We start from the raw sequence: 288,358 nt of genomic DNA, 5'->3' as shown, positions 1-288,358 counted from the left end.
ATAACTGGCAAAAGCTATGAGAGCAGGAAAACTGCTCAAATTGGAGTCATAAAGATTTTGATTCAGCAGCAGTGTTTGGAGTGTTATCAAGTATGTACTTGTTAAACAATATATGACACAGATTTCTCCAATTATGTGCATTTGAGCATGGCATTTCATTCCTCCAATTAATTTCACAAAGTAGTTTCCCTTTCAAAGTGTTTAATAGAAGAGGTCAATCAATTGGTAAAGAGGTTGATTGGAACAATGTCCTGCAATATCTGAATAACTGGGGATCGCTGTCCCAGACTTTAAATGTATTACATAATAGCGTCTGCATGTTACTCTAAAGGCTCACCTCGCATTTTCCTCAGGTGAAGCTGATGCCTCCAGCTCCCAACGATGACCTGGCGTCCCTCAGTGAGCTGACCGACAGCAGCCTGCTCTACGAGATGCAAAAGCGCTTTGGGAATGACCAAATCTACGTAAGAACACCCTCGTGCCACTAAACAAGGAGCCCCACTCGACATTAATCATGCATTATAACCCAAAACACACACTTTCTGGGGCATAACTTGGCCACCATAGTTGTTTATTTGTAGTGGACTGTGGTGTTGTTTATTTCCAGGGAATTTCATACTGTGATGTTGGGACCACATTACAGTATGAATCTTTATACCGGCTCCAGTGTGTTTCCTTCCAGCATGTGTACATGTAGTGTTTCCAACACACAGTGCATCATGGATAATGTACCTCCTTTCCTGAAGACCACTGTGCAGATAATGTTTATCTGCACAGTGGTCTGTGACCTCTGACACCTGACTTCTTTTACACCCAGTGACTGGTGGTGAATTATTTTTCCTGCATGTAGTTAAATCTTTTATATTCTCAGTAGTCTGTACACGAGGTTGTGTTCGTGAGCTGAATCCCTTTCCCTCCTTTGACCCACTGCACTTGTGTGAGAGTGGTACCGAATTCTGATAGGCACACATACTTACATTGGGGGACAATTTCATAATCAATACAATTTATATTGATTGGAAAGATAAATCCCTGACTATATTCAGGAGTAAAATGCCTTCATCTCCAACAATTGGTCCATTTTACATTCCTGTCATTTCCTTTCAAACTGCCGTCTGGCCCGTACTTCTCCACGGGGACCGAGCTCTATAAAGACTGGAACCAGATCAATGTGGAGCTATCCGGTGCACCCTTTTCTCTGTGAAGAGGCAGTAATAGTCTGTTATTAACCCAGATGGGCGACAGACAGTAGGGTTAGCCACAGCGGGGGGACACAGATGAGGGGATAACAATAAAAGGCAGTAGATTGGTGGATGAAGAAGAAAGAATCATCAAGACAGAATAATGAGGGCTGGATTTGAGGTACGGTCCATTTGGAGGAAGAAGTGGTGAAAAGAAAGAACAGTGAGTGGACAAAGAGCAGCTATCATGTGGACTTCTGAGCACGCCTGATTTGATTGTGTATAACTCACTCATCATGGAGGTGCACACGGTATAGTCACACTCCATTCTGTCTGTAGCAAAGATTCCTAAAAGAATAAGTAATAGCTTCACATTTAAGGATGAAGTTTTTAAAATAATACCCATCTTTTTCAAAAAGACCAAAAACAGCTCACACTTTTCATGCTTCCTAAACAATTCATGTCTTTGCTCCTCGTCACCCTCTTGCTTCTATACTTAAAGTACCCGACCTTATGAACATTATAGAGGGCATTTCAAGAAAGAGGTGAACAAAGAAGAGATGTGGCAAAGGACAGAAATAGGGGGAGGACAAAGGCAGTGAAGGCTCCATATGTTCTCAGCAGGGTGGTCAGAGAGGGGGCTTTGATGAGTGGTCCTCTGCCTTCTGCCAGGATAGAAGGACCAGTGCAGCATTAAACCTCTGAGGAGAGCGGCAAGGAACTGTGAAAGGATATGTCAGAAGACACTGGTGAAGGCTGTGTTATTCACAAGCATGTCACAATATTAAACACCGGTCAGTTTGTTCTCAGACAAGTTTAAGTTACAGAGAACTTGTAGTGTTAAGCTTGCTCCCTGTACGCAAGCAGTGAGATTTGTTCATGCCATTAACCTTGAGCCGGGGCCTAAGGACAGAGCAGCCTGTTACTGAATGTTAGCAATGTCTGCACTCTCCCAGGAGAGAGGGCTTTTAAACAGCCTCTGGGACTCTTTGTGAGAAATGAAGGGTTAGCACTTGAGTGGAAAGGGTCAGAAATTGGAAGTTGCTTTATTTGTATCTAAATGGCCTCGGGGGGTTGTGTGGGCTGAGTGGGAGGGCAGATTTGTTGTTTTTATTGGAGGTCATTGCCAAGGTTATCATTCGAGGTCCCTTCCTGACCTATCTCTAGCATGAGATTACCACAATCTTATGTTAATAGCGATTGTCACAACCATGAATACTGATGTTAAGGAAAGAGAGGGACAGCACTTCTATTTTCAGATCAATTGCAGCTTGAGGCAACATGTAGGTAATCATGACAGTACTTAAGCCAATTGAAGAAGAGCAGTGCACCCTCACACACAAATGACAAATGTTTTATAAGATTGGTTTCACGTGTTGTTCTCAGCCGAGGTAAAGCAAAAAACTTGCTCAGGTTGTGTTTATTTCTTGTCTTTTTTAGACTTACATCGGACACATCCTTCTGCTGGTCAATCCAAACAAAGAGCTGCCAATCTACTCCACTCTGGTAAGCACATATTGAAATCTTGTCATGTCAGTACCTGAGACAAAGATGAGAAAGATGCGAGATGCCGCACTCCATAGATACTTCTATCATCAGCTCAAGAAATAGTCTAAACATCTATTGGATGCAGTCTGATGAAGTATATTATCTGCTGCTTTCACCTGGCAATGGGAAAGGAGTCAATCACCTATTTTTAGCAGGTTAAAATGTTTTCTAAAACTGCATATAGACGCCAATTTTAGTGTGAAAATTGTATAAATATTGACCTTGTCTGTGATCTAGTCTAAAAACACATGGCTTTAGATTTGACAGGCTGTGCATTTAACATGCAGAATCATGCTATAATGGAGGCGTGCTTGCTGCATAATAAGCAGAACATGAACAGATGAAATGGACCTTGTGGCTGATAAATAATGCAGTCTTCCTGTTAGTGATACACAGCACTGGGCTGACTCTGCATCAGTAAGGGAAGAGAGGGATCCTTTTTAGCTAGAGCACACACACACACACACACACACACACACACACACACATACCACAATCTCCAAGAATTTAAGAAAAGTTTAAGAATCCCCTGAAGAATTAATTTTAAGAACACCATCTCTATTGGTGAAAAGCAGTATATTGTCATATTCAACAGCAAGAGGAGAATGACTCAGTGAATGACTAACAGGCGTGTGTGTGTTGCCTTATTTGAAATTGTGCATAACTCATTTTGAAATAGCTGAATTACTGCCAGATTAGTGCTTGCCCATGAGGACCTAGGAGGGGTTGGATCGAGGAGGAGACATGTTCTCCTGCCATGACTGAATGAAGCCAGGCCCCCTCTGGCTCTGGCTATTCCTGCCTGTGTCTGGAATCACTCCAGGCATCCCTACCCAGCAGAGAGAGTGTGAGGAGGAGTGGGGAGGAGCCGGTGTGTGAAGGACATATGTCACAACATGTGTGATCTGCTGGCCGTCTGTCACCCCCTCTGGTCTGGCGGGCCACAGCCCATCCTCCTTCCAAAGCCACAAATACTGAACAGGCACACATCTGTTGGGCTGGTTACAAGTAGGGGTTCAGTCATGATAGATAACTGCGGGTTCACTGTATGACACACTAACAAAAGTAGAATAATGACTTTTGAGATTTCCTTATCTATTCCTCTTTTTGCATAAATTGTGCATCTAATGTGTTTTCAAAAATGTTTTTCAAGTTTCATTTTTCCAATGAAAAAGAGCTTCTTTTGTTGGGTTTGTGTTTCTTTTACAAGCAGATCTTTTTCTGAAGTAATTATAATGTCTAGATGAGGGTCTTCTAATAAAGATAAAGAATGAACATCTGAACATTTTCAAAACACAATTTACTTTCCTATTTTCTATTACTTTGACATAGCCTGAAATAAACCTGGTCTGCACTTGCCTGGTAATGGTTTCTTATTTTAAATTAACCAGCTACAATAAGTTTCTTTGTCAGTTAAAACATGTTTGGCTAAATCAATAGCCTTCTTGGCTAAACTTTTTCAGACCAAGGACTACAAATTCACGGACCACCTGAACTTCCCAACATCCCCCAAAACAAACAGCCTATCTCAACAGTATATTACAAATTACAGCCTTATTAAATGACGGTCTTACAAAATAGTATAGCCTGCTAACGCATCATTGTCATCATTGACATCTCATTGGAAAGAATTGTAATGTTTTTTTCTGAGACATCAGTTAAGCAATTCTGCCTCCACACTGGAGAAGTTTAGTCCCCTGCGCTGATCATTTTTTAAAATAAATTGGTATGTTATACTGTATGTTACGCAGGCAGTGTCGCAAAACGGTCACAAAACCGTTAGCTATATTGTTAAAGCCTGACTACAGATCAAAACAGCCAATTCAAATAATAATGTTGAGATTTATGTACAAGTTAATTTGATATTAAAAGAACATGTTTATTCACTCACTATGATACTTTGGAGTCGTTTAAAATCACAAACAGGTTGAGAAACAATTCATCTCAAATGTGACATTTTACTGAGTCTACTTGCAAACCACTACGGTGTGCTTAAGGACCACCAATGGTCCGTGGACCACTCTATGAGAAAGGTGAGTTTAAATGATGACAGTTTTCAATCAACACCTAATTGATAGCTCAGTCACTTTGGGTTGGATTACATGGTCAGATTGAGTGGTAAAGCACACCTACTTAGTGAGGTTGACACATACAAACTGACACAGGTACGGAAAGTGATAGCCAGCATGGTTTCACAGTTTTGCTGAAACTTTATCCTCTGTTGTTCTCAGCACGTGTGCGTATCGTTACATAATAATAAACATACTGCTGTAACAAAATAATTTCCCAGTCTGGGATCATTAAAGTAATTCTATTCTATAAGGCTGTGATCCAATGTCTTGATCGATTGCATGTCTCTTCCTCTCTTAGGTGAGTCAGCTATACCTGAGCTCCACAGGTCGTCTGTGCTCCTCTCTGCCACCTCACATCTTCTCCTCAGCAGAAAGAGCTTTTCACATAATGCTGCAGGAGAGACGCCCGCAGTGTTTCATCCTAAGGTACACCCTCCTCATCGAACCCACAAAAACACACACTCTCACAAACACTGAACACCTAGGAGATGAATAGCTCCCAGCCTGGCCTGAGCTGTACCTGTTCGGTGTTCACACAGAGGTGGAAGTTGCCCTTTGTCCTCGGCTGGACGGAGGCAGCTCCCCAATTGCAATTAAATCCCGTTCCGGCTCTCCAGTGACATTCCCGCTGAGTTGTAACCAATCTGGCAGAGAGTTAATGCGCCCTGGCCACAGGCTATCCATCTCACTCACCCACACCAACACACACACACATGCAAGGACATTTTACTGTGCACTCTCATGTATACTCTCTCCCTCTCTCTCTCTCTCTCTCTCTCTCTCTCTCTCTCTCTCTCTCTCTCTCTCTCTCTCTCTCTCTCTCTCTCTCTCTCTCTCTCTCTCTCACACACTTGCTTCCTTCATTTTTCTTGTTTCTCTTTCATTCAAGCTTCCCGTTTCACTCCCTGTTTCCTCACACATGCACAAAAGCACACACACATACACATTCACATACACATTCACACACTCCTTCATGTTTACAGGCAATCAGTGGCCATGATTCCCTGAGGCCAGTGGTCAGACAAAATGCCCTTGAAATTTAATAAAAACTGGTAAATGAAAAGACAGTGGAAAGGCTTTTGGACTTCACACTCAGCAGGGCCATTAGTAGGAAATATAGCAACATACAGACAAACAGCGCTGCACAGCACACTGCGGTCATTAGTAAAGGCTTCTGACCTTCTGAAGCCATCTGCTTGGTGTTACTACGCCGGTCTCAATTCTCTGCATGTCGGTGAGTGTCAGAGCATGTACTGTAGAGGTACCTTATGTCGGATTTAAAATCCACTCAACGGCAAATTAAAACAAGGCCTCCTGTGCCAAATAAGTTGTGATAGTAACGGCGTGTGGAAGGCGGTGGTCGATGGAGCAGCATTAGTTGTGTTAGACAGAGGGGGGATCGATGGAGAATTTAATGGGAGGGGTTCCCTGAAGGGGTGATGTCAGGTGGGTGGAGGCATATAACTGAGGTGACAGATGTGGGAAACACCCTGATGACAAATGCATAACACACATTCTTCTGAGAAGTCTTGCACTCACAGATGCTTGATTTTTGGACTGATAAATTTGTTTTTTTTATTAAAAGCAGCATTTTAATTCATTTATTTTTAAATGCATCTAAAAAGCAAGTTAAAAAGACGATTTGAAATACATGTGGTGATAAATGCTGAAGAAATGACAGCAACATAAACATCATAATTTAAATACATACTCTAACTTCATCTTTATTTATATAGCGAGAGGGCAGAGTAACACCGTACCTTTTATATAAAAAAATAGAATGATTGTGCTGCCCTACTCTGTTTACATATATATAATAATAATGCAGAAACTCCCTTTCGCAAAACAGTAACTACAGCACATTATTATCTTTCATCATAGTGGAAAATGTGAGACTACATCTCAACGATACAAAACATTAAAAGATTGTTCATATGGGCTGCTGTTTTAAAACAGATCAGAAAAATGTGCCAAGCTATCCTTTAAGACATGGATCATTAGAGACAACGGCAACATGTCAAGCAGTAATAACCTCAGGGTTGCCATACTCGACATGGGGTCTCAAGGCATTCTTGATTTTATGGATCTAAGAACGTTTTTTTACTTTTAAATTAAAAGCCAGTATGCTTACATCTCAGTATGTCATACATATCTGTGAGAACATTAGATTAATTTTGTTTTTAAAGTTTAGATTATGGTTGATAATATACAGGATAAGAGCATGATGAAGAACTGAACACAAGCTTTATTCACAGAGTCTTCACTCTATGCTCAACAGTCCTGCATTAGAAAAGCTCACACTTAAAATAACAAAAAGAGAGCTATGGAAAAGCACCAGGGAGAAGAAAACACCAAATTGATCAAAATTAGAAGCTTTTGAAGTGCAGTATGTATGACTGTTAAAAAATGTACAATATATTATAGAAAATTATATAAAAAGTTCCTAAAAATATCAGGAAATAATCTGCTCAAGATTCTCACTGTCATGACTTCTTAGACTTATTGTGTTCACTGTTTTGGTTAATTGTACAGTTCATCAGTTGTTCTGTACTATTATTGTTAAACGTTGAATATACTATGAAATATCCATAGAATATGTCACTTACTTAGGCATTTATAGAGAAAGGTCCCTTATGGATACTGATTGGAAAACGCTGACCTAAGGCATGAATGATATTAAATCTGTATTTTTCTGTCTTTTTAGTGGTGAAAGTGGTTCTGGGAAAACAGAGGCCTGTAAGCACATAGTGAGACACCTGACAGCTCGCTCCAGCCCCAAAGGCTTCGCACTTGAGCCCAGAATGAAACATGTAAGTCTGTTCAGTCATCAGGTGGGGGTGTCCTCAAGGTTTACATTGCCAAGAAACTTGTACAGTCTTGGACTGGCTATTTGAATCTTTTGTTGCTTTCCTTTTTTTCTTTCCCTTTTTGCAGTTTGAAAAAAAGGCAAGAGACATCTGTGCTGTTTTTCATTCATTTCAGTTTCCATTCTCTGCACAGCCAGTCGCCATAGAGATACTCATGAATATTTGTGTGTTCTTCAAAGTGAAGGACAGACTGAATCTTACATCCTTTCTCCCTGTGCTTACGTTTTACTGTGCTTATTGTTCCTTCACCTGTCATCTTTGAAATAAGAACTCAGGTAGCACACAGCGTACTGAGGAAATCTTAATGGCTGTGTAAATGTCTCATGCTGTTCTTATGTTGCTGTGCAGGAGGAGAGAATAGATGTATGGATTAGTGTAGGACCTTTTACTGGTCATCTTTGCCACTCTGTTCGATAGCCGTTCATTTGTCAAAGACGCCACTGGAGCACTCAGACATTTCCATTAAGGTGGCTCTATCTCTTCTGATGCTGTTTCTTGCAGACAGAACCATTTGCAGCAGAGAAAATTGAGGGAGTATCGAGAGTAGAGTACAAAAGAACATAAAATACTCATATCCCATCTATGCCACATTTTGCAAGAAATCAGGAGAGGCAGCAATCACTGAAGAGATAAAGGAATTTTAGATAATAGCATAAACAGACTCTCCATGCATATTGTATATTACTCTCCATAATATTGTATATAAAAAAGAGAAAGAAAGAGAAGAAAAGTCTGTAATTTAGGTCACCCCTACATGACTCCTTGTTATATTCCCAGTCGTGTAGTTGGGTTAAGATTGCGTCGTGTTCGTGGGGCTTAACAAATGATTCACTTGCTTTGCTCTCAGTCTATCAGTTTGGTAACAAAGCAGCATGTGAAGTCTGGGAGTGTGTTCTGATGAAGTCATCGTTATGTAGTCGATAAATGGGTCAGCTTGCTCTCTGATCATCCTGGGACACGGAAAATACTGAGCACCCACATAATGGATGCACAAGGACATCTAGTGGTAGAAAGCAGAATGGGAGCAGAAATTCGTTTTCGTGTTAAGTTTAGAAACCTGTGTAAGAAAGATACTATGTGTGGATTCATTTATAGTGTAAAAGAAAGGTGTGTATACTCTGCAGTTTAAATGAAAGTCATTTATATGATTGTCCAAAAATGTCCTTTTGTTTGACCAAATACACAGGTTAACTGCATTCTGGAGGCTTTCGGTCATGCAAAGACTCGGAGGAACAACAACTCAAGCCGCTTTATCAAACTGATTACTGTTCAGTACTGTGACAAGAGGAGGACTCTGCTTAGAGGTAACTAGTGTTTATGACAATGAAGCACTGAATATAAACTGATAGTATCAGTTAACTTTTTCACTTTTACTTTCGGTGTTACTATAATTATTGTTTTTTGATTAGCTTAATCTTATATAAAATATGTACATCTGTATATGTATATTGTATTCTGAAACTTCTTTAGAATTCCACACATTTGCTTTTAAGTATTTAGCTATATCGAATATTTTATTAATAGAAAATTTGGTTCATTTTTTAATTTTTTTTCACAGTCTGGATCACTCATTTTATTATAATACTATTGAGCATTTAAACCATTCAAACTTAACACCGAGATTACTTTGTGAAATCAGGCACAGCAGTAACACACCAGCAGGGGGCAGTAAAAGCCCATAAATATAGTGCTGCACTATTACATTTTTACAGCTCTGCTCACCTTATTTTACCCCAGTTAATTTGATCACAGAGCAGTGGCCATTAAACCACAGATTGAATTTTCACTTTTGTTCCACAATCATCAGCACTGTTGAAATGTAATTTACACACCTGTAATTGAAACATAAAACACATCTGATTTTAAAGCCCGCGTGTACACCTACATGCTGGAGAAGTCTCGCCTGGTCCACCTGCAACCTCACCAGCAGAGCTTCAGCATCTTCTACCTGATGGCTGAAGGCCTGTCGCCTGAGGAAAACAGCGCACTTTACCTCAACAATGTCCTGGCACATAGGTACGTGTGTCACAGCTGTCATATTTATACTGCTTAATTTATATCAATAGTTCATAAAATCACTGATGAAAATGCAATACAGTATGGGTGCAGACCAATCATAACTTCTTCACATGACCTGCACACTACTACAGAGCTACAGAGCTCACAATTTACCGTTCAATCCAACACTGATAATATAATGCATTAAGACTTGATATCAACAACAATATCCTCAACTTTCAGCAACTGAACATCTGTGCATACACACCCTTGTGTAAGTCTGTATGCGTCTACTCATGCGTGTTCTTAGTTGTAACTTACTCCTCAGCTGCCGTTATCCATTGTACGCCACCAGTGTGATAACCACTGACCTGAATTGGTCTGTTTTGGAGCTTGAGAAGCACGCTAGCCCTTCTGGCAGCACACCAGCCCATTGTGTCTCCTTGTCTGTGCAAACCAGTTCAGCAAATTTAAAACCCTGTTTGCCCGTTCCCCTCGCTCCCAAACACAGCACTCTACTTAGTGTGACAGAAACCTTGCGTAAATCAACCCAGAACTGCCTCATAAAACCTGTGGTTCTAGGTCTATCTTAAACAAAGATATGCATTTAAATTCCTGTGGGGAGCATTGGAGACATGTTGGGAGTACCTGTTGTCGTTAGGGTTGCCGCGGTTTATCGTTTTGATGGTATACTAGGGTATGAAAACTGAAAGTTACCATACAGTCTGCATTTGATTATCAGCGGTATTGAAATCTACCATAAAAAGTATATATTTTTGAAGTTAATTTAAAGTTTCAGGTCTATCAGGACATAATATATTGTGAAATTATAATAATGTGTTTGTTCAACCACAAAACCCTTCCATTTCCATTCCTTTAAGAGTAATTTTAACCAAAAATAATAACAATTGTGTTATATCATATATTTGGATACCAAACCATGACATTCTCTAAGATCGTTATTGTACCATGAAAACCTAATACCAGTGCAACCTTAATTGTCCTACACTAGTCATGAGGACTCATCTTGTCCTCTTTGTTTATTTTGTTTTCTTGGTTGTCTGAAATTTTGGTCCACTTGGCTCCATCCTTCTGTCCTTCTCCAGGTATCTTGGTGGAGGCCTTCAGGGGGAGAACCCTCGAGTCGCTATAGCCTCCACTCGGAGCAGGGAACGCCTCGCAGCAGTTAAACAGGCACTGCGAGCCCTGGGCTTCAACAAGCAGGTAATGATCTGAACTGCGTAGTTTCTGATAAGCTTGTTTATTCAAAGGCTACTGACAGCAAGGGTCATTTATAGTGATGATGTCACAGAACCTTGAATGGCCCCTTATGAAGCTGCGCGATATGAAGTATATATCATATGACAATAGAAAAAACATCTATTGTCTCATGTTATGCTCTGTGGTTTGGCAAATCACATTCTGTACACTCATGGTCTTTGTCGTTTGGATGGTGCTTTGCAATCTTCATACATGGAGGAAAGTGAAGGTTGCATATCTAACTAACAATTTGTAGAACTATCCTCAATAAAAGGAGGAAAATAAGCAAACATGGGTAAGTGTCTAACCACTTATGAGCTTATTGATGAGATTTATTTTTTGCTAGCTCTAGTCTTTAAGTGTCTCTGAGTCCAGAGCTGGGTCCTTCACAAGGTGCAACCCAAAATAATGGGTCCTTCAAAGGACTAAAGGTTCCAGACTGAGCCTTGACCTTGTCCACACTTCAACCTCGAGGCAAGCAAAACTGATGGATAATGTTTTGGGCTTTTGTTTAATTTGCAAAGTCAAATATTTCTAACTATATTGACAAGTCGTGTCCCAGTAATACCTGGTAAATAATGTCATGGTCACAAATAACTTCCCAGCTCTACAAGCTGCAGATCCTTGCTCATGCTCCATTAACCAATTGACCATTGGATAATGGATTGTAGGACACTGAGGGCTGCAAAGGACACAACAGTGTGTCTTCCCTATTCAGTCACAAGAAGCATTTGAAATGAGACAGGCGTCATCAGTCTCTTATGACATATTTGGCCTAGATGTGTGGAAATCTTAGGATACTGAAGTGGGACTCATGTCTTTCAATTATCTATCTACAGACGATAATGAAATGTGTGACCAGACGCACAAGCCAGCACTTTGATTTATGCACACTGCACGCATGTAGTGTTATTCAGTGTATGGTACAGTCCGTCCTGCGCACCACCCGCTGAGTTCCCAGCCCATTATCAGGTTCTATTCTTAGATTCCCAGTCAGCATCTGTCAGCAGTGAGTGACCACCATCTCACCTTTTAATCCAGCAGCAGTCAGTACACGCAGGCAAGGCCTTAGGGACAGCGCAATAGAGTAAAAGATAGTGGTATTATCACAGAGGACTGGTGTCCCCTGCATGAGAAGAATGAGTGGGGGAGTAGGAGTGGAAGTGATAGACCACCCATAGGTCTCTGTCTAAGTCTAATCAGGGGATGACTCCCAGCCCAGACCCAAAGGTCAATCGTCATTAACACTCCCTTGTTCCTTTTCTCTCTCTCGCTCCCTTTCTTCTCCTTCCTAAGCTGGGGGGAATCTGACTGTGTATAAAGTGTCAGACAGAGACTAATGCTTGTGTTTATCTCCAAGATATCAGCTTCAATATCCTGCCCTGGGAGAGTGCACATGCAGGCATATTCACACACACGCAAACACACATAAGCACACACCCACACACCCTCAATCTCAAACATCCCCCTCTCAGAGATTCAGAGCAGTGGGTAAGGGGGTATTCCATTAAGTGTCTTCTACTCAAGGGCAGAGAGAAGGGGAGAGAAGGACAGAGGAGGAGAAGTGTGTGAATGAGGGGAGGAGGGTTGACGTGTTGTAAAATAGTGCTGGATTTATAAAAAAAATTGAATTAATGCTATTTTTGTTTCTAAGTTATGGATACATTGAAGGATAAGGCTGGTTATTCTATATTTTTTTATTATCGACAAATTCTATGAAAATTTTAAACCAATAATCCATAAGTCAGTCTCTGTCTCTGTGTCACCCAGCCCATAGCCCATCGATAACTACAGAAGATGTCTAGCTTTAAAAAAAATGTATCATAAAAATTAAGTTTAATTTTCTATAAAAGGCTTAATGATTTCCAGCTATAAAAGCTGAGCATTTTTTGTTTTTGGTTGGCAAACGTGATTTGACCAGAGGTGTGTATTTTCTACACCAGGATCTAAAAGCAAAAAACTTGTCTGGAGCTGCAATGATTAGAAGATTACATGGAAAGTAATTACCAGTCACTTTTTTCAAGCCAAATGTCAAACATTTGCTGGGTCCAGATCCTAATATATGAGATTTGCAGCTTTTCTTTGTAATGTTTGATACTAAATGAAGAGTTTGGGGATTTGGGACTTCTGGTGAATATAATCAGCAGATTAAACACAAATGAAAATAACTGTTAGTTGCAGACCTACACTTGTCACAGTATAAAAGTCTGGCTCATAGTGTTTTGGAACAACCACCACTACTTGTACCTCCTTACTGCTAATTATCCTACCAACAAGTATTATGCCAAAGCCTGATTGATCCAATTCCTATTGGCCAATCATCAAAAGTTTGCTCAGCATTTCATGAAGTGCAAATCCTTGTTTTTGATTTTCTGTCTTTTCCACGGTCTCTTTCTTTTTTAAGGAGGTCGACTCAGTGTTTATGCTGCTATCCGCTGTGCTCCATATTGGGGATCTACGTTTTACTGCATTGACAGATGCCGATACAGCCTTTCCTTCTGACCTGCAGCTGCTGGAGAGAGGTCAGTGCCCCCGTTACATGACCTTGGTCGCGTGTGTGGGGGAGGTGAGGGGAGGAGGGGTTCATCTTGTTTACATCGTCGTCATAGCTCCTCCCATTCTCTCTCCCTTGGAGTTCTGCCTGGCAGCTTGCCAACGGGAGGTAAAGGTCAGACAGTCACCTGTTTGGTGAGCTGCATTGTCTACCAAAACTTAACCATGGTGAAGAGAGGATGCTCATAGACTCACACCTCCTGGCTATTGTGGTCTGTGTTTTCTCTCCTTCTCTGTCTGACTCCCTCATTATGCAACCGCTCCATGTGCTCCTGTGACCGCTGACCTTATAAAGATGGTGGACAAATAACATCAGCACCTGAACGAGAAAGAGCCAGACGTTGTCAGGGAGATGTGATGTCATGGCTAGCGATGTCAAAGGGATTCTGGGTCACTGTCAACTGTTTCTGCTGCTTGTTTATGAGCGCTGCTCAGAAATCCACTGATGACTAATTGCTGCCAGCTCCAGTGATCGATTATTACATGGAAATGAGCTGTAGCGGAGCTCAGCTTGTTGTGCTGGCAGAGTGATATCATCGTGACAGGAGGTTCTGGGATGTTACTCATCAGCTACTTTTTAATGCTCTTAATTTGATGTTTTATCCTGTCACCATCATTTATCTGTCTGTTTCTTTCTCTCTGTCTTCCTCTGCACAGTTTCTGGAATGTTGCAGGTGTGCTCCAATGACTTAAGCACTGCCCTCACCTCAGATGTGCAGTACTTCAAAGGTATCTACTCACTAGCCTTCACCTAGCCTAGGCCTAACTGTTCCACACACATAAGCAGATTTACTATATCACAAAGCTTGTCAACTGAATATACTGTACTTTGTAAGGTATTAGATTTTTTAGTGAAGCAACTTATACGTAAACAAGCAATTGGAGAGTAAAATCAGTCTATCTTCAGTCTATCTTGGGACTATAGTAATGTCACCTTGTAAAAAAAAAAAAAAAAACCTTGGGAAAAATTGATTTTCTGTGAGGTCAGTAAAGTTGAAATCACACAACATGAACATCTGTTTAAAGTATAGCTTATTGTGACTAAGATATCTGTAAGCCTGACAGAGTGTTACAATTAACTATAATTTTACAACCAGGTCAAACTTGCTTCTTGTATTACTAGCTGTCTATTTAGTCAGTGACTAAAATATATTGTATGAGAGCATATAACTCCAAAAATAGATTTAAATGAATACACTCAATGTATGAAGGCATGTTAATGGATTAAACCTCACAAAATATTACTCGAGGATAGCTTTTTTTTTCTATCAAAAATTAAACAAATATTGATATGTAATTAGAAATACTAAAATAAAAAGTCAGATTATAGTTACTGCACTTTGCCATTGCACAACCTTTTTATATCTTTGCAGGTAATTCACAGACAGAGTGCTTTTTTTGCATTTTTGGGGTCAGAGGTCAAATAATTGGTCATGATTTTTAAGACATGAAAATGACTTGAAGAATACATATTTAATGAGAAAATAACAGTCTTTTTACCTAAAATACATTTGGATGGATGGTCGAAAATCTTTGAGGCCAATTTTCTTAGTTTCATTATTAGCCTAGTTACTGTGGGTAGCCTTTGTAGGGCAGCATAGTTCAAAAATAAACTTGCAGGTACAGAGATATTTGTGATAAGCTAAAATAAGATGACAATATTGGTCATGCGGATGTGTCAGCCTTTTGTTATCAAGTATAAGTCGTTATTGGGAAAAACTGGCAATGCAAGATTTTGTTTTCTGCTAAATCTATTGTAAAATGAAAAAACACAAATCATCACTATCTATCTACAGTGTCTATATATTAAGTACTGCAATCTTAACGTTCAAGTTGAATTTGTTTTACTTGACATCGCTCGTCCAGTGATGTTAGTATTGCAAATGCACACATTGCAGTGTCGATGCAAAAGTGATATATTGTGCAGCCCTATATTGCCTTCACTTGGACATAGAATCCCAAGGAAAATGGTTCCTTTTAAAGAAATATGAATATTTCTCTGTCGTTACTAAAAACCTATAAAAATCAGCCAACAAGTGCTGTGCTTTCACAATGCCAGAACTTATGTTGTCATGTTTTTTTGTGTGTCAGGTGATGTGATCACTCGACGCCACACAGTGGAGATGTCAGAGCAGTACAGAGATCAGCTCGCAAAGGCCATCTACGGACGGCTCTTCAGCCATCTCGTCAACAGCAGCAACGACTACCTGCAAGGCCAGGATGACAGCATTGGGTATAACTGTGTTTCTGTGGGTGTGTCGATGTGTGTGTGTGTGTGTGCACCTCAGGGCTTTTTCATGATACAAATAAACATTTCTTTGGAAGCCTGAGCTGTTGATAACTGTTATCAAAAACACTTCTAATGTAATGTGTCTGTCATCACACAGCAGCAGTTACTCAAGGCCTCAGAGTGACAACACTGTTATTGTAATATAATTTAGAGTTGAGGTCTGTAACAGTTTACAGTGTGTGGCACACATGGGGACACACCAAAGGTTAATGTGGAGGTCTCACAACACACACACACACACACACACACACACACTCACAAACACTCTCTTAGGTGGAGGCCACTCTATCCTTGCTGTTGTTGATGTTGTAAAGTCTTATCACAGTGATAACCAGATGTTTTTGTGCTTAGCCTTGTTTACACACCAATCACAGACTCTAATAAATCTGTCAACAACACACGTCACGGCACACCCCCTTCAGGTGTACGCGTGACACACACAGACATGATAACTCTTGTCAGAGTGAAGCAATATTGATATTGGTTTAACAGTGGTGTCAAATAATGAATATGTTCTCCATCCATTTATTTGTTTCAGTGATCCTGCCCTGGAAATTGGGATCTTGGACATCTTTGGCTTTGAAGAATTTCAGAGGAATGCATATGAGCAGGTGGGACAATGCTTACTTTTATCAGACAATAAATCTCAATCAATCCACACACCCACACACACACCCGGGCAAAAAGAACCCCCAAAAACATCAATGTTGTGTTCCTTGTCCTTTCAAGCTGACAGATAATTTCCCCTAATTTGGTCAAATGCATTTATGACATTTCCTGATTTATCTGATCCTAATCAAATTGTTTAAATATTTGGGTCTGTTATCTATTTTAGCCTGCACATTTTAGTCTGTAATTGTAATGAATAAGGTGAGGTCTGTGGCTGACTGTGGCGTGATTTTCAGCTGTCCTCAGATGAACTGGCCACTGACAACAATGACTGCCTGTGTGTGAGATGTCAGAGTAATAAGCAGCTCCAAACCAGTGTGTCTGTTTGTTTGTTTGTGTGTGTGTTTTTTATTTGAAGAAATGTTAAGGTCTGTTTTAATGTTGCATTGTTCACATTGTTGAAGAAAAGGAACAGCAACAGTGACAGTTACCTAAATTATTTCAAATTAAAGAAACTCTTGGTCAGTGTATGGTCATATAGTAGCCTCAACTTCCAGTTACAGTCAGTATTCAGCAGTCTGGCTAAAACCATGAGTGAAACACTGTACCACAGTAGTGGGAGCCTGAAAATAGCACAAAAATAGCTCTGTCTTCTGAGAGAGGTGCCTTAATCCTGTATCCAACAAAGATTGCAGTGGTTGGTGTAGTTATGGGAAATGTGGGAATTTAAAGGAGCGCAATGTAGTTTTAAGGAAGAAATTTTAAGAGAAGAGGAAAACATTCACTTACTGACTCCTCACAGGTGAATAAACTGTAGAACTGTCCTTAAAGAACAAAACTGTTTATGTGACCCATCTGAATAGCCATCATTCTAGTGTCAGATAGTATTCTTGGACCCTTATTCCCCCCAAGACAGCTTGTACATAAGTATATCAAATAACTGTTTTTAAATGTTATATTATTACTTTATCAATATTTGAATAACTAGGAAGTGGAATAGGAATAGGCGTTTTTTATTTAGTAAGCAGTCCCGCCCCCCACACCCCACCCCTAAGGTTTTTATGCAACAGTTTTGTGTGCTTAACCGTGTGCACTTTTGCATGTATTATGCACACGGATGGATCAGCACGTCTGCAATGCTTGAATGTTTTGATTGTTTTCAGTATGTCAGCAGGTGTGAATACAATGCACCGTGTACAGAGTAGAACATGTGCAGCATTATACAGCTCACCTGTTACGGGCTCTAAATCTGCCATGTGCTCATCAAGCATGCACTGTTAATAGACTACCACCTAGTATGAGCAGCAGGGACTTGGCAGACAAGTCAGTATATCACAATGTGTGTGTGTGTGTGTGTGTGTGTGTGTGTGTGTGTGTGTGGTGTCTTAGGGTGTAATTCATAGTGCTCAAGAGGCTAAGTGCTTATTCGTGTTACTCAGGGCTTATGTTCCCTTCCTTTGGAGCTCCCAATCTCCTCCCAGCTTTTATTAAGTACAGTGTATTTGGATTTGCTTTTCGAGTAATGTGTGTGTGTGTGTGTGCGTGTGTGGCACTAAGATTTCAGTGGCCTTACTCTTCCTCTGCATGATCTCTAATCCAAGTGGAAGCTAGGGATTGCGTGACCTTTCCTCTTCAGGTCACGGAGAGAGCAGAGGGGCCAGAAGGGAAGAGAGGGGAGGAGGCTAACAAAGTGAAAGAAGAAAAAAAAAAACAATATCAGGTGGCAGCATTCCTTGCCTCTCTCCCTCAGACATTTTCCTTATTGTTGCCGCTGAGCTGCATATTAATTTCAGTTTTCTCAAATCGCAAACATTACCCGCCACAAGGGAGAGAAGAAGAGGAGCGAGTATAAATAAGCATGATGATCTCTTACAGTAGATGTGGCACATCAGTGACAAACAAGCCCTCACACTCTGACATGTTTGTACACACACGCACACACATGCAGACACTTACACACCAGGCTCCACACACGCAGCATGATCAGGGTCATTAGTGCTCGTTAATTAGAGCAGTGTTTGTCAGGGGTGTGTTGTACCTGCTCAGCACTTTGCTAATGAGCTAACTCAATCAACCACCTGCTGGGACTAAGCCTTTAATGTACTCGACTCGCTTGTAGACAAACAAGGATGATAGAAAAACAGGACTGCAGAACAGCACACCTCGAGATCAGCACTTCTCAATCAGCACTCGGCGAGACAGAATGTGGGTCACGGCACTGTTCTGAAGCAGTCACATGACAGCGCCCAGAGAGAAAAACTCAACCCAGTTAATTTATGATTTTCACACTTCCAGCAAATTAACACTTCACTCTTCAGTGACTGGATAAATCTCTTATTAGCCCAATGCTAAGTGCTTAAGGGCTTTAATTGAGGAGTCAAGTCTAGCTCAGTCTGCCATCAATATTCATGTTGGTGCAAAACATGAAGTGAAAGTACAACGGATAGAAACATTACATCCTAGGTTGAAAAGAAGGACATCTCACTCAAGTACAAGTGTGACAAATCTTTCCAAGACTACAACACTGTAAGACTTTTTTCGTGTCCTGCTTTGTGACACATTTGGGTTCAGGAAAAGTTTAAACAGGCCTGCTGCTCATGCTGCTGCTGCTGCAGTCTGCTCTCCTGTGTTGTTCCACTTCATACTCTACGTTCCTTCTCATTACATCAGTGTGACAAGTCACACTTGAATCTACCCTCCAGTGTTGTACACACTTACGCCAGACAATCACATTTGAGTGACTCCTCCCTGTGCTGTGAGTGGTTGATGTCTGGGTTAGGAAGAGTTCATGTGTCCCAGCAGGAACACTTTATTTATATTATAGTGGCAGAGAAAAAGGCCACACATAAGGACATCCATTTCTATTATATCATGCATGAGGTGTGCCTGTAAACAGTTCTCAGGAGTTCAGGGTCAGGTCTGTTATGTGAGTAGTCACTTCATTTATGCCCCATTGACTTCCCTGTTGGTGCCACGGCAACTTGTTTTCAGGCCATAATTGTGCATTTGTGTTTTTTTAAAACAAACATACAGCAGCAGGTCTCTTAGGAGGAACTGCATGCCGTGTGCACCCAAGTGTATGTTTACATCTCGATTTGTGTGTTGTGTGCATTCCAGCTGTGCGTGAACATGACCAATGAGCGGCTGAGGCAGTACGTCTCTGAGGTGCTTTTCCAGCAGGAGCAGGCTGAGTGTCTGCAGGAGGGCATCGCCATGGATACCCCGCGCTCCCCCACCAACCATCCAGGCGTCCTGGACTTCTTTCTTCAGGTATTGTATGCGACTGGTTTAGACCAGCACAGGCCAGTTTGGTGTCTCATGATCTAATTCAAGATTGCAGCCTCACCTAGAGACTATGACAGAAGCTTAAAAGGTGCACTGTGTAGTTTTGGGGGAAACATTTTAATCAGAAAAGAAAGATATTCTTTGACTAATTTTAAAAAATGTATGCCTAAACTAACTAGATAAACCATCTCTCTTTGTTGTTGTGACTGAATAAACTGAGGCAACAGACTGATCTTAAAAGACAACACAGTTTCATACCGTTGTACGGCTGCCACCTATCGAGTCTCAATCAGTGTTCTGGGGACCTTAGAGAGCAGCTTGTTAATTCAGTTTGTATTATAATCTCTTTAATATTGTAAATGTTCTGGATAAAACCAAATTCATCACTTTAAGAAGTTGTTTTTTTGTCCTTTTGTACTAATTCTTTCTGTAATTTTGTGTCCTTTTTTTCAATATAGAATTTTATATGAAAGTTAGACTTACAGCAAAAATGTGACATGACATTTGCTGTGCTTCAAACTGAAATATCACTGGTAGGACTGGTGGTCAACCTGTGTTTAATATGCCAAGCTGATGTCATAGCAATCCCTTCAATCCTTTGTTACATGTTACTCTATCACCCCATGTTCCCTCTCTGTCCATAGTGTCTCTATTTATAACAGCCAAAATGCCCCAAATATCTAAAAACAAATTAAAATGACTGAAGTTATTTGATATCAGAGGACAAGACCCTGGGGGATCAATAAAAGTGTCATAATGAAAGTAATGTATTGCCATTATTATGAAGGTTGCTTTGTAACCATGAGTGACATAAATAACATGTGAGCATCTGTTTGTTCCTCTTCCAGAAGCCTCAGGGCCTGCTGTGTGTGTTAGATGAAGAGAGCCAGAGCCTGCGGCCAGCAGAGCAGACCCTATACAAGAGGCTGTCAACGCAGCTGGACTCCAATCCAACTCATGGGCTCTCTCTCACAACCAAGGATGGCAACGGAAACCCCCCTCCAAAAGACCAGGGCCCAGCCTTCACTGTCTGCCACTATGCAGGACAGGTTTGTTTGTATTGCAGAAAACCACTACCAAGGCCCATCAGTCCCATTTAATTCAATCAAGCCTAATCCACTTTCAAACTCGATAGCTCTGTATCACCCAAAAGAATACCGAATCCATCCTTTCATCCGAATCAGCTCCAAATGTTAATGGGTCTATTCTGGGTCGAGTTACATCGTACATCAAACATTTCTGGAAAGTCTTTTAGTAGTTTTTAGTGTTATCCTACGTCCAAAGCAACCAGCCAACAACCAACCAACAACGTGAAAACATAAGCTCTTTGGTGGAAATAGTCATTGCCGTAAAGACATTAACTCTTCGATCTGAATGAGAAAAATCCTAAATTATGAATATGGGTAAAAGTCCCACAATGAACTTGGATGCCTTGTGTTATCTTGTTCCATCAGTAGCAAATATCAGGCTGCTACGTCTTAAGAGTGCCCTTGTCAGGACTGTGATTTTCATGAAGTGGGCAGGCTAAAGATAACAGCAAGGAGCAAATTTTCCAAACATGCCAACATGACTTAAATTATGTCCTTTTGGTAAATTTCATTTGCCCTGCCCTTATATGATCTCTTATATAACTTTAGTTTGCAGAATTCTAGGCTCACTGTCCCCCCCACCAAGTAATAACGCACATATGAAATACATAACTCATACCAAACATTAGACATAATTTGTACACATTTGAATATGGATAATAAGTCATCTAAACACAAGACAGCATTAAAAAGTCATTTTCTGCCCTTTTATTAATTCTATATATATCTACATAGTTGACCCTTTATTAGGGACTCAAAATTCCAGGAAGTGAATCATGTGAATTTATTATAAATATGAATTATTTATGTTAACAGAAGTTAACAGGAATAGTAGGAATAATTTATGGCCAGATTTACCCTTTCACAGATAGAAACAAGGCTTTTGGCATATCGTAGAGTTGAACATTTAGTAGAAAGTGTCAACTCATAGGTATTGAACTTATTGAACATTATTTGTCAAATTCATACAATGAAAAATGCTCCATATGGTTAGTTAGCTAGGAAGTTAAGTATCCAAGTAATACTTGGAAAATGTGAGGTGACAATAGGCCTATGGGCTGTGTGCAGACACGGGTTTAAAATGAACAAATAATTTATGAAAGAAATGTTTCATAATTGATAATGCATCATTAAAACTCAAACTCGATTAGTATGCCTAATTCAGCTACGTCCCAAATGGTAACAGCTAGCTAGCAGAAAGTGTTAACAACTGTGAGGTTAACAGAAATAGATTAAAGGATATATAATATTTTCACACCAGTAATGCTATCAAAACTAGTCCTTTGGCTCTGACAGTGCAGTAGTGTTGCATATTTTCAACATGCAGTAAGAAGTTTGTAATGTGTTCTTTTTGTTTTACTGATTTTTTTGTCCAATGTTGTTTATTTAACACATTAATTTCTTTACAGATAAGTCATGATACTGAAATGTCGAATTTATGATATTTGTATTGTCATATGTGATTGTAGGCTTGTATGGAAGCTGTCTTTTCTCCATACTGGAAACCTCTTGATTTCTAAAAGGCGATTTTGTTTGTTGACACAAAATGAGGTGTTTTTTGGATAAAATAAATAATTAGGCTGCTACCGATAAAAGAAAACATGACAATAGCTTAATTTATCTGTTCGTAGCAAGCATTATGCAGAGGAAAACTGCAAATAAGTACATGAATGTTGGATTAAAAAATAATATTCTCTTTAGAAGTCTGAATGGTGATTGTCAACATTAGAAATGTCAAAATCACCATGATAAAGAAATAAAGTGGTGCTTTTACAAAGATATAGGTCCATGTAAATTGATATTTACATAATGTCTTATGTTAATGTACCGTATAAGGGAATGTCCATGCATGATTTTTTTTGTCCACCAGATTTCGTACGACCTCACGGGATCGCTCACAAGAAACAAGGACTCCCTTCCTCAGAATCTCCTGTTTACAATGAAGTGTAAGTACCCAATAAATAACATGCATACGAGCACATTGTGGCGTCAGAGCACAGTTGATCACAAAGATGCACTCTTTTCTAAACCAACCACGCACAAAACCACTCTCTGTCTAAGTGTGGCTGTGTTTGTGTGTGTGTGTTTCATCACATATGCAGCAGACAGCACCGTCTGTGTGTATATTGTCTATAGAAGGTGCCAGATGTGGGGTGTTGTGGTTAGCGGCACACAGGCAGTCGTTGTGTGACTGCCAGGCTAGCCTTACGTCCAGCAGCCTAATTGCTATAATTCCCATGATGAGGCTAATCTTCTAAAGGCTAGCCCTTCACTCACACTTGGCTGTTGTCCCTCTGTCTGAACGAGTCAATGCGTCACTGCCATTCATCTGCACACACTGACATACGTACTGTGTGGTTTCTACTTACGGACGTCATCCACTCCCAACTTTAACTTTAAGCCTCAAAGCTAACAGGACAGCAGAGGGATCAAAATAAGTGAAGCTATGATTGCTTTAAATTAAATGACAATTACCCATGTCGCTGTGTGTAATTAAGCCCTTAAGTGAGTCCAGGACTCATGTTTGTTTTCTTTGCTCAGTACACCTACCTGCCATCATCCTGCCCCCTTTCTCTCTGTCTCAGGCTGTCAGATGAGAACCACATACCCACGTTCACACACATGTTGTTTGTCTTTCTGAATGAACTCATTGTTGTTGTGAACCGCTCCACGTGTTGTCGAGTGGCATGGTCCACCCCCTCTTGTTGCCCGACTGATTGTTTACACAGAGACTAACTTTATGCCTTCTCCCCACCCTCACTCCTCCTCTGATGCTTCTTTCCTTCCTTGTTGACATCCTCCTCACTGTTCCTTTGTTTCTTTGTTTCTTTCTTTTTTTCTTTGTTTGTTTCTTTCTTTCTTTCTTTCTTTCTTTCTTTCCTTCTTTCTTTCTTTCTTTCTTTCTTTCTTTCTTTCTATATCTGTTCATCCCACCTCTCCTTATTCACATCCACCCCCTTATTTCCACCAATGCTGTTGCTTCTTTTCACCGTTATTTTCCTCCCTCCCTCTCTCTGTGTATGTGCTTTGTGCCCGGCAGCCAGCGAGAGTGTGTTACTGCAGCAACTCTTCCAGTCCAAGCTGACTCAGACTGGTTCCCTGGTGCCAGCAGCCCAGGGCCGTGCCGGGCTAAGGGGGCCTAAAGCGGCCCTGTTGCTCCACAGGATGCCGTCAGCCTCCCTTGTCACTGCCAACACTGTCTCCCAACAGCCCCGGAGGTACCATGACCTTACCAAGGTACAGTACACTGGGGCAGAGTGGAGGGTGCAAGCCTTCTGTTGAATTCACTTGAGCGTTATGTTGAAGCCTGTGTTATTTTTTAATCATTTTATCAATCAACAATTAGATTTGAGGCAAACATTAAATGCATTGTTCATACTAGCTTTAGAAATTAAACTTGAGGATGAAATTTAGGAATATATGAGTTGAAGGAACACATTTAGAAAGTGACACAATAAATCTGAGGCTAGGTCAGTAAGTGACTGCTCTGCCGATCAATGGGAAAACAGGGATAGTATTTTTGGAAAAAAACAACTGTCTATTTTAAGCTCCTTCCCCCCATGGTGCTATATATACACGTCTGGGAATCAGGTTTGTTTGAAAAGCATGCAATCTAATCCACACTGTCACAAATTTTACTTTTTTCTTTACACACATTCACAAAAACCCAAATGACAAACCTGATGAATGATCTCAATATACCTATATCTCCCTCTCCATTTGATCTTCATTCAAATGTTTTGAAAAGCATTTCACACAGGGGGCACATGTGTGATTGAAAAGTATTGCTGGTTGTGTAATCTTGAAGGAAGTCCTGCCTGCTGTCTCTGTGGCTCATTAGCCATCTAGAGACACAGGCTTACATAAGACCTCTCTCACTTCCCTGATGTCCCAGCAGCCTAATACGGTAACACTAGGTAATATTGCAGTGCTGCTCTGAGTGTAAAACAACAAAACAAGACATAAATGCCATGGGCTGTAATTTAAAGTATTTGAAACAGAATGATTGGGAGTGATGGAGAAGTGTTCCAGTGGAGCAGTTTATTTTGCATTGGAAACATCCTACACAGCACCAAAGGCAGATGGATTTTTAAATGTTGTGTTCTGTTCTCTAGTTAAAGCCACACAGCCTGATGTGATGTTAATATGTGATGATTATGCTGTAATGCTTCCTTATTCCTCAGTGGCCACTTGAAACAAGATGCACAGCTATCTAATATTTTTTTCTCATTATTATCTCTTTTCATTTATCAGATCCTGAAGAAGAAAGGCTCAAGCTCCTTCCTCCAAAGGCTAGAGCGTTGTGGGCCCATCACAGTGGCTGTCCAGCTGAGGGTAAGAACCATTTCTCCTCCTCCAGCCACACAGTCAAAGTCTTTGTAAGACTAAGTCATTTCTAACTCTAAAGAAGGTGTCTGAGTCATAAACCATGTTGCTAGTGGACACATGTGCCTTACCACAAGAAGGTCAGAATCTGCTGGCCACAAGATGTTGCATGTACACTAGTTTCCTTCTAAAGTCCAAAGGCGTCTAGGTCAGATGATCCAATTCTAAATTGTCCATAGGTAGTAATGTGTTTGTTTGTAAATGTCCAGCCCACAGTGTACCCTGCTTATTGCCCACTACATGGCAGAAAAGCTACAACCTGTAGTAGTGTTTGCCACTGCTATAACAAACATCTACTGCAGCACAAGCACATATATAACAGCTGAGGACTGTTAGGGAAAAGTTACTATACATGTTTAATTTACTTTCTGATGCCAATCAGACAAAACACCCATTCCTTTGCATCTTGATCAGATCCTAAATTATTGCAGGAATTTGTCAATGAAACTCAAGTTTTTGTCTGAATTAATCCTCATCTCAGCAAACCGCTGTAGTTTATGCATCCTCGCCCTCACACACCCACTCCCTCACTCTGTTCCTCACAACACTGAACATCATTCTCACTTCACAAAACACGGCCTCTGCAAGAAAGCAGCCCTAAGACTTATTCAGAGTTGAGTACTGTGATTTCATAACTATATAAAGCAACAATAATATGCAGTTAGAGGAATGTAGTTCAGTGTATGCTGCTGACGCAAGGAGGCTGAAATGTGGCTCAGAGAAGCAGTACCTTTGGTTTGAATGAAGCCAGTGAGTTGCACAATCAGAGTTGTGGGCTTGTGGTCGGTTGGTCCCTCAGGGAATGGCAGGGAAGGAGAGAGTAGGCTGAAGAATGATGCTGTACCAAGCCAAGCGTGAATCCCTCCACATGAATGAATGAACAATGAACAACAACCACTGTGTTCCATGCGGATGCATTTGTGTGTGTTTGTGTGTGTGTGTGTGTGTGTGTGTGTGTGTTCATATGAATGCTGGTAGTGACGTTCAAAGATGAGGGGAGAGGTGCTGGTCATTGTACCTTAAGGTATGCAGAGCATAGACTGACGTCAGTTCGAGGAGTGGCAGATACACAGATGTAAGTATTTACACAAATTTGGATTTGTGGGTAAGCGTGACCTTGGTAGCAGCATCTGTAAATTCAGGACAAGAAGAAAAGCTTTCTCACACGCCCTGCGAAAGAGCAAAGAGCTCTTTGTTTTTTGCTTCCTCCAGAGGCAAAACACACCCCCAAAAAAATCAGACCACTTTGTACTAAACACAACGTGATCTCACTCTCTTCACTATGGCTCAGAAATCAAGTTACAACATCAAAAGGGAAAAGACAGAGAGCCCTTCTTCCCCTCTGTAGCACTTACTGTACAGCCCAAACACTAATAAATGTTAATCAAAGCACGACATGTAGTTCATTCTGTTATGCTGGTAAAACTACAACTAAGTGCCTTCGACTGTATCTCCTTTTCCCTCTTTCAGAACTCGCTGTCCGAGGTGATCAGTAAGCTGCAGGCCTGCAGTCCTCACTTTGTGGAGTGCGTGCGCCCCAACACGAGCGGCCAGCCAGACAGTTTTGACAGCTTCCATGTGTCTGCCCAGCTGCAGTACATTGGGGTGCTTGAGATGGTGCGCATGATCCGTTATGGATACCCCGTCCGCCTGTCCTTCCCAGGCTTCCTCAGCAGGTCAGTGCCGGAACACTTGCATAATTAAGAGTGCCGCAGCTGTAATTACTCGTAATCTGAAGTTATTGTGCTATCTGTGTGTGATGATTCATTCACTTTACAGCCTCCTCTTCACCTACAGCTTTTTCTGTCTTAAATTTGATCGATTTCCCTTTTTCATCTCTTTGTCTGTCTCAATGATCTCACTTACATTACGCTCCCAGCAGGTCACAGTGATCTCTGTTCGTTGATCAGTGACAGGGCGAGCGGGTCGAAGTAAGCTGAAAGTTTGAAAGTGTATGACTTCTCTACATCTGCTGTGCAGAATCACGTGCTCACATGCAGACCGACACATTAGCACTGACAAGTCACAGCAACCCTCACTGTTAGAGGCACAAAATGACCTTGAATGGCTTTATTGCAGCTGATAAATGCCACTAATACATTTCCCATGTCAGCCCGACACACACACATTAACCAGTCAGTTGCGTGTAAGGTCTCCATGTCCCACACTAATGTTGGTCATTATTTCTCCCCTAGCTCTTTGCTAAACTCTTTTACTATATTCCCCAGCATCCCTCCTCTCTCAGTTTGGCTGTTTGTTTCAGTCTTCCTGTTCCTGTTCCTCTGATTCCAAGAACCAGTGGAATACTGAGAGGATTTAGCTCTCAGTATGTCTTTTGCTCTCTCTCTCTCCCTCTCTCTCTCTCTCTCTCTCCTTTGCCCTCTGTCTCTCTCCCATCCTCAGTCTGTCTCCTGGCCTCTCTCTCTCTCTCTCTCTCTCTCTCTCTCTCTCTCTCTCTCTCTCTCTCTCTCTCTCTCTCTCTCTTTTTGAGGATAAAGGGATTAACATGAACATTCCTGCCAGATAATAAGAGAGGACAAAGCTGGTCACATGACACCCCCCAAAAGTTTCCACTACCCTGCAGTAAACATCATCACGTCACCGCACACACGCACACACACACACACACACACACACACACACACAAACCGTGTGTGTCTGTCCCAAACTTAAATTAAGAGAAAATACAATGAATCAAGAGCCCATTCATTATTATTCTTCCTGTTAATTATGATGTTGTCTATTGTAAGCAAGAAGACTTGCATAGAAAGCAATGGCTCACATTCTGGTCAGATTTGTCATCATTGATTAATTTTCTAGCGGACTGATAGCACCTAACCAGCATAGGTGTGCATAATAAGGGAAAAGAGAATGCATCTACCCAAGCCTTGTGCACTACCTGTGCTACATTTACGATATGTACGTACTGTCCGAGACCTCACTTATCTATTTCACTTGGTGAGTGAAATAGACAAGTGAAGTTCACATAATAGGTTTTCACCAGGGAAAACCTGAACAGAGAATTGAATCTGGCGAACTAGTCCTCTGTTAAATGATGAAGTGAATCCAATATAGATTATAGTGTTGTCTGTCCATAAGCTGCCTCCTGCTCCTTTGTGTTTTTGATGGATTTACCTTGTATAGCCCACACTGTCATTGTTCAAGCTGTAATTGAAAGATTCCTGATGAGGGTTTTGTGTGTGTGTATGTGTGTGTGTCAGAGAGAGAGAGAGAGAGTACGTGAGTGAGTGTCATATAGTGTTAGGCAGTATATGACAACATATCACGATGAGTGACATGAATGAGCATCACAAAAACTGCTCGCACAAAACAGAAATACACGTTATCGTTGGGTATGAACCGAAGTATATGAGGGCAATAGTGTGTGTATTTCCAGCAAATTGCTCTGGCATTTGTTGATGTGATTTTGATTACAGTTTTTACTGTAATTTTAACATTTAAATACATATAGTAGCGCACCATGGTCATCATTGTGAACATGACTGTTGAACAAATGATTCATTTTAAATCACATACTTGGCATAAATCAACATGTGTTGGTGAAACTGTGTCTAGCTCTTTAAGGTGTTCAGCATAAACTGAGCAATCACCTTAAGGAAAAGCAGCACTCTCTCCACTTTCTGTCCCTAATATCTGGAACTTAACGGTGTACTCAGCAACAAATACTTTTGTATCTATTGCTCTATAACAGGGTGATTGATCTACTTTAGATCTGCAGTAATATCACTGCCCCCATATTATGCTAGGCTAGGCCAGGGATGGGCTGGTGAGTAATGGGTTCATGAAAGAGATTATAATCATCTCATTGATATGTTTGGATGGCTTAACCTGCAGGGCCCTAGAAGGGTGGTAGCTGTTGTCAATCAGCCACTAACTGCTGCAGCACATAAGACAGCTTCTGTGATCTGTCAAACTGCTTTCAAATTATCCTTCAAATTGTCTAGTGTGGCTTTGAGCGCCCTGGTGGTGGGTTGGTGCGTGAATATGGTCCTTCTCTGCTAGATTTATAGTGAAGTTGTGATGCTATTTCTATATGTAAATATAGATGGTATTTATAAGTAAAAGCAAGAGGGATAACGGAGAGGAATTTAAGTGCTTGGTTGTTTCGATTTAAAAAAAACCCTAATCACTCTGTTGACTTGGAGATGCAGGATTGGTGATCTGTTGGTTGCCGGGCTGGGTAGCCACAAGATCTGGAAAATAGTGTATCCAGTGTTGTTATGTGAACAAATGATAATATCAACTTAATGATTCAAGACAAACTACTTGCCATCAGGTCCCCTCCAGCAGGAGTCTAACCCACCAGTGCAAATAACCCAGGATGAGGATCGGCACTCTGGATAGCAGTTGCGATAGAATGAGTAGGAAAAGGTCTGTTTTGTGTGATATAGGGCCACTATTATTGTTCTATTCAGGAGGAACAAACGAAAATGTGTCCCATCCTAGATTAGCAAGCAGCCTGCTGGCAATTTGGACCAACATCAAGCTCATCCCCAGTGACTGTAAAAAGAAAAACCCTATCTCTGATACGACACCTTGGTGTTTTTTGAATACAAGTTTTCAGTATGACATGACATTTAAGACTTTTTTGAGTTAATGAAAGGCGTGTTTATATGACCCACACCACTGAACACATACAGAGATGAAACTGATATCAACACTCCGATCCACCTATTGCTAAAACAGCAAACCAGCTGAATCCTTAAAATGTTGAACACAATTTCAAATTTGTAGTTGTGGTCCTACTCTTTACTCATAATGTAATTGTGCTTTACTCAGTAATGCGTCACTGCCCAGCGCTAGTTTGTGTGCATGAGTGTTTTTTGTGTTTTGTCTATATACAAATAGTTTGAATGTGCCTTTGTCTGACGTGTGTCCCTGTTCTGCTGTTTACACATTAAGGCTGTGGTTAATTTTAAGTGGCTGCCACTCACAAAGACAGCAGTCATTTCACCCCAAGTACCATTCATATCTCCCTCTCTCTCTCCTCCACTGGGCTCAGACAGAGCTGATGAATGAATACAGCCTTGGCCAAGGAGGGAGCTGCTGCAGAGTGGGGGTAGACTACACTCCCGTCTTCACAGAGAGCTTTCTCATATAAATTTCTCATTCTTTTCTCACATGGTCCTACCTCTGAACCACCATTTTCTTTTTTCTTCTTTCATTTCCCCACCTCTGCTTTTTTCATTATCCCAACATGTTTTCTTTCTTTCTTTCTTTCTTTCTTTCTTCAGTCTTAATCTCTCCACACACTGTCGCAATTTTACCTGGTTTCGTATTCCTTTTTCTCTTTACTGTTTGTCACTCTTTCAGAACAGACCCCTGCCGTTGACTTATCAAAATGACAGGCCAATGAATCACCTATTAATCTTGAGGTCACTATATTCTCATGAACACAAACACATAAGTGTATACTCACAAACACACACTGGAACCAGGCAGGCCACTTCACTAAGTCATAGTGGCCGCCTGAAGCAAATCACATCAGTGTCCTGGTAACCGGAGTGATTTATGAGGAAATCTATTTTACTGTTGCTTTTATTTGTCTTTTATGATACACTATGTGTTTTGGGGCTGGGTTTATATTCTGCCAATGTGTAAGGTCAAATGCCCTGACTTGAACCTTGTTTCCCAGCCCTCAATGTGTGTTGCTCTCCTCATTCTTCGTTGTTACAAAGTGGATGAGAAAGAAGCATCAGTATTCATAGAGGATGTCACAGATGCTGCTCAGAAAACATATGGGTCATGTTTTCTATTTGGCCAAGTCCAAGTAGGTGCTCATTATCTGCCACTGATGGATAAAGACACACATTTGTAGGTTATTAAGTTGCCTACAAAGAAGTATCCATCATTCAGACTGATGAAAATCCATGACTAAACAAAGCCAAGAGGCTTTGAGGATGTGGCAGCTGAAAGGTCTGTCTGATGGATAGCAGCTTCAGAGAGGAAGTGAGTGGTTTAAATTCCAGCTGCAGTGCCTTTACCACCTTTGTAATGCTCAGTAACAGTAGTCACTGATGGCCCGTTGGTCACAGAGAACCACATTAGCGAGCTGTAGTCCTCCATTTAAACTCTTATCAAAGGGGTTATTTCACGTCTTTGACTCCACATGAAGTCCCCTTGGGTCTTGTAAAAGCAGGGACCATCGATGGTTTTCATATCCTCATAGGGGAGGTCATGGGTTTACAGAGTTCCTTTGTGTTTTATGGGCCCAGTGGGACGGCGTGTGCTGTCTGTAGGACTGGTATTACCATACAGAGAGAGGGTTAGGGAGAGTTCAGACGGACCCCACTCCTCCAAATCAAACACATCCTTCATTCACATGCCCTCACTTACTTACTATTGACATCACAAGTGGTTTATGCTTCCAGCCATCTGCTTGTTATATTTTCCACATCAGATGTATGACATCATCAGCTGGCCTCTCATTGATAACAAAGGAGCAACTGATATGAAGTTTGGGTGCTTCTTGTATTTTCTGGGCTGATATTCCTATTTCCTTCTGAAAGGGTCATAATTTCAGAATGATCTTTGTATATACAGTAGGACTCAAGGAACATATGATATTACTATTTGGTGTACTTGATCATTAATTTTGGATTTCATCATTTGAAGTATTTTGACAGTAACTTTATATGTCTGTGTAAATAGTTTTGTATTAAGCATAAGCTTTCAGTTTTAGTGTCCTGGTATTGTTCATACTGACTTAAACATGCTTCTCTACTATGACAAGTTAAAACATCTACTGTGGTGAAATTGGACATACTAGCCTACTTCTGTTGTAGCCATTCAACGGGTATATGATATTTTCCTCACATCAGTATAATATTCGGGACATGTATATCCTCTTCTTCAGTTAAAAATGGGGGAGAGTTCTTCTGCCACAAGTGATAATGCTCTAGTCAAAGCTCAAAATTTAGATTCAATATGCATAATACATCCACTGTTGTCTAGATATATTATAGTTCAATATTTTCCATTAGCTTTTACATTTTCAAATTTTGTTTTCAATTCAGTCTGGTTTCTGGAGTGGGTTTTCTTTTGTTTGTTATTGTGTTGAAATGATTAGTTTGGTTTTTATTAGTTACAGTGTTGGTTTTGTGTTCCTATTTAGAAAATATTGTCTGGAATAGGTATCACAATACAAACACAACACTTAATGAAGGCAGCTGACTCACAGTCAATGTAGATATCATAATCTAAAAAAAGATATCAAAGTCTAAGTAGACTAAAAACATGCTCCACTGCCTCTTCATCCATGTTGTTTTGACAAATTCAACCAAAGTGACAAAGACTAAAACTAAAAACATGTCCGGTATGTTTATGTTTTAGTTTAGTTTTGTAAGAACACAATGTTGCTTCAGTTAGATGTTTTTAATGTTATATCACGTCACTGAAATGTTTGTTTACATCTAGTTTATAGTTAAGTTTATGTCCAATATAATACTTTTGACGCAGACCTGTACAAATTGAAGATTTCATCACCACCAGAAGGAGCACACACTGCTGTACCTTTGCTGGCCAGTTTGAACTTCAGTTATCACTCATTGTTCTTCAGTACAATTGTGTTTACATGTATTATGTCTGTTATGTGTCATGTTGACTCAAACTGTGCGCCTGCTGAGTCTGTCTGGAACAGGTGAAGAACGGCTCCAAAATGCTCGTAAATGGGAGTATGTTCTGTTTTTTTTTTTTTATTCCAGTCACATTCTTTATCTGGTCCAGACATTCAAATTGATGTGTTTCACTCTTTTACCCTCACATTACTCACTCATTAATGTTTGCACATTCAGAATTCACAACACATATAAAACATCTATGGTTATTTACATATAAAGAGATACATATATTTTCTGTCACTGAATTCTGTGTCAACATTTCTTTCACTCATTTTCCCTTTCACCCCCACCATCCCAGGCACAAACAAACCTCTGTCTCCATCCAGCTGACCATTCATAGCAACGGTTGCCCTTGGCAACACCAATAGGAACAGATGCTGTTTGGCTGGCCTGCTGTATGACCTTGCTGACATTTGAACCCATTGTTTCTGAGAAGAGGGGGTTTCAGTGTGTCTCTTCTAAATGTTAAAGTTAGAGTTCAACACTTTTAAGATCATTTGTGTCTGCAGCTCTGATCTTCTCTGTTTGTATTTATGTGTCTCAGATATAAAGACCTCGTCATCCCAACATTGGGAGACAAGAAGAAATTGTCAGCAGAGGAAAGATGTCGCTCAGTTCTGCAACAGTCCAAACTCCAAGGATGGCAGGTGGGTGTGTGTGTCTGTGCTTGTGTATCCTGCCTCTTTTTCTGTCCCCATCAACAACAAAAGATTTGCCAAATGACTTAATCCCTGACCCTCTATTCCAAAGATCCCATGGAATCTTTGACAACTCGTTCCAGCTGTCCCACCTCATCATCATTCTCTTCACACACACATGCACACACACCCACACACACACACACACACACACACACACACACACACACCCAGCAGCAGCAGCAGCAGCATGGACCACTCCGCCCCCTCTCTCTGTTGTCCTGTCTGCCAGACTGCTGTTGTGTCTGAGTGTGTGACCCTACAGGTCACACCAGCTCCCGCCTTGCACATGCACACACTCCTCCACAATGCCCAGCAGACACCTTTTCATACAGCCCTGCCTTAGACACACACACAAACACACACCACCCCTACAAGTAGTGTGCGTTGGAATGAATAGTGTCTATCAGTGGAAGTATGTCAGCCCGACAGTTCAGTGCACCTGGTATAGAGTGACCTCTGTCACCCCTCACAAATGCCCCCGGAGCCCAGGAAATGAATGCAGTGTCAACATACAAACCCCATTCCCTGCACACTCCACACCCACCTATTACCATACATCACTGCTAACATCAGTGCTCTCCCATCTCTCAACTAGTCATACTCTTGTGATTGTGTGTAGATGGGCAGCAGTAAAGTGTTTCTGAGGTACTGGCAGGCTGACCAGCTCAACGACCGCTGCTACCAGCTTCATAAAAAGATCATCACCTGTCAGAAAGGTAAAATTCAAAATAATAAATCAGCTGCCCTTTATGGTTTGATTATCTTATTTCACTAACACCTCTGATTTCTCTGGGGTTTTTTTGTACTTCCTCTTCCTCTCAGTGGTGCGTGGTTGGCTGGCCAGACAGCGTGTTCATCACAGGCTGTCATCGCAGCAGAAAGAGGAGTGCAGCGTCCAGCGTTTCCTGCAGGGGGCAGAAGACATGGGGCTGCGGACCTACGACCAGTTGGTCATCCAAAATGCATCTGATATCGCTCGAGAGAGCGACCGCCTGCGATGTCACAGCCTCCTCAACACCCTTGGCAACAGTCCGCCACTCGGTGAGAGGCCTGAGCCGGTGGGCAAGGAGGAGGATCAGCCTGTCAGGAGGTAAACTAGCAAACACCTTCGAACGTTTTTACATGAAGACAAACATACATAAGTACTCGATAAATACAGATATGGAGTTATTCCAGTTGTCCTCTCTCTTGCCAAAATTAATTTAATCACAAAGTTCAATTGTTGTTTGGATGATGGACTTGCACCATGCTACTGATAACTCCACGTCAATGCAACCAATCAAGACTACATCTCACCAAAGTAGTAACCCTAACCCATTACTAGTTAACTAATGATGGACTGTTCTTAAGTACAATTTTAAGGTACTTGAATATTTCCACTTTCTGTTACTTTATATCTCCACTCCACTACATTTTAGGGGCCGACCTTGTACTTTTATTTTATAGAAGAAAGTATGGTTACATACTTTATTTATGTTTTTGGTTACTTTGCAGATTACATGCTGCATTAGAGCCAAGCAGCGCATTCAGTAGAATTATTTTATCTGCAATTGGATTTTTTTTTTTAAATACACAGATTCCAAAAATCACACACATTTTGAATATCGGAACTAATTATCGTCCAGGACTATAATTAGTTGACCCACAGTATACAGTAAATACGTGTAAATAAACATTATAATATGATTTGCTTTTACTTGTATGTTTGATACTTTAACTGCACCGTATCTTTACTTTTTACAAGTATGGCTTTGGATAATTTTTACAACACAGAACACACTCAAAATACTAAATGCAAAGTCTATTAAGTATTGTTTTTCCTTGAAAATAAAATAAATAAATCTGCAGTTACTGTCATTTACAGGCTTTATGACTGTATGAAGCAATCATTTGTTCTTATAAATGTGTGTGTTTCGTTTTGTATTTATTTCCATGTATGTGTGCGTGCCCATGTCTGCGCGTCATGTGTTTTGTGATCAGTGGTGTCATGTTTCATGATGGATAGTCAGATAACAAGCTGCGTTATCAGATTTTCATTAGTGTTGAGTTGCACTTATGGAATGTTATCCTATCTATCTCCTATCTCCATCTCACCTGGTTCTAATATAATATATGTACATAAACATGTACATGTGATATATGTTTTCTCATTTGCGTTGATTGTTTAATAATACTTAATTTCGTTTGAGCTCAATAATAGTAGGCTACTAATATGCTAATGTATCTAATATATGTGTGCTTCATTACATTTTTTAAGATTTGTTGACAAACTCACAGACATGTACGGTTTTTTTTACTTTAATCATCATCTTAGTCAAACATAAAACTATAAGCTAAGTTCCTGAAAAAGGGAAATAAAAAAGTCAAAACATTGGACACGGACCTGTTATAGCATATTATTTTAATGTGCAATGGCCACAGCAGTTTAAACACAAAAATGGAAAAAGTCACTGATTAAATTGGGTGTTAATCATGAGGAAAAAAGCAATACATCCTGAAGTATAAAAAGAAACATACAATCACTGGATGTCTGTATCCTCTATGTGTCCTTGTGAATGTAACATCTTGCTGCTGGGAGGGGAGACAGGAGCGCAGGGAGGCATCGAACAGGAGGAGAGGGGGTCAGTAGGCAGACTGGGAGAGGACCGTAGAGGGGATTAATAGGCACATACACACAAACGCACACTGACACACAAATGCACTCACATTCACACATTCACCCAAACTCACCTAATTTCGCTGAGGGTTTTTAAAATGCCTTCCCCCTTCACCTACTCACATGTCTGGCCAGCCCCCCCGCCTGCAATCGTGGAACCAACAGATGGCTCACACAGATTAGTGAAGGAAATATCAAACTGGATGTTATCAAATTACTGAAAGGAGATTAGATTTAAAGCATAATCTCTTTGGTCTTTATCCTCCAATTAGCCTCCTTAGCTCATATTTGTGGCATGTCAGTCGAAGCAGGGATACATTGAGGTTTGAATTCATTGCTGATCTAAATGATATAATTACCTCAATCTGGATTAGAGAATTATTAGATGGGAAAATGTCTGCCTGCTGCTAAAGCTTCTTTTGTGAAGTGCATTAAAAAAAAAGCGCGGCATAGAGAAAATACAAATGTTTTTTCTTCTTCTTTTTAAATATGAATGATGTTAATCTTCCCATGTGTAGGGTTCTGGAGAAGAGTGGGAAAGTCTACGAGGGCTCTGTCAACGGGGGAAGTCGAGTTATTCGCCACTTTAGGTCAAGCTCGGTACCCATCCCCCTGGCAATGGAAAACATGGTCCATCCCTCCGCTAGTCCATCCATCAAACCAGCCCTACAGCAGGTAGCTTATACCAATGAGGACGCGGTAGTCGGGGGAGGTCTTTCCTCTCCCCGAAAGCAACCTCCTCCCAAACCAAAGAGGGACCCCAACACTCGTCTGAGTGCATCTTATGAAGCAGTTAGTGCGGGGTTGACAATGGCTGCCAAAGAGAGCCCCACTCCAGAGGGATATGGTTCGCCAGCTGGAAGCCCTCCTAAATCCCAACTGTCCCCCACAGACCCTGCAGGTATATCACCTCTACTGGTCCTTAATAGATAGAACAGATGGTGGCTTTTTCCTGCCTCAGTGTTTTTGCATTATACCTTGACTTTTAATTGATTCTTTTGTCATTTCCTTAGCCAAGCCCCGTCCCCACAGTGATGACTACACAACAATGAGAAAAGTGCCACCCCCAAAACCTAAGCGCAGTCCCAACACCAAGCTGACAGGCTCATATGAGGAGATCAACGCAGTAACACCCCACATCCACCAGCTGCGCCCTGCTGATGTAAAGCTTGCCTTGCTGTCCCGTGCAGGAGGGTTCGGAGGTTTCGGTGGTTTGATGCAGAAAGCGGCCTCCTTAGATGCACCACATGGGGTAGGACTGAGTCTGTTCCAAGGCCAAGGCGAGGAGGACGTGTACATAGAGATGTTGGGTTCCCAGCCACGGGCTCGGAGCCTCCAGGAGCCCCCTGACAGCCCAGACCTGGCCGATTCCGAAGCCGTCTATGAGGAAATGAAGTATTTCCCTCCAGAAGATGGTGGAAGTCTTGCAGCTGTAGTGACCAAGACAGCCAAACTGGAGGCTCTAGGCTTGGGCCTGGTGGGTTTAGGGTCATCACCTCCTCATAGCGGGGAGACCAAACGGGTGGCAGCAGGGGTGACTGCTGGCATGGACATCACTCACTCACAGACCACATTCAACAGCGGAACTGCCAGAACTCCACATGGCAAAGACGGAGGCTGTGACATCCCTGCTCCCTTTCCCAATTTGCTTCCCCACCGTCCACCTCTCCTGGTGTTCCCCCCCTCCCCCGTCACCTGCTCTCCCGCTTCAGATGAGTCACCGCTCACCCCACTAGAGGTAAAGAAGCTACCTGTGTTTGAGACAAACCTAAACTATGCTACTGGCCCAGACAGCCCCCTGTCGCCGCAGTATGCCCGTCAGAGGGCCGACTCCTCCCCTAGCCTCACTGTCCTCATGCCAGAGAAGAAGTCCACACCTCCACTCACCCCTCCACCTCCTCCTCCTCCGCCCAATGCCCCACCTCCCCCCTACAGGCCTCCTTCACACTTTCCCTTCCCACCTGAGGCCAACTTTCTGTCTCTGACGCGAGCAGCATCCGTCACAGGAGGCTCGGACTCCCCCAAAACCTCGTCCTCTCAAAGGGCGAGTGGGGAACCATTGGGGAAGCCACCTCCATACTCCCCAGTGAAAATGTCTCGCCCTGAGCCCCGGAGAGCACACTCTTGCTCCTCCTCTCCTTTGCTGTTCAACCCAGCCAATGGCAGACCACTGACCAGCCCGCTGGATGAGCTCAACACTCTGTTCAGCTCTGGACGCAGCCTGCTGAGGAAGTCCACATCTGGCCGCAAGATGAGAGATGGAGGTCTGTCAGCAATGGTCTCACACACACACACACACAATCTTGCATGTATCTAAAAATATTGAAAAATAGATTTTACATTTTTTTTATAAGGGCTTTAGGGCTTTCATCAGGCTTGTTAGGCCTAAAAGAGGAATATAATCTCCTCTGGTAGGAAACACTAAATTTAACCATATTATAATTGTTCAAGAGGTTACTTAAAATCTCTAGAATGCATATAAAAAGGTGAAAGTCAAGACATGTTTTTGGACTTTTAAAGAACGCGTAACCAACAGATCCACAGTTTTTAAATGCGTCTACATTGTACATTATCCAGAGAGTCGTCCTCTTGCTCTTGGGATGACTTGGGCCAGACGAGACCAAACCACTAATATGTGAAACTGAAATGTGGGTATATGTGTAGGGGGTGGGGAATTAACCTTTGCTTTGTTGTAATTTTTCACTCTGTGTCCATTCAACCCACCTGAACGTGGGTATTTATGTGTGTGTGTGTGTGTGTGTGTGTGTGTGTGAGCGTGCGTGCGTGTTAGTGTGAGAGAGAGTGCATTAGTGTTCTATCTACTGTGATGAGTTCATGATCAAAGTCTCAGTCTACTCAGTGCCACATGATTTATGAGGTACTAGGTGATTACCTCCTGTACAGCAGAAGTGTGGGGTAGGTAAGTAATTACCCCCTCTTCCTTTGTGTGGGTCTGTGTGAGTCTGTGATAGGTTGGCGAGATGCACCAGCACCCAACAGCCTCCTTCTCATAAATCCCCCTTCTCCACATTTAGAAACTCCTCACATTGATTCAGGTGTTGTAGCCAGCCACCCTCTTTGGCCCACTTGAGGCAGCCCATTTGTTACAGTCTCAAGCGCCATGCCCTTTGGCTGCTACAGCTGCCTTCTAACATGTTACCTAATGAGCAGCCCACTTAGCATCACACTGCACTGTAAGTATGATCTAGCTATGTTGTTGCTCAGTGCACTGCATGTAGAGCACATGCAGGCTCTGTGGCACTGATGCAAAGGTTGACCTATGCAAAAAAGAGGCCAAACGTATTAGTCACACCTAGTGAATGATAAGGGACCCTCCCTTTTCATTCCTTCCTTTTACTCAGGTCAGACGTTTGAAAACAACGAAGAGATTACGGTGTGGTGCTTTTATGAAAGTGAATTTACCGTCTGCACTACAGCTTTAGAAAACACAGAGAGAAGATGGAAGCTGCCTTTCCCCACTTTGTTTTTATCTGAGTCTCTCTTTCCACCAAGCGTATTAGTTGTGGCGGTTTAATAATACATGAGCAGTAGAATGATGAGGATGCGTATCAATTATTTAACAGCTCACTCATGTTCTACTGAAGGCAGTGTGACTGCCCCACAGCAGCAAACAGGACATCCCCAACAGAAGAATTACAATCAAGTGAAAGTATGAGCTGTTTTGCCCAGGGCTCTTATTATTGTGGAGCTGCTGGATTGTGTGAGACGCAATTGTGTCATACTTCTATAACCGTAACAAGTGCAAGGGTTAGGAAGCTGAACTCCTTATAAGAGACGGTATGAGAGCAGAGTGCAGATGCTGACGCACGAGCCTCATGTGACGTCCCGCACTCCACTCTTTGTCAGCCGTGCAGGAAAAGCGCTGGCATCATGGAAACAGCGTGTGTGTGTGACAGGGGGAACCTAGCACTGGAGTTCGCAACCTTGCTGTTATTTTGAGGGGGCAAAGCTTGGCGGTCCGCTTAGATCAGAGTGCAGAGGGGATGCCAACGGGCTTAACAGGATGGCCTACTTCCGTTCCCTCTCGGCTGTTAAATGACCGCGTGTGATACCTGACGCTGTGGGAGTGGCCAGGGGTTACAGCTGCTATCCCAGACATCTCTGTGAAGGGCAGCTGCCTCTCGATCCTCCACCTCCTCCCCTTTTTCTTCCTCAGGGAATGAGAAAGCTACAGGAATGCCAGGGGAGAGGGCAGGTGGTCTTGGCAGGCTTCAGGAAATCACTGTCATAAGACACCTCGTGCCTTCACAGCAACACACAAATATCCCTGAAATTGGATAAGTCCAATTCTCTCTCATTATAGTCTTCATTCTATAAATCCAACTATCCACAGTGACTCTTCTCTTCACAAGCATGCAGCGCTCACATAGACTTCCTGCCTCTACCTGGCTCTTCGTCCCTCTTTTCCCATAGGACCTATAGCAGAGTTTTCTAAGTTTATATTTAGGCATCATGTAACCATGTGGGGGGCAACGAGGCACGCATTCTCATAGTGGGGCGGCAGCTGACGAATTCCCATTCACATATGCAGCCACAGTCGCTTACTCATTCAGGGTGTGAGAGCATGTGAGCCCTGAGGAGCAGCAGCAAGGGTAGAGGCAGGTCATGTGGAGTCACCTTCCTAGCAGACGGAGCGGAGGAATACTTTTTGAAAAGCTAGGATAGATGTGAATGAGGGGGTGGAACAGAGTGGAGAAAATACACTAGAAATGCATCTAATGTCTACTGTATGTGACATTTACTGATGTGTAGTGTGTTTCCTATGGTTATTTTCTTCCCAGGATTCAATTCTAATATCAATCTGCCAGGGAGAGATGAATGTGGCTCTGCCCCCACCTCACCATCTGTACAGCTTCAGGACAAGAATGCCAACAACCACGCTCCTCACTGCCCGAGCCCTGCCCCCATGGAGAACGGCAACCAGATCCCCAATGGTTATTATTATTATTTTATGTGTCTCTATGCATTGTGGATAGATGTGGAACACTTATAAACATTGTACAGGCAAAGGCACACATGTACAGGAGTGAAGAGAATATAAAGTATTTAAGCCTGTACAAATGTATGCAAGTTTCATGTTGGTGTGTAGGGGCAAAACTCATGGATATCAGGCTATTGATACTTCACAGTTTGCCTGAAGCAGTTCAAAGAAGAGACCACTGCTGTCATTAATGACATTGATTATGGCTGACACCACCGGCTCAACCTGTGGAGTGAAGACAGTAATCTGGAGGCTGAACTAAGCCATCAACTCTCCTTTTACCCTTTTGCCCCATGTCACAACAAAGTCACACAATGACTTTAATTCATCTTGGAAGGAAATTACATATCATCAAAGTGAAATAAGAAAAGGAGACTGCAGATATCTCATGGAGATTGACAGCTGAAGTGTCTTTCTACACAACACAAGCTTTTTCAATTCCCCTGCCAGTTGCTTATGTTAAAAGTGTCAGGTGTCCTTCAGTCTGTGTGCGTTTGCAAACTTCCTGTCGGATGTTTCATGCTTTGTAATGTGCTTTTTGATGTTGTGCGTTCAGGGTCGTTGGAAGATGAGAGTCACAGCAAGTCAAACTCCACAAGCTCCACCTCTCTGCACAGACACATGGACAGCCATCATACTCAGGTAAACACACACAGACAGCTGCACACATCAAAATGCATTATTGTCAGATGTTTTGTAAGGATAGAAACAGGTGCCTTTTCTTTTTGTCCTTACCTCACTTGCTAACACCTTATCTTATGTAACCTCCTCTGACCGATCTGCCAGGTAGTTTAAAGCCTGTGACTGGCACTCACATGCACATGCTTACACACATACACCCACGTCAACACACGCACTACATAGCTATATTAGGCCTGTGTTTTGTTATGGGTTTGTTGACATTTTGAGTGGACAGGAAAGTGGCCTCCTTTGAACAACATGTATCACTCATGACATGTGAGCTTTCTCTTGCTCTGCAGGCAGGTGTTTGGTTACAGGATTGAATTAAATGTCCTACACGCTTGCACGCAAGCTCGCACACACGATCTCATGCAGAAACAGACACACAGTCTCAGATATAGGCAATGGATTAACCTCTGATGACAAAGTGGAAATTGGAACTCAAACACATGATAAACATATGTATTTTAAAAAGTCTTAATCATTTAAAGACACTAAAATATTGGGGTTTGAACACTGTCACATGACACCCGGTCACAACACAGTGACACAAAGCTCTCAAGATGATTATCCTGAGGATGCTTGTGTCTACATAGCATGAAATTCACTTGTGAAATTCCTTAAATGTCTGCAATTATTGGCAATTTACTTCAAATTGAATTTGAGTGATGCCTTCCATCTGTTTTTGACTTTGACCTCACACATATGGATCAAAACTAGATTTCTGTGCTAGTAAGTGACAGAGAGAACCTGTTGATTTCCACTGAGGAGTGTCAGACAACTGAACACGTATGACATTTGATGGTAGCTCATACAGCTCCAATTCCCAAAAAGCTGGGACACTGTAAAAAAAAAAAAAAGAAATCAGAATTTGCAAACAAAACAGAACTGTGGTTACTGACAAGTTTTACAAAGTGTCCCCTGAGCCCATGTAGTTATGGATGTCTGAGGCATTTCGAGGAGGCTCCTTTCATACTCATTCTTGATACAATCACCTGTTACCAATGAAACTGTTTAAATGTGGAAGGTTCTAAACAAGTGTTTTTGGAGGATTACACAACTTTCCCTCCTTGTGTTTCCCTTGTCACAACTTGTTTGAAAGGGGTTGCTGGTATTAAATTAGGTTTGGGATCAGTAAATATCCCAAACATGAATTATACATCGCTTACATTTCTTAAAAAGGTGCTTGATAACAAGTGGCTAAATGAGTCTGTTTATGGCCCACCATTAGCTTTTTACCTCTGGCAATCGCAATTCATCAGTGGTTTATCTTGCTGACCAAGATGTTTTATTATCATAAATTTGTGTTTGTGCCACAGAGTTTATTTTCTGATAGGCTTTTTGTTGAGGGAACCACAACGATGCTAACTTCCGGGTTAGCCTGCAAAAATACCTCATCCCTGCTGCTGTCAATAAGCATATATTTAGTTGATGAGGTTAATCGTTAAATATATTGTCTTTGTACTGTTTTCAGATGAATATACTACTATCTCAACTTTTTGGGAATCTTGGTTGTAAATGCTTTGTCTTTCGGCTTCTTTATCAAGCTGCTAAGCTGCTGATTAAGGCATGATTTTACGATCACGAAATCTTCAGACAAAATATACGGAGTGAAGATTCATGGCCCCAGCTTCTGTGTCACTGCATCATGTATTCCAGGATGCAGCTGTTTCATCCTGCTCCACACTCATAAGACAGTCTCACCACATTGGAAACTGATTCAGATTCACCACAGACATGCATCGGTCAGTGATGGAGTGTCACTGTCAGTGGTGCATGAAGCACAGGAATGAGTGAAGCACAGTGTGTCCCACTTTCAGAGAGGCTTGGGACATGCCATTCATAAGGCATTACAGATGTGAAGGAACGCTATGTTCCCACTTCAAAATCCTCAGGTTGACTAAATGTTGGGGCCGAACTCCCCTTATGCATCTTTTTGAAGTTTTTCTGTGTGTGAGAAGAAATACAGATGTGCCAGCACACTGTGTTTCATGCCGTCTTCTTTCAGCCTTTAAAAAAAGTCTGAAGCAAGTTATCTTGTCCCCAAATTACTCTTTTCTCTCTCTCTCTCTGTGATTCTAATGAGCTCTGCCGTTACTCTCACTTCCTCCTTTATCTTCCAGAGAGGTCATCTCAACTTTTCTCCGTTCGGCGCGGGGGCCGCCCTCTAAAACAGCGAGGGGGGGGCAGGGGGGCTCACTGGAAGCCCTGTTCACACGTAGGGATGTGGTGAGTGTATGCCATTCCTCGCTGCATCCAACCCTTAATAGCAGTGTTTTTCATAGAGCCAGTGGGACTGTGACAGTAATGATCCTCATTTTGGCACAAGTTTAGAAGTTTTGTTGAAGTTTAAATTAATACTCTACCCAAAGTCTATTTCTGGACATAAGAATGACTCTTGTAGACTTGGGAGGTGGCTTTTAAGAATCTTTATTTTTCTCCTTCAACTTTCAAGGCTGATGTTATGTGGGATTCATTGCTGTTAAAATGAATTCCATTATACACCAGTATTGTGGGCAGAAAAATATCAAGAAATGATTTAATTAATAATTCTGGTAGTTCAGAGATTCAAATGTGGAGGAAAGTTCCTGAAAACCACTGCTCATGCAGGAGATCATTTAGTTTTACCTTCTCGCATTTACTCTGCTCTTTTTCCTTTAAACACTGGTCTAGAATCAGATTAGCTATCTGCCCTGTCCCTTGTCGGGAGTGAAATGTCTGATCCTAGAATTGGTGACACTGCTGCTTCTTCCCTCTTTCCCTCTTTTCATTTATCCCTCATTGCTAAAAGCAAACTGCAGCTCTTGATTTCAGCCAGACTGCCTGCACCTGTATACCTGCACATCATCATCCTCAAAACTCAGTTATTCTAATCACGCTACAGGCTTGCTTTCTCATTTGAAGTTATTGCCATTTTTTTTGTCCAGTGAGATGATTCAACAGATGTTAAATTCAAGTGACAACTTTATAATTTGAATAAATCAGACTAATAATTTTCTGTGACTTTACATAGGAGAGCATATTTTTTTTTTATTTATTTCTTTTGTGAATAATTTTTCACTTTATGCAGTAGTGTGCCCGTCACCATTGTACAGGACCGGCTTCAAGGTTGCATGTGCTGTGGAACAAAAAAATCGAGAAATAAGAGTTTTGAAAATGCATTTCCCTCGGTCCAAATGACCACAGAAAGTACAGTATATTGGATCTGATCATTGTTGATCAGTGTAACTTAAATATATCTGATAGTGGACAGCAGGCATCCTTGTTTCCTTTGACCCCTTCTGGATTAGAAAAAGCTGATGTACATGCGAACATACCAACATTGATACACATGAATTTTACTTTGAGGAAGTCTGTTCAACAAAGGAGAGCTGCAGTTTTATTTTGTTTATTCATCTGCTCGGATTTCATGTTGAATCCACTTCCTTAAAATCTTGTTACAGACTCTTTGTTGTCACTGTTGTTACATCTTACTAAAGTAGTATAACCTTGGAGCTCACTCCAGATCTTCATCCTTGTGTCTGATGTCATGTGTTCCGTCACAACGGAAACATGGAAAAAAGAGACACTTTTATCTTGGTTCCTCACTTGACTAATCTGGTGTGTTGTCTGGAACAGGTTCATTACCATGAGTTCATTCAAGAGATGGAAACAACTCCGCGACCCAGAATGCCTTTCAATTAGCTGCATTCCAGACTGTGTTTATGTAGGATTAGCAGATCTAATAGGATAAATGAAAGGGAAAGGATGAAGGAAGAAGAGGGGGATGGATGACTCAGTCAGGAATGAATGGACTGGCTTGTTTTGGTTCCTGTAGTTGGTAGTCAACAGCAGACTCAACAGCAGACTATACTAATTACATAAAGAATAGTGGGCTTCCAACAATTGAAGCCCCTTGTGTTCTTTTAAAGCAGGGCTTTTTTAGGTTTTCTTCAAGTATTTTGTTATTTGATCGATTAATTTATTTTACTGAATATCAATGATTATAATACAAATTCATTTATAATGTATTATATAATTACAGTACAATAAAATACAACATTTTTTACCAACTGAATGATTGAATGGTACACAGAGATTAAAATCTCGGTTTTCCCCTTTGGACAAAGGGTGACTGTGCCACATGTTTACTGCTCAGATGAGAGGGACAGAAGGAGACATGGAGTCTTGGTATCTCTTCATGAATCCAGTGTGTCAGTGTTAAAGCATATCTGGGAGTAAAGGTTTCATGCTAGTTTCTCTGAAATCCCTACGTCATCTGACTTATTATGGGAAATTTCCAGGAAAAAGCTCACACCTAGGTCATCAGTGACCACTAACATCTCCTCCTCAAATCAGCCCCTATCTTGTTTGTTTTCTCTTATTTCAGAATGATGCTCTCTCCTCTCATCAGCCAGTGTTGGCAAAATGCTTCTAGAAAAAGATCCTATTTTTGACCTCTCTGTTTAGGCGTCTTCGAAAAAAAAAAGATCTACCTCGGGTATTGATTTTTTTGTGTGTTGGTGGTGTGCAAATGATGGAAGCTGTAGTACCGTGTTTATTAGAGGCACTGATATATTGTAATGTATTTAAATCCTGTCCTGTGGATGTCTATGTGATGTACACACTGCATAAAACCAGATATATAAGGTATCCCACCTGTATCAGCCTGTGTAGATGTGTGGGTGTACATACAGTAGAACAAAGTTTATTGGCAGTATAATGTGTGTTTTATGAGGAGAAGCTCAGAGGCTGTCAGCACCTCGCCTCAGGGCATCCAGTCCTATGCACTTTTGAGGGAATCTAACTGTAAGGGGAGGAAAACTATCTGTACGTCTGTCCTTCAATTTTCTCAAGAACCCTTCATCCCGTTGACTTCACATTTGGCGGGTGTGTTACCAAGGACCCGAGGAAGTGCAGCGGCGAGTATGAAGTAGTTTGGATGATAACCAGGCATGCGACTCAAGTCATTTGGTCCAAGTCTTAAGCAAATCTCAAGTCATTCTTTTTTGAGCTAGTCAAGTCAAGTCAGAGAATGTGTCAGGACAAGTCAAGTCCTTACGTGACCTTTCCATACACATGTGCTGGCTCAGCTTGACTAACTGTTACTCGGCATGTCAGCGCAGCGTGACAAGTAATTACATTTCCATATCAATAGAGCTACTGTCTTTTACAAATGACGTGCTCATCTTGTGTAGAGGTCAAAAGAGCAGCTGTAAATATGCTTTCCTGCCTGCAGTGTTATCAAAGATCAGCTGCCACCAAAGCTCTTATGATTTAGTTGTTTAAAAGCTTTTATTATAAAGCAGCAAAATCAGGAAGCTTTGCATTTTCAACGGCAGTAATTAAACATGACTGTTAAGAAGTCTCAGAACCTGTCTTATAACGATATTTTTGTCCAGTGTATCCAACTAAAAAAAGCCCTGCATTAAAAGAATACAAGGAGCTTCAATTGTTGGATGTATGTTGTTCCAGCTAGCAGTGAGTCAAATACAATCCAGGACAAGAAGTCTGAGTAACAGATTCAGGAGTTTATACTTATCAGACAACAAAACACAGCAGCTAATCTACCAGGAATGGGTCTTTGCACATATTTGATTGGCCAGCGCAGCACCTTGCATAACGACATTGCGTACCATAAAAAGCTGAGCGAGTATCAACTTTTTTGCCGGACGACCTTGAATTTTTTCTCCTGAAGCGCTCTGCATTGTGCGACTACACTGTCATCAGAGTGGTGTCTTTCAGATGAACGATTTGGCCTCTGCTTTTTGATGCATTATGCCAGCTGTGCTGATTTCTACAGTGGCTACAGAAACATTGAAACACAGAGGGCTTGTAAAATGTAAAGTAAGCTGTGTGGTTATATGTGGAAACATTGTTGTATGTTATGGTTAGGAGCTGTTTTGTCGGTTTTGGCCCATTAGCTTCAATTAATGCAACTAGATGTAACGTCTGGAAGAGAGTTTGGTTTGATTGTTGAGCCTCATTCCCTGATTGTCAAACCCTAGCACTTGGGGTTGGCAGCTTTAGCAGGACACCAACTCAAAGCTTTAGTATTTGATGAGCAGAGGAGAGAATATCTATCTCCAGGAAGTTACTTTTTTTTTTTTGCACACAATGACCACATAATAGTGTGTTCCCAGCATTAATGCAACACAATGGGCAAGCCCCTGAACAGCTTTAACATGAACTTGACTGGCCTGGTTAAAGCTCTGGTGGCTAAATGAGAATAAATCGCTGCAGCTGGGTCCAAAATCCTGCAAGAAGAGTGGACATTGTTTTAGCAGCATGTTACTGTATCAGTTTGGAATGAGATGTTCAAGAGTCACACATAAGTGAGATGTTCAAGTGCCAACATACTTGACATACACAAAAAAGAGAGTTTCAAACATGAGGTAAATGCAGCAATACCATCTAACCTTGATGTTGTGCCAACACTTTGAAGATGACTATTAAGTTATTTGTAATTTTAGGCATCAGGGCCAAAAACAATGAATCTCTCAAAAGTAAAAATTGTTGGCAGGTACATCTCATGCTCGTTGTATTAAGATCTGTGTGTGTGTGTGTGTGTGTGTGTGTGTGTCCGTCCATGTACAGTCATGCAGTGCAGGAGGACACGGTGTTCCTACTAGTCTACTGTTCCAGTAGCTGGTGTTCCTGGCTGGCGCCAGTGCAGAGAATAGCCTGGCAAGAGGGTGTAAATTATGGATTAGGTCATTGTGCTTGTGAAGGCAACCAATCTGCATGTGTGTATGTATGTATGGACACTCACAGGTGTTTGTCCAGATATGTGCACGCGATCCTGGTTACGTATGTATGCAATGTGTGAAATGAGCATTTAATGGCGTGTGTATGTACACTTGTGACTGTGTGACTGTCTTTGTGTAAGGCATCACTAACTGTGCTGTATGCTTGGCGGCTGTATGCAGAGAAAATGTTGCATTTTGGGTCCTGCCGACTTGATTTAACTCTCGGATCCAACTAAAGCACAGATCAGGATCAGAGAGGCAGAGGGAATAACTGTTGCAGAGAACTTAATTATGAATAATTATAAGTAAGTAATTATGAGCCTTAATAGGCAGACAGCTGTCCAGACGCCATCATATCTGTACCCAGACATTTAACTGTTAAATTACTGAGAATTATTAGTCTCTGGTTTAACCGGCACCGTTTTTCTGGCCTTTAATGGCACTAGAGGCTCACAGATTAATTGCTTGTGTTGTAAATCACGAGGGGCGGCTTGCAGTATATACCTAGGATTTTTTTCTTGTAATCTATTTTGCCCAATCTGTTAAATTGCATACAGGTGTGCTTGGAGGTAGGGTACCTTTCCAAATAACTAATTAAAAAACTAGAGACTTGTGTTCTTGCGTCTTACTTCTATCTTTTTAGCAGTATAGGAGGCATATCAGTATCAGTACAGTCACTGGAGCAGCAAATGTATATAGATTCAAAGGTTTTATCACTTGATTGTGATCCAAATCCACAGTTGAAACTAGTTCCCAGTAAATAGATGATTTATTCGTCTTTGTATAACATTTACCCAAAATCAAAATACCTGTGTGTGTCAAGAAAGTACTGAGTGTTTTTGAGCACGATCCAGTAAGCTCAAGGATGACTGCTGTGACCTCATAGTGTAGTCAGAAGGCACTGTGACCTTGAAAAACACATTTCTGCTTTCTGTGTGGGATATGTTGACCGTTTGAGAAATATCCAGTATATTCACAGCCTTATCCTTTAAATCTCATCTCTGAGCAAGGGGAAACACTTTTTGCCCTTAACAGACCACCAACTGGAACCATTATAACCTCCAGTTCTTAATCTGGTCCGGATCATCATGGCTCAGTCCTGCTGCTGAGGGAGATTGGAATTCCTGTCTGATTGATTTACCCGGTTATTGACTGGCAGATGACTGATGATCAGCTCCATGCAGAGCGATGTGCGCATGTGTGCACCTCTGTGTGTCTGTTCCTCACAGGATCTGCTCTGAGGTGATATATGGAGGGTCCAGAGACAGAATATGGAAATGTGTTGAGCTGCTGAAGCTGTCAATCACAGAAGGGATCCCCCACACTGCTTCTGTCTCTATCAACTGTCTCATGAGATGGCTGAGTGCCAGCCCCAGATTCATCTCTGTGTTGTTTGATAGAATGATTCATGAGAAAAGTGTCCTACTTTAAGAGAGGGAACCCAGCCCAGTGATCACTGCCTCTGTCAACATGATGGATCCGACAAAACTGTCCTATTTTTCCTGCTCTCTAACAGAGACGTTATTAGATATTTTAAATCTCTTTTGTGCCTTTTTTGGGATTCTTTTGTTATTCACTGATATCAGCTTTATTTATTTTTTGTTCTTTTCATAAAATCCCTGCTTGTCATTCACACTCGCCTCTTCCTGCCGCCTCCAATCACAGCCATCTCAGCTTCCTGTCCTCTGCGTGTCGATCCATTCAGGAGAAAGTCATTATTCAGCATGTGATTTGAATGTTAATATGCTCCATTCTCTTCTCTTCTCCTCCTCTTCCGCTGCTGCTTCAGGTGTTCCAGCGCTTACGTCTGTCCAACGCGCATGAGAGCACGGCCCTCAGGGAGCTCCTGCGATGGAGGCGAGCGCAGTGTGAGGGGCGGGGCGACTGGAAGCACCCCCAGCCTCAGTCTCCACCCCTGCCCCCCACGCTGCTCTGGACCAACAGGAAGGCCTCTCCGTGATGGAGGGTGTGTGATGCAGACACATGTATGGGATACGAAGTTCATCTTTCTCCCGCTCTACAGACAAACTGGCTCTTTTTTCTTTTTCTTATTTTTCCTTTTTTTTTTTTTTTTTATGTGGACCAAGTAACCTCAACACCCAGGGGCGAGGTTAAAGCTCCAGGCCCCAACGCGTGAGCCTCGTCCCTTGGCTGAAGGTCCTGCCTCGCATCTTTGACCGCGACTGTGGAGGATTTTTTAATTTTTTCTTTTGTGATGGAAGATTTTATTAACAGACAGAAAAAAATATTAAGATCGCTTTATATTTAGTTTTAGTTTCTCTGAGACAAAGAGCAGTAGCCCAATAATAAATGGCCCCTTTAGTCCATCTGTATCTTCACCTATCATCGTTGTTCTGCTGCACACAAAGGAGCTCCACACCAAACCATGGTGCTGATTATACTTGACTTGCTGTCCTGCGATGTTCCCATGAGTGCTTGTGCGAACCTCCCCCCACCCTTCAGCCCCAAGTCTCAGACCTCTCTGAAGTTTACAAGTTGACCGACGCCTTCGGACACCTCCAGCAGCAGTGTACTGGCTTAAGTGCTACTGCAAGCCCTGGCAACGAGCGACCAGGGGTCAGGGTAACCTCAGTGTAATATCCCAAGGTGCACTTCTCTTCCCCATTGTTACCACCAACCTTTGAGGGAATAAAAAAAACCTCTGGCCAAAATGCAAACTACTGCACAAACCTTTACGAGGAGAAGGGGGAGCCAACAAAAAAAAAACCTGCTTTGGTTTAAGGTATAAAGATAGCTGACAGGTATATAGTTCATGTTGTGAACATGAAACTCTGTGCCAAAGTGACACAACTTGTGAAAGATATGTCTCAACTATAAATATAACAAAAAATGGATGTAATCTGAAGTCCCCATATGTACAGACTGGCATAAATGACCAAATCAAAGCTGTTACTGCAGTTTAGTAGTGATTCACTTTCTAAATAGATCAAAAGAACATGTCAAAAGAGGAAAAAGAAGTCTACACTTGAAAAGTAGTGACTTATTTCCCCTTGTTCAGTGTCGTTCAGAAGACAGTGCAGAGCTCAGGAACTCGCGCACAGATGAACTCACTTCTTGTACAGATTCCTCCATTGTAGGTGTGTCTGCACACCTGACCTTCCCCGTGTCCTCCCTTCATCTCCTTTCCCCACCCAACTCCTTTCTCCTCAGTCTCTGACCCTGCCCCCACCCTCCTGATGGATCAAACCGGCTCTACGGGTGTCTCCATTTGTAACCGCTCTGTATATAGTGACCAGTGTTGTACGTTCTAGCTTTGACTCGAGCAGAGAAGCACACAGATTGAATTGAAAGACAAGGAAGAGATGAGATAATACTGTCTATGATGGTGAAACTGAGATTTAAGAATGTCTTGGGTTAGATGCAATGAGGTAAAGAGAAGAGGTTTATTTTAAAATGTGAATATGTTTTTTTCAGAATGATTGTCTATGGCTACGAAATCCTTTATACTCTATTTAATAATATTTGTTTTCCTCCCCCTCGAGCCTGTCGTTCTGTTCCTATGATGCAAGGCAGATGTTTTCATTGTATATGGATGTTTTATTGCACAAATATTTATGTGGTGTCGTGTTGACTTCTGTAATGGGCTGGGTGTGTCCCGACAAGCTGTTTGATCTTTGAAGATCGGCCTGAATTGTTAGAGCCGCAAAGTATCAATAGCTCTAATTGATTTCTCATTCCCACTGATCACCCACAATGTGTCCGATTGATTCAGCCTTACGAATTAGCAGCGCCATCACAGGATCGATCTCAGCTGCTGTCGGAGCGTGGAGGCGCACAAATATCCAGGAGGAATTAGTGGAGGCCACTGATGGCAAATCAGCTGAGCTGCATTTTTTTTTTTGACTGACTGGCTGAATGTATAAAATTTTCTTTCACTGCCTGTGCACATCAACGAAACCCTGTGTATCTTATTACTGGAACACGCGCCTGTATCTTAACAGTGTACCTGACTGCTCAATGTGATTATTGTCTTCAGAAGTTATGTATGCAGTTCATTTCTTTTTATGCGACTTAATAACAATGCAGAATGCCTGATGAGGCAATAATGTGCTCCACGATTCACATCTGCTGTGATAGAGGTTGCATGAGTAATAATGCACTGCAGAGCTGTGTCAAACATTTTCATCATGCTGTGATTCAGCTCATTCACACAAGGATTCAAACCGAGATCAAGCTAGTCAACCTCGCCAATGTCAATGAAAGAGAGTCTACAGCCTCTGTATTGGTCCTTCATTATGATCAGGGTTGTGGTTAGCCGTGTGCATTATGGTTTTCAGAGATTATTTTGGTTGTTTTATCATCTTTTCAAGCATATTAATGCTTTTTCCTTGCATGATCACATGTTGGGCCTGCCTCCTGAAAACGTGCTCATGCTGAAAAGATTAAAAAAAAATGGCTGTGTAATGTAAAGAAATGCTTCCCACTGCACTGTGAATCACTGCATTGTCCCCCGTTTGTCATTTAAGCACTGGTCATCCACCTTGAAGTGGACCGCACATATCATCTCTGATAACCTAGCTCAGTCCGTCGTAAGCATTACCAAGCTCAGATTTCTGTCAGTCATCTCTGCTCTCTGGTGCTACAGCCAGTGACGAATGACCATTTTCGTTGTCCCCAGTCCATGTATAGTTGTCCGGTGAGACACAATGTTTTAGCACCTGAACAGGTGTATTTCACTGCCTTTCATAATTTTTCTTTTTGTATTTTTTGTGGTCTTGCTTTTGTACATGACATACAGTATATTTTAACCTGCATACATATGTGTTTGTGGAAAGAAAAAAAAAAGATTGTATGTGATATTTCATAATTATTATCTTCCCAATGTTTTATAAGTACTGTACCTGTACAGCAATAAAGCACAATTGTGTCGATGCCAGTGGCTGTGTGTGAATGTTGTATCTGACTTCCGCTAATCAGATGAATAAATAAAAATATGGGTCTGTGCGCTTTGTGCGGTGGTGGATGGAGGTATATATTATACATGCTATTATCAAGGTGACATTAACGGTTAATTTAATCAATATTTATTTAATGGGGAAGTGTGTGTATGTAACACATCAACTAATGAATACGTGGAAAAGTTGTCTAAAGCATTGTGTGGTTTCAAAAGGAGCTATACAAAATCAGATAGATTGCCTCCGAAGTGAGTGTAGGTTAGCTCTGAAGACTATAAGTTTGAAAAATAAAAATAAAAACTGGAGCTGAAAGTTTGAAGTAAGAGAGGCTGGAGCTCACCAGGCATCTGTAGTCTGCCCATCACTGGTTGACATTAGCAACTCAAGGCTAAATTAGCCGCTGCTTGAATGACACACTAGAATAGGTAAAAATAGGTACTGGATCCAAAGATTGCGTCTATTCAGTCCAATGAGAATTACTTGCCTAAAATGCCTGATAAGTTTCTAGCTGCTGGGTTTATTTCCTGGTTATGTGGCCTGCTGGAGCTCTCACTCTGCCTGATGATTGTCATTGTGATGACTTTTTAAATCACTTCTCTCTGCTTGGGGAAAGTTTTACAAATTTAAAACCCCCATGGATGAAACATCCATGACAGAAACAGTCGTAATTGACCTTGTTTGCAGTTCCAGGTGTCAACAGTTTTACACATGTCTCTCTTACATAATTCAGGTTGCAGGGGTGTTTTTTGTTGCAATATCGCAAGTGACCACTGGGCTAAATTACAAGCAAGGCTGATCGGCTTCGACACATCCAGGTCTGAAGAACACAATTCGTGCTTCAGACCGAACTGTCTGCATCAGAGTTGCATTGTGGGTAATGTAGGTTATGGCTGAGTGGAATAAAACAGATAATGCTTCACAGATTCATCAGGGAAGTTCTCTATAAATGTGAAGTTTAAAGTTGCAAAAAATGTCAATAGTAAGTACAAATACCTCAAAATTATGCTTGACTACAAAACTTGCGTGAATATACTCGGTTACATACCACCGCTGGCTCAGTGTGTGTGTGTGTGTGTGTGTGTGTCTGTATTTGCATAACGCACAAAATACTGCAAATGAAGACTGACGTGCAAAATGCAAAACGAGCAGCACATAGTTATGTCATGACTGTTTCAGAGTGAGAGGGAGGTTAAACAACCCGCAGCTGCTACGTTTGAAATTCTCCCACACGTTGAGCGCTAACTAACCGGAATCGTTTTGTTCTGGTTTCATTTGTTCAGGTTTTTGGATACCCATCTTTTTAGATTTGTGCCTCCGCTGTAAAATAAAGGGAGGTAGATTCAATTTGTGGAGCTCACACTCCACTCTACCAGGGAGAAAAAATGTTTTGATGTCATTTGTTTGAACTAACCCTTTAAGAGGTTTAATTGTTTTGCAGGGCCCAATGTAATGCCAATGTGAGGTGACATTTCCCAGAAAGAGAAAAGTCCCTCGCAGGTATTTACTAACCTGAGGCGGTTTCTGTTCAGGATCAGGTCAAGACAGGCACCAGTCATCGGGAACAATTGAAACGATTCTTCCCACATTAATAATCCGCTATAGTAACTTAGAGGAATGTTTCCCTGGGGCAGTAATCACTGTAAGGCTTCACTCCAGAGTGTGGGAGCCTGCATTTGAAGTTGATGTGTCAGTGTGTCACCGTAAACTGCTTCTGCCAGAGCGTGCTGACGCATACGCTCACATGTGGGAGCTGTACTCAGAAAAACAAATTGGGGTCGTATTAACTGGAAAGATCACTTCAGTCAGTCGCAAAGCGAAGAAGATTGACAGTCGTGTTTACGGTGTAGAGAGAAGCGAAGCAGAGATGAAAGGATCGCTGACAATTTCAGTGCTTCCCTCCTGAAGCTGCCTGCTCTATAAAATCAGATGTAAAGTTGTAGCGTGGGGTTCCATAATCAACAAGCCATGCGAGCGCCAGGTTTTCTGTTTTTATTTTTCCTTTTTTAGTTACCAGTTTAACACGGTATGAAGTGAGCAACATACAGCACTGACAAATACCTGTTTTATTCATTAATATCATGCTTATCTGGTCATATTAACAAAACTGGATGGTTTAAATTAAAATTCCTGTAGCTTCTGTTTCCATATGCTGCACCTGTCACGGGTTCTTACTAACCCATCTTTTGATCATAAAAGCTTGCAGACCCTCATATTTTGATCCCTGCCTCTATATTTTTTTTACGATGTTACCAAATCTTAAAGGTGCAATATGTAAGAATGTTGGTTTAGAACACTGACCTTTATGTATTGCGTGGCAGAGATCTATTTAGGTTTGCACGCTTACCAGCTAGCTCCTAGCCGCTTTGTACCTCAAGAGGTGTCCGTGACAGAACACTTGCCGCAACGTTAACTGAGCTAACTAGCTAATGGCAGTTGCAGTTAGCAGCTACGCCAGTTCTTACATATTGCGCATTTAAGTTACAAATAACCTGTTTTTATGTCAAATAAACCTTGACAATTAAAACCTCTGGCCATTTCATTACAGATCATCACTTTGAGGGTTTATTCAAGGAGTTCTAGGTGTGGCTTTACCAGCTTCTTCATGCCAGATATAATTGCTATGACTCAACGTTCTAATCTCATATCTGCCAGTGCATCACATTTATTACATACAAGCATACAGCAGCTCCAGAGGCCGGCATGTGCAGCTCTTCAACCTAAACTAACCTCTTTAATACAATGTGATCCCCATATATTTAACAATCCGTAGCCGTTTTCCTGCAACGCGTTTAAATTTACCAACATGCTTCCTTCTCACTGATCACTCTCAGCAGCTGCTAATAAAGCTAACACACATCTCACATTCACGTCACTCCAATGGCTACTCAGGGTGTTGCTTGCAGATTGGGGAGAAAATGGCGATTTGGTGGATGAGTGGCTACGTCTGTACCATTGTTGTGAGCAAAAAAGTCATGTTTAATATTTTATGTCTATTCTTTCTCTCTTTCTCTCTCTCTCTCCCTGTGTGTGTGTGTGTGTGTGTGTGTGTGTGTGTGTAGGGATGTAGTCCGCTGGGTATAATTTGCCCTATACAAGGTCGGGAACATAAAAACAAGAGAATTAATATTTAGTGTACATTGCACACAGCAAATCCCACACGAGAAAATTGATTTAACTAGTCCGGGAGACACCTGGCATACGGATATGGATAGTTAGTGGGGAGCCTTGAAGTACTTTGGGGTAAAAAAAAAACACAACATAATGACCCCCATCAGGAAGGTTGTCTTCACTCCCTGTTATGTATAAGTCTTATTTTCCTACATTCTTTGACCCAACATGTTGTCTACCCATATGGGCTGCACCAAAATCTATTCAGGCCTACAAAAAAACTACACCTCCCAGGGGCTCATTCATTGTTGCTGGGACACCAAAACAAAAAAAAAACAGAAGATAAATGAAAGGAAAAAAAAATATCATCCCCTGTCGACCACACTGTTGACACGAGTTGCATTTCCACTCTCCATACACTGCCTGCAGTACGACTGTCTATCAGATCCTTTGCTTATTTGTCTTTAGTTCAAATAAAAATGCAATTATTGCCATTTGAATTGTATCTGTACATTGTGCAAATGCAGCAAGATGACAATGCACAAGGTTATTCAACACATATTGTATGTATTGAAAAACCAAATTCAGTAGACTGTTAAGCCTAGGTCAGGGTATTTCAGTATTTCTGTCCATTTTTTGGACAACCTTTTTGACTGCTCTGTGCTGTGGTAGCAGTGTTAATAGTGATGGTTTTCCCTTACATGTGTTGACCATCAATCTAAATCCAAACCACCACCGCATGAGGGCTGTTTCCTAATTTATCCCCACTGCCAGGAGTGGCAACGGGGCCATTCTGTCATTTATTCTGGGTCGAAAAGGTCCACCATTACACGGGGGGGGGGGGGGGGGGGGGGGGGGGGGTGGCCGAGAGGTAATTTGGACCAAGCTGCCCCCTGATGCTACGACAATAAGCCCTGAATCAAACACACAGACCTTTCCTCTCAGTCTTCCATTTAGGGCACCGGCTGTGGTCACCTTTGCCATATATCCTCAGTTCGTCCTGATTCTCTTCGGTCCCCGTCACTCCCTCAGGGATTCTTCAGGGAGCAGTTTGTACCCAGGTGTGTCTTTATAGCATTTTATGTTTTCAGCTTGGATGATCAAGAAGATGGCTATAAGAGGCTGAAGGCAGATGGTGGCCAGCTTGACGGCCTGACACTTTACAGTGCAATAGCAGGAGAGAACATAAAGCACCACTTTTTTTAAATGACCACTTACTAAACCCTTCCCCTGAAAGCAATCGTTGCTATGCCCAGCTAACAATTGAGGCCAAGTGTTAGCATAGCCATTGGGGGGGGGGGGTTCAAGTTAGGTTAGAACATGATCAGAAATGAAATCAATGATGGAAGTTATAGCTGACACAAGAACAGGATTTAGTCTGCTAGCCTCCCTCATATTGTATTAGCAAAGACAACTACAATATGCAACATGAACAAAAAGTGAAACATACTTTTTACAACACATTCAATAAAACATAAAGTTAAACTAGCTGTGCCTTTACAGTATCTTTTTATCTAGGCTAGCTTCATGTTGGGATAAAAGTCTTATCGTTGCACAATGAGCCTTTCATGAAAGACATTTTGACAGGTCACAACAGGAAAGTCACAGGTCTAAATAATAAATTAATTACGGCTGAATGAATTCCATTTAGATGTCATCATTTTCAGGTTCCTGGTGCTATCACCTTCGCCAGGGATGTTTTTGCACTGTATGTTTGTCAGCAGAATTACACAGAAACTACTAAACAGATTTCCACAACACTTGGGACGGGTCTCAGACCAGAATATGGTGTGTCATTGTGGTGTTACTGTTAACCACGCTGTTGCAAAGACATTGTTAGCAACATGGCTAATGTCCACAGCTAAAAGAAACAAACGTAAGGATCCCACTTAAACCTAGAGAAGCACTGAGTAGAAAAAATTTCGTTTTTTTGAAACGTCTCAAGGGGGTCATTTTCTTTTACACTGTTTCCCCAGTTGTTCCACTGTTACCTGGAGATAGTGACCGGGTAAAACAATGCCTCTTCCTGTTTCAGTTTCACCAAAGCAGACAAGCGTCCTTTGTGTTGTAATTCAAATGATTTTCGAGCCCTGTGGCACACAGAATATCATGGTAAAACCAAGGTTAATGGGAACCTCTATGCAGATGGTGTAATTTTTACACTATGACATCAGTATTTAATTCAAAATTATTAAAAAATAATGTCCATTTACAGTCTAACATAAGAAGCAGGGTGTTTTTTTAAGGTTCTCAGTCAAAGTATCTCGATGTCGTGCCATACTGACGAACAACAAACTGATGTATCAATCAGTATTTGCATAAAAATGTTTTCCTCATCTCGTGCCCGATCAGACCTGCTTGTTATTGTTCCTTGGAAGGACGGTTGCTCAACGTGGTGGGTGGGGGTGCCGGGAAAGCGTTGACTACTGTATGCTGCTTGCCCAATGAGAAGGAAAGAGGCGAGGTATTGATCACATGTGCTTGTTGTGGTCGACAATCCACCTTTACGAACTCACCAGAGACAGACTGACATACCGGACTGTTTGTCCTTGTGTCTATCTGCTTGTTTGCTCGACAAAGAAAGAACAGCAAGAGAGGGGAGGCAGACGAGATATTCTAAAGGCCATGAAACACAGGAGTAAACACGATTCCCACCTCTATTGATTATTTGAGCACTGGGTTGGAGGGTTTGCAGGTTTATGTTGACTTATAAACAGCCTGGGGAACTGGCTTGCTCCTCTGATCGATGCTGCGGAGACAAGGCACAGGTTGGAAGGGTCGCTCCCTCAGCTTGCGGGCCTTCAACGGGTTTATGATAGCCAAAGGTTTAGGGTGATGCTCGTAACGCACGCGAAGCTGCAAACGATGGTAGCTCCTTTTCCAAGCATTTAGAGGCCCCATAATGTCCATCTTTCGACCCCACTTTACTGCCTACCCTAACCTCATGATCCTCTCCTCTACCTCCATTTGGCCTCTCTGCTCCTCCTCCTCCTCCTCCTCCCCCATCTGGTTTTCTCTATCCTCTTCTGACCCCACTGTTATTCCCTCCTTACCTGTTTCTTGCAGTGGCACGGATTTACGCATACTGCGCGCCGTGAGTGTGAAAATCAATAACATCATCTCGACACTGTCTCAATTTTCAATTAACGACTTTGAGGTCCGCCTCTCCAGACACATCCATCACGTCAGATCAGCCCCTGAAACATCAGATTAGACACAAACTCTCACAGGGCGGACACACTATGAGCGCAATGCCACAGCGGTGGGATAAAAATACTCACATCATGTTCAGACATCCTCACCTATGAATATTTTATACAAACACTGGATCAAGACTTTGTGTTACATGAAATGGGTTGCTGGTAGGCACAGACCTGAGGAGAATGTAACTCCGCCGCTCCTTTTCGCTGTTTTGGTTTTGTTCTCATCATCAAGCCCGTTTACGGCCATAGCAGGCGGAAAAAGTTGTGATAATCGGAGGGTGCACCAAACAACAGGGGAACACATAGTTAGCATCTAACCGGTAAACATGGTGGAACAATTATGATTGTTCTACAACTTATTAGGACCTGCATTTGCCAGATGGCCTGAAATGACTCCGGATAAAAGTTGCTCCGCGTCCGCTGCACAAGTGGGCAACTGTTTCTTTTGTCATAAAAATGTTATGAGGTGATAATATGTCGCAGCTGTGTTTTTTAAGCTTGCTCCGCCACCTTCAAAAACCCAACAAACCATCAAGAACAATGAACACAACTTTCAAAAAACAGGGTATGTAATCATTTGGAATTTGGATAACGATGGAAGACGTAGCTTCAACACGTCATGAAGGAGGGACCATGGGAGTCGTTGTCTTTGTTTTTAAAGAAACACTGCTGTTGACTAAATTGTATCTGATCAGGCAGAAATAACCACAGACCAGATCATTTGTTATGTTACGTTCAGTCATGTCCGTGAACTTCCTTCCTCCTCCGGTATGTCCTGTGTTTCCCCGGGAAGCTGCAGCAACAGAATATTCTGGGTTCACTGGAAACATTTGGTACAATACCAGAAACCAATTAAACAAAATATAACACAGGTCTATCCAATTCTAAATCCAACTGAAATGGTTCATGAAAAGTGTTGCATCGAGTTGTTGTTGAAAGGGTAATTGCAGTCCTTGGGTGTGACAAAGGGTTTGTCCATAGATTGTCTGATCTGTTAAACACATCAGTTGATAACAGTTTGAGTTTTGCACTGCAGCAGATGGCAAACTTGAAGACCAACATACTACAGGTCAAAACAGCCACATCAACTACAGCAAGGAGATGAAAAAGGAATAGAAATATCCCAGACTCCCTTATAAAATCATTAAATTCTGTGAGTTGTTGAGTTAAGAGAAACGTTAACAACATTGTGAAATGCTGTCTCTGACAAATTCCTTATTATTTGGGGCTTCTGGTTAATTCGGCATATGTTATACATTTGACAGGTGTGATGGCAGGTGTGAACTGAAGCGCTGTCCCTTTGTGATCAGATCACCAAAGACAAATTGTAACGCCAGGATATAAACATCCTTGCAGTTTATACAAATGCTGCACAGTGAGGATACAGATGTTTCATTGAGGAGATGATGGCAACAATGGGCTTCATTCTCTCTCTCTCTCTCTCTCTCTGCATCACCCTTTTTTTCTCTCTTTTTTATCAATTGATGGTTTTAATAGCATCATCTTAGGGGGTGCTGCAGCCGCCTCAGCACCAGTTCCGCAGGCGTCGATGATGTCAGTGTCGTCATTCTGAAGAATGATCCCTTTAAAAAAAAATGAAGTATCGTGAATTGTGGCATGAGGAGGTTCAGTTCAGTGGTAGCTACTCTAAGCAATCTATATACTCAGCCGAAGCTTTTTAATGAAGTAAACATGTGTCATATTTCAGGGTGTTGTCTGTGTAGGCACTCTCACTGTTTTGCATGCAAAGCCTTCATCAGCAAAATGACTTGTAACCGCAGATTATTGTATGTGTAAGTGTAGTGCAGTGTAGCCGAGCACACTACAGAACACGACTTTAAAAAAATCATAAATGTTATCAGATTTTATGGTAATAACTCTTTCCTGAAGTGTGGTTTCTGAGCAAATATACTTTTTTTTACCTTCAACTCTGACCCCTGCCTGAAAACTATCGACTGTTCTCCTCAGCCCCTGTGTATTGTTGCAATATTTGCTCTCTCGACGTACCCACCATGGAAATTCTTTCCCCCATCTGAACTTGATAAACAACCAGAAGACTCTATCTGTGTCCTGATGTAGAACCACAATGATCCCATGCTCACATGCTTTTAGAAAAGGAAAACAAAGTGATAAATCATTGACGGCAGATCAGTAACAGAAGATGAATCCTGTCTGCTCCACCCTCCTCCCTCCATCCAGACGGCAGCCTCTGAAATTGCCCTCCTGCCTTTTACCCTTTTACCTAGCAGTCAGCACATCGGCAGACACGGGGTTGTCTCTGCTGATAGAGCTAATTAACATGGCAATTAACAAGCCTCCATATTGCTGACGGGGTGAGGCGGCCCGAGACGCACTTTTCGCTCGTACAGACGTATACGCATGAATGTCTCTCTGTTAAGGTACTCATAGGAGCTCATGGGGAAACGGTAATTAGGTGTAATTGTGTCTGCAATGTGGATACAGACACACAGACCTGAGTAGTGCAGATTTTATAAATGTATAAGGAGAAATTTAAAAGGGAACAAAAAAAAACAAAAACAAACCTCTACTTAAATTTCCTCTTTCATGTTACATGTTAAAAGCACATGGCGTCAGGTGCTTACCATAGAGCCATCGAGGAAATGGTCAAAATTATGCTAGTGTAGGTTTCCTGGGAATTCTGGGAAGATTCAATAACCTCTGTATCGTTTCCTTGGCAACCGGAGGCCTTGTCAGTGCAGCGTAACCATTGTGTTCCCCGGGGCCGTCTCTCCAAGGATCTCTCTTTGCTGTATGTCATGTTTACATTAACAACCGACGCTGCTCCCAAATGCACACATATGGCATATACTCACGGCACGGCGGTCTATATCTCCTTTGAAGACGGCTGCAGAAGAAAATTCCACGTGCCGTTCCAGCTCAAGCGAAAAGATTGGGGAAAATACCCAATGACTCCATGGATCTGTACATTTTCAGGTGAGCTTAATCATGCTTCTAACGTGTTCAGATGCGGCAAACAAATCTCAGGGATAGGCAAAAACGCACAGGCCGGTCAAGAGGGAACGTGTCAGATGTTTCCCCCGGCTTCCTCCCACAGGGCCTCGCCTTTGTGTGGTGGCCAAGCTTTCTTCCTTCATTAGTCTTTGCTGTCAGCAGCAAAATGAAAGATTAGAGAAAACCCCAGACAATTTATACACTTACCATCTGAGGGAGACACTGTGACAAATGCGGAGCGGAAAACGCCCAACCATTTGCTTTTGATCCTACATGTATACATAGACCTGTGTTTACTCTAAAAGGCCGGACTTCCCCCCTAATGCCTCCCCTCCCCCACGCATGAGTGACAGTCAGTACCACATAGTCCTGCAGCACTTTTTTAATCAAGCATTGGTTAACTATCTAATCAACCATTCGCCAACCAATTAAATCTCATAATTGCCCTACTTAAGAGGTATAAGTAATTTAATTAGCATGGGTGGCTCCTCTTTATGGGTGAAAGAGGAGCTGCTGAGCGGTGCTACAATGAGCTGCGTGGACCATCCTAATTTACCCATGAGTCACCGACAGGACATCCGCATTTACTGTCTGTCAAAGAAAATGAAGGGTTAAGCTCTGACAGGCGCACAAAGACACATGTGTACACGCCCACACGTGCACACAAATCAGTATTGTCGGATGTGTGTGATAGCGGGAGACACTGTGTGCGCATACATTTGTATTCTATTTGAATATGTAGATTTCAACAAGCTCCACATCCGTCCCATTAAATAATGGGTTACATTTTGTTAATAAGCACCGCTCATAGGCACTTCACAGCCTGAGAGCACTACATAGGCAATGACAAAGATTGTAATTGTGGCTCTAATTTATTGTTGCCGGATTAAGCCTTCATCAGTCAGTTTAGGTGAAGTTAGTTTGGTAAAAGTGACAGAAAACATCGGGAGAGATGTGTTGACATGCAACCATCTTATCTGACTCCCTAACACCTGCTTCTGGCTCATTATTTTAATCGGGAAAGGGTACGATTGACAGGGTCAATCGGGTCTTTCCAGGGTCAAATGACTCTGCAGTAGTCATTTGTGTTTATCGACAGCAGCTCAGATCAACTCCAGCTCCGATCAGCAGTGATGGAAACATGACACCCACGTGGACAAAGCTATGATGCGTGTTGACATCAAGGACATTGGTTTGAAGATACTTCTTGATCTTTCTTTGTTCAAGCAGCGCTCCATAATCTCTCAGTTGATGTCGAGTTTGAAAGAGAAACTGAAGTAAAGGATATGAAAAAGCAACCAACTTAACATTGTCACTGGCCTCCGTGCTGTCTTTGACACCTTGGTGATGTTGAAGGTAACACATCAGGAGAAAAAAAACAGATCGACAAACTCATCCACCGGCGGTGGGAAAGGGTACAATCGGCTTTCTTTCCCAGGACAAATGACTGCAGTAGTCATGTCGGTTTATCAGCTTCAGCTCCGAACGACTCCAGCTCCAGTCGGTAGTGATGGGAACATGACAAGACGAACAAATCCACTACCAAAGGCATACACACACACATTTTCGGTTGGCACTTTTCCAGCGGGAAGCTGTGACGCAAGTTGACATTAAGGACATTGGTTTTATATATACTTTTCCATTCAAGCGGCGCTCAAAGATCTTTTGGTAGACGCTGAGTTTGTAAGAGAGTTTGAAGTGAAAGTAACCTTGTAAACACTGTCATTGGCCTCCATGCTGACGTTGAAGTCAAATTAATCTACGATCAAAGTCCAGCTACGATCAGCAATGATGAAACCATATATTAAATAGCACAAGCCTGTGCTGAAGTGTGTTATTTTTGCCTACTAGTGCAGTGCCCGTAAGAAAAGTGTATTCCTATAAAAAAAGTGGGAGGTTAAGGAGCTTTTTCATGGATGGCCAAATGAGGCTGTGTTTGAAGGTGGGACGTCAGGGATATTTAGGTTTGTTGTGAAATCCGATATTCCAGGGTATAATTGGCCGTTTTTGACTATTTTTGATTTTGCCATTATATTTCACCTTAAAAATTATTTACTTGGTGTCATTATTTTCAGCACAACCTCACATGTGTGACTGTACAGTTATTTTTTAATTTTGACACACTGTATCAACACAATGGACCTAAAATCAAAAAAAAAACATAAAATCCGAGTAGAAAAAGTTAGATTTTTTTACTGTGAAAACCACAAATATGTTTAACAAACCATTTTTTTTTTTACTTATAATGCAAATATAAATTGATGTTTGCTAAATATGTGCATTAATTTAAAAAATTTACAAAGTTATATCTAACTATTCACATTTAAATGCAGGCAATGCTCATTCAGCCGTCTCCTCATTGTTTTGACTCATTAAACAAAAAAAACGACTCCACTACACACTAAACACACTACACCAAACACTACATAACATACCAACTACACACTCCAAACATGCTATATGTCACAAATCTCTCAACTCTCAAAACTCGCCATCTCTGTCGCTGTCTCTACACCGACTGTCGTTGCCTGTCATTCATCTGCCTACAACCCTCACACAACCTCCCCGTTCCTCAACAACCAAACTTGCTGCTTGGACACTTTTATGACAAAAGCCCTTTTTTACCGTTTCTTCCTGCACCAGACACAAAGCAAACGTGATGGCAATGTTCGCGAAAAAGCGTGGCGGACATTATTTACCCTAAGTCCGGTTTTGGACGTGCCGGTGCGTCCGGTCCGTCGCCTCGGGAGGTGGGCCGTGTAGGTGGGCTAGCGGCTTGCAGCTAGCTACAATCGAACATCCACAGATTCCGATTCCACTTTGTTGTCCGCGCGTCTCCGGATCTCCTCAGACCGGAACAGACTCGGTCCAGACTCGTTTAGTCTCATTAATACACAACAGTCAGTTTAGATGCACAGAACAGAACGGGACCGAACCACCGACAAAATCCCGGTCCAGCTCGCGCCGCTGCAGGTATAAATCTGCTTGTTTCTTAAGGTGGGGGGGTCGCGGTGGGCTCTGCAGTGATTGGCTCTGGTGCGCACGTGACTGTGGTGGCTCCGGTGGACAATGCTCGCGAATTTGTAAAGCATTTATGAAATAATTTATTAACGGTATTATTGCAGTCCAAACAAATGCGAAGTTGCACACCCTTGAACCACGCAGCAGCCATGTTGTAAGTCTCAGGTCAGTCTAATCCTGATCCGCAGAGGTATTTGATAAACACACACACACACACAGACAGACAGACAGAGATTCCTTGCTTTTATAGAGAGATGTGGTCATCCAGTCTTCCATCCATTCTGTGTTTTCACCTGTGAGGTGTGTTTGAGTACTGGCACCATTCCAGTTCAGGTCTTCCTGGTTGATAGTGCTCATCTCTTCATCCTATCAGAGTGCCTTGATCTAATCAGCATGTCACAACTAGATATGTGTGTTAGTGTACAGCCAGCATAGTACAAGACTCTCTGTTACAATGCAAAGGCAGACAGACAGACAGACAGACAGACACACACACACACACACACACACCCTCAAGCTCTACCCAACCCCTTGTCATCTGATTTCTGTCACTCTGTCATGGCTGCTCTTGGTATAGGGAAAATGCATTAGGATTAAATGTTGGATTTGCAGTACTATCTATATTGAACAGTTATTACACCAGCACACTACAGAGACTGTCGGATCCACTGCAGAGCATTTATGAGAGCACTTGAATTAAACGGTTGCACTTTACGTCACTGGTACTCCACATGGAGAGCAGGTTGCAACCCATCTGGTAGGGATACGAGATGGGGGTTGGGAGAGAAATAAAAACGTGAAAGCACATTTCAGACCTACAGTAGATGCAATCATTGTTTGACCTTTGAGAGGTTTGCTCCCCGTTAATTTGAAATATTACAAATCTGCAGCCTTGAGGCTTCCTATTATGTGAGAAACAGCCCAGAGAGCGACAATAAAATAATTGTTAAACATCACAGTTCGCTGTTGTGTCTGTGCTCACTTGCAATGACAGTTAGAGTGTCTCTTTGTTTTCTGACAATGCAAGCCAGACATTTTGACAACCAAGATAGCATATCAAGCAGGATTTCTGTGAAGCCAACTAAGGACTCAATCAAGGTCTAGTAAGACTTTCCTGTATGTGTTTTGCCATGGTCGCCATCCAAGTGAAGTGTTGAACGGTAAGGACGGCGCCACCATGTTATTTGTGTGATGTTGACATGAACACAAAGGGAAGTATAGAAATAATGGCAGTTTGGGAACCTGAACTAGCAACTAGTAAGTGGCCACAACTTATTACATTGTTCCTTTTTTTTTTTTTTTTTTTAACAGAAACCTGATAAGTGCTCCAAACTACATGAGAAGGTAGTTGGAGGTTTTGTTTGTCCATTGCCTTCAAAGAGAACTGAGATGAGCTTTTTCTAATTCGACAAGCACTAAAATTGAGTGTTAGTTCCTCAAAAACTTTATAGTGAGGGTTATACAATTATTCACATGACCATTTGACCTACATTAACAAAGTATGAAAGAAAACAATGTTGACTGTTGGTAGAAAATGACAGGAGGAGAAAGGTAACAGCTGACATTATATTTCAGAAGTCAAAGGACAAAAATATGAAAACATTTTATTTCTATTACAACATGTGCAAATCTTATAAGAAACATTAACCTCTATGTATTGTGTTAGCATGCTTACCAGCTAGCGTCTAGCTACTTTGTACCTTAAGAGGTGACGGTCCGTTACTAAACAACACCTGCACTTCCCCGGTGCTCAGAGCTGCCAGTTCAGGTGCAGTCAGAGAGTACGATTGTTTGATTGTTGAGTTTACTAGCTAATCGCAGTTACAGTTAGCAGCTATGAGGAGATGATATGTTGTCCCCTGTTTGTTTGGAGTAGGAATTCAATTCTTTCGCCAGTTCTTACACATTGCACATTTAAGTCATCCATTCTTATACACTTTATCTCTTATATTTACTATAGACTGATTTGTACCAAATACTTTATTACATTATTTTGCAATATTACAGTTTATTTCTCAGTCAAGGGTCAAAATCGAACATTGTTACTGCTGTAAATTTTTAAAAATTGAAACATGAGGTTCAACAACGTCGTTTTATGAAGCTGTATGGTCCATAACAGTAATGTTTGACGGGAAAAACAACTTAGTGGGCTCATAGTATTCACTTATACCTGATCCAGTAACAGTCACGCAGAAATTTGTTCGATATTCTGACATTTTCATAGTTAGTCATACTTCGCAACATGTGACCAAACACCACACAGCTGACGAGGAAAGAGTAAAGTGTTTTCCACCGTGAATATAATCGCGTCCATTGCTGTGGATCAGGGACAGAGCCAGTGTCTTGTTACTGGAAGGTCGCTGGTTCGATTCCCCTGGTCCGCATGTTGAAGTGTCCTTGGGCAAAATACTGAACCCCAAACTGCTCCTGATGTGCTGGTTGGCACCTTGCATGGCAGCCACTACCATCAGTGTATAGATGCATGTATAAATTACTGTAAGTCACTTTGGACAGCGTCTGCTAAATTCCGTAAATATAAATGATTCTTCTTGGCATAGATGTTATTACAGACAACAGACAGAGCTGTACATTCTCCAAATAAGCATGGATGTGTCTACTTTGAACTGAATGTTCAGTTTAGCCAAATTCTGTGGCCCCTTCCAAACTGAGTCAGAAAAGACTCTGAGGTCTACTTCATATGTCAGCTGCTGCACCGAGTATAAATAGCTGAACGCTGGCTAACCGTAGCCCCAGTTTGTGCCTCTCACACAGAGCTGCTGGTTGCATTAGCAAGCCTGATCGGCACAGGCAGAAAAACAGCAGTGTGTATGAATGAGATTAATTCTCCGGCAGCGACAGTAAACACAACGCGTGGGCCAGCAGATAACTGTGCTATATTCAGAGTGTAACAAAGTGTTTAGGGATGATGAACAGCAACTCAGCCATAGTAAACAGCGTGGCTGTTCGACAGTTAAAGCTGCTGCGAGCATTGAAATCATTTTAGCTGATTTCCAGTGTGTTTCACAGTTAACAAACCCCTCCCTTGCCCCTACGTCATGACATACACACGCAGCAATGATCACCACACAAACGCGCAGGAGTAAACGGGAGGATCCTGCTGTCTGTGCGTTCTCTTACAGATAGGACCACCTCTTGATGGAGTTCTCTGTCCATAAAGACTGCATGAACAGGGGGAGGAGGGACACGGGTAACTGACAAAATAAAGTTCTTTAACCAAACCATACCTACATTATATCCATTAATTACAACTGCAAACAAACACCTGTGTCAGACGTGTGCGCCTGTTGGTTATATTGCACTGTTGATAGAAATAAATGGACATCTGCCAGTCATTGAGAATTGAGCCGCCTCAGTGGTCATACGACGAGTAAACAAATCCCATCCTGGAGGCCTAAAGGTGAATGTGAAGAGAGACTGACAGACAGGGAGCGTGCAGGTGGGTGTTCGCTGGCTCGCCGACTGACTCCGGTGAGGTGCATAGAACAGAGGCCGATCCCCGGTGCTCATTCAGCAGCTCCTTAGCCTCAAGTTCACAACAGGGCTGAACTCCCATGTGCTCTGAAACACCGTTTCTGGGCCCGTTGCCACATTCCTAAGAGCATTAAAATGTTTGCTTTGTTTGCATGCAGGGCTCTGTGTTTATGTATAGTCCGCTCAGACACATACTTCATTACATAAATGTGCTGGCACATACGCACACACGCCAGTCTCATGCCTGAGTAGCTTTTGCGTTGAACTCCTAGTCACAGCCTGACACAAGGCAAAGTAGAATTTTCACTTTCCGTAAAGCTCAAGATCAAATTGAATGCCATCATATTTGAGGAACAGCTGTGTGCATTTCCTAAGTGTCTAATTTTTCACTTTTTGGTGTCACCTGGAAATTGACTTGAATGAATGAATGGATAAACTGGACAAACTTTCTGGCTCCAGGCGCCACTGAACCGCTTTCATAGGAATGAACAGATCCAGTTAGCTGGACACGCAAGCATGTCAGGGTGAGCTCAACCTTCTTTACTTACATTATCACTAGCTGTAAATGTGCTGCTATTTTTGCATAAAGCCATTTGAGGACATTTACATAACAGACGTTTGAAAGGCCTGAAGACATTCGACAGACGAATCCAGCGGTGTTAAACTTCCATCTAAATTGCTTATTTTTGTTCTCTGTTTGTCTCTCCGTCTCTGTCTGTACCTCCAGCCGCCACGTGTGTAGTAACACAACCACTCTGCTTTCACAAGGAGAAAAGTTGTCCTCTCAACTTTTCTTGTTGCACAAATGGCTGACATGAAACTATTGGGTCACCTTGCTCTGCGCGGATTAGGTGTTGAGAAGCACCCGAACTTCAGTCTGCCAGTGTGCCAGGGGGACTCGTCGTTCCCAGGTTGGGAACAGAACGTTACGCATCTGAAGGCGAGTCTAATTTGGACTGTTTAGCACCCGGCGTTCCCCAGAGCTGTAAAGACGGTGTGGAGAACACACCTTTCTCTCAGTCAGCTGGAGTACATGGAGTGAAAAGCCTCTGCCAAGCACACACTCACACACACACACACACACTCATACACACACACGCACAGGGAGATTAAACATAGAGCAAGACAGAGTGTTCCTCCCTCTGAGCAAATACCAGTTCATCAATAGGAAAGTCTCTGCTGACAGGCGAAGAGATGTTTTTGAAAGACAGTGACTGATGGCTTTTTGAGGAGACTATGAGCTGGGTGATAAGTTTATTAAGGAATTTTGCTTAAGCGCCTCCTCAAGAATTCCGTTCATGCAGCCGGTGACGCTGCCGCTGTGTACACATACGCACAATTGCACTACAACTCACGCTCATGTGCTTTCCATAGCTGAGGAGAGCGATAACGCACAACCTTATCTGTAACCATGACAACACGCTGGATCCACTGTCGGCCCTCTGACGCCTGTTCTGAATCGGCAGAGTGTTGTGAATGGTGTTCAGATAGGAGCAGAGGCCCTGCTGCTGCCGGAGAGCTGTGAGATAGCAGGACCTTTGATAATTTGGGAGATAACACGTCAAAATACAGAGGGGCTCTGCGCGCACTTTATGTTCTGATGACCTTGGATTGGATTGTTCGCACTGAACTTCGATATCTTCTTGCCCGTTTGAAAGCCGGAAATAAGGATCAGCCCAGATGACTGATGTTGAGATGAAGTAAATACAGAGTACTGTGCAGGACATCACAGCTAAGCTTCCAAAGCAGGAACTTTCCCCAGGGACTAGGAAGAGGAAGTCGGTGTGTTTCCACAGCAGGGACCAGGGTTTAAAAGTTCTGGGGACATTATGTTACCCCCCCACAAGGCCCTGTTCAGGGGGTAGCACAATACAGGAACACTGTGGATGTGGCTTGCAGCCCTGAACATTTCTCAGTGGTCGAGTACTCCTAACATTTTATTTCAGACACCAGTTTTAAAATCTGCCTCCGCATACAACAGATGGACTGACGATGCAGTCCAAGTTCTTGTTGTTGTGTAGTCACACACAATAATGACGAGTAAAAACCAACTATTTTTCATACGTGAGCAGGCTAAAATCTCCAGTAGCACACGTCTTACAGATGTTGGTGCGTTTTGTTGGAAAAGACGTCTGCGTGACGTCGACCAAATGCCGACATTTAGTCATCGTCTTCCCAGTTACAATTTCTTTCTAACAAAACTTGTGCCAAGACACTGGCCATATTAGCACGTGGTTGTTGTTTCACCAATGTCTTTCCAATTAGCAAATGCTCCCCACACTTTCCAAAGTAACTTTCTATTCATCGTCGGGCCGACTTCTGCAAAAAACATGTGCTATCTGGGTTACCAGATCTTCTTCAGGATCTTTAGACTGTTTGAAAAGCAGACAGCAACAGGCTGTAGTAGTTTCTGTGACTAAGGGTAGTTTCAGACCGGGGGCTTTGTTAAAAAGCTACATTGTTTTGTTTCAGAGTGAGGTTGATTTTTCTGAGCTTTTGCATCAGGAATGAAGGCATCAACGTGTTTTATATGACCAAGGGCACAAAATTATAAAGACAGTAGCCCTTTTTACACAGCGTCTCCGCATTATCTCCGGAGTGGTGGTTCGCCAATTCTCCGCCGATGGTGATTCACACAGAGCGAAGCATCTCCGCCTTACCGCCTGTAATTCACACAGAAAGCCAGCACTGCGGCTCCTAAAGAGGCGTGACAGTACATGTCATGTTGATGACGTCAGTGTTTCCCAGGTGTCCCCCCTGTTAATCCAAACCCGCGGACAGTTTATTATCATATGGAGGATTAACTTTAACTCACTTGGTGAGTTAAAGTTTTTTGCTGGTGACAGACACTGGTTTTCGGGCAGAAATGTGAGGAAGAGTCAGTAGAACAGGCGGGAGGGCAGGCGCTTCTCCACGTACAGCTGTGGTATTTGTTTTCCTCATATAAGTTGCCAAAGACAGTTACAGTTACTACGTTACTTTTGTTTGGTCCTGTAACGTAGTTTTGTGGGACATTTCTCTGTGTTTAGTTGAGTGAAGGACCTGTGCAGTTATCAGACTAGTCAGACCGACACGCCCTCGCTCCGCACCTCCGGATTATCCGTTCACACTGGGATGGCTCACCAATAATGTGGCCCTGACACTACCTCCAGAGGCGGATCAGCGCCGGAGCGAAATTACCCCCTCTCCGCATCAGAAACTTTCACCCAGAGGAGGCTGCGGAGAATTGGTGCAGGATCCCGGCAAGCAAACGGCAGTGTGAATGGGGCTAGTGTGACAAAGGTGGCTCGGAATGAGTGATCTGTCTTGCTCCCTGAACAGACGGACTGCTGTATATGTGGGATTTATTGACGGGGAAACTGAAGCTGTTACTTTGACTGCTTTGATATAAACCTTGCAGAACGCGGGAGTTGCTGTTTTACAGCTGCTAAGAGCAATTAGTTCTGTGTTTTTAAAGTCCAGTTTGTAAGAATTCCCATCTCGACAAATCCCGACACTCTGGGATGGCCGCCGACCCAACCTATGATCCCCCAAAAGAGCCAGTATTTATGTTGAACCCAGTGAATGCAACCTCTCTTTACCTGTCATGCAGGTAGAGAGAGGCAGGTATTTCGCCTGTTAATGCCATTTATTCATCAGGACCCCGGTGTGTAATGGCCTTAACGTGGCACGATGCTGTCTAGACTGAGGGAGAACGTGACATACCTCCTGTGTTAGTAGTTTCTATCCAACAGACGATGTTTGGACCAAAAACAGGTTGTTCTTCATTTGAGTTAGCCATAACAGGAGACCAGCTCCCCCCCCCCCCCCCCCACCGTCTGCCGTCCTCTGCAGACAGAAAGGTCAGCCGAGAGCACCATAAAGAGGAGCAGAGCGTGGTCATTGAGTTCTTCCAAAGTTCAATCAGATTCACGGAGGCCCTCCTCTCTCCCGCTGTCTCTCCTGCTCTGTCTTTCTGTGTGTGTGTGTGAGAGAGAGGGGGGGGGGGGGCGGCAAAAGACACTGAGATTTTAAAGATTGTGTTTAATAAGCAAGGGGGGAGGTCTGCTGACCCTGAGGCAGACTGAACCCGGGGTCAAAACAACAGGAAGGAAGTCACATGACCCATTCAAACTCACAGAGACTGGGTGGGGGGGTGGAGGGTCGAGGACAAACACAGAGAGAGGGAGCAGAGAGATGGAGGGGTGGGATCTGTTCTTTTCTCTCTTGTTTTTCTCAGTCGGTCTGACGCAGGTGTCTGCAGACATGCTTGGCGCCGGTCCAGGCGTGGATTACAACATGAAGACCACTACAGGGAACACAAGAAGAAGCGCGAGACAACAGAAGGGGAGCGAGTGAAAGCGACAGACTCAGAAGTGAGCGGGACATTTTGCGTTTGCACCCAGCGCTCATCACATTTCTCTTGTTCTCACGATCAAATAGCTGCATTTGTTACCAAAACAAGCGGCTTCATCGCGAAGCTGCCGAGCGACATTCAGCCCACTGTAAAAGCGGAGCGTGAAAGCAGGAGGTTGGAGGTTGGCGCAGGCATTTCCTGGAACAGTGGAGAAAGGGAGAAAATGGGTGGAACTCCCTTTTTTTCCCCCTTCCTCTTTTTTACGAGAGATGTCCAGGTCAAGAGGCAGGATAAGCAGCGGTCATTAATGACACACATTATTGGTCCCTCAAGTCCAAACAGAGTGGTTGTGTGATACCAGGTCAAATGAAAGCAGGCTTTAAGAACGGCTGGTTTATTGGTGGGTTGTTAAACTTTGGCCTTCTGAGGCTTCCTGTGTGGGAAACCTCTGTGAGATCACTCTCAACCGGACAGTGATGATGGCTCTACTTTTTTGATGTCACAGTGAAGCATAAAAAAAAAAAAAAGCCTCAAAAGAGTAGTATTTCAAGTGTGCGCTACTCGAAATACTATTCAAATTTCAAGTATCGCACACCTCAATCTTCGAGGGGCGAGGTGGGCCCCAGAGGCTGAGAGGATGGGTCGACGGGTTGCTTCGAGAACAAGCGAGAAGTGAAGTTAGACCTTGAGTCGAGTGTGGAGGACTTTGCAGTGCACGGAATGACGTCCAGACAGTCGGGTACAACAACAAACTCAGAGATGGATGGGGCTCTGCGGATGAGAACGTCAACAACCACTGTGTTGCCTAGCAACGTGGCGTTGGGTGCGTGTATGCAGTCCACGTGCAAAAACTGTGCAGCTCCCTTTCTGCTTTTATACGTCTGTTTTCAGGCTGAGGCCGCAGTGGAGTTTCTGTCGTTTATTCGTCTGCGTGTTTTGCCCTGATGAGGTTTTATTTTGCTGTTGATTCCCAAATTTCTATATTTTAATATATTATTGTAGCCCATATATATTATTGTATTTTTCACACTTTCGTTCAACTGTGCGTGTAATTCTTCTGGTTGATTTCAGCCTACTGAGGCTACACTGGGAAATACAGTCATATATTAAAAACGGATAATCAGTTGTATGCTTGGGTTGCAACATGCCGTCTATAGAGAGATCTATTCTTGGCTCGGATGCTCAGTGCCACTTTATTTTGTAGCCAGAATGTGGTCTTTAGGTCCATGATATAACATAATCATCACCATATACATAAATTTTTACCATATTTAGGTGCAATGTAAACTTGAAACGTGATGTATGGACAGCTTTCTAAAGCAAGTCGAGGATGAGGTCATAAGAAGGAGAAGGACGCATAAGTGGAGAGGTGGTCTAAAGTCATAAAGTATTGTTCCGCTGCTCGTTGTTTCGCTCTTTTTGTTGTTGTTTCCTTTTATTTTGACATTTGGTTTTTACAGCCTAGTGTGAGCGCATACACTCACACACATAAAACGCCTTCACACAAGCCGGCTGCCATGTCCTGTGTCAAATACAGGAAGGAAATAATTAGCTTCCTGAGGAGCTGGTGGGACCGGAGCGACAGACATGGAGGAGGACAGGAGGAGGTCAGTGCGACTATGGATTGGCCGGAAGCTCGCCGTATCAGTTACCGCGCGACCTGGAGACATTTAGAAATTGAGAGTTTGGGGGTTTCGCGGCACATGTAGTGGACTGGGTGGATTAAAAAATACAAAAATAGGGATGAGTGATGGGAAATGTCAACGCGGAGGCTTTTTCCGCCGAAATCAGTCACAGTCATGCTTGAAGAGTGATGGCTGGTTTATAGGATGGGGAGTGAAAGTGATATTGTTCCGGGCAGGATGTGGAGGTCAAGAGGCTCTCCGTCTAAGGATACGCCACGGCCAAAACACTCCATTAAAAACTGGCCTGACCTTAAACCTGCCACCGCTGTCAGGGAGACGGAGACTTTGACGGCACCACAAGAGTCCGCCGCTCCCCTTATCAGCTGGGCGATGATAATTATTGTGTGTACAGCCCAATATGCGTGCCGCTGTCCGCTGCAAATGTTTGAAGAGCAGATACCTGAGAGTGCACGGGGCCCAAACAAGGTCACTGTGTACCTGAGGATTTTCCCTGTGGCTTTGAAAGTAAGAAGAGAAAAAAATGCCAATAACACTTAGGGGGTTATACGATTATCAAAATGTTCCCCTGCACACGTGCACTTCAGGTTGTGGGGCTGGACAGAGGCTGTGTGGTATATCATCGGCAGTGGAAGCGGTGAGCACATCCCGCCGTCATCACCGCAGACAAACAGAAAAAACACATATGCACACGGATCCCTGTAAACACAAACACGTCGCTCGCACTGTCTGTGTCTCCTGTGCGCAAACACATTTTGCCCAATCCTGCCCTCAGCTCAGCTTTGTTCCAGCGAGCAAGTGGGTTTAAAAACAAATGACGTGCTCGGCCTTTTATTATGTTCCGGACACTGTTTTTCCTGAGGCTGGAATGTGGACAGGAATGTGTTGTTGCTCTGCTAGCGCTCAGAGGGAGAAAAACCTACCACGCTGTCATGCTTGAGGAGAGAAAAGAGGAGAGAGGTGGAGAGAGGAGTGGGGACTTAAAGAGGAGTAAGGGGGGAAGATAAAACGCCAGAGGAGAGTGGTTCAGGCCCAAAAAACAAAACAGCCTGTTGCTGTTGAGGCTAACCAGAGGGGGGTGTGTTCTCCTCAGTGTGGTTGGAGTTGTGATGGGAGCTTCTTACTAGCCTACTCTCTCTCTCTCTCTCTCTCTCTCTCTCTCTCTCTCTCTCTCTCTCTCTGTGTCTCTGGTTTTCATTACAGCTGTTATGATGCTCTGTACTCAGGCCAGGCCAACACTTGCATAACAGCCTGCCTTGTTATTGGCCTTCGAGTCGAAACTGTGCCGCTGCCGGTCCCTTTTCTTCTTCTTTTTTTTTTTAACGCACCTTTATAATGTACACCAGGCCTGCATGCAGCCATGTTTAAAAGTCAGGGTCGTTCCACTGACTCACCCGCGACATACAAGATACAGAGAGAGAATCTCAAACCCTGCTTCCCTGTCTTTCACCCACACACCTGGCCAAAACACTGCATGGAATGGGAGCAAATGCCGACATTTCTGTAATGTTCCACCATTCAACAAGTTCTCTGGTTGAAGTAAACTGATGCTGTGACACACACCCATCCCAGTCCACTCCTACGTACTTGTGTGGTTGAACATTGCTTCTAGTTTTTGTTAGTGCGTCCAGATTCACCTGCCCTCTTTAGCTGCCAGGTCACCATGTTAAATATTCCCTACGTTTTTTTTTTCTCTTTCTTCCACACACCTGGTCTCGTCAGTGGGGATATGAATAACACGACTTTAACAGCTTTGGTGCGCGTTCTCCGCAGAGAAGAGCGGAGAGTCGCTTCTGCAGCACAGCCGGTGGAACCTCGAGCGTTGTCTACGCTGTTTTCAGCTCTGTGGCCAGAATGTGACGTAGACGTGGCCAGTGGGATCCAGGGTTTGAAACATTGTTTGTCTTTCACCTTTTCATGGAACTTGTTGATGATACAAAAAAAAATCTATCACCAGCTGATGATGCAACATGAGGTGTTGTAAAGGGAAGACAAGTTGGTACATTGGGGCCCTCAGCAGGTCAGTACTGAGTTACAGTTACAGTCTTGGAGGATTTCATTGTACGCTGACTTTGTTGAGTGTTCTTCCTAGTGCTCACTATGATGACAAATCCCATAATACATTTCTTCCAAGATTGTGATTCGCTTTCAGTTTGCTTGTGATACCACTGGAGACACATAGACCCACCTGTCACATATCCTGCAAATTGCAAATAGAGGTCATGGTTGGAACAATCTGAGCTGCATTATTCCTGCAGGAAAACATTACTTGTACATGTGTAGCTACCGTTTGTGTGCCAGATGGATTGTGTAGTCCATATATTACACACATACATTTGTACAGATGGGAGCGGCGCTTGATGTATCTGAACGTGAGAGTGCATGCACGGGAGAACGAGACACAGGAATTAGCAGAAGAAAAAAAAGTGGTCGTATGTGATACAGGATCATCCTTCACCGGAGGCGCTCAGGGACCTATTTGTCCCAGCAGGGAGAGGCGGTTGAGGGATGAGGTCTAGAGCCCCTCGCCTGGTCTGGAGCTCAGAGCGGGACAGGAACACCCAAGATGGATGAGCGGGGGGGGGGGGGGGGGGGGGGGGGGTTAAACGAGAGAAGGTGGATCAAAGAGTGGGAGAGAGTGGGAGCGGAGGAGAGGAGAGGATCACCGGGAGGACGGGGGAAGAGAAGATGAGCGATGGCTGGATGGTCTTTCTTTTGATCCATCATTGAGTGATGCTCCATTCAGTGTGTCGACTGAGGCCACCTGGGGGACTCCGAGGGAGGCTGCGTGTTTGTTTATTAACGCCGGGGGGGAGGGGTATCACTGGGCTATAGATGGCTGTCAGCCTCACAGCCCTCCGCATTAGGGTGATTGAAGGAAACTGATGGCCCACTTCCACACAGTGTCAATGTCTTTGGAGCGCTCAGCAAACCCGCTGTGTGATCTCAATGATGGAGGCCAGCTTTCATTACACTGATACAGGAGAAGCCAGACAAGGAAATCTTTTGTGTCCCCAATCCCATTCTGTTATTGCTGTCAGTGAAAACTCGTCGAGTGGGGGTCTCAGTCCACGCTTCTGTGTTCTCCTTCATTCTTACTTTGCCTCGAAAAAGAAGAAACCTTGTGTGTTTCCCCCTTCCCCACGACCGGCCTCCATCATTCATATAATAATGTGGTGATTCCCAAATGAGACTCCCATCCCCCCTCACTTCTCCGCCCACTCCCTATGAGCTCTGCTTTCTGCTCGCGTCCACCTATTCTGTTTATCACTTGTATTTTCATATGAGACACACTCTGTCCCTCTCACACACACACGCATAATGACCTGCCGTAGGGGTCAACACACAGGCTCAATGTGTCTTTTGTGACGAGAAGTGTTAAAACTCAACATTTTGAATGGAAGCAGTGGTGGCGTTGTCCTTCAGCTCTCGTTCTCGTTCTCGCTCTCCTCCTACTCATACAAATATAGAAACATTTGAAAAGAGTCAATCTGAGTTATTCGAATTCGAGGACGTTGTTGCGGCGCTGCACAGGAACTGTCCTTGCTCGACTCTGTGCGTCACGCGGAAAAAGCGGACGAGATAAGGCACGAGCCCGGAGAATTCAGAGCATTATCAGAGATAAAGAAAAGCTGAGATAGAGGCAACACAGAGATTACAGGAACCGAAACGTTTGTGGTCATCAGTTAAGATGACGAATAGTTTAAGAACAGGTACAGAGGGTTCTGAATGGAGAGAGGAGTGATTATACAGACAAACACCAGGAGATACATGTGATAAGGTTCATACATAATGATAAGTTGGTCTAAAATAAATCATTGTCAAATTTTCATGTTTTTATGGAAGAGAAGCAAAAAGGAGAACATTTTCCACAGCACATTCATTGACCTAATTAATCTCACACTGTCCAGTGCTGCAGCCCTCGGTTTCTCTTTTAGGCTCTGCTCTGATTGGTCAGCACACACACGCCTGAGCCAGCAATGCTCACAGTGTCTCCGGTTGGCTCTGTCATGTTTTCTGCATCCAATAAGCTTCGCTTCTACCAGAAATATAGCAATAAATTATGCAGTCGTGTGACATGGTGATGTCGTGAGAGCAAGAAGTCACGGAATTAGAAGCGGTCTGTCTCGTGTGACAGACAACAACAGCAATTCCTCCACAGTTGCTTCCTCGACCGGTTGACAGTGTGAACATCACCCTGAATCTTTACTGTTACTTGAAGAACACTATAAACATCTGCATGTAGAGGCAAGGGGCTCATTAGTGGGTCTGTGGAGTATTTGTCACGGCACTGAAAAGGTACAGCCATAATTGTGTTCCTTGTGTCTGTATGTTATGTACCAGGTTTTTCTTACCACAGGTCTTACAGGGGTTTGTTGACACTTGAAGCGAGAATGTGTGACCTTTGAATGCAAAAATAACAAAAGGAAAGTTATCACAAGCTGCAAAATGCACACTTGCTCATTTAATACACTCAAGAATTCTGCTGCTACACCCACACTTGATCTGCTATGACCATCGACTAATGGTTGCCACTGTTGTATATATATATATATAGTGCTAGCGAACACTGTCCACCATAAGATACTGGCAAGGAACAAATGAGATTTATTTCTCAATTCAGATCTTTAAAACTGACTGTCTGCACTGTTTTCTGTCCAGACATCACCAACCTATCTGCATGCGTTGCTGTGGTAACGGCATCAGTAACTATAAACGCCGGTGACGCAGCTTCCCCAACACCAAGATCCATCATCTCACCCTCCAAACAATCACGCTGTCAAGTCACGGAGAGAGACAATTTATTTCACTGTGACTATCCACAGATTGTTGTTCTCTGTGTCGTCTTTAATGCCGCCCTGCTAGCAGTATGGACTTCTGTTCAGCTGCTCTGAAGCACTTCCATGACTCTGGATTTGACGTTGTTTTCATGTGCCATGTTTGCCAGCGTCACGGACTGAGACACATCTGTAGAATTCTAGAATTTTAATGTTATTTCAAAGCAGTTCCATTTTGCATTTCATGTGGTTTTATATGCTCTCCCGACTTCCTAAAATCAATCTGGATATTCCAAGAAAACAGATTTGGGCTGGCAGTCTTGACAAGGCTATAATGTTCTCATGTTAGCTGATGTTTGCAAACTTCACAAAGATATCACTATGTCAGCTGAAGTAAGTTTGCCAAATTAAAACCTTTTCTTTACTTGTGCTAATGTTATGCTATGGTGTTAGCATGTAACCAATACAAAATGCATTGGCTTTTATCCCCAAAAGTCAGAATGGAAAACACATTGTACGTCAGCAGGAGACATTTGAGATATACCATTTAAGATTTCTGCATTTAAACGTCTGAAAATAACAAAACATTTGTCACGTTGTGCAGTTTTTATCCAAGTTATTTCCAACAGTGTTAAAATCCACAGAAATCTATCTGGCAATCAGACTTAAAAGAAAAAAAAGACATTCTGATAATCAGAAAAAAACTGAAGATGGGATCTGATAGTCGTCCAGTGTACAGTATCTACACAGATGTAAATGATGTATTATTTACATTTTCTTTTTATGCTTGAGTACATTTATTGCTTGAAATTTACTTTTGATACTAAATAACATTTATTATCAGATACTTTCATCAGTTTACTCAAGTACTATTCCTATGGGAGCCATCATGTTTACTCGTGTAAGTAATATTTGAACACGATATCTTTACTTTTACTGAAGTATGACTTTTAGCTAAATGAAGGCGAAGACATCAGTTGTTTCTTGCTCTTGGACATTTGACACACACACAAACACACACATTCATGAAGTGCTTGTTTTCTTTGTGAAATTACACACACACACACACATTTATACAGCACATGCAATTTGTTATTGGTACAAACTAAACAGAGTCAGTTTAGATTGCCAAAAATGGTTTCATGCTATGGATTAACTGTGACTCTTATGATTTTTTTTTTTGCTCAGATGCTTCAGACCAGAACCCCCCGACACACACCCGTGTGCAAACCTGCCTTAATGCACGATTGTGTTTTTGCTTTTGGCCGATGATTGTCCCCACACGGCTGTGCAAACCTCTAAACAGTAAACATGCCAGACCACATCGAGACTCCACTGTTGAGTAAGACCTGCTTATTTTGTGTACACACTTAGAGTATTTGACCTTCTGTCCTCTGCATTACAGGATAACAAACAACAAGACTGACAGATATCCAGGTTAAAATGCCAAAGAGGTTTGTAAAAGATGAAATTACCACAATGTCTGTCAACTGGAATTTCTACAAGGTCGACCTTGCTGAGAGAGTGAATTGTTGGCAGGTTAGGATGTGGGTGACAGAATGTACTTTTTCTGTTACTATTTCGAAACAAAGTTGGCCTTCAGCACAAAATGATTCTCTCAAAGCAGATAACTTGACGCATTTTCATTTGGCCACAGGTGAAGCCTGATCTGTGACTTCTCCAGGGCTCATTTTTGAACACATACACACATGACCCCAAAATGAAATACACACATGAGCCGTATTGACACTCAGCAGCCAAAAGAAGCAGATGGTGTTTCCTTCTAAGGAGCTGGTGGCTGTCTGCAGGTCGTGTGCCGTCTCCACCTACCACATCCATCACGTTGAGGCAAAGGCAGGGAGGGGAACAGAAGACTAGTATCGGGGGGCCACGCTCCTAAAAAAATCTCCCTTGTACTGCGTTCCCTCGGAGGATGTGGTTACTTTCAAGGGACTTCACACTCAAGAGTTTCCAAATTTGTAATCATTACATCACACACTCAGCGGGGCTACCGTTAAGTTCCAGAGAATTTTAACTTTCTTTCTTTCGTCACTTTGATTGGACCGGGCGGTGTGGTAGCGAAGAATTGAAGTTGTTGTGGGCGATGAATAGCTCTACCTGTGCTTGAGGAAACATGTTCCCCAACAGTGCAATGAGGACACACCCTGAGCTGACCTGCAGCTGTAAACACACATGCAGACGCACCTGCCAAGCATGAGTCACGCACGGTGGGCGGGGCCAGCGGAGAGCAGCATGAGCTCATCCTCTCGCTTCCCGCACATTCCCACATCTGATCTCCACCTCCCCCGCTCTCTCTTTGTCTTTTCATCCCCTCTTACCTGCCTCTTCCTGTTCCTCCCTCTTCACCTTTTACATATCCCTTTTCCATTGCGTGTGTGTGTGTGTGTGTGTGAGTGTGTGTGCGTGTGTTTGTGTATTTGTTTGTGAGTGTGCTCATTTTCCCGTGCCCTCTCTATCATCAGAAACAGGAAGGGGTGTGTGTGCAAGTCTGTAAGGTGGGTTTTTTGTTCACCCAGTGGCCAGGTGAAGAGGCGGGGCAGTGTGTTGTGTTCTGTGTGTGTGTGTGTGTGTCGGTAGGGATTACAGTCGAAGCAGCCAGTGTGAGAAACAGGAGATGCACAAGAAGCGTGAGAACACTACCTGGAAAACAGCTGGGAATGTCTGCTGAACAGGCTGACCAAACACACATGTGTATACTTAGAAACACGCAGACACACGCACACTAATTCATGCGAGTGAGCTACAGGCATGTTGCTCACACACACACACGCACACGCACACACACACACACACACACACACACACACACACATACACAAACACACACATACACAAACACACACACACAACAGCATTCCTGTGAAATACATGCTGGGTCGGACCCAACTAGGACTTCCATAGTGACTCATTTCTCAGGAATCATAGTTTCAGCATCTGGGAACTTGGAGACAACCGAAGAGTTAGCGCTCCTAAAAAGCCTGGAAGACGTTCACTTACTGCTTTTAACTTTTAATCAAACATGAAATGGCGATCAAACGTGACTTTGTTGACCATCCTCGCCTCCCGCCCGCGCCACCACATCCTTCTGAGCTTTGTCTTTTCTCTCTCTTTCAAATGATCACATCAGAAAATTGTTCCTCCTCTCACGCAGGCTTAGTTGTCTCCGTTTGTTTACGAGGTTTAACTACAATGTGCATGTGTGATCCGTGTGTGTGCGTGTGACAAAAAGTGGATGGGAAGAAGCAGTTTCTGCTTTCTCAGATTTCACTGAAAAAACAGGAAGTGAACTCTTGTTTACTCTCTTGTGTACTTAAGCGGGCCCATTATGCAACACTGAGAAGATGACACAAGGTGTGTTCAAGCGCTGCGTGTGTGCACAGAGTCTGAGCGAGCAAGCGGGGTATAAGCGGTTGATAATCACTGACCGTGGTGGAAACACCTAGGAAGGGCTATTTGAATGATGCCCACAGCTAAAGAAGGATCAGTTACATGCACGCACGCACACAAACACACACACACACACACACACACAGACACACACACAAACACAAACGTTAAATGGGTTTGCCTCCTGGTACTCGCTCTGTCTCTCTCTCTCTCTCTCTCTCTCTCTCTCTCTCTCTCTCTCTCTCTCCCTCTCTCTCTCTCTCTCTCTCTCCCTCTCACGCTTGTGAACCTGTCATCCATCCTCTCCCATGCAGTATATATACAAATAAGGTGAAAACATTCCTGTATGCAGAAGTGTTTGCATTCCTGCTCGTTGGATCTGTGGGAAATCTCTGGGAACCTGAATATGGATGAATCTGCGCAGTGCCAGACTCCAGAGTTTGATGAAATACAAATATTCAGCTGGTGATGCAGCCATCAGAGAGTGGGGTGTCTCCTGTGAGGAAAGGAAACTACGATCACCAGTTTTTGCTCAATCCCACTTCCATTTTTTTGCTTTTACCCCTACCCTTGTTTCCGAGTGCACTTTTGCCCCTCAGAACAGAGTTACAAGGGAGAGTGGACGAAACCGCCACATATGAGATCCCTTCAAGACCCTCATATACCAACAGTCAGGTCCTCAAATGAAAAAGACTCGTCTAACATTAGCAACCCGTTCTGCTACCCTGCCAGTCTGCACTGATATTAGAGGAGCAGTACCAAGTGCAGCAGCCTCACTGTTGGAAGGTGTCACGTCATCGAGGGTGGGGAGTGCAACGTGAAATACGTCAAAATGCGGGAGTGTAATGCACAACTCAGCAACAAAAATGTAATGTCAGGGAGCTAGCCAGTTAGCAACGGAGACATCTGCATCTCAAAAACCTCCAAACAAGGACTATGACATCGCCCTACACCTTAGGGTGAATGAGTAACAAGGTATATATGTATGCATATGGGTCGACTAGTTTTTAGCCTGGCCAACGATTGTATCCGATATTCAGCGTATTTCTGTTTTTTGTTGTCTTTTGTTTGTCTTTTTACCCCATTGCGATGATGTGAACACATTTGAATATGTGCTTCTGTGGCTCTGATGCAGCATGTAACCTGCAAAGTAACTAGTAACTAATGATATTAAATAAATTAAGTGAGTAAAAATGACAATATCTGGCACTAAAATGGAGTGGAGTGTCAATTAGCAGAAAATGGAAACACTCAAGTAAAGGTCAAGTGCCTCAAGCATGAATGTCTTAATATATGTGTGTAGGGGATGTCTAAGTATTTTTTTTTTTTTACAATCATTGGAGAAATGTGGTGGCATGTTTCACAGTGACTGATTGAAAGCCAAAAACAGCATCCTCATCTGTTCCCCATTCTGTGATATTGTATGGTCTGACAGATAGCGACCAAGACTGAGAGTGTGACATTCAATAAAACTGCAAGATTGCCGTTATCGCACAGTATGCGGGAATCTAAAGTCGGCCCCTCGTGGAGTTTACAATGGAGATAGAATGTGTATTTGCGGTATTTTATTTTTTGTTGTTGTTGTTCAAAGTAACCTCTCTCTGTCTGATGCACTCAGCCTCCCACGTGCACACCATCATGCAGAAAACATGTGCAAGCACGTCAGCTGACGCGGGTCACACAAACCGACTGAGGACCGATTGTTGTGGGGGGACATCCACAAATGGCAAACGCACAGACACACACACACACACACAGCCACTAATGTAGTGGCGGTATCCCAGACAGCTTTCCGGAAGGAAGCCATTTCCTGTGGAGCTACTGTAGGTCTCTGTCCATAAGGCTGATGACTCCCTGGGGCAAGGGGCTACTTTATGCTGCTTGTATGGACCTATCCACTGATGCACCCCCCGCCCCCAAACACACACACACACACACACACAACAGCTGACATGTAGAGGATATTCACAGGCAGGCAAGTTCACTGAGTTCACATTATCTCCCTGTCAGAGTAATTTGCATTGTTTTATCTTATATACGTGAGTCATTTTCTTAAGTACAGACTAAGCTCAGGTATCATCCTCTGTTTGACTCAGTCAGCACACAGTAATTCAGTTTTTTAATTTTTTTAATTCAGACAGACTAAATGTCCAGCAGCGTGTCCTATATCCCTTCTTTACGATTTAATGAGATAAATTAGCTTTAATTAAACTTTAGTGGGATTAGTGTGGGGAACAGTAATAGATGAGATTTGGTTTACGGAATATGTCACACTTTGCTGTCCAGGAGTTTGCACTCATTAGCCATCTAGCTTCTGGGACAAATTTGCCTAATGGAAGAGACCTTACCTTCAGGCTATCATTCCATCTGTCAGTCAAACCCGTCTACAACCCGGCCCCCTTTCTTTCCAGCTGTTCTCCTCCGCCCTGCTCCATCTTAACTGCTCACATACTTGGGATTTAAGTACAAACATGTCGTGTCCCAAACCTGAACGCCAGCCCCTCCTCCCATCCAAGCACACACCGCTAGCCACCGTTGTAGACAATTACAAATACTTCCCAGCATTAATTACCATTTTAATTAGCAGGGCCGCGAGAATGAATTATCTGACAGCATATGGCTAAGGGTGAAAAATCATAATCCTATCACATTGTTATTTATTCCCTCCCAGTTGCAGGGGCTGTTTCAACACGCTGGTCTAATTACTGCTGCTGGGGGTGGGGACTGGAAGCCAAGCACAGAAAAACAATAACAATGCTAATGTTGGAGGCAACGCGAGGTTAAGACCGACACCCATTCCTTGATGCCCTCTTCCTCAACGAGAAGCAGGGGGCTTTAAAAGCAAGGAGGGACATGGGAAATCAAAGGTATGTCGTCTCTTTTTCTAATGAGGTTTTTTTCTTAATGAAAGAGGCCGGACAGTGAATTGAAACATCTGCTCTGGCGAGAGCCCAATCAACCGGAAGATGAATAGCTGAGGGTGTTTGTGATGCAACGAGGAGGAGAGAAGGAAAAAGAATGAAAGAGGCGAGTGGCTTTCTTAAATAACATCATTATTTATTGCATGTGTCTATAAAGAATCAATACAATCTAAAGCAATGAACTAAGTTTTAAATTATCGTCTCTTAGTAGCATCACAATATGCAAGGTATGAAATATGTACAATGAAAGACACAGCAAGAGAAGCCAGGGCCCATATCGTAGAACCTTTAGATGCCGAATAAAAACTTTGAAACATTATCCAAATGCAAAAAACACTGCTCATAAACATCAAGAGGCTCGATTAGCAAAAAACACACAGAAAAAAGTTCTCATTTTGAAATATGGAGGAGGGAGAAAAAAAACGTACAAACAGCAAAAGTTTGATTTTTAAGGTTTAACAAACATTATCAACAGTATTTATACATTTGGTGCATCTTTGTAAACTAATTTTCAAAAGTGTAAATATTGCATATATGCCATTTGTGTTGTACCTAAGTATCAAGAATTAATAATTATGTCAAGTATTAATGATTTTCTCTTAAAATCTTTTTTTTTTCCAGAATTACAGCATTAGAAAATGTCCTCGTAGTGGCATCCGTCTCACAACACTATCCTATGACAGTTAAAAAAAAGAAAAGAAAATCAAAGCCAAACCGTACTGGTTAGCGTATAACTTAATTAGTGCTTTTGTTGTATCAGAAAGTTCACTCAAACACATATTATGTACAGTACAAACAACATAAGTTATTTAACTTAACATCTATCAGAGGTTCTCAGCGTAAATGTAATTCTCTGTAACGTCGTTGCACTATTTACAGTATATAGGCAAAGGTTATGTACCAGTGAATTCAGATAAATAATGAGACACTTCCCCTGGTTTGTATCGGTGTTGTGGTTTCCGTTCAGTACCTCTGCATGTTGCACAGCTGTTGTTGCAGTTGCTGTGTTGTGTTGTTGCTCGGAGCATAGCACGTACTACATTCAACGCGTCTTGTGTTACAATCTGAAAAGTTTGTAAGTGCAAGACCATGCATTAGCTCCGGCGTGTCCCGCTTGGTTCTCTATAAGCTCAAAGTGGATTCAAGCTATCGAGCGGCTCGTCGCATTGTCCGTTTCGCCACATTGCTCGGCCCCCAGCCTGCGCGACAGAGCTCCGCAATGTGGCATCAAGTGGGATTACGTGAGATTCTTTAGCTGTCCGGTTACTCTGTATAAATAGCTTCAAACATTCATGTTCCCCGTCTCTTGTCGTGACAGGTCATAATAACATAACCTGGGTGTGCAGGGCGTCACAGGTGAACAGCGGGAGAGTAAAGTGTGTAAAGGTGCTGAGGCATGGGCTCAGACAGGCCACAGGTCTGGTGGTCAGGTCCAGTTGGTTCATGCTGCAGTGTTTGGATGTGTGACTCAGTGTCACGCTTTCCTCTAAAGTCCTCTGGGTGCTCTATAACGTGTGTGAATCGTCCATCTCAGGCTCATTAATAAATATATTACTCTGGATATTTAATACATAATCTTGTCATAAATGTAACATGGGGAGAGAAGGAACTTAATCTCAGAGAGGCTGGCTCTCACTTGGCTCTGGTCAACATTCGGTCTGTAGGATGATTGGTTAAATCTTTGATATACTGCGTGTTTATAGGTCCAAACTTAAAAAGGTCCATCAGACAAGAGAAGCTGATGGTTAGAGTAAGGCTTTGGATTGGTGGATTTAAAAAACATTCACCTCTGAAAATAAATATTTTATATATATTTCTACTGTATGAATTAGTGCCAACCTGTTTTTTTTTTGCTGAGGTAGGTTTCTTTTTTTATGCAAATGTTAAATCTGATTTTTAAATATGTTCATAAATGCCACCTCTTTTTTTGCAGTACAATCTGTATACAAATCCACACACACACAGTTTGTCAAATGCATACATACATGATAAATAAATAAATATATGTAATCTGTATGCATGAAAGGTTGTTTTTTTTTGCATGTGTGTGTGCTGTCCAGGTTTGATTCACAGGTTTTCAGGTGAGAGTAATCTGGCCACTATTGGCTGACGCCAAAAGAAAACCAGCTGAAAGTGAATGAATGGCATTGACAACAATAATAATAATTAACATAACAATATACTGCAGGATCATTTTGCAGGCCTACGCACAGAGATAAATAGTTACCTATCTATAGTTAGAGTTAAGTTATTCTTTAAGTCATCTAGTACAGCAGCAGCAGAGATGGCGCCTGAATGTTTTGGTGCCCAGAAAAAAAGCGGAGGGGGAAGATTTGGGGCAAGGGTCAAGTGTCTGTGTTGCCATGGCGATTGCCTTCCCCGTGACCCGCAAAGGTGGCGGAGAGGTCAAAGGACAGTGGCTGCGGCGCATGGTCCAGCTGTCGCCTGCGCGACCTCGTCACTTGGCTGCAGCGAAAAGCCGAGGTTTGAGGGAACAGGAGGGAGAGGGGGGGGGGGGGGCTGGAGGAGACGTCAGCCTTCATTCTGAAAGAAGAAAAGAAAATATGAGTGAGTGAGTCATGAAGCTGAATCCAACTGAATTACATTTATGTCTTATTAAAGGTGCATTACGTAGTTTTGGGGAGGAAATTTTAATCTGATGACAAATATCTTTTTATGGCCAAACAAACTACATAAACAAACTCACTTTGTTTTCACGACTGAATAAACAAACTGACTTTAAAAGGACAACACAACTCCATACTGTTTTACTTTGTTTATATGTGGCGTACCCTGCCACCTTCCTTGCATGTTGATTCAGTTATGGAAAAAATGTATGCTTCTGAGTTTGTATTATTATCTCATTAATATTGTAAATATTACAAATTCTGAGTTTGAATTTCTTCTCCAAAACTACACACTGCCTCTTTAAAGTTCATCTAAGTCCATACAATATGTGTGACTTATTTGTAGGACGGAGCAAAAGAGGGAGGTCAAACGGATACCCCCACTCTGTGACCAAGTAAGGAATAAGTGCTCTTCAAGCGGCCTGCCTTTGTGTGTATGTGTGCGTGTGTATGTGTGTGTGTTCCTCGGCTGGTAGACACTGAAGTGGCAGGTGCTTTCACGGCAGGGGAAAAACAGAGTGGCATTTAGCACTGTGCAGCTGACACAGGGCAGTCTCCAATGACGCCAGAAGAGACAGCAACAACACACCCAAACACACCAACACACGCCAATTCACACAGGTATTCTTGATTGCACACCCACTGAAACATTTCCCCCCCCGACACACACACACACACACACACACACACAAACACACACACACACACACACTGCAGCTGTGTATTCTCACATACATAAAAACAACCCAGAGTCTTCAGAGTGTCGCTTTTCTCCCAGTGGAAAGCTGTGCTGACCCTTGCCCCGCTGTACTTGTTTGTGAGGTTTCATTTGCATGCAGAGCTATCAGATGGGAGCGGAAGTCTCGGCTGACACACACACACACACACACACACACACACAGACACACACACACACACAGACACACACACACACACACACACACACACACAGCCTCTTTTGCGCGGCGGCATTTCTTCCCTTGCTCGCTGTCTCCTCTCCCCCTGCCGCGAACAAGAGCCGTTTTCACAAAGCTGGATGTGATCGTCATTCTCTAAAACAAACCTTTCATTCAGTCCGAGCTGTAGCCCCCTCCTCAACTACTCCCACCATAAACACACGTACACACACACACACACACACACACACACGTCTGTTTTCTCTCTTTGCCCTACACATGCACGTTGTACAAGAAAATCATAGGCTGATGTCAAATCTGAAGTTGTGATGACCAAAACATCTGAGAGCATCGTTGGAGAGGCTGACACTCGGGCATGTCGGAGAGGCAAAACTATGGGACTAAAAATAAAATCATCGATGAGTCGGAGAAGGGAGAAAACACTGAGGTGGGGAAGTGGAAAAACCACGGTAACAGAATCAACCTGACAGAGAGGAAAGGGAATGCAGTGAGGTCATGGGACCGACGGTCCTGAACAATCTGAGTGTGTGTTTGTGTGCGTTTCTGGAGGGGGCTGGGCCAGCGGCCTGTAGAGGCAGACACTTGGGTGAGAATGACTGCGATCTGCCGGGAAGGAGGGTTGAATCACTCACAGCTCCGATTAGCAACCAGGTGTAGTCATGTACACAAACACACACTCACGGAAAAGATTATATTGCATGAACAATGGTTGCTTTAGGACAACGCAGCGTTTAGGGACCCACTATTCAAACACATGCTGATCGGAGAAATGTGTGGGTGGGCAGGGAGATTTGGGGGAGAGACAGAGAGTGGGGGAGGGGGGTTATTGAGAGAAGGGGACAGAGGTCCAGCGAGGGGAATGAACCCAATGGCCCCGACCCCTCCCATTTTTGGAACACACACACACACCCCTCCCAACAACCCGTGTCTGTGCCCCCTGTCCTAACCAACACACACACACCCAAGCTCTTTGTTCATTATTTATTTAGTTTTCGGAGGCTAAATTTAGCTGTGCTCCATTCAGGGCTACCACACACACACACACACACACACACACAGGCATGTATTAGTAGGCTCCTCTCTGGTGCTTCAGAAGCAGAGTAAACACGTCGCCATGTCTGTCGATGCACCGCCTGCTCAGCTCGAGTGGCTCCGTGCGGCTGCGGAGCTAAATGAATGGGCTTTCAGCGGGAGGTACCACTCTAACTGTATTTCTGAAAATGAAGAGGACCATCAGCTGCACACAAGCTTCTGCAAACAGCACAGCTGATGTTGTAAGCAGGTTTGCCTCCTCCTGACAGGTGGAGATCAGCAGGCTCAGATCTGCTCTGTTTACATTCCTGCCCCGCCGGCTCCTCCCTGATCTACAGCGGCGACTCCAGCAAACAAACACTGACTGACTGACTGACTCCTCACCTCTGACCTCCCACACGTCCGTCTGACAAAACAACAATAACCGCCGCTAACCCTGTTTGCCGGCTGAATCACTCTTACATATATTCCAGTTCTAACATCATCATTCTCTTCCATTCTTTTCAGTTTGTAAATCTTCTAAACTGTGTGGCTTTTGACTCAAAACAAAACTTCTGAAGCATCAACAGCTGCAACTAAGGATGATTTTCATTGCATGACCATTGGCCTATAAAATGTTGGTCAACTTTGGCTCGGAAAGAGTGGCTAATTACAAAGTTTTGTTTAGTCTGACCAACAGTGTAAAACACACATCAAATCTCTGACAAAGAAAGCATCCTAAGCAACAGTGTAAGCCTGTGCTTAACTTTTCAACACACCTCTACAGAGGAGCATTAACACAGCATGCAAGTCCAAAGAGAGACAAAGAGATGTTTAATGTTAATGAATTAAAAAGGCCAGTGAACTGAGCTGACCTGGTGTGTGTAAACACTGGTTTTGTCATGATAGTAGCATCATCAGCTTATAGCACATATGTTATCTTACCATATATGTCGATATATGTGCATAAGTCAATAATATTTTAGTAAACATAATGCCAGAATAACTAGCACGCAGCACTTAAGCCTTTTTTCTTCATTTCATTAATAGTTTTGGAGTCTCAAAATGAAGACTTAAAAGTTCATTGCTCTTTATTTAAATCAACTGCTAACTATTTTGATAATCAATTGAAGGTTCAATATGTCAGAATTGGCCACTTAATGAATTCATACAAATAGGGGCAGCATATAACTCCTGCCAACTGTAGCTGCCGCTACCTAGTTTGCTCAGTTATCCAAGTTAGCCGTGCAGCTGGCGGTCCGGTCCGGGACTTTGGAGTGATACTATGAAAAAGAACATGCGTGGCTAGCTCGTTAGTATGTTAACTTCCCTAGATATTTTTTCAACACAATACAAAGATGTCTTTGATGTAATTGATTGCACCTTTCATCAGTTCGGGTAAAATGGTCTTAAAATGTCAATAATCCAATTTATAGCAATTATATATTGGCCAATGTATCAACCATGAAAAATGGTTGTCATGACAGGCCTAGCATGTACCACTCTACGTGGCGTGTGCCCTCGTGTCACACACACACAGAAGCTCTATCTCTTCTTCTACCTCCAGACAAAACAAGCTACTCAACAATCCTGAAGTGAAAGTAATCCTTCTTACCTCCAAGCTAAATTGAGGAGATGGTAGGCTGACTTTGTTTTTATCTAACGCTGGAACATCCCGTCCTACTTTACTCAAAGAGTTATGTATCAGACGGCTAGGAGCACAGTGTGTGTGTGTGTGTGTGTGTGTGTGTGTGTGTGTGTGTGTGTGTGTGTGTGTGGGTAGGGGTGCGCTGGACAGGTGAGGACAAAGACTTTATGTTCCTCAAAACGCTCTATCTAATGAAATAATTGAGTTGAGACATAGTTGAATGTTCTAGGCTTAAAATAGGCTGCAAAAGTAAAACCTGGAATGTTTGAGCATGGTAGTTAAAGATGCACTGTGTAGTTTTGGAGAAAAGATTAGTAAGATTTATTAATACCTAAGAAAACTAAATAAACAAACTCACTTTGTTTCCATGACTGAATAAACAAACTGACCTTAGAAGGACAAAACAGCTTCATACTGTTTTACTTTGTTTATATGTGGCGGACCCTGCCACCTTTCTAGCTTCAAACACCAGCTTGAGAACAGCTTGTTCATGTAGTTAATTATTTCTAAGTTTGTATGATCACCTTATTAATATTGTAACATTTTGAGTTGGAATTTATTCTCCAAAACTGCATAGTGCCCCTTTAACTAGAGAAGTGCACTTTTTCTTTTATATCATATATACAATGACAATATTTGCACAAAAAATATAAATCCTGAACGCCTCTCTTTGCAGGACCATGCTGTAGTAAAGAGATTATTGGTTAGCTTCGGGTGCTTGATTCTCTTATTTCAGACTATTCTCTTATTCTCAGCCGCTATTATCATTCTCATTTCCAGTAATTTACTATCAAACAACTGCTGATTAATTTCCTGTCGATCGACTAACCAGTGCACCTCCAGACATTTCGGATCAATCCTTCAAACCATTAGTTGTCCGTTAGTTGCTGTTTGCAGTGGGAGATAAAACCAAGCGGGGGGGGAGTGTGAGCCTTGTTAGTGCCTCTGATCAGATATGATTATCTAATTGTTTAATGCATCGTTAAGACTATCCTCCATGGCCTCCTCTGGTGTGAAAAGCCAATCAGAGGCATTCCACCGAGGTCAGCTAACAACAGGAAAAAAAAACTCAAGGCATCGAACGCACTGGTGTGGAGAGGAGAAGGTGTGTGTGCAGGGGGTGGAGGTGGGGGTGTTGGATGGGGGAGTTGAATCACATGATTTCTGGAAAACACAAACCAATGCCTGGAGAGAAGAGGAGGGGAAACAGGGGAGGAGGAAGGAGGAGGAGGAGAAAGAGGAGGAGGAGCGGGGGGATGGAGTTTTTTTTTTTTTTTTAGTTGGTGCATGGCTTCTCCTTGTTGTTGTTGTGGCAGATGGTGGCCAGTCATTAGCGTATTGTCACTCTCCTCTGACGGGCCAGATAACCAGTGAGCACTGCTTGGCGGGGCAGGTGCAAAACCCCTGACAACCCCACCCCCCCCCGCCACCATCTGCTGATGCCTGTGTGTGTGTACGCACACAGGACAGGAAGCCACACACACAAAGTGGAAATGTGTGTTTGGGTGGTGGTGGTGGTGGTGTTGGGGGGGGTCCAGTCTGAGATTACCAATGAAAGGCATGGAGATTGTATGTCGATTATTTCACTGTCGATTATTTTCTTGATAAATCAAATAGCTGTTTGGTTTAAACAATGGTGAAAATGCTTTCAACTAAAAATCGTACATATCGCACCTTTAATAAACGATACCTGATATTAGTTAGTTGTTGCTACAGGGGACAGAAGTGGAAAATGCAGATGATAGGTGGGAGGAGGGAGAAGCTTGCATCTAGAAAAGAGAAGTGGAAGGATAGACGTACTCTTAAAGGAGAGGTAAGACAACAACAGTCAAAGAATGTGAGCAGAGAGTTGTATTAATAGCACATAAAGAGGTTTGTGGATCTCTTGAACTGCCCCATGGCAGGACCCCCCCTCCTCTGAGTCTCTCACACACATAGTGGGAGTTCAAAGGTCAAGACACCGACATTGTCCTCAAAGCCTGAAGGCGTGCACTGAAAGCTAAACAGCCCCCTCCTCTGCCCCATCACCTCCCCTCTGCCTACACATGATGTCAGGGCCAAGGAACCAAACAACAACAGTGTAACCTCTCAACTAGCGGACCCCGCTGGGCCACATGAAAACCTCCGTGAGGCAGGATATGCTCACATGTTTGTTGAGCTGAGGGAGCAATGTCTCGCTCCCTCCATTAACTTCACATGCCAAAGGTGCACAGGTGTTCTCATTTCCCAATTTGCTGTACCTGCGTTTCAGATTGATGCACCGCGTGGAATGCAAACTACAGTTCAATCTGTGATAACCAGAGAATGTGGTGGAGCCTGTGTCCTCTTGTAGTAAACAGCCGTGACCTCTTGCCACAGAGACACAGACACAAGCGACAGAGGTGTTTTTGGATTTTGAAGAAAGTATCAATGACTTGCCAGACTGGTCACATTCCCTTATCAGAGCGGAGTCATTCACTATTATGTACAAGGACGTTTGTTTGTCAGGAAGTGCTTATATAACCGAGATACAGTAGCAAAGGCAGACTCCAGGAACGACACTGATCTCCTCCGTTCCTCCCCCTCACTCTCTCTCTCCCTCCCCTCCCTTCACTCAACAGCTCAAATTGTCTATTTTGTTGTACGTGAAAAAACAAAACAAGTCATCCATCCTTCGCCATTGTTCCTCACACCTCCGCTCTCGTAGCCTTGGTCTCGGCTGAAGTGCAAAATTCAATATTTGGGACACAAAAGCCCCAGGACACAATGAAGTGATGCGACAATAGGTGCCGAGGGTGCACGTGTGTGTGTGTCTGGTAAAAGTCACATGTCTTCATAAAAGCATCCACTCTTTTGTAAAAGTGTGTCATTAGTGTGTTTGTGCAGTTGTTCACAGTCTAGGGAAAAAAAATAAGACAAGATTCCTCCGATCCCCCCTCTCTGAGTTCGTCCCACCAGGTTAGAAAAACAAGTGAGCATTCACCCCTCCCACCAACCTTTGCACACTGACTGCATTCCTGTCCTGAAACCCAGTACCTGACAATTGATAAACAACTGACTCACTTGTTTTTCTGGGGAACCCGATGACTCGCACCGAGCCCGGTGCTGGCTGCGCTCGCAGCTTGAGAGCCAGCGGAGACGGAGACAAAGAGAGACAACTTGCTTGTGAAACCACAAACAGCAATTAAACTCTTGCATTTCACTATCAGGAACACTGAATCCTGACTCACTGTGATCCCGAAACTGAGTGTTTTCTTTTCAAACAACGGCGACTTCTGACATGCCCCTGCCAGGTCATCTCTCCCTGTAAATAATCCCTGCCTTTTAGAGATGCATGAAAAGCCACTGATGCAACCAAACAAAATGAGGTGAAAGGTAATATTATGATGACAACGGTTCCCTCCCACAATGACACCTAGTCAGAACGATTCATGGCTCATTCACACACACACACACACACACCAGCCTTATAAAATCTACAGTACAATGTGTTACATAAAATATAACCATAAACATGTTTTTTTTTAATCTATCTTCTGCCCCATGCGCATAATGTGTAGCGCTGCATGCGTCACTGGGTCAGACGAGATGTTTTTTGAAATACTGACGTGGTATAAAACTGCGTCACTGAGGGGAAGACCGGAGCGGACCATTCACACAGACACACAACAGCAGTGTGAAGTCGGCCACACTGAGATATAACAAACCGTTTCAAAATAAGACGCTTGCAAAATAAAATCTCTTCCAGTTGCCGTTTCCCTTTGAGGAGATCTACAGTTGAAGATTCCAGAGGAGCCGGCAAAGAGTTTTATTTCCAAGCTTTCACTTGGAAGCAGTCAGGCTCCTTTTTCCGGTGCTGCTGCTGCTGCTCTAATGTGTGTGTGTGTGTGTGTGTGTGTGTGTGTGTGTGTGTGTGTGTGTGTGTGTGTGTGTGTGTGTGTGTGTGTGTGTGTGTGTGCGCGGTTTGAAGCACATCAAAGATCCAGTAAACAGCCCTCCTCAGCACTGAACAGCCTTGGGATTTGTCGATGTGTCATGGGCGTGACGAGTAGGTGACTAATCCTATCTAAACATCACAGCCTACACCCATCAGCAAAGTTCATAACAGCTTTACTTCCCTCGGCTCCTGTAGGCTGCTTTTACTGACTGAAAACCCTTCTTACACACAAAACACACACACACACACGTACGTATCAGTATGTAACCTGTTCAAGCCGTTTGCTACGTCAACCTGCATATCAACCTTGTTGTTTGCCAGACCGTAGAGGTGATCAGTTGCTTTAACTCTAATTTTGGAATCACAGATATTAAAAAGGGGCAGTGTGTAGTTTTGGAGAAGAAATTCAAACTTGGAATTTTATTATTTACTATATTAATGAGGTTAGAATACAATCTCAGAAATGTTATCTTTTCCATAAGTGAATAAACAAGCTGTTCTCAGAGGACAATAAAGTCCCAGAACACTGTATGAAGCTAGGAAGGAGGCAGGGTCCGCCACATAAAAAACTAAGTAAAACCGTATGTAATTGTGTTGTCCTTTTTAGATCAGTTTGTTTATTTGGTTTATTCAGTTGTGAAACAAAGAGTTTGTTTATGTAGTTGTTTAGACATAATAAAAATCTAAAATATCAGTCAATGAAAATCTTTCTCTTCTTCCCCAAAACTGCTAAGTGCTTCTTTAACTACGAGAATAGTGTGACATTTAGGTTAATAAGAAATGACAGTGTTGTGACACCACTGTCAAGACAAACAACAAACACTGTGGGTTAAATCCAAAGTGAGTGTTAAACACACGGGCTCCACCGCAGACACAGAATGAATGAGGCAGTTTTTTCCAGCATGCTCCCTGACAGATTATCATTACTCTCATTTTTTGGAATGAAAACTAGCTCAGAAGCGTTGCTTAGCAACGACTGGCCTATCTCTGCAGAGGATAAAGTAGCACTGAGGCGGATCTCTCTCCTACTCAAGGCCTGGCACTACTCCCTTCATGAATGAAAACATACTGCATGAATGAGTGTGTGTGCCATGTATGGAAATGCTCACCTTTCACAGCAGCAGCAGTCTCTTTGAATCCCAGGCTGGCGTACGGGCTGGTGTTGAAACCGTTCATGCCCCCCTTGCAGCCACAGGCTGTCTTGAACCTCAAGAGTCCATCACAGTCCCCTAACCTGCACCCTCCAAGGTTTCCCTCCATCAAGTTTAAGGCAATGTAGTTAAGTCCATTTTGATAACCAGCTGACATCTCCCGGCACATGGGGCTGTTGCTGCCGTAGTCCTCATCGGGTCCCTCAGAGCTGCAGACAGTGTGTGATACATTCTCCACAGAGGCAGAGCTGTGCCGTTTGGTGTCGTGGGCAAAGGATGGGCACACGGGTGTGACAGTGGTGGTAGAGGAGAATGTCTCAGAGCTGTGCCGCCTACGCCCCTGAGGGTCAGCCCGGATCACTTTGGCCCCGCTGTGCGGATCCACGAGGGTGACAGATAACGAAGGACCGCCCAGGAGGAAAGAGTCCAATGGCACAGGGGGCACCCCGTCTGATATGCTGCTCTCCAGGCTGAGTCTCTGCACACAGGCGGTGGGGCTGGTGGGGAGGGGAGCAGCATCAGTGGTGCAGAGAGCAGGTAGAGGGGTGGGAGGACTGAAAGTCATCTCAGTGTACTCATCCTTGACTAAAGCAGGCTGACACACCAGGCTCACCTGCTGTCGGAGAGGATATTCCTCTACCATCCCCCGCTCCTCTATCTGTCCCTCTGTGCTTTTTATCTCCTCTTCCTCATCGCCTCTCTGTGTGTTCTGCTGGGTGTTCACCAGACCAGGGCGAGTCAACACTTCAGGCGTGTGGTTTAGGCACCCTGCAGAGGGGGAACCCCCAGCTTGGTGTGAGCCAAGGTGACCCGGGGAGCTGAGGTCAACATTAGCATAGTCTGAGGACTCAGAGCTCTCCGACACTGTGGATGCCAGCCGGTCGTGGGTAGCAATACTGAAGTCTATGTTGATGTACTCTCCAGGGCTGCGTGGCTCTGAGGGAAGGGGGTGTTCGCTCATACATGGAAGTGTTCTGAGAGATTCCAGAGCCAGGCGGGTGGGTCGACACACCCTACTCCGGTGTACCAGACCGCCATCTTTCCAAGCCAGTCTGAGAGGAGATTGGGCAGAGGATGGGGTGCCCGGTGTCCCCGGAGAGCTGCTGGCAACAGAGTCTCCGGGAGAGACAGGACAATAGTTGGACTCCTCTTCTATCCGCTGTCTCTGTAAACTCATCACCACATACTGGTCTGTGTCTGAGGACCCGTTGCGCTGCAACTGGCCTTTAAGTGAGCGTGGTAGAGAGCTGTATGAATAAGGCTGTCTGTGAAGGGGGTGGGAGTGGGGATCCCCTGCTAGAGGACTGAGGATGTAGTCCGGGGGTGTGAGAGACACTAGGGGGTCAACAGGAGACATGTTCAGGTACTCGCCATTTGCGAGCTTTCCATCTGTGCTCTCCACTGACATCTTGGTTCCGCACCACATCCGCATGTAGCCACTGTCCTCCAGAGAGACGCTCCCAGGGGAGTCTGTGCGTAAGGCCTGCCCCACTGAAGAGGGGTGTGAACGGGGGTTGATGATCTGCTTTGGAGCAGAAACACACATGGGGCTCATGGGCATGTAGGGGTCATCCTTGGACCCCAGTGTCTGAGATGCCACACCTGGCATCATGGGCATGTAGCCACTGTCACCGCCGATCTGAACGTCCCTGTAATCCTCAGGATAGGTCCCTTTAGGTGAGGCGGTGTGAGCCCTGCGAGAAGACTGGCTTCCATTGTTGTAGGTAGCCCTCATCAGAGTATACTCATCCAGAGAGGCTGAAGAAACTTGGGGGGGACCCCTGTGCTGACGGGGTGTAGTAAGGGAGTATGTGCGCTTTCGATAAGCCTTGTCGAGCTCCGGTAACCGTCGACGCTCCATCACCATGTAGCCCTCCAGCTCACTGCTGTCCCGGGAGGGGGGAGTGTCAGCTCTGACAGACTCAGGAGTGTTGCTGCGGAGGGTGAGTGGTAGCCTCAGGTCTCTGGCGTCCGCAGGGCTGGAGCCATACTCCTCACATGATATAAACCCAGCATCACTGGGGGAGCCTGAGAAAGAGGCACTGCAGCTGGAGGGGCGAGGAGCACTGCTGTCTGGACATGAGGACAGATTCCCTGGGCTGGGGGTGGCCATGGGCGGGGAACGAGACAGGGGCATAGACATGGACTTACTGTGCTGGAGGGAAGAAGATTCAAATGTCCGACAAGGTCTTGTTGTGATGGTGTGAGATCTGCTCAGCAGGGTCCTGTGGACCCCCGGGCTCAGGGGGCTGCCGGTCACTGACATGGGGCGTGTCATGGTACCGTCGCCCTCGCTGGCCGTGCGTATTCGACAGGAGGAGAATTTGCTCACCGGAGAGCTCGCAGCCATGCTGTCAGTGCGCGACCGGCGGGGGAGCCCGGTCTGGCTGGGGGGGAGATTGTTCAGGTGCCGCCGCGTCGGCACCGAGATGGGGTTTGTGCCGGATGACTGGCTTTTGCTGCGCGGACGGAACTCCGACAGCTCCTTCATGGCTTTCATCGCTTCCAGGATAGTTTCGTGGATGTTTTGCGCCACCACAGAGTCATCAGCCTGCATCCACAGCTCCCCCGGCCCCGTGGCTGCAGATCGACCAACTTCGATGAAGAAAAAGCTGTCAGAGTGGCCGCACCTCCGGATATTCATCAGCTGTAAGATGACGGAGGCGACCTCTGTGTTCAGCTTGACAAAGCTGATAGTCCGGCTGGAGAGACAGAGCCTGTACACCCCGGTCAGGTTCCTGCTCTGACCCAGGCCTTTGGATTTCAGGTTGACTTGCCATACCTCCTTGTAGGCGGCGGCAACCGGCGTTATCACACCGTAGCTCGCCTCGTCGAAGCCAACCAGCGAGGACGCAGAGTTGGAGGCTGAGCCGTCGTACACTTTCCCCTCTGCCATTAAATCCGTCAGCACCCGGTACCAGCTCTCCTGCTCCTGCTCGTGTTCCGCCGCCACGGCGAAGTACTCGTCCTTGGTGTAGAGAGCGATGAGATATTTGTGCTTCGCGTCCGCTCTCTTGTTGATGTTGAGGCAGCAGTCCAGGGGGATAACTCTCTTCGCGGCCGATTTGTTTTTCCATTTCTTCTCGCTCTCGTAGTACTCCAGCCGCGCAGGGAAACCTTCGCTCGGCTCCCTCAGCACGAAGAAGCGCTTGTGTCCGTGTTTCTGCTTCTTCAGGTAGCCGCACTTCTTCACGCTGCTGCTGCTGCTGCTGTTGTTCGCGCTGCTCGTAGTAGCTGGAGACGGCGGCTGCTCTCCCGTGTGTGGCGGACTCGCCATTCTCGTGCCCGTCGCCTCTCAGACACAATGCTTTGCTTCTTTCCGTATCCCCTTTTTCCTCGAGTTGCCAGAAGAAAAAGAAGAAGAAGAAGGAGAGAAAAAAACAACCGACGCACTCGCTCGTAATCCCTCCTTATTTCCAGAGCCGGCGGAGCGTGTGCGTTCGTCTTCTCCCAGAGCTGAGCGATAAATAACACATGTCTGCTGCTGGTGTCCGGACTGAGGAGCAGGAGGAGGTGGCGGTGGTGGTGGTGGAAGTGGGGGGGAACAAACATGTGACGATCTACACATCCAGCTCTGGTTTAAAAAAAACAAAACGAGGGGAAAGGAGAAGAAGGGAAAAAAAAATACACACACCGACAGTGGGCGGTGCGCGCTCAGCTCATTGGGCTTATTGGTGGAAACGGGATGAATGCCGGAGTGAGGTGGCCCTGCGTAGAGGAGGGAGAGGGAGAAAGCCCTCCTACTATCACTCTGCCCTCTTCCGACTCATTTGCGCGTAGTCAGTCAGGACCGGAGCTTTTTTTATTTTTTATTTTATTATTATTTATTTATAGCAGCTCTGCTTCTGTGGTCCAACATTTTGACTGGTGTGGAGTTTTCATCAATCTAAATATATATGTTTTGGGTTTTTTTTTTTTTTTTAAACCATGATGCTCCTGACCTATAAAGCCTAAGTGTGCGTCATTTCAGGAGCTGAGGTGGATTATAAAACAACACTAGAATAGATAGTACCCAAGACGCGTCGAGTCTATCCAGTCTTTTATTAAGATGCTGTCGTTTTTATTATTTTTATTATTCCCACAGTCTGTTTTTGTTTCACCATATCATATAGTCCTTCCTCTCCGACTGGTAAACAAGCGCACAGTCGAGTCTGCAGCTCTGTCACAGGAATTCAATATTCCCTGTGCGTCGCACGGCCAGAATAGATCCGAGCTTTAAACGGGATATTCTACCCCTCTCTACTCCCCGTTTTTAAACAGAGAAAGCATCCACGATAAATAACTAGAACAAGAACTAAGGGGGGAGAGGAGATGTAGTGCGGTGGGCTTTATTGCGTAACGTGGTCGCCTTCTCCTCTTTTTTTTTAGGCATGTTTGCCTGGAGCTCCCAGGATATCCGACTGCTCTATCTGTATCCGTCGTCTCTCTCCCATTCAGAAAAGGAGTATGACCGAGCGACACATAAATCATGATTACAACGTTATATGCTTAAATGTGTCACAGTGGTTAAAGCTTTAAACAACAGAAACAAAAAATAGACCTCCACCCCTGTCAGCGAAACAGGGGAATGACCCATATAAGGCTATAAAAAAAAGTAAAGAAAAAAAAAAAATCTGATATCATGATGACGCAAAACATGCTCCTGATCTCAATGCGTCACTGGCTGGTAATGTGCGTAATGATGAAATGCGGGAGCCAGCTGGGCACCGCGGTGTGATGGTGGTGGTGGTGCTGAGAGTGTGTAGATGAGCAGCCAATAGCCTGTCTCCTACTTCCTCGAGGGAACGAGATTCACCTCCTCCCGCCTAACGGAGGAGGGATGGTGCTGTTTCACTGATGAGCGACACTGTGTTTCCTCACAGTTATGTGTGCAGGTCAAATGTAGACGCGGTAAACAGGCGCAGCAGCCACATAAATCAAAATGAGTCCTGAAGTGTAATTAAATGGGGATTCATCTAAATTCTAAGTGCCACTCAAAGGACATCTCCTGTCAGTAATTAGTGATATCCCCGTGCTGCTACTTTTTTAACAGTTGCATGTCCAGTAAAGCCTGACAGATATAATCCATGGCTGATATATCAGTATCAGGGCAGGTCGTCCACCATGCCAATATGAAAACATTGTTTTTAAGCGATTATAATGCAGAAAAAGATGCTTGTGGAGATTTATGTTTATCAAATTCCCAGCAAATTTTAATATTTCAGTATGCTGATGTCATCTTAGACTACGTATATTGTTAAACTGTAAAATATGCTGCCTCAATGACACATCTTTGTGCGTTTGATAAACATATTTGAGGGACCAGTGCAAAAATATGTGTATATTGATGATATAGCGTGCCTGATATTGGCCTGTTGATGTTATAATTAATGTTGTTCCAGGATTTATTTTCAGTTTTCTGTCACTGTTTGGATAGGTTAGGGAACCAAAATAATTCGATATGTTAAGAGAAGTAACTACTTGTTTAGGTCATGAGAACTAAAATACGTGGCTGGGTTTTGGGAACTTTTGAAGACACATTAAGCTCTAACCTCTCTTAAATATATTCTGTTATACTATTCCTATTGTGTATATACTCACATTGATTGATATATGAACTTTTCCTGTTATGATGTTAAAGAAAGTCATTAAAAAAATCAGTAGCATAGATTTGTTGGTCCAGGTGTGTTTGATGAGATTTTGAGGGACGTCTGTCTGTGGCCAGTGTGGCCTGATTGGGCCATGCGAGTCCACAGCGCTACTTAAAACAGCCTTCCCCATTGTCTTGTAAAATAACCTGATGAAGGTCTAAGTACAGAAACGTTGTAGACATAGGTGGACTCTGTGAGGGTTTTTTTTTTTCCTGATTTTGTGGGCCTATGGTCTTCTCCTACGCACCTGTCAACCTAAAGGTTTGCAAAAGCTGCACTCTGGGTTTTGGGAAGTAGAATACTTGATCACGTTTAGGTTAACAATTGGATAGGTTTAGGGGATTGAAATTTTTGTTAAGGTTGTTGGAACTAAAGTACTTTTTCCCAGCACTGCAAAGCTGTGACATTACAAAAACATGATTGACCAGTTTCAGTGACGGCCCTGGAGCAACGTTAATTATGATGTTCTGGGAACAACACTCACATGGCGTTATCAGAATATACCAGCTGATAAATCAATATTGGAATTTGTTACTCTCAACCAAAAAAATTAGTATCTGGTCAGGCTCTAATGTCCGATGATGATAGTATATTGAAAACTATACCCGTCTTACACACACACACACACACACATACACACACACACACCACCCCCATAGCATATCTCCATTTTCCTTCAGATCCTACAATGCTGGCTCAGCACCAAACCACTGTGTCCTCAGCAGCAAGGTCAATTATAATGCCCTGCACGGGTCAATTATGCCACCGGAAGCAATGATTTGACTACTACGACCATGGAGAAAGAATCAAATCAGGCTCTCGTGATCCGTCCCTCAAATGACCTTTAGATCTTGTCCACAGGCATGCAGCGATGAGTAGATTCTGCATTCTAGATTTTCTTTTCTTTTCTTTATTTGAGCCACTGTGTTTACCTGAACTTTGGTTAAAGTACTACGAAGGCACATTGATAAAAATAGATGTAGCAAAGCCGGCTGCGTGAACCTCCCAGGCTCAGATGTCTCCCTGCGGGACGAGCAGGGTTCCCTGTCTGCTGATATTAGGTTTCCTACGTGACAGACGTGGACTTGGATCGGAACTTCGACGCTCTTTTGAAACAGCCAACCACAACAGATCGACTACATTGTGAATGTGCTAGCTTTATATAACATTCGGTTTATTTAAAGTTGCTTAAACCTGCGATAAATTATGGATAGACAGAGCATTTTAAGCCCACGACAGCTTGCCTTGTATAATACCATGACCTGATAGTGTCAAGATAAACAGACTACTGAGAGGGGGTAGTGTGAAGTAAAAGCAGGAGCTGAAAGACTGACTCTCTATTTTTGCATAACCCATGAAGCATAAGAAATGCAAATCAGCTGTCTATAAAATACCAATGAGGTGGGCGATGGGTCCCATAAACTGTGCTGCTCACCAACCCAGTCTGGTTGTGTCTGTGGTATGTCCTTGCCCTTTTCTTAGGTAACTACATGAATATTTATCACTCTCCAATTTACACAGCATGGTGCATTAATTTACAAGTTAATTAAACGGCCAGCTGAAGCTGATTTACAAGCCTTTAAATGGGTCCCTTCATCGTCTCCTGGTATGAACCCATTAGGTCTTTATACGTTTATTTATTTAGGGAAGGACAGGGGTGTGACTTTATGGGTGCATCCTCTCACGACAGACAAGTCCTCCTTGACTCTCTGAATTTATTTCCTTCTTCAGCGACGATATTTAAATGCAAGCAAACAACCCAAAAGGGCTGAACAAACAAAGCGGAATGGATCGTTCGCTAAACAGCCTGTAGCTTTGAAGCCCTAATCTCGTTTAGGCTCTTCAGACCGGCCCCTCGAATACAAAAAGCCTTGCCCCCATTTGCTGAGTCACAAGCACATAATGTCTCAGTCACCCACTGCACTGTCACCATGTGCGACGATTAGTTTCATGAGCTTTCATAAAGCAGATTAGAATTGCCGATCTGATGAGATAAGATTAAGGACAAGCAGCGAGGGGTGGTAAAGATTACGCTCAGTCATACTCCTCTTGCTGCCACGTAAGGCCCTGTGAAGTGAACAGCACAAACATGTATTGTTGGCATCCAAACATCACCCACCTAGTCTCATTAGTCAGCCACTAAACAGATTAGAGCCAAAGCCTCGGGTGTCTGATTTATATTGTCAGAGCGGTGCTGTTTTGATGGTGAATATCATCCTGTTGTTATTTATTGTCTGAGCGGGGGATATTTCGCTATGTTCTTTTGTTTTTTTCAGGACTGTTTTGTGTGCGGCTTAATCGGACAGATCAACCGTTTCTAGCAAAGGTAACTTAATCAGCTAATGCTCTGCTGGGGTCCGAACAGCTCTGGCCCTTTTTTGAAGCCGTCCTGAACTGATTTTACCAACTGCCCAGAGTGGTCCGATCACAAGGGGACAGCTCTAACTCCCTAGGTCACACCTGGCGCCAACATGCTCGGGGTGAAGTGACCACGTCCCTGCTCTATGTGCAAATAAACACAAAGAGACATTTAGTTTTTTTAATCGAGGATGAAAGAACTTCACGTCTAACATCTGCCGGATTTACAAGATGGCCCGAATAATTAAGATTTTGTCACTGACAGCGTTTAACAATGTTTACAGAGTTTCTCCCAACTCAACAATCACAAAATTAAGCGTTTTTAAGAGAGCCACGCTGCAACAAACCAACAGTTTTTACAAGGAAAGAAACAACTTAATGGATTGCTTTTACTGACAAGTTTACACAAAGCCACACATTATTTAGACATTATGATATCGCAATGTTTAAGTTTCTCCTCATGCAACAAGTCTCCAAATTAAATAATTTGTTAAGAGACCCAGGGGCTCTTTCGAGTACTGTGTTCACAAGCATCTGCTGCTAACGTTGTTGTTGCCTCTTCCACTTGTTTCACGGAGGAGGTCAGTTGAGTGGGCGGTCCTTCAATGTGGCCAAGTACACTTGCGAAACACTGCTACAACCACCTCTGAATGTGGTCTGAGTGATCGGATGTCAAATGCGTCTTCAGTGCGTCTTGGGGGCCTTCACACCTGTACTCAGAGCTGTCCACTTCAGGATGCATGTTAATGCCAGGTCTGAACAAACATTTGTATTTTTTTTCATGTTTTCCCTGACAAATTGATCCCCAACAAAAGTAACATCACTTTACATTTCTTTGTCTATAAACCAACCTGATTTCCCCTCCACGTCTGTCTTGTATCTGTGTAGTTTGCTCTGCCCTGTTACCTTGAGTTCTACCTCAGTCTGCTTGTCCACACCTGCACTGCATCTCCCTCATCCACCCTTCCCCCCTTCCAGTGTTTGTCCAGCTTTTTCCAGCCCCTCCTCTGTTTTTAAATCAAATCATATCAAATCAAACAATCTGTAAAGAATGACATACTCTGTCCTTAGATCCTCGGGCCGAGTGAGCAAAAACTTGCCATGTTGAGAAAGAAAAACGTTTCAACAGAGGGGAAAAAAGATGAAGAAACCTCAGGAAGAGCCTCATAGGAGGGATCCCTCTCCCAGGACGGACAGACATGCAATAGATGTCACATGTACAGAACAGGACAACAAAATCACAGTTTAATTGACGGAATATCTGATACAGTATCATTGTACATACATGTTTTAATGTTTTTGTGTCATTTGCCTCATCTGTGGTTGTCCGCCTCAGTCCACCTGCATCTCATCTCCCAGTTACTTTAGTTTCTATTTAAGTCCAGTCTTGTTCAGTCATTTTCTGGTCATTTTCCTGTTTCGTTAACCTGGTTTCATATAGATATATCTATCTATATATATATCTATATATATATATATATATATATATATATATATATATATATATATATATATATATATATATATATATATATTAAAGTTAAATAAATGTAGCCATGAATTAATATCCAAAATGAGACATAAATATATAGTTCTGCTTCAATTTGTCTTTGTTTTTGTTTACTTTGTATTAATTCAACTGTTTATATATTTTCCCATTTAATCTTTTATTTTCATTTAAATGTATTTATTTATCTTAGATTTTGGCAGTGTCAGTCCTCCGTAGGGACATCTGTTGGAACCTAAATAATAAGGAAATAAAGCTAATCTCAGCAAAACACTGTGGTTAAAACTGCACAGGAAGGGTCATCCTTTAAGATTGTCCTATTTGTTTTTCTCTCTGAACATTTAAACAGCCTGCAATTTCTCAAACACAGTCTTGTAACCTGGTCTTGATAATGGTAGCTGTTTCCTGTGTTTTCTGAACACACATAATATAGATTGCTCCGTTCAATCTCATGTTGTCCACCATAATTGACTCGATTCTCTAATCAATACGGCAAATGTGAAATTGAAATTTCTCTTCCAGTTAATTTTTGCGCTGATTGATCACAGACGGGCCCGAAATGGAGGAGAGACAGCGTGTGCTGCCAATGGAGATCTTTGTGTTATTGCCGTGACTGCACGTGTCTGTATTGAGCCACAGCACGAGTGATTACAGTTTTGATGACTTCAGCTAACCAGCCCAGTGGAATGGACATGATCTATTTCTGATTAATCTGTAAATTGGACACAAGGTGTGCAGGGTTGTGTGGAGCAATGCTCGAAAGTCAATTATAATGGTTGCTGTGTTGTATTCAGCACCGCCTACACTGCAGTAATGGCCGTGCATATTTGATGAAGAGCTGCTGAGACTTTTGTGAGCTTAACAAACACCTTTCCAAGCTGTGAAACCCCTCTTTATTATAATCTCCTTGTAATGTCACCACCACTTTTTAATAATTTGTTGTACAGACAGTCAAAATGACTTGGGCCCTCTCATTTCACAGGTCACTGAGACAGATATTTATTTGATAAGCTCACTAGAGAGGATGGGCAATGCGGCATTAGCATGATCATTTGACCAGAAGAGAAACCAATGATAATATATTTCTGTAGGCTGAAGACCAGACAATATATTTATTCATGTGCACATATCCCCGTCCCCCGTCCCCCGTCCCCCGTCCCCCCCGTGAAACGACTCTCCTGGCCTCACAGAGAGACGCAACAGCAGCTTGCCGTCTGAAATCTTAGCTTTGCTGTAGCTGTGATTAAACAGATATGAATGCATATGATATTCAGGCTCCATAATACCATCATCAGTCATTTGTCATAATTATGCATTATCCGGAGTCACGTGGTTTGCATCTAAATGACAATGATACATTAGCCCCCCTTCTCTGCCTCAGTCAGAACAAGGGGGGGGGGGGAGAAAGAAGCAGTCCATGAAATATGAATGTCAAGTGTGTCCATGTTGAAAAAAAGAATGGGCCTCATTCACCAATATCTTCTTAAGAATCTTCTTAGATTCTTTCTTAAGTTGTTCTTAAGAGGTTCCTTAAGAAAACCCTACGTCAGATTCACCAACTCGTTAGTAAGCCTCAGAATTGTTCGTAGCTGTGTTCTTACATTGATGAAAGCCGCAGGAGCAATATATATGCCATTGTTTTGCGGGCCTTGGATGGAGAAATGCCACGTATAAATAGCGTGGGGGGGTTACTAATTGATGGCATGTTTCCAATTTACTTGATTTATCTTAAATCATTGGCACATTTAATTTATTTTAGAATTTAAATTATTTGTAAATGACCAAAAATATGAAATAAATAAATACATGAATAAATATGACAGAATTATCACTGTAATATTGCATTTTATTGAACTACACAAGAGAAGAAAACACAACCATGCCAACATTTCGGCACTGAAATGTGCGTAAGAGTACTCCTGAGTGTTCGTAGGATTTGTTCTTGCCTAAGAAAAATCCTAGATAAGAAAAAATTCATGAATGCCACAATCTTCGTAAAATCTTCGTAAGTGGGACTTAAGAACAAATTTGTTCGTAAGAACGGTTCATGAATGAGGCCCAATGACTTTATTGTTAAGAGTAACAGCAGTTCACACATGGACATCCGAGGCTTTCGCAGGACACCAGGCCGTTTCCTGATAACTGATGATATTTTTTCAGTGACATTTTTTGTCCACTGCAGCATTTAGTCAGAATCAATGAGTAGATGTTGTTTCCTGAGAGTTAATCATACAGTTAGATCAGCGGAAGGGCGATTAATGGGAGGTAGGTGGCATCAACAGCATTAAAATCAGAGCTGATCTTAGTAGGAGTGTGTAGGAAGCTGCCCTTTCCTGTTTGCTTGGTCGAGTGTGTGTGTGTGTGTGTGTGTGTAGTTAAGGCGTGCATTGATTTATTTGTGTGACTTAGCCTCAGCTGACCTGCTGATCTAATATTCATCTCCTTCAAAGCACACACATTCTGTCCTCTTCTTGTTCTCTCTCTCTCTCTCTCTCTCTCACACACACACACACAGAAGTAAACGCAGTAGTACTCATCACTGGTTTTGAGCCTCGAGCGTCTGGCATTTTCTAATGAAACCAAAATGATGCCAGTGGAGGTTAAATGAGGTGAAAACGAAAACAATACAAGTCCCTTTAGAAGAATCACATCTTCTCATGTGATGCGTCTCGCTCCTTCCTGTTTCTCCATCACATTCCAGGGTACTTCAGCTGTGCTGAGATAGCCAACACAGATTTGCAAACAATATAAATCGTAATGGCACTGGAATGTAATCTTTGTAGGGTAAGCCCCATCAAGACGGAGATATTAGTTTCAAGGGAGGCCCGGCTATCTAACGTTTAAAATTGCAATATATGAGTTGCTGAAGGAAAATAGTGTACGTTAAACAGTCAAAAAAACTGTAGAAGTATTCAGTGACAGGGTAAAGGGTCCGTCTGTAGCTGTGGTGGTATCTTAGCCAATAGGTGAACAGCCAAGTCAATCCTTAAGTGGGGTATCTTCTTTTGTCAGAAAAATCTCTTTGGAACTTTTTATTTTTTTCAACTCTTTTGCTAGTTTTGTTCGTCAGTGTTCCCAAACTAGTGTGACAAGAATGGGAATAAATGAGACTTTATTTTGGACCATCATAGCAATGGACCAGTAAAGTTGTTTTAGTGTCAGAGCTTTGGCACTCGTATCATTGTCAATTTACCTAAAAGTGAAAGAGTCCTTGTTCGGAGGAAGATGGTGTAGCCCGATGGGTTCAGTTTTTAGTGTATTTTTATTTTTTTGTTTGTTTTTTAACCCAGCTTTGGTTAGGTTTACACAAATAAACCAACAAAAATACCACAAAAAAGTTTTAAAACATTATTATAGCAGCAAAACATTATACAATTATACATTAAGATATAGTGTAATAATGGCATCCTTCCTGTGTGTGTGCTGTTATCCATGCTTCTCCAGGTTGACCCTGAGCTGGTTGTCCTTCTCTTCAACGCGCAAGTAACTTGATGGGTAAATAATGATACAGGCTAATGTAGGCATAATAGTCAGTTAGCTGTTACTGATATCATGATTTTTTTCTGCAAATGCTACAATCACTAGATGTTGCCAAGTTTCATACTGTTACCTTGATTAAAATGATGGATTTCTACACATGTTTTAAGATATTTTAATGTAGAAATGTTACATATTACCTTCTGATCCATCCATCACGGACCACCCAGTAAACTTTGTATTGTGCTTAGACCTGTACTCTGACAAATCATCAAAATACAGTTTATATTGTCCACGCAGAACAAATCAGAGTTGTTGTTATTTGAGGTTCATACCAGAGACAAGGTACCAATAAACCTCTTTTGTAACTCTACGGCTCAAAGCAGATGTGTACTTATTTATCTCTTAAGCAACAACATTCCCAGTTTCCCACAGATAAAACCAAGAGGGAGCAGGGAGGCAAAATGCAATTACAAGTGGTCACTTGAGACACATTTGATATGCATTCCCCCTCCGGAAGTGAACTATAATCCACCTCAACTGGTGGTAAGAACAATGTGGATAAATGGCAAGCTGTGTACCACGAGTTTAGTCCTGTTTTCTTTTTAGCTTCATGGAACTTCTATACGGTATGTGAGACGATGATGTTCAAATCCCAGCTTACATTTGTGTGTGTGGTACTAGTCTCAATAAAGGCAGAAAAGGAGAGTGAGAGAGGTCGCAAAGTTAAATTATGCATGTAGTGTAATTAGCCAATCAAGTGTTTAAATTAGATGTTGATGACTCTTTGCCACAAATGAGAAGATGATGCTCCCCCAGGTCAAAGAGGGCTTTCCCTGACGAGCGGAGGATCACCAGTGACATGGAGAACGATTATGGATGCTTTGTGACAAACATGTTAATTCCCTCTCACACAAACTCCCTGTTTAGGGTGACCATGAAGAATGGTTGATTTTGTGTTTACCTACGATTAGCCTTTATTTATTTGTTTTCTAATGATGCCATTAGCGGGTTATTAGCTTATCGGTTATACAGCTCTAATTACATCATCATCACATCCTGTGGCTATGTTGTATTATATGTGTCCAGCAATTTAGAGTTCAATTACCAACGTCCCTATTTGGTTTATATTGATTTTAACACTAACAGCACATAGGGCCTCTATTGCCTGGTCCACAAGGCACTTTGCAATGTGCATGGTTTGATGATTCTTCACTTTTAAACTAAAATAAAGTAAAAGTATAGAAAACAAAAACTAGCAATAAACTAACAATAAACTTGAAAAACAAACAAACAAAACTACAAGGGCCTGGATACACCAGAGTTTTAACAGCAATTCATTTTATTGAAGTAGCTGTAATTAGTAGAGAAAAAAAATAAGCAAAAGTAGTTTAATCTTGCTGAATTTAAAACATGTGAACTGCTGATGAACTTGAATTTGGACCCAAACTATCTAAAATGGAAGAACCTGGCAACTAAACTGTTGGAGGATAAACTGCTCCATAGAAAACACGGGAGTCCATTTTACAAATACTTTTACTCAGCCCAGACGGCAGAATAAAATGTTGGCAGGTTTCTGTAGACCACTGATAAGTTCACATTTGTACATGTCATATGTACTATATGGATCTTACAACAACCCATGTTCACATTAGATGTTTATGAACTGACCAGGTTAGAAAGCGGTAAAGTTAAGCTAAGAGACACGGATGCCAAGCCTGTGTTTCAACATTTGTGGGCTGACACTACTCTCACTAACAAAGCTGTTTCAAACCCAGAATATAGGTTGCAAATGACACTGGTGAAGAGGCAGAGGTGAAAAATAAGGAGAAACAGCACTACCTGGGTGAAATCATGGATAGTAAAGCAACAAGCTCAAGGGGCGGTTCTGCTTCTCTTTTTGTGCACTGATCCAAGTATCTGAAGTTGCCAATCAGCCAATAAAATTGATTTCTTTCGCCGACAAGCTGCTGCTGCTGCTGCCACATGCTGGATCGACCAAAAAGTCTCCAACAAAGGCCATCCAGTGCCATCAGAGCTGGACACACCCCACCGACTAGAGCCACCAACACTCACTGACAACCATCAAGCCTGTCAATACACGATGGCTGCCCATCGGCCTCGATTCGAGAATTTGAGTGTACGATTTGCATGCATTGTTATGCATTTGCCAAGACCCGTATAATAACTCAGTTAAATCATTTATCACGACCCAACGCTGAAAGTTAATTAGCTCATTTTACACCAGTAGCTTGTAGCATATTTCACGGCTCTCACTTTGATAATGCAGAGATGCAGGTAAATTTCCATCACACTTTATTTATCATTATCCTGTATTTAGCTCTTAATTTCTTCTTCATTGCTAATGTAATGTATTTTTTCATTCTTCAGCACTCATACTTATACATGAGTACCATCTCGAAGGTGAAAACTTACTGGCTGGCCCTACAGATATCCTTTCTGTTCTTAATCCTTCTTGTTTTGTAATGGTATTAAGATCCTATTAGACAGAGTACATAAACTTCAAATAACGTAAATAATTTGTTGAGTGCCCCTCACATGCACACACAATCACACCGTAATTGCGTTTATTTGAAGTGCAACATGCTACGAGTTGAGACATGATATATAATAAATTGGACGTTGATAGGGCTTGTAATGGAAATCTATATGGAGACAGATACACACACACACATACACACACACACACACACGCACACACACACACACACACACACACACACACACAGAGTCATGGCCAGGCTTTTGCTAATGAAAGAATCAGTCATATCCAAGACACACTTACACACATAAATACATTCATCCAGCACTCCAGAGAGAGCATTCAAGCAAATAATTTGAAAAATGAGAATATTTGCTTATATGTATTATTAGAATTATTGATATGAGCACACCCTCTCTTGGCTGGGTGCAATTAAAGTGGAAGTGATACGCAGTATGTATGATCACTGGCTGCACAGCGCACACACATGCATACACCTCTAATGGTTGCACCGTCACATGAATATGTAATGAACGCTGTACTGAGATCAGAGAGATGGAGTTTTATATCGTTCCATCCTCTCCTTCCTCATTTTTCTCACTTTTGAGGCCTCCTCCCCCTATCCCCTCTCCTCTCCGCCCTCCCTTCCATGCAGTGGCGGTTCTAGACCAGTTTTAATAGGGGGGCCAGGTTGGGGCCGGCTTTTTTGTTAGGGGGCACATACAACCTGGAAAAAAATATAAATCCCTCATTCAGACAAAACAGTGTTTACAATTTCAGCAATTTTGATTGGGTAGCTAACTGCTGAGACACTTTAGTTCTGCCTTTCCCTTCAAAACAAAATCATTGCAAGAAATCAGTCATTGTATTATTGATGCAGACTCCCTGTCGGGGGGGGCCACAGGGGGGTCCAGACTCAGAGTTACGGGGGCACTGGCCCCTGTTGGCCCCCCCCTAGAACCGCCCCTGCTTCCATTGCTCTGAAATATTTAACATTTCAGAATGATCTGCGCCTGTCTTGTTTTACAGTGAATCAGACAGCTTTGCCTGCTACCCAGACTCTCTATATAAAGAATAACAAACGTTCTTGTAGGTTATCTTATAGTCTGTAGCACTCCGTGGCATATTTCTCTCGTCCGTGTTGGAGCTGGTGGTGGTGGTGGGTGGAGATCACAGAATCAGTATGTAGTAGGGTAAAATACTCTGCTGTCTGCTCACACATTCATCAGTCAGAGGCTGCCTGTGTGGGTAGTGGCTAGAGGAGTAGTGGAGTGGTTTTGGCAACCACGGGGGTGGGAGGATGTGAGGAGGTGGATTGATTGCCAGAGAACACAGGAAACGTCCTCCTCAGGCACTGGACACCCCCTGTGGGACGAAAAACAACGACTGTCTGCATTGTGAATCAACGATATTGGTAGAAAACATCTTCACATACCGGGCGGCCTTCTGCGGCAAAATACCCATTAAAGTTTCACACAGAGGACTGTTCATCTTTTTTAATCTTAAAATCTGTACAGTCGGAGTTCAGAATCCTTAACGTAATACTTCGAGCCAATAAATGAGATTTTATTAACCAAAGTAGATTTTTTTTTATTTTCAAGCTTTCGTTGGATGCACCAAAATCTGAATGAATCCACCCACACACACTGAATCACTGCCATTACATGTGAAGTCTGGAGAGATTCAACTTTTTGTTGCCAAAAAAAAAAACCCATGAAAAAGATTACAAAAACCAGCAATAAAAGTATCCTGTAGAAAAATGAAGCCACTGGGCTTACTTCAGACACACTCGCACCAAGCCAGGATGTAGTTAGACAGCCTTATTTGGTTAGGGGCATATCAGTTGGCTCGGTGCAAGAGTGCCTGAAGTGAGTCCAGGAACATATTTCTATAATCAGTTTAAGCTAACCTTACATTCACCAGAAGTTGTCTGCTTTAAAACCGTGAGTACCTGATATTTCTTCGTTTTGCTTTAAGCATCATATAAGCTTATTTGTCTGTGCAACTGATGTCGACCTCTATGAACATGTAATTGAGCCACAACGTTGCACTGGGTGACAAGTTCCTCCCTAACAATTAACATGGGCTCCGTAGTTAATTTGAGCTAGTCTCTGTAAAACATGTAAACACAGTATTGATGTAACAAATACTCATATTATATTCAAATATTAATAGGCAGCAGAACATTTAAGAATTCATGTTTTAAAGACATGTTCTGTTTTCTTTCATTTAAATAAATGAATGAATAAATAATACAAAACATTGCAATGGTTAGAATACAACAAAGCTAAGCATTTGCTCAAATTAAATAATGAGAAAAAACGTAGACGAGTGATATGGGTGTGTGTACATGCACAAAGAGTAAGGTTGAAATGGGAAGACAAAGATTTAGAGTTCTGAATGTGTAGAGGGATTCACTGTAATAGTAAAGCCTACCTTTTCATTAATATTTCTGAATATATGTCCTCCTTGACATATCTACTATATACCATTAAGTATGAGTCCCATACCTCCTAAGTCCATATGTTGTATCTTGGGGGGTCGGGTCTTAACCATCTCATTGTCATGCATTGCGTTGTAGCTGTCAGTCATTTTTTTAAAGACAATTATGTATGAATACCTCTCAGTATTAGACCCAGAAGCGCAACTTTGTTATATTTTGGTAAAATGCTTCTGACTTGCCGTTTTTCAAGACTCACATCTTTATAAGAAACAGAGAGGCTTGCAGCTGAGCACCAGACATGCTTGAGAATTTGGAAAGTAATTAGAGAAAGCATAACATGTTGTTGGTTGAAACTTTTGAATGGAAAATCATAGAATATTGCCAGCTTTCTTTAACACACCGCAAGATACTTTTAAAACAGATTATACATCCAGCTGTATGGCGAACAGGAACAGGGTATATGAGAGGCATTAGGATTCTGATCATTAACTCAATAATGAATCCTTGGTTTAATTTAGATGACCTTAATTGATTGAGTCGAGGTCTAATTGTGCATACATTAAGCACAATCCCAAGTTTCAGATATAATGATTTTGTTAGAGAATTAAAAGAGGAGTGCACTGAACAATGAAACCCCCATCTGAGGGTCTGACTGGAGGGGGGCAGGGAGCCTTGGGGATGCCCCGAAGCCGAGGTTTCCATCCTCGTAGCGAATGCAATACTGAAAATGCCTGTCGCCTATCTGTGTGACTGACGCAGTGGCAGAGCTCTTCATTTACATACATTTACATACCAACATTTCGCTGGTTCCATTCTGTGTTTAATGGGGTTTCAACAAGATGATAAGAGTGGCCACTGGTTAATGAATAACTATAGGTACGGACACTGTGTTACATGTTCATGCATGTGTGGGTGCACATACTCTACGGAATATAGCGCATGTATGTGATTAGTAGAAAAGAAATCTCGAAAGTTAGTTCAGACTACATGAATTTACAGAAGATGTTGTTGGTAGACATTCTGTATTTGACATTAATTTCCAGCAAGAATAATCAAAAACTAACAGCGGCGGGAAAGCTAACAGCTACGAGTGAAAGACGTATATAAGAGCGGAATTTGGTCAATGCATGGCTGCCCTTGTGTACAGAATAAATTATATATTGAAAGGATATATAGGGGAGAGTAATTAGATGTACATTCGCATTCGGAGCCCCTTTGGGATGTGAGAAAAAATAGTGGTCTTGCAGGTTGCGGCCCCACGAGATGGGCCCTGACGGTGATAGCGCTTCAGGGGAGCTTTGATATGCAAGAAATTGGCAGTGGTTGACGATCTGAGCGCTCATGTGTGACGGCGCTGAAATGGGAGGATTTAGCACCGCCTTCCACGCGTTCACTTGTCTTCATCAGAAGCAGTGCCTTTTTCTTTAGTTACACGCTGTCAACCTTTAATAAATACAGACCAGACACAGCATGGGTCTGTCAGCATCAATTCAGATCATTTGGGAACTTTCAGTCAGGAGAGGCTCACAGCTAATAATCAGGCCTCACATGCACTGGCATCATCAAGAGTCCCGCCTCGTAAATTAAAATGATCTTTTAACTAAGGTTTAAGGAAAAGACATCTCTAGTCAAGTCCGGCAGCACACCATTAGCTAACTTTCACCATGTGGGAGTTGGTCCTTGAAAGTGCAACACGGGGATGTACAATGAAATGGTGTGGATACTTCTGTATAGATAGGCAGACGGCGGCAGGGTGGAGAGTGGCTGGGGTGGGTGTTATAGTTTTTTATCTCTGCGCAGGCATCTCACCACACCATCGCTGAAGCTTGATAGATTTGTAAATTTGGTTTTGTATTAGTTTTTCTAACAGAGTTTAAGTTAAAGGTGCAATATGTAAGAATCTGCCACATATTGAACTCCGCCTCCAAACAGATAGGGGATGGCACATCAACAGCATAACCACTAACAGTTGCTGACACTCGCTAGTTAGCCCAGCTAGCTGTGCAGCCCAGGGGTTAGTGTTGGCATTTCTCTGGTAAAACATTCATCTTGAATATATGAAAGATTGGACATGACCTCTGTGTTGCATGAGTAGGTTATAGTAAGTTGTTTCAGCTGTAAGCATCTAAATGGAGTTTTCTTCTACATTTCAATACAATCTTGGCTTATACTGTGTTTTAATGCTAGGGCTAACAATCTCTACCCTCCGATACAAGAACAATACTGACATTATGTACATGTCGTCCACATAAATCAGTTAACTTTTGGCCTCTTAGTGGAGACTGGGGTAAGATGAGCCATTTTTCATATTTAGAATCTCTACATCAAGGTAATCATTGTTTTGTTGCTAACTAATATATCTGCATATATTTCAGGATGATGTAAATCCCTTCAAACAAACAGAGTGAGTGTAAACATAACTGTTTTGATAATATAGCATGTCCAAAAAGAATGGTCCTGTGGCACAACTTACCCAGTGTATGGAGTAAGTTTAACATAGGAGCGAGGTAAGTTGAGCCGTAACCCTACTTAACTTCTTACCTTCCCAGACTCCATGAAATGATGCATTCCTCCTAAATATTTGGTCACATGATCAATGCTGTTTACCGTTTCCCAGCCATAAGGGGTGGCTCAACTTACCCTTTGGCTCAACTTACCCCACTCTCCCCTATATATATTTGACCACAGTTGTTCAGTATTCCCTTTCAATGTAGCCAGTAGGTGTATATTTAAGACCCTGTTGCAGTGTTTTCACATTTTAAAACCAACAAGACACATTAACAAACATCTTGAAAAAGCTATTAGCCAACTCTAAGAGTTAGCATTAATTAGCTGGCCTGCTACAGTAGATCAAATGTGCTCTGGACAATCATCATCACTCTCATCATTTCCACCAACAAAATCAATGGTGGTCAGCTAGAATGGATAAGTCTGGTTTTTTGTTTTTTTGGGGGTTTTTTTTGCATCTGAATTAAATAAAAGATCCATTATCTTAAATGTAACCACAAATATCTACCATAAATCTGCCATTTCAATCATAGGGCCTATTAGCATGGCAGTCTCAAGTGACACATATCAACATTCAATAATTTAAAAAAAGCGATATGTTTTTCTTGTATTGCAATGTTTCTGTATCTGTGGATGTGCATACTGTAGACTGAAAAAAAACATACCCATACAAGCTTGCTTGCAGTTGGCAGAGGGTGAGCTACGGTCTTTTTTAGGACGAGGTACGTGTGTGTTTGTGTGTGCAAGGGTGAAATGATAAGGGTGACTGGGTCAGCGAGTAAATCAAATACTGGCAAACCATGCTGGTGCCAGTATGTTGCTCTGCGTAACAGTTTGTCATCTGATAGAGGAGCAGAGGAGTCAGTGATGGAGACTGTAAACATGGAAGTTTCCAGAGCGTGAGTGAAAGGCCAAAGGCGTACCTTATCTCTCTGGAGGGACACACAGTTACAGTTCAGTGTTTATAGCCTTCCCGTCATCGCCCATCATGATGGAAAAGACTCCTGGCACACAAATATAAAAGGCTGGAGTCACACATGCATACACAAACAGAAGGTAATCAAGAAAGCCAAAGTCTTTAGGGCTCAGTTACATCCTTCACACATTTTGTCGCCACAGGGTTCCATGTATGTGATTGTGTGTTTAATCTGGAGTCTCCCGAGACATTGAAGGACAGCCGCACTCCGTAATACTGTTGAGCCAGCATGTGTTGCCATGGTGTAAGCACATTTTCTGACGTGTTCAGACCACTGCTGAAAAACAGCTAACTCCCATGAGGGTCCCCCCCACAACAACTGTGTGACAGCATTCGTGTGTGCGAGCGGGTGCGTACGCGTGCGTGTGTTTTTGTTGATGCAGGTGTTACCCTGGTCTTCGCAAAGGCTAATGGACGGGCCCATTAACACCACAACAACCCTAATAGTACTGCAAATACTCGGCCTGCTGGTGCGATGATAGCTTTGTTCAATAATTCAACAGTTGCTGAGAAAATCAACAGTGCAGCTTTCTGAAAGAGCAAACAACACTATAGACAAGAGATCTGATAACCAGGAGTCAGGATTACACTGTAGACACTACACTTAATGCTCACACATGGACCTACAATGACTTAATTAGACAACAGAGGCTGTAACGTGACAAATTGAGTGCCTTAATAATGGACAAAACACAGAGCTCAGAGGCTGATGAATTTTTTTTGGGGGGGGAGTTATTTACCTTAGTTTCACTTTATCACGGGTCTTTTTTGCTTTTTACAACAAAAATTAAGTAAAAAATAAAGTCAGAAAAGATGTTGGTCTCTCGTAGCCTGTGGAGTTTGGAGGTAAGCCGCTAGCAGATAGCCGTTAGACCCTTATTAAACTTTCTTCAAGGTTAACTAGTGACAAAAGTGTACTAAAAAAATAAAGCAAAAAAACAGCTTATTTTGTTAGACCCTTATTAAACTTTCTTCAAGGTTAATTCGCAAGGCATTAAAATAATGCCTTTCAAATTAACCTCTGAAAAATTTTAATAAGGCTCTTTTGGCTTGGTACATCTTATTATCTTACCCAGGGTGCAACAGTGTTTGATAACTATCTAATGAAGGCTTTATCATTTATTGTTTTTGTCTAATTTGATACAAAGTACAGCTTGTTACGTCTTATCAGTTTACTTAGGGTATCACTGTGTTTGTTTAGTGTCATATAAAGACCATATTAAGTCTCAGTATAGGTTAGTCATCTTATTTGTGAATTCTAAGACAACGCCCAAGTGAAATGGTTTTATTTTACCCACATTTGTGGTCTGTTTTTCATTGACACCTAATTGTTGAGCATTCTTTGCATTGCTAGATATGACTGGTTAGCATCAGCGTGCCATGCCCCTTCATCTGTCGTAATTGGGCTCCTTATAGTGCGAGCACATTTATTAATGGTGCTCGAGGTAAGTGATGACTTCACTCAGCATGTAAATGAAGTAGTGAGAGATTCCTGCATCCAGCTTGTAATATTAACCGAGTTAATTTAGCATGAAACACGGTAAAAGGTTATTTACTATGTATGATGTGCTCTTATAGATTTGTCTGCGGTGTAAATTAGAATGTAAGCTACGGTGAAGTCTTTAGAAAATGCAGCCGGTGCAGACTGTGCAGTCAGCCAAACGCTCTCCCCCAACCGTTTACACAATGAAGTGACATTAAGACGGATGGCAGTGTCACGCATAATCAATTGTGCATTTCTTCTCAATATATGGTTTAATAATCATTAGTTGGTCATTTACATCAAGATGCGACAAGAGCGTAAAAGCTGAAGAAAGTGGTTTGGTTCATCACGACAAGGCTTTCAGTCAGTCATGGATCACATGTCTCGGCGCTCTGTATTTGTGCTTACTCTACAATACGGATCACTTCCAACTAATCATGTGCTTTTCATTGACATGTCTGGTTAATTACAGGAGGGAAAAAGTTGTGCTGTATCAAAAAATGTAATCCCAAGTATGAGTCTTCACACCCTGAGCTGCTAATGTTCACACAACACCCACAATCCTCCTCTCGCACTCAGAAAGAACAGTACCTTATCGCTGTTCCTCGCTGGTGTGAAGAGTGGACTGCACAGAGTGTACCTTTTCTCTCTGCTGCAACGCCACAAACGTCAACTGCACGTGTAGCCGAAGAACGAGGATGCATACGTGCAGACTCCTGTGCTGCTCTCCCTGCCTGAGAGCCGTCGTCAGAGAACAGATGCTCCGTGCAGGGAAAATGAATTTATGGAACACCAGATTTCTCCTCTGCTTTCTCCACATATTATTCAACTATTTGATTCTGGCATCGTGACAGGCAAGATGTCAAAGCCAGTTTGCAATGGGAAGTAATCTCACACTGTGTATTTCATGACCCGTTTGCCCTCTCTCTTCCGTCTGGCAGCTACGCCTCCATTTCTGTGGTCTGTTTCTATGGTTCCCTTTTTGTCTGACTTCCACACATGCCATGTCCCATCCTCATTCACAGCTTCTAGTACTAGACTTGGACGGTCCATGAATGCCAACCATCTGATCGAACTAACGGTCCAGGAGGAACGGGCAGACCCTCTTGTGGTGACTGCCAGTCATTTTAGCACACTAGTTGATCAAAATGCTTCTACCTACTACAGCATACATATCAGTGGCTTCTTCAATATTCAAAACATTAGTGGGACATTTTTTAGCCAAGAATTAGATGAGAAGATCAATACCAATTTATTATTGGCCCATATTAGACTTAAGATGGTTAGCTTATCTTAGAAGAGAGAAACTGCTATCAATTAGTTGTTGAAGCATCCCCTTGTTGCCTGGCAACCTCAAAGTGACAAAAGGACTTCAGGAAGTCGCTGCTAAAGTCCCTGTACAACCACAACAGTTTGGTTTTACACTTCTGCTTCTGAACGGAATGAACAAACAAGGATAACGTTTTTTTATTAGTGAGCTTTAGAGGTACTCGTAGACAATCTTTGTTACCTTTGGACAGAGCCAGGCTGGCTTTTTCCCTTAACTTTCCAGTCTTTATGCTAAGCTAACTGTCTGCTGTCTGTAGTCTTACATTTAAAGGTCATACTCATAACATTTTTATGTAGACAAATCATTTAAAAAATAATAATATATCTACAGAGCTTGTAGAAAGGTGCATAATGACAGTATCTCTATTTTTGTTTGTTGGCGCCAAATTATTGTTTTGTTTACCTCTGTGTACAAATTCTGACCGCTGGTTCCAGCTTCTAACGAGTTTTGTGAGCCAATAGTATAACACTGTTGATATCGCATGGTATCTGAGTATTGTCGGCATCAAGAGTCTTGGTAGTTGCCAATTTGTGGGGGGGAAAAAGCTAGCGTTAGGGATGCTTACGTTATCTAACATTAGCAATGTTAACATTTGGTGGCTAGTGTTAGCAACAATAGCTAACATTTGGTAGCAAGTGTTAGCAACAATAGCTAACATTTTGTAGCTAGTGTTAGCAACAATAGCTAACATTTGCTAGCTAGTGTTAGCAACAATAAGCACAGCTCTGATTCATCTGAACTCAAAGGTTATTTGCTGGTCGTCTAGCTGACAGACCTGACAAAGCCTGAATTCAGGCTTGTTATAAGGCCTGATGTATGACATTTGAAACATGGGCTGTTGTTTGCTGTCAGTCTTGATTTTATCCTTCTCTAATGACAGTTTATTTAGCTTTTTCTGTCGCTTCATTCTGGAGATAAGCCACCGTCTCTTCAAAAGGATTTTCCCTGTTGAAGGGAAGGAAAGCAGTTGGAAGGCGAAAGAAAATATTGGCGGTTTCTAATGGTGTTAATTGCAGAGCACCATTTAATGTATAGATATCAGTTCAAGGTATACAGGACAGTAATGATTTGCCTATAAATCAAGAGGAAGCTACACTTTACAGTAAGGCTGAAAAGCATTATTTAAAAGATTAAGATTGATGAAAGGAATAAACAGAGAGAGAAAAGCCAGATTGAGAGTTACACTGGAAGTCCTCCCACAAATTCACTCCTACTCTTCCTCTTGTGCCCACGCACTCTCTGTTACTGTGACGTCCACTCATCCTTTTTACTCCTCCGCTTGGCTGCGGAGGCGTACTGCTCTCCTCTCCTCTCATTCATACACTGCCACGCTATTTCCATATTTCTGAGTGGACAACGTGCAGTGAGTAGAAATTTCTGTGCAGGAAGAGGAGGCAGAGGAGGAAGAGGAGGAGGAGGAGGAAGCACCATGTTTGGTTTCATCCGAGCACATCAGATTTCCGATCATGCTGAGATCGTGATCAGAGCTCGCATGAGATGCCAAGCTCTGCAGATGGAATTATGTCATCTTTGTACACAGGGCAAAATGTGATCCAGCCATATCATCCAATCACTGCCACAGAAGCACAGAAATAGTGCAGTTTAACTAAAAAGAACAAACAGGAGTTTTAAAGTTAGTTCAGTCCTCCCAGGTTCCTGTTATTTAAACACAAGGAAGTGATGCCAACCCAGAACGGTCAGTAGTCATCACGGATCATTCTGACAAACATGCTGTGTCACTTCAACTGTGCTGATCTCACCACTCTCTGTGAGATCAGAACATATTAATACAGGCATGACATCAAAAGGATGACTTCACAGTGGCCCAGGTCTGACCTGCGGGGAAGATTCAAAACATTCAGTAGGTCATGTAGGGTTTCAAGTTTCAAGTTTAGGGAGGACAATTACTGGGAACCGTCCCAGCTATGACCATTACAGTCTTCACCAATGAGAGCAGGGTGTTCCTAATAGTCTATGTGTGTAATAAACTGCATGAATGCTGGGTGTGCTTATCTGAACAGCGCATTTAGAAGGGGTCATGTTAGCTTGGATTGAACAGGAAAGAAAAAAAAGGTCACTCTGACCCTGATGAATGACTGACTTGATTTAAACGCTATTGATTCTTCACATTCTCTTTATATGACACGTGAATGTGTTTAATACGCAAAACAAACATTTCTATACGCAGGAATGTAAGCCACTGTCAAAGCTGTATTTTACTCAACCAGGGGATCCATCACGGGCTTGAAGAAGGCCTGGCAGCCATTTTTGGGCTACTTTAAATTGGAATCCGCTGCTGGAGACAATGACGCACAGGACTATTGATTGAAAATCTGCGTTATCTGTGACAACTTGTACATTATTAAAATTCTTGTTTTGATCATTGTTGTTATTTTCTATACATCTTATATATGGATATGGTCTCCTTGATTGTATGTAGTGTATGTTTTTGCATTAAAAAGCGAGCAAAAATATGCAAATAATGATGGTGATTTTTTCTCTCTAAAACTGAAAAAACAAACAAACAAATGAAAAAACAACAACTTTAAATTCAAGAGAGTAAATACTGCCATTAGTTCATCCTGGCACCTCCTGTGGACAAACGCGGTATGAAAAACCTCCAAGACCAGTTATAAAGATCTTTATCTAGCTAGTACGAGCATTTGTTTTGGACATGAGTAAAAGAAAGAGGGATCAGATTATTATTGTTAGTATTATCTGATGGTCTTTTTTGCTTATGTTGGTCATCTGGAGGCATCAGGGATGAATCAAGTCTGTTTCATAACCACTTAAACGTTCCTTGTAGTACTTACCAAGCCATAAACCCCAAATCTGCTGCACCAAAGTGTGAGCTCTTCAAGCTTCTTACTTTGCCCCAGACTAGCAGAGTAATTAATCAGTTGTAAAACAGCTCTGCACCGCCATCTCCATTCAAGATGACATGATCACAGACTATTTCCGAAATATTTCATTCATAATTCCAAAATATAATTAGAGAAGTTCCAATAATAACTGCTCACAGTCAGGTCTGTGTGTCCATTTATCACGATACAACCTTTTTTGTGATTTCGACAAAATAGGGTTGGTGTTAAGACTTGGAAGACGCTTTATAGGATCGGTGAGCAGCAAGATTTCAGGCTGTTTGTTTTGTTGTTGGTCTTGGTTTGTTTTTGCCTCTTCATCAGCTGGAGTAACAATAACAATTGAAAGAAAAACGTTGAAAGCCTGTCTAACTGGATTTAAAAGCTGCATTTGTGTTTTTAAGGCAACCAGCAAAATAGACAGGACTGTGAGAATACGTTCTTTTGCTGCTTTGGGGGTGTTGATAGAAAAACAAAAGACATTCCACTGGTACTATCCTCAGGATTTATTGAAGTGGTAATATATAACAATTGGTGCGATCACTACTGAAGAGAGTCCCAGCAAACATAGGGACCATTATGATGCTGCATCTTTAATAACCGTTTGCTTAATACCTTGAATTTGTCATAATTTGTCAAGCCTGTAATGAAAGGTCACATGAAAATAAATCTAAACTGGGGAAATAAAAAAAACTAAATGAAAAAAAGCTGTGCATCTGTGTAGACATGTGGCTCTGACATGTTTACTACCTAATCTCTCCTGCCTTTTTGCCAAGGTGATTCATTCAACCTGTGCAGATTGTTCACATGTAGAGGATAAGAAGTGAATCAAAAATTGCAAGTGACTCCGAGCTTTACACCACTTTACATCACTTTATATTGCCTGACATGAGGGCAATCTCTCATTACTTTATCTCTTCACTAATGACGTCATTAACTCAGAACAACATCATGGCTGCCTCTCGAAGAAGTCACACGAGCCTTGAAGGACACCCTGAGAGCTGTATCGCTCCCCTCTACTCTGTTAAAACAGGAACTTTCCAGATTTTTCAAACAGCTTCTGCCAAAATGAGACAATCTTTCCAGCAGTGAAATTTAAGTTAGGCCTGCGCCACTGCTCATCAGCAGCTATCGATTATATGGGCCGACTGCTTCAGCCATGGAAACCTTTATAACTAACCTACATAACCTACATCAGTGTTTTCACTCGTATGCCTGATGACTGCATTCTTTAAAGTGCCGACACGCTGGATTTCGTTTTACACTGGGACGAGCGTTCCCCCATGTTTTATGTAATCGCAGGATGAAAAATAAAAAATAAAAAATGCCAAGGACAGGGAAGAAAGCTGATCATCTGCAGCGAGTGTGGACTATGACAGAGGGCAGTAAACACGCGGGATAATTTACCGCCTTGGCCACAGCACACAAAACATTATTTTCCAGGCTAAATGCAGTCTGATGGCACCTTCGTCCTGGAGGTGCCATCAGACTGTATTTAGCCTGGAAAATAATGTGAACCATCCACACATGACTGACATCTCCCTCACCTGTCTGTCGAGTCTGATGCACTGGACAACTTACACAGTATCATTGTCATTACCACACATGGTTTGATGTTACTTGAAAACAATTCCTGTCATAAGGTGTTGATGGAAGTTCTGCAGTGGTTCATAGGACCTGTATTTAAAAAAATAAGACATTAAGAAAACACAAATTTAGCCAATTCAATAAAACAATATGTCTGACTGCAAACCTCCGATCTTCTTCCTTAGTGAATTTGAACTCTCCTGGGTACAAACTGAGCACCTGCACTTTCACCGAAGCCCTTACTGTATTTACATCGGGCTGTAGCTGTTTGTGTAATACCGATGAAAGAAATATCCCACATTGTTTTGTGAGCGTATGTTTGCGAACCCTATTGCTTCTGTTGTGTTTTGTTTTGCACTCTGTGTTGTAAGCTAATCTGTAAAAGGGGGTGTGTTGGAGGTTGTGGCCTCTAGGCTTGATCCACTCTAGAGAAAGGTCAGGGTCGTGCTAACCTCCTGACACATTCCTGCACTGTATTGTAAACACATTCTGGAAAACACGGCATATTATGTTACAGGAACTTAGTCAAGTTCTCGTCATCTTTTTGGTATTTATTAATGAACCCCTTCAGCTAATTTCAGCCCGGGACGAGGCCGGTTCTTCATCAGAATATAGTGTTTCAGAGCAACCTCTAATGAGCAAAAACACCCAAATTGTTATTATATATATATATCATAATCAGTTCTCTCTAAACCTTTACCAGCTTAATCCTCAGTTCTCCGTAGAGGTGGCCGTAAGTCGGGTCTCAATTTAGAAGTGTTGGCAAACAAGCGACAGGATTATAACCCGTAAAGAGGTTAACGTGTTAAACTCCAAAGCCCCTGAGCAAGGCTGAGCGCTGACCCCTCACCACACGGCATGGGTGTGTGTTCGTGCGTGTATGCCCATGTGTGTTCCAGTGATAAATGGGCTTCAATTCTCAAAGTGAAATGGATTTACATGTTTTTAAAAATCCACGCTTGCATTTCAAAACAAGCATCCTACTGGTAACAAGCCTGTTTCTCCTGGAATCTGTGTAATTATCTTAATTGGATTTCAACAAACTAATGCGGTAATTACATGAGTTAAATGAGTTTGTGAATTTGACAAATTCTTTCCACACACTCCATGGCAATAGCAACAAAAAAATGTCAAAAAAAATTTCTGCATGATGTCAACTAACTTTCAGTGAGTGTCATAGCACTTCTTTTCGACAGACATCTCACACTTCACAGCAATAATCACCATGATGTCAAGGTTCCAAGAGGAATAGCTTTGTCGATGTTATGATAAAGCTATATACTACAGTACGGTCTGAATGGGACTTCTTTTTGTTTTCTGGGTAAGAATGGACTCTGAGCTATTAAAATTGAGCTAATTGTACAAGTGATTACCCACAAAACTCAAATAATTAAATCTTCATGATAATTTGAAACATAACCTACAATAAAACACCAGACAACAAGGACTAAAGCTGCATTCCTGCTACAGGAGGAGGACCTTTGGAGGACCTCAGTGCTTTTCCTTTGCAGGGACCAGGGTCTAAATTTAGTTCTGGGGACCAAACTGAACCTCCCAAACAGCTCCTGCTCAGGTATTAGAAACTTTCCCAAAGTACTTGAACTTTGATGGTGGGCTTTGCAATGCGGAACATTTCTGATTGGTTGAGTGATCACAGTATTTTATTTAGCCACCGTTTTTAAAAAGTGTTCGTTTAAATTTTTGTATATCTTTGTTGCGTAGTTGCACAGGATCCTGACTTGTGAAAAGACTGCAGTATAACACAGACAACAACTGGATAAAGGTATCTTTAAGTTCCTTGAAAAGCAGCCCCACAGACTAAAAGTTCTCTACTCTTTGAGTGGACTGTTTTCAGCCACCTGTCTTTGGACATAGCCTTTGCCCTGCACACATCTCAGTCTTGTAGCAACTGATCTTGATCGTCGTCATTAAGCCATAACTCTCTGTCGTACCTGCCATTTGACCATTTGGCCTCTTTGTGTTGTTTGGTCATCCAGTGTAACTCCCACCTGTGTGACCTTGCACAGGTCGATCAGAGGTCAAGGCCTTGTTAGACATGTTTATGAAGACAGCCGGGGGTCGAGGCCTCTGTTTGTCTGTCTGGCGACACGAGAGGAAACAAGGGATAGGATTCCGGTAATAGATGAAAGACGAGAGTGGAGATGAAAGGAGGGGTTATCTGGTTCTCTGTGGAGCGTATCGATCTGTTTGTGTTTTCATGGGGTGAACGGGTTTGTTGGCCACCGTCCCAGCAGAAGTGCTGAGGTATCGGCTGCGTCGCACCCTGGAAGTGTTGGTGCAGAGGTTGCACTTAAATTAGGGTCCAAGATAGATTTGAGGTCAGCTTTTGCTTCCGCTGGTTGGAATAATAGCCAGTGGCAGTAAAAACCAAACACAATGAGAGCCTGTGAATCATGAATCATCAGCAAGTACAATGTTAGCTAGTGCTGCCCTCTTGTGGCCCTTTAAAGGTGCACTATGTAGTTTTGAGGAAGAAATTTTGATCAGAAGTGAATTGATTTTTTATGCCCAAACAAACTAAAACGAGAGACGTTTTTTGTTTTTATGACTGAATAAACTGAATAAAAAAATTGACCTTAAAGGACAACACAGCTTCATACTGTTTTACCTTGTTTACATGTGGCAGACCCTGCCACCTTTCTAGCTTATTTTCCTTGTTTACTTCAGTTTTGGAAAAATAGAATTATGAAGGAGTATTATTACTTAATAAAACTTGTACATATTAAAATTATGAGCTTGAATTTCTTCTCCAAAATCACATGGAACACCTTTAAAAGCACAGCATTTTAACGTACAAACCAAAAGAAAAAAAATAGCACCTGTCGTAAATCAATAAGAATATTCTACAAATCACTTTATTGCAGGAATTACACAGTATGGGATCCGGAAAATATAAAATGTCAAAGTTTTTCTGTTTGTTAATTAGTTAAGATTGCAGTTATCAAGTTTGTTTTATGATGGCAAACACTGCTAATACTCTATATACTTCAAGGAGCAGTTGATCACAACACACAAACAAAAACAGGTTACGGTCAGTGTAGAGTAACGGCGAACAGTGGAAAACATTGAATCTCTCAATAGCACGGATGCAGCCTTCCTCCGACTGACGAAGACTCGAGTTATGTCCAAATACTTAATATTAAGGGACTGTTAAGACCTTTTGAAGCATCTCAACTTGCATTGACACTTGTAACTTGTAACACACTCCATGTCCTCGTCTGTATGTGTTCGACTTGAATGTACAAAGAGACAACGGGGTGATGACCTTTCACTCTTAACAAAAAATCAATCTCTCCTTCACAGGGATGATGAGAGTAAATCACAAACAGCAACAGTCAAGTACATGAGCAATGAGGCAAGTACATGTTACGTGAAAGTATATATACATGTGCATTTCTTTGGGATCAGAGGAAGAGAAATATTTGGTTCACGTAAATCCTTTAAAGGGCAACTCCACCAATTTTAAACACTGAAGTGAGTTTACAGGTCTTGGGGAACACTAATGTATATGTGAAAAAATAGAAAGCCTTTTGTTGCTCCAGTGATGTCACTCAGTGGTTAAGTTGCATTGTGGGTAATGAAAAAGAAAAAAAATACATGTAAATAACAAATACGACCTCTCTGGTTCTGTTGTATCGATTCTGATCATTTTCCCCAAAACTTTTCATAATGAGTCCAACAGTGTTTTAGGAGTGCAATGCAAAACCAGTGCACTGCGTTTTAAAACATGGCGCCTACATTACCCACAATACAACTGAGTGCACAGAGTGACATCACTGGAGGGAATTTATCAGATTACATGCAGCTTCCTCTGGAGCCGCAAAGCGCTTCATACTACATTTTCAAACATGCAGTATTTCCCCCCAAGACCTGTAAACACACTTAAATGTGTCAAATCGGTATAGTCGCCCTTTAATACACAGATGTTACACACAGTATTCTGACATATTAAAGGTATAGGCAAGGTGATGATTTTGTCTATTTCTGTTTGTGGTTGTGCAACAATATACTGTATATGCAGACATCACAAAATACACACAGCTCTCCAATAATCCATTCATATATGTACACTCACACATTCACACGCACACAAACACACGCAGGCACACACACCAGCCGATGCTATTTCAGTGCTGTTCTGTATGTTACTGTGGCGCCAATTGTCAGACGCTGAAACACTGCTTCTTTTGGATCATATGGAATCTCACTCAAGTCCAACATATTCTCATAAATCTTATAAATAAAAATGGACTTAAAAGCACACAAAGTAATTCAATAATAACCTGAGGAGAGTATGTTGAACTGTGTGAGAGAGGAATGCATCATATTTACAACAGAGTGATTGTTTTTATATGTGTGTCTGCAACATCGTGGGGGTTTAGCTAATGACCGGTAACCAGTGGCGAGTCCCATCCTTTACATTAGTATGTTTAAACAAGTTAAAAAACGTGTGAACATCTATTATAATATGTGACTATATCTTTGAATGCTGTGGTGCTGACAGATTAGAAAAAAAACAAGATGGAATAAGGGCAGGTAAGTAAGAATAGCACCTGACACATGCAAGCAACCCTTTTCAAAATGAACACCAGTTTACCAGTTTAGGGGGCATGTACTCAGTGCAGAGGTAAACTGGGTGCAATTCTTTAGAGACACTTTGTGATCGTGTTAGTTAAGTGTTCTGCATGGAGCAAAAAAGGCCGCCGTGTTTGTTCTCCACGTTTCTGGATTGTAATGTTCAATCTCTGGTTGTTCTGCAAACCGCATCTCTGTCCCTCTCCTCCTCCTCCTCCTCCTCCTCCTCCTCCTCCTCATCAAATATGCAGGGAAATAGCACCATCCTTTGAAAACAGGAAGTAAAAGGCAAGTCGAGGACGTCAGCACACATGGTTTTTGCTCGCAGGTTAGGACGGAGGACTCTGGTGTTTGGGGTTTATGTCCTCTTCATGCACACCTGACAGCGGCTTATGTGTGTTCGGAGGCTGCCTGCTTTTAGTGTCTGCGGGACAGGTTTCCTGGAAAGGAAGACAGAAAGGAAAACATCAGACTTCCACTTAACAAGTTTATAATTTAAATGTGGAGGAGATCTGAAAGTAAAATGGTTTTAACTGATAATCTTACCCTAATCCTATCCAATCATCTCTCCTCATGCCTTAACCTAACCAACCCAACCATCAAAGCCGAAACAATATCCTCTAAAGGTAGGAGCAGGAGGACTAAAGAAATACAACGTCTGAGCTTGATTCTTCCTTACGTAAACATCTCATTGTCTTCGATGGTGGCGAGCCAGAAGCTGTAGGAGTTGGCGTAGTAGTTGCAGGTTCCACGGCCGTGACACTCAATGAATGGAGCGCTGCGGAATTCCTCCAAGCAGGAACCAGGAGAGGCCAAGGCCTGGCCCGAACCCTCAGCACCGGCACTGGTGTGCTACACAAACAGAGAACAGCTCATCAACCAAATGATGCAAAATCTTTGATTTTAAGATGTCAATTGTTCTGGAGCAGCAGCCAGTTGGATTTTTTTGTCCATGTCCAGTAATGTTCTAATCGGACTCGCTCTTACAAATGAGGAAATTACCCGATCATGTTGTTGTTGTCAATAAAAGTACATTTAATTGAAAATGTATTTGGTTGTGAAACGGTTGTGATTAGAATTCCACATGAAACGTACGGACTAGATTCACTACAGTAGGCTCCCTTTTTTTTAAATTATAAAAGAAAATGTTCATGTAAACTGTATCTACATTTAACTATGGTCATTTTTATGATGGTCTCTACAGAATGAAGTCTTTCAAAATTTGCTTACATCATATATTAACTCCTCTCCATCTACTGCACCTCTTAATCATTTAATTTAATCTGATGTATTAATAAGTATGTTGTGTTAATTATACAGCTGGTAAATGAAATATAAAAGCTATATACTGCTGGGTAGCTTGTGAATTTCTCCCCTGGGATCATCTTATCCTCAGTGTTACATCACAGTTTATATGTGGACTGTATTTCGTGTTTTTAATTTGCAATCTGCAAATTAATTTAAATTATCATATAAACGAGGCAAAAAGTACAATATTTCCCTCTGAAATGTAGTACAGTTGTTATAGAAATGAGCAGAAAATGTACTCAAGTAAAGCACTCCAGAAAAAGTACTTAGTTACCTTCCACCACTGCATATATGTGGTGAAAGGAAGAAATTAACGTACTCTCCAAGGGGGCGGCCTGTATTTGCACTGAGACCCAATCCTGTTACTCTTACCATGACAAAAGAATATCCAATCCAGAGAGAGTCCCAGCCGTGAGGGCACGGTGGGATCATGATGGTCTGACTGTGAATTGCTATCACCATGGCTGGGGCTTCACACACAGCACACCTGCACGCACACACACACACACAAGCACAGTATGTGAGTGTTGAATGGGTATCAGATATATGTCAAACTGAACAGTATTGGTAGAAAGGCTGACATACCTGCTGATGAAGGGTTTGATGCTTTCACCAGTGATAGGTGCCATGCTCATGGGCATGGGCTCAGGGGAGGTGAGCCAGTAGGAGTAATCGTTACGGGAGGCAAAGTTGCACACGTTGTTGATGTTACAGAACAGGAAGGGCATGGGGCTGAACTTCCGTAGACAGCTGCCCGCCGTACCTAAAACGCAGACCAAGAAGATGTATAATTCACCCCACAAAAAAAGCTCATCACTTTCTTTCTTTCTTTCTTTCTTTCTTTCTCATTTTGTGTTGCTCACCCAAGTCCTGTCCATGGGAGCGCTCGTTGCCCTGTACATACAGCAAGGAGTAGCCATCGTATATGATCGAGGTTCCATCAGGACACTGCGGAATGTCTATTGATTGGCTGTGACGGGTCACCAAGAAGCCGTGATCCATGGAAGACGGGCCAGGTGGACCCACTTGACCTGGAACACCGTCAGGTCCTGGTGGGCCAGGGTGTCCTCTGGGTCCTAAAGACATGTAGAAATTAATAAGTTACGGCCGCGACATCACAACAGCTCTTACACTTTTCATCCCTGTGATGAACTCACCCTGCGGCCCCGACAGGCCAGGCTCTCCTTTGCTTCCGGGCTGACCGTGATATCCAGGAATGCCATCGTCACCTTTAGGACCTATAACACCTGTCATACCTGAAAGAAAAAATAAGGATGTTATTAGAAGAAAGGGTGCAGAGGACAAATGTTGGATCACAGAGGAGAACACGATATTAAGCAAAACGTTACCTTGCTGTCCTTTCTGTCCAGGGAGCCCAGATGGTCCCTGAGGTCCTGGTAAGCCTTGAATCCCAGGGAATCCAATGTCTCCTTTGATGAAGATCTGGGGGCCAGGAGGACCAGGGGGGCCATCATTACCTGAAATATACAATATCATTAGAAGACAGAAGTAGAAGACGTGTTGTTGTGATATGTTGTGTATCTTATCACTCTGAAGGGTCTCCCCTCCTATTTATACCCTTTTCTCCGGGGAATCCTCTGTCTCCAAGTTCTCCTTTGAATCCCAAGTCCCCGAAAGCACCCTTTGAACCTAGAGTTTTTAATTCAAAAACATTTCACTTGACAGTTATCTAAATAAAAACACATCTTTCCGTCCATATTTGCATAAAACACATGCTGTGTTTCACGCAACTATCACGCTGTACTTACCTGGGAATCCAGTGACACCTTGCACTCCTCTCTCTCCCTTCTGCCCATCGATACCTGGAAGACCAGGTTGTCCCTATAATACACACACACACACAAACACACACACACACATACATAAAGTTACACAAGGCATGCTGTTAAGTGTTTTGCTAAAAACCTGCTCCCGTTAAAAAGCATTTATGCAGAATTTTCAACCGCACTAACATGCATCATCTCTAAGCAGTGTATAACATGTGCATCTTAAGTCGCGTAAAACAGCCTCATCACATACAGGAAGTCCAGGAACTCCGTGGTCGCCCTTATGTCCCGACTCTCCCTGAAAACCGGGGTTACCCTGGTCTCCTTTGTCCCCCTTTGGACCTTCTCTGCCTGGCACACCAGGGACTCCAGGTACTCCTGTGGTTCCTGTTTGATAAAGACCATAAGAAACACTTTTTACTTGTAACAGTGGCTCGAAAATGTACTACAATTTGGAAATAATAATTAAACTCATACTGGCATGTCATGTATTTGGCATACCTCTTTCTCCAGTGTGTCCTGGTTCTCCCCTGTCTCCCTTAGGACCCTCTTGAGAGATACCTGGCAACCCCCTTTCTCCTGGCTCACCTGGGGATCCCACTACACCTGTAAGTCCCTTGTCGCCTTTGATGCCAGGGACACCTGGATGACCTGGAGTACCAGGGAAGCCAGGACTGCCTTTATCACCTGGTGAGGGAAAGAGAAGGTCAAATAATTGAACTCTGTTTTTTTGTCTCTGATGATTGAGATATTAACAAACAATGGAAAGGCACTAACCTTTGATACCAAGAGCTCCAGGTGAACCTTGGAAACCTCGGCCAGGTAAACCTGTGAAGAAGGATGGATTAACAGTAATTGAGAAACAGTTTCTGTAATGTCTGGATTGGCAATGAGGGGCCTGCAGAAAAAAAAATCTAAACTTATCTAATCGAATATTTGCTAATGAGAGCTTGTGGCTTCCAGTAATTACATTTTAAATAACAATTCAGAAAATGAATAACTGTATTAAAATGTGCATGAAAGGATTTGGATGAGGGTGAATTTAAGAGTCTCATGCCAGAGAGATTGCACTTAACAGTAACAACAGTGAACTTTTGCAGTTTAGTCTCCTCTTAACTCCTCTACACTGACCTGGGTCTCCTTTCTCTCCTGAGGATCCTGGGATACCGTCCACTCCAGCCTCTCCCTTCTCCCCCGTAGGGCCAGGAGGTCCCTGTAAGCCACCCTCACCTGAAAGAGAACAAGTATACACACTGTTTATTCATTCCTAATTACTAACAAGATAAAATAGATTTGATTTGATAAGTCAACCATTCCCTGAGCTCTCACAGATGTTTGTGGATAAACCTGACCTTGAAAGTTTCCCCTTATCAATCCACAGAAATTGGTTTCTGATTAAATTTGGAGTTAGAAAAAGGCCAAGCTTCTGCCGAACGATGCCTTATTTAATATTTTACAGTTGTATGAAGCAGTATGGACCACCCTGATTATTTTGGTGCCCGACTTATTCAGTTCACATCTGATTTTTTTTTACAACTCTCTTCTCACATGATTAAGGCCATCTTTGTGTTGTAACGGATCTATGTCAATTTCAAATTATTGTTGTGATTAATTCATGTGGGGACTTGCCTACATAGCTGATTAAATAATCATGTTACTTACCAGGCCGACCCTCCTGACCAGGTTCTCCTGGAGACCCCGGCAGCCCCGGCGTCCCCTTCTCACCTGGTATACCTGGCTGACCTGTACAACACACACCAGAATAAGAACTCACATGGGACACCAACATGTATAGTTACTATATCTGTGTATTAAGTGACAACACAGACTGAAATCTAACCTGTATACCCGATAGTCCCTTTCTCTCCCTTGGATCCATCCGGTCCTGGTTTGCCTGGCATGCCCTCGTGACCCCTCTGACCCTTGTCTCCTGGTTGTCCTGGGAATCCTGGCTGGCCTTTCTCACCCTGTGAGAGTAGATGATTGGAGAGAAAAGGTAAAGACAGGTAGGTACTGAGGTCTGTTAGCAGAGCGCAATCAGAAAAGAAGAGTGTAGAGATTGAGGATTTCTAGTCCACACAAGAAGAGTCAAGCTCGTACACCTGACATGACAGCGCTGCTTATGTTCACAGAACTATTGTTATGAAACTTAACCGCTGTCATAGCTCTAAGATTACCTTTTCTCCTGGATATCCGGGGATTCCAATACCTGGCTCACCAGCTAATCCCTTATCTCCTTTCTGCCCATCTTGGCCTCTAAATCCAGGATGTCCTGGTGTACCTATATCTCCTTTAGTACCCTTTGGACCAGCCACACCTGCACAAACACACACACACACACACACACACACACACACACACAAGCAGACAAAGTTCAGATATTTAGAGGCATGTTCTCACAATTTAATGTGAAATGTAGTTTTTCTCTTGCTTGACAAACTCAGTTTGTTTGTAATACACACTATACGTGTTCAAATGGATGCTTCATCTGAGAGTTCTTACCTGGTATGCCCATCTCTCCTGAGCTGCCTTTCTGCCCAGGTACTCCGATTCTGCCAGGCTCTCCTGCTAGACCGGGGTCTCCTTTCTCACCTGAGACACATCAGTGAGTTTCAAAGTGAATCTTTTTAAATTCCATTCCATTTTCATAAGATGACACATAACATGTGGAAAGAGTTTACTCAAAGAATGAATTGAATTAAAAGTTTAGGACAAAAAGATTATTATCAGACGAAATCAGCATGTTAGAAATATCCTATTTAAATAAATCTAACACATTTGTTCAGATGGTCACCTGGATGTCCAGGTGTTCCAGGCTCTCCATCTTTCCCTGGCATTCCAGGGTCTCCAGGGAGTCCACGGAAGCCCTTCTGTCCAGTGAGCCCGGTGTTACCTGACAGAAAAACAAAAAAGTGTTAAAAGCCTACATTTAGATAAGTACATCCTAAGCTATGTGTTAATATACAGGGTCCCCAATGGGCATGTCTGGAGCAAAGCCCCTATGTGACACATACACTCTCATTGAGCCAAAGGCCAGTGTGTTGTCTTATACCTGTGTCTCCGAGGTCTCCCTTCTCCCCCTTCATATGCTCCATGTCAACGTCGGTCATGTTCCCAGGAGGGCCCTGAAGACCTGTATCTCCCCTTTCTCCCTTAAGACCAGGCTCTCCAATCTCCCCTCTTGGTCCTGTTATACCAGGATCACCTGACCGAGTTGGTGGGGATGAGAAACTGTCATTGCTGCTGTTAAACCTAAATACAACAACTAAGCATACGAGACAGGCTGAACAAAGCAAGAAATCTATAAGAAGTTGGTCTTCCTCACCTCTCTGACCAGGATCTCCAGGTGTACCACGTGGTCCAGGCACGCCTTGTACTCCTGGTGTCCCAATAACCCCCATTTCACCTTTGGGACCTGGCAAACAAACACACACACAGTGAGATTACTGTGAATAAAACACATTGACATTGCATTAATTAAATAAACCCGGAGAATGTATTTTATTACTACAGTATTAAAACATAACGTCATGTTACACTCTTCACTCTGCTGCTCTGAGTTTTTCTTCTTAACTGAAATTCCTTACTCAGTCATAATTATTTCCACTCAACATTTCCACTTTGACGTGATTTCTTTAGACTACTTCCAGTAAGAGTCAGCACTTCCTGCATAGATGTTTCACATTAAAAGCCTCCCAAGAGCAGCCCGTACCTAGCAGGCTTTTAATGTGAAACACAAATAGGAAGCCGAAAGAAATAGCAGCAAAGAAGATGTAGTGACATTATCTCTAAAATAAAAAGGCATTTCTGATAAAAATAGATCTCAGAGCAGCAAAATGATATATATGATGACTACATTGCTATACTGAATGAATTCATGCTGTAGAAATGTACATTATTGATTATGTCCATAACTGATTATATTATGGACTGTGCATTATTTATTTGTGTGAATGCATCAAGAAACAAAACAACAACAAGAAAACACACTAATACAGTGAAAACACAAGATCAATGAAAAGGTATCATTTATTTATTTATTATTTTTGCATGTGAATTTGTTTCCTGGTCGTCCCTCTCACCTTGATATCCGATCAGTCCGTCCCTGCCTGGTAATCCTGGTGGCCCTGGCAGTCCTTTAGAACCAGGGCCTCCTGGGAACCCGGGTGCTCCCTTCTCTCCCTGAGGACCTGGCATGTCCAGACCAGGTGAACCTGGAAAGCCCTTTTCTCCCTTTATACCTTCCCTACCTGTTCAACATACACACACACACATTCAAATATGTTTAGTGATTTCAACAACAAAAATTATTCTGTGAAAAAGTTCTGTATTGACTTTGTTCTCACCGAATGGTCCTGGCTCTCCAGGTGGTCCTTGGGGTCCAGGAGCTCCGGGTGAACCTTTTCCTGGAGCACCTGGTAAGCCAACCAGTCCAGGAGGTCCTGGAGGTCCCACCTCACCTAGTTTTACAGATGAATGAAAAACAATGCTGTACGTAGTATAGAAGACTGGATCGAACCAAGCTTCACCTCAGAGTTGTTCTAATTGTCTTGCAGTACCTTTGATTCCCTGAAAGCCTGGTGGTCCTGTGTCACCTTCCTGTCCGGGAATACCAGGTGGTCCAACGCTACCCTTCTCTCCCTGGAAGCCAATAATTCCTTGGGGGCCAGGTAAACCTTTGGGACCTGGAAGACCCCGTCCTGGTTCACCCTGCGAAGTGCAGAAATAAGCTCTGGCAATGATGACACACTGGTGCTAATGATTTTACATGCCATTGAAATCTCCAATTTGAACTTATCCATTAAACAGTTTTCTTTTGTTTGTTAGATTTGAATTGTGTTGTATAACAATTGCGCTTTGAGAACAATACAATCTAATGTTCCTAAACAAAGTCTTCTCAAACACCTGTTTGAATTTAGCATCTGAAAAACGAGGCATCATTCAAAGAAAACTTTTGGAGTTTCACAGAAAACTATGATCCTTCTTCATCATCAAAACCAGGATGCTAAAGCATAATATATGTATGTGTGAAACTCTAATTCTAAATTGAAATATAAATGCAGTAAAAACAAACCTTTTGTCCTGGTCGACCAGGTTGACCTGTTATGCCATCCTGTCCTGGTCTTCCTGGTTCTCCTGGTAATCCTGGAGCTCCTGGAATGCCACTGATTCCTACAAACACGGAAAAATGTCTCTTATGTTCTGCTCATGTATGTGCACTATATCATGTATAGTCTGTTTACACAAGTACATGATTTTGAATGTTAATGATGAGGAGGGATAGAGTCAACATGGACTGGACTAACTTACCTTTAGGACCAGTTGGGCCTGGAAATCCAATTCCAGGGGGTCCTTGTTCACCCTTGGTTCCACGGAAACCTGGCAGCCCTGGGTCTCCAGGCAGGCCTCTATCACCTACAGTCATAACATATTGCATGGTGAACAGGAATAATAACAAACAGTCTTCACTAATCTATCTCCACAGTAAGTTTTTTTTTGTAAATACATGAAACTGCATGATGATAACTGGCTCCTCCACTACATTAACTAATATCACTTTCTTTAAGGTTTTGGTTAAGTTCACAGTTTTTATATATATTTTTATTTTTTTGTAATGGAGTATGAAGGAAACCAAGAATATGGTGCTGCTCACCTTGAAATCCAGGTATGCCAGGTTCTCCCTGTGATCCAGGTACTCCTGGAGGTCCAGGAGCACTCACACCTTGACCCGGCTCACCTTTTGCACCTGTTGGACCCAAGTGATATGTCAATAAATAAATGTTAAGTAGCTATGAGTATCAGATGTGCTGTCAGTATTTGTGGCTCTGTGGAGATCTCATGCATACCAGGTTGTCCAGGAGTTCCAGGAAGCCCCGGTCTCCCATGAGTACCCTTCTCTCCGGGATCTCCTTGTCGACCGAAGCCTGGCAGACCAGGTGGGCCCCTCCCTCCAGGAGGCCCGTTGAGACCCGGGTCCCCACCTGGTCCACGCTCACCCTTGATGCCCTCTTTAGCCTAAGAGCAAGACAAGAGAAAGGAGATGTCCAATTGACTTTATTTTTAAGATTGATAATACATTTAAGAGTCTGAATAGCTGACGAGTTAATTCAAGAGTAATATTAACCACAATTGCAAAAAACTACCAATTATTCTTTGCTTAAAACCACAATTATTGATTTATTTTGGATACTTGGGGACAGTGCATGAGCTGCAACAAAACCAGTTCAGGCAGTTTGATAATTTCCACAAAGACTTACTCTTATGTGGTGCTGGTATCCTGTAATCTTGTGTAACACACACTTACCGGTTCTCCTTTGAGGCCAGGTTCACCTGGAAAGCCAGCTCTTCCTGGCTGTCCATCCAGCCCCGGCTGCCCTGGTGTTCCAGGAATACCAGGCAGACCTTTGTCCCCCTTCAGACCAGGTGCTACGAAAATGTCCCCTGGCTCACCAACAGCACCAGGGGCTCCCATCAACCCAGGGGTGCCTTCAGAACCCTGCAAGAAATTCAAAATTGTGTTATGCTCCAAAGAAAATATCAATGACATGTATTCTCTTGGTCGATTTTGAGGGATAAACTGTGAAAACACAACACAATCAACCTAGATCTTGTCCCCAGTGTCTCTGACATGAGTCTACTCACAGGTCTACCAGGTTGTCCAGGGAGGCCAGTCTGACCCTTTTCTCCCTTGCCGCCCACTAAACCAGGAGGTCCTGCAGGTGAAAATGTGCATTCAGTACTCAACATAGTGGAAGAAATGTATATTAGAATGTGAGGAATAAATTACGGAGAACTTTCCAACAAAGAGCCATCTTTACATCATAACCCTGGTGGTTTTTGGGCAATGACACCAGACATTTGGTGGCTATGATCACCACTGTTTCATTTGCACAAGACCACTGTTCGCTCACCTCGATCTCCTTTAGGGCCCTGGGGCCCAGGTAATCCAGGTGGGCCAGAACTGTGACACTGAACACAGGTATCTCCCCTGTCACCTGAAGGATAGGTACAGAAACATCAATCAAACTGGCAAAAGAAAGCTTTTTTTCTGTGTTTGCGACATCGGCGCCAACAGTTATACCACAGGGAAACACTAGGAGCAGGACAGTTGGAACGTTGGCTATTTCTGCTTTGAATAAAGAAAATTTTTAAAAAAAACACGATGGCCTTTAACATGTAACTGAATTTATAAAAAACAAAAAAAACGTTCTATTATTGGTATACCTTTCAAATTTTACAGTTAATAGTGACAAATACAGGCTACTTCTTTGTAGTATCTGAGAAAAGTCCCCAGACTCCCTCCAAAAATCGTGCAATTTTGTGAACTGTTGAGTTAGGAGACACTTTTTAAAACTTTATGATCCCCCCCAAAACAAATTCTTAAATATTTGGGCGTTCTTGTAAATTCAGCAAATGCTTTACATCAAGTATCATCTTTCTTTGTGAAAAAGTCATTGTCTATTTGTCCCGGCAGTGTCCACTCCTGATGAGATCACCCAAGATGCATGTTGATGCCAAGTGTGACGGGGCAAGTACAAACATTAGAATACGTTGACTGACGAATTGCACTGATTAACTTTCATTATCGACCTTCTTACCTTTCTGTCCCAGTTCCCCTTGTAACCCTGGAGGTCCGGGCGGTCCAGGAGCTCCTTTCTCGATGTCACATGAATCAGGGTCAACTGTACCGCCATGTCATAGCACACACACACACACACACGCACACACACACACACACACACACACACACACACACACACACACACACACACAAACTCTTTAGGTTATTAAAACGTTTATAAGTGTCCCACGTTACGATCTTGGTATATTTAATGATCATACTTGGTTGTCCAGGTGGTCCGGGGGGTCCAGGGTCTCCTGGTTGTCCTGGAGGTCCAACGAGAGACTCTCCTTCCATTCCTCTGTCTCCTTTCTCACCCACATCTCCTTTCTCACCCTTCTCTCCACGAGGCCCTTCAATGTCCCGGCCTGATGACACACAAGGAAGCCGGTTAGTGTGTTATTCAGGTTTGTATGTGTCTGACTGACGTACAGCTATATTGTGCGACATTACCTGGTGGACCTGCCTCTCCCTGAGGACCAGGAAAACCTGCAGAATTAAGAAGAAACCAAAATGGAGGAAATAACATGGTTATCACTGAAAGTTATCCAAGATGGGTGTTTATATGCATGTGTTTCAGCATATATATGCCTGTCATACAATAGCCAACTATACCTTTTTCTCCTGTTAACCCTGGGCTACCACGAGGACCAGGAGGACCAGGGGCCCCACCTCCCTAAAACAAAATAAAAAATTACACAGCTTAATGACGCAGGTCCATTTTTATCAGATCATGTTGAAGGTTTATTTTGCTAATCTACCTAAATGCAGATTAGTTGACTGCTGAACTGCCTTCCTGTTCTCCCTCTAACACTGACTACATTTTACATTTAAGGGCATTTAGGAGACACTCTTGACCAAAGGGATTTACAGTATTTCATACATACACTGATGGTGGTGGCTGCCATGCAAGGTGCCGACCAGCGTATCAGGAGCAGTTTGGGGTTCAGTATCTTGACCAAGGACACTTTGACATGCAGACCAGGGGAATTGAACCCGCGACCTTCTGATAATAAGACACTGGCTCTACCCCTGAGCAATAGCTGCCCCACTATTACTGCAGAACTGGTGCAAATTATTTCTATTTAAATAACTGTGAAGAAAACATCGATGGAATGTTGGGTGCAGTTTTAAAGATTAGGACTTAAAAAAAAAAAAAGTAATAATACCTAACACCTAAAGGTTTCAATAAATTGGCTCTATACACCTTGTTCAATGCCATCCAAGTCTCTGGAAAAACCATGATCCCAAAAATTATTCATTTATTTATTTACACCCTTTTTAAAGCCCAATTCTTCACTATAGTTGATAAATATGAACATGTTATCATGCACCCATCCAGTTTAGTGGTTGAGGAGAATGCTTTGAATCAGTTTGCTGTGAAGCTCAAGAAATGTTTTGTGGACTATAAACATCACCCAATTTTCCACTGTCATGAGAGAGAGTAAATAATTACTTAATCTATATTATTGGGGAACCTTTTCTGGGTGTATCCTGAGGGACGGTAGATGTCAAGACATCCCGAGTTCAAAGAGTAACTAAACAGGCTGAAAAGTGGTGTGGATTGTTTCCAATCTGTTGCAGCTCATGTGGTCACCTGTGGAAAACTTATAGAGGTCAATAAAAGCTTTACAGGCGCTTAATTTCTCTTTGAGTCCTGAGTGTGGGTCAAGGTCCTTTAATTTTAACTAATCTTTTCAGATTAGACTAGGAGAAGCTTTTATATAACTTTAAAATCCCTGGATTGTCTCTTTAACATGCTCTCATTATTTCAACTAAAATATTTTGTGGGGACCTCTGCTGGTAGTTTTTCAAATTAATCCTTTTTGTCGCTGATGGGACAGAACGAGTGGGTGATAGAGACAAAAAAGGAAGAGAGGGAGTAGAGAGATCACTTACGTAACCCGGTGGTCCGCTCTCACCCTTTTCACCCTGAAACAAGACAGAGAAGTTAGTCTGTCTGGCCACAACATCTCCGAGATTATTTAAGTTTGAGATTTAAACCTTGATTTGTGTAAATCAAATTAGTTACCTGTGAACCAGGGTATCCTGGAGCCCCAAGAAAGCCTTGTTCTCCCTGAAAGATGAAAAATATGTAAATACTTGAGTGATAAATATTTCACAATATGAAAGCAACATCTGGACGGTCGAGTAGGCGGGTGTACAGGAGGCTGTCGTTACCTTCCGCCCAGTTGCTCCATCCTTGCCAGGTTTTCCCTGCAATTACACAAAGAGTTCACTTTGATTAGTTCTGGATTAATAATAAATACATTGCTATTGACAAAGAAGCATATTAAACAAGTCTGTATGTTTTATATAATGACATAATAATCATAATATATAATGTGATAAAAAAAAAGCTTGTTTTCAATGTTAAACTTTTGACACATCAGCATTAAAATCTTACCACTGATGGCTAATACACAGATGTATTTTTGCCACTTACTGGTTGTCCAGGAGGGCCGGGATCACCTTTGACACCAGTTTGATATGGGATGCAATAACCCTAAAATAAAGAAAGTAAGGTCTCTCAAAAAGTACAAAAGTTTGATTAAGGAGACAGTTAACAGCCTGTGTGCATAGTAATGTAAGTCATTCACGTCTACATTTGAAAGAAAAATAACTCACTTTTTCTCCTTTGTCTCCGGGAATTCCTCTTTCACCCTTTAGGAATGAAGAACACAAACATGTTCAGGAAATAACACAAGTCAGCATTTGAGAGATTTTTTTTTTTTTCCATATATGAAAAAATATATATATCACAATTTCTGCCTATTTTTTGAGAATTGAGAGAGTACCTGTGGTCCAGGTACATAGTGTGTGGGTCTGACTCCTTCTACTTCCAGTGATGGAGGTCCAGGAGGGCCAGGTGGGCCGCGGAATCCCTGCTCACCCTGCGATGAAACAAAATATAAATATATAAAACAGCAAATCATCGAGTGTAAAACAAGTATCTGAATTTTGTCAAACATAAGTGTTTATACATGTGCAGGGAAAACAATCTTCTCTTTCATGAAAACTTGGCATTTAGGAGATGCTTAGTTTGAGCACAGAAGCAACACAGTGCTGAATTATTTTACATTTATAATATGAGGTGGGATTTGTGACAGGAGCTATCTTAGCATGACTAAACATCAGAGCGCAGTAAGAATGGTGCGGTGGTAATGGAGTAATATGATAGTTACAGAGGTAGTGATCCTCAAAACTTTACTTGAAATGCAATTGTTCAATACCTGAAAACATATATGGCAAGAAGGATACTACCTCACTGTTTTATACTGAAATGTTGAGCGCTCCCACTACCTCCACAATGAAACACCATATAAAAAAATAAAGCTGTATTTATAGACAAGGCAGAAAAAACTGAAACTCTCACCTTATCTCCCTTCTCCCCCACAAAGGCCAGCTTGTCACCCTGCAGGGAATTTAAAAAAAAAATACGTTGATCAAGTCAGAGAACATTGGACTTTGTTTTACAACTATAAAATCTTTATGTATGATAAGTCTTACCTTCTCTCCAGGAGGACCAGGGGGACCAGCATCTCCCTGTCAAACAGTTATCCAATTAGTCTAAACAAACCGATAATACCAGTACGCTAGCAGGGAGCATTGCTTTTATGCTCAATGATAATAATGTGTCTCAGTTGAAGCAGTATTCGCTATTCGTATTGGCTGTTAAAAACGTATCACTGAGTCTGTAACAGCCCATCACTGTGGGAGTAACTCACTTTGGGTCCTTGATAGCCACGAAGTCCTGGAGGTCCAGTAGGTCCAGGTTGTCCACTTGTACCCTGGGGGAGACAGACATTTGTGGGAAGAACATGGATTTACATGAAAATTCAGTTGTGTCTATATTTTGACACTCATATAAGGTGAAGCAATTCTATAAGTTCTATAAGTCAGGGAGACTAGACTTAGATAGTCAGCGTTACTAGAGCATGGAAATAGAGAGAAATAGACACAGCATACAGGTAGTCCAGGTGCGCCAGGAAATCCTCTGTCTCCTTTCAGGGGAACAATCCCAATCACACCGCCGGGGTCGCCCTGTGGGACAAAGGCAAAAATAAATGGTTTGGTCTCATTATACTAGAGGATGGGTCCTACTTATACTAGAGGATGGGTCCTACTTATAGTAGTATTGTTGTAATCTATACTGTACAAAGCAGATGTTAACACTTGATAAACTTCAGCTTACCTTCATCCCAGGAACTCCATCGATGCCCTGAGAAGAGAGGACAGTGGTCACATATCTACACATGTAGCATGAAAATGTCCTTTTTGAGACACTGTGCAGTTAAAGTATAGCAACATCATGTAGAAACCTTGTTATTCCAGTGTTGTCACTGTGTTTGTGTTTAAACTTGGTAAATCTATATAGGCTCAATTCACTTAATAGCATGTAGTACTTAGTAGTTGAATTTGCCCCGCCTTTCATCTGCCAGTCAAATCAATGTGCGTCGCTTGCATTCATTCGATTGGATGATTCAACTGATATGTATGTTTGCTCATTATTTTGGTTATATCATGTTATATTAAGCATTAATTCCCATTGTAATGTATTTGTTGGAAAAGTTTTCAAAAAGCAATCTAATGTGCCAAGTTATTAAAAGTTACATTTTTAAACTACTAATCTGTAACACATTACATTTCAAAAGTCTTTCAAAATCGTCCCAACAATGCTGTCAGTGTAAAAAACTGCATCTTTTATTGGATTTTGATGGTTTTCATATTGTTTCGTTATAACACGACCATAACTGTAATCTGTGCTGGTCAGATGGATGTTGATTGTGATGCTTACAGGACGTCCCTGAAGACCAGGAAATCCAGGAGCGCCATCTTGTCCTCTGTCTCCCTGAATCACACAAACAACACAGTCAGAGAGAGAGAACGGCATTTAGGTTATGTGACAAAAGAAAATATCAACGTTGGATACAATACAGTGTAGAGTAGAAGTAGAAGAGGCTTACTTTAGTCCCGTTGCATCCTGGGATGCCTGGCAGACCTGGGGGACCATCGTTTCCATTGATGCCCTGAGAGTGGGAGCACAGGATTAACAATCAGAGACAATTTGTAGTTACGCAGTGAAATCTCCCGAATTTTCTGACCATCCTTCCCCATCTTAATGACTTAATTCCCCACAGACAAACTAAAATATAGCCAAAAAATAAAATCACTTAAAATGTTATTCAGTGGGTATTACTTTTTAGTGGGCTATTGCATGTTGGCTATTGCAAATTGACTGCTCATAAAGATGGACGTCATGACAGAAAGAAAAGCTAAAACACCTTGCTGCCCCCTAGTGGCTGGATGTAGTATGATTCAGACATCGTTCTCATGTAGTCGTTACTGGATTTGTGGCAGGTTGTGAGACTTGAGGGCAGATCAAAGGTACTTACTGGTAGTCCTGGGTTTCCTGGAAAGCCTGGCAGACCAGGAGGACCCTGAAAGATCACAACCATGTCAGATTTACTGTCTCATGACAAAACTAAAACTAGAACACAATAATTTCTGGAAGAAAAGTCATTTATAATACTGTATCATCATTGTGATGGTTAGTTACTCACCCGCACTCCTTTCAGTCCAGGAGCTCCAGGTTGTCCTTCATCTCCCTAGGAGAATGAAATCACAATGTTCAGGTCAAACCAAAAGCTTTTCAGGTTATTAATTTTGATGTGTCTACGAGTGCATACTGACCTTGGGGCCCATCGGTCCTGGAGGCCCTTCATGTCCCTGCATTCCTGGGAATCCCATATTACCTTGAAGACCTGGAAATCCACGTTCACCCTGGGAAGAACCGGGTTCAAGGTTATTAAACAAGGACAAACATCTTCATACTGCCTGAGATTAGAGGGAACAATTGGAAACATGTCCACCCCAAAAAAAAAAAGATTTCAATACTTTTTCTGATTGAATAAATCAAACTCGGACATGAGTCAGGGACCCAAAGCAAATTTAACTATTAAACTTGATGGGTCTACATATAAGACTGAATCACTGCATTCACTGTAAATTTTAAACGTTGACTTTACTTTAAAAAAACAAGACAACCCCACGATTACCATGCAGAGTAGAGATTTTATCATAAAAAAGTTTTAAGAGCTAAAAATTTGGATCTATTTAAGATTATTAGTCTACTTTACTTCTATTGTTTCCTTGGTTATTGCTAGGCAAAGTCACTTTGTCAGATTTTCATAGTGTTATAAAAACATTACTGCTTTTTGAACATTCAAATAATCTAGAATCAATTGAAACCTTTCTAGAAGACACCCAGATCCTAAAAATACGTATTTCACCCAATGAAGGCAATTCATTTTCCCAGAATCTTTGACAGAATTTTAAAGAATGGTCTGTGTAGTACATTTATCACAAGCTTAAAAACTTCAAAGTTCTGGTTTTCACCATTTGTTTCTTTGTCTCTTCATGTTTAAATACAGAATGTGGGTCAGTGCCAAGACAGAAAAACACTCCTTTAATTGTATACCTCATTGCACTTAAATTCACAATGAATGCTCGTATGACAATCGTTTGTACTGTTACTCCCAACAAATCCTCCCTTGTGTCCTTGGCAGTGACCTAAAACTGACCCAGAAAGATTCCTGTATGTCTTGTTTTTCTCACTATCTGCCACTAGATGGCAGCAGTGCCCTGTAAGGGGAGTCAGGTTATCTTCACAGTCCTCTCCAAAACTAGCTATATTAAAACTTTTGGAGCGATTTCCATTCTCTGACCACAACACACCTGACTCCCATCGGTCAGAGGAAATTTTGAACCAGTGGGAATCATCATAAGGGTTACCACGGTAACCTCAGGAAGTGATATCACTGGAAATATATCTCGCAGGAGATTTTAGGACGGTCGTTGGGGCCTTTCACCAACCACACACAGAGGTGCTTTGAATCCACAGTGGATTGGCCGAGCTCCATTGAACGCAGTCAGTACATCTGTTGTTGTGGGGCGAGCTGGCTGTTTGGCTACTGTTGCCGTAAGAATGAGCCATAAAAGGTCAGTCTGTTGCACTAAGAGGATAGATAACACTCTGCAGTCGTCTGATAGAACTGAGCCAATAATACGCAGGCACACTCACACAGCAGGAGGCTCAGGGAAAAATAAAACTACTTCAAAGTGTTGGCTTACAGCTTTTTATTCTATTTTCACTTGTGACCACATAAAACAAAGTCTACTTGTGACTAGGGCTTCAATGATTATTTTTATTATCCATGAAACAGCTAAGTTTCTGATGAATCATTTTGTCTACAAAATGTCACAAAATCAATGTTTGAGGGGCAGAATAAAGAGGGCACCAGCACACAGAAAGACATGATATATTTACAGTAAAGCGAGCCAAATTTTAAACTGCTTAAGAAGTCAAATATCCCATAATTCACTAGCCATCATCCAAAACTATACAGTACAAAATAAGAGGAATAAAAATACTTTATCTTGTGGTTTCTGGTTTCATGTTAATCATTTCATAACCCCTCATGTTTATCATTTGTGCAAAGGGGTGAATATCTAAGTTTGAGTCTGGCTGAGAGATTTCTGTAACAAAATGCATTTTTATGGTGCTTTTCCAGTCTACTGACAGCTCAAAGTGCTTTACAAAACCTGTCACATTCACCTATTCACACACTGATGACAGAGGTTGCCATGAAGGGTGCCAACAGCTCATGAGTAGCAATTTGTGGTTCAATATCTTGCTCAAGGACACTTCGACATGCAGCTGGCGGAGCCAAGCATTCAAACCAGTGACCTTCTGATTACTAGAAGACCTGCTCTACCTCCTGAGCTACAGCTGCCCCATGTAAGTATTAAAGATTTTATCTAGATCGTGGTCACAGAAGTACGTACTTTTCCTGAATGAATAACATGTATCAGGCTTTGGCTAAATATGTGATAACTGTTAGCAGGACTAATTTATTGCTGGTTTTAAACAGTAGCCCCTGGTGTTTTTTTTTATTATTCAACTAATTAAAACAGATAGAAAACATTTTATTAGAGCAAAACTACCTCTCCCCAGGTCAGTTAATACCAACTCCTCGTGTCCCAGATCAGTGATTAACATCCATGCTACAGTGCTGACAGCTCTAAGGCACACAGCCAGCTTATGGCTAGGGTCGCCAGCGCTTATACATCTGTATCTGTGAGCTTCCCCCCATCTGATGGGAATATGGCCTTCAGCCCAGCTGTGTCCAGACACGCTCTAATTCAAACCCATCTTTGTTCCTGTCCTGGTCTCCAGGCCCAGCTCCAGTCTGTCCTACTGAGCTGACCCCATTAGAGGAACATAGGAAGCGCTGTCACGGCTGCTTCAGCTGCTGTGGCCTGCTATGAACTGGACTACACTTAGCAAACTAACATGAAATTGCATAAGTGAAACGAATGCATGAGGATTGATTGACAGTGACAACTCAAATGAGTGCAAATACATATCTCACCTTTGCTCCTTTTACGCCACTGCAGTCACATTTTCCACAAGATGCTCCACAACCCTGAGGATGAAGAGAAACGTTTAAATTATCATCATCATCATCACTTGGAAGACACAAGAAAGAGGATATGTTTGTGTGTGTCAAAAAAGAAATAAACGTGTAGATGAGAGCCAAAATGAAGCTGGACAGGATGAAAGACACCTGCTGGGTAACTTGATGTCATGCGTCAGCTGTCTAACGTGTGCTACAAACTCTTCCGTCTTTTATAACATGTTAGTGTCCTGCCTTTGCCAGATGGCTCACACATATCCCACTGACACTGTAAATCTCCACAGTGAGCGCCGGATAGACTTCTGCAGTGTTTACATGCAAGCCTGCTGATCTATCCCACAGATGAGCATTCATGGATCAAAAATAGTGAAATCTGGTTCAAAAACAGACGAGTCCAAGAATGAATCAACAATTCAACACCTCATCCAAAGAATTCATCATTTGTTTTTCTGGCTGCTTCAGGGTAGCTGAAACAAAGCTGTAAACACAACTTTAATATTGTTAAGGTCCAGTATGTAGGATTTAGGGGAGTAAATGGAATATAATTTTGCCTGAAATGTATTATAATGTTCATAATCATGTTTTCATTAGTGTATAATGACCTAAAACATAGAATCATTGTGATTCTGTTACCTTAGAATGAGCCCTGATCTACAGAGGACATATGACCTCTTCCACAACGTCTGTTATGTTACACTGCCATGTTTGTACTGTAGCCCAGAATGGACAAACAAAATGCTGGCTCTACAGAGTGCCATTCTTATTTTATTTTGAAATTTTTTTTAGCGGTCACCTCTAGGGAGGATGACAAGAGAGGTGTAATCAGTTGGTTGCAATCTGCAACCTCACCACTCAAGGCCATTAAATCCTACACATTGGACCTTAAAGTTGATACGGCAAAGTTGAAGCAAACACCGTCCAAGTCCAATATCCACTCTACTTTTAGCTCTGTTTTTGGTCTCAACCAACTCTGAAAACAGCTGCTGAGCTGAAAGATGTTAACAAGCCTCCGTAAAGCTGAAGACAACTTCAGACTGGGATGATAATTCTCTGCCAGTTTTTCAAGTGACCAGATTCACATACACTTCCTCATTCAGTTAATTTTGAATACATTCTTTTTTTTTACTATAGCAGCTTTAATTCTATTGATTAATGTGTTTACACTAAAGAAAGGCTACTTTTAACCCACATGGGGTGCCACTGATTAGCTTCTTAGAACTACACGCAGGCAGAAGGACATCAATGCAGCTGTTCTCAGCCCTCCCCACCCCACCCTGCTTCCTCTCCTCCTGGGTCTCCAGAGGCCGGAGCCTGGGAACTGGCCTGCACTGCCTTGGCTTTCTTTTCCATCGCTCCTCTCCTCTCCTCCTTTTCCCTCCATCATCCAGCTGTTCCTAGACTCACGTGCAAGGCGTCCAGCCAAGAGTCTGTCAGAGCTTTGGACGGGCTGTGCAGGCCCTGGGCAGAGAGTGCACAGCTACACTACCCACGAATATTTTTCGCTGTCTCTTCTCACACACACAAATAAAAGACTCTATCACCCTCACCATCACCATCCATCTTCTCAACGGTCCAAACCTGACATCTCATACATAAGTCATTCTTAATTCTATGTTTTCTGTAAGTCAATATCCTGCCCAAGTCTTAAAATATATTCCATGTCTTCCTTCTTACACGCAATCCTCTCTAGCCTACCTGATAACTGAACCAATATGTAGCTCTTAAACCATGGGAAACCACGGGAAACTGACTTCACCCTCAGGACCTTCGGCTTTCGACTGCACCAACCTTCTTGAAGTGCACTTGTTCTCCTCTATTCGCAGTATATTACACATGTGTGGCCGGCTACAATATCCCATTTTCCATTACCGCTGTCTCAAACACCTCTACCTCACGCCGTCTCACCTCTCCACTAATTGTTTTTCCTTTTTTTCCCACAGGATTCATTTCTGCTATGCCACATGAAAAACCTGAGGAACACCTGCTCCAGATCAGATTAGTGTCATAAGACAAACAGAGGAAAAGGGAATATTGACTCTCAGAATGGAGCACATGTGTGTTTAATTATGGCTAACCTGCTGGCTCGCAGCAATAAGAGCTCCTAGCGCCGGATTAACATGGTTTTTTTTGGACAATTCACAGAGGGAGTTAAGGCACGCTAATGCAATGAGGGAACACGCTTGTATATTGTCAGCACCCGTCAAGTAAATCACAGCGGCCCGGTTAAGTACAGCTTGAGTACTCCCTCGTTCACCTGTTGCTCTTTGTCTCAGATTGTCTGTCTTTGTCTGCAGTTTTTCTCTGTCCTCTTTAGCTGAGCACACATTCCTGAATGTTGTAGAGCATGACGGTGCTGAGGACTCTGTGTGTGCCTGTGTGTGTGATGTCTGCCGCCGGATCTCCAAACGCGGCACAGTAATCTGCAGGTAGATCAAAGTTTTCTTTGATTTCTCCTGTTTGTTTTCCTTTCTACATCCGTCATGCCTCGTCATGAACCCAAACACCAGATGGGAGACAGGGCACAAAGACCCGGCTGACATCTGCACAAAAAGAGCTTCTTGCTAATGAGTCTTGCAGCCATAGGGCGGGTGAAATAAGGGATCTTAAGAGGACCTTATCATACTGCTACTTTGGGTATATCAGATGATCAGGGTTTGGGTTCATCTATACCACAAGTCAGGACACCATTTTTAACTTACATACACACATCGTGGAGTTGAAAGGTGGATGATGGCCTCACTGAGTTCACAAACAAGAAAGTACAGGCGGCGGAAGAACTTAACAAAATACATTTACTTTATTTAAGTCCCCCTCCAGTCAAAACTGTGTCACAGTGACGTGGGATTATATGATTTTAAAATGTGTAAAAATAGAGAACTTTGAGATAAGATCGGTACTTAGAAAACCTGCATTTGGGGATCAGAAGCTGCAGGAGTTGAACTGGTGCATCCCTAACAGATAGCTCACTAGTTACTTTACTTATTTTACCTACAAAGTGACCTGCCCCAGTAAATAGAATAGTAGAGTAGCTCCTCACCCATTCAAAATATAATAATGTAATATATACTGTGGTGACATACGGGGGCCATACAGTTGTATTTTACATCCTGTATGTTGACATGTGATGAAGTATTCTTACAGACTACCAGCACAGTCTAGGGTCTGCACGTGCTTGAGGGTCTGATTGTGAGAATATGTGGAGATGAAGATGGTGTTACCCTGCCCAGACAGAATGATCTTTCACAGAGCAAACAGACGGAGCAGAAGCCTGGGACTCTCTGCGGTGATGAGTGTTGACGTCCACTGTGAATATACAGAAGCTGGTGAGTCACCGAGCTCTGTATCAGATCCAGTAAACCTCTGCCGCCTCACGTGTCTCTCAGTGTTTATGTCATTCCTGAGTCTGCATGGCAGGCCTGGATATCTCCAAACTGCGAAAAATCAATATGAAGTGCCCTGGCAGTGTTTACCTTCACTGGGCGCTGCGCAAAACAGTGCCTTATCATAATTGTGTGTGTATGACAGTGTGTTTGTGATTGTTTACTAAGGCCGGAGCTGGCAGGGGAAACACAAGGCCTGAAAGTTTGCTTTGACAGAATCTGAGAAAGACGTTAGAAAATCCCAACAGAAGACGAGGACGGGCCGAGTTTGATCTGGAAGGCACACAGAGGCACGTTCACATGCCTGGACTTCAGTGTCAGAGGTGCTGGAGGTTACATCAGTTCATGCCTCGTGCCAGAAGGTCTGACGCTTCAACAACACTTGCTCGATACGTCTGACATCATTGAATACACAAGTCCAGCGCTGAGATGAGCCCAGGAGAGAGGAAGTGATGAGTAATGTTTGCTCTCAAGATTAGAGGCCTCGGCCGGCAAGAGATGGCGTTACGGAGATCCCGACATTAAACTTAACACTCTTAATTTAAACCAAGGCTGAGTGTATAGAGCTGTTGCATAACTGGATCCTAATAAGAACCATAGACATATAATTGTGGCTTGGGGAAGGTAAACTGTTACAGAATAGCTTGCATGGATGAAGCATTATAAAGTTTCCAAGATTTCAACTTTAAGTCGATGACCTACTGTAACCTACAAAACTACAAAAACAGACTTACCACAAGGTCCATTAGTAGCTCCTCTGAGGCTTTCAATCACATCACACAATCTGAGTTTGGCCCACTGTCACTGAATTGTTGATGTTCAAATTTCCTTTATATTGGAACACTATAATGACTTTTTATCCACAACCACGTCCATTTTGGTGTGAGTTGCTAGCACTCAGTTTGTGTTACTCAAATCTCCAATAAAATGTATTTTTAAAAAATCTACAGCAATATCTCTTTCCAGAAATCATGACCCCGCTACTCAAGATAATCCACAGCCTTTGTTTTGAGCCGTTTCATGTAGGAACTATTTTCTCTCAACTGAGCTACACCGCATCACCGGGCAGAAGGAAGCGTGCATCTACTCATGGAAGAGTAGATACACGCTTCCTTCTGTGCAGTGATGCTTAAAGAAAATGCTTCCTACATGCTCACAACGAGGTCTGTGGATCAACTTAAGTAACTGGGTCATGGTTTCTGGAAAGAGGCATTTTCTGTTGAGTTTGTCAAACATACTTCTTTGGCACTTTGAGCACCACACGACGAGCACCATCAGGTTTCATTGTGTTGGAGGGAAGGCAGACATCTCTAAAACTGATACCTCCAAAACTACATAAGATACAACTACAAAAATACAACTCACAACAAAACAATCTAGATGGAAAAAAATGGCACTACACGCAAGAGGGAAAATATGTCCTTTTGATTTTAGGGGCTTTCAAACTGAGCATCAGAATTTAGAAAGTTTGATCATGGGAACCAGCTGACATAGTCCTTCGAATCTTGTCACATATCTTCGTCAACAGATTGAGTTGGATACAGATTTACATATGAACATTTACAATACAGTGACAACTGCTGAGGACGATCCTGTGGTACAACCAAAAGCTCCAGAACAGCTATCAAATGGACCTTGAGTAGAAATGGTTTTGTCAACTACTATTTTCAAAGTCAACAATGAATGTCACCATCATCTCCTCTCTCGATAATCTTCTCTGCAGCTGTTGCTTGGATCCCATTACTTACAGTACATTTCTGGACCGTGTTAATGTTGAAATCTTAAATATATTATACTCTCTGGAGCCGTCTGGTAAAAGGATTTCATAACCTTACCACAACTAATCAGTACAGGACCTTGTCTTAACCCAAGAGAATCTAACTGCATTCCTGACCACGAGGTTCTCATGAAACAGACTTGAGGGATCTTAACTACATTTTGTACTAAAGCATAAAGAAAGGGCAACTGGATTTTCCCCATATAGTGTTCCTTTCTTTGGCGCCTGTTGAGAAATGTTTTGAGTTTGTCCTCCAGTTTACCGGCTGTATGACTCAGTGTCTCTGTTGTTTTTGCCAAAGTTGGCAAATCCACTTCTCATGTATAACAGCCAACATCCAAACATGGCAAGTGTACTTAATGTTTCCAAACTCTTCACACTCATCTCGTGTGAAACAATTACAGTATTTTGATTAAAAAAGCCTCCTGCACACATTTCCCACACGGGTTTCATCATCAGCATTACACCGGTACTGACTCTCACCACACGGGGGCAGAAACGTTTGCATCAATGAGTGCTCCACATTCATACATTTGCAACAGCTGTAGGTATTTCACTGTCTTTCCAGCCATGTTAGGGGAAACTGAAGATCACACAAACATCTGGTCAATGTCATCTACAGACTTTTCTTAAAACGACATCACATTCCCAGAACATTCCTGCCATAACCTCCCACTTCACTGCTGATGTATCCCACAATCCCCCAGGGAGGAGTCCTAGAGGTGCTGAGGACTGACGTGTGGGAGGATTTGTAATTTCACATCCTTCTACTTTACATATTTGTGCTCATCTTCTGCACACATACAGACGAATGAGACACAAACCTGATGTTCAGATAACCTAATAACATAATGGCTATCAGACATGAGTCATGAGATTCAGTACGGTCATTGCAATTATGTCGCTTATTACTGAATTAAATTGATTAAGAGAAAACATATCACTGAGGATAAACAAAAACAACCTAAAATCACACACACACACACACACACACACACACACACACACACACACACACAAACACACGGTAATCAGGACCAAAAGTTAAGAGACTGTTAAAATGACCTAATGTAAAGATATGAAGCTGACTTCCTGAGCGCACTCAAGTTCTGGCTGCTCTTATCAGGAAACAGAAAGTGCTGCGGAAGACTTTTTGTTTCTGTTATTGTTTTCATAAAACAAAACGTAAGTTCTCCTGGCCCAGTAATGGGAAAATCTCTGGAGCCAGTGAAAAAGACTTGACTGGAGAATTGACCCTCGGTTTATCTCCTTGCCTTCCTTCCACATGGATATGGATTTCACTGAGGGGGAAAACCGACAGACAACTTTACTGACTCAGTTGTAAGACTGTATTCTCTGGATTTGTTGAGCTTTTATGCATCTTGTAAAATAAAGCTATTCAATATGTAGTCCATTTAGTTGAAATGATTCCAGATCAGTATTTTGGTTTTATTGTTATATTCTATTGTCATTTCTGCCCTTGTGATAATTGCACTATTAGTTGAAATAGGAGTAGTTATAAAGTGATTCTGGAGAAGTATTTTCTCAGTGTTGTCAAATATTGCCCTAATCTCTAACCCAAATCTTCTGTGTTTGTTGACCTGGCAATGAGACCCAACCATCAACCATCTTTCTCCTGAATTGCCTTCCTTACCCATAACTTAACCAAACTGCGACAATACAAAGAAGGTCCGGAAAGTGTTCCTGTTACACCACAATGGTCATATTGTATCAGGAATCGTGACATGTCATTTGGGAGACGCTGACAATTGACAGCTTTAGTTGTTGGTTTCAAAAACTATTTGACCATCTGACAATCAGTTCTGATGTAGTATACTGGCAGCTGAACAACAGTCTGGTGTGTACCCCGGGAGAGCGAGTGTTGGTGCTGAAATAAAGCTCTGAAATAAACCACTGTGAGCTACATGCCCAGCACCAAACAGCTGACAGTAAAATTAGCGACTAGCTAGTGAAGTGTTGTTCCACAAACTGACAAAGAATATATATCTTAATGAATTCAGGTCAGCCCCCTGAAAAAACAAAACCTAAATCTCTGAGTTTCCCTGTCAGAACGCCTCTAACTCAGTTGTTTTTTTCCTAAAAACTGTCTCCATAAACCACACGGGCACATTGCTTCTGCACCACTCCAACACCAGCCTATTTATGTGAGGAGACGTGCACAAGTTAGCCATATTGTTGCATCACTTAATTTCGTGTTTACATCTTGTCCTGCATTTAGGGCGTTTGGCTGTTTGGATAAACTTCAAGTTGGCTTAGTTCATTGCTCTTAATGACATCCGAGGAGATTTGGGCTTTGTGTCCCAACAGTAAATATTGTGCAACATTGTTAAATGGAACGTATCCATGCACTTTCACGTAAACATCTCCTTCTCCTTCTGTGGACTCAGTGTGTCCTGCTGAAACAACAAGTCCAGTTACACGGCACATACTTTCTTTCAGCGTGTTAAAGTGAGTTTACGAGCTCCTGTGCTCCTTTAGTTGGCTCTAATATGTTTAACCTGCACGTCACATGCTCATGGCGTTAAGCCACAGATCACGGCTTCCATATGGGGACAATCAGGATAGTTTTACTCCATAAATGTCGGAAGGATCTCACTTGGCAGCTGGGATCATTAAGCAACACTAAATGAGACAGTTACTGCGATATAGGCAACGCGATACCTTTTCATATATGTAGCAGCAACAACACACTAGAAAACACACAGACACTCGTTGTACTGATTCCACCACTCAGCTGATTCTAATGTCATGTTAACTATGACATCTCCACACAGCATTTTTGTGGTTCTGAGAGTTTATTAGTGGGTTTTTCTTCACGGTCAATAAGATCACAGGTGCTGCCGACCACAACCATGCTGTTCCCAAAGTAGCCCTCAGCTGAAAGCACAAGAGAGAGTGAGACGAACAGAAAAAAACCCTATAAAATAATTAAAAAATGAGCGGAGGAGGACTGTTTCAGACTGTGCCGGGTTGAACTGGGCTGCTCTGACATTCCTGGCCTTCTCTGGTACTGAGACGCTGGGTTGAGAGAATAGAAGTGGAGGAGGGGATTTTTTCTGTCTGACTGCCATACTTGGAAGACAAGGCTCCTGGTGCACCGCGCTCTGTAAACAGCACGGATGTGTGTGTGCCTGTGTGTGAGGGCGAGCGGCACGTGCACACGCTGGAATGGTGTGATGTGAAAAGGTATTTTCTCCAAATGCCAAGATAGCTTTCACATAAGCGCAACCATTTTTTATGTTAGCTGCACCTGCAGCAAGGTCCTCTGGACGTATTTCATGTTCTCTTGTTTTCAGAGCATGGAATACATGTATGGGAGCAGCATTTAATATCTGAGTAATGTGTGGAAAGGCATGGGGTGAAGTTAGTGGAGAAATTCAGCCTTAAATTAAACTGGAAATTTGATTCATTTCATTCATTCATTTATCAATTCACTTCAATTCAATTGGACATTCCACTGAAATTTACTTTAATTAACTTTAATTAATTTTGCTGGATGTACTCGAAAACCCTTAAAGGGATAGTTCAGCGTATCAGAAAATGGCACTTATTTGCTTCCTTGCTGAGAGTTAGCCAGAGAAGCAGGAGGTCGTTTTTTGTTTTTTTTTAATATTCTGAGACCAGTTAACACTACAGCAAGGAGATGATGAGGGACAGAAATTATCCTGACTATATTATAACATTTGGGGGGGTTGTGTTAGGAGAAAACTTTGAAAACTTTGTGAAATGCTGTATATGACAAATTCATATTTATGTGGCCCTGCTCGCTAATTGTTAATTCCAGTCTTTGTGCTAAGCTAAACTAGCAGGTAGTCTCATATCTAATGTACAGATCTGGGAGCGGTATTGAACTTCTTGACTAATTCTCAGCAAGAAAGCACATCAACGTATTTGCCCACTTGACTGGCCATAATGTCTAAAAGAGATAATGTCGTATCTCATTAAGCATAACAAATGATAGACACACACAGTTACAGGACATTACTCCGAGGGAAATCAGGTCAAGTTGAGAGTCCTGCACCAAGAGACATATTATGTGTACATTCTGCAATAAAACAGGGCTATGTTTTCTGTTTCCTTGATTTAAGGAGTCCTGTAGTGCATATTCAGTGAGACCAACTTGATGTAAAACATGTCCTGTCCTGGCTGCAGGCTGCAAGTTTTCATCTGCATAACAGAAATAATTCAGGGCTTCTGTAACGAAAAGCAGATGCATTTGCAGAGAGAGGGCTGCTCTCACACAAACACACACACACACACACACACATCACATCTGCACAAAAGTGATCATGAAGGAATATTGCATGTGTGTGCAGAAACGCACACAGGCAAGAGATGTAAACACAGAGAGAAAGAAACAACATAAAACTTAAAGAAGCCTGTGGGAAAAGCTAACTTTGTAAGGAAATACATGAAATGCTTATGCCAAGTGACACACTGACACACACACACACACGCACACACAAAATCACACACACAGTCACACACACAAAAGTTAATGAGCAAGGTGAACAAACACAGCAGTCAGTCGCCAGTCTGCTCGTGCATGACCATGCGTGACCAGGTTAATGTTGCCTGTCATCAAATTAAGGGCCAAGAGAGCGGAACAGCTTTAAGTGGTGTCAAAGTAAAAAAAACTGCATCCCAAAAGGAAGAAACATCAAGTGTATCAGCGGCTTGTCAACATCACGCACAGAGAGCTAACATGAGCTCAGATCTTCTATAATTCAGTGAAGTCAAACATGACCGACTGTGGATAGGACCGCAAACAGAGCTCATCCTCTGGGACCGCAGTAGTTGCTGAACATGTCAGCGGACATGTGAAATGGAGCAGGAACACTGAACAGTCCTCTTCAGCAGAAACACCACCGGCCATGTCAACAGTCCTACCAGGAATTCTCACACGCAAAATTAACTCAGCAAATGGGAAAATTGTTTTAGACGATTTCTCAGGCCTTTGCTGGTCGGCACAGGGTTGTATTTGTGTGTGTGTGTGTGTGTGTATGTGTGTGTGTGTGTGTGTGTGTGTCTGTGCACTTGTAGTGTATGAAAACCCTGTAACTGGCTGATCTTCAATTGCTAGTGGCTTAAATCCAGATGGTGGAAAGACTTCAGGCCACTTTTCTCTGCTGCTCACTCACTAAACATGTTGAGAAACAAGAGATGTGAAAGTCCTGATACCGGAGTAAAGATTAAACAGAAACCAAAGAGCCGAGAAGGTCGACTAGTTCCAAGAAACCTGACTTCCTCACAATGCTGTAGTTACCTTCAAACAAATGTATCGATTAGTTGTCAACTATTGAAGTATTTTGTTTTTTGTAATTGATTAATCCGTTTGAGTAATTTTTTAAGAAAATAAAGTAAACATTCTCTGCTTCCAGCTTCTTAAATTGAATATCTTTTGAGGATGTCATCTTGGGCTCTAGGAGACACTGGTTGACATTATTCGCCATTTTCTGACGTTTTATATCCCAAACAACGAATCAATTAATCAAGAAAAATAAGATGAACTGACAACGGCTCAACAGTACGTTAATGCTCCTTCAGATCCTATACAATATACCCGCCTTGGATCACAAAGGTCTCTGACCCCTCTTTATCAGCTTGTTCATCTGCACCCCATCTTGACCAGTCACATGACCCTCGCAGCCTCATCCTGTTGACCTGTAGCCTCAGTTCAGGCCATTAGAGGGGATTTAGACATTCAAGCAGAGCTTTCAAAAATAAGGGTCATCTTGATAACCGGCTCTTCCTCAGCCTCTGAGTGTTCATGTGCATGTGAATGAAGCGTTATCCTTTTAACAAATTAAGAAAGGCTCCCACTTATCTTCAGGCCTTTAGAGGGACTTTCCTGCTTCAACTACTGCACAAGCACACACACCCAAAGCAGTCCACCCCGACCCAAAGCAGGTGATTGCAGTCTTGCCCTCTAACTGGCTTTTTCTTGAGGATAATAGAAAAGTGTTGCTGCTCAATAACCGGCGATATTGCATCTCCCTCAGACTGAAATCAGTCAGAAATCCAACGAGCTAACTGTGAGATTTATCTTGTTACACTTGTGTTGTCCCAATACCGTGGGAGAGACAGGATTTTTGGTTTGTGTGCAGGCCTCTGTTCATGTGCCCACACATCAGTGATTATTGTTCCACGCAGAAAAAAGACACAAAAAACATTCCTCTACAATCCTTCAGGAACAGAATCGGTCCAAATGCTGATAGACACAAACATCAAATTGAAAGCGTTCTGCCTCAGCACTTCTTTTTCATGCATGCTTGCAGCTGCATCAGTTTTGGATGCCTGTGCTTGAGAACTAAAGAATCAATAATCTGCAACTAACTTATCTGGTATGAAGGCGGTAAGATGGAGAAAATGGTCAGTTGGTGGTGGAAACAGAGAGACACAGGGCAGAGAAAGCAACTCTAACTTTATCAAGGCGTTTGTATTCTCTGAGAAAGGCCCAGTTGAGTTCACATGAGCGTCTGCAGAGCTCTGACTTCGTCAGCTCTGTCTGCTGCTGCTCTGTGAATGTGCAGCACAGTGCCACAGGATGTGGGATTTAGGAAGCCATTCTTTCTCTAAGGAGGAAGGCCTCTTTCTTGCCTTTTATGTTCACAAAGACAAGAAAGGGTTGGGTCAGCCTCGAGTCTCTCTCAAGAGTGCTCTGGTATCTGGGAATAGCGTCAGCACGTGAGGACAAGGAATGACCTCTGTGACTTTCTACCAGCCCGGACCATTCCTATACCCGCTACTTTTCCCAATTGTTTTCCTCTGCTTTCTTCATTAAATTTCATGAAAAAGCAGTAAAGGAAGTCATTTTACCAAAGGGTCTATAGTCAAAGTAAATGTAACCTTTGTTAATTAGGACTACACACAAGTTTGACTTGAGGTCAATGGGAATATATTTGTTTTGCGTGTTTTCGGTCATAAACATTATTACAATTCATTATGAGGGTCTAATAATGTCAAGACTATGTTCATTTATGCTCACTGTTAGATACACATGGATGCGGACTGAGCCTACTGTTGGTACTTTGCATTCATTTGTCTATATTTCTGCACGTTTTCTAGAAGTTTCGGGTACATACCGACTGAGCAGTACCTCTGGTAGTAATGGGGGCAGTGTGGCAGTATATACGATAGCAGAGATCAAGGTTTGATGTTACTTCAAACGGGCAACAGACGTATCCGCCAAAGAACATTCGTCTAGTTTTTGTAACAATGTAAGTTAATGGCAATCCATCGAATACTTGTTGAGACTTTTCTTTCAAAACCACAAAGTTGAACCTCATAGTGGCCCAAGAGGAAAAGTCAGAGGGTCACCACGGTCAGTAGGGTTCATCCTCTAGGGACCATGAGTGTCTATAACTGTTCTGCCCCCAATCTCACAAGTAGATAATGGGAACCAACACTGCCATCCCAAGAGTCGTGCTGCTAGCTTGGCTTAAAACAAAAGCTGAAATATAAGTCTCTTGCTTTCTCAAAAAACACACGTGTTACATTGGAGCATCTGGCATTTGAGTTAGTCATTTATACAGAGAAGAAGCATTACCATCACTGTTTCTAATGAAGACACAATGCGGCCATCAGGGAGTATACATGTACAGGAAGTGCATGTGTGCATGTTAGCTCTATTTCACATCCTTTTTAACAAAGGTTTTTCCACTCTTACGTGCCACGCACATATGTTGATGTTGGTTCCCGATGAGGAAATTACCCCCTCATAAAATTATCGCTGAGATCGTAGACACATGAGGTTCTATATGATACTTTATCAATGCAGTAATGGGAGTAAGAGTAAGTGTGAGAAAGTGAGGACATTTCAGAGCACCAGAGGGGGACGGCCTTTATCCCTCCACTTCACGTCTGCAACAAACTAATGATAATGGAGGTCATTAGCCCATTACCATACCACACACTTTAGATGATAACAAGGGCTGCTCTCTATTGTTCTACTTTTACCACATCAGGCCTTATCTCCTACATCACCCTTACGTCACTGCCGTTTGAACATATGGAGACTGTAGCGTCAAGATGTCCACGCCCTGAGGCCTTTGAGATGCCGAGCCCTGACAACAGATCTGCTCTTGTATCAGTCAAAAATGCCTTAATCTGTCCCCAGACTCAACTATGCATTGAAAGATTAGCATATCTCCTCTTCCACTGATGTGAACCGAGCCATGTGACCGTAAGCCATGCTTACTTCCGTCTCAGTGTTATCAGATTAACCCTTTTTTCTGGAATATTTCAGTAGAATAACAGCTACATAAATGAACAATTCTCATTGTCCTGAGAGTCGACGGAGCAAAACCGTGAGCAGCAACATAAACTCAGGAGGAGATGGATAAAGCATCTGTTCCTCCAGGAAGGAGCTTCAAAAGCTTGAGGTATGGATGTACAGGCGCTCCCAGGTCCTCTGAATTACAGTCGGATCTGACTCATGATCTGCTTCTTCTATCAGACCTACTCCTCTGTGAATTTAGTGTCAGTAAGACCTTGACTGGTAAACATACAGAGTAACTCTAGCTCAGCTGAGATCAGGAGAGAAGAGTGTGCAGGGATATGTGTGTGGGGTGTAAAGCACAGACAGAGTTAAAAACCAGATCAAACCACTTCAGACATCATTGTCATGTCCAGCTGACAGAAATAAGAAATGTCCTCATTCATCTAATGCTCAGAACACACGCGCCTCATTCTGGCAAGAGCATTAATCAGTTAACTTTAAATGGGACAAATATGAAGCATGTGGCTGTGTCATCTGTAATATCATGTGGTCTTAAGTGTCTCTGCAGCAGCTTGCCGGTATTCATTCTCGCTCACTCTGCCATGTCTAACTCAGTTTTATTTGTTTATTTATTGGGTCCTTATTGACCCTTTTACAAAATCAATGCACATGGAAAATAAATCAATAACAATGGGGCATTAAAGATGCAGTTAATTCAAAATATCTCAAGATAAACTATAGTTATCCACAGAATTAAAGAATTATGACATCTACGTATTGTTGCAAAGATATTTACTGAAGTTAGCATGCTAACTAGCCAGCCCAGGTCCGTCACAGTCCAAAGCTTCTGAGATAACCTGCATAGCTAACTGAGCTGACAATCAAATGGCAGCTACAGTTAGTAATTAGTTACTCTGGTGATATACTCCTTCCTGTTGGTTCGGAGTGTGGATTCGACAGCTTGCAAATTCTGAGGTATCGCATCTTTAAATTAAAAGGAAAGTATGCTGATTATTTCACAATCATGTAGGATCTTAAAACTTGTGTTATATGAGTGAAGCCAGTGATGGAGCTCATTCGTGGGACATAAGAGAATCATTTGGGTTTTTTCTTATATTAAGAACATTGCCTATATAAATTACAGTCTGAAATTATAAACTTTTGCTATTTTTGATCAGGAAATCAGCAAAACAACGCCAGCCTACGACGCAATGGACACTTCAACAAACAATGTTTTGGACACATTTCAGTCAGTACTTAAAGGTTATTGATGTTTGATATCCAGCCCTGATTAACATAACTAAAAGGTCAATTCTCAACTGGGAATTCAACTATGTTTCTCGAACAAAGGAATGGTGGATGTTTACTGAAGGTGATATGAGGAGTGGGCATAGTTTCAAAGTTTGACTGGAAGAAAAGTAACCGCCAAAAATATCTTAAAAAAAAAAAAAAATCTGTCTGGAACAAAAGGAGGGATCATCTACAAGCTAGAAATACACTGCTTGGACTTGAATAGAAGCAGGAAGAAGAGTGTAATGTTCACAGTGTTGACTTGAAAAGGTGATGCAGAAGGCCACAGATGACAGTTATACACAATATAACTGAATTGTCTGTCACCATGGCCTCCCATGGTTGTAATTACATGTCTTGTAAGGCCAGAGATGGTTCAGCTAGAGGACCTCACTCTGTGGAAAAGTCCTTAATTTTGTGTCTCACAAGAGGGGGGAGTGGGATTAGGGGATGGTTTTCATAAAGGAAATGAGAGGGTCCACCTGCTCGTGTCCCATGAACCTGTCCAACTGTGTCAGGTCTCAACTCATGACCTCACTTCATCTCAAGTGTCTACTTGACTTTAGTACTTGTTCTTGCCTCAAAAACTCAACGTTTCTTTAGCTCTCTGACTGAATTATGATTTTAGGCTAGATTGAAGGTGAGGTGAGAACATTTTACAATCCCATAAAAAACAAAAAAACACAAAAATGCAATTCTGCCAGGCTGGAGGAAAGAGGAAAAAGTGAAGTGGCTTTTTGCCCTGACAAGAAAAATGCTACAACTTGAGCATCACATTTCTACTGCTGATTTTAAAATCAAAAACTTCCATCCAAGGACAATAGTTTTTCTCCAGGGTTTGCTTTTCTCAACCTGTGATCTTTGATTTTCAAAGCACAAACACTGCCTGCTAATCTGCTGATGTTATTACAGTTCAGGAACACTCAGCTCTGCAGGGTGGTATCAAACAACAGCTTTTTATGCGAGCCACCTCAGATTTGATCTTTAACTCTTCTTAACTTGGATCTTTATAAGAACAAATTGTCTTTTAATGTCTGAGAAAGAGACCCTGTTTGAAACATGTCTTCCACTACATGAGAAGCAAGTTAATGGCTTAAAAGGCAAATGCGTCATGCAGATAAGCACTATGAGGTTAATCTGAAGGTCCATCTCTACATGGTTATTTATATGAGAGGGACCAGGGAGACACTTTAATGACAAAAATAGAAATAGTGCACCAGCAAGTGTTTTGATCATTACCATTGGTATGAGTATTTTTACAAGCACACATACATGCACACAAAACCCTTTCCAGCAAAGCAAGAGAGTTCATGGATTTTCTGTGTGAGATGCGCAGGAACCTCCATAGATTAATTAATTATCAAATAACTACCCTAACTGAGTTACCACATCAATTTGTTCTCCTACACCTACTTAAGGTCACATTGGTAACAGTTTATGGAGAAAAATCATTTTTAATAGAGCTTGTAGAAAGGTACTGAATACAAATCTCCCCTTTCCCTAAAAACATTATTATGAATGTGAATAAATAATTTCACAGTGTTTGACGGGTTACAATGAATGTCTTGTTCACCTCTGTGTAAGGAGCTTCTAACAAGGTTTGTGTGCCAATAATATAACACCGTTGCTATCACATGGTATCTGTGTTTTTTCCGCGATCAGCTTGGTCTTGGTGGACGGCAGTTTGGGGAAATAGGAAACTGACAGCGTACCTGCCTAATGTCAGCTACTTAGTGTTAGCAAAGTTAATGTTAACTAAACACTTGTTTAGTTAACATTAACTAAACCATTTACCGTATTCAAGGCAAATAGGATGCAGTAACTTCAACAACACTTAAACCAAGACTTGCATGTCCTGTCAGAGTCATGTGGACAGACTCACCCAAACCCTGAACTGCACTGTCCTGTAAGGCAACACAAACACAGAGCAGCCACATTGTCTTCATTGTCCTCAAAGGTTATAATAAAGCGGTCAAACATTTGCGTCCTACCTCAGCTAAACACCATCCTCTTGTCTTGCACCTGTATTTTGCATCTAGAGCAGGACACTAAGACTGAAGCTGTTTTAGGCCAGGAGCTGACAGAGAGAACAGCTGAAGGAAGACTTCGTTCCATGTGGACCCATGTAAAAAACAAAACAGAATGTCATAAATCTAATGACACCATCATCACTGTCTTTATTATCCTCCGTCAGTTGGATGATTTGGTGGCGGCGGTTGGAGGCGCAGGTCAAGGGACCAGATAGTGAGACTAAAAGATTTGCCACGGGGTATCATCTCTGGCTCTGACCCACATTCCTGTACTCCTGCAGCCTCCATCGCTCCATCACTCTCCGACTCCCACGTCCCCTTCAGACACATGTATCCATTACACCACCCTCCGTCCAAACCGCAAATGACATTTATGACTCACCAATTTCACAGTTAAACGGCTAAACAGCACTTTCACCGTAACAACGCACCTCGGGGAAGTAACTGATCTCGAGGATAACACAAGCTGGTCTCGAGGTTGTTCATGTGCACAAAATATTAGCGTGGGACAAAAGAGGCGATTTACGTGTGGAGAGTAAAAGTGCAGCTGTGAAAAAATGTAAATGCTCTCTAGATGATGCTCGGACCACAGGGAATTGCAAAGGGCTTTGCCTTGCTCAACCGCTGTTTAATCCTCTCCTCACTTGGCACATACAGGGAACACACACAGTGAAACACACACACACACACACACACACACACACACACCCAGGAAAGTGGGGCATACCTGCCACACTGTATGGGTATCAAGGTCAGGGGAGAATTATCCTTGCCACCCAGACACGCCTGTCAAAATACTGGGACATAAACACAATCACAACTCTTCCAAATGTAGGCATTTTTACAATGCTGGGGGGGGACAGGGGTCAGGTAGGTTGTGCCTTCCCGGGGTGCATTGCTCGGTTGGTGGCCTGTCACAGTACCAGGGTCAGCTGTTGTCCCTGTTGGGGGGCGACAGGCAGGAGGTAGGTCTACAGGATCAGACCCAAACCAAACTACAAGCAGTCCTGTCTGCACTTTGGGCAGCAGATCATGTCCTGATAATGGTTCTAGACGGTATACACACATTCCTCAGGCTGGACGAGGATTAACGGCTCTCACTGCTGCTTCCTCCATGTTCATCCTCCCCGGGGTTCACCCCGTCCTGGAAACAACTTTGCCAAGCTGCGAGCAGGGGCGCTGAGAAGCTCGTCTTTCCCACCAGCTTCAACCTTTCCCAATCCCTCCATCCATCCAACATCCCACACACAAATTCTCACTCCAAGAATCTGCTAATCTGCCCTTCCTCCTCCTCCTCCTCCTCCTCCTCCTCCTCCAGGAGCTACTAATGACTCATTCTGACCAGATTATATGACCGCCAAGGGAGACAAACTCTATTCTGTTGATATAACACAAACAGTGAGCCAATTCACTCGGGATCAGATGATACAGTGAACTAAAAGGGAGCAAAGGTCTGCACAGATCTAAATATCAGCTTGCTGCTTCGTGCTTCAACTCCACCACTTGGTCTTGGGGAAAAGAAAGTTTAAAAAAAAAGTTGTATAAAAGGTGTTGTAGTTTCAGAGGAAGCTGTGTGTAATCTAAAGAGGGTAACCTTACATTATCTCTTCATTATTGGTTTTCCAAAGTCAATCTGACCCACAACAGGCTCAGGGTTATCACAGTTGTGTGTGCATGTATTCATTTGTGGTTGACCGTGAATTCTTTATGACATATATTCAATCCTGGCCTCAGTTTAGCTCGAGTGATTGTGTAGAAGACCAAACACGAGGACCTGACACTTCAATATCATGTATGTGGACACAAACAAGAGATAAACACAGCGAAGCACCTTGTGGACACACAATGATTTCTTTCCACATTCATGAAGGTTGCTGCATTTCAACTTAGTGTACATGCGTCATCGTTTGGATGTAGGGATCACAAACGTCTCGTTGTGGACCTCCCAAGGGTTGATAGGAAAACATAAAACAATAAACCCAAAAAGTTGAATGACTCCAATTTCATTGGTGTCATCTAATCAGTGACAAGATGTTTAGCCAGATATACACCTCCTCCATCCAGATGCCTGATGTCAGTTCGGTATTTGTGCTTCTTAATGCAGGCAGGCAGTGAATACAAGCTATCTCTGTTGCCTTGTTTAACCTGATGTGTCATCACATGCTTCTATCCTACGCAGGTCCCTGAATCCCAGCTCAGTTTGAATAGAGAAATGCAGATGCATGTATGACTTAGAGTAGGTTTAACTGAGCCAAGCAATAGGAGGAAGCTCTAATATATAAAACGTACATAAACTTGTGGCTCACATGTCATTCTATCACTATTCTGAATCATTTCTCCCAAAGTTATTATTCTCCTGCGCTCCATGACGACAGCTCGCAGCTGGAAATATGTCCTTAAAAATACACCGGAAGATGGAGAAACTCCTCTCATGAGAACCCCAGTCTCTCTTGGAGCGCTACTATTTACTCTGAAACATCACATATCGCTCCATTGTGCAATAATTCTAACTGATTCACAGCCTGCCCTCATCTTAACACTTGGCACAGTCCACAAGTGAGTCCTCATCATCTGGATGTCTGTGTGATCAATGTTTCTGCTGAGAAGTCCACCAACACTTCGTGTAACGCACTACATCTGACAAGCCTTTCAGCAGAAGGTGAACGTTGGAGTTCAACAAACAGTTCAGTGAAGCAGCAGCCCTGAGGGGTCCAATCACAGCAACATTTCAGAAAACAGGTCATGTTTCTGGAAATGTTGCGTTTTTTGTAATGTTGCTCTGTTTAGACCTTCAGGGCCACCGTACAATGAAGATGGATCTCAACATACAGGAACATGCAGAGCAGCAAGACTCTAAACTGTTTCAGTTCTCAGGGGAGACATAAAGCAGCAGATTTTCTCCTCCACTGCTGTTTCCCATTTAACTCCTTCATGGGTTATGAACTTCTGCACAAGGAAACTGGATCAGGAAAGGTTTCCAAAAAAAGGCCAACTCCATCTTATAGGAATACCACCTACTCTGGCTGGGAAAATCACATGTGTCAAACATTTGCCCCGATAATGGTTAACTGAGCAAAAGCCTGGCTTCATGAAAACAGTGCCATATATTACCACTGTGAGTTACACCAATCCTCAGCTCTGCTTTCCAATGATTTCCACACAGTGAGGGGCACAGATACAATTTGGGGAAATGACAACTCTACAGTCTTTCTGAGAAGTTCATTTGGCTGAAATCACAGCTGGTTTAGCTAGTTAGTTAGATTCATCTTGGGTGACAGTTATAAATTACGTTTTTTTTTTTATGTTTAATACATTTATTTTGATTCCTTAAAGTTACAGTATGTAAGAATTGGCCACTTGTCAAATTTATACTCAAACAAACAAAGAGGGGACTTACCAGAGGAACCGTTAGTTAGCTCAGTTAGCTAGCTCAGTTAAAAAGCGGTAGTATTGGCTGACTCAGACTGAGAGCTCGGAGTACTGGGCTACGTGTTGGTGTTGTGTACTATCAGACTATCGCCTCTTGAGTTTTCAAAGTGGCTAGGGGCTAGCTAGTTAGCATGCTAACTTCACCAGATATCTCTACAACCCAGAACATAGATGTCTTTGACATAATGCCAAAACAGTTATTTCTTCATATTCAGCTGATAATTTTAGTTGCAAGTTTTGTTTGAATTTCTGTATGCTTTGTAAACAAAAATTTAATCAAAGGCGCAACATATAAGAATTGGCCATCTGTGACATTCAAATAGGGGGCAGCATATTACCAGAGCAACAGCTAACTGCTGCCAACTGTAGCTGATGTTAGTGAGTTAGCTCAATCAGTCTAGCAGCTAGCAGTCCCAACTGGGAGCTCAGAGCACCGGGGAAGTGTTGGTGTTGACAACACTGGAACAGGAGCTTTGGACTGCTGATAATTTTACATTTACATTTTTTAAACAACAATTCTTACATTTAGCACTTTAAAGATTTCAAAACATGTTTCACGTGAATCCTGAAACAAGACTTTTTATTGTGAACTTAGATCAGTATCCACTCAGTATTGACCTTGATAAATAATAAAACCAGTTTTTTTCTGACATTTTCTCCATGAAGACTCTTAAAATATCATATTAAATAATTTGTATTGGACCACTTTCACCAACAGGAACACAGGCTAACAGAGGACAATCTGTCGACTGGAACGAACATTATATGAAAATCCAGTTAACATGATCACATATCAATTCATTTATGAAGTCATCACTAATCAGAAAGCCATCTAGACTAGATCAGGAAGGTGCCCAACTGAAGTTCATGATACATCACATACATTCAAACATAAAATCATGAGTCTTGCATAAGCATGACTTGAGTTTTTGCACCCATATCATGAAAAAATGATATCTCTTCAATAGCTGGACACCTTAATAAATTTGTCTAAAGAGGCACATTCATGAAAAAGTTAACTAGATTATCTAAACATACAAATGGTGAACTGCCTATACTGCGCGCGCTTACACACACACACACACACACACACACACACACACACTTCAGCTACTGTAGGCAGTCTGCCCCACCCTCTCTCCCTCTCCTCTCCAGCAGAGGTGGAGGAGGCTGGACTAGGACTAGATACAAGTCACAGTATTCAGAGGAGTTTGACAGAGTGTGAGACAATACAAACGCACACACACACACACATACAAAAAACACACAACAAAGCCGAAAAATACAGAAATCTGGACATAAATGTTGTGCGTCTCGGTGACACCCAAAGACTGTAATGTGTCTTTTTAATGGAATCACGGATGAACACAGTTAATAGAGTTAAACTGGTCACAGAGGAAGAGTTGCTTGCACGCAGACTACAGACTTCATGGTTTAAGAGGCAAGCCTAAAATCCCCCTCAGCTGCACCGTTAGAAGGTTACGCACGTTAACTTAGTCGAACTTAGAAGTTTGCGTGAAAGTTATTTCTTTAAACTTAAGACAGTTACAGATGCTTCACCCGCTTACCTCAGCCCCCGTCAGGTCTACGCTGGAGTAGAGAGTCGCCAGCAGCAGCAGCAGCAGTGCGCCGGGCGGTAACAGCATCGTGGCGGTGCGTTCTGGAAACACTGTGCCCCGCAACAGCAACAAAAAAGGAACCACCTGTTGGTTCGCTCCTCGTCCTCTCTCTTCGTGCGTTTAGCGGTGGTTTTATCGGCGGAGCGCGGGCAGCACGTTTGGCCGCATCTTTGTCCGACGCGATATGAGGAGGTGATCAATGCAACTTGGTCTTGTTGGTGCGCAACCACACCCCCCTCCCCAAAAACGACCACCCTCGCCCATTGCAAACGGGCTCAACCCTGCTCATACAAACACTTTGACTTTTCTCGGTAAGGAGAGGGACAACTCGGCACACTTTGGTGTGTTTTTGTGAGATATCTAAGTGGGGTTTTTTTGTGGTGCCACAGGTGTCCGGCCGTGGAACTTTTCAGCACGGGAACCTGCGCGTCTCTTCCCCCCCTCGCGCGACAACTAGTTCCTTCATCCGACACAGCGCGTGAGAGCCTGAGGTGACTGTAAGTAACGTATTTTATCAATAAGTTTATATATTAACCAGGTGTACTCAGTTGAAATTGTTCATAGAGGTTTTTTAAAGTTTGAAACAATTACAAAAATCGGGAGGGTTAAATGTTTAAACTCGTGTGGACAGTGATCACTGACGTTGTTGGGGGGTCTTGCTGTGCCTCAGGTCGGGCAGTCATGCAGTAGAGGCGTCTCTAACGAGGGGTAACAGCGGAGTGCATCTGAAGTTTTGAGTAGGCATGAGCGGGACCATGCGAGGACAACACGACACAGGACTGAGCAGCCTGAGGTAAGAACCGCTCACTGCTCAACATCAGTGCAGTGCAGTGCAGGACAGAGGGATCAGCAGTAACGCTCTCATGTTCACTGGCTTGCAGGCTGCTGCTGCTCCTGTGCGTCTCCATCGCCATCCTCGCCTCAGGAGTGCACGGGGTAAGTTCCCCCCTCTCTCCCGCCACCTGTTGTTGACTTTTGCTTGTAAATTAAACCGCAGCCTGTTGACAATTAACATGTGAAATGGCGCTAATAGTGTGTCTCCAGGCTCGGTATATGTTGCTTGAAAGTGCTCAGCAGCAGACGCGCACAGACCGTGGGAGTGTCTGGGTGGGGGAGCTCCTCCAGGAGGAGGAGGGCTCTTGGCTCTGTGTGCTGGTGAATGACAGCAAAGCCCCAAAACAGCTTTCTTGTGAAATGACTCATGTTGCAATTTTTTTTCTGGTTGATATTAGGGATCCCCAGCTGTTTTGTTTTTGTGAACTGAACGGACTGAAAATTAGTTTCACATTTCATATGTTGCCTTTGCTTGACCCTTGACCCTGCAGCAGTTTTTAGGGGTGGGGTCATGACCTCTGCAGGCAGATGATAACTCTTTGAGCTTTATGAGTATATTTTTCATGGACCATATGCACACAGGGGTTTTTATTTATTATCTGACATCACACTCGGGATGAGAAACTCAAAAGCAGGGATTTCTATTAGTTTGCATGATTGGCTTCAGGTTGTGAGTCTTATAAACATTATCGGACCAATTGTTATCAACTCACCACTTCCTGATCAGCAACTGAAAATATGGTGGGAAGGAAAATTCTAGATGGATAGCGGGCCATATTTAAATGTAAAACAATGTTAGTTCATGTTAACATTCAACTACTTCTGAGCTGTTTGTGTCCAAGATGTGTGTTGACATTTTGGAATGAATTTGCACCTTTCCCATCGCAGCGTGTAACATTATCAATAATGTCGGCTAGTCAGTGGTTGTATGCTAATGTGAGCTGTTGTTTAACAGAAGCGAACAGGTTAACAAATGTGTTGTTTTAACCTTGAAATACGCCATGTTGTTGCTCTGTATTGTCACGATCCACCCTCTATTCAATGGCCTATCAAGCAGGGGCCATTGAATTAATAACAATTTGTCAGATTCCCCATGTTTATAGGACTTACAACCTGGAACACAGCTGTATGACATTTAAGCTTCCGAGCTTCTGTAAGAATCCCATTTTGACCTAGAAACCCAGATCACAGTGTTTTGTATTGTATAAGTAGGCAGGTTTTGTTTCTTTCAACCAGTTTGGAACCTTCTTAACTCCCACTAGTAAGAGGGAACACATATCAGGGGGTTAACAGACTTTGACACAACACCGGAGCATTCTCAATCGAGTGAATGCCCGTCAGTTCACTATTGTTGGACCTGGTTGCCATCACTCTCCTTCTTCGTCGTCTTTGCCTCCTCCATCAGCGGGTTCTTTTAATTTTGCACAGTAGAGTTTCCACAGTTATGCCAGTTGTTCCACTGTCACCTGGGGATAGTGACCAGGGAAAACAAGGCCACTGTTTTGGTTCCATAATGGCAGACCCGCTTTCTTTGTGTCAATATGCCACCAGCATTTCTGTGGACAAAATCCAGTTGACAGACCAAATAGCAAAGTGAAAGCGAGATTTATAGAGAACCACTCTGTATGCGACTGATGTCATTTGTCTACATCAGTGTTTACTTCAGACGCATTAGATGCTGTTCAGACTGAATTCACGTCCACATTATGGTCCAAAATGTGTATTTACACCATACATTGTGATGAATGAACTGTCCGTAGCAGGTTGAAGAAATACATGATATTGCATCTCTGTTGGTGTCATGTATTCGAGGAAGGTTACAGTCTCCTCGTCGCCCCACACAGATCTTAAGGTGTTGTAGGTAATAGTCCCTACGTGAAACTTCTCACAACAAGGTCTGTGGATTATCAAGAGTAACTGGGTCATGACTTCTGGAAACAGACACTGCCATCTAGTTCCATTACTGCCCAGTCCCAATACACCACCCCTACCAATAAGCCCTTCCCTCCATTTTGTATGTTGACACCTACAGTAGGACTCGGCTGCCCTGATTCTTGTTGGGATAGAGGGGTAGGGGGAAGTGGTCAGGCTACATGGCCCTCCAAACTGAGGTTGTTCACAGGCACACTTCTAAAACAAGGGTTATGAAAACTTTCTTTTGTTTAAATGTATCGTGGTCCTTTTTGTTATAACAAGTATAAAACAATCACTACTAGCTTTCTGATGTTTTTGTAGCTAACTATGTTGGTAACTAAAGTTACATTGCTGTTGCTAACCTGTGCATGACAGTGCCTCTATGGCAATATCTCCAAAACATGGCTACTCGCACTACAACAATCTTTCGTGGATAGATAGCACTTCATGTATGAGTAAAAATATGACCCTTGAAGTTCGTTTCCATTGAACTTTTTGATTGATACGCCCACTTTTCCATCTCAGCCACCCTATGTGCAAATTGGAAATGTGCATGTGTTTGTTTACTCCATGTGTTTGTTGACATCACAGTTCACTGTTTCCACTTTGCGAGAAAACCCCCCCCCCATCTTTTTCACATAAATGGTTTTATTGTTTTTCTCCTGCACCCACACACATAAACACCCTAACTTGTATTTTACCTTAATCTTACAAATTGACATAAAAGCATACAGATGTTTCCTCAAACGACTTTCGATCCTCTCTCCCCAGAACAACTGACTCTGCATGGCATGCTTTACTTTTTCGTCAGGTTTAAAAATATAGGCTGGATGAAAAGCAAGAAAGGCGCGCACGTGATGCAGGATCCATGTGTGCAGAGTGTGAGTGAGTTTTGCTTTTCTGTTTGTCACAGTTTGTGCCGAACGTCAGATGGTCAGTGGTTCTGTCAGACGTTTAATATCATACTCAAGGCTCTCGGATGAAAACTTATTTTCTCGGGTGTAATGAAAAGGCCTGCTTGTCTCTGGCTTTTATCAGATCAGGCCGGGGCCTTGATTAAAAGCATGTGACACAGCTCAGCTCCTCTGTGTATTGTGCAGCTTCGCTCCGAGGCAGGGATGCTGGAGGACAGCGGCCTAAATTTAGTTTGGCGTTATCCATGTGCTCCATGTAGGCAAGTTAACTGTCAAACAAACAAACTGCTCACATAGATGGCTTGATTAAAAAAACAAAATATCTTTAGTTTTGGCATTGACGCACCACCAGCATATGACTTTTTGGGTGAAACGTCTCCATCTGTGCACACACAAGTTGTTGAAAGGACAAAAAAAGGAGTCAGTTTAATCTGTTATGAGCTGTGGTTTAATGAGGCAGTTAAAGAGTTGATTCAACATGAAAAAAAGATGAAGGAAGCCATAACCAATCATACATCACTCCTTGAAGTTTCCCATCTGACACAGAATTTCTCAATCTCAACTGCATCTCAGAAAGTATGTTTCTGTTTAATATGAAGTCCAAATCCGACCCACGGGACTCTTACAGTTCTTTGAACCAGCCCCCAGCCCCTGTGTTGTACAGCTGTTTCCCACCATCCGTCTCCATGTGACGCTTTACATGTGGAATTCCCCTATTTTTGAAAATAGAATTCTCAAGGTATTTTGCATGTGAGATTTAATTTGCTGTTTTCAAAACGATCACGTTCCTCTCATTTGAGTTTCAATTGGATGTGTTGTGCATCGGAATAGTTGCAAAACCCCCTGTGATGCAGAGCCAGGTTATTGCTAGAGGAGCATTGCATGTTGACGAACCACATCGGAAGGTAAATGCATTCACGATTGATACAACAGCCACGCTTAAAGGCGGGATGAAAAGCCGGCCGTTATGGAGGGAGGAGAGATGCGATAATCATTTAAATGCAGAGATAGCGATGCATATTTTTAGACGGTCTCATCCTGGAAAGCGTGTATAATGTCGCAATCGGTTGCAAACATAACAAGTGGCAAAAATAGTTGTGGAGCAAATAGGGTTGTCACGATACCAGAATTTCAGTAGTCGATACCAATACCTGTGAATTTCCACGATTCTCGATACTAATTTGATACCACGAATTGAATTCTCTAAACAAGTCGGGGTGCCTGTCTTTGAGGTGTTTGGCCAGGTTTGACCTGCTTCCTCCTTTCGTTTGAAAACTTCTGAGGCACTGTTTGCATGTCGGCTTGTTTGAGTCTAGAATTGCACCGTATTTATCCGCTTCGAATGCAAAATTTTCTACACGCTACTCTTAGAACCTGTCTTGTCGACGAGCCGACGTGTTGTGCTTTCACTCTCACCTGCTGAAGCCATTTTTTTCTAAGACGGCAGGTTTTCTTCTTCAGTGCCGCTGACTGCTCTATGCTGCTCACACGCGTTTACTGCCCCTGTCAGTTCCGCCAAGAATAGACACGGCTCGCCGAGTGAAAAGTTGTATATTTGGTTCTGACGGTACCAGAAAAAAGCAAGTATCGAATAATTTTTTTCGTGTCGGCATCGAATTGGTATCGAAGTATCGGTTCTTGTGACAACCCTAGGAGCAAATGAGAAAGATGATCAAGCCCTGACCTCAGACACAGGACATGGACACAGGCTCCCTTATTCCAGAATCTAAAATGGAACAAGGGGAGAGGGTCACCATCAGACTAGCAGCTCTGAGCAGGATTTGAACTTCTTCTAAAACCTCTGTCTTTTGTTATTCACACAGTTATCTCCACCACGATCCATATGTGCAACACATGAAAGCCTTCAAGGTGAAAGTGTCAGAAAGTTTGCATCGTTATCCCCATTTGAACTTTACATCACGTCTCCTCTCTCTAGGTTGGCAGGATTTTCAGGCCACCTTCAAAACAAGTATAAACCCATTTTGACCTTAACCCCCCACCGCCCATGAAGGCATCACTGTGTTTGAAACAACTTGCAGGATCATAAAACGACCTCCCTCCACATGTTTTTGATGTAGCCATTGGGGGGTCGCCTCCCAAAATGTATACAACTGAAACCAACACTACAACAAGCACTACTGCAACTGCAACCAACAATTATTTTCATCATCACTCTTTCATTATCAATCTCCCAATCTGCCAAAGTCTATAAAATGTCTGAAAGTTGTCAAACATTTCAGTCACAGTTTCCCAGCATTTAACCACAAATGTCTTGTTTTGTCTCTCTAAAGGTAGTTCAGTTAACTCTTGCATATGAAAAGAAAACATCAAATCCAGACATTTGCTGACTATTTTTCTGTCGATTAACTAATCTGACTAATTGTTCCCACTTTACGCAGCACCCTGACAGAAGTGCAAGGTGTTGTTGTAGCTGTATTATTCATTGTGCCTCAAACCCACTCAATCGTCACAGGCTTTTCAAACCACCTTGAAGTGTGGCCACCCAGAACAGTTTTACCAGAGCCGTTAAAAGAGAGGAGACAAACTCTTAAATGATTTTAATGGAAAAGTCCTGGAAATATATCACGTCGTTGCACTGACGGTCAGGCACGGTTGAGATTCACGACAGTTTCAGCTGATTTGGTGCGGCTGCAGATGGACTTCTAATAGGCATGGACGAGTCAGATGTGCTTGTGCACAGGATAACCAAGAAAGGTGAGGTCATCAAAACATCGGACATCGGAAATACCCTGAGCTGATGGCGTACCATGACGGCACTCTGGATTGAGCCGAAAAAGAAGTTGGTGTTGTCAAACTATGCATATGCCGTGTAGAAAAAAAAGTGTATAAAACATTAATTTTAGGTAAAGTCACCAAACGTTTGTTTTTATCAGACTTGACTTGTGACCAAGCTCTGCCTTTTCCCCCATTAATTAGGTCAGGGGCCTTGTTTGTCCGAAGTCCCCTGGAGTGTTGCCAAGATGGCTTCCAAGTGGACTTAAAGTCTTTGGTTATACTATTCAAGCATACTAAACCCTTAAAGTCAGCCTTCTCAGTCACACCTGGTCTTGACTCTCGGGAGCCTTGGAGATGGTTTCTCCGGTACATCAGAAGACCCTACTTTTTGGATTTCCTGCCCTACATTCTCTATGGATATCCCCAACTCAAGTAGAAAAGTTCGCAAAAATGTGATTCTGTGCATGGATGCATGCACACCCACTCTTCACACAAATAACATTGTGCACTGGCGGAGGAAGGAAGGCTCTTGAGGCAGCAATGTTAACAGGATGTCTTGTGTAGGACCCTTTGAGAGGCTTTGGGTCTCCTGTGTTTGAGAATATATTTCAAGATGTGTGTGAGCATGTTGGAATGAGGGGATGATGCTGGATGAGGATATGTGAGTTGTGGGAATTTGGAAGAGAGGTTTTTGGCTAGAGATTCCTACAGTACCTGGACGCCCCGTTGCAACATCTGCTTTCGCAATTACCCTCCTTCCAGCTAAGTGGATGATTGTGATAAATGCTGTTTCTGCATGTGCTTTTTTGGCACGGCTCACTTTGCAACCACGTGGTCAAACTAAATCACATTGTGCATGTTGTGAGTATCCAGAAGAGAATCGGTGAAAGATGCAAATGATGGAAAGTGAGGTTGACATCAGCCGCGTAGTTCGCCTGGGAAAGTTTGAAAGCTGAATGTGAGCGAGGGATGCATGATGGGGTCACCTGATGGAAAGCGGCCACGTGATCGACCTCTCAGATGTGACTGTTTTATGGGGGAGGAAGGCGTGTGTCCGGGGCGAGGGGAAGATGTCTGCCTGTGATAAGGAGGGAAAAATGGCCAGCACATCCCCTGCCAAAAGAGTGGCTGTGATATAGAGAGAGCCTGGGTGTAACAATCGGGGGAAGAGCCCATTGTGCGGTGCTGCAGGAAGCCCTAGCCTCGGATGAGAAGCCCATGTGTGGTGCTTCCCTGTCACTGGTGTGTGCACGCATGAAAGTGTGTGTGTGTGTGTGTGTGTGTGTGTGTGTGTGTGTGCGTGCGTGGTGAGAGAAGCCGAGGGGCATTTTCCACTGAGGTGTTGCCCTCACCTCAGAGACGGACCCCTCTGACCTCGCTGCATTTGCACTGCATAACGTTTGTGCAGATGGTGTGGCGTGCGTGCGTGCGTGCTCACATGTGAATGGATGTACAGTATGTGTGTCTTGTGTTTGCTTAAGTATTGTTAACCCAGGAAGAGTGTTTTTTTTTATATGAAGCGTGACTTTGCGCTGGTGATTATTTGATTAGTCTCCGCGGTTCAGCATTGTGATGGCGAGGAAAGGCCTGGTGGGCTTGGCTGTTCGCCCCCATTGGTGCACAAACTGCCTCCTTAAACAAGCAACGTGCAACTCTGTTGAAAGGAAGCAGAGCACTGTGAGAGAGAATTAAAAGGTCACAAAATCTGCATGGGATTTGTTTGGAGTCTTTTGTAGGCCACTGAAACATGTCTCGAATTATCGGGTCAATTTGCTCTCCCTCGTCGGCAGGATGTCTAATTATCTTTCTCGCACGTGCAGCGAGTGTGGGCTGTGTTTATCTGTGGGTTTCAGTGAAGTCGGGTTTTATGGGAAACATCCTGACTGCAGAATTGTGTGAAGAGAAAAAAAGATTATCCAGAGAAGCTCTCTAAACAGGAAAAGGAAGCAGGGTGGAGTTAAATGTGTCAGAGTTTCTTTACAGCCCTATTGGACCCCACATAGTTCAGCTGCTCCGCAGAGTGCTCGCTCAGTTGTATATTCACAATGTAAACTCGGTCTGGGTCATATTGTGCATAAAGAAACATGAGTAAGAGAGAAGGAGATCCATATGCAATGTGTGAGGGCGTGATGCTGGATTGGTTTGTTTTATTTAAGTCTGTGTGAGGATTATTTATTGTTTCATCAAATTAATTAATCTGCTTAATCTAAAACTTATGAACTTCTGTATTTAATCTGGTCTCAGTCCAGACATCTCTATTTATATACAGTCTGGAATAAACTCTAAATGCACTAGATCCACAGACAGGGCTTTATAGCGCTAATATAGAGCGTTTCAGATAGTCTGTCTAAATGAGTCAGTTTGTTTGGCACGACAGCCTTTTAACATATTATTGTTTTATTATTTAGACGCTATAATGATGTGAAAATATGCAAAAGCAAAAGTTCAATATCCAAGGGAACGATGTAGGAATACCAGCAGTTTGATTGAGGATAATCACTGTTCATGCTTCATTTTCAATTTCAGTCATGTGTGACAGCCAGCAGTCATACAGCACACTGCTCTGGTACAATACTTACTGTATGGGTGCGCGCACACACACACACACAAAGGAAAACTCACATGGTTTTCATTTTCCGTGTCTGATATTCAAGAGAGGTCTGTCTGATATTAGATGGTTAAGTCCGATAGGGTGCTCGGGTGCATGGGCATTTGTTGCTTGCAAGTAACAACATTCATTGATCATTCTTGATCGATTTATCTAATAGAGCAGGACCTACTTGGGTTGTTTGATAAAATAAACTCACCTACACAATAGGCTCGGGCCGACAATAGATATGATCTAAAATCCTGATATTTGCTGTCATATGCGATACATTTTTCACAATGTCAAACAGCTGTTATGGCATCTTCAGGCTTTTAATTTGAAAAGATAGTATGGGGTGTGGTCATGGCAGCGGAGGCAACATGCGTTGATATTAGGGAAATTACATGGGTTAAAAGACTCTCTATCTCTCAGGGACTGCAACTAACAACTTTCTTTAGGGATTATTTCTACAATGAATCAATTACAAAATCATCTAGTCTGAAAAATGTCAGAAAAGAGAGAAAAGAAAGTACATATTGTCTCTTACATGTGCTATTTATCCATCTAGTTCCTGTTGGTGTGAGTTATGTAGTTTTGCAGCTTTTGCTTTAGAGCTGTCTTCATTCTCTTGACTATAATGAAACCAGACCCTTGAGGTGCTAAAAGGTCCAAAAGAATGTGTTTCAAAAACTCATGACAAAGTATCTTTCCGGAAATTATGACCCAATAACTAAAGATAATCCACAGACCTTGCTGTGAGCAGTTTCACGTTTCCTACCTATTTACGTTTTACAAGTGCTCTCCCATAGGAAGTGCCTCCTTATGGTCTGCCACCCTTAAAGTAAACAGCATGTATGAGATGCCACTTATTGAATTAAATCATTTTTATATTCAGATTTGTTTGATTTAGTTTTCTCAACATCTTCTTCACCTCTCTGTAGTCTCCTCTTAACAGTAAAATCAGGGCTCTGTGTAACGCAATTTACGTTGTAAACTCCAGCAGTTTAAACAGACTTTTATTTGATTTGGAATGAAGTTCGGAAGTAAATTCATTGTGGACGTCGTCTCTGGAAAATCCCTGTATACTGTATATATATTTCCGCCCCTGTCCTTTGCCCTCACTCCATCTCACAGTGATTAATGGAGGGACACAGGGGTCCCATCAGGCTGCGCTGAAAGAATTCCAAAGCCTCGGTCCTCCAAGGCTTCAGAGTCTCGGTGCAGCTCCGGCCCTCGCTTCCTTTTATAGCCTCATTCTTGCCCCTGGTCTCTATCTCCCCTGTCTTCTGTCCCCTCACTCTCTCTCCATCTATCTGCAAAAGGGACACTTGGCAGCCGGTCTGTCCTGCCTCTTTCTTACCCTTCCTCTCTCAGCTCGTCTCCCTCCCTCCCTCGTGTCCTCCTTCTACACGTGTGTCCCTGGTCGTCTGTCTCTCCTCAGTAGAGGTGAGTTTTCTCAGTGAGCTCAGATGGAAGGATTGTTTCAGCTGTGTTTACACAAAGACCACACGACCTCCTTTCTCACAAAACCACTCCGGCCTTGTTAGATTATGTGCTGTTCAACAGGTGCCCACGTAGCGGTGGACTTTATGGAGTCATTTGTTTGAATTTTATTTAATTGTTCTTATTTGGCGATGCACAGATGTGTAGACTGGAACTGGTCACATCCTGCTGTATGTAGGTCCTCCATAAAATCACAACTGTGATGTCTCATCAAATAGGATCAGGGACATGATCTCACTGTCATGCTTTACACATTTTTTCCTCTGGATTGGAGACATAGACCATTCATTTCCATCCCAGCTGTGGTCTAATTGATTAGACTGAAAGATTTCTTGTCATGGGAAGAATGTTAACAAAGTTAAATGCAGTCTTTGTGATAACACAACCTTGTCCAATTTCTCCTTCTCTCTTTCCGTCTCTATCTCCTCCCCTGTGTCTTTTTTTGAAAGGGGGGTTGACAGCCGACTCGCCCGCCTTCACTCAGGTCCAGACAGTAATATCTCAACATGTACCGTCTGGATCACCAAAAGATTTCGTACAGATATCCATGTTGATCAGAGGGTGAATCCCGATGACTTTGGTGATCCTCGGACTTTTCATCTAGCGTCACTATGGTGATGCCATGTATGGGTTGAAATGAAATGCTTTGAAACTGTTGGATGGGCTGCCATGAAATTTGGTTCATTCATGACACCTCTAAGATTCATTGTAATAACTTTTATGATCACTTAACTATTTATCTAGAGACAACAACATTGTACTTGTTCAATACTTTCGTGATTAGCAAATAACCAATACCTGCATGTTGGCATTATCACAGAGAGGCGAAGTCCCTCCAATTATTGACGACCATAAGTTTTTCCTAACTGTCCCAGCATATCCACCTTCTCTGTCTCTGGACTCAACTCACCTCAACTACCATCCTAATCATACATTTTAAGGTCCACTAGATAAATAAGTGATCTAACCTGACTATAGATTTCATATTTAACCCCTAAAGGTTTTTTTGCTCATATTTGGATTGCATGAGGACATTATCTTCTCATAAGTAGAACTAAAACAACAAACACAGTGTTCTCAGGCCTCTCAGGTGTCCAGGTTGTTACTGAATGGATCCTCCCATCTGGATGTCATTGATCATCTGATTAGCGGGGTGAACAGCAGGTCTGTCAGCATAACAAGGTCTGACAACTTGGACTGTTCGCACTAAGAACAGAAACGGTTCTAATCCCAGCTCCATTTAGCTCAGACTGTGGCAGGAAGCATTGATTAGCAGTGTGGCCCGCTAGGAAATAGAGTTGAGACTCTGTTTGACCTGAGGCCAGTTAAGGAGAGGGCAGGTCCAGCTGTGTCAGGCCCGGGGCAGAAACCAGAGCCGTGTTTACACTGGAGCTGAGCCAGAGGTGCACAGTGGGAGTTTGCCCTGCTTATTTCAGGTCCCTCTGCTCTAGTTCATGTTCTCCTTCAGAGTCATGTCCTGCTCTTAGATCAGTGACCCTGTTCCTCAGTGTCTGCAGTCCCCGTTCTCTACTCTCACTCCTACAAAAAGCGTTCAGTGCTATAAAAAGAGTTGTCTCTTCATGGAAAAAGGCTCAATTTGTCAAGCACCACAACAAGATGCAGGTACTAAACGGTTGGACTAAACGTTAGGGAGGGAGTCTAACACAGTTTCACGGTGTGTTAGACCATGGATTAAACTTACACCGGAATATCCCTTTAAAATGTAATAAAATAGCCCCAAGCATCATTTTCTGCACTGTGCTCTTTAAAATCAAAACTTTTTTTGTTTTTTATGTTGGCCAATATCGACACCATATACACTGATATTGTTATATCTGTGACATGCCAATATCAGACGATAATATTTGCCAACCGATATGTCGGTCACGCTCTTACATTTAGTAGACCTGTGAAGAATTTAACAATTCACTCTGTGGCCCACACTCACACTTGAACATCTTCCGTCGGCCACCATAGGCCTATTTTCTGTCTTCGATTTTTCATTTGTGTGAATGCACTTGAGTGATTGAACAGAGAGGAAGTAGATAGCGGTGCAGTATGAAGCAGAATTAGCTTTAAAGAAGCAATGGTGCAGAAAAACTGTACTGTATATCAAGTACGAAATCTGTGACATCCATTAGGGTCAACGCAAGAATTTCCCATATCTCTATAATGGAGGCCTGTGGGACATGTAGTGTTATACCAAGACATGCCTCAGTAATGATAACAACGCCAACACAAACATGTTTGATGTTTGCTCTTCCGCCGTCTGTATGTATATGTAGTGTGTGTGTGTGTGTGTGTGTGTGTGTGTGTGTGTGTGTGTGTGTGTGTGTGTGTGTGTGTGTGTTTGTTTAACATTAGAAATCTGATTATTTGATTCAATTCTATGTCAGACTATAGCCTGAAGCTAAAGCTGTGCAGAATGAACAAAATCCCTTTTGACATGCTGGCCTTCTTTTTAATCCAGTGTTTTCAGTTTGTATTTTAGCACTGTGATGAAAAACAAATAGGTTCAAAATACAAGAGGAAACTTAAAGGAATTAATAAGTGAACTGACTGATGGGAAAGAACAATAGCGATAGAGTATTTCCATCTATTCAATTCACAATTTCCCTGACTTTATTGTGAAGGAAACATTTCTTAAAGCCCACATGTGAATCACACAGCTGCAGACAGCAACAATGACCTGCATAATTTGGACTTTTTTGCGTATGCTCACACACGTGCACACACACACACACACACACACACACAGACATTTGCGGTTTTATGTTTGTACCTTCCTACTCTCAGTCACAGGGGTCATTTAGACATGCTTCATTCCTCTTTTTATTCAGCGAAACAAGAATGTCCTCACACAAATTCCTCCTCAAGCTGGATTCACCAAGGCTACAGGGTGGCTGCAAACAGTCAGTGCGTTAACATGACACTCGAGAAAACCAAATTACTGGGTTAGTCCGACTAATATGGTCAGATTTTTAAGATGCATGTATACACCTTAGTCTGACTAAAATCGGACCGGATCGCATTTCTCATAGTCGGATTAAAACACCTAGTTTATTCGATTGATAGTCACATTACTCGTGCATGTATACGTTCTATCTATCTGACTAAGCTGTGCATGTAAACCTACTGAGCGTAGTGACATCAGTCAGATATTGTTTAAGATCTTTCACAGTGAAAAGGGATCGAACCACAGCACCAGGGCTGGCCTTACTGTCGACCAGATAACATCAGTCCAAACTGCGTGTTAACTGTATAGCTTAAGGCGTTGCAGTCAGGGCCGAAAATGACAACAGAAATAAACATGTTTGTTGATTTCATATAACCCCGCAATGCAATTTAACTACAAGTTGTCCACCAGAAAATGACTACTGTTAGCGTGATGTCACAGTGATTCGGTCTGTTGTTTCATAGAGAAAATGGAGGAAAAAGGAAAGGAAAGCAGGTTAAATGAAAGAAGACATTTGTACTAACACATTGAATGTTACATAGAAGAAAAAACTGTTGTCTTGCTTGCTTTTGACATATTTTTAACATATAATGTATTATCATGTTCATGAACTGAGTTGAGTGTGTTAGTATGCCAACATTTGCTAATTAGCACTAAACACAACGTGGCCTACAGTTGAGGCTGAAGGGAATGTCCATATTGTCACAGGTCATATTTATCTGGTCATAAACTGAACCACTGGAGGAATGAAATAACCAAAGTTATGACAATTATTCTTCAGGGTATCATGAATGTCTATACAAAATTCCATGGCAATTCCATCTAGTAGTCGCTGAGATATTTCTGTGTGGGTACCTCGTGATTCAGATGTTAACTTGCGTGCTTACAGGGAATCCTTCACAGAGATGGTTCCCAGCTGGCAAAGGGAGTATCACAAAGAGATATAGTGCAGATATACATCAATACATATCATGCTGAATGCTTCCATCACAGGCGTGTGTTACACAGACTGTAACTAGTCTGAGAGCTTCTTGTTCTAAGTGACCAGGTGTTTCGAATTCTCCGACTTTGACCTTCCTCATCGACGTCCTCATCATTAGCGTGAGGAGGGGCAGCTGTTACCTCAGCACAAGATAACAGCAACAGGTGGTCCACATACAGTATCTAAACACGCACAACAAAAGGAATTTAAAGGGAAAAAAAGATGTCATAAAGTACCTATTAAAGATAATGCATTACATCATATTTCATCTCAATTCTGTGCTTATAATGTAAAGTTGTAATGGTTCAAATCACAAGCGGCGCCATGGAGAAACGTTTCTATGAACCTGTGATGTCTCAAACTAAATAATGACGTCTCCTAAACCACATTGTCCTCAGAGGCTGGAGTTTGAACTGCCATATAAATGAAATAACACACCTGGTATATTGTTCTAGTGATATTTCTTGATTCTTTTCTCAGGAGTTGCCCATATAGTCATCTTTAATGGATGACTATTATCTCCTAGATTACCATTTTCTCAGAATAATGAACATCCATATGAATCAATCGGATAGGTCCAGCTGACCATATGCTCTTTGACAGATGCATTACGTTCAGCTACACAGACAGCAGTGTTTTTAAGTTGCTAAGATGCTAAGTGACCAGGGGCGGTTCTAGGGGGGGGGGGGGGGGGGCCAACAGGGGCCAGTGCCCCCGTAACTCTGAGTCTGGACCCCCCTGTGGCCCCCCGACAGGGAGTCTGCATCAGTAATACAATGACAGATTTCTTGTGATGATTTTGTTTTGAGGGGAGAGGCAGAAATAAAGTGTCTCAGCAGTTTACTACCCAATCAAAATTGCTGAAATTGTAAACACTGTTTTGTCTGAGTGAGGGATTTATCTTTTTTTCCGGGTTGTATTTGCCCCCTAACCAAAAAGGCGGGCCCCACCTGGCCCCCCTATTAAAACTGGTCTAGAACCGCCACTGTAAGTGACACACCAGCAACTCCAGTGTGTTTTGCTCAGAAACAAATAAACATAAAGAAAATATTGTCTGGGTAGATTTTAACATGACTATTGCAACATTCCTCCACCTAACCCTGAAAGACTTGCAAGAAAAGGTGAGATTATTGTTGGCAAGATGACTGCTGTCATTATCAATCCATTGTCTTTTACCGCTTTATCCCTTTTTTTAATGGGGTTGCGGGGGGTTTTGCTGGGTACTCCCTGGACAAGTAGCCATCTCATCGCAGGGCCCTTACTTATGGCAGAGACCGCCATGCAAGGTGTCAACCACACATCAGGAGCAATTTGGGGTTCAGTATCTAAGGACACTTTGACATGCAGCTCAGCTCAGCCCAGCCCGGAGCTGGGATTTGAACCAGCGACCTGATCAGTAGCCGACCTGCTCTACCCGCTGAGCTACAGCCGCTCCGCTGCTGTTGTTATCATTCACAAAACCATTCCCTTTTTTAGCCAGAGGTGAAATGAATCGCTCCATCATTTAAATGGTAAACAATCCAGTGTGACTGATGTAAAAGTGAAAACATTGATGTATCAATATCATCAGTTTTAAGATGCGCCTTTATTTAGAAATTCCCCTGGCTTGTTCGTATCACCTTGTCTGTCCAAGCACACCTGCTTCCTTAACATCCAAACAGTGCTAGCACCATGCAGGTGATGTCAGGCAGCAGAGAAAATGGATGATTGTGTTAAATGGGCTGACGATATCGTCTCTTATATCGATCTCGGGCGGCTGAATCATATCGTGGCACACGTTTTGATATCTGGAAAGTATTGGATCTTTGTCCAAAGAATCAATATCATTTTGTATCATGATTCAAGTGGTCTTACATGCAAGCTCTCTCTTGAAATGTAAAGATTTTAGCAAATATATTTCACAGCTGTAGCACTCTGGAAACCTAAAATTTGATTGCACTGGATTTTCCTGGATTCTTCCAAAGGGCTAGAAGAAAGGCCAAGTATGCCTTCATGTCATGATGTTGGTGATGGGGTTCGACAAGTGGTTATAGGAGGGATGTGACAGCCACAAATTTCAATAGTTGGATCCGACATTCCTCTTCACTAAGGTCAAAGTGGAAAGGCCGCAGGTCAGGTCTTTCATTAAAGATGAGCGACAACCTCTGCCAACAGATCAACCACTTATGGCCACGGCCTTCCTTGTAGTGGGATTTAGTTTCTTTTGACTCTAGCGGCCGTAAGAGTCTTAATTACCGTTATCACAAAAGCCATATTTTACATCTCGCTGCTCAGCTTCATCCATGTTGTCCTCCCCGTAGTGTGAGTTAGTGAAGGGTTCAAACAGTGTTACCACCAATCTCAGATCAAACACTCATCCTGACCAGCGATAGTCTGTGATCCGTGTTCATCTGATACCTCACACACGGAGGGGGTCCCTCACAAACACTGTTTACGCTCGACTGTGTCATATCATGTGTGAAAACTGAGAAACCATCTCAAAGGGGCAGTTTGTCATTGCCGTCACCTGAGGGACAGCTTGACAGCTTTCAGGAGATGTGTCTGTGGCACAACTGTTGATCTGTTAACGCCTGGATGTTTGAACAACAGCAGATGAGAAATCTTATCCTTTCATTGTGTGTAAAAAAACGAGGGCCAAACATTTGTTAAGATCTGTAAATAACCATTATGGTTTCATGAGGAAGATTACTGACGGAAGCGGTAACTTCCTTTGAAATGTTTGAGTCTTCTTTCAGTCAAGGTCATCCATCAGTGGGTTCATTGCATGTATTTCTGAAACATGTTTTTCAGTCAGTAAATAATCTGTTGGGATCATAGGTTTTTTTTTGTGAGTAATTTAGCGGGAGAGATGTGGAATGTGCAGCTGTGTGTCGACATCATGGACTCCTCTGTGCGTGTGTGTTTTATGCTACTTAATTTTATAGGGAAGAGGCTTCGTGATGCATTTTCCTGGATTCCATTCATGGCTCTTTTACGCATCTGCACTGACCTATTTAAGGTTATATTGAAGTAGATGTATCTGTTTCTCTCTCTAGGTGGCATTTGTCCTTTTCGTTCAACCATGTAGTGATTATGGGTCCATTTTGTCTAATTATTGTGGTCATCTTTATGTGGGTTCCCGATCATTTTGGAAAACCATAAATCGTCCCATGATGTTTTGGGCTGCTTGAGTTTAGCCGACTCTACTGTAGCTGAAGGCCACAGCCGTGTGTCGTCCTTTGCATCTGTATTTATAATTTGCCCTCAGTATGTTTTGTCTGCATTTTTTGTCTGTTTTGGTTTTATCATCATCCTGTTCTTGTGGTTGAGATGCTGTGTTGATTTTGGCACATTGAGACATTGGCCGGAAGTGTTAGGAAGTAGTTATGTCTGTGGTTAACCCACTGTGTGCACAACACAGATAGGGCGTAGACCACAGTGACTCAGCTGACCACAGACGATTCTACACAAACCAGCCATTAACAGGTCGGAGTGTGCTGGATGATGGTGGTACAGTAAAACAGACTGACTGATAGATAATTTGGTCATAGAACTGAAACTATGGCACCACACCAGCCACACGTCAACATGTTGATGTTGTGAAACACGACTAATGAGGAGTCGTTACTGCATTATTACATGGCTATTCAGTGTTCACGGTTTGGACCAGAGCCTTCATTTGGGTCTCAGCTACACATCTGTGAGGCTTCAAGACGGCATCTCGCGCGGTTGTGATGCTATCGTATTGATGAAACTCTGTCTGCAGAAAAACTGAAATATGAACACCTCAAAGTACCAAAAACTGCTTCTGTGGTAGTTCCTGCTACAACAGGGGTCTCCATGATGACACACACACACACACACACACCTACACACACACACACACACACACACACACACACACACACACAGACTCACATGGTAAAAGCAATTACAAATCATCTGGGTTTTTGGCAGATGATTGACAAAACACGTTACATAAAGACATCTCACTGAACTCGGGCAAACTTGAGAAGAAAATATGAATAGATTGATTGGAGAAGATAGCACACCAGCACAAAACCCACAAGACAAAAGGAGATGCTCCTGTTCAATCTGTAAGGAAAAAACTGGAGGAAATCACTCATCTCAGATTAACTGACATATATTGGGACACTTGAAGCACATCACCAGTCAGCAGCTTAATCTCCACTATAAGTCCATATAGACCCAGTTAGACAGCATTTGATCATGGGTATTGTTGCTTTGGTCGGATGAATACTTTGACATTTTGGGAGCTATGACCACTGTTTGGTGGAAGTTCCTCCTGTAGTCATGTTGTCAGGTTGAGGTTGCCAGGCAACAGGCGGAGTATTGAGGAGGCAACTCCCAAGAAACAGTCCATCATGTAAACCTACGTTAACACTTCTCCTATCAATCTATTGATATTTATCACTTCACTTCTTGTATGTATCAGACAAATAAAATATTAAGTGTTAATTTGTGAGCTGAAGAGTTAGATCTTGTTACCCTTAGTCAGAGCTAAGCTGGCTGTTCCCCCATTTCCATTTTTTATGCTAGCTAAGCTAACTAGCTGCTAGCATAATATTAACTTTCTATCTAACGCTCAGCAAGAAAGCAGTTTAAGTCTGTTTCCCAAACTTTTGAACCATTCACTTATGCAGATGAAATTGATTTAACTGCATTTATACCGATTTAGAACAGTGAGTTAACTTTTGACTGGTACTGATTTAATTTCCTGTTACGTTGCCTCTGTAATACTGACTCAAGTCTCTTTCTGTAATTCATTTTCTCAGTTCCACATAGAAGCCAACTTGCTATAGGAACATTATTGTTTTAAGTCGTACCACAACATATTGAGGTGACATGGTACTTTACTGGTTATCAGGGCTTTAGAAAGAGGCCCTCATGTATTCTTACAAATTTCCTGACACAGAAAATAATGAACTCTGCAGAGAAAACTTGTCCATTATTGTCTCATTATTGTCACCTCGCTGAGTGTTATTGTATAATATCAGCATATTGAAGCGACAGTATCCAATAAATTATTCTGTTGTAAAAGAAAAATATTGAATGACCAGAACTCACCAGAGCAGCGTAAAATCTACATTGTTTTTTTTTCTAACAGCATTAATAAAAATAGAGAAAGAGTGAGCGTGAGAGAGAGTTCTGTTGACCCAGCTGGTTATATTTCATTACTGTACAGTACAATAAAGGAGTCGGTGCACATTCGGAGCGAGGCACCAGTGCAGCCATAAAGAACAGGGAGGCAACAAAAACAACATTCCTCATTAGGAAAGGCATTAATCTGACCACTTCTAAGAAGTCAAACTAAAGGTTATCTCCACACAGCACATCAGTTTGTTATAAAAGGAAGCACTGTCCAAGACAGGTAGATGGAGCATATAAAAACATTGCGTTTTAGTAGCTTGTTTATACAGTAGATGCCACTGCACAAACACAGGGTGTGGGCATAGGGCACTGTAGGAACTCCCTGAACTCTAAGATAACAAACAAATGTGTTTCTCTACTTCTTTAAAGGAAATGGTTTATTTCCTCCTGATGAAAAAAAATCTTCATTGTTTCTCACCTTGTAGCTCTGCTTTAAGTGATGGATAAACTCATACACAACCGCTTCAGAACTGGGGAACTTGGCAAGAGACGGATTGGTTTTGGTTCAAGAGTCACCACACTGGGCTGGACTGAGGGGAAAACAGCATGTTGCTTCTTGGACAGACTGGGCCTATTTTTCTAACCTATCCTCTCTGGAAATCTTTTTTGTTTCTATCTGCATGTGTGGTCTGAGTCGTGTATACATATACACAGGTTAATTTATTCAGTATATGAAGAGGAGGGGGCGGTTTTGAAGTAGAGCAGATGACCACAGAGGATCCCTCAGATGACTGAAGGTAGTTCACAGGACATAAAGGATGATCAACAGTGGAGAGGCGTACTATAAACGACAAGCCACAGATGAATCACAGCGAACCGGATCTGAGGAGCTGACCTGGTTCATGGACATTGTTTCATATCATATACACTGTTGTCTGACAGTTCTCATAACAAAGGAATTAGAACAAGTTCTTTTTTATACTTTTAATACCTCTCTGGTCTTTACAGATATTATTAATGTGGTCTTTATATAAAAAGGGAGACGCTGCAGCTCATATATGCGTCTATGGCGGATATTAACTTCCACCAGCCGACAACTGTGATGTATCTTCTGCCTCCCTGCATGTCTCTCTGGCTCTCAGATGAAATGTTGAATCTGGTGCAGTGTTCCGGTTTGTGTGTTGAGACTGAGGGCCAGTTCTCTGTCACTGTAGCTTTACATCCAGTACATGTCCGATTTATGGCAACAGTTTGCAGGACCCCACGCTGTGGTGTTTAGGTGGTCTGGATTCATCCATCCATCTTGTCTCACTACGACTAGATCTGCTGGTCCTTGATCTAATGTGGAACATGGTTAAAAATCCCTCTCTGAGCTGTTTTTTTTTGTCTGGACAGACCATAAAGTGACTTATATACCTGTAGTTTTGTTCACTTGGTCAAGACCTTATGCATTCATTTCATTATTCCACCATCAAGTGGATTAAATAGCAGTTTAGTTTATCTTCTATCACAAAATCCCAATGTGGGTCTGCTATTATTTTCACACCACACTTGAACCTTTTAGCAAACTGAGATCTATGACAGCTTATTAGAGCCATTGTAGGTAGAAAAATTTTTTTTAAAAAAGGATTATTGAGCCAGGGGGAGTAATATTTTAAGAAAAAAATATAAATTTCCAAGATTGGAGTGCCCCAGTAGCTCAGTTGACAGAGCATGTGCCCCCTGTGAGAATGTGGCCTCACCGCAGTGGCTGTCAGAGGTGCAGTTGCATTGTGGGTAATGTAGTCACCAGAACTGCTTTGAACAGTGTTCTTCAATCCTGATCCTCGGGGACTCCCTCTGCCATGCATGTTTAAGGTGTTCTCCGGCTCTAACGCACGTCATTGTCAGACTTCAGCAGAGCTGATTTCTCTGTGTGGGCCCATGTAATGTAGCTCTGATGATTCAAGATGACAAAACTGTCCGGAGTTAAGTTAGCACTGAGTCCATTTGACTTCAACTCAAAGCTTTTGGTTTATTTATCAGTGTGAACACAATCAGGGCCAGAACTAGAACACAACGATGTATTTTCTTTGGTCACAACCAAATGAACCGGAATATGAGTGTTAAAGGACCCGACAAAGACAGGAAATAGGATTTTGGATCTTGGAACATATTTTTTCTCCTGCAACAACATATTATAATCCAATTTGTTCCCAAGGTGTACTGTACAGTAGCTGTGGAAAAGGTGACTTTGACAAAGCGTGGGTCATTGTGACAGTGGGTGGAGAAAACAGGATACTGTAGCACAGTCCTATTGTCTTCTGCTAAAACAGACGTCAGCTATTTTGAGCCTGTAAACTGTGATGTTGGATTGATTGGTGCATTGCTCCAGAATGTGTAATTGCCTTTATGGGAGTTATTCCTCCATTCCTTTGTGTGTCCATATGGAGATGACGCAGTCTATTGTCCGTGCTTTGGACATCACCTCATTGTGGAGAAAGGTCATGGCGTGACTGTTACATCCTTATTGTGATGATGTGACCTGCTAGTGTGTCCCCTCCTGAAACTGAAAATATCGTAAAGGTATTCACCCTGCAGAGGAGTCATGGTTTGGATATGCCTTCCTTTGACTTATCAGTTCGCAGTTAGAGATATAACTAAAGAATGGTGTTTGTGGACTGAGTAAGTGTGCCACCATGGCGTGCTGGCTAAGTTAAACCCATCATTGCATGTCTCAGCTATATCAAACAGCGGTCTGAAAGGAAGCCCTCAGATCCACTGAGAGTTAACCAAGAAAAATGCCGCCTTGTGCATTCCATAAGGGAGTGGAAGAGGGTCTTTTGTGCTGTGGAGATAGGGGATCATTAAAGGACGCCGTCTCTATAGTAAAAGAAGGTCTTTGTGTTTGATGAGGGTCTCAATGTGGTCATTGTGAGGGAGAGGCCGCTGGGATCCGCTGTCAAAGTGAGGAGGGAGAATTATTCTGATTTTTGATCTGGTGTTTTGTAGACACTGTAGGCATAAAGTGCTCGTTGGGATTTTTTTTAACAAGGGAGAGAGGAGGACAGTGAGGCATTCGCTGCCTAAGCAGGCTATGGTATGGCTGTGTAGGTGGAGGACGTTGGTGGACACAAGAGAGAGACGTCATGACCGGCTACATGGAGCCACTCTGCATGTCTGTAGTCACAGTTTAACTCATACATGCTAATTAAAAGGCCACTGAAGGACCTTTTCACCCGATTCCCGAAACGTGCTATTTGCTCTTTGTGCCTGTGTTTCATCATTATTCACTCTCAGGCCCGGTTGTGAAAAGTTCAACGGAACGTAGTGAACTATGCAGAAGTGTTGTTTCCACTTATTCAAGTAAACATGTAAATATGCATGGAAACAGTGCTGGAGGGTCTAAAGAGTCGCTGATTAACCCACAAATCTATAAAAAGAACATCTGGATCGGTGAACCTTAATTCCAGCAATGAATTGGAGCTAATATCATGAAGTGCATCTGTTTTACAGCATTGTGAGTGAAGGTTTGGAGCTCAATACGTTATGTTGTGTCGACACTTCAAATAGTCTCGCTTCTGATGAGTCAGAAATGTGGTTGTGGCACAACATCTGAAAGGCAAAGGGTTCAGCTTGGATTTTAATGATTTATCTATGATTTTATATAGTTTGATAGTCCAAGCTAGCTGAGATGATGGAGAAATTAACTGAGACAGAATGGAAGAGAACTATCAACCCCCGTGCTGAAAGTTGTAGTTTTGTAGTCCGCAAAACCTTTCTTGAGCTTCACAGCATTCATAAGGATTTACATTTTTTTTTTATTTTGGATGGATTGTTCCTTTAATTTGAAACACATAAACCCAAGTCTTTTCTGTCTCAATTATGTCTCCAACTATCTCAGCTAGCTCAGGGTCCCGACACCTCTGACCTGTGAGTTGGGGAACCCCGTTTGTGAGGCTGCTCCCTTTGATTGTGTCATTTCTGCACTGACCCCTGACTGGCTCTGTGTGCTCGTGTCGCGTCTAGCACAGATATCACAGGCTTGTGATGGTGGGTGGTTTTGCTGGTATGCAGACATCCAAAGACAAATTGTCGCTGGCCTACGTGATGAATGGGATTTTCATGGCCACGCAGCTATCCGTTATGTCCCCGTTATGAGTCATTCGAGCCACATCCGAGGCATAATTTCTGCACATCCAGGCCAGCAAACACAGACAAAGCGGCAAACTATCTCACACACTTTGCATGCATAAACAACACGAGTATTCTCAAACCGTAGTGTACACAAACACAGGCGGGCTCACCTACAGGACACAACAGTTTACCCCACCCTGAGTCCCATCTGATGCACAAAGCGGAACGCAAGCAGCAACACATGGACACACATCTCTGCTGTGTTTATGCAAATGAAGTGGACAGCCAAGTGTTGCTGTTTCCTGTATATGTGACATCTGTTCACCTAACCTCCAATAGCCCATCTCTGACCTTCATGTTGTCTGTTTTTCTGTCTGACAGGGTGGGAAGAAACACAGTGGCCCCTGTGGAGGAAGAGACTGCAGCGGAGGATGTCAATGTTTCCCAGAGAAGGGTGCCAGGGTAAGTCCCCGACTGTCCCTTACAGTCACTACAGCTCTAAATACCCCTGTCTTTCTCTCTTTTCTGTCTTTAACCAGCTATTGGTTTTCAATCTAAATACCAAATTAGGTCATGATCACACATGAGGCTCCCTAATTTCAGTGACTAGGTTACTAGCTCAAATTGTAGTGCTTAAAGTTTTTACAGACCTCAGCCTGTCAAACCCTGTACAATGTGCTAATATTTACAAAAAACATTTGCAGAGCTGAAAGAACCTGACATGTTTGCAAAGTTTCTTAAAGGGGACCTATTATGCTTTTCTGTTTTTGGTTGTTGTGCATGTAAAAGATCTTGAAAGCTAGAAAATGGTCAAAGTCCACACCCGCAGAAGTCAGTGTTGCCACCTCAAATTCTGTGACTTTGTGACATCACACTACGTCACCATGTCTTACAGGCATAATTTAAGCTTAGAGGCTAGTTTGGCAAGTAAGAATCGATTTAGCACAGCTGCTCTGTTTTTTTTTTGAGGTGCGGGCTCAGGCGTGTGTAGGCTGATCAATCAGAGCAGACTGGGTATTTGGGAGGAGGGGCCTTAAAGGGATAGTTCCGTTTTTTTTATATGGGGTCATATAAAGTACATATCTATAGTCGATCTGTTCCCTACCGTGATTGCCGATCAGCGCAGCCTCAGTTTGGAGAAGCAGAGAGCCGCTCCAGCCCAGACGCTCAGCTTTGTACTGCAGTAAACGGAGTCCAGATGCAAAGCAAATTTTAACCACCTAAAACAAGGCCCACCTAAAAAAATCTATATCAGTTCAAGTGTACGTTGTATAGAAAAAATTCACACCACTTTACGTCGCTGTCAGACCACCCTTTCTTTCCCGACTCCATTCACTGCAGTACAAAGCTGAGCGTCTGGGCTGGAGCGGCTCTCTGCTTCTCCAAACTGAGGCTGCACTGATCAGCAATTACGGTAGGGAACAGACCGACTATAGATATGCACTTTATATGACCCCACTTCAAAAAAAACCTGAACTATCCCTTTAAAGATACAGAGCATTTCAGACAAAGGAGAAATACAGTGCTGCAGCACTAGAAAGTATGAGAAAACTGACATGTTTTTGAGCATTAAATTATGTATAACTATTCTATTAGTAACCTAAATTAAAATTATAAACATGAAAATGAGCATAATATGTCTCCTTTAATTCTATATGTCATATAAAAAATGGCCCCACATCCTATAAAGAGACCAAAATCAATGATGAATTGATCCTTCTAGCAAAGATTGTCTGTGTTGATGTAAAAGGCTCAAAAGTGCACAAATTGTTTATGAGTCCACGACTGAAAATAGTCCCCAACAAATTCCCTGTTTAATCCTGTGTGAGTGATGTTTGCTAAAGACTACAGTGTCCAGCTGACTTAGGAAGTTATGTAGCCTTTTGCTAAAAATGAAGCACTTTTAAACATTTACTTCTTCTGTCTGACTTGGGGCTGAGTGCCACAGACAGGGTTGGGAAGTCTGAGTAACACATTGTTAGTTTTGGTCTTTTTATGGAATTCGTTGTCAGTAAGAAAACAATATAGAACATTGATAGCATCCATGATTTGATTAACTTTGTTTATGTTAACTGGCTAATAGCTCACCATGTGTGATCATGGCCTTAAGCCTTCTGGAAGGACTTTAAAGTATCACAACAATGCAATGTGAATATATGAGATCATGTGACTGTATGAGTCTGACATGGGCATGCAGCCATATGGAAGAGTGTGCTGCTGAAATTCATGAGTTAGAAATACTTATCACACTAAAGTACAGTTGAGGTGATGAAACTCACACCATTAACGTCTGTTAAAGAGGGGGTCAGGGCGTCTGGAGTGTGGGAGACCCATTAGGAAGTAGAATAAAGACAGAAAGAGGAGCGAGGGACCAGGGGCGTGAAATCAGGACACAGACATAGACTAAACATCTTGAGATAACAAGCTCAGAGAAAGGGACGGAGGTTCTGCACGACTGAAGGCTTTCTGCTTCAGACACGTGCTGGCCAGACCATCAAACAGCTTTTCTGAGTGTTGTACTGGGGGTTCCACATCCTAAAAGTTTTTTTAACTTTTAGAATCAGACAGCCAACGCCTGCTTTCCACAACAATCGTCCACACATGTTAAAGAGTGGAAATAAACAAAATTGAACAGGGACATAGAGAAGAAGTTTTTTTGGCAAATCAAGCATAGCTGCAAAACTGTGCTGTACTGTGCATGTAAGTTAAGCAGGGAAGAACATCTGGACAATAATTGGAGTACGGTTAAAGGTTAACTCCACAAACTTTACACATTAAAGTGTGTTTTTTGTGCTTTTCTCTACCAATGTAAAAAAAGGAGTATAAAGCCTTTCGTGGGTCCAGAGGACCTGCATGTAATCTGATATATTGCCTCCATTGATGTCACTCAGTGGCTAAGTTGCATTGTGGGTAATGAAGGCGCCAGGTTTTGAAAGAGTTGGTATATTGATTTGAACATTTGTTCTAAAACTCTCCATAATCAGTGTGTGTTCACCACTTGTTTTTTATTTACTACTATCTTCTTTAAAGATGCCATATGTAAGAATTTGTATTGAAACCATTAAAAATGAACATTTCCAAAGAATACAAGGAAGTTACAGCTTGAATGTTATTTTATATATAGTTTATAGATATTTACTATAGTTAGCAAGCTAACCAGTTAGCCCCAGATCATTCTTTTCCAAAGCTCTTGAGCTGGTGGTGTAGGCCCCAATACTTCCTGAGTGCTCCAAGCTCACCGTTTGGTCTGCTAGGTGCACGGCAAACCGAGCTAACTAACTACAGGAAGTAGCAACTACCAGTTACTGAGGTGATATGCTGTCCGCTATTTGAATAAGAATTCGACAGATGGCCAGCTCTTACATTTTGTACCTTTAAGAGATTTGCTCCCCAAGTTCATCATGGTTAGATGAATCCAACAGAATGTACAGTGAATGTTGCGTGTCAGACCATACAGGGTAAATAAAAATATCAGTAAAAGGGTCAAGTGAAAGGGATGTACAAAACAATATAGATATATAAACAATAGTTTAAGTAATGCTACTTTTATATTTCAAAGGCAAACTTAAAAGAGCATAAACTAACCAGTTATTGCAGGTTTTTCATTCTTGTGTAAAAAGTGCTCATAGGAACCATTTCTCAGTTCAGATGTGTGATGTGGTAAACTCAACGACTGGAATGGACTCTAATAAAACTTCCCATTTACTAGCAAGAGCTGGTCCTGTGGGAGGAATTCTTTAAAACTACAGAGGTGAAGGAATGGTCCAGCAACTGTAGTCTGGCATGTACTGAGAATTTACAGTAGGTCTGACCTTCGCCCTGCACGCTCTCTGTGGATACAGGAAACCCTGTAAGGAGCTACGCAGAGAGGAAGTTCCACATTCCACATCTTAGGGATGCCAAAGTCTGATGGCAGGGTCCGCAGACTACTTTTTCTCTTCCGCCTCTCTGTCTCACTCTTCCTCTGCGTCGGTTGCAGGGGAGGGTTTCAGTCATTCAGTGACAAAGGGATAATGACAGTGCCAAGAGAGTGAATATCTTTCATTAACGGTGAAACTTTGGCATTATTTGTGTGCTAAAGATTAACATGTCTCTCACACATCTTAAACCATTTGTAACTATAAGATAAGATGTTACTTTCAGAGCCAGGCAGTATGAGTTTTTCTTTGTTTTAGTCTGTCACTTGGTGTCTTTGACTTATTGCATGCAAATTAAAGCTGTAAATTCTCACACATAATTTGATCCGACAGCTTTTTTGTCCTCATATGCATTCCCCAACTAATGGATTTGTTTGTGAATACAATGGAAAGCAAGATGGATTCTCACAGATGTTTCCACCCCTCTGTCTCTCCTGCTGTATGTCCGTCTCCTCACTTTCCAAATCTTTCCCCCGAGGAGAGTCATTGTGATGAGCACGTCGCTGAATGGGTCAAACTGATCCTTAGCAGCTGTCGGGATTGGCTGAGACGTGACACAGCTGTGGTGATTAGCTGAAGGTTGTTAATGGGTAAATGGTGGCTGCAGACGTGTCCGCAGCTTGGTGAGGCTGCTCGACGTGCTAACAGGGTTGTTTTAGTTGAACCGCTTTGTCATTGTGTCCAAACTTTTAATTCAAATAAATGCTAATGCTTTGTGTCTGTCGGATGTGCTAATAGGCAATCAGCTGCTAACACTGCCGTACTTAAAATGTGCAGTACGTTTTATTTTCCAGTAGGTGTCTCTCCATGAGACGATGAAAATGAGGCAGGGTTTTCTTTAGCGGGAAGCGGAGATGAGATTTCTACTGTCAGTTTAAAATATGTCAACAGTTGTATGCTAGTTAATATTTGCTGTTTCCTGGCAACACTCTCAGCTGCTCTGGGATGTCTCTTTCGTTTTGCTATCGTGAAAGTACTGAAAAAATCATCTAGATTTTAATTCTAAGATATCAAGCAAGTAACTTCATGAATGAATACTTGAATATTCATGCTTCATTTTCTCAAATCATCACTGTGATGGAGAAAGTGAGATGTTTAGTGTGGATATAAATCCGTAAAGAGACGAGACACAGACGGAGACACCGTGAGAGAGAGAGAGAGAGAGAGGGAGGGAGAGAGTAAAAGAATGGAACTGATTGTTTGGTAGGGATTATATATATTCATTCCATGGGTTTTCTGCTTTGGGGAAGGAGGGACAGAGATTTGGCAAGCTGACTCTTCAGCATTACCACCCACTCCCCTGGCAACCAGCGCAACGCAGGCGTGCAGAAAAATATCACTGTTAACTTCCAAAAGTCCTCATTGTTCTTCTGCATCATTAGTGGATTGTACTCCTAATTTTGGTAATAAAAAGGAGAACAAGCACCCCGAAATGGAGCACAGAATATATTACGCACATAAAACATTTGAAGTAGTTCACAATCAGAGCTGGCATCTATACGAAGAAGGTAAAGTGTGCTCAAATGAAATAAGAAATCCAGGTCCTGTAAGGTGGGTGGTGCAGTAAAACACAGCAGTTTGTGGTCTCTGAGGCATGAAAGGCCAGGGCAGCGTGAGGAACTGAGCATCCTCACCAGAAAACATGTTTAGCAGATCAATGCTGTCTTTTGTGCTGCAAGTCTTTCCGTCGTCAATTCTGAGAAATGAGGAGTGGCGCCGGGTTTTATAGAGAAAAAGACACTGCGGCTTAAAGAATGCCAGCGTCCTTCTGCGTGAGCTCACTGTTTCTCCTCGTCCTATACAGTGGTGATGGAGAGATAAAGAAAACATGAAAACAGGCAGTGGACATGGCAGGGAAACCATGACAGACACTCTTCAGATGGAGCGATGCTGTCCTTTCCACCATGGGAAAAGCCTTCACAGCTGATGTAGGGCAGGAAATGACACACGTCCTAGGAAGCCGAGCACAATGACAGCCCACTGATCTTTTTTTAATGTAGACGCTCTCTGTTTTTGTGGGAACAAGATCGTCTGTGTGTTTGGATGTGTCTATAAATGGCAAAGATTTCCTTGTTCCATGAAAACAAGTCCATACCTACAGTCTTTATCCCAGTACCCATGACTATCATGTACCTTCCTGTCTGCTCAGGGACAGGATAGCGGCACAGAGAGGAATGCTGTAGATTTGAAACAGATCAAAGAGTCCTCAGAGTGTGTTTTTCACTAAAGGGTGGAAGCCCTGTGAATGGGGTTTCCACGTTCTGGCTTTGTTTGCAGGATCTTGACCTTGAGACACTGAGGACACTTTGTAACCCCTGGGCTTACAAAAGCAACTCATAAAACTCGAAAATGTATGACATTCGTGGTGAAGCAACCCTTTCTTTCTCTCCGTCTCTGCAGGCATTCAGGCCTTGCATTGTGTGCATAGAATGGTAATTCTCTAACTTAAATCAGGTTGAACTCCTCTGATTAGAGCTGCATCCCCATCTGCGATCGGTAACTTTGCTCAAACATGATTAATCTCCCCTGATGGAAGCTAATTGTCAAGAGATAAAATAAATCAGTGAACGGATTTACAGACACTGACAGCAGGCCTGCTTGTAGCTTCACATATCAGCAGAAGGCATAATGTGTAATGGCAGCCTTCATTCTGTAAGCCCCTCAAACCAGCCCTGCAATCAGGAGCCTCATCCATTCCAGTAGTCCCTCTCCCCTGACCCTGACCCTGACCAGGCCCAGGAAGAACCACCAACTGTGGAGCAGTGTGTCAAGGGAAGTCAGGGGAGGAAAGCAAAAACCTGCTGCTAACACTAAAACCCTTGGACGGGAGGATTTTTGGAAAGAGGAATTCAGTGGGGATCACAGGCTGGCTTTGTCTTGTGTGAAAATTAATGCAGGGGAGCGGTAGGGGAGAAGCTTAGACAAACAGACAGTGACCAGCTGTTTGTGTGTGTGAATACATAATGCACCAGGCAAATGTTGGTAAGGAACGATCAAATCAGCACAGCCAGCTCATCACTACAAATGTTACTTCCCATGATCTCTTTAAAGCATTAGCTTTTCAACATAATCTCAAGTTGGCTGGCTGACCTCTCTGTTGTAGATACTGAGGGTAGGCCTGCGTGATGGAGTAGTAAACAAGAATTCATTACGTACGAGTCTTCTCACAGGACTGATTATTTTCCATTTATTAGTCAGACTTGATGTATTTTCAGGGTAACGGGGATAACTCTTGCAAAATGTTTTGTATTTTGAGAACAAATTGCCCCATAATATAGATTTATTATGATTATGTGTTTTATTTTGTTAGTAACCATTGTATAATCACGATATTACACTCGAAAGGAATTTAACTGTCGTCATTGGCACAAGCCCGCCCTCTCAGTTGCAGTTTACAGATCCAGCAGATAAGGAACGCCAGTGTCATTCACATGAAGTTCTGACCGCGTGACAAATCCAACATTTACTGTCTTTTGGCTCAATTTTGGTCTCTACCAACTATCTGGCTCTTTAGCTGCTAAATGTTGCACCAGAAAGTTACTAACTTTGGCTCACTGCTGTGTGGTGCTTGGCGGTGTAAGGATTCTTACTGAACAATGCTGCCGGCTGAATGTTGAAACTAAATCAATGAGAAGTTGAGAAGCTCTGCAGTGATATATTGCTGTTGGCTCATCGCTATATAATGCGCAATCTTTACATCAATTGCTATTGGAACCAAAATTATTTCAGCAGCTTAAAATGTGAAGTATATCATTTCTGCCACTAGGGTTCTCAATCAAAACAAAACAGAAGATGCAAGTGATGTGGGATCGTGGGAGAAACAAACAAGAAGACAGACACATACAGCACAGCTCAGACATAAAACAAACCCTTAAAAACAAAATGAACACCACATGATCACATCATATTTCTCCAATGACTTCTTCGTCTGCCTCCACAATCAAAAGAAATTCTTTTCCCGTCTCTTTCTTTTCCATTACATTACTGTCAAAGCCAAGTTTGACCCGCCGTCCTGCACCCAGCTGTGGTCCGGCTTAAGAAGCCTATAAAAGGCTCACTCTCACATTTTAAGATGATGGCTGCTGTTTAGGAACAAGAGGACTATTGTTGTTGCCGACAAAGGAGCATCTCTTTTTAAAAGACGCACACACACACTATTACACACACATCTGCGCAAACCTAAAGGGACACACACACACAAATGGACATATTATTACTAAAAATGAAGTGATTATAAAGTACCTCAGTCTTTGAAAAGATTATTAACCATTCACTGAAATCCTCCTCAGCACAGCAATTGACCAATCATAGCTTGGCAACTGTAAATTCCTGTTTTGTATACAGGACTGTTGATGTGTGCATGCTACTGTAGTTGGGACATTTTGGAGTTTTGTGTCTTTTTTAATGTTGGATTTTCAAAACCAGTCATGTTTTAGAACTTAACATGTTGAATATGTCCTTCAGTTACCTCTTGTCACCATGTGTCTTATTGTCAAGCTTGTCCAATTTAGCAACGGTAACTAAGGGGTGTGGGACTTGGTGGATTGGTCAGTTGTGACTGTGGTGACTGGTTTAAAGAAATACAAACAAGCCAAAGCCTTTATTCCCTCTATAGCAAAATAACGATGAGGGCAGCCGGACACAACACTGTAACTGATCTCGGTGATGTCATCATCACCTTCTATCCATCTATTCTACAGCGAGAAAGAAATTAGACTTCCGCACCAGTCAGTACAAACCACTGCACCCCAGTACAGTCATTCAGTACTGCAGTATTTATGCAACTTAGTATACACTGGCCTTGTGTTACCATCTGGAGCCCGACTGTGTAATCATCAGCCAGCACATGGTGTGAACAAACCGAGGACAAACGATGAACAAAGACTGTGATGAGAAGAATAAGCCTGAGGTATTCCGTTTCATGTTGTGGCTAGGATTGCCTCATGGGACGCTGAATTACACATACAGTAATTGATCACTGAGGAATATGGCCGCTTTTATGTCCGATCACACGCCTCCCCCCATTTCTCAAACTGTTTCCTGTTGGACCCCTCCTGTTTCCAGTTCAATCTTTTTTCCGTCTCGTTGATTAACACATACAGACACACACCATGTATTCCACATCAATCAACTCTGTCTTCTCAGGAACGTCTGTTAAATAAGGTGTTAACACTGTACCTCCGCTGGGATGTATGTATTTGATTTGCAGACAGCAGTCAGGAAATGTTCTGGTCCACAAAGAGGGTTGTAGGAAAAATTTGACCAGAGTTTTGGGTCACCACTGCAACGCCATGTGTTCCCCATCAGGCCTTGTTGTGAAACCTACATCGGGGGCCGGCTGCAGAGGAAACAATTAGATCTCCTCTAAGTCCCCTCATATTTATTCCACTTTTCTGAGAAAGACATGTTTTCAGTACAGACTTTCCTCTCAGGAGGAGGGATTGGGCCACACAGTGGAAGAGCATAACTTCATTTTGAAAATGTTGTGTAATATGTGAAGATCAAGCTAAAAGACTGTCCTCTTCATCTTGCTGGAACTGGGTATATCAGCTTATAACCTACATGTATACCCAGTAATACCCATAAGTTCAGTGTCACCTAAGGTGCCCTTTATTCAGTCAGTGAACCCTGAACATGCATGACGTCTGCCCTGATTTGCTCCCTTGCAAACTATCAGGGAATATCTGTAGCAGCTGGAATCTCAGTGGGTGTTGCATCCTTTTGTGGGAAATTCAAAAAAACTCTTCCAGGCTGGCAAAATTGGCCTGTGGGCCGGTCCAGCTGGATGGGCCGGTGGGTGCAGATAGAGACCCTGAGGATTTCATGGGTATCCCTAACACTAATGTGAATGGCTGCAGTCCATACTAGTCAGGGCCAAGATCACAGCTGGGTATTTGACTATAAACCTCATTTGCCCTACTTGTTTTTTCTCATGGCTGTGTGGTGTTGGATTTTTAAACCCACTTCAATAAATCACTTTTTAATGATGTTTTAGAAAGCGCTATACACATAATAGCTTTGCTTGTTGTGTGAGTTGACGGATAGAGATGGTGGTCTGTTGGTTCATCACTGAAATGTCTCAACAACTATTGACTGGATTGGCATGAAATTTGGTACAGATGTCCTTCAGACATTCGTGTCCTCCTCAGAATGAATTGTAACTATTTTGGTGATCTCTTGAATAAGCATTGGTTTGTGTGGTATGTCAGCGAAGCATCAACCTGACATTTAATGTAACCATTATGCCAAGCTTACGATTGCGTGTTACCAGGAAGTCTGCTCGTGCTGAGGGCTGTCCAAACAAAATGTGATTACGTTTCGTGCTGGGTGACCTTAGAGAGGACAAAATTTCGCTCCTTGAACATCCTGGGTCGGCCACTGGCAAAACGGACACGATGCTGTAGTTTTTCCAATTGCAAAACATTCAGCATAAAAGCCAGATCACAGAGCCAGACCATTTTTGTATAAGTTCTGTTTTAATGAATCAAGTAATTGTTGGGATTGTTTAATTTATTTTATTTTATGCCGACAGACCCAATCAACAAGTCATTCTAGCACATTGATTGTTATTTCTATTGTTACCGCTACATGTGATAATGTTGTTTTTACTGTATGATTTTTATCAGTGAAACCTACTTTGGATCAGAATAACAAATCCTAATGAAAAATCCACAAAGCAAAAGAAATATAAACTAACTTTCTCGCACTTCATCACAGCTCATGAGGCCTCTCAGACTGTTAAACTCCATATATAATTCAATATACATACCTTCGTGCCCATGGGTGTGATGTACAATGTCAGAGAACAGCTTCACTGAGGAAATTGAGTTGTCCTTAGTGGACTTTTCTAAACAGCAGGCCGCTGCACGCTGGGCGATCGACTGTATGGAAGCTGTAACGGCATTATAATGACAGTGATGAACGTAACGGTGGGATTAGAGAGGCAACACACCCACGATGGACTTCATTATAGACACACGAAACAGGCACACAGGTGGTTGGTCTCTGAGGTGAGGGCGACACCTCATCTGAGACTCTGCGCCATATTCACTCTTTCTCACACACACATATACACGCAGGCTGCAGCTGTGTCCTGTTTAGACACACATGTGCTCAGACCGCAGACTTGAGACGTCTCATTCCTCTAACGTGAGGCAATAGCACAGGTGTCGGGCCCCAGACACCCCTGGGATAGCTGGAGGGTCCAAGCTGTTCTGTTCTCAGCCTGGGATCCTCCCCTCGAGTCTTGATACTCAACACACATCCTCGACACACACAGACACGCACACACACACACAGACTCTCACAGACACTTCAGTCTAAGCACTGGTCATTAGCAGGCCTCTCTCTCTGGTCTGGATGCTGTCAGATCTCTGGCAGACGCTTGTGCACGTGCGAAGTGGAAATGACACACGTGAATTCAGAAATTAGTTCAGAGTCTAAACACATTAATTCTAATATAAACTGGTCTCAGAGCAGCCAAGCCACTCTAAACAAAGAGCAGCAGAGAAACAAAGCAAGTGACACGAAATGATGGATGTTTGTCTGAATGTCATCAGTTTTCATCCCTCTACGTCATCTCTCCCTCTCTCTCGTTGCACATGAGAAATTTTATGGGTATGAGTCAGAGGAACTTGTTTGCGACAGAGGAGATCTTGAGGGTTCAGGTCTGGCTGGAGCATTTTAACTTTCTCACGGTCATTTCTTCAGTCGATGTCATTTTTCATATGCTGCTCTTTCACCTGCTGCCTGCATGGCCTGCTTCCTTTTCCTGTAACTCCCAGCATCTCATTTTATATCCACTCCGATCCACAATAGTCAACTAGAAGTAGGGCACTTTCCTCCAGCCAGGGATCTACAAAAAAAACCTCCCTGACTACAGCCAGGAGATCTAAACACACTCTAATAGATATCTAAACATCATCTACAGATGTTTATTTACTCTGCCTGAGTCCTCCTCAGGGCATCCAGTTGAGGACCCTCTTTTTCCTCTGAGCGGAGCCCCTCGTGCTTCTCCCCTAACCCCTGATCTCCTGCACCCCTCCAGGGGAGCTGAGCCCCGTTTCCCCTCTGGGCATCATGTAGAGGGATGCGGATCTTCAGGAAATGAGTCCAAGAAAATGTATCCAAGAAAAACATATGAGCTGGGTCGTAGAGCAGTGGGACCGAATCCACCAAAGTGTCTGAGCCCGATTGTGGGAGTCTGAGGGAAAGGGCAGACATTTTAGTGTTCACGTGCTGGCCTCTGTTCTCTTTTTTTTACTTTCCTCTCTTCTTCCTTTATATTTCTTTCTTTCCTTAATTTCAGTCATACCTTCAACTTCTTACTTTTATTCCTTTCTTAAATCATTCGTCATCATCTCTCCTTCGGCCCTTCTACATCCTTTTTTCACACCACCTTTCCTTCCTTCATTTGTTCTTTTCAACTTTGCTTCCTTTATTATTCTCCTTGGTTCTTTCTTCATTCTCCTGATCATTTCTTTCCCTCATTTCCTCCGTAGTATGCAGGAAGCGGATCATTTCAGGACCACTCAACCGCTGCTAATGTCCAGTAAATAAAGGCGTCAGTATGCTTTGAACAAATCGCTTGTTCGGTGGATGAAACCGCCTGTCTCCACACTTTAACACTTTTCGCGTGTAACAGAAGAGGAATCTAAATGCAGAACTTAGAGACAGAGACAGCCAGGCAGGTTGAATGCAAAAAGCCAGAATCCAAAGCCAAAATCTGGGCAATTGGGTTTCTTAATGGGATTGTGGAAAGCTACTTTCAGACACATTTAGCTTCCTCTCCCCTGCAGTGATTGGTCAGACGTGCAGTGGTGTGAATTCGCGCAGGATTTCTCTCACAAGCAGTCTTTTTTCATCATTTGCTGGGACACCATGAAACAGATTGTTATTATAATTATTGGATTAATTTGAGTTTCAATCCTTTGTCGGATGTCGTGCATACTTGAACTTTACTAGTCCAGCTTCCCCAACGTCACATACTGTAAATCCATCAGAGACACTCATGATTTTGAGTGTTGCGTGAGTGTAAGGGCACCCACTGACAATGTTTCCTGTGGAAGTTTGGGGCTGTCAGTGTTTCTGTCCCACAATGATGACATCAGAGAAAAATGTTCACGCTGCCTTGCATCCGTCTTCCCTCACCGCAGCCCTCTCTGTTTAGATTCCAGTGTTATTCCTGAGGAGATACAGTATAAACAACCATCAGGAGGGCAAGCCATCTGAGATTTTAGGTATTAACATTGTTTGCAGTGGAGTAAACGCAGAGTTAATTATCCCTGAAGAACAGGCATGTTTGTGTGAGTGACAGTTTGTGAGATTGCACGTGTGTCCTGAGTATACAGGGTACGTCACTGCAGAGATTGACGGTGCGTGCCTCCAAGACTTGACATCGGTTTTCCTGTGATGTCCCTCTTTATCTTAAAATTATTGTTTTAATCAGTTGCTCTTTGGGTTCCTACTGTCCTGTAGTTTCCAGTTTTTCCAGACAGACATATGGAATAACAGAGAGGGCTTCCGGCCAGTTGTTTATTGATTTATTTTATTCCTCTCTGGGGTCAGAGGTTTGTGCACGGGGCGGTGTGTTCCCATCCTGTTCTTAGCGGGCCATTCCCAAACCGTCCACCCCAGGGGACAGTCTGGGTCCAGATGAAATTTATGGTGTCAGACGGGGGAACTTTTAATAGATCTGTAATTTAGGAATGAGAAATGCAAACACACCCACGTACACACAGCAAGAGGGCAGAGAGAGATTACGGTTGCTGCATTTTATACAACATGGAGAGGAGGGGTTTTCTCAGAGGTCATGAAGGCATTTGCTTAGGTTCACAGAAGTTATGTGGCAGAAAGTGTCCGCCTAGAAATCCAACTGTACTTACAACCAATGATGACATCCTCCATCATGATGTCTTACCGGGCACATCGTCATGTGCTGGCGCAGTAGGCATCGCCCCGACCCACCGGCTCTGTCCTCATTAGGACACACAAATGTCGGGTTTAACTATCCAACATCCTCCTCACACATTCCTACATCTGCGAAATGATGGAGCTGGGATGCCTCATGTCAGTGACACACATGATGTATGAAAGACGGGGTTAATCCTCAGGAAAACGATAGCTATGGTAAATATAGGATAACCTAGGAATGACTTATTAGTACAGTCGGTTTGTGAGATCCTAAACTGCACATATCTGCTGTGTGACTGTTATTCTTTCTGCCTTTTTTTCACTATCAGCATCCCATAATCCCACAGTCTATCCTCAGTCACTTTGTTCGCCTTGCCAGGGTGTGTGTTTTGTGTGTGTGTGTGTGCATGGCAGTTTATGCCTCTCAGATGAGGTGAGAGGTGATTGGATAAAGAGCAGACACCACTTGGCAGACCGGTGCTCGAACGGCTGCTGTTTTTATGGCTCTTTTACAATCTTTCCTCCAGTCTGTTTCTTAACAGTCCTAATTTTTGTTTATGTCCAGAGTTCCAGTTTTATTGTTTTACTGACATTTGTTTTGACTTTTCTATCCTCTGTGTGGTTGAACTGTGTCATTTTAAGTCTGTTTTTATGTCCTCCTGTTACACACCTCTTGTTCACCTGTCTGTATGTATTTTAGTCCTCCTTGTTTATCTGATTATTTTAGCTCACCGCAGCAGTGTCTGTCTGGGGCTGAGACCTTAAATGTTCATTACAAAGTGACTACTATCATTTTAACCATTAAGTAGATTTATGAAAGCCATTGTGAATATGATGTGAGCTCACAGACTGTACACACAGATGCTTGAACCCACGTGACCAAGCTTTTGGATCGCTGTGATATTCTCACCTGGCTTTTGATTTTTTTTTATTGGAATTACTTGCAGTTGGTAGACTGGTACCTTTGTGTCCCCTCTTGCACCACCTGGCGCTGACACAAGCTTAGCTCGACGCCATTCCTAAAGCACTGATCACTGTTTACAAGAAGCTTGTGAGGCTTGCTTAGTCATGCTGGGCTTGTTTTTAACAGGCAGCTAACAGCAAACCAACCCATCCTGGGGTTTTCTTCCTCTCTCCACTATGAGCTATTTATAGGCCTGATTCCATGATTCCTCGTGTTGTTTTGTTATTGATTCTGTGCGATAATACTGCTCATAATTACAGCAATCAGTCTGGCGGACGACGTAGATAAAGGAATTAGGGTAATTTAGGAAAGGACAACATGCAGCATGCGTGTTTGGTTTTTTCCATTTTCGGGGCCGGGGTTGACACAGACAGGCATTCTACAGTTCAATATGAAATCTGAAAGGTTCAAATGAAAACTCAGTACATCTTACTGTCTGTAGGCCTTTAACTCACTACACTTGATATGAGTCTGGAATACTTTGTCTTCTAAGTTAATGGTTTGACCCATGACATATCAGACAGTAGTGGAATATGCTACTTGTTGTCACACTTTAGGCCCATGTCTTCTAACAGCTTACTTTATCCAATCGTCACTCCAAATGCATAGAATTACCAATTAACTATGACATAAGACAAAGCCAAGCAATTTATTCTCACATTTAAGAAACTGAAACTTTTATGTCAAGTTTTTCCTCATCCAAATTGAATGCAGAGGGACAGAGGATGCCGTATGTTGTAAACTGTAAAGCCCTCTGAGACAAATTTGCGTTTCTGAGTTCAGTACAGTAAATATAACAGACTCGACTTCACTATCTACAAAGCCTCCTTGGCTCCAATCAAAGGTTAAATGTCTGGAGCTTATTGGTCACCTGTGATCTCCTCTCTTCCTGCCTCATTTCCTCCTCTTCCCCCTGTGACTCGAGCGGACTCGAGCGCTGATTGATGGCTCGTCGTATCCCATTATGAAGCTCACAAGACAAGAGGTTGAACGTATGACGTGAGCCATCTGTAAGAGAAAGAAAAATAAAGGAGCACAGACAGCTACAGATACAGAAGAAGGCCAGAGGGCAGCACATGTCTCCTGGGCTTCATAATCTGCTAAAGTCATGACCAGCCTTCAAAGACAGAGAGGAGCTCAGACCCAAATTGACTCTCATGTACGAGTGTTCAAGGCTCTTTACATGTACGTTCGAAGAGCCTTGACGTTCCTCTGATCCAAATTTCAGGTGCCTTATTTGATCCGGTTCACAGTTTCACTACAGTACACTGTTGAAGACACTCTTTGTTGCATCTCTACTGTCCTGGTTTCAACACAACAGTCAGTTTTTTCCGTGTTTTTCCCCACATAATATGTAGATATCGGCCCAGTAGAGACAGGAAGGGAAAGAATACAGTCAGTAAAAAGGAGGGTAAGAAGAGATACAAAAGGATGTGGGAGCACTCAAGAGTTGGGAGTGAAGGGGAGGAAATGCTGGTTGGAAGTCGTGTGAGCAGATAAGGATGGGGAGTATAGGGGTATGAAGGAAGTGAAGCTGTGGAGGACTGGTAATTAAAGCAGGGTGAGGACTGGGGAGAGAGTTTGCTCTGGAGAGGATGGAGAATGGAAATGTTGAGTATCCAAGTGTTGGTGACACAACAGGCCGCAATGAGGATTAATAAAGAATTATTAATTGCGTTTTGTAGGGTTGTTTAATTGAACTACAATATATTGAGAGATGCTTTTAATTTTTGCACAAACCATTTATAAACATGAGGGGGAACACCGACTGACCTTTTTTAAAATAAGGATGTAGCTAATGGGTCTGAAGTGAAGCCAATGTGCCTAAAACCTGCATTCTTTGTCATGGCCAGCAGGGGGCAATTCCACCGGTTTCAAACAGATTGCGATTGCGTTTCTCACTGTACGGTAGCTTATAAGAAAACAATCCTACTTCTCACTTGATTTATTACCCCAGTAAACAGTTTCATAATGAGTTCATGGTCTCCTCCACAAGTCCTCACTACAACTGTCCTCTGCGTCTCAGTCAAATCTAATAAGGTAATACCTGCCATCTCCATATGGTCAATTTTGGCTCCGGAAAACCAAAATGGTGACCGTCATAGTGCCAAATGTGATCCAACTGGTGACATCACTGTGGATTTATACTTGGGGTGGAACAACCTTAGAGGCACATTTCAATCTGTTACAACATGATCACAAAATATGACCTCTATAACAAACCAATTGTTAAATATCACTGCTCAGAAAATCCCACAATCCCTCACCAGTAACACACTGTACTTGATGGTGTCTAGCCAGAAACCCTGCCATCAGAGTCTGAACCCAAGTGCCCGTGGCGGTGCACAAGCACTGGGTCCCAGCGCTGGATTCGACTTGCAAAGTCTGAGAGTGCTGGCAGTCGGAGGGTTGTATGCCATTGGATACTCTGATTGGTTGTGTGCTAGCTGTTCAATGACCATTCTGATTGGTGGTGCGCTAGCGAATCAGCGCGGTGTGTGGGAGGGGCGGAAGTGACGATGGTAAACAAACCACTTTTTCCCTCCTGTGACTTCTTCGTATAATAACAAGCCCGAGAGCAGACAACGCAACCATCAGCTCAGCCATAATGATCTTTCAAGTAATGCCAAGAATTGTGTTCCACAAACGTCTTCTCAGGTCAAACGAATACTGAGCCAATAGTGTCTGCGCCTTTTTCAGAACATACCTGTTTTTCTACTGTTACTGTATTTTTGAGGGATTAACAGTAGATTCAGCACACGTAGCTGTTAGGTGCTGGAAGTCCACACACACACACAGACACAGACACACACACACACACACACACACACACACACACAATCACACAAATATGCACTTAGAAACCTCTCCCCCGTTATCAGCTATGAAAGGAGACTGGTATTTATCAGCCCGCTGTTTAAGCCATGCAGAAAGATACAGAGCAGTGCACATAGTGTACCATGCAAGTCCTGCTGTTTTCTGCCTGTTTATTACTGGTTGGACATTTTTATGTTTATTGCCTTGCTATCACATGACTCAGTCCTCCACTCCGAGTCCGGACTGAAATATCTCTAAAACTGTATCTGGATAGCCATCACATTTTGTACCGACATTCATGGTCATGACCTTGGTGATCCCCTGACTTATCCTCTTGTGCCACCATGACACCAGACACCTTCAATACACATCACATTCCTATCTGCCCCATCACAGCTGCCTTTCCTTTTTTGTGGTAGTTTCCTTCATATTCCACCTAAATCCTGTTGTCCATAGTGTAGGCAGCAAACACAGTGACAGGTTAACCTTTACTTTGCCCACCAGTGTGAAGTAGACCCCAGAAAGAGCAAAGCTGAAGCAAAGTTTGTCTGCCGTGACCAGCAGACATCCCTTCGATACTCTTCATCGTTCCGGTGTTTGTGTCGAGGATGACGTCAGGGCAGTTCCACATGGTGTCGCTGTGATGTCATCTAACATCTAAGAATCCTCCATTGAGGGGTTACTAATGTGCAGCGGAAGACAAAAATAAGAAAAGTAGCTGGTACAAAAAGCGAGTTCAGCATATTTCCTAATTCTTGCATTTTTTTCATTTAATGTTGTGTCTTCACCTTTAAAGTTAGACACCATGATTTATCATAAATATCTGGAGTGTTACAGAATCGCCAGTATGGTGATAGCATCATCATAGCGGGCAAGATACATTGATGTTATCGTATTAGGACCGAGCCTCTGGATGCTCAGCGCTGTAGCTATTTTAATGTGTAAAAATTCACAGCACACACTGTTTTGAAACACACCGCCTTTTTTCCGTGACGAGTTTGAAATGTTTTGACAGGACTGTTGTCCGTCTGTTGTCTCTATAGGCAGCAGCTGCAGGGGCGAGATTGAAGACAAAACACACACCTCCTGTTCCAAAAATCAACTGATAGACACAGCACTGATTACCACACACACACTGGCTGTATGTATGAGTGCACACACATCTAACCATCAGTTATGCGAGTTCATCCGAGGCTTTATCTCACACTATCTGCATCTGATTTGTCTGTGAGCTTGTTTGAATTGTTGCCTGACACTGTTTAGGCTCCCTGCAGTTTTATTAATTCCTCCGAGACCCCTTGGCTCTCGCTTCGTGTGAGAAGGCTCAGAGCCATTTCTGTCTGGGGACAAACAACATCAGTGTGTTTGTTGGTTCTCACAGGAACACTGTCAGGCCTCAGAGGTCATCACCGACTGACCCAAGGAACCCCCTGACCATATAAACACTCAATTCCCAGGGTGTCTACCCCCTCACGTGTTTTTTGACCCTTGTAAAAGTGCCGCCCGCATATTATTCTGTTTCCATCCTTCAAAACCCTCGTCGACTCTCTTCTGCGTCCACTCACTCTCTGAGATGTTAAAGACGCATACAACATCCTGTTTCCGGAGAGATACGCGTTCATGCGCGTGTTTTAGGCACCTGTTCGACCTGATCTTTCAGTTAAAACTCCTTAATATACAAATATATTTGCTTTATATCCTGCTGTTCTCCTTATCGACGCACAGTGACGAGTCTGCAGACAGATCACAAATCCCTCTCTGTATTAGGATATAAAACCGAGATGTTTAAAAATGTAGCACGAGTACGGCTGTCAGACTGCCAGACTCACATTTTCCTTCCTTCCTATCTGCCCGCCTGTCCTCTATCTTTCATCACTCTGAGTATATAGTATATAATCAAATTGTTATATTTAGCTCGCAGATTAGGAGGCTGTCTGCAGTTTTCAAACAGACAGCAATTAAAAATGCTCTTTAAACAGACCTTTAAAGTCTGCTTGGTCCAGCTGAGTGTATTTTTTTTTCATTAAGGAGACATTTGACAGTAGAGTCTGGCTTTATCTTCCTCAGCTTAATCTGCTCACTGCTCTCTCTGGCATGTCCTGGAATAACATTGTGTGTGTGCGTGTGTGTGTTTTTAAAGGCGCTCTCAGATGCGTGTGAAATAAAGTGGGAAGAGATCTTTTAGCGCGCAGGTTTTAAACGGTATCCAGGCAGACTCTAAAACAAAAAGACGTTATTTGTGTGTCATTGTGTGGAATTTCCATTTTCTGCTACATTACACTTCCACTCCACTACAGTTTGGAGGCGAGTATTGTACTTTTTTACTCCACCACATTTATTTGATAACTGAAGTTACTAGTTACTTTGCAGATTACATGCTCCATCAGAGCCTCAGTACTGCATTTTTTAATTAATCTCTATATTTAATGAATAATCGGATAGATAAAACAGTGATTCATCAGAAAACCCAGTCAACCCAGAGTATATAGTTTTTACATACAGAACATGTAATATGTATAATTTACTTGTACTTTTGATACCTAAGTACATTTAATATCAGTTGCTACAAACATAAACATATGACATACTATATAAATAGATAGATGCAGACTTTTACTCAGGTACTGTTCATCAGGTGACTTTCACTTTTACCATGATGATATTTATATCTCTAGTTTTACTCAAGTATGAATTTAAGGTTCTCTTTACAAGACTGATGAAAACTAGAATACATCATACTTTAATTCTGTATAGAAGTCACCTTTCTCTATATCGTGAACAGTAAAAGCAGTGTACAGAAACAATGAATAGAGAATAAATACTGGATAGAACAGTGTGCATAGTGTAGATTGATAATGCACATTATGTGCATTTAGTCAGGTCAATATACATTGTGTAAATTAACCTGTATATTACATACACACATTTATTATTGACAAGGTAAGGCTGGTTTAACTGTTCATCAGCGTCATGACCTGTGGGAAGAAACCAGTAGGAGAGTGTTCAGTGTGGTGTCCGAACCAAAACCAGGCAATGATGGAGGTGCTGGGACCAGACTGGATGATTGCGCTGGAGAACTGGATCCACAACTCCTGAGGCAGGTGTAGACAGTGGATCCCAGGAACTAAGAGAATAATCGTGCTGTTTAATCAGCACCTTGATATACCACACCTGTCAGGTAGATGGACTAACTTGTCACTGACACAGATTTAAATTGTGTGAACAACATTTAAGAGAAATAAGCCACTGGAAAGTCTCATGTCTTTAATTCAAACTCATGGTAACTAGGGGTGAAAAACACAAGTGTTGCATTCCTATTTTTGTTCAGTGAATGAACCCTGTATGTATTGCCTCTGCGTGTAGACAGTGCACATCTATAGTTACACTGTTTGACCTCTGGAGGGCTGTGAAGAGCTGAAGGAGAGGATTTCAGTCGACAAAGAAAAAGGTTTTGTCTCCCTCTTGTGTTGCAATCAGAAAATACAAGCAGAAGTTGCAGAGATAACGCATGGGAAACGTTTCAATTGATAGGATAATGTTTGTCATACTTGTTGTGGCATTGTTGTGATACTTTTGTTCTTACCTGTTTATAAAATGTGTCTTTATTCATAATCTTCAACTCTCTGTTCAACAGGTAAGTAAGATTTTGTTCTTACCCTAAATATCATCATGTTAGCTTAGCTTTTGCTAAACTACTAACTTCTTCACATTAATTGATGAATAGAAATCAAATGATAATTGATTCTGATTAATTAAACTCAAAACTGTAAGCCATTGGGCTGTTTTTGGGACTTTATTTGGTGTATTGCACCTTTGACTTGAAGTTGATCAACTCATTTTTGTCTACCTCTCCAATCTCAGGGTCAACCTGGGCCTCTTGGTCCTCAGGGCCATCAAGGACCCCAAGGGAGAGCAGGGGATCCAGGCATCGAAGGGCCAAAGGGGCAGAAGGGTGACCATGGCCGTGGTGGTATCGTGGGTCCTAAAGGAAATGTGGTAAGATATTCTTCTCTTTTTTGTCTTCAACGTCAAAAATCACAGCAGTCTCATGTGTCCTCTTGTTTATTGGGTGATTCTTGTGGCTCCACAGGGAATGACGGGCGTACCTGGGTTTTCTGGAAATGATGGCATTCCTGTAAGTCTCTCCATCACTCTGGATCAATATGATAGAAACTCAGTGCAACATTGTGTTGAGTCTGACTGTAATGTGTTCTGACTGTCGTGATTGGCTCTGCAGGGTCACCCGGGACAAGCTGGGCCCAGGGGGAAGCCAGGTGCTGACGGCTGTAACGGGACACAGGGAGATTCAGGGTTCCCGGGGCAAACCGGCTACAACGGCTCACCTGGTTCTCCTGTAGGTGTAACTCCAATCTTGTGTGGATAGAGACTCGAAGAATACAGAGTTTGATTTCCTTTAAGTGACCATTATTGTCTGTGTTGTTTTTTGTTTTTTTTTGCTGTTGTTATCTCTTAGGGACAACCCGGAAGAAAGGGAGCCAAGGGAGACTCTCTGGAGCTGAGTGTGTACATGGAGCGTTTCAGGGTGAGGAAGACGAGTATACAAAAAACATAACTTCTGTTCTGAACAACTGCTGGCTACAACAAAAACATGTATTTCTGTAGCATCACATTAACTAATTCATTTCTGACCATCTGTCGGCAGGGAGATCCAGGCACCCCAGGAGTCAACGGAATATTTGTAAGGCACAGCAATGTGTTATATATTGTTATTCAGTTTTCTGTTGTTGCCATCTTTCTCATCTAACATTTCTTAATTTTTGTCAGGGGCCTCCAGGGCATCCTGGATGGCAGGGTAACAGAGGCATCCCAGGGCCAAAGGTAAGTGTGTGTGTGTATGTGAATGAGCAGATTTAATAATAACTTGTGAAGTCTATTATAATGCAATTGTTTGTGTCTTCTTCTAGGGTCCCACAGGCCCCCCAGGTCCCCGTGGACCAAAGGTAATGCAACGATAATATATATTTAATATAATGTAATATAAATTTGATATATGACCATTTCAGTGGTGCATGAAATGTCATCGAACAGGAATGTACATTTATGAATGTAGCTTCATAGTGTTGTTTGTTGTTTCTGGGCAGGGCACCATGACCAAAGTGCTGAAAGGGCTCAAAGGAGAACAAGTGAGTCACCGTGTTCGTCAAATGCATGTTAACATACATTAGTCGGGTCATTGCTGGGAGGCAAATGCTATAAAAACAGAGTTGACTGCTGTTCATGTGAATGTTTGGGAAAATACTGAATTCGTTTAGGTCACAACTCATCTGATCCACTTCAGTTTGAGGTCTGCATCTGTACTTTCCCACACAATGATTTGCAGTGGGGGGACTCAAACTATGTACAATTACTGTATGTACTTGAGTACTTCTTATAATCCTGCCTCTACTCCACTACAGTTTCGAGGAAACATTTGTACTTGATACTCAACTGTCTCTATCTGACTGCTATAGCTATATGTTCAGACTATGAATTTAAGATTTCTCGTAAAAATATGCATTCAAAAATTAAATGCATTCTTTAAGATTGTATCAATGGTGTCAAACCAGTTGGGCTTGTGAGAAATTATACAAAAATAGTGTGTAGCTGGGCGCCTTGTCACAGATGTTAGCAGATTTTCTCTTTTTCACTCCGACAAAGTAACGGTTTAAAGAGATAACTTTATCTTATATTACACAACAAAATCAAAGATCAGGTAGATGTCTAAAGACACAAAACAAATCTGTGAAGCAAACTCTGTTCTGAAGCATCTCACCCCCTCAGATTGATCCTTTGAGTCGACCCCTAGTTTGGGCACCGGTAGACTAACTGGACCAGCTACAGCAGTAGAGGTCTGCTTACACATTCCAGCATCAGTATTAACAATCCAGTAGTATAATAAATAATGATCAGTGATGGAATGTAGTAAAGTACATTTACTCAAGAACTATTTTACTATTTTAAGGTACTTTTTACTACAAGTATTTCTACATCAGAGCCTTTCAAAATGTATTTATTTTGCAGGCTTTCAATTAAAGAAAAAATACTGATTTAATAATTGGTTGACCTCTAGTTAACAAGTACCCAGAAATCATTCTTGAGTAAAAGTAAAGATATTAAGTTTGAAGTCACCCATTTGAACAGTACTTGCGTAAAAGTCTTTAAGTATCTGCTGTTACATGTACTTAAGTATCAAAAGTACAAGTGAAAGTAAATTACACATATTTACGTGAAAGTATTTACCGTATACTGTTCATCAATTTTCAGCTTGGTACTGATTATCAGAATAAGGGTCTGGTGCTGTTCAATTTCACAGTGTACATTTTTTCTGAGTACTTTTCCTTTATTTATAACCGCATTTCTGGTACTTTTACTTACATGAAGTATCTGCGTTCTTGAGACAGATTTGTTTCTCCCTGAGCTGTCTGACTTCTGTTGCACTTCCTTCTTAAACCACAGGGGGACATCGGACCACCGGGGCCTCAAGGAAACTCAACACATCAGCATACGCTGCCCCCCTACGGACCTTCGGTCTGTGCATCATACATATTAATCTCTATTCATTAAACTGCAATAATTACATTCAGAGATGGTCTCTAAAATATGAAACATTACCAGGAGAGTAATGATCTCTGACACATGTACACATGTAATAATATCCTCTTTTGTTATTTTAGGGGCCTCGTGGGGAAAAAGGACTGAAAGGAGAAATAGGAGATCGGGTATGTGATCACTCATAATGATCACACGCATTGAATAGGTTTGACACAGCATCAAATTCTTTTGTTCATCTTTCTTTTGTTCACTTTTTTTAGGCTGACAACAAAGGAGAAACTGGTATAATGGGATTTCCTGGACATCGGGTGAGCATGGACACATTTGTACACATGTCATCCAGAAGCTGTCCTCTAAACACATGTTCAGTTTGTATTAATATATGTATATAAACAGTTTGTTGTTTATGCTGTTCTAGGGTGAATCTGGTCTAGATGGGAGTCCTGGACTTAGGGTATGTTTGTGTAAAAGTTGTTGTTGTATCATTATTGGTTGTCAAATTAAATGTCCAATAACTTTCTGATGACGGCTTTTTCAGGGGGACCCTGGTTATCCAGGTCCAAAAGGCAGAGACGGTATTAAGGTGAGTTTGCGGTTGATCGTTGATCATTATGATGATCGTCACTGATAATGCATCTAAACCCCTAACTATCTGACTGACAATTATACATTCACATCTAAGTAAGTTATTATAAATGCACAGTTATTAAGTAGCATTCCTTGTAACTGTACTGGTCTGCTCCTCAACAGCTTAAGAATAAATATTGTCCTGTATTGTACATTTCACCCCACTAATTAGTAGTTACTGGACATATTAAGCCTAAATAATGATGGCATGTTGTAGATTGAAGTACACACAGCATGTTAAGTAGTTCAATTGAGCTCCACCTGAACCAGCCACAACAGGTGCTACGTACATATTATTGCATTATAGAATGTATTTTTAAAGTCACTGCTATCATCAATATCGGTATATATCACAAAATCACAAGCATAGCCTTGTTCGAGTCTTAAAACTTTATGTTGAATTCTTGTGGAGTTTGCGAATTTCCAATGTTGATTTTTAATAGTATTTCTATTACATGTTAAGGTTGCAACCCAGCATGTTTGGTTTAAATATTTTACTTGAACTGTCGGGTTTTGTAACAAGCCCTTACAAATTATGTAATTCTTTGAAGCTGTGAGGATTATCATTTTGTTTTTTTGAATTCATAAAAATGTTAAGAGGTATATCAGGAGCTGAAGATGTTTATATTAATCACCTTTGTGGTCCAAGTTTAGAATTGATTCACTGTTAGGCTTGTCGGCACAAACTAATGTTGTTCCCCAAAACATTCCCCAGAAATGGTGAATATCAGTCTGACCTCTGTGAAAATTAGTATAAAGTTATGTACAAGACATGTAGAATATTTCCATGATATGAAAAAGCACAGCCATAAAAACACGGTCAGTGTGAAGATCGTATAGCTTCAGACAGTTTCGAATTAAGTGATTTGAACAGCTTTAAGGCTACATCAGCATTTGGTATAATTACCTGGTGTTTATAGGTTGTTGTAGTTCTATTTTTTTTCCTCTCCATACTTACAAGTCAAATGTTTTGGGTGAGGTCAGAAAAGTAGTGTCTCTGGTAAGAGGATGGCAGCCACAGTGGAGGCTCAGAGTCAAATTATAGCTGACTGGCTGATTTCAAACTGGTTCACAGTCACTAAAGCAAAACCTGAGTGAAGTGTTCAACACAGCTTTATATAGTCACTAGCTCTGGAATTAAAATGCCATTATGCCACTTAACGCCTCAAAAATCACTGATAACATTTTGCTCACATTATTTAAACCTTGTTAGTGTCAGAGAAAGAAACTAGATTAACAATCAAAACGAACACAAGATATGATGAGAGACGTACAGATTAGTGCTGTATAGAATTACCATGACCTGGACGACTTCATCAACACAGATTACAACAGGAGGATATGTGTCACAGTCATTTTCAAGACGGACAGTGTGTGCACATCCAGCATGTGATCTCACCCAGTCTCATCTGATCTTTACACTCAAGACTGACGTTAGGTTTGTGTTACAGGGAGTCAGAGGTGACGCAGGACTGCTGATTTCATCAGGCCCCAGTTGGCCTTGGTCTTCAACAGGTATGTTGAATAAAACAACTGTTTGATGATGACCCCGATGCCTCACAAGTGTTAACAGCATGTGATCTGCCAAAGTAGTGCTGACATGAAGTGAAACTGTGTGGAGACATTACTGGCATCACTGAACTTTAACAGACTTGTCAAAGCAAAAGGTCGGGTTCTCAAGATGAGGATGTGAATCTGATGAAGAATAGAGTTTCTTATTAAATAAGCAGAACAATCAGTGTTATTATTACAGTATATTCAGATGAGGATACAACAGTCAGAAACTCTTAATAACCCTTCATATACAATGTGTTAAAGGGCTACAACAGACTTACAGTAGAATTATAGCAGTTACGGCGAGAACATGTCTGCAACTGATTGAAGTCATTGTTTTTTTTAATTATGCTTTGACTCGATAAGCTGGTCCTCCTGGTCCTCCTGGTGAGCAGGGTCCAGTGGGCGAGAGGGGCCCAGTTGGAGACCAAGGCACCCCTGGACCCCCGGGACGCCCGGCCTCCGACAATTATCAAGGTGTGTAAACTCAAACTCTCCAAGATAAGCGAAACCTGTGATGAACTCTTGAGTTTTAACAAAATATTATCTCAAAAATCTCTCTTTAATTTGCCTTTGTGTCCGTCAGTGTGGCAATTATTCGGGCCATTTGGATTTAAGGGGGAGGCGGGAGAGAAGGGCCAACAAGGGGAGCCAGGACGCCCTGCCGTCAGTGCAGGACCCCCAGGCACCAGTGGTCGCCCAGGGGGCAGGGGCCCTCAAGGACCCAAAGGAACATGTGAGTGAGTGAGTGAGTGAGTGAGTGAGCTTTTGTTTAATGTTTTGACACTAAGGTTTTTGTATATTTTATCTTCCTTTGTTATCGTGTGTACTAGCTATAAAGGGCCAGTTTCTAAGACAGCGCAGGCTAGAATTTTAGATTCAAACATAAGATGTCTATTTACTGTGTTTCAGCGATGTCTACTGAAGGTGGCATGCAAACCATCTACCTCTGGCCTGTCCTCTCTCGTAATACCACTTTGTACCACAAGACGCGATAGTTTGGTATCCCCCATAATTTCAGCTGGGTGATCTGTGCAGAGTGTTAGCTACTTTTTCCAATAAATCAACAAAATAAACTCAAATGTCAAGAAAGGAAATATTTTTACACCACTTTTTCTTACAAAACAGAAAAACACAACTGTACATCGTACAGCAGTTAGCGGTTATACTGCCCTCTTTAGTTTCGGGGCTACCTGAATTCCAGCCCTTTCTTACAGATGACACCTTTAAATGTCTGCACCTTAAATGTATTTCTTTATGTCTGTAGGGGCTGAGTACTTCAAGGGGGCCCCCGGTGGGAGAGGAAGGCCCGGCAATGCAGGCTATAAAGGAGTGAAAGGTGCTGTAGTCATACTGTCCATGATAAAGAAGATTGTTGACAGAAAGATACAGATTTCTGAAGTGCTTACTCATCTGCTTAGTTTGCCATGAGTGGTCAATTAAATTGATAATATTGTGAGTAATGCACTGACCTGTGAGTGCGATGGTGTCCACATTCAGGAGATCACGGGGAATGCGAATGCTCTGTTGTAAACTCTCCCGCGGGGCAACCTGGTCCTGCTGGTGAACCTGGTGACGCTGGGATGATTGGAGAGTTTGGTCAGGAGGGTGACGTAGGAGACCCAGGTCCCCGTGGAGAAGACGGATTCCCTGTAAGCCTAATCTAGTCATACCATTGTCACTCATTCTTTCCTTAAACCTGTTTTCCTTTTTTCTTGTCCTCAGACTCTTATTTGTTGTCTCACAGGGACATGCTGGACTCAGTGGTGTGCCAGGCCCAAAAGGTCAAAAAGGGGCAGAGACTTCGGCAACACAGAAAGGTGCACATGTTATCTCATCTCATTTCACAATAGCAAAAGTACAAGAAGGCCCACAAAACAGACAATGACTCCTGCTGTGTGTATGTATGTGTTTGGTTGTGTGTGTTGATGGATGATATCTTGTGTATGTTGATGCATGTGCGTGCACAACTACAGGATATTCTGGAGACCCAGGGGTTCCTGGGCCAAATGGAGGGCTGGGAGTACCGGGTGCTCCAGGCCGGGACGGTTTGCCTGGTTTCCCAGGGAGCCGAGGTCTTCCAGTGAGTCAACCGGTCATCTCCATACTCACATCATTCTTCATACTCATCATACACTGTTTATTTAGGTGACCTAAAGGTCCGGTGTGTAGGATTTAGCGGCATCTAGTAGTGAGGTTGTTGACTGCAACCAACTGAACACCCCTCACCTAAACCTTTCCTTTTTTTTTTTTTTTTTTTTTTTTTTTTTATTGGTGAAATTAGGTGAAAGACAAGGTGACATGGGGGACAAGTACATCATACCACGAGGATCGACGAATACAGATAGTGGACATACAGTACAGATAACAAAAAAAAAAAAAAAAAAACGAAACGACAAAAAGTTATTATATGTGTAGAGGTAATATAGGTGTGTGTGTGTGTGTGTGTGTGTGTGTGCGTGCGTGTCTGTGTGTGAGTGAATGTGCATGCCTGCAAGTGGCTGAGAGGCAGATACTATGGTATTATAAACGTATGTAGGTATAGATAGATGATACAATAAAAATAAATAAATAAAGTATAAATAAGAAAAGAGAAGGAAAGTGAAACTGAAGGAAAAAAAAAAGAGAAAAAAAAAAAGGAAGAATAGATCAATAAGTTAAGTTGGGATTATAATAAACAAATTATATCATGTTGATGGTTATATATTGCAGAGAGGGGCGAAGTTGGACCGGGGTATCAGGAAGGCAAGTGAGGGGGCCCCCTAGCCGGCTCCCAGTAGCCCAGTTGGCTGCCCCAGCGGGAGACAGGCGAGGCGGTAGTGAAAAGGCCCCCCCACCCCCTTTTTTGTATCGTCTTATCTGTTGTTGTTGTTGTTGCTGTTCTTTTTGTTTATTGATTTATTGATTTATTTGTTTAGATTGTACCTTAGGCCGCTGCCGAACCCTAAGGTGCAAATCTAAACTCCTTTGCCAATTCCTGGTCTGGGCAACTTCCAGACCCTAGGGAGGAAGTCTGCCCGCTGAGGAGTGGGTTGTTTGTTTGTTTTGTTTGACTATTTGTTTTGAAAGAGAGGGGATGTGAGGTAGGACCCAACCACCCAGCCCCACCCGCCCCCACCGAGGTACTGCCCTGCCCAAAGAGAACCGGACATAAAGCCCCCGCCCACGCCCACCTTCAACCATTCCAGTCCAGCCCCGCCCTCTCTCTTAAATTTATTATACAAATGTCATCGTCATGATTATTGTTAAAAAAATGTAATAAAATTAATTAATAAACAAAAATAATGATAATAATAATAATGATAATAATAATAATAAATAAGTAAATAAAGCAAACAAAAAATAAATGAATAGATATGATATATATGACATGGTAATAATAACAATTTTAGTACTGTCAGTAATAACAATCATAATCATAATATTCAGTCATTAATATTAATAAACACAATCAACAAAGTGAGCATAACATTAGTAATAGTTAGCACAGTAATATTCTTGTTAATAATGAAAATATTGACAATATAGTAATACTATTATTATGGATAAATAGTATGTGTGTTTGTGTTTGTTTGTTTTTGTGTGTGTGTGTGTGTGTGTGTGTGTGTGTGTGTGTGTGTGTGTGTGTGTGTGTGAAATTGTGATGTGTTTTGAGGTGTCAGGAATGTGCGCGGTACTGGTGCAGCTATAGGCCCATCGAGGAGAGGAATGGGGACCATCTGTCCGTAAAAGCTGTTATTTTGTTGTTGTTGTAAGCAGTGATTTTTTCCATGGAGATGTGTTCCAAGAGAAGATTGATCCAGTGATTGATGTTGATTGAGTTTTTTGATTTCCAATTTAGGAGAATTGTTTTCTTAGCGACAGTGAAAGAGATGAGCAAGCTGTTTTTGTATTTGTTTGGTATAGTGATTGTGGAAGTGTCTCCTAGTAGGCAGAGCTGTGGGGATGAAGGGATTCTGCAGTCCAGTATGGTGGAAAGTTTTTTTGTGATAGAGTTCCAGAAAGAGTGAACTGGTTGGCAAGCCCAGAGTGCGTGAAAGTAGTTATCTATTGTTCCTGTTGTGCATTGTGAGCAGATGTCTGTGGTTGCTAGTCCCATTTTGTGCATTTTATATTGTGTGATATGTGTTCGGTGGATGGTTTTGTATTGGATTAACTGAAGGTTTGTATTAGATGTCATAGAAAATGTATTTTTATTCATATCTGTCCAGAAATCTGATGAGGGGGAAATGTTCAAGTCCGCGTTCCATTGAGATATTGGGAGTGTTATGGAATCATCTGATGCTAATAATAGTTTGTAGAGTTTGGAGGTTAGTTTATTTATATTCCTAAATAGAGTTATGTTGTCAATTATTTCTGGGGGTTCAAGTTGGTTGTCATTTATATTAATTTTGGATTTGAGTATGGATTTGAGTTGTAAGTAATTTAAAAATTGATGTCTGTCAATCCCGTAGTTCTCTATGAGGTCCTTGAAATCTATAAGCCGATTATTGTTAAAAAGGTGGCGGAGATGTGTGATACCTTTTAGTGCCCATGTGTGATAGTGAAGAGGATTGTTGAGGAGTTGAAAATCCGGGTTGTGCCATATTGGTGTGTACTTGCACGGTGCTGTAGTGGATTTGAAGATCTTGATGACTTTCCACCAGGCTGTCAGAGTTGTGGAGATTACTGTGTTTTTGAAGCAGGGATGTCGTTTGATGGTTGTATTTAGAAATGGCAGATCTGAGAGTGCGATGTTTTGGCAATAGTGCTGTTCTAGGTCTGACCAGGAGGTATTGTGGTTGGTTTGGTGGATCCATTTTGCAATATATTGTGTTTGATTTGGGAGGTAGTAAAAGTAAAAGTTTGGTGCATCTAGTCCGCCTTGGGATTTGTTTTTTTGTATAGTGGATAGTTTAATCTTTGCTTTTTTATTTTTCCAGTAGAAATTAGTGGTGATAGAGTCGATAGATTTGAACCATTTGTCTGTTGGTATGATGGGTAGCATTGAGAAGAAGTAATTGATGTGGGGGAGGATTTTCATTTTGACTGTGGCTATTCGTCCTAGAAGGGATAGTGGTAGATTCATCCAACGCTGGAGATCATCTTCTATTGTTTTTAATAGTGGATTGTAGTTGAGATGAAACAATTCTGACAGCCTGGGGGAAATGTCAATACCTAGATATCTAATATTCCCAGTGTGAAGAGGAAGTGATAAGTTTGGTCCTGCAGAATCCCAAGCATCTTCTGATAGTGGTAGTATAGTGGATTTGTTCCAGTTTATTGTGTAGTTGGAGATTTTTGAAAATATGTTGATAAGTTTAAAGGTTTCTGTTAGTGATGACAATGGCTCCTGCAAGTACAATAAAACATCATCTGCATAAAGGCTTATTTTGTGGTGGTGGTTTATGGTGTTAACTCCTTTGATTATATTGTTTTGACGTATAGTGGCAGCGAGTGGTTCTATGAAGATAGCGAATAAAGATGGAAGATGGATGAAACCTTTCCTAACAGTGGACGCTAAAAATGCCAAAAACTTGAAAGGCCCTTGCTACAGTCAGTGTTTGGTTTATTTTTTCGTTCTGGCTACTGTAGAAACATGGCGGACCTTGTGCTCCCTCTGTTAATATAAAGCGCTCATTGTTATGTAATGAAATTACACTGATTCTTAGTTTTAGGTGATTATACACAAATGAAAACATAATAATAGATATTATATTTAATTTCTGCTAATAGAATAAAATTATATTCTGTTCTATTAGCAAAAATATAATGTAATATTCATATGAGAAGCCTGTTGGAGAAGCTAACATCTCTGATTCTTAGTTCCAGATGATTATACACAAATAAAAACATAATTATGAACATTATATTTTTCTGCCAGTAGACACTAATAGGAGAAGCACCGGTGTCAGCCTGCTGGAGAGACTAACACTGTTGTAAGCCGGTTTGAGAAACAAATGCTGACATTAGCTTGTTAGCTTTAAATTTACTGGACCGTGTTTTAATGAGTGTGAACTCTCCACTTACAATTAATGTGTCTGAATCACTGTCTCTTGGTTTCAGGTGATTAAACACATGAAAACATAGTTATGAATATTTTGTTTTATTTTTGTTAATCAACATTAAATACTACACGCTAGACTTTTATTATGTACATTTCGGTTTCATCTAAGTGTAATGTTTGTGCTGGTTGATGTCAACAGGGAGAGGCTCCCAGCAGACTACGTGGAGACAAAGGTTTCCCAGGTCTGCCTGGTCGACCCGGTGTGGCCGGGGAAGCAGGAGAACCAGGCGAAGGCCTTAAGGGCATCAAAGGCCAACGTGGTTTGCCTGGTGATGACGGCATCACAGGTTATGAAGGAGTTCCAGGAACACCTGGCAGCCCAGGTGAGAGGCAGCTGACTACCTTCTACCCTTAATATTCTCAAAATGTAGTTGCATATTTCTCCTTCAAGGCTTTATCTCCCTGCATAGATTTGTCCTGATTCCCTCTACTAAGTATTTAATTTTACTTCACCTCTCTTGAAAAACTCTCTTTTGTATTATTATGCAAAGCAGTGAAATGGGAATGAACATTAATGGCTTGTGATTAAAAAAGAAGAAAAAGCATGACAAGTATATGTTCCTGTTTTGTTTATTTTGTCTGTCTTCGCCTGGTGTTGTCTACTTGATGCACAGGCTGCATCCTTCAAACCAGCTGCTGCGAAGCTTGTTTGACATAGTGCTTGTGCTTTTGAATAACTCTTGTTCCGAATGCCTCTCTCTTTGATTCTCTCTCGTTTGAAACTGAAAGGCGGCTGTAGTCCAAGAGGAGATGGAGAACAGGTGGATGTAACAGGTAGCTGGTATAAAAAACGCCTTCACCGATTGCTCCCTTCATAACAACCTTTTTGTGCTTTGCCTCGGGATTATTTGACTTGTGTGCATGATGATTTTATAATGTTTACAAATTGAGATTTAGTGAACTGATATTGCAGCTAATGTAATGATAAACTTAGGTTCTGAAACACAATCCACGCTGGGCAGCAGACAAAAATCACTTAAACCAAAATAGTCATTTCCACATCCTTTACATACAACTACCATGTTCTCCTTAAGACTGTATTTTTTTTCTTTTTAGGTCCTTGCGATCCTATTCCAGGACCTCCAGGGCTGCCTGGGGCTCCAGGACCCACTGGGTTACCAGGTTTTCCAGGTAACACAACTAGAAACTAGTGCTGAATGTTGCTTACAGGATACCTGCCCTGAACCATTTTTGATGTGTTGTTTATGATTTAAAAAAACAAAAAGGTTCTCGGGGCGAAAAAGGAGTACAGGGTCCACTTGGAGTGACTGGAGAGAAAGGCGAATCAGGAGAACAGGGCATAGGAGGCCGCCCTGGACCACCAGGTGAGAAATGACAAGAAAACACTGACCGAGCAGTCGTCAGATAGAGTAGACCACATCTGATCCTTATCTTCAATACCGTCTGCAGCCCAGGAGCTCATTACAGACATTTCCTAAGTCTCAGATCGCATTTCAGCTGTGTTTAAGGATGACATAAAGGATTTTTGGTATTACAGAAACATGTTTACTAATTGAAGGAGACCCAGATTGAGAGCAACATGAACATCAAAATAGGCCTTTTGATTGAAAAGGCTACTCAAACAATAACTGTCGGAGAATCTGGCATCAACGTCAGCCTGTTGAAGAGGCTTACACTGTCGTTAGCCCTTTGGAGAAGTTAACAGGCTAACACTGTTGTCAGCTTGTTGAAATAATCAACACTGTTGTTAGCCCTTTAGTAGAAGCTAGCATCGATGTCAGTCTGATTAAAAGGCCATCACTGTTGTTGGCTTGTTGTAGAAGCTAACATTATTGTTAGCTCGTTGGAGTGTTTAGGAATTGCTTTTGTGATATGAGGACAGGATTAGCATTGGTCCAGTTATGTTGGATATATAGGATTTTTTTTTTTGTTAATGACACCCCAGAGTGGAATCTTATTTTGAAATGATTGGTTTTCCAATACAGGTTTTGCCGGCCCTCGCGGAGACTTGGGGAATCCTGGCAGGAAAGGTTCATTAGGGGTCCCTGGATTTCCCGGTGTGTCTGGCCGGCACGGGTCACAAGGTGAAAAGGGTGTTCATGGAGAGATCCTGGGAGCATCTTCAGGATCCCCAGGTGACCCAGGGCCGCCTGGGTTTCGAGGAAACAAAGGCCAGAGTGGTGAACCAGGAGAACCAGGCTATCCAGGTTAGCCATGTCTGAACTTCAGTCCATTTATCCTACCCGCACTTAGTCGTGCTTTGCCGTGTTCCTTTACTTGCAGCATAAGTGGGATCATTTGAAAGAATAAAGGATTTTAGAGCTATTATCTTATGTTCTCATTCACCTGTTCTTCCAGGAATGCCTGGCATGCCTGGCATGATAGGCTTTAAGGGTGAGAAGGGCCCTGCAGGCCTGCAGGGGGAGGAAGGTAGGCCTGGGCCAGCAGGCCGATATGGCTACCCTGGTGATCCTGGGAGAGCAGGTCCACCTGGGCCACCTGGTGCTACTGGACAGCCAGGTAAGACAAACATACACATGGACAGACTCTCAGAAATGTTCACTTTCATGTCTGACATTTTCCTCCTGGTATGTCATCCTGCTCACCAGGTTTAACTGGAGAGAGGGGAACTGAAGGCGACCCAGGCCCTCCGGGTCCAATAGGATTAAAAGGCGTCCCAGGGACGTATGGTGCTGATGGTGCCACTGGAGAGTATGGCCTATCAGGTGACCCAGGACTGCCTGGTGCTGACGGGCGGCCAGGACTTCCAGGAATGAAAGGTTTGTTCCTCAGATATTTACTTTGAAAATCTACTCCTTAAAGAATAAAGAGTGCATAGAGTCACACTACAAGATTGTAGCCCTCTGAATTTCCACATGCTGATATTCCTAGGAGATGGCTGACAAAAGCCCTTAGATAAGAGGCAAACTGGTGCTTGACTGCTGTGATGGAACTGTTAAAAGACACGATCCAAAAGCTTGCAGAAGCTCGAAAGATATCAAGCATGCTAAATATCTAGCCTTGTTGAGGATTGATTGGTGGATCAATGCAAAAAGGTACTGTATCAGTAAGAGCAGACAAGAGCTGGGGGAGTTAGAGGGGAGAAAGAAGAGTAAATTAGCAAAATAGCGCATAAAGAACCTGGACCTCTCGTTGCTTGCAGGCATCCATTTTAGAAGAAATCAATTCTGTCCCACATAAGCTATTACAGACTTGTTGGGGATTCCTCCTGGTGAAAAAGTCATGTCATGTAGTGCTCAAACCACAATGACTTCAAGATTTCCGATTACACGACAGATAGTTCTGTAGGGTGGACAGTACAGCGACCTGATGATTTTGAAAGTCAGGCAGTGTCAGCAAGTCATAATTTGTACTTCGTTCAAGCATTTTGGGGAGAAAAGTTTGTGTTCAGTGTCTCCTTATGATCCCTGTTTTACAGGATACAAAGGGTCAACCGGCATGGAAGGCTTTGAGGGGATGAGGGGTGATGTAGGAGTGAAGGGCTTCAGCGGGTCTAGAGGAGAACCTGGAGTCTTTGGCGAAGTTGGCCCTAAAGGAGTGACGGGTCATCAAGGGCTGAAAGGTGAGAGTATTCTGTTATTAAATGTGTCTATGGTGTGGTATGTGTTTTGTTTTGTCTCATAAATTTGACCACATAACTTACCATCTCTCTCGTGAACATGATTGTCTGCCAGGTGATCGCGGTTTGAGAGGGCCACCTGGGGACAAGCCGCACATCCCAGCCCAGATAATTGTTGACATGAAGGGAGCCAAGGGAGACCACGGAAATGAAGGAACTAAAGGTTTCATCGGGCCGAGAGGTGTGCAGCCACAATCTGATATCAGTCACTCTTTCTTTCTTACCTCCTCCGTCCTCCTTCGCTTCACTTCCTCACATTCTTACTTTCCTGCAGGTTCTAAGGGTTTACCTGGTGTGCCGGGCTCTGAGGGATATCATGGTCTTCCTGGAGACCCCAACAATGAGAAAGGTGTCCAAGGAGATCCTGGTCCACAGGGGCTGCCAGGGTTGAAAGGAATGCCAGGCCTAACTGGAAATAAAGGAATTTCTGGTTTTGGCGGAATGCCTGGCAAAACGGTGAGCAAAGCCATACTGGTCATTTGTAACGATGAACTCCCAGAGAATTATTATCCAACTCTTCAGTTTCCCTCAGCTCTCTATGGTTGTTGTTCCATTTTATGTAGGTATTTCCCACACATAGACTTTACCTTTAAAAAAGCCTTTAGTACGAACTTGCCAGTTTGAAAAGAGTGAAGGTCTAACAAATGTTTCTACTTAGTTGCCAAATGGAAAACTAGCCTTCCTCTTGTAACCTGCCTCTTTGCGTTCCCCTCTACGTTATGAAAGTGCTGATGTACCCCGTCAAGTCGACTTATATCAAATATTGCACTATCTCTGTCACCATGTCATAATTTGTTTCATTTAACTGTTGTTTTGTAGCTACAAATAAATGGTCATTAAATTCCTATCATTGCAGCATTCCATGCAAAAGTTTGATATGTTTGTAAGTTGTTCATTTGTTACCTTTCAGGGAATTAAAGGAAGCCCTGGTGCGTATGGTGCGTCAGGAGAAAAAGGAAGAAAGGGCATCAAAGGTACAACACCATGGATCTAAAAGGTGATCATAATAAATATTTAAAATATATAAGGTTATAATATCATTTGAACACCATCACAGGTGAGAGAGGCCCTCGTATAGACCTTCCAGGAGTTCCTGGATTGAGAGGAGAGCTTGGTTTTTCAGGAGACCCAGGTACAAACTGTAGCTCATGCAGATTTTCTAACTGCTCCTCCTTCAAAGGCTCATTCTTGACTGATATGATGTGTTTTATGGACCGTTATCAGGCCAGAAAGGATTGTTTGGAAACCCTGGGGACAGGGGAACACTTGGTTTTGATGGCATCGAAGGCAGAAAAGGAGTGTCAGGTGAACCAGGAATACCAGGAAACACAGGTAAGAGACACACATTAACCTCCACATGTAGAGCAGCATTACATCTGCCCTGAAACCTGACTTGTACACAATTTTAAGAACAACATATCTGTTTTCTGCAGGCACAGACGGGCAGAAAGGATCCCCTGGTAGCCAAGGTCCAAAAGGTTTTCCAGGAGAACCCGGAAAACAAGGACTTCCAGGCTTCCCTGGTTTCAGAGGAGAAAAAGGTAACCCAATCAGACCTGTGCCCTCTCTTTCTTTTTCTTCAAACTACATACTTTGTTGTCCACCGTATTCCTCCTTCTAATCTATGCTAATGTATGCAGGTTTCCCTGGCCTGAAGGGTCTTTATGGACTAGATGGACTGAAGGGACAAAAGGGTTTCCAGGGAAAACCAGGTATGCAACATCACAATATCATATATAATGAAAGTTGAGCCAGAAATTAGCTTAAAGGTCCAGTGTGTGGGATTTAGAGGAATTTAGGGTCAAAAATGGGATTGAATACTGGCAGAAATTAAAAGTATTATTCTGAACTTTGTTTCCATGAGTTTCTAATCATGTTAAACAATATAATGCTGTGTTTTCGTTACCTGAGAGTGAGCCTTTTATATCTACAGAGGCAGCAGGTCCTCTTTCATGGAGTCTGCCGTGTTGCACCATTTTCCTGCAATAGAGCTGAAAGAACAAACGAAAATAAACATTGATATGCTCTTTAGCAGCCACTGAATGCGAGGGTGAGATGAGAGGTATTCAGTTCAGTTGTAATCTGCAACCTCAATGCTAGACGATATACCAGTCAACAAACACACAGTTTTTTTGTAGTGATCCCTCAAATGTGTCTATTAAACACAGGGTATTTTACAGTTTAACAATAAACTTTACCTGTATAAAATGACATCAGTGCACTGCAACAGTAAATGTCTCTGGAAGTTTAATAGTTGCAAATTGCTTAATAAAGCAATTTTTTCTGCATTGTGTTTTTTAAACTCTCTATGCTTCATTAGAACATAGAGAGTGAGCCTACATCACCCCTATCAGGATGATGAAACTTTTGCAGAACTTGACACAGACAACACTCGCCGCAATATCTGTAATGCGAAATGCAAAGTTGCCAGGGAAACACGTCCAACCTGACCTCTCTTAGCTTATCTAGTTAAATAAATGATAAATATGTAAGCTTTTAAACCATGCTTTCAGGGGCTTCACAGCAGTGAGTAAACTTGTAAAATTAATCTTTTCTTTCTGAATTGTTCACTACATCCAGTGATTATGGAGCAGAAACCATGCCTCTGTTTATATGTTATGTAAAGTCACATGTTCCTGTTTGTCTGTTTATCAGGTCTGGATATCACTGGACCGGCTGGGGAATCAGGGGCCAAAGGAGAGAAGGGAGAAGGTGGCGACCCCAACAACCAACCAGGTGATCCTGGTACAGCCGGTCTTAAAGGCTTCCAAGGATCTCCAGGTTAGTAATAATTCTTCAGTACAATGAGGCACAAGTTAGGCCATCTAAGAAACCTGCTGCGCTCTCGATAACATGATGCACAGTAACAATGAGGTCAATCAATTAATCAATGCTGTTTCATTTCCTCAGGTGACCATGGTCAAACTGGACCGCCAGGACTCCGCGGCCCCCGTGGACCAGATGGGAAACCAGACAAGCCAGGATCCAGGGGGGACCCTGGCTTTGTTGGAGCTAAAGGGTATGAAGGTAAGAAGATACAGTTTTAGTTAAAGAAAGAAGAAGAGAAGAAGAAGAATTGGTGCAGTGTTTACAGTGTTGCAGTCAAATCCTTTGTTTGCCCATTCACTACTTTCGCCTCTCAGCATGGGCAGTACAGCTACTCCATATAGACCACCCACTGCATTAATTAGTTGAGGTTCTTTTTGTTGGATTTTTATGTGTGTTATTTGTCATGGTTCAGGTTTTTGGTTAGTTGTTTCTCTTGCAGAGACAGAGGCAGGCAGTTCAAACAACAAAAAGCTTGCTTTAATGATGAGCTGATCCATCTCAAATCCAACATGCATACGCCAAAAGGCAGCAAAGGAAAGTTGAAGGAAAAAGTTAAACAGAGATACAAAACTGAAGACAAACCAGAAGCCAAGAAGAACAAAGTAGGAACACAGAGGACACACAAGGACCCAGATGAACCAATGAAAAGTATAGGAAACACAGACTTAAATACACTGAGGCGAATGAACAAATGAAACACAGGTCTACAGAAAAAGGGCGGGAAAACAGATAAAGACAGGAAGTGGGAAGTCAAACATAACTCATATAGATATATCTATAATTTACAAAATAAAAAGGAAACAATTAACCAGAAACCCCAATCATGACATTTTTAGCTACAAAAGTATATCAGAGGCCTGTGCCACAAAGCTATTAATAATTTCGACATCGAACCAATTTCTGTACTTTTAGCTTTTTAATATCTTAATGTGATCTGGGCCGAACACACTCCAGATTTGTGGTGCGTGCCGTCCAGAACATTGCATCGTTACAAGATAATCAGTGCTATTCACTTCACTTGTGACTGAATATACAAACTACATTTATAAACCATAAATTATTTTTGACTCTCAGGTTTCCCTGGAGCCAGAGGGTATCCTGGTGTTGATGCCCCCCCTGGAGAAAAGGGTATAACAGGAGGAAGTGGGTTTCCTGGATTCCCCGGTATTAAAGGGGACAAAGGAGATCAAGGGGCGCCTGGATACAAGGGGCAACATGGTGTTTCTGGGAAGAAAGGTAAGCATTATGTATTGAATCTTTAAATGGCCACCAGTGACGTTTTTGTAATAAGAGATGTCAGGGCAAATCAAACATCCAAAAATAGTACTTTTAAACAAAACATGATGATTTATATTTATTCTTGTCAATACAAACAACCAATATAAAATACATGGTCAGTGTATGTTCTCATGTTATCTGACTGTCACATGAATCCGACTACACAAAGAAACAGCTTTTGGCAACCGAGAGAGACAGCATGTAACATTACAATCCACTCACATAAAAAAATATTTATCTATGTCAATTTCTTGAAATTGTTACGTAGAGGCCCCTCACCAGCTGTGATCTGTGTATAGTCTCACTATATTTCCTCTTACAGGGGTGAAAGGAGAGCAAGGATTCATGGGATTTCCTGGTGTGACTGGTGCGAAGGGAGAACGAGGACCAGCTGGTCCCAAAGGGAGCACTGGACCTCCAGGTAAATTAAGTAATTTGACATAACAGACAGACTGCTCACTCATTAGTACATATCATCAATTAATTATTACATTAACTTTTGTGTTGCAGGTTTTCGTGGGTTCCCAGGTAACCAGGGTCCTCTTCCAATTCCCATCAAAGTTCCAGGAGAAAGGGGCCCTCCAGGACCACGGGGTATCCAAGGACCACAGGGGGTTAGAGGGGGAATAGGGCCACATGGGCCCCCTGGGGATGGAGGTAAGTTATTCTTCTAAGACACATGTTGTTGAGCATCCCTGAGTGCAATGTCCAGCTAAGCAACATACATGTAACCTCTTCCTGTACAGGTTTCATGGGACCGGTCGGACAGAAGGGCATGCCTGGGATTTCTGGTAGACCAGGGGTGCCTGGATTCCGTGGAGGTGTCGGACCAATGGGCCATCCCGGTCTGCAAGGCAGGGAAGGTGCGTCTGACACAGTGGGGCAGTTTGGGATTAGGTTCATTAGCTGGGATTAAAGGATTTAAAGCAGGTGGAGGTTTAAGCAGGGAGCCAGCTACCAAGAGGTTTTTGATTGTTATTGTTTGTTAACATTTGGTACAGTGAATAAATTGACCTGAAAATGATTAGCACTGAGCTGCTGGTAGAGGTTTGTGTATATTAATATGTAACAATCATAGCAGAGATGGTTGGCAGAGTTTGAGGGAAGTTAAGAAAGATTAAGGCCGCATGTATCAAGTGCCCTATTTCCTGTTTTGTCTAATTACGGTTTATTGTGACATATCAAGTGTGTGCAGTATGTGTATGGAAGGACCCATTGACATTTGTGCTTGACTGAAACTCTTGCGATCCTCTAGTCGATTAATTGACTACTCGTTGCAGCTCTACATGAGTTCCTGTTTCAGAACACAGCACTGAACACATCATCTCTCTATAGGCCTCCGTGGTAACACTGGTGTCCCTGGGTTGCCTGGTATGCCGGGCCGCAGCGTCAGCGTGGGTTACCTGCTGGTGAAACACAGTCAGACGGAACAGACGCCCATGTGTCCTGTGGGCATGTCTAAACTATGGGACGGATACAGTCTGCTGTACCTTGAGGGCCAGGAAAAGGCACACAACCAGGATCTGGGTAAGTCAGGGTGAACTGTAACAGCCCTCCCCAGTATGTTAGTGTTCACTGACATTTCTGTATTCTGCAGGGTACAGATATGATTTTGTTTCGGGGATTTTGCAAAGCGTCTCCACAGTATGAGTTTGTTACAGTACAGGCCGGGCTGGATGCATCGATGGTGGAACATTCCCACATTAATTTGCCGACATTATAATCCAATGAAGCAGAAGACATTCCACAGAGGTCGGGCTCATCATATCTCACTGCTGGCACAGTTTGACGAGACAACAAGTGTTCTTAATTGTCTTGTTAATTGAAGTAGAGCTCCATGTGTGTGATTGATTTGAGAAAGAGAATGATCACGACTGCATACGGATAAAGACAAACTTGTTTTACATTAATCTCACGGTCATGTCTTAGGCAGTGATATCGATGCTCTCAGTTGTTACGTCATCCTTCCCACTGTTTGTTTTCCATCCTCCAAGTGTAATTCAATTCAGTATGCCAGTTCATGCCAACTGTGACCAACTATACTGACTAAAAAACAATGTAGTCAGATTGTGTCTCTAAAAAATAGAGGCAGAACAGACCACACATACTGCAGATTGACTTTATTTCACAGTATAACCAGGATATTAAAAAATGACACAGTGATATTTTGTTAATAATCCAGCACCTCCTTAATGGTCATATATGTTAGAATTTTAATCTAGAACATTCAGAAATTGACTAAGATTATTAACAGAGTATTAAAAAATAACTTTATAACGTTGTTTTATGTTGAAGAGATATCTACGGTAATTAGTGACACATATCTACAGTACAGTTAACCGTGTTAACTAGCTAGCAGTAGCCACCGTTAGCAGCAATTAGCCGCCCCCTGTTTGTTTTGAGTATGAATTCTACATGGCCAACAAGAAGACAAAGCAGCAACAAGCTAGCTAGCTGCTATCACAGCCTGTGGCTACTAATGCCGTGCAACATCATATCACAGGAGACGGATGAGAGGATAAAATATGTGCTCCAATTTTAAACAAGATTAAATTACACAGTTAGCTAATGCAACCTCGCCCAACACTCTTGAGTTTTTACCATGTAGGAGAGTGTCAGCTAATGTTAGCATACTTCAGGTGAATATTATTCTCCTCTTCTTGTTTATGTTATTATACATTTTAGCATTTACCTTTTTCATTTTGAAGCTCGGTTCAAAACTTTTAAGCTTATACTCTTAAGACTTCGATCCAACCTGCTCTTCTGTTCTCTTCTAAGAATCTTTCTTTTTCTTAATCTGTGTAAATGTGTAATTATTTCACAATAATTGTGTAAAGCCACTTTAAATCGAGATTGTGTATGAAATGTGATACATTAATAACCATGTGTTTTGTTTGATTGTCCTTTCTCAGGTCTGGCTGGCTCCTGCCTCCCACGGTTCAGCACCATGCCCTTCCTGTACTGTAATCCTGGAGACCTTTGTTACTATGCCAGCAGGAATGATAAGTCCTACTGGTTGTCGACGACCGCTCCTCTTCCTATGATGCCCGTAGAAGAGGGAGAAATCAAACCGTACATCAGCCGCTGCTCAGTGTGCGAGGCTCCATCAGTTGCCATTGCAATCCACAGCCAGGACATCACCATCCCACAGTGTCCTGTGGGCTGGCGCAGCCTGTGGATCGGCTACTCCTTCCTCATGGTGGGTTACGGACTCCTTTCGAGACAAACAGGAGAGGGAAGGCTAATATGTTCATGTGTTTGTCTCTAATTCTATTAGAAACGTTTCCATGCATGTAGTAATGTTACTTCAGCAAATATCCTGGCACATTTAAGCAGCAAAACTAAAAGCTGTAGTTCTAAACTTGACAAGAGGGAGGAGACTTTTCAGCTTCTAAAATAAATATTTTAAAAAGATCTGATGGAGCTCTGGATTTATCAGGAGGATTGTTTTTTCAACCTGTGCATGGGAATTTTTCTATGTGTAACAATGTAAGATGTAAGAACATAACAACGCACAACAGTCATTAGGATGAGTCGACCACGCCCAAAAAATAATTCTGCATAACTGCTTTTGATTTTTCTCTCTCCTCATTCTCCTGCTTCTGTTCGAGGTGTGTAAATAAGTTTGTTGTGTTGCCCCCTTCTGTTGTAACATTCTTTTCACACTCCTAACATATCACCATGATTTGTTTTACTTCTGATCTCTTTTAACTGTCTTTAACTTAAGTGGTGTGTAATCACGATATGAAGTTTTAACAATCAGAAAACATTATAACACTGTTGTCGTGAGAGATATGATATGGCAAACCCCTGATAGTCAGGGTACAACTGCTCATCAGTTATTTAATGTATTCATTGGCTCATGAGAAGCTTTGGAAATCTTGGATTTACTTATACCAGAAAGCCTTTGTTACAAACTGGGAATGTGGAGACTGAGAGATGTGGGTGTTTTCGTGACAGAGAGGGTCTCATGAAAAGGCACTGTCAAGTGTCAAGCAGTGTGGGAAGTGTAGGATCCAGCATTTTTTAAGCTTGTCCCTCGACTATTTCACAATCTTTGCTTCCTGGTAAATTAAATACAATACAAAATAGTTGGAGATCCATTTAGGAAGACAATACCTCTTGTTACAAGGCCTAGGCATTGTTCTACATTGTATGTTTTCCATTAATGAGGACTAGTTTTTCTGCCATGTTTTCTGCCAAGTTTCCAAACGGCAGGTTCAGGCTTAGAGCTCCAAAAACAATACTTGTTAGGCCAATTCGTTGTTGGTTTTGGTAATTTCACTTCACGCCTGCCTCACTTCCTCTCACCTTTGTCTCCACAGCACACAGCAGCAGGAAATGAAGGCGGAGGTCAGTCCCTGTCGTCGCCAGGCTCCTGCCTGGAGGACTTCCGCACAACACCGTTCATTGAGTGTAACGGGGCCAAAGGCACATGCCACTACTTTGCAAACAAGCACAGCTTCTGGCTAACCTCCATAGATCAGTCGTTCCACACTGAGCCCTCATCAGAGACGCTCAAAGCAGGCCAGCTCCTGTCACGCATCAGCCGCTGCCAGGTCTGCATGAAGAACTTGTGAAAGACTGGTGTAAAGCTGACACAAAACTGACAGTGGTCTAGTGTCGTGTCTCTGTCCATGTAGTAAACCAAACAAGGGGGATCTGAATACCGATTAAACCTTGTCCCCCCCAAGCCACAGAGCTCAGATATGCAATGACTGTGTGATGCCTTGAGCTTTCAATGAAATGTCCCATTGTAGATAAAACAGGAGAAGCCCCGTTATGAAGCCCACAGCATTATGGGAAAACAGGTATTTTTGTGTCAAATGTGGATTGGTGCTTATTGTTTAACTTATTACCTCAGCTACTACGACACATCTTTAACCGTACACTACAGCTGAACCAAAGACGCCTGTGTGTATGCACTGCTTCAGTTTATCTAGATTTTTTTTTTTTTACTGTTTCAGGTGTACAGACCCACCGTAAAGTAGAGCTGCAACAACTGATTGACTAATTGACAAGTCAATTAACAGAAAAATAACAACTATTGATCAATTAATAAGTCATTTTTTTCTCTCAAATATGGAGATTTTCTGCTTTTGTCTATGTCATATCATATTGAACCAATACATATTTTATTATCCAACTGACAAAACATTACATTTAAAGACATCACAGCCTAACTGAAGAGAAGTTAAGGGCACCTGTACAAAAACATTTAAATGTCATTTTCTTAGAATTCTGAGTTGTAAGTAAACGTTTCTTGGATTAAAGTCAGAATTCTGAGATAAACAGGTTGTTTTGTTTTTTACAGTGTCCTGATCCTCTTCTGTAGGTACTTCATTGTTTTCTGACATTTTATAGACCGAATGATTAATCGATTAATAATGACAATAATCTTTGGTTGCAGCTCTACCATAAAGCCACTAACACTGCTTCAGCTCATTGAATAATGTGTCACCAGAGGTCCTGAACATGTATTGGTTGATACTCCAACAGTATTATCCTGCTTTTTTTTACCCATTGCTCTTACAAAAGCTACTATTTTTATAATTTGAGACTTTTCCAGCTGTTAATCTGTTTTATGCATTTATAAACTATTGCAAAATTCTGTAATTCTTTGTTTTTCATACTCCATACGTTCACACAATGCACTGATTCTCTTTGTATTTATATCAGCTGAATGAACTTGATCCCCAAGAGTTGAAATATGTATATCTTATCTAACACTACTCATGTCAAAAATCTACTAATTATTGAACTGCCCCGAGCGGCCAACAGGACAGAATGTAAACAGCTTGGATCAAAGGTCTCACTGTATCAAATCCTCGCTGTGCTCACTGGTTAGATAAGAGTATTTTACACAGAAAGTAGGTCAGATGTTCCGCTTCGCCTAGAAACACTTGTTTTGAAGTACACAGTTTGGTTAGACTGCAAATAAACTGACAACATGCGTTTTAAGTGTAATATAATTATGGTAATTCCCATAACATGATCATTTCATTGGATTGTAAAGATTAAATGTTGTTTGTTATACTTCTGGCTGTGTCGTGTTCCTCTCACGAGCTCCCCTTAAACTGACAGAGCAGACAGATGGCAAAATAAAAATCTTTATTATGACAGCATACTTAAAAATTCATCAGGGGTATTTACTATTTACACTCATTGGATTGTTCCACACAAAATATAAACAACGTTAGTAACAAAGCATAAATGAAAACAAAGAAGTGTGATTTATGAAAACTTTAAAAGACACCTATTATGCTTTTTTCGTTATTTCCTTTCCTTCAGTGTGTTATATATGTTCTTGTGCATGTGAAAGATCTTGAAATGTAAAAAGGTCAAAGTCTACACCAACAGAAGCTCCTTTTCTCTCCCACAAAAAAAAACAATGCTCTGGAAATGCCTCATCAGTGGTCCTGCCTTAGTTCCGTGACTTTGTGACATTGCACTACACATGTTTGCATAATTTCTGCCTAGCAGCTAGTTTGGCACATAAGAACTGATTTTTCAAAACTGTTCTCTTTCCAGAGGTTGGCTCAGGCTTGTGTGAGGTGACTAATCAGAGCAGACAGGGTATTCATGGACGTTTAAAGGAGCAGCAACAGAGCATTTCAGACAGAGGGTGAATACAGTGCTGCAGCACTGGAGAGTATGAGAAAATGTATATGTTTTTTGAGCATTAAAGCATGTAAACCTTTTCTAGTAGTAACCCAAAATATGATTAGGAACCTGAAAATGAGCATTATCTGTCTCCTTTAAAAACAATTATAAACACAGTGCAAAGTGCCACCCAGCTAATAGTTGGTGCTGTTAAATTTGTGACATTCTCTTTCCAAAACATCAAGAAACAGCAGTGATTGACTTCTTATGTGTAATATTTGCCCACAGACACATCTTTGGGATACAAGTGCAGTTTTAGTCGTTAGGGTGGAAGGTGCATTATTTCCCTTCCACGCAAAGAAATACTTGAAATGACTCAGAATGTGTGTTTGTGTTCAGTGTGTGTGTTACAAGGAGGTCATTAATGCCACTGGGTCTCATTCAAGGCAAATAAGTAGTACCATCACAGTATGTATTTGGTGCGCAGACCAATCTGTAGATTGTCCTTAGTTAAGACAAGTCTCTAACTGGCAGCCTCCCCACCTTCCTTCACCTAGCAGCAGGAGGTTCTGCTCCGCTTGCTGCTGGTCCCCCTGCACTCCTCCAGGTCCACCGTAGGAGACTCCTGGTTCTCGTTCCTCTTTCTCAGGATGGAAGGCAGCACCAGGTCAAACAATGCCTCAAATAGCGCGTCTACGTTGTAGCCTGTCTTGGCACTCGTCTCAAAGCACATCTTCTCTGCGGGCAGGCTGCTCTTCTCATCCAGGCCCTTGTAGCGCAAGATTCTCCCATAAAAGGCCGCTGCATCCTCGGGGGCAACCTGTTTGTGCAGCATCACCCCAGAGAGGGACGCGGGGGAGGCTGGGGGTGTGGGGCAGGCAGACAGCACCTCTGGCTCAGTCCTGTCCTCCTCACACTCCGTTCGGTCTTCAGGTGCCACATCAGAGTCTCGGGACAGCTGGGCTTTAGGGTCTGTGAGATCGGCCTTGTTGCCCACGACAGCGTAAATGCAGTCGTGGTTAGCAGTATCAGTCAGGGACAGGAAGCGCTCCTCCAGCTCAGCCAGGCTCTGCCAGTTGGTGACATCGTATGTGAGGATGACCGCGGCTGCACCCCGACAGTACATGGAGCCCAGCCCGTGGAACTGTTCACGGCCTGTGGAGAGAGAGACAGGTCAGCCTACATACAGAGTTAAAAACAGCCATACTGTGGGAGCAGACTGCAGACAGACACACAGCGCAGAGAGAAGAAGTAAGAGAACAAAAACAACCTTTGTTGTTGAAATATGCAGGATTCCTGAAAGGGCACATTGTGTCTGATTACTGGGGGCATCACCAGGATAATACGCAGCTGCTAGTTCATAAAGTACACCTATGATTATGTGCTCAAATCACCAATGTTTTTTCTGGAGGTCTTTAGGCCCCTTCAAATTTCTCTTTTATATCACAAAACCCAATGCTATGGACAATGTACAATGCAAAACAACTGACTGTTTTCATCTTGAACTAACTGTTCAGGTAGAAAACTACTGAGCATCAATTAGTCAATTAATTACTTGGTTGATTGAAGAAAAATTAATTACCAGTTATTGTGATGATCGATTAATCAGCAGAGTCCATATTAAAGCAGAAATTTCAAACATTTACTGGTTGCAGCTTCTTAAATGTAAGGATTTGCTGTTCTTCTTTGTCATTTATGATTAAGTGAAAGGAGTCTTTGGGTTTTGGACTGCTGGTCGGACAAAGGAAGCAATCTGAATAATTAATAACAATTTAAATAAATAAACATTATTGTAAGTTGCAGTCCTGATACTGTGCCATAATATATGACAGGAAAATGGAGACTGCTCTCATTTGAGGAGCTGAAGCTAGAATTTTTTTTTTGTTCTGAATTTTTGCTTGAAAAACAGTGTAATACAAAAGCCCTGCAGTAAATCCTACTTTCATCTAGGTTGTAATTACGGGTTGACTGATTGGGCCTTTTCAGAACCGACACTGATAACGTTTATAAGAAATCAAGGCCATTGAAAAATGATATTTGGGAGCGATATTTGTTTGTAAGAAAAATGAAAAGAATTTTACTACAAACAACAATTTACTCAGGAAGTGCTCTTTAACACAATTTTGAGGTACTTTAATTGAGCATTTTCCTTTTTTGCTACTTTATACTTGTTTATAGGCCATTAATTGGAATGTGTTACCAATCAGATAGTGTTGTGGGCAGACACTGTGTGAGAAGATATTGCATCAGAGCCAAAGAATTACATTTTCAAATTAGTTTATTCTATTGGCAATCCAACATAAAAATCAAATCACCAATTTAAAAAATGCTGATAGGCCAGGCCAATATTTAGTCTATCCCTAGTTGTAATGTTCAGTTTTTGTTGAAATTGTTTTAGAGAGGTGTTGATTTGACTGTATGGGTCATTTTGGAGAATTTATGTTAAAAACACCATACAGTATAAAATTAAATTATTTCAATGCTATTGACTTACATTCATTAGATGAACTCCAGAATACACTGAGATTGTTCATTTGCACATACTACTGGATTTAAAACCTTTGTTCCGTCCTCATGTGCTTCTGGAAAGTACTTTTGCATGCATTTTTGGAAAAGTCAGGTTAAAGCATGGGGAGTCAGGTCTTCCTGTCACGGCCCCGTCATGTGACTATTAAGAGGAACACTGTAGACGGCTTGACCTCCTCTGTGGGCCTTTGAACGTAACTGAAAAGGAAATAATCTCTGGGAAAATAAGCAGCAGACAGCCGATTTTCAACAAGCTGAGCCAAACATCAGACAGATTTGTAAACAACCCAGACCATAAATGTTATGGTCTATAATGCTCATTGGTCTGCGACGACTGTCTCGAAAATGACTCAGCGCTGATCCTGCATTTCTCCACCACAATGACTAAATAAAGGCAACAGCCTCCTGTCAGAGGTCATGGAGTTAGGGAACGCACACAGGAAATGGCTTACTGGTGACGTGGTCAGCCTTTCCTTATCTCTGTGGCTCACCGACTCTGCTTTCATTGTGAGTGTTATTTGCTAAAGAGGGTTTACTGTAATTCATGTTTACACAATACCAGAATGTAGCGCATTCATAAGCTTATTCACCAGCAGACTCACTGCAAGTTATCCCTGTCAGGGTAAAATTAGTTTAGAAGAGAATTTATCCTGAGTGCAGGTTAATTAGGGAAAGGCGCTCTCGTTCACAGAGATTAAGAGTACTGCATGGACACTTTCATACTATCTGATAAAATGTGTACGTTAAATTAAATTTGCAGCGCTCCAGGGTGCAACTATTTTTTTCGCCTATGCAGCCAAAAATCTGTCAAGTGCGATTAATCATTTTCATCTGTCGCAGTGGTGCGCCTCAAATTTGGCGGTTCATTTTTAAAAATTATTATTATCATTGAGGTTACCACCACTGCTTATGCACGTGCTGTGATTTAAATGAAGAAAAATGTGTATTTGTACGTTTCTTCCTGTTCACAATCATGTACACAATGTGTTTATAAACTAAAGGTGCAATATGTAAGAATTGATTAATACGTTCAAAAATGTACAAAAGCATGCCAACCAGCCAATTCACAGCCACTTTGAACCTCAAGAGATAAAAATCCAATCATAAAAACAAAACCAGCACTTCTCGGTTGCTCTGGGCAGAGTCGGCTATTATGATCCATACCTCCAATGTGATCTAAGGTTACTAGCTAGCTTAGCCACTGTCAGCCGCAGGTAGCCCCCCCCAACTATTGTATATACTTAGTCTGGAGCCCTGATAAAGTGTCCTACATACTTTATTTACAAACAAACAAAGGTGTCACCAGGTACATAACATAAACACTGCTCTTCGTGTTACTCTACTAAATAACAGTTTTATGCTGTGCTGGAGCATTTGGCCGATAATCAAATTAGTTAGCCTAAACCAATTGTGCTCATTTCCCAGAGGAAAAAGAAGATAAGCAAGGGTCACATAAAAGGTGCTGTCCACTTGCAGTATAGTTTACAGGCTTTCCATCATGAGGCAAGTAGTTCAATGAACTTTTAACTGTCCCTCTCCTGTCACACCTTCAGCAGTGGTTGTTATTTCTCAAGCCTCTATCACAGGCGGGTGTTCACAGATTTCGAAAATAGGCCAAAAGTGTTCTGTGAGTGAGCTTTACTGCAGATGTACGCGGATGACGGTGGCTTGGATTAGGTCACATCAGTCCGATATTGAGCAATATGGCACAAGTAGGAGCATGCAGTGAGTTTTACGTGGTGGATCACGGTTTTTTTTTTGTTACACTAAAAAAAAAAAAAAAAACTGCATTTAGACAGCAATCACAACAGTGACACAAACCTTTTATGATACAATAACAGATCATCATTTTCTCAGATATTCAAGATCAAATCTATATGGATATTGAGTAGTTAATTGTTTTATTTTTGTTGTATTATCCGTTGCATTTATTCTTAGCATCATGTTTATCTGTTCAACCCCCTTTAAGACACCTTTTAAGGTCAAAGGTCAATAGATTGTAGGCTTACTTGTAGCGAACAGCTTCTAAATTCATGTTAATGATTAAAGACTCTGGCCAGTAGAATGAATGTTTATTTAGGAGATCAGAACATATAAAAGGAACATGGTATTCTTTTTAAAAGGTGTGTGTGACTGAATAGATTTACAGACTAATTTTGAAATTGCTCTGACAGTTATTTTTGCCTGAGTGTGCTGGATCACCAGGTTGGTTTTTGTTCTGTTTTGACCTGAGAAGTCTTTCACAGGTCATGTTATTGTTAGTCGTTTCAGCGCTGAGACTGAGAACTTGATCTGTTGTTTTTATAGGCTACGTGAGAATAACAGATCTCTACTAACAGAGGCAGGTCTGCAGCCCTCACACACACTCGAGTCACATGCCTGTGATTGCCTCAGGTGGTGGGATCACGCGTTATCAGGTAAACACAGTTAACAACCCGCAGGGAAGAAGAAATCACATGAAGGAGGCATTACCAGCTGTGTCCCATATCGAGATGTTGTAAGGTCCCCACTGTTTGAGGTAAAACGCCCCTCCGACGGTGCTGATGGTGTCTTTGAACTTCCTCTCCGTGTACCTGTGGAGCAGCGACGTCTTCCCCACGTTCATGTCTCCCAGCAGGACCACCTTCACGTCGGGCTTCTTCATCTTCGACATCTCGGGCATGTTGTCTGTTCGGGTCCCGCAACAGGGGAGCTTCTTTTTTTTTTTTTTTCCTTCTAAAGTTGAGAAGAAACACTGTCTAACTCGTGGACTCTACGTCAGACTGGTGAACTCCCCTGACGAGCGTCATTTTATGGAAGAAAGTTAATTTGTGACGGTCTAACGGTTCAGCGTTGGCTCGTTTACAATCTGCTTCCTGCGACTGAACTTCAGAAAGTAGTGAGGAGGTGAAACAGGAAGTAGGTGACGAGCTCAGACTGCACGGGGCGCTTTGTTGCCCTGAGTTTTGCCTGTCAGGTTCATCTACTCGCAGACTGTGGCCCGCACCCGAACAGTCCACCATGTTTGTTTATGTTTTGTTTTTTTGTTGTTTTTTTTATGATTAAAAAAAAGGGGAGAACGAGAAGAGAAAATCAAAGCAAAAAATAGGTGAAAATGTTTTTTTAAAGAAAATAAATAGAATAAAAAACTATCAATGACATAATGAGATGGTGGCATCGTTGTACAGTTTTGTTTTTTGTCTTTTTGTTGTTCATCTAAGATATAAGTTTGGAAATCAACCAAATACATTTTCTTTCAACTTAGTTTACTCCACAAAGTTTTTTCATTCAATTCTTTTTTTAAAGTTTCAGCAATGTAATCTTGCACCAAAATTGTATGAAAGGAATCTATTATGAAAACTTTCTTTGCAATATAGGCCTGTTACCAGAGCCAAAATGTTTGTTGGTTTGTTTATGAGATCCAGTGAGGGTAGAAAAATGTTTCAAGATCAGGGGAAGAGTCTTCCCAAAATGCATATGTATGTAAACAGTGAGGGACAACATGTCATAGCCTATTCTACCACAGAACAGACCACGAATCAAAGCATTGAGAACAAGAACATATGTAAACGCACTGATTACTAATAGAAAATCCTCAACACAAAGCTTTTAGTCGGTTCATATTTGGGTCTGCTTATTTTATTGGAGTAGGATTTGAGGATTTGTACACAGCCACATCTGAGTAAGGCTCCTTTACACCTACAAGGCTGCAGTCAGGGCGAAAAATATCCTTTTCTTCTGTTGCCGGATTTGTCACATTGAATCGCCCGGATGGGCGGGTGGTAGTTTTTACACTCAAGCCTGAGATGACAGATTCTTCTATCGAAAATAAAATATTAAAAAACAAAGAAATACACGTTAATTTCCACAGTCTAGAGAAGACACTTTGAAAGGAGACTCCTGTCAAAGTGTCTTCTCTAGACTGTGGGAATGAACTTAATGGACAGCCAAATAGGTTTTTCCACAAAGAGCCTCTTATCTTATCTTAAGCAGCGTTTTTATTTATTTAATTTTTAGTTGACCTTTAAAACAATTACAGTTTTATCAATTTGTGTTGCGTTCATGTACAGCCGTAATTGGGGAAATATTTGTCACCATCGGGTCACCAAGACATTATAACACTCGCATGGTCACAGACTGTATTACCAGTACTTTATCCCTGTCTTCAAAGCAAATGCATCTGCAATAAATCCTATGATTTTATCAGACACTTCAATTACCATTTATTTTATTTAAGCATTAAATACTATTGTAGTTTGTTATTGTAAAGTATGTTTGTCTGTGTTATTGTACTTGAAACTGTTACTTTTTTGGAAGTGTGACTTTTGGTGGTGAAACTTGGAAATAACTAAAGCAAAACAACTGAACACATCTGGTATAATAGTAACGTTTGTTATTATTTCTGACAAGGGAAATGTTGTTAGCGACCAGAAAATTTTAAGATTTTAGTTGTTTGGGTAAATGTAGCCTACAGACCTGCCATTGTAGGCTACATGTTCCCAAGGGTGTGCAGGAGTTCAAATAAGCATTTGTCACCATGTTAAACATGATGAAGGGGCACTTGCTCTCTAGGATGAGTGTTATAAACAGAAAACTGAGGTAAGAATAATCTTCTTGATGACAAGTTCCAGAAAGAAATGAAAGAGATACAATGCAATACGTTGATATCAAATGAACTACCCGTGTCCTTACATTTTAAATATAATTGACATCTTGTGTGTTGGTGTTAGTTCCATGTGATGTGTAGGGTGGACGTCGTGGTCTGAACATAGCAGCACCTGGCGGCCATTAGAAGAAGTACTTCCGCTTAAGCTGCTCAGCAGTGATGGCTGCCCATTGATTGTTGACAGATTCAACCTGGACTATCCGAGTATCCTCTGAAGGCACCACACGCCGTTTCTTCCTTACTGTCCTGGTTCAGGGCGCCTCATGACCAGGGTCGTTTGTACACAGTTGTCAGCGCTGAGACGCAGTTCCAGTGTAGGTAAGGGGGACTGTGAACCACACGGGGGGCTTCGAGTGAGGGGACAGCTTCATTGGCGTCAGTTAGAGCAAAGAAAACATGAAAAGAGGCCGCAACAGATTCAGATGTTCGCTTATTGCCTCACTACAGTCCTGCTGACGCTTGTCGTCACATTCTTCTGTTTGAATGGGAAAGGTAAAATGGAGGAATTGTGACATTTTATTAAACTGCTGCGCCATGTTAGCTGTGTGTTCCGTGAAGCTTTTCGAGCCTTTTTCCACGTCGGTCGAGGAGTTGACAGTTGGAGGTGTAACTGGGGTCTCTAGGACCCGGCAGACACCTAGCAGGGGTGGAGGAGCGGGCGGAGAAAGGTGAAGTTACCCTCGGAGGACTGATCAGAGGTCAGTTTGACATTTCCCCAGTCTGGGCTCGGGCCGCGAGAATCACTCGGGACACAGATCCCCAGTCAGTTTACTTTAAAGTGTCGCGTTACGCATCTTGCTAACGACGTAAAGGGATAAACATAGACAGCTAGGCTTTAGCTAGCACACAAAGAGTTGATTTATACAAGGTATTATAATGATTCCCATGTGTAAAACTATAATTCATACCCCCACAAGTCCCTCTAAGCTGCCTTTATGGTAAAAACAAACCGTTGTTGACGCTGTCTGAGCTGGCGGCGCCCCGCGGCTTTAACGCAGCTAGGAGCAAACATCCAGAGCAGACGTCCATCATAATCCGCAGTGTCAACATCTCCATTCAACTCCTGCTGGTGGAGGTGACTCTGTGAAGCCAGCCGGCTCCCATCCGCTATGCAAGCGAACACAACGCGGGGCTTCCTGTGGTCGGACGTGGAGACGCGGACCTTGTTGAACATCTGGGGCGAGCAGGACATCCAGGCGGCGCTGGATGGAAACTTCCGAAACAGCTTCGTGTACCGCGACGTCTCCCGGAGGCTGGGGGCGATGGGGTTTGAAAGGACCCCGGAACAATGCAGGGTGCGGATTAAAAGCCTCAAGAGACAGTACTTGTTGGCAAAGGAGGGCAATCTGCGGAACAACGGGCAGTATCATAAGATCTGTAAGTTCTACGACACCATGGAGAGGATCCTGAGCAACCGGCCCGCTCTTGACCCTCAGGAGTTCATAGAGAGCGGGGCGGGAGCAGAGGAGGCCGTGGATGGCCTGGAGGAGGATGGAGAGGATGCCCAGGATGTTTACTCAGAGAGCACAGGGGAGTGTCCGTATCCTGCAGAGACTGAAGTCAAGTTGGAATACCCAACTATTCCCATCCCTATTCCTGTTAAAGTGACAGTGGGCAACAACAACAGTAAGTGCCCCCTTCTCGTGGTGGATTTTCTCTCTCTCCTGTGTTAGATTGATGTGTTTTTATTTTGAAGGTGCACTGTGTAGTTTTGGTTAAGATATTTTAATCAGACGAGAAACATCTTCACTGATTCATTTAAAAATAGTAATGATAAGCCTCAACAAAAAAGTAAAACATTGTTTTTATGACTGAATAAACAAATTGATATTAAATGGGCACTATGTAGTGTAGAAAAAGAAATTCCAACTCAGAATTTTAATATTTACAATATTAATGAGGTGATAATACAAACAGAAATAGTTTTATTTTATCCATAACTGAATACACAAGCTGCCCCAGAACACGGTTTGCTAGTAAGCTAGAAAGGTGGCAGGGTCCACAAATTAGTGAAACAGCATGAAATTGTGTTGTCCTTCAAGGTCAGTTTGTTTATTCAGTTTGTTCAGTCATGAAAACCAAGAGTTTGTTTATTTTGATTTGGCATTAAACAAATAAATCACTGAATATATTTCTCATCTTCCCCAAAGCTACATAGGGCACCTTTTTAATACCAAGATTATTTGATTGTTAATGCTCACAGATGCATCACATAATGTCTCGCCCCTCCCCACTTCAGGCACTTCGACAAGGCCGCAAAACAGCTGCAGCCAGTCAGCCAGTAATCTTCCAGCCAGAACACCTAAACGAGCAAGGAAGCGGCGTGCAAACTTCCCCATGGAGAAGCTCATGGAGCAGTTCCTGGAGCAGAGCGCCCAGGCCGAGGATGGTTTCTACCGGATGGAGGAGCAGCGCTTGCAGGCCGAAGACCGCCGCAGAGAGGCCGAACACGCCAGGGAGCTGCACATGCTTCAGATGCTCGGCCAGATGTTCTCCAGCATCTCCTCCTCCAGACCCGGCTCTGCGGCCACTCCCTCCAAAACGGCTCCCCCCGCCCGCGCTCCCGTGTTCTCCAGTGCCTCCCTATCATGTGGACGCGGCCAGTCAGGTCACCTCAGACGCCCTTCACCCCAAACAGACTGTTTCACCCAACAAAGTCAACCGTTGAACCCAGATCCTCAGGCGTTAGGTATTTGTTTCGGTGTCATGTGTGCAGCCTTGAAGTGGAATGTGTGAAGAGAAAACTGAATTAAAGCCGCATCAGCTGTAATGTGAAGGCCCACTTACTCCAGTGTCGCTCGTTTACACTGGTTTTCTTTAGTTCTTGTGTTTTAGTCGTGTATTTGTAGGCAGCCATTTGTCATCTTGTGTCTGTGGAAGGTAAAAAACATAGAGAAGACACTGCTTCTTCATCACTTTGTTTATCTCCTCAGTATTTGAACGCTACTACAGTTTGGGCTCTACGTCACACAGAGGCATGGATGATGACACCCTCTCGCTGGTTAAGAACATCGTCCCTCCACTGACGTCCAAAAAGCACAAGGGACAAGACGGACGCATCGGGATCATCGGAGGATGCCAAGAGTATGTCACACAAAAACTCGCCCTCACCTTAAACATCATTCACCAGATAAGCGTGTCCAGTTCATTAGAACATTTGCACTGATTCTTTCATGTCCACACTCTAAAGCTACACTGGAGCTCCATACTTTGCAGCAATCTCAGCACTAAAAGTGGTAAGCAGAAATTCTCATCGTGCCTGTTCCGACAGATATGATAAACTATTATAGTCCAGTTCTGGTGCAGTGACTGTGCCTTTTTCTCATCTTCAGGGGGCCGACCTGTCTCATGTGTTCTGCACCAAAGATGCTGCAACTGTAATCAAATCATACAGCCCCGAGCTCATAGTTCATCCAGTTCTGTGAGTACAGAAACATTTACACCAATTATTATCTGACTGTCATTTTGGCAGGACACTATTCGTTCATGGGTTATTCTGGCAATAATCTGATCATTTATAGAGAAATATGTCCTTACAAATTGTAAATACAATGTATGTCAACTTTAGTCCAAAATAAAATGTAGTGGTAGTGTAGTATACTTTTGAGTTGTAAACTATAATGCATTATGATCTTATAACAACAGTTATTAGGCATTATAAGCCTATATTTGGGTGTGAATGCCGGTGGGCAGGAATTGAGTTTAGTGTCAGCTTTTCTACAAACTTGAAATATTCTCCAATATATGATTGTTTTTATTTATGATTCATAATGTCAGCAATGCAGTCTAGCATTAGCTTTTTAACAGCCAGCATTCACAACTGCAATAATTCTATTCAGAGATTGCCATCTGTAGTTCATCATAGTTGATCATCATGGTGCTTTCTCTCCAAAATGTCACGATAAGTTGAGAATGTGTTTATGGCTTCTTGAAAAGCTTATAAGCATACTTTGTTTTCTTTAAGTAAGCAAGCAAAGATATTACATTAGGCTGGTGGTAGTTTGGAATCGTCCACTTTGAATTTCATCATGCTCTCTCTGTTTGAGGGCAGAATCAACAAAGTGCCTTCAGTGAAAGATCAATATGTTTGTGCACTCCCCGCTCAATGTCCTTATGCACTTGAAGCTGACAAAAGTCACCATCTTCCTTGATTTTAAGTTGACTTTAGGTCATCATCTTCACATCTGGCAAGGGATATGTTTCATAAGCGCATATTGGCTAATTCAGGACTATTTAAAGATTCAGTATGTAAGAATGTAGTCATTGATCTGTCTTAGTAAAACGTGCCAGTGAGCCAGTGTGCTCACTACCTGGGCCCTGGGAACTCACCTAAATGAGTGCAAATAGGGCAGATGGGACATACAGTTGATATGAGCTACAGATACACATGCACATCCTTTCAACTGCTGGTACTTTTTTAAAAAGACTATAACCAGAGTGGGACTTTGAGTATTTGAACACGTTTATCACATGTGTGTCTCTGTTTGTTGTGTGAAGGGACAGTCCTAATGCAGTGGAAGAGATAGAAAAATGGCTCCCAAGACTACACGGCCTCGTGGTTGGACCAGGTCTCGGGAGAGAAGATTTGTTACTGAAAACAGCGAAGGCACGTGGAATACATTCACTCTACCATACACTCAAAAAAGTCTCTGAGGGCAGCTGCTCGTGCACAACCACAAAACTGAGCAGAGGTCATGTTTTCAACAGCTGTTGGATAGAACACAATGAGCAATTTAAACTGCACAACACAGGCTTTCATGTGTGTGGCTCCCTGTGACTGATGACTGTGCAAATGTCAATTTATTTCCCAGAAAACATGGCTTTTAGACTTGACAAGACTACATATTGTTAATTAATGTTTTCTCTGAATGAAGCACTTGTACACTGGTGCCTAGGCAGTACTTTTATCCAACGGTCCCTTGAGATTAACGACACCTGAAATAAAATGTAATTTGGGTCAAACAGTACTTTCACTGTGCATCTAGAATTGTTGGCCAAAGTTGATTGGACTGATGAAGAAATGTGTAAATGCACATAAAGATTTTGTTTAGCACAGCCTAAAGAGAAAGATACAGTGTGCTAACATCACATGACGTTTAATGTTACATTGTCTCTAGATAAAACCTTTTCTCTCTTTTTCAGGAGGTGATAGAGAAGTCCAAAGCAAGAGATATCCCCATAGTTATTGATGCAGTAAGTCTCATCAACAGCTGTTGAACAGATGGGATTTTATTTGCAAAGCTCGACACAATCACTGACTTTCGTGTGTGTGTGTGTCTGTGTCTGTGTGTCTGTGCTGTGTGTCTGTGCTATGTGCCGCTTGTTTCTTTGTTTTTGTCAGGATGGATTATGGCTAGTTACTCAGCAGCCTGCTGTCATTCAAGGGTACCAGAAGGGCATCCTCACACCCAACTTCATGGAGTTTACCCGGCTGTATGAGTCACTGGTGGGTGTCTCGACACAGTAGAGGTGGTCACCACCGTATAACATGTAATTCAGTGTGTTAATGTATTCGTCTTGTCACAGCACCATGAGCCCATGGACAGCAGCGATCACCAACGCAACGTCATGCAGCTCAGTGTAGCCATGGGCAACCTCACTCTGGTGCTAAAAGGAGAACAGGATCTCATTACAGATGGCAGTAAGGGTTAGTATCAAGGCCAAAAGCAATATTTATGAGACTAACTTCTCCAGTCCACTTAACCTTTTTGCATTTGTCACTACCCAGATATGAAGGAGCTCTGATCTCAAGTTGTGACTTGTTGTGTTCAGTGATCTCATGCAGTGTTGAGGGCAGCGGGAGAAGATGTGGTGGACAGGGTGATCTTCTGTCTGGATCTTTGGGAGTTCTGGCACACTGGGCCCATGCTGCCTCTGCAGCTGGAACGTTAAGAAGGTGAGGACCTGTTGAACACATTTAAAGGACCACGCTAGTGTCCTCTTAGTGAGTATTTAATATTTTCTGCTGATATATTGTTGAAACAATAAGTCAAATAGCTGAGTAGTTAATCAAATTCTTTGTCAGTTTTGAGCACAAGTGCCAAATATATCATAGTTTCAGCCTGTAAGGTCGGGATTTGCTGCTGTTCTTTGTCTAATATGATAGTAAACTGAATAATCCTGGGTTTTTGGCTGTATATTTAAAGATTACACTTTGGGCTCTGTTAAAGTGTGGTGGGGTTATTAACCATTCTTATGCATTTTAAACATAAAAGAGAATAGCCGACAGATTCGTTGGAAAGGAAAATATCAGCCCTAAATTATTGTCACATGGTAATGTCACAGGTTTCTGTTTCCTAATACATAATTTGTTCCCCCTCCAGTGTGAATCCCTCAATGGTTGCTGCGTTCGGGGCATGCTCTCTTACAAGACAGTGCAACAGTCAAGCGTTCCAGCGACATGGCCGGTCCACCACCACAACGGACATGATCCAGGAGATTGGGACAGCCTTCAAGAAGCTTTTTGAAAGCTGAAAAAACGCCAACTGAAATAAAAATGGTTGTTTCAACGGCTATACATACAAACTCTAATGTGCATTCTTAAACACTGTTAATATATATCCTATGGGTGGTAAATGTTCTCATCAGGCTGATTTAAATAAAGATTACACAGGTGTGGACTATCCTTTCGCAGACAGCACTGAAAACCTGGTGCGCTTATTGTTGTTTGAGGTGTATTAAATGAACCTGAACCAACTAACACGTCCCTCATCTGTCACTAGTGCCATGAACGCATTCACCAGACATGATGAAAACATGCTTTGTTGCTCTGCCTACCAAAGACACTGAGATGGTGAGAAATCAATACTAGAATTAATGTATTCGTGACCTATGAACATGTTGCCTAAAAGCAGACTACATCATGACAACGTGCCTGTGTGGCCGCAGGGTGGCAGCATTGACCTGGACCGTGGAAACAGTCTGGTTTCTGTGGTCGGTCAAACGATACGTGCCCAATCAATGGAAACAGTGGTGTTGGTGGAGTATCGCGGAGTGGTCATATAAGCTGTAATGTTACTTAAACAGAATAACGCGACGTTAATGCTGAAAGCCGAGGAGAAGTGTAGGCAGTTCGAATATTTGTATTCAACCTGTATGTGGTTGTAGCGGGTTTGTAGAGCAGTGCATGCGCACCGCTAAAAATATTTGTTCAGGCAGTTTAGCTAACAGCTAACATTAGCTGCTGGAGAGCTAGCAGTAGCGCCGAGGCTGCTTCAGCACACACGACCTAGCGTTAGCAACGAGAGCAAGAGCATTACGGAGTGTTAGACGTCTACAGCAGACAAAACTACGGTAAGTTCCTGCAAGCAGCCGAACGACCAAAGAGACTGTCGGAGTGAAGTTTTGCTGAGTGTTTGTTGTTGCGGGGATAAATGTCGCGCCTCGTTTGGAAACGTTGTGCCTGAAAAGCTAGCCTCAGCTAATTCGGCTAACGGTAACAGTGAAGCAAACATGATAGAAAATAGCGTAAATTGTCAATTTGGCTGCCTATAAGTTAGTCTTTGCACTGACTCGTACCTAACGCCCATTTAACGTGATGTGACTGTGTAACATTAGCTTGTTAGAAGGTATCCACGATGTGGATGATAAACGCGTCTCACAGGGTTGGTTTCGTTGATCTTTGTGTTGTCACATCAGGATATCGTTTGTTTAAACCTTCAGCTAACGATTCAAGCCAAGACTTGTTCACATCACTGGTAAGATCATGTTTTGTGAGTATTTCTAAGAGTTAACTGTTAACCAGCCTCAAACTTAAGGTAAAGTTGGTTACGGTTACTTGACGTAAACGTAAACTCCCCAGCAGGGTGCGTTAGCTGTACTTTTGTTAGTGTAAGCTAGCCTTCGTTATCATGACCATGACTCTGGAAGTCAAAGTCAAACTCAGCAGTGCCTGTTTTTTTTTTTTCTACCGATATTACGTTCAAATGTCGGTTTATTGCGCATCCATGTTCTCAGAAACGTTTTCCCACTATTATCGTTAGTTCACAGGAGTCCTGGCCAGCTAACATTGATGCTAATCTTAGCTTTATTGTCTTCTCCGACATTGTATGATACCAGAGGGGGACTCAATTACAAATTTAACTATGTTTTCTATCTGACAGAAGTCACCTTCCATGTATTTATTTATATTCTTAAGCGTATGTATTTTTCTTCCATCCCTGACTGGCTAGCTGCTACTCTGTTGGCAGATGTATAGTACACGTAGCAATTTTCAGGATGGCTGACTTCAGATCAGTTGCCCCCTCCCCCTTTCACAGTTTAACCATCATAGTCTGTGTTTCCAGACTGGTTACACATCATTTACACTGCAGAGTCAGTGGCAGATATGACCATGATCTACTGTGGGAATTATTGAAGCTTGCAAATTTGAGCATTAAAAGCTGCAAGAGAAGTAACTCACCCCTTGGCAGCCACAATTCACTGATAACTGATGATTTGTTGTTAACAGGTGCAGGTGTCAGCGTGTCCTGGGGTAAACACGGATCCACCATGTTGAACCCGGCCAATGGAGACCCAAGTCATGTTGTTGTGAATTATGTGGAGGAGTATTTGGACTTGGTGGAGTCACTGCCTTTTGATTTGCAGAGGAGTGTGTCCCTAATGAAGGAAATTGATGCAAAGTATCAAGGTAAAAAAATAACACAGCTACACAGTGCTTACGTGGATGCACTAGATACAAATCTTAAAAAAAAATAATGTAGACATTAAAGGTGCACAATGTAGTTTTGCAGCAGAACATTTATGCACAAGAGAACATTTTCAATTACTGATATGTTGATTTCTGATATTTTTATGCCCAGACAAACTGTATAAACAAACTCTTTGTTTTCATGACTAGATAAACAGAACAAACAACTGAAGGACAACACAGTTTCAAACTGATTTACTTTGATTACGTTTGGTATCAAACAGTGTTCGGGGAACCTTATTTTCCTCTGAGAACAGCTTGTTTATTCAGTAATGATAAGAATGAATATTTCTGTGTTTGTATTATTACCTCATTGATATTGCAAACATTAAAATTCTAAGTTTGAATTTATTCTAAAGCTACGTAGTGTCCCTTTAATCAAAACTAAATACTTATGAGGTTTCAAAAAAACATACTGTAATATACATGCTATATATGACTTTATAGATGTTGATAATGTCAAATACTGTAAATGTTGCTATTATTACTTGGGCTGTGTCCTTGATAGTGTTATGTAATCAGGTTGACTTATTTAGTACATTTACACATACCATTTTTAGAGAGAGTGCATGGTGAGCGTCGGGTCAGTATAATCTTTTCCTTGTGTGTGAGTGTGCATTACAAGTAAACATAGAATTCAGCAAATATGGAGGGTAAACTTAAAATTATAGCTACATGTTTGGTCAACAATAGCTTCCAGACAACAAGAGCCCTGTTGCCTCTGCATTTTTTCCTTCTTTTTCTTTTCCCTACTAATGCACGTAAATTATTAGGTGTGTACTGAGTGTACAAACTGAACCCTACAAGTACATTATAGATGTGTAGCTCTGATGTACAATTACACACTACATGCCTGCACCCACCAGCTCTTAAGCTACCTGACAGTTTCATTACATTCTCCCTCAGTAGTCAGTCTCACCTTCTGTATAATCATGGCAAATCTTTGTAAACAAATTATACTGAATGAACACCTCCCTTGTGCATTTCAAATATCCATTCAGTAAACATATTTCACAGCTCATGATGTACAGCAAGAAAAATGATCAACAATGACAAGTGACCATTTTTATTTGTGTTGACTTTAAAGAATATGTTGAATTTCAGCGTTCCTTGGCTTGAAATAATTCTTTGATTCTTCTTTGGCAGATGTTCTGAAGGAGCTTGATGATGCCTACGAGCGGTATCGCCGGGAATCTGACTCCGTTCAGAGGAGAAAGCTTCAGTTATCCATTCAGAGGGCGCTGATTCGAAGTCAAGAGCTCGGAGATGAGAAGATCCAGATTGCCGGTCAAATGGTACGTAAAGAACACCCTGCAGCTGCTCCTCAGTAAACTTCCAGGTGTGAGAGTGTTTGCAAATGTGTGAGTATAGAGAAGAGCTTTCCTAGAACATTTCAGCTAAAAAAATCAACTCAAAGTAAATTAAAAGAAAAAAAGGTCTTATAAGCTTGCTAAAAGGCTTTTTTGTGTTGCAGTGTATTAGATTTTCCATTTTGCACACATTTGAATTTCATTGAATTCTGTGCCAGGAAAAACATCTTTGAACATTTGCAGAGCACCAACAGTACAACACACTGAATCTTCTTATTATAGTTACTCACTAGAGGGTTACTGGAAACGCAAAACCATATTTAACCTTTTCCTTTGACATTTGTGGTTATTCAGCGTTGAAAGAAGATACATCTCTTATAAAAAGGATTGGATGCACACTGAATACTCTGGTTTATAATTTTAATAAGAGTATCTGTGTCTGTTTTTAACTCGTAGAGCAGTACTTGAAGAGGGTAAAGATGTGGGTAGTTATGTTGCTGCACGTCTGCTTATCAGGAAAAAGTGAAACACAATTTGATGGGCAAGAAGCATGCCGCCTGCCAGTTATTAAGTCTGTTAAATTAAGCAAATGAAGATTAAATTGCTTCAAGATAATATACTTCTTTTCACATTAAACAAGCTTAAAAAAACATTTTATCTATCCAAGTAAGGCCAACTTAACTCTTTAAATGTTCTAACTAAACTAAATATTTGTTTTCCTTTGTAGGTGGAGTTGGTTGAGAATCGAACGCGACAAATAGATTGGCATTCTGAACTCCTCCTCTCCTCGCAAGAAGTTCCAGAGAGCCACATCCCCACAACAACATCCATGACAACCACTGCAGCATCCACGATGTCATCGTCCTCATCAGCCACCATCACCCCAGGCAAAACCAGCCACCATGACAAGAAGCGCGACGAGGTCACCCCAGGATCAGGTGGTGGAGACAAGTCTGGAGGGAAACGCTCAAGACGCCAGAAAAATGGAGAGAATCGGGAAAGTTACGGGGGTCTGGACCACGCTGAGGAAGTGGGTGTGGGGGCTTCACGGGAAAAGAGAGCCAAAACATCTTCAAAGAAGAAGAAAAGGTCAAAGGGGAAATCTGACAGAGAAGTGTCACCTCCTGACCTGCCCATTGATCCAGATGAGCCAACATACTGCCTGTGTGAGCAGGTGTCCTACGGCGAGATGATTGGCTGCGATAACGATGAATGCCCCATCGAATGGTTTCATTTCTCCTGTGTCGGGCTCCATCATAAGCCCAAAGGCAAGTGGTACTGCCCCAAGTGTCGGGGTGAAAATGAGAAGACCATGGACAAGGCCTTAGAGAGGGCCAAGAAGGAGAGGGCATACAACAGGTAGCTCGCTCTGTGCAGCTTAATGAACACTGTATTGTGAAAAAAAATCTACATTTTATGTCATGTCTTTGTTTCCATTTGTCAACACTGTTCAAAAATGTAAGGAATTGATAATAGAAGGTTTGTAAATAGTTATTTTTGTAACTGCTGCATAGCAGATAAACAACACATCTCCCCCTGTTTGGGATCATTTGTAAAGGATGGACTTTGTACAGTACAACCTGCATGTAACCAGCTGTCCTGCACTTACATCTCCTTTGTTTTTATCATGCATGCAACATCACTCAGTCCATTACATTTGCTCAATTGACAAATAAAATGTTTCTAAACAAAGAAGAATTGTAAGTTTATGACATCATTAGGGAGTGAAAATCCCCATCAGCTGATATAGGTGGTGACAATAATCAAAAAGACACTGTAGTTTACTCTATAGGTTGGTTAGTTTGTGAGGATTACACAAAAACTACTGTACTGATTTCCACAAAACTTGGATTGGGAATGGGTCTCGGTCTTCTTACTTTCTTTAACCTTGCAAGATAAACATTTCAACATTTATGTTAATCTCTCGGGGAATAATGTACAATTGAAAATGTTGAGCGATACAGAACTTTCAAGTTTGACATTGGATTAGTCTTGACTGAATTGCAGGGGGACTATTGGGCCTTGGCAGAGGTATGAACTCTACTACCACTGTTCAGTACCTACTTCACCAAATGGCAAAGCAACACAAACACTCTTGCTGGTGAACATAGTGGAGCATTTAGCAGACAGATCCTTCCCTCAGGGTTAGGCAGAGACTACAAACACCAAGCTTAAAGAGAGAAGATTGAACTTCCATTCCACAAGTTGACATTAAACACAACAGTATGTCAATGATGATGTTGCTCCATAAATGCTGGATGTGTAAGTAACTACATTTCTTTTACACTGCGCTTAGCCCTTGGGTAAGATGGCATTCACACTGGCACGTTCCAAAGTGGGCTGACCCAGATTTTAGTCTACGGCTTGTTGGCCTTGTTCCAGAGTGGGGTTGTCCCCTGAAAAATAAATTAAACACAGAGGTAAGAGGGGCTAAATTATCCCAGGGGCAATTTAACCATTGTCCTTACAAGTCCTAAATAACCCACTAAAGAATCATATCTGAAAGTTTTGACTAAAGTGCAAGTGAAATGCTGAATGTTGTTGCTCTACCATAGATTTTGAATAACAGCCTCAACAGTGGATCTGTTTCAACACCAAAACACCTGCAGACCTTTTCCTTTAAACAATATTAGCATGTATTGTCATTTTTAATTTCACAAGAGCAAATCTATTACCATGTTAAAAAGGTGAGGATGAAACTCCCATTTTCTGAAATGAATAGAGCATTATGTGATTATACAAAATCATAGTTTACCTGACAGTCTCACATTGATGTCAGGGTCTTCTTGACATATGAATCTCAGACTCAGCTCAAGTATTAAATCCTGTCAAGGCAGGGAAAGTCATTTTTAGATCAAATAGTTTTGGATTTGCAGTTACAATATAACACTTCCCACATAAGGATAGATTTGCCTTTTTTTTTTATTTACAAGTGCTGAAAAAATGACATGGGGACAACCAGTGCAAAATCTGTACATAAATTCAGTTGCAGGTATCTTATATACATGAGTACTGAACAGGAACGTGAATACACTCTTTCTGTCATGCATGTAACAGAGTTCACAACACAGCAAAAGACTTGGTGTAAAGATGTCTGATTTAGTCGTAGTCCATGATGCTCAGGCTGCTCATTCTCCCAAGGAAAGGTAGGATGGTCACATTGGAGCCCAGATAAAACTGCCTTGTGAAAACAAACTGACAGAAAAGATGAGGAGCAAAACAGAAGAGGACCCTAGATGTCATCAACACACCCTCCAAGACACATAACACAATTTAGTCATTGGGAGTTATTACAGCAAGTTAGAACACACCAGAATTTTGGGTTAATTGCCCACAAGTCCATACTGACAAAACATCAAGGCAAGATTCAGCACATTTCCCCTGATGGACTGGAAAAGGGGGATAGAATAGAAAAAATAAATCCCTCTTGGCGGGCAAAAAAAAAAACATTCTATGAAGGGAGGTCGGAGGTAAAGTGCATAAAAGCTTAAATTCAAAAAGGTGGGGGGCCCAAAAATTAAGAGGTACTCCACTAAAACTTGCAGCACACACAGCTTAACAATGGAGAGAGCAGCTATGAGGATTGTCAGGTCAACTGTCTCTCCAGCTTTGTTCTACGATGGCAGACACACGCTTCTCGTACTCCCGCTTGTTCTCTTGGTACAGCTGGGCCGCCTGGCTGTTGGCTGGACTGTTGGGGTTTGGTTCATCAAGCAGGGACTGGGGAGAAGAACAGAAACCCATTTTTAACAGGGTTTTGGATTATTTGTTATGCACTAAATGAATTTCCACTTCACCATCTTATTTCCACTAAATTAATAAAGGGTACTCGGAACAACTATTAAATAAAAGTAGTTATGACAGAATAATTTATGGGAAGGTGTTACTGGAGTTTTCACAATTTTCTGACATTTTATTAAGAGCATCTATAAATTATTTTTGTCAAACATTTATTACAATTCTTATATACATAAATAGAACTGACACCTGATTTTTTAGGTCAATACCAACATTAGGCAATTAAACATGCTGATATAAACACTTTTTTGTAATGATTCCTCAAATGTGGTTACAAGCACTTTATATAACCTTACATAAAAAAGAAGGCAGGATATTCTTCTGTTAAATAAAAAAAACTTTATTGTCTTAAATGACACTAGTACACTGAGCCAGTAAACTTACTGGGAATTTCATAATTATAAAAGCATCTCATTTTGCATTATTATCTTACCTGGATAGATGTAAGAATAGAGGACACATCATATGTGGGACTCCAACGATTCTGTAGGATGTCCAAACATATACTTCCATCTGCATAGACTGTGGATGAAAACATAGTTACACACTATCCACAGATAAACATTATGATGTGCCAGGAGTCAATACTCTTACCATTTGGATGAAACATCTTTGACACAAAGCGTACTGTGGGGGGTTTGTTGGGGTATTCTTCTGTGAACTCTACAATGAGTTTAAATGTACCTGTGACAAAAACAAGACACAAAAACATTTTTATTACGAGCCATTAAACCTGATGATGTTGAGGAATGTTTTCAAGGCAGAGTGTGTTGGAGCAACACTTCCTCCTTCAACATGAGAAGTCGTAAAAGTGAAATACTTTGTTGATTGGCAAATCTGGCTTGATAATAACATTAGGGTATAACAAAGGGCTTCCTATTATTTTAGTTTGATGATGAGATTTTTATGATACGAAAGAAGCACATGGGTGTAATGTTGCCATGTTAGATATGTTATACATGCAAAGTAGTGACAATATGTCATACATCACAACACACTCAGTGATAGAGTAAGTAAGCACCTTACCGTCCTCAAAGGGAGTTCCTTCAGGGCTGTGGGGTCAGAAAAAAGGGGAATCAATTAATTCACACAGACTTTACAAGCATTTGGGAAAAATCTGTCCATATTCATTATTGCTGTGCATCATTTTCTTACCCAAATATGACTGCATTCCACACCATGATGTTGTTTTCAGAAGGGGCACCACTAACACCGGCTGGAGGGTCCTCTTGTAGCCTGTATAACAAAAAACAACAAGACAAAACTAAATGTTATAGCAGGACTTCCATTAATAGGAATCTGGATTTACTCAGCCAAACAATAGTCAGGTGATTCCCATAAATGAATGACCTCTTTCCTCTTTTAACATTATGCACCAGTAAGAGTAAGAAGACTAAATTGCCACATAAAAAATGCCCTAGATCATGCTTTCGCCTTAGTTGAGCCATGAACAAATGTAACCCCGGTAAGTATTTTAGCACAATATAAACCTGCCTTTCACTTATCAGCCAAGATAAACATTAATGTCACTACTGACCAGTTATAAACCAGAGAATATAAACTCTGTTAGTGGCTAACTTTGAAATATGTGACATTTTCCAGACGAATCTCATTTGAAGTTCATAGGTGCATCTATGTGATTTGGGTATTGGTCTTATTCGTGTTATTACGAATGTGATTATCATATTGACCTAAGCAAAATATACAGCATGGACTGGCTCTTGCAGCAAACCTTAGGGAACATGTCTTTCCAATTCTAATACTATCACTTGCACAATCACTACTGGATAATAGAAGCTTGTGAAAGCTTACTTATCGCGACCTAAAAACTTCGTTCCATGAACTCTAGACGTGTTCAAATCCCTGCAGGTCAACATATCCTGTCCCGTCAGACCTAATGAGACAAAGGCTGATAGTCTGTGCTTAATAGCATCTGGAGCTGCTGTAATTTACAGTTGGCTGAACGCATGTTTAAGGACCCAGAGAGACGGAGAGACGTCTTCACTCAAACTGACACGCGGTTTAGCATGCTAGTAAGTGAAAAACAGCAATCCGTTAACGTCGACAAAGACTTCTCTAACTGACGATGCTGACTTGTGGAAATGCTCCACGAGTATGTGGCGACTTCCGCTATGACTTTATACTGTTCTTCTGACGTTCATCACAATGTATTCATCATGTTACAGGATTATGTTTTATGGTGTTAAATCTTGCTTCATGATAAAACACCAGCCAAACTTTGATTTACTCATTTACAAGGGCAAGGACCTTATAACTTATCATAGCTGACGTCAATGCTGGTTGGCAACATACCTGTCTGACACCAATGAACCTGGCTATATAGGTCCCTTGTCTGGTACCAAATACTGTTAGCAAGACAGACGTATATTTATAAAGCAGCAACGTTAACATTGAACATTTGACCATGGATAAAATAGCCAACCCGTCATTTGCCACGGACATCTAAATATCGGCTAGTTTAAAGAGTTGGTTAGCAGTCGATAACTGTGACAGTAACCGTAGTCGGCTGAGTTAGCAGGTATCAGCTAGCATTGTTAGCTTTAGCTGCGGGCGAAGCTTGTCTACAGAATTGACCTAATTTCTCTGAAATGATTCAAGTTCATGAAAACACGACATAAACTACATAGTGTCAGCGTTCGTATTCTACTATGGATAATGTCGGCTAAATAGGTTTATACTGAAACATAATAGTCATCTATGCCAAGCCAACGTAAGCTAGGCTAACGTTAGCTGTTTTTGACAAATCATAGCTAAATAACATTATCGGCATAATTTCTGACCATCAACTCACCGTTTAAAATCTCTCATAAGTCTCCTTCTGGCCGGGGTTGACATGGTTTAAATTGTGGAACGCTTATTGAAGATACGGGTACGTTCACAGGAGCTTATTTTATAAAAAAAAAAACGTTATATTGTATTTAATGGTTATTTGACACCTTCACGATAACTCCACTACCGATAGCTTGTCGCTCTCGATAATCCTGACTCTCTGGTTTGCCCAGCTAGGTTTACAGGACGATACCACCTCACGGAAGGGGCAGGGGACAGTTTCGAGTGCTAAATTAAACAATAATTTCGTGGCGGTGAAATATCAATGCAGGCATCAAGTGCTATCATTAGTTTGCGTTTTAAAAAAGTACAATATTCTTCATAACAAGATACATGCATCTATCAGGTTTTTTAATTTAACGTTTGCTTTTTTACGTCCCCCATTCTCATTGAGATCGTCGTCTGCCATGGGGCGTGGCCAAGATGACGTGGTGTTTGTGCAGCGCAGCACTGATGAAGGTCGCTCCTGCTGGTGACAGGTGACTGTTGGCAGTACATCACCATGGCTGTGCCCCAACACGTGAGGCTGAAGTGGGGGAGCCTAGTCTGCTCCACTTACAGCAGTGTAGTGGATTTAAAAATAAAAGGCTAACCAATACTTTGATTGTTGTTGTTAAATCACAAATACTTATGCAGATCAACAAAGTTGCAGTGGAAAGATGGACCCCAATTCTCCAAGCAAAGAAATTGTTTTTAAATGACCTGAAGTACTACTATTTTCTATTCAGCCAGCAGTGTAGGTAATGAGTTGTTGGCTAACATGGCATTTTGCCTTTGGATGAGTATAATATGTCATAAGTTATCTGTACATGTGGGGGAGTTAAAAATAATGAGCAAACTTTAACTTTTGCAAAACCTTTTTAATTAGTAATGAGTAACATGGGATGCACTTGCATTTGTTTTTTATTAACATCTAGAGGAATCACCCCTCTAGCTGAGACATAAACTAAATTTACGTATTGGCAGTGGTTCAATGCAGATGCTTACTTTAGTGTTGATCAGAACAAGGCTATTTACAACTTAATCAAACATGAACAGTAAGCTAAACAATCACTTCCTTTTAAACAACACAAACAAAATCAACTTTCAGTCACAAATGTCAACACATCCACAACAATGGGACTGCTTTTTTCCAAGAAATAATCATATACATGAAAAACAGGACCATTCAATGGCTTTAAGGCAAATTAATGCTCGTTTAGGCTTATATGAGATCCAGGCAAAAAAATAAAACATAAAAATACACAGCCTGGTAACTAGCTCCTTTGGCATTAGGATCCATGGTAAAGAAGCATGGTGCTGAAGAAGGCATGGTCATACAGCTCCTCTGCTTTCACAGACTTTTGGTGCTCCACCTGGCTGCCTGCATTACTGTGGTTCTCAGGTGAGTCACTGTAGATTAGTTGGCCATGAACGATGTCTGTTGCGGGGTCACACCCAAAGGGACGCTGTGGTTGATCGTGACCATTTAAGGAAAAATCCTCACTGTGTCTCTCGCCTGCCACTGAAAATGAAACAAATTGTCAAAAGGTATTCAAATAATAATCTGTGACCATATTCCTGATTCTATACATTTAAATAGAAAGGAAAACCACTGAATTGATTTTGTTTTGCACAACTATATAAAAAAAAAGTTTAAAGGCAGTTGTATGAACATTTCTATACACTCACAAAAAGTTGATCAATAAGGTACAAAAAGCATTTTAGAGCCTTATGCAATACCACAAGTTTGACTTCAGACTATGTTCTAAATAGATTGAATTCTGATCTGTGGGTCACTTTGCCATAGATGGTAGTGTATGACACACTGACCTAGTTCTGTCTCCACAGTGGTATTTAAGCTAACGCATAAAGTCAAGAAAATCTGAATTGTTCCAGACATGGTTGCATGCCATAATCCAAAACCATTACATAAGAAGCACATGTGATTTAAAATTAGACTAGTTTAGTCTCGCTAGTTGCTGAAAAATGTGAAAAAAAAAAAGATTCCCCTTTTTTCACATTTTTCCTCAGGCCATAGGGCCAGGACTTGACAGATGCATGAGAATACATCAAGAGAACAAAAGTCCACCACAATCACATTTATAAAATTTGTCAACATTTAATGATTTCACACAATCAAGTACAAAGCTAAAACCGCTCAGTACTAGGCATTGGACGTTTAAACTTGAATGAATATACACTCAAACCTTCTGCATGTAAAACAAAATAAACAGACAGCACCTGCAACATGAAATAGTGCTACAAAAATGCAGACAGAAGAAAATAATTTCCCTTACCAGTATCTAGAAAAAGTTACAATTATTTACATTGAGTCATTGTTCAACTATTATATAAAGCTCAAGAAATAAGGCTTTTTGCAAATCCATGCAAACTTTCTTGAGCGGTACTGCTCACTCATAACTGATTGTGATTTACCAATTTCAAGATCAGACTGCGTTTAACTGTATAAACATAAAGATGTGCAAGCCCTGCTAGTTGCCTAAAAAACTGCCAACACATACAGTTAACATTCACCATACTCGAGCATTAAATAAGCACACAGCCAAAATGAACGCAAAGGAACAAACAGAGGAATAACCAAATCTCAAGCTCATGGACCAATATGTCTTAATACATGACATCTAATAAGTACAACAAAAAAAAAGCTGCACAGTGAATCATTTATCCTTTACGAGCTACATTCACGTTGGGATATGCTTTGGCATAAAGTCATTATTGGATACAAAACAGCATCAGCTTATATGTGATAGCATTTAGCCTTGGGAGACATTTCCTCAGTGTCTATTAAAGATTTGTTTTTACATGAATGTCATCATAAATCGTTTTATTATTCAAAAATAAATTTGATTTATTAAACTCAACTGGGAAAAAAACATACTGCCAATATAACCCATCCAATCATCATTTAGATATTACATCTCATACTAACCACACTTTTCTTTTTTCTCAAAAAATTATTTCTTAATGGAATTGTAAAGGAGCATTACACTTTTTCTAATCTGTTTAGGCTTCCTGTTCCCAGCACAAGCCCAACAGTAACATCTTCAAGTGACCAATGACGAGTTTCAGATTATGCAACAAAGCACAACTGGGCAAGCAATAATTAAGACCAATATAAAGGTGACCAAGACTGATTTTTCCTTTCAGTCAATATGCCCTACATTTGCACTGGTTACCACACAGTGTCAAGGGAATGCCGATCATTTTGTTTTATCTAGGATGTCGCTATATAATTGTGCAAAACAAAACTCATTGTTATTATCATGAACAAAAACTAAGGATTATACAAAGATTAAATGTATAACTACATTACAAAGAAATCTCAATATTTTTATCCATCCGAGTATAGTCAGGTACATAGAAGAGTAGAAAATACATCACACACACACTGCTATTAGTCTTCAAATGTACAGTAGCTTACCACCAATTCATAGCAGATGTATTCATTTATGCATGAAAAATCAAAGAAAAGATTACCAGACTATACTGAAAAGATATACTGCACAAATGGGAACCTTAGTGTGTGCCACTAGACATAAGCCCTCTACAGATAGGCATAAGAGTTGGTGCACCGACATGGTGTCTGCATTGATGCCACAGTGATGACCTCCAGCTCTTTAGTCGCAGGGTTTGACCTGTCTGCACATTGATCCATTGGCCCCGGCCCCTGCGGTGGTGCAAACCCACTCAGCCCAAATGCAAAGGGTCCTGGCCCACCTGAGGTTACAGTCGCTGCCAGCTCCATGTTCATGCTTTCCATCTGGGCCTCTCCAACACCACCCAGTGGCCTGTTCCCATTCAGCAACTCTGGTGGCATGCCCAGACCTGAGAGAAAGCGAGGCATATAAATGAAAGGTCAGAACCATTTTTGAGTAAACTTTATTTGTAACATCAAGAGACACTAGACCAAAATATAGTTGAGTCTCTTCCTGTTCCTGCATCTATTCTGAAAGCCATTTCTGCCTTTAGAGATTAACACTACACTGTTTTCTGATTTATGTAAAATAAACAATCTTTTTTTTTACACTATTGAAGGTCAAAGCTCAAAAATATCAATTTCCAAAGTTTCTTGTTATTCACTCTCAGGTAACTATGATTGTGTGCATTACACACTATGCAATACAACACTGCACAATTAAATAAATAGTTGGTTTTATAAGAATAAACCAATATAGCTGATGCCTAATGCCAAGCAACATGTGTTGTGTTAAAGTGGGTTGTAGGATAAGGAAGAACTGTAGAAGTTATTTGATGGAAAGAAACTGATTATTTCATAATCAATTACTAGTTTCAGTAAGTTTTCAAGCATAAATGTCAAACATTTGCTGGTTCCAGCTTCTTAAAATGAAAGAATTTGCTTATTTTCTTTGTTACTTAAGATAGTAAATGAAAACTCGTTGAGTTTTGGACTATTGTTGGACAAATTAAACAATGTGGAGATGCCGACCTTCATAGACTAACCGAGTAATCATCAAAATAAATTGGCAGTTAGTTAGTAGGGAAGTAGATGCTCGATATGTTTTTTCTCTAAATTGTATGTGTTATACACACACTGTTCCAACATGCAGCACTGCTGTTTGTGGAAAAAATGTTGTGTATAACAGCCATGTTCAGTCCAATATGACTGCATGTCCAGCCATCTCAGCTAATACCAGATGTAAGGTTGACAAAACTTGGTTTGTTTAGCTCAGCGACCTACCGTTAGGTCTTGACTTCTTCACTGGGTTTGCTTCCATGCCATCGAACGACCTCTTTCTGTTTGGCACGCCGTTCAAGAAGCTGCGTCCCTGAAAAGTGGGGTGAGCGTGGCCCCCGTTCTGGGTCATGCCATTCAGAAAAGCCCCGTTGTGGGACTGAGCCATGTTTTGCTGGAAGTTCTGGGCATTGGAGAGAATCTCAGCACACTCCTGGAATCCCTGGGCGTGGGCCAGGTCAGCAGCAGTCAGCCCACTGGCATTCCTCATACTGCATAACGGGAAGGAAGAGTGTTAGAGACACTCACTGTACGTTTGATTGAAACAAATATAACAAACAAAACAAGACACGCTCAAGCGCGCACACACACAGGCACTCGCATAGACTCATTAAGCACATATTCGCGCGCACACACACACACACACACACACAGACACACAGATGTAAAGAAATAGCCTGTGCTGCTCTACCCTCTCTCATCCTCTTCGTCATCCTCATGAGAGATGACGACTGATCCTTTTGGATCATTTGCATCTTCCATAGAACTTAAATCTTGACACAGTTGCTGCGTCTGCTGCAAAAGTACATGCTTAAGACAACTGACGGTGTGCACCAGGTTATTCTAATGACAAACCTGAAATGATTTAGATATTTCTAGCAAATGTTCTACTAAATAGAGAGAGTTTTTCCACAGGTGATGTAAGAAGTTCATCTTGTCAGCAGGAAAATGTGACATCAAGGAGGATTTTGCAACAGGTGATAGGCGGCTGTCATCTCACAGCTCCACTGGAGATACTGCTCAAGGATTTTGGCAATGTCGCATTCAAGACCAGCCAATGATGTAGCCATGAAAGAAAAACCTGGAGTGGGGAACATGTCTGCGTGAATGTACATTATATATAATAGGTGTGTGTGACAAGTGGGGAGGCGAAGTGGACAAAAGTAGATTGCAGACAATACAAGATCCAGATGTTCACCATCCACAGGAGTCGAGGATGAAACAGAGTTGTATCTTAAAAGGAAAATCTGAAGACTTGATGGTTACAAGAGAGAATGAATGAAGGAAGTAGGAACTGAAGCCTTCAGCCATAAGAAATCCAGATGTCTCCATCTCACCCTCATCTTGTTTCAAGAAAGATGAACAAGAGAATGAAAAGAAAAAATGAGAAAAAGAATAAGAAGAGACTACTTTAAGATGTTTCTACAGTCATTTATAACTCAAAAGAGAGTCTCTGCACCAAGTACAGTTGTGTTAATCATGTCCAGTTGCAGCAGGAGTAACGTGATTTTCGTAGTACAACAATGAATGAGCAAACAGTGCTGTGTCAGTGCAGTTTCCACTTTTCAGACTAGCACTTGTGTGTAGAAGCAATTTCACTGGAAAAAATAACTAATCCTATTAATGCAATTAAATACAGCTACGCAAATGAAGAATAGACTATTTAACTATATGTTAGTGCTGCATCAATTTAGTCAATAAATTGCCAGGAAGAGCACATTAAATCTTCTCCAGCTGCCTAGAATTTCCTTTATTTGTCCCGCTAACAGGGTATTTTAATAAACAATAATAATATTAAAAGAATAAACAATACAATAAAACAGTAAGAAGTACGAAATACAAAACAGAACTCTCATATGTGAAGTTAACATGCCGAACACATGTCTGCCAGTCTAACACTAACCATTAGGGGCCTTTTAGCGCAATGATGGGAATTTCTCTCCCCTCTGTTGGCCAATTTACAAAACAATACTGCACTTGTTCTATGTCTAAATGTCATCGCACTGTGAAATGAGTGTGCCAGGCAAACAACAACGTCTTTGTCAAAGAACTGGGACTCTGGCACACACCCAAGCTTGTACTTACAATTGAAAAAGTGATGGGGAAATGAAAACTTCTGCATTTGCAGCCCATCTTATGTTAAAATCAATACACCAGAGAATACGTCATCTCCATTCTAAGTTGGAGAAATAGTGTACTTTCTGACTTCTTAAGGAACTGTATAACTTAACACTATGATTTAATCTACTCTAGTTTAATTAACAACTATCTGCTACCTTAAATTAAAGTGATATTGACTTCCACAAAGTGAGGCAGAATTTAAAGTACACAGTTACTGTTTGGTCATTCATTGTGTTTAGAAACTATTCTTTCTCTGCATTTTTAGGTAAACAGTTCTACAAAAAAGGAACATTTCAAGAGCTAGTGCACATGAAAAACATTTCATCAAAAATTTAAGATTGAAAAAAACAAACAAAAAAATAAAAATCACACATAACTTGTTGCACATTACCCGTCCCCTTCAAAATTAACGCTTCCAAAGGATACCTCGAACAGATTAGATATCAAATACCATTTTGGGTTGAGGTAGATGAGTTGGTCTCACTCTAAGGAATAGAAAGTCTAGTTTTATCAGCAACAATCAGCTAATCAGCAACAATCAGATAATCGGCTCAATAAAAAAATATATTTCTCTCTGAATAAAAATATGAGCACATCAGTATGGACTAGAGAAAAGGGACATTATTGTATTATCTTTTTTCTTAAAGTCACAATCAGATACCCTCAAGGACATTTATCGTTAATCTCTCCATGTTTAATATTCCACAAAGTACTGGAGACACATTTGTGCTGACCTCAGATTAAACCCAAAAAAACCTTACCGTCTCCTCGGCTGGCTCCTCTATGGCATGTTGGCTTTTCAACACATGCAATAAAAAAATCTAACACTGAAGGTGGCTGTTAAGTCCCCCCTTCATTTTTTGAGGGAGCAAAAGTATTCAAATGCATTTAAAAAGCCGTCATAGGGACCCCCACAGATTTTTCCTTATCCCAGCCTTACTTGAAGTAAAAACAAATGCAAGTTGGGTTTCAAGTGCTGAAGCTTTACAAAAGCAGGTTATGGCACATTTTTTAAAAACACAAATTCCATTTTACCCTCACTACATTTATTCTATTCTGTAATTTAACTTTTACATTTTTCTTCTTCCACCATAGACTATTAGATGACCTCATAATTGCAAAGCCAATAATCCCTTTGAAATATCCTACATACAGTATTCCTTTAGTGAGACCTGACATCTATAGTCCGCACTAATCCAAAAACATGGATAACTGAGTATTATTAGTTTTCATGAGAAATTTTGAAAAGGAAGCGTTAATTTTTTGTAAATGCCTGGTATGCTTTGCTTTTCCGTCCTAAGCACACAATATGCATCTTCTCTAACTAATGTCTAACCTTCCAGAGGCAGCCTATTATCATGCTACATGTTGACATGGGACTCACGTGATTAAACCTGTCCATATAAAGGGCTCCTATGGTTAGTTCACATAATTAAAAAACAAATCATAAAATAAAAACAAAACACTAGATACAGGAACAATCATGGATAATAAGCAAAGCATGCAGGTCTAAAACTTTAGATTTGATTCATAAAAAACCTAGCATTAAAACCAATCACCGCAAGAAATACCTCAACAGTTTGCCAGTGTGTAGATAGGAAGCGATAGTGAGAACACTCAATGCCACAACAGTGCGGCTATCCCAGGGAACGGGGCAGACTCAGCAGTGTCTATTCTCCCCCTTTCTAGGATTACTTGAAAAAACCAAGTCATTTCCAATTCAATGGCTGCAAAACATTAAGACGTACGGTTCTGGTTCTGTTAACAGTATAGAAAACTTTGCTTTTGTAACTTATTGTCACTTTCATAAAGGAAAAGGTGACAAAGATTAGATGTCATACAGACTATGATATTGTATCAAGGTTAATACTGTGACATACAAAATGAAACATTTCTGTGTAGAAGATAAAATATCTGGTACAGTGAAATGACAGTGAATAACCATTGCAACAGGATGATTGTTAGCATTACACAGTTCAGTACATGATGCTATGCAAATCTAACCCACCTCACTCAGCTGCTCTAAGCCTCTGACTCTGCACTACTCTCATCACCGGCAGCCTCTAAACACTTTGCTACCTGCTGCTAGCTTGCTAATGGACCTCCATAACACATTGAGGCTCATGACAAATAAATGATGAAACTCATGTTGAAATAAAATGTTGACGTTAGGGCAATATAAATAATTTAACGGTAACTTATTTTCTTCTCTTTTTTTTTTTAATTGAATTGATTGAATAGATTACATTTACATTTGACACTATGGACAAGCTAAAACATTTTTAAGATTTGTATTGGATATTAGATTTAAAAAAGAAAAACAAAACAAATAATTTAAGCTATTTTTTGTCCCACTGAATCAAATAGATACTTAAAAGTACTTAAAGTCTAGTGTTGAAAGATTTGAGTAGTTTCCGATGTAAGGATGTGTAGAGATAACAAGGAGTGGGCAAAGGAGGCCCATTGCTTCATTATGGAGAAGAATAGACTTGGCCACAAGAATGTTCCAGTCTAAAATGCTTCACTTTTCAGATGGATAGTTCTTCTCATGCTGTGATCGGACAAAGATAAGCATCACACTTCCGTCTTCTGATATTCAAATAGATGTATCCCTTCATGTGAACCCGGGCTCTGCAGTGCAAGCATGTGCAAGACAAGATTCCTGTGTGTGAATATTTAAAGAAGTGGTGGGGCCATAGGAAACAGGATAATACGTCTGACCGTGATACCACTGGCTAGTTTCAGTTCATTTCTGTATAGTCAATGTTTCATGAACCTCTAGGTGTTAAAGTTTTGAGAATATTAACTGCATTTTATGGTCTAAAATATTAACTGAACAGACCAGAGGTATCAGGTGCCTGACTCAAACCCACAGCTAGCCATCAGGTGTTGCTGGGTGATCAATAATCATCTGCGGCCATTTCTGGCAGCTGTTCGTGAACTCGGTGTGCTTAATCAGTGACTCAGAGGTGAGGGCAGATGGCAAGAGCCATCTGAATCACAGTTCCGCCTAATGAATGAGATTGATCCATGAAATATGGTTTCTTCTCACTGTTTACATCGCTTCCTCTTGAACAAGCAAAAAGCTTGACAATGCCAGTGCAAAGACCAGCAGGAAAAGTCACAGTTGCAATGTGCAGAGCCCATTTATGAATGAAGACTACTGAGAGACTCATTGTTTCCTTTCTTTCAGATATGGCCAGCTGGCCAGTTGTTGTTTTTGAAGTGTATTCAAGAGCAGCAGAAGATGCAAGGTGGCAAGAGGTGATGAAGTATTTGATCAGAAGATGAGAGCTCTTTACTGAAGAGTCTTCACAAAGAGCGAGTGGCAAAGGAGGTTTCCGTCAAGACAGATCAGTGAAAATGGGAAAGATTTAAATAATACTGACAAAATCTCGAATGTCCACATCATGAATGCAGCAATTCCTGTTTGTATGAACAGTAATGTAGCAGCACCATGAATGAAGGTTATATTTTGGGACTTGTAATATTTGAACGCATGATTTTAATTTGTTTTAATCAAGAATAAAATATTAAACTCCACTTATCAGATCTAGAACTTCAAATGGAAATATTTCTTAAATATTGGACAAATCAGACTACATTGAAGTGTACTAACGTGTGCTAGCCAGCTGCAGTGTTAGCCATAACGCTTTTTGACTGGCATTTACACACATTACTCGTATAGAGAATGACTGTGCTGAAAGGAGCCTTTGTTCCGTTGTAGCTTTCGTTATCATAATTCAGCCGGTTACACTGTAGGCCATTCGTTGACATCTCAGTTTTGTTGCTGACAGCAGTGCAGAGGAACTCCTTAGACAGTGTGACAATGGAGAGCTTAAAGCAGTCTTCAAAGATGAAAGAAACCACCGATCAGATATGCAGGCATCAACTAAAATGTTAACATTAGCATGAAAAAGAACATCTGATAAAATCAGACCCAGGGTTGAACCTGGAACGAAAGAAATACTCATAAAGCTGTTTAACTAAGTGCAATTTGCTATGGCCATGGTTATTTACAGGAAAATATTTTGCCAACTTTAGTTTATGATTTTGTTGATTAGTTGAAATAATATTGCTGCAATTTAGAAATCGGTTGTAGCTGAACAGGCAATTTCACAGCACAATAATACGCATTACATACAGATTTAACTGCATTTTTTACATAAAGAAAATGAAAAGAATATTAATTATTTTCATTAAGACAACATTTTCAGCATTACCTTTACTGTCACACAACACATTGTACATAATGCAGTCAATAAAATATTATTTTTATTTAGCAGTATATGGTTCAATTGGGGGTTTTATATATTCTTATACTCTTTCATATGCACCTAAGGATTATTTGGTTATTTCTGAGCTTTACCGCTTTTATAATGATTTAAATGTGAAAATTCTTAACCTTATTGGAAACAAAAATTTGACACCAATTACATTTTATACTTAGTCTAACGTTATTTTGTCATGAGCCTCATTCCCACCTAGTGTGCCTTAGTTTCCCTCCTAGTTGTGTCCCACTACATTTCTGGGTCATAAGTGAAAAAAAATAAACAAATAATAACTTGAGAATAAACTAGTCTAAATGCATTATCTTTGATCTGTAGAGGGAAAAAAACCACAATCATTTTCATCATAAACATTACTTATCAGCTGATTACCAAATGCACATTACAAGACCTCATTAAGAAATGAAGCATTTATTGTAACACACCCAAATAAACCAGGGGTTTCATATGCCATGAAAAATGATCAACTACGAATACTAAGCATATCAATTTGGTTTACATCCTGACTGATAAAATGGACGCGTCTCAGCTGTCAGGATCAAATGCTTTGTAAAAAGAAATCCTTCACAGTTTACATTGGCTGGGGCCATGTGGTCCAATAAAAACAACCACTAAGGAAAAGATTATGGATATACCATCATATTACAATTATGATACTGAACCTAGACTGGATTCAACTGGAGGCCTAACACCAGTAGATCTAGTATCAAATTTCATTCAATCATGTCAATTACAAAAGGCTCCTCATTATAACAACTGCCTAATAAAGAGAGCCAATATTCCAATGCGATATCTATGATTAACTTTTTCCACTGACATTTAAACACACCCCATATTTTCTCTGACATCAGGATAAAAACTCCCTGGTTGTTGTGAGTGTCTGGATATAAATTATATCAGCAAAAAGGCATGACGATTGTTGCAAAAAATGAAAATACATTATAAACATTTAAGCATAGAATGAAATACTGAACACATTTATCAATTTAATGGGTGAATCTTTTATTAAAATAGATTAGTAGGCTATATATTCTGCTTCAAATGCCAGCTTACATGCACTTGATACTATAGCCAAAACAAAAACATAACCGATTCATAAAACTATGATAGAATATGAGCAACGAGGTTGAGAAGTCTGTATACTTAACAAATGGGAATCTAGCAGAAGGTAAATGAAGTGCTTAGTTTATCGAGTTAATTGACTTGCATGACCTTTGGAAAATAATGCCTATGATCTGTTGAGGCATGCAAGGCAAACCCAAAAGAGTAACAGTGTCACTTTACCTCCCCACAGGTCTTAGATCTAAATTTAAGAAACAGGAAAGATGGGTTGTGTCTCTTATGCTTCAGGAGGTGCAGCAACAATAACAGAACGTAATCTATAAATGGAAACAAATACAGCTGCCAAGGAAAAAGGTGTGGCTAAGCACCACAACGGATTATTTATCTACTTTCTAAAAATAATACTAAGAAACTGGGTGGCCTGGCCTGATGTCATACTGTAAAATTTAATATCTCATAATGAATTTTATATATTGCTATATATCTACAACCAAGAGCCTTCTCCATACCCTTTAAAAGCAAATGACAGCAGATCATACTGGTCTTGTGCAGTCTCCTAAAAAATGGAAATCGACTAAGCAACCAATTACAGATGATCTATGCATTTTCATTCTATGCAACAACTATAAAGCCTTTTCATACTGACAGTAAAAGGGCTTAAAAAAGGCAATGTGCATTTGGTGATCTTGTTAAGCTGTGTATGTAAGACACTAACCAAAACAAATGTTAACAAAGAAAACCACACTCTAGACTTAACAAAGATCATGCAATATGGCCTACTAGGCTAAAAACAGTTTATCAACCTTTACATTAAGTTGTCCTCATGTACGTGTAATACTTCCACTGGATTTACAAAGCAGTTGATTAATGTCAAAAGACAAAGCATAGAGTTAATCACATTTATCAAATTCATACTCTACCTCAAATTACAAACAGGTAACATGAAAGTGACTGCTGAATTTGAGTGAAAGGTACTTCCAAATAATTCTCTATGAGCCCATTGAGTTTGATATATTATAATATATTACACACAGAGGGCAACTTAATGCGAATTGTTGCAATGATAAACAACAATTTCAAGGATTAACAAAATGTGTCACATTTTCAAGGGAGCACCACCAAATCTTTTAATATTTAACAACGCATCTAATGATCAAACTTTTCTAAGTTGAAGGGCTTGAAGATTTATCATCAGGCATTCTATTTTTTAAACTTGAGCAATCAACGACAAAAAAGAAGTTTCAAGCCAACTAAAAATCAACTCTTAAAATTAAAATTCCTCACAGTTTTATAAAGTGAGCCACGAGCATTTATTAATAGCAGGTGGAGGAAGAAATATACGTTTCACTTAATTCTTTAGTGTATAAATATAACACCACAATAATAGGACCTTGTGGTGTTCTGTTGGATGGATCTTTAAAATACTACTTCTGCAGTCAGTTTGATCTGCTCTTGAAAGTTATGTTAAAGGTTTAACAACATTTACAGCACTGCTCACAGTGCCTGAAGGGATTAAGTGTAAAGTTACCATTTAATAATGCAGCTCCCTTCTAGCTGGGTATCTGAGGGATGCCCTTACATTTTTGAAAGTATTTAAATGTTCTTGTATTTGCATGTTTCATTAACAAATATTTGCTTTATCCCATGTTTAGATTTGTAAAGTTAATTTGCAGATCTTCTTCCTTTCATTTTTGCATCGCACCAAAAACCGCATTAAAGTTTTATCGCTGCTCCGCTTAGACTTTGGTGGTGATCCCTTGCAAAGGTGTAACTGAGATGTTGGATAGTACAGAGGAAAAGAAATGAAGATACAGATCTGATCTCAGGACTTACTCAGCTTTCGCTCCCTGAATCAAGAGAGCGTTGATGCACTCCAGACTGCCCGCACGAGCAGCCTTATGGATGGGCGTCTCGCCCACATAGTCCTGAGTGATGACAAAAGACTGCGGTCACACAGAGAAAAGCATGATTGTGCACAAGAACAGTAGAAGGAGCCACATTATTTGTCAGTAAAATATATTAAAATGAATATACGTATGCTTACATTTTTAATCAAATACACCCTCCCCAACTGCCTGCTTCTACACTCCCAAGGTTATAAAAAAGATTCCAGGAACGATAACAGGGTGCAGCTCTGCAGGGCATAGCCTGAACTATTCACCCAGACTTCATCTCCACCCACACACATTTACAGTTAGACATTAGGCAGAGTGCAGATGGAAGAAAGAGAGGGGGAAAAACAGTGAGAGGTTGTCTCTAACCACAATGTAATGTGGGCCCTGCTCAAACACTAAACTATTCGTCTGTCCAACGCCAGACAGGACAAAATGTAATGAATCCAAGAAAGGGAAGGTTTCGCAGGTGCTTATTTTAACATATGCTGGGTAAATTCAAAGACAATTTTTAGAAATGAGTTTCATGATGACGACAGTGTGTTATGTCATCGTGACCTACTAATCTGATTTCTCTCAGCCGTGCAGCGGAGCATAAAATATAGCCCCAGTGCATGGAAATACATGACGGGGGAAGAGATGTGAATAATACAGTCTGAGAGCAAATGCACCGTCAGTTTGACAATGGTACAGATAACCATAATCTGAGGCGAGGTCAGGACATTTTCCAGACTGATTACATAGCAGCTGTACACTGTGAGGGGTCTTGACCCCATTCTAGTGTGATCCTCCTTGATGGGATCAAGTCTGAGCTCAACCTCTGACACGGCTCTACTCTTTCCACTCATACCTATATACGTAAAAGTGATTTGTTACTAGACATGTATAGTCTACAGACCATTGGAAACGTGCCATTTTCCTTGAAACACAGTCAGCATACTTGCTGTTTACATGCATCTCTCCAGGAAATGTCAACAAGGAAAATTGCTATAAACTCACCGGGCAAGTCGGTTGATTTTCAAAGATCTTAACTGAACTGTTTCATTTCTTGGTGTACAGTGTGCAGGCGTGTGTTGACTGTAGGTGTCTGGTGCCATACCTGTCTGTTTATATCTGCACCGGCTTGGAGTAGCCATAACAAGCACTCAGGGTGGCCCCCAAACGCAGCAATGTGAGTGGGCGTCTGTGCAAACCTGGAGGTCACCGCATTCACACCACAGCCCACCTGAACCAGACGCATCACACACTGCAACTGTGACGAGACAAGGGAAATGCACAGAAAGTAAGACGGCTTGCTTAAAGTATGGGCGATTATTCATTCATTGCTTTGTCGAGAAAACCTCTAGGGCAGGTTTAGACAAGTGTAGTACAGTAGCTGTTTGGAGGCAAAAAAAACCGCGCACAAAACACTATTGTGTGGCGTGATTCAGCTCCATGTCTTCATAGCTCTTGCTTTGGGCATGCATCCAATTTCTGTGGAAAGTAGAGGCCTGCCCTTCCCGGAGTAGAGTGAGAGCAATTCTTAGCAGAAAAATGTGTGCGTGTTTAGGAGAGGTCAGTAAACAGCTCGTTGGAAACAATCACAGTTACCGGAAGTTGCTTTAAATTAGCCACGCTTTTTATACTACAGACTTCTGTTAAACGAATGTGTAAATGGACAATTAATTATTATTCATTACCAACGTTAAATTTAGGGGTCGTTTTATTTTTGATTTTGAATAAATGTTGACGTTAAGCGTGTGTTAATATCAAAAACTTAATGTCCGTTAATTAGCTAGCCAACGTTAATTTGTCTCCTAACGTCCCAGCTTCTGTCAGCTTCTCATCAAACGGCCATTATGTTAATGGTAAAATTGTCAAAGCTCAACGCCTTTCGCTAGCAAAACATTTGCTTACACACAAAACACACCTAAAATACAGAACAGTTTATGAGAAATCCGTTAGCTGAAGAACAGTTTCAAATTAGCGTTTATGGTCCATTGTCTGCCTCCAGTTACCGACGGCGGCTTAGTCTCATCAGCTCACAGTTAAGGCAAACATCAGGAAATGGCCGAGACGGCGAGGCTCATGTCGGAGAGCGTTGGCGCCCATTCTGGACACACTCCTATCCAGTGTGTGGTCCCGTCACACCGCTCAGCAAAGAGACGTACCTTTCCGAAATGAGCGCCCCAGTGTATGGGCGTCCAGCCGTAGAAGGTGTCCTCCACCGTCAGGTCAGCCGGGTTTGAGGTGCACTGAAGGAGGGAGCACAAGGCACCGACATCTCCATCCCTGCACGCCCGGTGGAGAGGGAAGCGGCTGTTTAAGACCTCCTCGCTCGAGAATCCAGACTCCAAACCCACCGACATTGTTGCAGAAATTAACGTTACGCCTATGTGTTACAGAACGGACCAACAAATGGACTGGCTGTTATTTAGTATGCTCGCTGATGGGACTGCCCGTGTATCAGGACACACGCCACCCTGGCTGCTCTGTCGTTCTTTCTGCCTGACAACACAAAGCAAACGGGGCAGAGCACGCGCCGAGCGGGCTGCAAACTGCGGACTGGATCCCACACTCCTGACTCCTGACTCCTGCTGGTCTGCTCCCAGGTTTACCGTCAGCCGGAGTGCTTTAGTATTGCACCTCTGCCATCTTCTGGAGTTAGTTGACTCCTACAGAGTCCACTTAGATTTTTTAAATTATTTTTTTCACTTAAAAAAAAAATAAACACATCAGCCTCTGTCTTCTACAGACAGTGATGTGTTAAGTTTGTATTAAAAAGTTAAATGAGAAGTTCTAGTATGCTCATTAATCCTGCTCCTGGTAGTCCCCCAGTCTTTTCATGGCTTTCAAATAAATGAAATACATAAATAAATGTAAATAAAACTGCACCTTATTTCTCTTTCACCTTAAGTTCCACTTAAAGTGAAACTCTCACCAAAATGCAACCTAGGCTTTTTTTTGGTGAATGTATATGAGTCAAACCTTTGTGTAAAAGCATAATTATGACGAAAGAGGCACTTTTAAGATTGACCGTATTTTCGTTTTTCAGCTCAAACTCATTTTCAGTGGGAGTGCATGAGACACTTTTACCCTAGCATCAAAATCGCTGTTTTTAAAACACTAAGAAGGCTCGACACAACATGAACGTTGCTCATAGTATCACCAGGGTCTCTACACATAGCTCAACTGAACCACATACACTCTACCCAGACGTGTCGATCCCCGAGTACATCTGGGCTTCCATGATGAAGGCTAGAGGAACAAGCTACTGCTAACATGAGTTGTCCAAAAAGTCTCCTTTTAGTGAACTCTGTGTACACAAACAATGTTCTCAATGCTCGAGTTCATGTGTAGAGACCCTGGTGATTCTACGAGCAAAGTTTCATGTTGAGTCGAGCCTTCTTAGTGTTTTAAAAATAGCGATTTTGATGCTAGCGTAAAAGTGCCCCATGCACTCACACTGAAAATAAGTTTGAGCGGAAAAACGAAAATATGGTCAATCTTAAAAGTGCCTCTTTCGTCGTAATTGTGCTTTTACATGAAGGTTTGACTCATATACATTCACAAAAAAAGCCTAGGGTGCATTTTGGCTAGAGTTTCACTTTAACTCAGCATTTTATTGTATTTACCTCAGTATTTTATCTTATTTTGTAACTGCTTAAGCATTTAATTGTATATAGTACTTTCTTGTTTTATGCATATTGTAGTACTTTATTGTTTCTATATTTGTCCTTACATTTAAGCCTTGTATTTTTTATATATATATATATTTGGGGGGTGGGCCCCCTGGTCCTCCTGGTCCTCGTGGTAGCCCAGGGTTAACAGGAGAAAAGGGTATAGTTGGCCATTGTATGACAGGCATACATGTGCTGAATTGGGAGAGAATGGTAAGAATGTTTATAATGAAAGCTGATCAATGCAAATCGTCAGTCAACATATTCTAATGTTTCTACTTGCCCCATCACACTTGGTATCAACATGCATCTTAGGTGATCTCATCACTCGTGGACATTGCCGGGACAACAAGACAATGACTTTTTCTCAAAGAAAGATAGAATTTGATGTAAAACATTTGCTGAATTTCCAAGAATGCCCTAATATTTTTTTGGGGTAGCGTCGTAAAGCTTGTTTCCTTCCTCAACAATTCACAAAATTGCATTATTCTTCAGTGTCACTGTTCTGGCCCACCTGGATTACCTGGGCCCCAAGGCCATCTCTCTTACTGCAAACAAGTTCAGTTCCTGGTACCTGACAGAGTCCTGGGGACTGGTTGGATGCTTCACTATAGTTTGAAGTGTCTGTGTTAATTCACTATAAATGTATTCCCATACCTGTTTCCACTGTTTTTTGATTTTCCTCCATACAGTGCCCTTTCCCTCTGATTTTCTGACTTTTGTTTTTGACCTTCAGGTGGGTTTTGTCGGCCTTATTGAATTTTAAATATGCATTTTTTTTGTATTTTCTTAAATGCCACCAGGGGGCAGAATAACTTCAGAAACGAACTGCGAGAATCACCTCAGACCAACTGGATCAACTGGATCCCAAAACAGGAAAAGCAGGGTTCAGGGCCCCAGAAGTCCACGGGCCCTGAAAGTTCCAGGCTTAATCTGTGTTAATTTATTTGTGTCTATTAAATTGAAACTTTGAGAATATTCACAAATAAAGTAGTGAAGAATGCTGGCAAAATGGCTAAATTCTTTGATTATCTTTTCCATCACAATGTTGATGGTATGTGTCTTGGAATATGGAGCATGGTGTCTCTGTCACAGACACTCGTGTTATGTTGATGTTAATGTTATGACATGATGAGTTTTGTTTGAAGTTGTAGTATTACCAATATTAGACCCTTTTAATGGTGCTCAAGCCAGGAGTGATTCTCGGATCAAACTTTTGGTGGCACTCACACCCCAATAAAAATGTCACATGCATACAGGGCCTTACAAAAGTGTTTAACCAGTCTTCTGAATCACTCATTTCAATGAACAGCAATACATTAATATTTTTCTTTATATGATATTTTAACTTACTACAATACTTTTGATGAATTACTAGTGAATAACAGTTCAAGCAATGTTGAGTCTGTTATGACGTCCACACCACACATGACTCTCTGCTCCACCCTGCTCTCTCTGTCATCCCCTCTCCCTATTTGTGCTGCTAACCAGAAGGCAAACATAATAACAAACACAGTATTAATATAATAAAAGGAATGAGGATGGGGGAGACTCTATATTGATTAACTGGGCGCCGTTTAGCTCACTTGGTAGAGCAGGCATCCCATGGACAGAGGCTTTGTCCTCCCTGCAGCGGACCCGGGTTCGACTCCCAGCTGCGTGTCACTCCCCCTCTCTCTCACCCTGTTTCCTGTCACCTTCTTCAGCTGTACTATCAATAAAGGCCCCCCAAAAATAATAATATTCTAATTGAAATCGGGTTACTGTGGGCAATTCAGGTCACAGGTAACATGATTTTGACCTCACTCTCTTACCTGCCAAAGTATAACAGAAAAAAAGGGGGCCAAAATCCCAACTGTTTCGAAATATTTGCAAACTGAATATCTTTGGGTTTTGTAGTGTTGTAGAGACATTACCATTTGCTCTGGAAAAATGTGGTGGGACCTGTTTTTTTAGTTGTTTTTATTTTTTCCACTGATCGTAAAATGATCAGGAGATTAACCAAGAATGAAAACAATCGACATTTGCAGCCATAATAATAATAATAATAATTATTATTATTATAATAATAATAATAATTATTATTATTATTATAATAATAATAATAATAATGATAACTATACTTTAGTATGAATAGGCAAATGTTCCCTGCCTTTCAATTATTATTATTATTATTATTATTATTATTATTATTATTATTGCAATACAATACAACAATAATTATTTCAAACAAAATAAAATCAAAATTTCTGACAATAGGTATTGTACTATAAATATTAATACGCGCCTTTTAGCAAGGGTTAGGGTTAGTTAAATAATGTTCAATAAGCTGTTCTTCTGGCTGCTGATGTTGTTTGTTAATTGTTACCTTCCTTGTCTGACATTTGTCCTTTGGTTTTCTTTTAGAGAGAAGAGAGAAAAGGAAACCACATAAAGAGGACACAAGACAAAGACCAGAGGAGACAAGCAGCAAAGAGACGACAAAGCATACATCGTGAACCATCTTCACAAAAAAGATCAATATGATTTTATATTTCTTTCAATACTGATCAGTTGTTCTTGTTTTGACACCATGTTGCTGTTATTCCACCTTATCTGTCAAATGTTCCTCACAGAGGAGGAGTCAAGACAAGTGGACAGGTGAAGGATACAGTGTGCACTGTGAAGCCTCTCATTTTAAAAGATAAGTCAACATTTATTTCATGATATTATCTATGTGCTCATATGTAGATTATGTAATACTCCATTTGTTGGGTTGATGAGGTCAGCAACTAATATTGTACCTTTCTGTCTTTAGCAAGTGTCCCCAGATGTCCCCTTCATCTGCTGCAGCATCACCATCAAAGACACTTTACTGTCCTGAAGACACTCAGTGTTACACTTTACTTTACTTCATGTTTCTAATAAACAATAAACAAATATACTTTCAGGACACATTGCAGTGTGTGTTTGGAACCTGGGTACCGGTTCCATGGTGTAGTGGTTGGCAACCTAACGCATGAATCCAGTGATCTGAGTTGAAATCTCAGTGGAACCTAATTTGACATGAACAAGTAAAAATAGTAAACCAGTGTTAAAACTTAACATGGCTGTGTTAATTCAATGCTATCTGTCTCTCAGATGTTTAAAAGTACTTTATCTGCTCAGTGTATTCATCACGTTTCTAGCAGAGGCTGAGTGTTCTGGTAACGCTATGTGTCCATCTGTCTGTAGTAGTTCTTCTGCCCCCTGTGGAAGCTGAAATAGGGGTTCCATGGTGTAATGGTTAGCACACTGGACTTTGAATCCAGCGATCTGAGTTCAAATCTCGGTGGAACCTGGTTTAAAGCAGATCAGATATAAAACAGCTCAACTTGGAACAGCGGCTGAATGTTCTACTGAAATGCTGCACAAGATAACGGCAAGTAATAACTTAAAGTAATGTGCAACGTGTCATTATAAACTAATCTATCAGGAATTTACACTTGCATTGCAACCTGGTCCTTAATGCTTTTTCCTAACAAAAAAAAACAAAAAAAAGATATAACACATTAAATATTTTGATGCTTTTATTCATTCAACCATTTTTCATACAGGGTCCACTGAGAGCAGTTAACTCTCTTTTTCATGGGCATCCTGATTATGTCATGGCATAGTACATCATCATAATACACTATGCTCAGCTCTTGCCACAAGTTCTCCAGTAAGGTGCTGTGGTTTCCAAACATGCAAGCAAACATTCCTTTGTAACATTGTGCTGTCCTGTGAGCTTGGGACTGTGATGACGAACCTTAAAGTAATTAAGTCAGTCTAGGTGCTGTATAGTAGGCAACTGGACTTGTTTCAGTTTCTTGAAGATGTTTCACCTCTCAACCAAGAGGCTTCTTCAGTTCTAGCTTATCACCTAGTGACCCACATGAAGGCCGGTTGGGTCAACGACCCACAGGTGGCCCTAACGACTCTGCAACTGAGTCAGAGAGGTGAAACGTCTTGAAGAAGTTGAAACAAGTCCAGTTGCCTACGCTACAGCACTTAGAATAACCAGATGATTCAGAACCTTCATCAACATGTAACTTCTGTTAGACAAAACAAATCTAGCATAATAGCTCATTGTAATGTTAATTTACCACTTAATTTCTGGCTCAAATTAGGTTCCACCGAGACTTGATCACTAGATTCAAAGTCCCGAGTGCTAACCATTACACCTTGGAACCACTATATAAATACTACCTATTCTATTTTTCCCAGACCATATGATGATTTACAGACAAACAGTGACTAAGTGGTTAACTTTATGCAAAAGCAACATTTAGCTACTGGTTGTAATGTAAGTGGCTTATCTGTCGCACATACACAACATACTCAAATTACCTATAGTTATTTATATTCTATACAAGAAATATGACTGCAGCAGTTTTAGCGGAGAGTTTTCAACTTAATCAGTGGTAATTCAAATTTTTTACATTTTTTTTTATGAATTTAAAAGTACTTTTTACACAAAACAACAACTCTGGATTTTGTCTCTCATCTGTTCCATCAACATTGCTGTCAGGATGTGGAGCTGATGTCATCTGCAGCGCAGAAGTTTCCATTTTACAGCCAGACTCTTCGAGTGAAATATTTCCCAACCTCCTGGTGGCCATCTGCGTCATATTTAAGCGTTATATTTCTTCTTCACCACAAGATGGGAGTATACAACAAGACATGCATGACAGAGTGGGGGAGTGCAGGCAGGAAAATGACTGAGTGATGCCAGAATACCTAGTTCTTTAATGTTATTATCAAAATTATTGTTATTCTTACACTCATATTGCTTTTTGTTTACAAGTGGGCCCTAACTCTGGCCATTATATCTACAGCATGCAACAATATGCAGACATTGACAACAGTAA

General features: G+C 41.9%; 9 protein-coding genes, 2 long non-coding RNA genes and 1 other non-coding gene across 21 annotated transcripts in view; 6 read left to right on the top strand and 6 right to left on the bottom strand.

Annotated features, from left to right (window-relative positions):
- The window catches only part of myo16 (myosin XVI), a 72,252-nt gene extending 18,810 nt beyond the window's left edge, over positions 1 to 53,442 (top strand). The window contains exons 8-33 of one of the 3 annotated variants that reach the window (XR_003985415.1): positions 354 to 464; positions 2,622 to 2,687; positions 5,100 to 5,227; positions 7,506 to 7,611; positions 8,855 to 8,972; positions 9,537 to 9,684; positions 10,773 to 10,890; positions 13,331 to 13,448; positions 14,137 to 14,208; positions 15,571 to 15,712; positions 16,308 to 16,380; positions 19,496 to 19,648; positions 20,512 to 20,712; positions 22,622 to 22,697; positions 23,792 to 23,988; positions 25,006 to 25,086; positions 26,608 to 26,813; positions 33,322 to 33,424; positions 34,098 to 34,194; positions 34,301 to 34,568; positions 36,653 to 37,035; positions 37,148 to 38,398; positions 40,937 to 41,089; positions 41,693 to 41,778; positions 43,941 to 44,046; positions 50,335 to 50,470. Coding sequence is in view for 2 of the 3 variants with exons in the window: in XM_030429560.1 (XP_030285420.1) it covers positions 354 to 464; positions 2,622 to 2,687; positions 5,100 to 5,227; positions 7,506 to 7,611; positions 8,855 to 8,972; positions 9,537 to 9,684; positions 10,773 to 10,890; positions 13,331 to 13,448; positions 14,137 to 14,208; positions 15,571 to 15,712; positions 16,308 to 16,380; positions 19,496 to 19,648; positions 20,512 to 20,712; positions 22,622 to 22,697; positions 23,792 to 23,988; positions 25,006 to 25,086; positions 26,608 to 26,813; positions 33,322 to 33,424; positions 34,098 to 34,194; positions 34,301 to 34,568; positions 36,653 to 37,035; positions 37,148 to 38,398; positions 40,937 to 41,089; positions 41,693 to 41,778; positions 50,335 to 50,505 (4,626 nt within the window). In the remaining variant the exon portion in view is untranslated. Of the gene's footprint in view, positions 1 to 353; positions 465 to 2,621; positions 2,688 to 5,099; positions 5,228 to 7,505; positions 7,612 to 8,854; positions 8,973 to 9,536; positions 9,685 to 10,772; positions 10,891 to 13,330; positions 13,449 to 14,136; positions 14,209 to 15,570; positions 15,713 to 16,307; positions 16,381 to 19,495; positions 19,649 to 20,511; positions 20,713 to 22,621; positions 22,698 to 23,791; positions 23,989 to 25,005; positions 25,087 to 26,607; positions 26,814 to 33,321; positions 33,425 to 34,097; positions 34,195 to 34,300; positions 34,569 to 36,652; positions 37,036 to 37,147; positions 38,399 to 40,936; positions 41,090 to 41,692; positions 41,779 to 43,940; positions 44,047 to 50,334 lie in introns of all 3 variants that reach the window. The other 2 variants (XM_030429560.1, XM_030429558.1) reach the window with 2 other exon arrangements.
- A 33,016-nt stretch (positions 53,443 to 86,458) lies between these two features.
- Positions 86,459 to 101,326, bottom strand: irs2b (insulin receptor substrate 2b). Its single transcript, XM_030429565.1, has 2 exons — positions 97,573 to 101,326; positions 86,459 to 88,888 (listed from the first exon to the last, which is right to left on the bottom strand). The coding sequence occupies exons 1-2, from the start codon at positions 100,889 to 100,891 to the stop codon at positions 88,884 to 88,886; spliced, it is 3,324 nt and encodes a 1,107-aa protein (XP_030285425.1). The 5' UTR covers positions 100,892 to 101,326; the 3' UTR covers positions 86,459 to 88,883.
- A 12,728-nt stretch (positions 101,327 to 114,054) lies between these two features.
- On the bottom strand, positions 114,055 to 121,390 carry LOC115588789 (uncharacterized). Its single transcript, XR_003985416.1, has 3 exons — positions 121,091 to 121,390; positions 118,964 to 119,044; positions 114,055 to 114,454 (listed from the first exon to the last, which is right to left on the bottom strand). It is a non-coding gene; the product is annotated as an uncharacterized LOC115588789 (long non-coding RNA).
- A 7,742-nt stretch (positions 121,391 to 129,132) lies between these two features.
- Positions 129,133 to 172,027, bottom strand: col4a1 (collagen, type IV, alpha 1). Of its 2 annotated transcripts, XM_030429563.1 has the most exons (52): positions 171,786 to 172,027; positions 150,025 to 150,078; positions 147,284 to 147,373; positions 147,154 to 147,198; positions 146,986 to 147,030; positions 146,557 to 146,619; positions 146,388 to 146,441; positions 145,785 to 145,811; positions 145,559 to 145,633; positions 145,318 to 145,380; positions 145,100 to 145,135; positions 144,966 to 145,004; positions 144,388 to 144,483; positions 144,218 to 144,253; positions 144,036 to 144,095; positions 143,771 to 143,806; positions 143,622 to 143,666; positions 143,489 to 143,521; positions 142,205 to 142,265; positions 142,043 to 142,078; positions 141,811 to 141,957; positions 141,567 to 141,650; positions 140,880 to 140,963; positions 140,611 to 140,681; positions 140,273 to 140,464; positions 139,815 to 139,983; positions 139,622 to 139,714; positions 139,279 to 139,383; positions 139,043 to 139,140; positions 138,528 to 138,678; positions 138,315 to 138,428; positions 138,051 to 138,218; positions 137,294 to 137,383; positions 137,021 to 137,173; positions 136,763 to 136,861; positions 136,471 to 136,560; positions 136,146 to 136,285; positions 135,809 to 135,935; positions 135,631 to 135,711; positions 135,100 to 135,198; positions 134,746 to 134,796; positions 134,470 to 134,655; positions 134,222 to 134,355; positions 133,951 to 134,023; positions 133,760 to 133,831; positions 133,531 to 133,659; positions 133,339 to 133,437; positions 133,045 to 133,257; positions 132,767 to 132,944; positions 132,554 to 132,668; positions 131,553 to 131,725; positions 129,133 to 131,313 (listed from the first exon to the last, which is right to left on the bottom strand). In XM_030429563.1, exons 1-52 carry the CDS (start codon positions 171,861 to 171,863, stop codon positions 131,232 to 131,234), a joined length of 4,932 nt encoding a protein of 1,643 aa, XP_030285423.1. In that variant the 5' UTR covers positions 171,864 to 172,027; the 3' UTR covers positions 129,133 to 131,231. The 2 variants fall into 2 exon arrangements, with proteins under 2 accessions (XP_030285423.1, XP_030285424.1); XM_030429564.1 differs by lacking the exons at positions 139,815 to 139,983; positions 140,273 to 140,464 and having other exon boundaries at positions 140,619 to 140,681.
- Positions 172,028 to 172,090: 63 nt separating this feature from the next.
- col4a2 (collagen, type IV, alpha 2) lies at positions 172,091 to 241,602 on the top strand. Of its 2 annotated transcripts, XM_030429561.1 has the most exons (48): positions 172,091 to 172,333; positions 172,507 to 172,629; positions 172,718 to 172,772; positions 195,851 to 195,931; positions 216,941 to 217,075; positions 217,170 to 217,214; positions 217,317 to 217,433; positions 217,554 to 217,622; positions 217,743 to 217,778; positions 217,865 to 217,918; positions 218,005 to 218,040; positions 218,182 to 218,223; positions 219,536 to 219,607; positions 219,754 to 219,798; positions 219,892 to 219,939; positions 220,050 to 220,085; positions 220,170 to 220,214; positions 221,710 to 221,773; positions 222,179 to 222,289; positions 222,399 to 222,548; positions 223,080 to 223,151; positions 223,313 to 223,464; positions 223,560 to 223,632; positions 223,789 to 223,895; positions 227,998 to 228,181; positions 228,588 to 228,632; positions 228,915 to 228,989; positions 229,085 to 229,183; positions 229,805 to 230,026; positions 230,178 to 230,339; positions 230,429 to 230,599; positions 231,259 to 231,402; positions 231,515 to 231,640; positions 231,734 to 231,915; positions 232,370 to 232,433; positions 232,517 to 232,591; positions 232,684 to 232,791; positions 232,893 to 233,000; positions 233,100 to 233,171; positions 234,115 to 234,240; positions 234,370 to 234,486; positions 235,363 to 235,524; positions 235,889 to 235,987; positions 236,077 to 236,223; positions 236,313 to 236,429; positions 236,902 to 237,093; positions 238,479 to 238,765; positions 239,892 to 241,602. In XM_030429561.1, the coding sequence occupies exons 2-48, from the start codon at positions 172,580 to 172,582 to the stop codon at positions 240,144 to 240,146; spliced, it is 5,034 nt and encodes a 1,677-aa protein (XP_030285421.1). In that variant the 5' UTR covers positions 172,091 to 172,333; positions 172,507 to 172,579; the 3' UTR covers positions 240,147 to 241,602. The 2 variants fall into 2 exon arrangements, with proteins under 2 accessions (XP_030285421.1, XP_030285422.1); XM_030429562.1 differs by lacking the exon at positions 228,588 to 228,632 and having other exon boundaries at positions 239,892 to 240,225.
- A 58-nt stretch (positions 241,603 to 241,660) lies between these two features.
- rab20 (RAB20, member RAS oncogene family) lies at positions 241,661 to 247,615 on the bottom strand. The gene is made up of 2 exons (XM_030429575.1): positions 247,168 to 247,615; positions 241,661 to 243,324 (listed from the first exon to the last, which is right to left on the bottom strand). The coding sequence occupies exons 1-2, from the start codon at positions 247,355 to 247,357 to the stop codon at positions 242,723 to 242,725; spliced, it is 792 nt and encodes a 263-aa protein (XP_030285435.1). The 5' UTR covers positions 247,358 to 247,615; the 3' UTR covers positions 241,661 to 242,722.
- Positions 246,831 to 247,570, top strand: LOC115588790 (uncharacterized). Its single transcript, XR_003985417.1, has 2 exons — positions 246,831 to 246,900; positions 247,003 to 247,570. It is a non-coding gene; the product is annotated as an uncharacterized LOC115588790 (long non-coding RNA).
- A 1,835-nt stretch (positions 247,616 to 249,450) lies between the features above and the next one.
- Positions 249,451 to 256,040, top strand: naxd (NAD(P)HX dehydratase). Of its 6 annotated transcripts, XM_030429566.1 has the most exons (11): positions 250,045 to 250,966; positions 251,580 to 252,029; positions 252,274 to 252,424; positions 252,531 to 252,576; positions 252,673 to 252,761; positions 253,838 to 253,946; positions 254,483 to 254,533; positions 254,682 to 254,786; positions 254,867 to 254,987; positions 255,113 to 255,236; positions 255,664 to 256,040. In XM_030429566.1, exons 1-11 carry the CDS (start codon positions 250,450 to 250,452, stop codon positions 255,812 to 255,814), a joined length of 1,914 nt encoding a protein of 637 aa, XP_030285426.1. In that variant the 5' UTR covers positions 250,045 to 250,449; the 3' UTR covers positions 255,815 to 256,040. The 6 variants fall into 6 exon arrangements, with proteins under 6 accessions (XP_030285428.1, XP_030285429.1, XP_030285432.1 ...); XM_030429568.1 differs by lacking the exons at positions 250,045 to 250,966; positions 251,580 to 252,029 and adding an exon at positions 249,451 to 249,832; XM_030429569.1 differs by lacking the exons at positions 250,045 to 250,966; positions 251,580 to 252,029 and adding an exon at positions 249,453 to 249,658.
- Positions 256,041 to 256,239: 199 nt separating this feature from the next.
- On the top strand, positions 256,240 to 261,034 carry ing1 (inhibitor of growth family, member 1). Its single transcript, XM_030429573.1, has 4 exons — positions 256,240 to 256,633; positions 257,790 to 257,969; positions 259,176 to 259,324; positions 260,067 to 261,034. The coding sequence occupies exons 2-4, from the start codon at positions 257,831 to 257,833 to the stop codon at positions 260,700 to 260,702; spliced, it is 924 nt and encodes a 307-aa protein (XP_030285433.1). The 5' UTR covers positions 256,240 to 256,633; positions 257,790 to 257,830; the 3' UTR covers positions 260,703 to 261,034.
- A 1,209-nt stretch (positions 261,035 to 262,243) lies between these two features.
- ube2al (ubiquitin conjugating enzyme E2 A, like) lies at positions 262,244 to 266,156 on the bottom strand. Its single transcript, XM_030429577.1, has 6 exons — positions 265,950 to 266,156; positions 264,293 to 264,373; positions 264,164 to 264,189; positions 263,732 to 263,821; positions 263,571 to 263,659; positions 262,244 to 263,059 (listed from the first exon to the last, which is right to left on the bottom strand). The coding sequence occupies exons 1-6, from the start codon at positions 265,991 to 265,993 to the stop codon at positions 262,931 to 262,933; spliced, it is 459 nt and encodes a 152-aa protein (XP_030285437.1). The 5' UTR covers positions 265,994 to 266,156; the 3' UTR covers positions 262,244 to 262,930.
- A 670-nt stretch (positions 266,157 to 266,826) lies between these two features.
- ankrd10b (ankyrin repeat domain 10b) lies at positions 266,827 to 282,349 on the bottom strand. Its single transcript, XM_030427233.1, has 6 exons — positions 281,979 to 282,349; positions 280,928 to 281,080; positions 279,770 to 279,861; positions 270,690 to 270,955; positions 269,708 to 269,815; positions 266,827 to 267,491 (listed from the first exon to the last, which is right to left on the bottom strand). The coding sequence occupies exons 1-6, from the start codon at positions 282,174 to 282,176 to the stop codon at positions 267,259 to 267,261; spliced, it is 1,050 nt and encodes a 349-aa protein (XP_030283093.1). The 5' UTR covers positions 282,177 to 282,349; the 3' UTR covers positions 266,827 to 267,258.
- A 4,385-nt stretch (positions 282,350 to 286,734) lies between these two features.
- On the top strand, positions 286,735 to 286,806 carry trnaq-uug (transfer RNA glutamine (anticodon UUG)). The gene has a single exon. It is a non-coding gene; the product is annotated as a tRNA-Gln (tRNA).
- Positions 286,807 to 288,358: the final 1,552 nt, after the last annotated feature.

This window comes from Sparus aurata, chromosome 9 (genome assembly GCF_900880675.1).
Source record: "Sparus aurata chromosome 9, fSpaAur1.1, whole genome shotgun sequence".
Lineage (NCBI taxonomy): Eukaryota > Metazoa > Chordata > Actinopteri > Spariformes > Sparidae > Sparus > Sparus aurata.
The sequence above is the reverse complement of the archived record's forward strand: the minus strand, read 5'-3'. Positions and strand labels throughout refer to the sequence as shown.

Coding starts and splice junctions, on each gene's coding strand:
- rab20 (XM_030429575.1), bottom strand. CDS start 247,357: ATGCCCGAGATGTCGAAGATGAAGAAGCCCGACGTGAAGGTGGTCCTG. Junction 243,325..247,167: donor CTCGATATGGGACACAGCTG/GTAATGCCTCCT, acceptor CTCTCTCCACAG/GCCGTGAACAGTTCCACGGG.
- ube2al (XM_030429577.1), bottom strand. CDS start 265,993: ATGTCAACCCCGGCCAGAAGGAGACTTATGAGAGATTTTAAACG. Junction 264,374..265,949: donor CTTATGAGAGATTTTAAACG/GTGAGTTGATGG, acceptor TTTGTTATACAG/GCTACAAGAGGACCCTCCAG. Junction 263,822..264,163: donor AGGAACTCCCTTTGAGGACG/GTAAGGTGCTTA, acceptor TTTTTGTCACAG/GTACATTTAAACTCATTGTA.
- ing1 (XM_030429573.1), top strand. CDS start 257,831: ATGTTGAACCCGGCCAATGGAGACCCAAGTCATGTTGTTGTGAATTAT. Junction 257,970..259,175: donor AATTGATGCAAAGTATCAAG/GTAAAAAAATAA, acceptor CTTCTTTGGCAG/ATGTTCTGAAGGAGCTTGAT. Junction 259,325..260,066: donor TCCAGATTGCCGGTCAAATG/GTACGTAAAGAA, acceptor TTTCCTTTGTAG/GTGGAGTTGGTTGAGAATCG.
- col4a1 (XM_030429563.1), bottom strand. CDS start 171,863: ATGCTGTTACCGCCCGGCGCACTGCTGCTGCTGCTGCTGGCGACTCTC. Junction 138,679..139,042: donor CTGGTCGACCAGGACAAAAG/GTTTGTTTTTAC, acceptor TGCACTTCGCAG/GGTGAACCAGGACGGGGTCT. Junction 134,024..134,221: donor ACGGAGTTCCTGGACTTCCT/GTATGTGATGAG, acceptor TGTGTATTATAG/GGACAACCTGGTCTTCCAGG.
- naxd (XM_030429566.1), top strand. CDS start 250,450: ATGCAAGCGAACACAACGCGGGGCTTCCTGTGGTCGGACGTGGAGACG. Junction 252,030..252,273: donor CCCAGATCCTCAGGCGTTAG/GTATTTGTTTCG, acceptor TTATCTCCTCAG/TATTTGAACGCTACTACAGT. Junction 254,787..254,866: donor CCCGGCTGTATGAGTCACTG/GTGGGTGTCTCG, acceptor GTCTTGTCACAG/CACCATGAGCCCATGGACAG.
- ankrd10b (XM_030427233.1), bottom strand. CDS start 282,176: ATGTCGGTGGGTTTGGAGTCTGGATTCTCGAGCGAGGAGGTCTTAAAC. Junction 281,081..281,978: donor GGGGCGCTCATTTCGGAAAG/GTACGTCTCTTT, acceptor GTCTCGTCACAG/TTGCAGTGTGTGATGCGTCT. Junction 270,956..279,769: donor ATTCAGGGAGCGAAAGCTGA/GTAAGTCCTGAG, acceptor CCCGTTATGCAG/TATGAGGAATGCCAGTGGGC.
- col4a2 (XM_030429561.1), top strand. CDS start 172,580: ATGAGCGGGACCATGCGAGGACAACACGACACAGGACTGAGCAGCCTG. Junction 219,608..219,753: donor TGCCCCCCTACGGACCTTCG/GTCTGTGCATCA, acceptor TTGTTATTTTAG/GGGCCTCGTGGGGAAAAAGG. Junction 232,434..232,516: donor AGGAAGAAAGGGCATCAAAG/GTACAACACCAT, acceptor ACACCATCACAG/GTGAGAGAGGCCCTCGTATA.
- irs2b (XM_030429565.1), bottom strand. CDS start 100,891: ATGGCGAGTCCGCCACACACGGGAGAGCAGCCGCCGTCTCCAGCTACT.